General features: G+C 43.7%; 1 protein-coding gene across 1 annotated transcript; it reads left to right on the plus strand.

Annotated features, from left to right (window-relative positions):
• Nucleotides 1-35,652: 35,652 nt before the first annotated feature.
• On the plus strand, nt 35,653-235,680 carry LOC124622266. Its single transcript, XM_047147929.1, has 3 exons — nt 35,653-35,782; nt 235,252-235,530; nt 235,579-235,680. The coding sequence occupies exons 1-3, from the start codon at nt 35,714-35,716 to the stop codon at nt 235,678-235,680; spliced, it is 450 nt and encodes a 149-aa protein (XP_047003885.1). The 5' UTR covers nt 35,653-35,713.
• The last annotated feature ends 52,678 nt before the right edge of the window (nt 235,681-288,358 follow it).

Raw genomic sequence — 288,358 nt, forward strand, 5'->3', positions numbered from 1 at the left:
AACTGATTCCTCCACAGGAAAACACTTCTGATATATTCTATACGACACTGGTGACGGCATGTGCGTCACATAATTGTCTGAAAATAAAAAATTAAAATTTTCACTGGAGGGAAGATTTGAACCAAGTACCTTCCGTTCGGGAGCTGCTCACAGTAACCGCGAGACCATGGCACGCCTGAACTTACGTTGTCCTTGATGTTGCCTATCTTGCACATGGACTACTCAGTTTGTATATTTTGCTTTTTTTTTCATAGCTCCACACAACTTCTTCCTGTTTTCTCGATTGATCTGTGTTCAGTTTTTCAAGGCCTATCCGCTGTACCAACTTATAACTATATCTGAGGGGGGGGGGGGGCGATGGGGAGGTTCCCTTGTTAGAACTACTTAAACGTAACTAACCTAAGGACATCACAGACATCCATGCCCGAGGCAGGATTCGAACCTGCGACCGTAGCAGTCGCGTGCTTCCGGACTGTAGCGCCTAGAACCGCTCGGCCAATCCGGCCGGCCAACAGAGATATTTAGAGTTTCAAAAGTGCAAAGAACTTATATATTGACGTATTGTAAAGGTGAAGAAGTTGCAGGCTGCTTCTACACCGAGGAGTTTCAGAAAAGCTCAGAACCGGATGTCATAAGACGTCGTGGAAATAAAGCACTAGTCAAATGGCTTGGTTTTCCTCCTACACAAAACAGTTGGATTGATGCCGACGATTTGCTATGTAACGGCGGCGCATTGTTTACAGCAACCGCACCAGCACAACACTCCTGCTAGGAGATGCATTAGAGGAGGTGGTGGTATTCTAGACAAACTGCCAGTGGAATTACACATCCCTGGGTGTAACTACTGTGGACCTGGGACAAAGCGTCAGAGACGCTTGGCATGAGCTGATAAGGGGGTTAATCTATTCGACGAAGCGTGTACGCTACATGACATTGCGTGTGCTGCAAATAAAGATCTATCGAGTCGTCACATTCCAGATATCATTGTAGCTGATAAGGCTAAGGCGATACGGAGAAGGAAGGATATTGGTATAGATTAACGCATTGCAGCATTTGCAGTTGATAAAACCATGCGTGGAAAAATTATGTTGTGTTCAGGAGTGATGACTTTCAAGCGAGTTATGAATGCTGCACGTTGTGCACTAAACAAGAAGAAGGACAAGGGCAGGAACCAGAGCTGTTTGAAGAAATGTATCCTGTCAGCGATGCATGCAGCTAAAAACGCACTGAAGCAGAAAGATGCAGGAAGAAGAAAAGGAAGAGGATCAGTTAAAGCAGCTCGACTTCTACCAACACCCAAGACATCTGCCAGTTTTCTCCCATTTCTCGTCCCGGCCCTCTCCGCCCTCTCAGCGGGAGGGTCCCTCGCTGGTGGTGGTGCAGCCATCGCTCGAACAGTCAAGAACGCGCAAAACTCCCAAGCGCAGCTAGAAGAGACAAGAAGACGTAACCGCAGCCATCGGAAAACGACTATACTTGAAACCGTACAGTAAAGGGCTTGGTCTATTCATAAATTTAAAAAAAAGCACATTAACGGTCCTTCCAGATCCTTCCAGATCGACCACTGATCTTCTTAAGTTTGTTAGAAACAAAGTCAACATACCAAGATTCCGCGGTCTGTTTATGCGGGTTACATTACCGAAGACTATGCCGAAAACTAGTGAATGTGGCATTGTGAATTTAGATGTTGCTGGAGGACCCGGCACCCACTGGGTATCATATGTTGTGAAAAATGCGGATGCCGTCTAATATTTCGACTCATTTAGTGACCTGCAACCGCCAGAAGAATTACAACGATACTTCACTCACAGAAGACGTGTGTTCTACAATTATCAGCGCTATCAAGACTTTAATACGCACCTCTGTGGACATCTATGCATCATGTTTCTCTTGAAGTTTACAAAAAAGAAGAAGCATGCTATATGAGGAGGAGCTTTAAACATTCCTTCGTCAGTTGAGGTTCAGATGCAATGTTGTACACTTTGACGTTAAAAGGAAGATCATCTGTATTATGTGCAAATTACTTCCCGCCAATTGATTTGAGCTCTGGTGAATGGAGTATTGCATTGATTGGACTGGAGACGTACAACAGAATCCCGAATATCACTGAGACTAGTAACAAACTGCATCTGGATATTAATGGTGAAAAAGATAGTGTGAAAATAGAACCGGGTGCATACGACATCGACGATTTAAACGAAGTCTTAAAACAGTCTGGAAAAGGTATTGAACTACGTGTAAACATCAAAACACTTAAATCTTAAATTACTTACTTTACTTACCCGTGGCTTGGGCCTCAGTTACCATATGCCTGCTCCAGACTCCTCCTCCATCGTTCCCGACTGCGAGCCTACTGCCACCACCCGCCCGCTCCTAGTCCCATGTCCTCGGTGTCCTCGTCAAAATTGTCCTTCCATCTTGTCCGCGGTCGTCCTCGGTATCTCCTTCCAGCTACAGCTCCCAGAAACACACCATGGTGAATCCTCCCTTCATCCTTGCTACATGTCCAGCCCAGGTCAACCTTCTTCTTCTTATTCTTTTTATAATGTCAGGCTGGGCGTAAAGCTCTTTTAATTCTTGTTTTTTTCGAATTCTCCATTCCCCTTAAATGTGAAGTAAGGACTGTAAATACAATGATTGACTTTAGCCAGAAAGGTTCAAAAGGGACCTGCTGGCTTTCACAAAAGGGCAGGTTTTGAAGAAGGATCCAAGTAAATTTTAAAAGTCACATCAGACTGTGGAGGTACTTCCCGTCTGCACAATCAGAGTCGAGTATAACATTGCAACGAATTCCTATCTCAAAGATAGTCTCACTCAAACTATTTCCAGATTCTTCCCCTCAGTTGCAACGGGGTTTAAGATCGTGAGACCCCTGCCAATGCAATATACCTTCCAGTGACAGCTCAGACATTGGATTATTTGGAGCTGCATATTGTAGACCAGAATAACCAACTTGTTGACTTTCGTGGTGAGGAAATCATTGTACGATTACATCTAAGGCAGGATGGGCGTATGTTACAAAACAAGTGCACGCAATTCACAGCATGCCACTTCACTAATGAACAGCAAAGTGACAACACGTGCGAAATACGAGTTTCTTAAATCAGTTGGCTTGAAACCGCGCAATGACGTCCTCACTCAACATAACCAGTCCGGTAGACTAGGACAAGAGAATTATACGACAGGAATACTTCTCTCATAAACCGTACGCTTCAACCACATTTAACAAGAACGATGAAGAGCACCAAGACGCACTCACGCTTCCATGCTAGAGTTTCATATTTCTAGAGGGGTCATTCAAGAAAGCCGACGGCAAGGATACAGTGGGATCCAAGCTTACACGTAACGCTTTAGCATTCCTGTTCCAAGAGATACGCTATGAACTCAATGGGTCTGAGATCGATCGTACACGCAATGTCGGCACACCATCAACCCTTAAAACATACGTCTCGGCATCACCCGCAGATTTGCATGGTTTATAAAATGCGGGATGGTTCATAGGCGATCCAGAGGATAGAACAGTTGCAGAGTACAAGCGATTTACTGCGTGCATACCTCTAAAAATGCTTATGGGGTACTTTGAGGACATGAGACAGATTATTATGAACGCTAAAAAGGAACTCATTCTGGTTCGGAATGCTACGGACAGTAACTCATACGTTCAAGGAGCTCAAGAGAAGAATATGATCACAATCAGCAAGATAATATGGAAAATGCCTCACATCAATGTATCCAACGAGGAGCGTCTCAAGCTTTTAAAAGTACTGAATTCCGTTATATTTCTGTCACTCACATTTCGCTCGTGGGAGGTTTCCGATTACCCAGTGTTGCCGACTGCGAGCAGACAAAGGTGGGCTATTAAAACCTCTTCGCAGCTAGAGACACCTAGATCATCAAGCTTGCGTTTCAGACTGATATAACAGCTGAAATAGCAAATGATTCCACCGTGTTCGACAACTGCAAATTAACTAATACCAAAGTCTGCCTCAATTCAAAATTTACATCTGCAGTGGAATCAAAATGTATACAGCCTAACTTATGACATGTATGCAAGATTTCGTGCTTCTTAGTACGAAATTGCCGAAGGAGAGGGAGGAGAGTGTCTACTCAGAACGAGATAAATAAGTCTGGACCTATAGAAGTGCGAATTGAATTTGAATCTTTGACAAATTTCCCAGAACACACTACCGCGTATGCTCCAGTTCCACATGACCATGTGATCAACTACTGCCCACTCACCAGTGTTGTGCAACAAGCTGTATAAATGAACAGGTGCTGCACCATACCTAGAGCATTTCACAATGACGTCTCAAGGTGTGAACATCATTGCGGATGCTCAGTGCTTCTATGATGGTGAACGTAGACAGTTCATATTCAAAGATGTTGCGTTTGTAGCGTACACACAAGATGCTAGAATAATAGAGACATTCTCAGCAAACATTGCATCACCTAGGTCTTTCAAGTATGTGAAGCGTGCTAAGACACGAAAGAGTGCAAAGTGGTTAACACATTTCTACCATTGAATTCACTGGGATGATCTTGGCATACCCTATAAAGATGTGATGATGTCAAATGGCTCTGAGCACTATCGGACTCAACTGCTGAGGTCATTAGTCCCCAAGAACTTAGAACTAGTTAAGCCTAACTAACCTAAGGACATCACACACATCCATGCCCGAGGCAGGATTCGAACCTGCGACCGTAGCGGTCTCGCAGTTCCAGACTGCAGCGCCTAGAACCGCACGGCCACTTCGGCCGGCGTGATGATGTCACTTAAATTATTAAATCACATGGATACCATCATCTACGTGAAGGGGAAGGAGAAGATCTCATGCATGCGTCGAATCTTTAAGTTTGCTGCTATTCAAGACCTGGAATGCTACGGTCTCCTTCTCTCCATCGACTCAAGAACATGCATGAAAAAAGTGTTGCTATGTCTGCTTACGAAAATGTAAAATTACTTTTAAGTTGGATGAGAAATAAATGAATGTTTACTTCACAACCTCTGTGTTCTTCTTTCTCAACCCTGTTCCCACTGTGACAGTGTATAGTTTTTTAACCACATGCTATGTCTGTCGTTTTCTTCAAGCACAGGAGATATAATTGTAGGCATGTCTGCTGGTCACGTGCCTCCTGCTCCCATAACCCATTTCGTGCTGCACAATCCATGTAACCATTCTACATATTTAAACCTCACCTCCTTAATAGCACTCATCTTCAACAAAACTACTGTCATTTGAGACATGCACAGCCTTTTTATATATATAAACATACATAATGCAATAGGGGATAGGGTTTTTTGTAAATAACAACAAAGATGTAAGGTGACTAATTCTTTTCTTGGTTTATTCAGTTCACGGAAATAGAATATTATTGAGGTACAATATAATTCTTGAGGTACAATATATTATTCTTGAGGTGCAAATTTATTCTGCAATTCCAATGCAGAAATACTTTTAACTTACTCGCTACAACACTAACACCGGTAGGAATATTTTTTTATATAAATCTATGCTAAAAAATAATGTGGAGATATTTTCTTTACGACTACAGCTAAATTCCACAGCCCCAGTAGCACAACTTTTATAATAATCCTGATGGACAGTGCACACTTAGAATCTAGTTTCCACAGTCCACAGTAGCGAAGGATTTTACAATAAAAATTCTGAAGGACTGTGAGCTACAAACACTTAAAACTATTCTGACATGGATGGCTAGCGGCAGGTGAAAAACTTAAAAGCTATTCTATTTACAACACGCACATGGTGCATATATATATATATATATATATATATATATATATATATATATATATATATATATATAGGCTACACATACATTGCGAAACAACAAAAAAATCAATATTTAATTTTTTTCTATTTTTGCTTTTTTTTCCTACTTTTTTTTTTTGTTTGTGCTTCTTTCTGTCACACACATGGTGTGCATATATAAACATAAGTTTCTTTTTTTGTTTTATCCTTTCTTTTCCACATATTCTCTCTGTCTCTCTCTATGATACACGTGTACATAGTACACAAAAATATTTACATGACACACACACACACACACACACACACACACACACACACACATGCACAAAATTACTTACACTATGATGAAAGGGTCATACTACTACTCTGCAGACTCTCTTTCTCTCCCTCTCTCTCTCTCTCTCTCTCTCTCTCTCTCTCACACACACACACACACACACACACACACACACACACACACACTATCACTCAATCAGAGTCCCCCACCCCTTCTCTGGCTACAGGTGAGTAGTGTGAGTACGGGCGAGTTTCAAGCCCGTCATCACAAATGACCCTTTTATCATGATGAGGCGACAGACCGATTTTAGACTGCAGCACAGTGTACACGCCGTGTCCTCTCGATCGAACACTGGTCTGCCGTACCATATGCGGTGGCTGCGGTGCAGCACCGTGAACACCACTGCACGGGCACTGCAAATATTCTCCAACAGAGAGGGCTCTCTATGCCATGTGACGCACACCCTTAGCTCGCCGCTGGGTGGCACCTTCCAATGTGCAATAGGCATACATTTTTGAGCGTAGACCTACAAACTCCACAATCAGCAATCCATTCGACTCGTCCTTCATAAAGACCGATAACCTTCTTGTTCCGCACAATAATAGCGTAAGGATTATCGGCTGTGTATGAGGACGTGTCGAATTCTTTACTGTGGCACCTAATTACTACATATGGATTGCAGTTCTTCACCCAACAGATGAAGCTATCTGCATCCATATAAAGTAATTTAGGATCTGCAAAATGAGTTTTTGCAAACTCACAATGAAAGCGGTACATGTGGAGTTTGGATAGGTGTAGTATGGACATGCTCACATAAATAGGCTTCGTAAACTCTACTGCAGTCTTCCACATCTCCACAGCAACAATGTTCTTATTGAATATAGTCACCTGTTTAAAATTTGGTCTGGCAATGCATTTTCTTACGCCATAGCGCCCATCCCATTCGGTTCTAATCAAAATTTCACGTCGTCCCCTCAAATTTTCATTGTTTTACCGAAAATTGAATTATTCATTAATTTATAAAAATCTTCCTCAAAGTCACATGTCGCAGAAGCTGGTATTCAAACCAATATACTCCTTCAACCAGGGGGACTGCTTGAAGGAGACAGCCTGGGTGATTCTAACCAGCTCCATACCCAAGCTGAGGCATTGCTGGAGGTTACAATTATGAATAATATATCTCCGCTCATTCCTCAGCGTTGTCATCAGTTTTGGTGTGGAGCCTCCTCGTGGAACTAGTTTCTCCGGACACAGCAGCAAATCGGTGTGTGCATCATTCAAACTAACAGGGTATGTGAGTTCTGCATCTACCACGTACCGTACGATTTTTCCACCTAATCCCTTGCATTCGTCTTCGGACACATATCGAAACTCAGCAATCGGCAGTGATTGCTGCATGGCGTGCCCATATAAGTTATCCATATCGAGGTATATTATATAACTGGAATCAAGGGATGCGCTGAACCTGTCACCCATCGGTGGGTTATTTGCCTTCGCATTCCTATGGACACATTGGCAAAGTATCCCACGGCCCCTCGCTCAAGGAAAAGAAGCATGTCAGCATCAGTCAATAATTCAATGCTGCACTTCATTTTCTTGAGCATTGTGTCCCAAGACAACCCAGGTGCCATGTAATAAAAGGTGGGATCCAGAGAATACTGGTATGTGGTCATACATAGACTCCGGAATTTCTCAAAAACATCCGCAAGCAAGCACACGTCTGTGTCCATGTAAAGTCGTGCGTACACTCCTAAAGTGGAATATTGATTTCCCGCCAGACATCCACGGTATGCTCATACACTGCACCCGTTATGGCATTGCCTGTGAGGTTGCTGGAGAATGCAGTTATGACGGGTAGCCTGGTTTTGTTGAGTTTCGCCATACTATCCACATACTCATATGGAAAACCCCCTTCCTCATCACAAGTTGAAACTTTTCCTCGTTGGGAAATGAAGCGCGAGTGATATGCACATCCCCCCGAGGTAGAATTTCAACGAGTTTCTGGAGTGGTGGTGCCTGCGTGAAACGTAGCGTATCAATGAAGCAGAGCATAATTCTTGGCGTCATTCGTTTGGAGAATGAAATATATTTCTCCACACACTCAGGTGGGACACTGACCTGATCTTTCTTCAGATCGATATCACCCAAGTGTTCAACTAGAAACTGAGCGTCATACTCACTTAAATTGTGGAAGAAAACGGGTATGTGTCTAGGTAGCTGGTACCTCAAATTGCACACATTGTGAGCTGCGCCACAGATCTTCCCCATAAGATGACAATGGTCCCTACGAGGAGTTTCCGCTTTTCTATCTAATGGCAGCCCACAAATATGACAATCAAACGTTATTATACAAATCTTCATTGTCCTTCGATTTGGTCATGGGAACGTTGCCGTAAAGTGTATCAACCTCCCATGAAAGTTTTAGGAGCTCTGTGAGCAACCAAACCGCAGGGTTGTCCCCGAAGTAAGATTTATAGCGGTTAAGACTGGAATCATATGACAATACAATTTGGTATGCTCCTGCATATGGTACGTGTATTTCAAAAATGGTTCAAATGGCTCTGAGCACTATGGGACTCAACTGCTGAGGTCATTAGTCCCCTAGAACTTAGAACTAGTTAAACCTAACTAACCTAAGGACATCACAAACATCCATGGCCGAGGCAGGATTCGAACCTGCGACCGTAGCGGTCTTGCGGTTCCAGACTGCAGCGCCTTTAACCGCACGGCCACTTCGGCCGGCGTACGTGTATTTCTGTAAAGGTGGTATGTGAGGCTGTAGGGTCACCTTCACAGGGGGTGACAGGTGCGAGGAGGCATTCAAAGTCGGCGTACACTACAAACAGGCATCGCTCCTGGTGGTGAACATTCTTAAACTTAATGAATTTGTTTTCCTCAGTAGGCGTAATAACATGTACCGGATCCTTGAAAGTGCAGTCTACTAGATCCACAGCTATTAACTTGAGTGAGGAGAAATAATTGAGGCACCTTAAACAAATATGTTTTACACGACAATTTGTTGATAGTTGGGAGGAAAGGAATCGGGACATGTCCTTCATCGAAACATAGAGATAATTATCACCTTCAGAGAAGAGCAGCATGTTTACATGCAGCTCACGCTCACCGGAAAATGTTGAGAAATGGGGGGGACGATGACAGTATGCTTGTCCTGCTCATCTGACTTGCTTTCCTTCTCCAGCCCATAAACATGAACCGATATGCAGGTATTCTGCGCCTCAAATTTAGGTATGTCCTGGATCTTACAGGGAACTCTATACCGTCAAAGTTATAACATGCACAAATATTATAACCTAAATCTTATGTACTGGGACGATGAGGATGATCCCTCCAGGTGTAGTATTCTGCTGAGTGTCTCTCACTTCCATCTCAGAAAACCGGCGCAATATTGCACTCAACGTGGATTTACGAAACCACTCGGCGAGTGATATGCTCCGTGTTGTCACGCAATTTTCCGCGGATCGTTGACTACCTTGAGGAGCTCCGTTTCCACGACAGTAAGGCACGCGCTTAGAAATCAGACAGGGTCGCGGTACCCTCCGGCCAGGTTGTCGATACTGGCGAACGAGATTCGCTGCTCAAAGGGGTCGGCAATCACCGAGTACTCTGACTGCGGTATGGTATCCCTGACCTGATGTCCTTCACTGAAAGGACGGGGGAACTGCCACTAGCCACAGGACCTTCTCTATTACCAACACTGTAACTAGAACTGGTCGGTGGAGTTGGCGAGGTGGATAGGGGTGCGCGCTGAACCTCACGTGACGGCGCAGGAGGAGACGCTGCTGAATCTAGCCGCTGCGAGGGGGCGGCCGATGGACGCCATAGCGAGGCAGTGGCAGCCGCCGCAGCCGGGGCGGGGGCGGCGTCGGGGCCCAGGGGCGGCGGCGGCGGCGGCGGCGGCGGCGGGGGCGGGGGCGGGGGCCTTACAGGCGAGGCGAGGCGAGGCGAGGCGTGCCTTTCCGCCAACACCGGCATGCGTGCCACACCATGTTGAGGCGCGACCGCTGTAGAAGAAGGAGAAGAGAGAAAATAAATAACAGTTAAGTAGATTGAAACTTCCTGGCGAAGGTTCGCAGGAGAGCTTCTGTAAAGTTTGGAAGGTAGGAGACGAGGTACTGGCAGAAGTAAAGCTGTGAGTACTCTGCGTGAGTCGTGCTTCGGTAGCTCAGTTGGTAGAGCACTTGCCCGCGAAAGGCAAAGGTCCCGAGTTCGAGTCTCGGTCGGGCACACAGTTTTAATCTGCCAGGAAGTTTCATATCAGCGCACACTCCGCTGCAGAGTGAAAATCTCATTCAGTTAAGTAGATTGTTTACTGCTGCTGGCACGGCGAAAGAAACAATTCTGACGATCACATGGTGTAAGCCCAGTGAGTAATTACCTTTTTCTCTCTGGCTCCAGGCCAAAAACAATCAGGTGACTCCACCGCACCCTCAAAAAAATCATCGTAATTATCGTGCAGGAGAGAGGGATATGAGTGCCTTTGTCGGTCTTCGCCTTCAACAAGATATATAAACCGTTTAGAGAGAAAAAAAACTTTCTACACTACGACTACCACTACTACTAGAGACAGACAATCTTTTTTTTAAACTTACAAGTACGCCACTTGGACATCCCATTACTTGCTGGAGGCTGTTTCTGCATCTGCTGATGAACACCCTCCAGCTCCCTGTCCAGCAAATCCAAGTCCTGCAGAGCTGTTCCTGTAACAGGACCAGACATAATTTTATTTATTCAGGATGTCGAGTTACACTGAAAGATCAGACATGGATGCTTTTTTTTCTATACTTACGTGGATGCTGTTGTCTGTTATCTACAGCTGGGGTCCGGAAACAATTATCTACTGCAGCACCGGCACGCTACGTGGAACAGCCTGCAGCTCTTCCTCCAACTGAATTTGCATTTGCTTCAGGTGATCAGAAAAAAAAGAAGTATGAAATAAGAAAAAAATTTGGAATGGCTACTGTAGACGAAGAAAAAATTACAATGAAAACTAAACTCACAAGGCAATTCCGACTGTGCACCTAACACAGCAGGCTGGATTTCCAGAATCTGTTGCGGTCCAGCCCCCTCCTGCCTCTCCTCACACTCGAGGACAAAATCCGCGAGTTGTTCTATAACAAGGAGACGGATTTAATGAGGCAAATTAACATAAACACGAAAATTTAGACTCAAAATAGAAATTATCTACTCACTTGATAATCCTGTCTCCTAAACTCTACGTCTCTTGCCACTACACTCTGAGGTGTTGCTGGAGTTACCTCTCTTCATCTTGTGACGATAAAAGAAGTAGCGAACAAAGACACGCACACACAAGCGAACGCTGAGACAAACTAAGGACGAGTGAGAAAGACTGTTGGACAGCGATTCCTTATACAGATGTGAAGACGCAGCATCACATGATCTCAGCGTGAACCAATGGATGCTGAGCATTTTGGTCCGGGGGGGGGGGGGGGGAGGGGGTGATCTCGCCAGCAGTCCTAGAGACTGAAAGCTGAACTAGCCAGGTGCTTCCAGTTCCTCGAGGAGACCTGAGTCCCTCATAATTTATGGATTTACAGCGAAAAAATTCATACTGTGAGTGAAGATGCTTTTTGAAATACACGCTGGCCGATATTGAATTCAGCCTCTGCATCTGGAGTCATTATGTGTATTACGAGCTCATCTCCAGAGAAAACAATTAGATATATTCTTGATCAGAAAGGGATGTATTTTTATTGCATTTCGCTCAAAGTCTGCGAGCTTAGTGATTTTCGAAGGTAAATGCTATTTATGTATAATTCTAAGTTGCTGGTATTAAGACTAGTTTTTCTTACATTTAGCGTAGCTTCGTAAACGCTGATGCAAATCATTTAGAAAGTCTTGAGATGATAAAACGGAGAATTTTTTTTAGTATTTAGGAATGGTTTACAAAAGGGAAGGATGAAATTCTGGGCTACTTTAGTAAACATCTCATGTTAGGGCAAGCAGTTTTCTATTCAGATAATCTGAGACATCAAGAAAGCAAACGTTAAGTATTTCTGGGACACTATACAATTTCCAAGAGTTCGACTTGGTTCTTATTTTTACACAGCGATGTGACATTGAGAACTTCGTTAGATGCACGCTTTTCGCAGCGATGTGTCAGCTACACATCACGCGTGTCCAGACAGAATTGCAAGCAGTCGAACAGATTTCTATCTGTGACGTCAGTATGCACGCATGTGGGCTAGATGCGTCACACATGTCCCGTTAGGATATCGAGCGGTGGAACAGATTTCTAGAGCACGATCTGTGACATCAGTACGAGTGTGTGGATTAGACGCTGTGACATCAGTACGTACACATGCAGGCTTGACGCATCACGGATTTCCCGTTAGGATCGCAAGATGTGGAACAGATTTCTAGAGTACGATCTGTGACGTCAGTATGCGCATGTGGGCTAGACACGTCACGCATATCCCTTTAGGATCGTGAGCGGTCGAACAGATGGGAGGGATGACAGCACCCTCTGGTGGCAGTACTGTGTACTAGGTCAGTTGGACTCTGGACCTCGTGGCAAACACACTGGATGTTGGTACTACCTCTGCTTGTTTAAATAAATATTGCATCCAAAATAAGGAACTACGTCCAGCACAGGCCGAGTCCTCTTCACACCATTTTCTAGGAAGAGGTGGCAGTCGGATGACTTATGTTAATGGAGGTAGCCCAAGGGACCTATTCTCCCGCCATTTTCTTAGGTTAGCAGAGGTAGCCATGGTGTGTTGCATTGTCCTGATAGAATTTGAACTTATCGCCATTTTCTGGGGGAGGGGAGGGGGGATTAGGTTATTGGAGGTACTCCAGTAGACCTATCTTCGCGCCATGAGATCATCAGATGACTTCACGGCTGCCATCTAGGATGACGTTATCGCCGCCATCTAGGATAATGGTACTTGGCGCAGAACATACTTTGTCCGCCTACTGTCCGCTAGCGATTCGACAGAGACTCATTGCCTCCGCTCCAGACAATTCGGCATGGCATAGAAACGCCACGATAAGTCAGCAGGGAATAGCTGCATCTAAGCCCACCCTAGCCAGCTCGTCAGCTTCCGGCCAGTTGAGCAGTATGTGACGCCCAGTCTGTGTTAATCGTAGCCTTCGCTGCCATTATGTTACCGCCACCGCCATCGCTGCCAAAACTGAGCCGCGAACGAGGGACGTCCGTCTATTGGTGCATCCCTGGCAGCCGAATGCTCTGCCAGCCTTCTGTCCCTTGTCTTAAGCCACATGGTGCAGACTTTGACTCCTGCCAAGGCCATCACCCTTCCCGCTGGGATGCCCTCAAAGTACAAGAGGTTGCTGCCTCGACATGTAGCACGCCGAGCCACGAGCGGCTGGTTTGATGGATTAATTAAAGATTTGTTTGTGTTCGTGCTTATGCCTGTCCGCAGTCGCTTCTGACCAGTTACATGTTAGAGCTAAGTTGAATCCATACAGATTATAAAAATGTGGGTATGTATGCCTTTATGTCCCACATCTCCTGCTAAACCACTTCACCAATTTCAACTAATTTTTGTACACATATCACATACGGTCTAAAAAAAAATGGTTCAAATGGCTCTGAGCACTATGGGACTCAATATCTTAGGTCACAAGTCCCCTAGAACTTAGAACTACTTAAACCTAACTAACCTAAGGACATCACACACACCCATGCCTGAAGCAGGATTCGAACCTGCGAGCGTAGCAGCCTCGCGTTTCCGGACTGCAGCGCCAGAATTGCACGGCCACCGCGGCCGGCACTTACGGTCTAGAAGGAAATACTGTGGGGGTGGGAGTGAAAACTGTAGACCACGACGAGCAGATACTCACACTTTATTTATCAAGTATTTGAAATGAGAGCACTTAGTGACTTCCAAAAAACATTTACGAAACCTTTGCTCCTTACTTACGAAACCTTTTCTCCGTGACAACCCCCCCACAAAATGATGAAAGGGGAAATGTTTATCGCTTACTACATTTTCGTTGTTAATACAGTAAAACTGTTGCATCAGGCGCGACGCTTTGATTACTTCTTTACTAGAGACTGTATTCGTGACACATTCTGCAGACATTATTGACATGTGCCTCTGAATGTACCTGCAAAATTATTTCATTGTGCGACACATACACCGATGAGCCAAAACACTACGAGGATCTGTTTAATAGCGTGTCATTCGATTTTTCAAACACAGTGCAATAGAGATTCTGCTTGGCACGGTTTCTACAAGTCATTGACAGGCGTCACATGTCTACGCACAGGTCAAGCAGTTCCCAAAAATTGTGGGATGCTGGTTTACGAACACGCAGCTAACACCCGACATGTGTTCCAATGCGTACAGATCAGGAACATTTATTGGCCAAGACATCAGTGTGAGTTCACTATAATGCTCCCGAACCACGGTAGCGCGATGCTGACCTTACAGTAGGGACAGTGTTATCCTGCTGGAAGACGTCATCTCTGTAGGGGGAGACTTCAAGCAGAAATCGATGCAGGTGAACCCGCAATGATGTTCACGTAGGTCACCGCTGCCTTCGATTACCACCACAGATCCCACGGAAGCCCAGCTCGGTGTATCCCATAGCACAATTCTGCCCTCGCTGGGCGGCATCTGTGGCGCGGTGCATGTTTCGTACAGCCAGTCGCCTGGGTGACCGCGTTTCAGCGCCCAGCCACCCACCTGGTGTAACAAGAGATGCGATTCCCTCGAAGGGCGACACGCTCTATCGATCCACGGTAGAAATTCAGTGATGCTGCGCCCACTGCAATCATAACTGACGGTGTCGTTGGATCAACACTGGAACGTGTAGCGGTAGTGTGACGTGGACTTCCATGTTCGACAATGGTCTTAGAACGGTGTGCTCCGAAACACATGTGCCTGCACTAGCATTGTCTTCAGATCTGCACAATCGCTGCCTATCCAGGATTATACACGGAAGATCCTTCAACCTCTACGTTTTGTGATGAGGCGCGGTCGTCGAATACCATACGGCCTATTCGTTACTTCACCATCCTTCAGCCACTTTCCACAGGTGCTCACGACAGTAGTACGCTAACAGGCGACCTGCTTCTCGTTCTCGTTTCCAGCCTCAGCGCCACAACAATGTGCCATTTGTCAAAACCGCTTATATCAGTCGATTTCCGCATTTGTGGCCCGTATCTAGCTATAATGAGTACCCATTCGTCTCTCTTCCACTTACATTCTTTCCTTACTGCGCCACGTGTCGGCAACACCACCAGGAGGCACTGAACCTCGCGACGGACAGTGGTCGTAATGTTTTGGCCCATCAGTGTAACTCAGAAGATTTGACGTCATAAACGCTGAGATACATGAAAAACTACCGCATCGTGCATGGCGTTTACATTTATCTCTTCTTTGCTACAAACTCTATTCGCAACACATCTGAAATACAGTTCCCACATACGTCGCTGAGTGTAACTATAAAATTATATAGTTGTACAGCACGTAGTTGAGGAGATATAACACTGAGCTGCGTATAAACGAAACGGGAGAGCGAAATTCGCTGGAGATACTATGTATACAAATATGTGCGAAATATATTAAATATATGTGAATTGCGTGTGACATGTGTGTATGCAGGCAAGGCTGTGAATAAAGAACTCCTCCTAAACCAATGGATCGATTTCAGCCAAGCTGGGTACACATATTACTTACTATCTGGAAAGAAATACTGTGGGGGGTAAGAAACGGTAACATCGTATTGAGATGGGGATGGCAACGTGGAGAGAGAAGGGGGAGAAAGAGATGGACAGAGAGGGGGAAGGAGGTCATAGATACAGATTTGAGGGCAGAGGAGATGGACACAGAGAGTGGGAGGGAAGAATTGGACAGAGAAAAGGAAGAGGAGGAGATGAACAAGAAGACAGGGGGGAGGAGATGGACAGCGAGAGAGGGGACTGGTAGATGTACAGAGAGGGCAGGACGAGGTAGAGAGATAAAGGGGTGGAGGAGGCAGGCAGAGAGAGAGGAGAGAAAGAGACGGACGGACAGGAGCCGGGGGAGACAGGCAGAAAGAGGGCAAAGGAGGAGCTAGACTAACAGAGTCAGACAAAGGGCGCTACCCAGCTGTTTTATGATCAACTCTGGTTTTGTCTGCAGCTTTCCCACGTGTCTCACCTGTCCTCTCCCAAACCACCAATGACCAAGGAAGACTCGAGCTCGTTCTAACAAGCAAAAACTCTTGTTGTTCTGGAGATACTCCTGAAAGCTACATTTTGGCGCCCAACGCGGATTATCTTGCTTCTTTGCGTCACAGTTTGCAGTGTTGAATGATGTTTATTGAGTTACATCAATATTGTTGGCGTCGTAAGCAGTCTGAAGACGTTTAATGCATGCTGGTGTAGTCTGTGCAAGTCTTTTCATTTGTGTGTAACTACTGCATCCTGCATACATTTGAGCCTGTTACCTGTAGTAAAGCGGATGGAATTGGTACTCTACATACATAAACACTTAGATATGTTGTTGGCCTACCTGCCGAAATTAGTCAATGTGTATATTCAGCAAATTGTAAATAGATCCGGAGAGAAACTTCAAGAGAGAATTAATGTAGAGAGAGAAGAAATAAAAAAATTTAAGTTTGTCGAAGACATAGTAGTTCTGCCAGCAGAGGAGTTGGAAGATCAGTTAATCAGAATCGACGGTGGCTGTAAAGGAGATTGAAAGACGAACACAGACAAAAGTAAAATAACTATAATGAAGTGTGATCGAATTAGCAGACAATTTTGCCTATCTGGAGAGTTGTATAGCTGGTGATGGCAGAGGAGAAGAGGATGTAGTGATGCAGACTTGCAACAGCAAGGCAAGAAAAAGACTGAGATATTTAGGTGATGGGAAGTATTTGATGAAACTATTTCTCTGGGATACAGCCTTATGGAAGAGAAACATGTAAGCTAGGTAGTACAGACAAAAAGATCACAGGAGCTTTTAAAAAGTGGTCTTACAGAAGAATGGTGAAGATTAGATGGGAAACTAGGGCTGTTAATGAAGAGATACTGAATTTAATCATGGAAAAAATATAGCAAAATGGCTCTGAGCACTATGGGACTCAACTGCTGAGGTCATTAGTCCCCTAGAACTTAGAACTAGTTAAACCTAACTAACCTAAGGACATCACAAACATCCATGCCCGAGGCAGGATTCGAACCTGCGACCGTAGCGGTCTTGCGGTTCCAGACTGCAGCGCCTTTAACCGCACGGCCACTTCGGCCGGCAAAAATATAGCACAAATTACTAAACGAAAGAGATCTGTTGATACGATATATTCTGGAGTATCAAGGAAAAGTTAATTTGGTAGTAGAGGAAAGTGTGCGGTAGAAACTAAGAGACAGAGTGGCGATACGTGGAACAGTTATCGGTAGGAAATAAGATACTAACGTAGACGGTGAGTGAAGTAGGATAGACATGATGAAAGGAAAAGTATAAATTAGTACTATGGGTAAAGAGATTGTTAGAGGGATTTATTAGAACATGGTTTTCTGATTAAGTGTGCCTAGGCTGGTTAAAAGTTGACAAACGCATGTGAATAATAAGGAACTGTACTTGTCACGTACCTGATCCGATATACCCACCATTTCAGAATGCGGAATAGGTCATCCCATTACTTCTACCTGATTTTTACAGCCTTTCACTGAGTGCACACTAATGAAAACTAGAAGTATTAGAATGTGAGCAGAATTGGTAGAAAGACGAAAACCCGTAGTAGTGGTATCACGTACCACGCAACAACTTATTTAGTGCTACTTTTGGTATCGGTATGTCTGAGGAACTTCTTCTGGCCGGTTTTATGTTGATGAGACGGTAATCCGGACGAAACAGATGAAATGAAAAGTCGCGTGGCTAGCGCCTCCCGTCGGATAGACCCGCCGCCTGCTACAAGTCTTGAGTTGACGCCGCTTCCACGACTTGCGTGTCGATGGGAACGAGCGGAAATAATCTCCGACCCAGCCGGGAATCGAACACGGGCCCCGTAGCATGGCATTCCGTCGCGCAGTCACTTTTTTTTCTCAACCTATTTTGTTCTATATTGTTCGTTGTTTGGGGGCGGTCGTCCGATGACAGCCGTTCAGGTTGTTCGTTGATCCGTTCACTCAGTCTTTCATCACAGAGTGTAGCTGACCCTCTGACCCTCTGACCCTCTGACCGAACACGCCGAGCTACCGCGCCGGCTGCTCACGTATCGAGGCGGGCACTAAATAGATAATACCAGTTAATGGGAAACATGTAATGCAATGCGTTTCACTGATAGTAAAAATACAAGTAGCAGCGACATCAAAAGGAAGACAATCCGTGCTCATTTCTTAATTGATACTTAAGATACGGAACAGACTTCGTTTCATACCGGGAACCACTCCATCGGTACAGGAGACTGCTTATAATACAATAGAGAAGCCTGTCGTGCAACACTGATGAAGCGTGCCGGATTCATAGCAGACCAGATTAATGGCGAATATTTTGCATACACACAACAGAGCAGCGCGGGTGGCCGGCCGTGACGTCAGCGTGGGTGATACTGCTATAAATAATCTATTCCAGCTGAGGGCTTTGAGAAGAAATGATAGCTACGTGTTACGAAGAGGGCGTACTGAAAAGTGATGCTCCGGATTTTTGATGTGAAAACTCTTAAAGTCTTTTTTTTCTTTTAAGTAAAACTTTCCTTACTAACATTCTACATCTTTATCCTCCTCGTCTACATATTTGTTTCTAAAAAAAATCACACTGGCGACGAACTCTTTTCCTCCAACGAGAGACCACTTTGTTGATACCGTACTGCAGAATATTTGACTCTGTTGATGCAGCAACAAGGTCACCTCTGCTTGCACCCCTTCGTCACCATCGAAGTGAAGTCCTCGAAGGTGTTCCTTAAGTTCTGGAAACAGATGATAATTGGATGGACCAAGTCGGGACTGTACGGAGGATTGTAGATGACAGAACCCAAGGCGTGCGACTGTTACAGACGTCGCGGCGCTCGTGTGCGGTCTGGCTGTGTAACGCTGGATGACTGACTCAGCGAATTCGTGCTTCCAGTTTTCTGAGGGTCTCGCAGTACTCTTCAGAGTTTCTGCAGGTGTTTTTAGACACCACATCCTGAACACTGCATGACTTCGCCTGCTGATGGCACGGCCCTGAATGTTTTTGGCTCTGTGGCGGAACCCCACTGACGTTCTCCTGTTTGCGGCATCAAGATGTGAGCACGAACAACCCAACATCGTACAGTACTGATGTCGACACAACCATCACCGCACACAGCTTTTATTCTCCTACGGATTTCAGTTTGAGGCCCGTTTTCTGCGGTTAAATCGCATCCTGTCTCCTTCATAGAGAGCCAATCAAAGGCATATACAGAGACGGAAAAAAAGTGTCTTTGTGAACCGAGCTCGGATCCTGCACCTGAAAACTGATAGGCGTATCAATTCAGTATCAACGTGGAGGAAGTCGGAACACGTAATGGACATTGACTAGTGGTAAGCGTAGCCAGAGCCAATTGCTGTGAAATCCTAAACCGAATTTATTGTTCACTGCTGTTCTCCATGCAAATGAAAATGTCAGATGGCTGTGTGTTCTAAAAGTTTCTGGACATTTTACATGCAAGTGACATTATTATTTTTCACTTTTTTGTTGCCAATGTGTAAGCTCACTGCAACTGTCAATACAAGAACTGTTCCTATGCATCTGATCGTCACCTGCCTCACAGCAAAACAACTTAACCACAACTTAATCTCATACAACATCGTCACACTTTTTCATGCATATCACGACGCTTTTCGACAGTTAATCCTCATTATCAAGTACAAACATTTACGTTGCTGTTTCGTGCGATGTTTGTGTGGGTGTTGATATGCCACTCCTGCCCTGCAATCTTCTATTCGTGGTTTTACTGCAATCGAAAAGTATAAATCTTGTGACATTTTTTACGTGCTAGTATTAGAAAATAGTATTTTTTGACTCTCTGCTTATAGTAATGTCTCTTCTACATTGTGTGCAATCAAAATATGGTGCAAAGATGTGTCGGAATATCTTTGTGCGAAAACAGTTGTGCATTACATCAAAATATGTCTCAAACGTATGGCAACCATACCAGACAGACTAATATGGAATACTGAATGTATGCAAACAAGTGCAGGATGGATGGTCTCATGTTTACAACGGTACCCAGTTCTCCCCCTAAGGCGAATTATATTTTATATACTAAGTATCTGAAGTGATCTACTCCCTACCAGCACTTATGTTACCACTCAGTATGATAAAGACACACGCCCTGCAAATCTAGCAATGTACTCCTCTCAGTATGACGTTAAATATAGTGTTCTCGGTACGTATCGTCTAATTTGATAACAGAGACAGGTCTATAAGTATAAGGCGAAGACAACGGATTTTGAGAATAATGTTTCAAATGCTTGACAGATTCATACGGGATATACGTAATAAAGATACAGACCACTCTAAATATTTCTGTAGCACTAAATTTTTTGCTCCCATTTGCAGCAACAAAACCCCAAGATACATTGTAAAATTAATAGCTTAGGTAAAAAAAAAGGTCTGGTAAAACTTAAGAACCGGACCGGAGTCGATTAAAAGACGTTAATATGTAACTGATTGCAATCATATGTATTGTACCGAAACGTGGATACCAAGTATAACTGCTAGTACAAATCATACACATGGCCATTAAGTTCACTGAAAAGGAAATTTTAAGAAAATACGCAAAATATGATACAGTAGCTGGCAACGACGGATGTTGATTGATTGCACAGGATGGCGTAACCTAAGAAAGTTGTGCTCGTGCAACTCATCGTTATGTTGAGTGTGTGAAAATACGTGGCGACATAATGAAGTTCAGTTGTACAGAATGCTGTCATATGAAACAGGATGTTCTGTAAAATTTAAGCTGTACTCTTACGTTCCCAACTAACCACCATCTTGGAAATCGGAACTTTCTGAAACCAGCCGAAGAAGTTTTTGAATAGGTAATTTTAACTGGGATTGTTGCGAATGAGCGGCGAAAGTGTAACACTGCAACCTAACCTAGAACTCAGGCTACGCTACGGATCACTCTGTCATCTTTCTTCCATGGCAGTCCACATATTTACCGTAAGAGGAACTATTTCCATCATTTAGTGACACTAGTTGGTACGAACTCTGCAGGAGATGCTATCACAGCCTATAGTTCTTACTGCCAACTGTTCTTCCATCCGGACATGTTCTTAAGTTTAGTCAGAAGCGTTTTTCCTGGGTCTGTGAGCGTCTTCTAACGAAGTATTGGAGTACTGTACCGATTTGGCAATTCCCTGCTTCAGATACCCTTACAGTAAATGACATAAGGCTCATAAGTAGAAATTAGTAAATAATCCTGAATCACACATAGATCGATAGACATCTTTTGCCTCACTGCAACAGAGCGGGTGATGCAGACGACACGAATCTGAAGTTCTGTGTTCCAGAGACCAGAGTTCTACCTGCAGACATCACTGTCGAAAGTACAGAGTAGGAATACCTGTGGAGTAAACCATAGAATATAAATTTCTATGGACTCACTATGCAGAACGAGAATTCTGTCCGCAACAACTCTTGCAGCTCAAGTCACGTGATTTCACATGATTTTAGAACGCCATATTTTAGCCCTTGGTGTATTTTGAGTGTTATTACTTCGCTGCTGCAGGTATATCACCTTCAGAAATACCGTGGAACTTTGTATATGCGTTTTACAGACATCTTAAAAAATTGATACCAGGAACTGAACTTGGCTTAGAGATGAGAAGACCAATGGTATCGCCGGCCGGGGTGGCCGAGCGGTTCTAGGCGCTACAGTCTGGAACCGCGCGACCGCTATGGTCCCAGGTTCGAATCCTGCCTCGGGCATGGATGTGTGTGATGTCCTTAGGTTAGTTAGGTTTAAGTAGTTCTAAGTTCTAGGGGACTGATGACCTCAGAAGTTAAGTCCCATAGTGCTCAGAGCCATTTGAATTTTGAACCAATGGTATCGTGCATTTTCGCCACAGTATCACAGATTAGATTCCACTTTATTTAGGTTTTTTCAATAACCGTACAAGAAGTGACAGCCAACAATATTTCTTAGTTTTTAGTTACTCTTGTTCGTGTTTTCGAATCTGGTCTAATTAATTACGTTACAATGACACTGTGGACGGCGAAGTGTCACGGAGAAACAAAGCATTTGGAACTACGACACTGTTACAGTAAACACGACAAGCGATTTGCATCGCCCGCTTGTTCATTATTATTCTCAATTGTTCTTTATTTACACGTCTTCTTTTTATAGACAACTAAAATATCTATAACATTTTTCGGTCATCTCAATAAAAAAAAAAAAAAATGCAAGATCAATCCTCGAATTTTGAAGTAATAAAAAAAGTGACAACCAACAATTTTTTTTAGGTTTTCTATTACGCTCATTCATATCGTCGAATCTGTTTAATTATGTTACAACGGTACTGAATAGGAAACTATCTCATGCAGAAATACTAAGACACGCTCAAAGGTTTGAGAACCTGTATAAATTGTAGGAAATTGACTACAGCATAAATTTTATCTGCATATGAACGTAGCATTAGCATGTAACATTGACTGTCAGTTTATTCAAAAACACTTGGAAATTTATACAGTACTTGTCTCGTAAACACTTGCCCATAAAATCGCAGAAATTATTGCACAATACAAGATTTTATAATACAGTAACCTGATATTTTTCAACATAATAAAGTGCCTCAAATCAATATGACATTTTCAATTATAGGTTTGTTGTACATACCTAAGAAAAGTAACTGGTCCTCCTTTGACGTGTAATGTTCAAAAGTTTCGGTATTACCGCAAATTATAAACAAACAGCGTCGTCACAAAATCACGAGACTAGCCCGATGCTGAGAACATACACACTGAATTATATTCACTCCATAGATGTACATACTCTATGGAGTGAACGTAACGTACTGCGCATGTCGCCGATGTCAAACTGGGATTGTTATGTGACTTCCGTATAACTCTGTTTGTATATATTTTGTGCTAAGATTTTTCATATATTTGTTTTTTAGAAACAGCAATGGCGAATAATTGTTGCTGCTATGGGTGCAAACTGAAATACATCATAGGATGACAAGTTACATGTTGTATGTGGAAGTGTGCTACCTGCAAGTTGTTTCACAATTCCTATTACATGCTTCTAGGGGTTGTAGAGGCGACTTGCTAGATAAGGTTCTGGTAAGGAACTTATGTCCAGAAATGCAGTGTTTGGATATAAAACAAGTTTGAGGAGCGAATCTCTTTCAAATCTTCCACTTTTCATAATTGCAGAGTTGCGCAACGCATTTTTCGCGAAAGACTTCCATAACGCCTCTGTTCATCACATAAAATTTTCATCCGGCAAAACCAAGAGCTGCGAGAAACGGCGACGTCTGCACTTCGGGGGGTTGACTGTCGTGCTCCACGGACACGCACCAGGGCCTGCAGCAGGTGTGTAACAGGTACACCTATAGTGCACCTTATTCGTATAAGTGGTGTTTGCATGTCTCCTCGATAGATTATTGTGGTGGTGCCACGGTTTTGTTGGACAGGTGCGCTTCGATATTTCCCACTGCTGTTACCATTGCCAGTAAGCATCTTTTCTTGATACACGGGAACATGAAGATATGGAAACTGTATAAATAGTGGATTCTCCTCTTTGATGCTCTCTTTTGAACCACCATGTACTACTTCATTGTGTCGAATATTTGCGTGGCTCTTTAATCACATTGCATGAAGTGTTTTATTTTCTTTCTTTGTTTTCCTCATTAATTTTACTACGTCATGCCACAGCTGTTATCAGATTTTCACTTCCGAAAGTCTAATTGCTCCAGGGCACTTCTAGTGTCGGAATCTCGCCGGCCAATTGCAGCATACTTTGCAAATTTTGACCAATAATAAGTTTAAATATAAGTTTAACAAATTTCTAATCTCACGGATTCTGCCACGATTAACCGATAATGATGTGGCATGGGCAGACAGGCAGTAAACCTCTCCCACTGCGTGCCAGCGGCAGCCAACCAAAAGGCTTGCATGCAGATACGTGCGAAAAAATGCACCTTCCACCGAAATAATTACTGCCGGTCAGTCACAGTCTCTGTTACTCAGATTTAAACAGACCTCCCTTTGTGAAGTGGCTGCAGACAATGGCCAATCCTAAGGTCTCAAGTTCTGAGTGCTTCACCTGGCTTTCAGATCTTGTTTCGCCCAAAGAATTCCTTCCATTGTGTTGCACAATCGAGTTTTTATGGCACTTAGCCCCCTCCTAGACGCCTGCTGTGCTGAGATGGGGCACACTGACTTCCCTATCTTACTGTGTACGTGCTTGGGGGCTGCTTTCAACGCTGAACGAGTTTATGACACTCTGGTCCTTTTAAGTCAACTTGGCTGTCGTAAGCCAGGTAAGGAAAGCTCCCCAGGCTGCAGTAAATAACAGGCCCCCTCACCATAATAAAAGGAAAGGAGAAGAAGAAGTCATGAGTTGTGCAATCATTGACTGTAGTGAACACTGTCTGTAGTTTTCACGCAGCGTTGTAGTGTCGACTATAGTGACTACTGAGATGTGCATAATACTTTACCAGATAGGTCGTGTGGTAGTTCTGGCAAAAACTGCCACGTAACACAGTCGTCGCCTGCTCCTGCCCCCCAGACAGTCCTGCATCCAGCCTCAGTGGGATGGACGATAGAACTGGGACCCTCCTGGCCACCACCCACTTAACGATTACCGCCGCCTGATGCTATCAGTCACACGTCAGGGACCAGAGTTCGCTCCTTGGAGATCGCCTTCGCCGCATGCCGCTGATGGGTCAACTAGCAACACCATCAACACACCATAGGGTTCTGAAGCGCGACTGTGCTACCAGAACTGACTCTGCTCCCAAGCTTATTGTATTCATTGGGTACATCCGGTGCATTCGTTTAAAGAAAACCACAGACTATTTGGATGGTGACAGATGAAATCATTCGTCATGGGCCCCTGAGATAGAATATCACATGCATTATCCATCCATGTGCAACTCAGTTCGAAGGTGATAAACGACATATATAGACGGACATCATCTATATAATATAGCACATGCACAGTCAACTACAAATAAAGCATACAGAAGGGGACTTAGAATAGCACCTTGGGGTACTCCGCTCAGCACTGATAAAGTTCCATATAAACAATTCTCTCGCTTTCTCGTGTAACCCATTCTACCGTGTAAATAATTTAGTAGAAAACGAATTCAAATATGTGCACACTTAAGTTCTATACCATTTGTAAAAGTAAGAAAACGTCGACATAGTTACATGCCCACTCTCTGTCAAAGAATGAAGGCATTACATATTCATTTTCAGCAACGGTTTTCTCGATGCCCATCATCAGGATATTTAAATAGCCAATGGTGCTTCTCCCATTCCGAAAGGCATATTGCGACAGTGACGAAAGTTTTTGTTAGAACCACCATTCGAAAAGTAAATAATTTGGAACGGTGTTCAAAAGTCTTTGTTAAACACAGTGACAATGCAGTTAGCCCATAGTAGTTTGCTGTTGAAGGATCTTTGCTGGGGTTTGGTAAAGGTATGATAATTTGTATACTCCATTGTCGAGGAATTTCATTTTCTACCCATATTCCATTAAAAGCTTGAACAGTATGTTTTTTATTGCTATTGTATGTTCAGTACCATAGGGAGATTTATTTGATCAGTTCCAGGTGCCGTGTTAGTACAATATTTAAGTATCATTTCTAATTCTTGCATTAAATATGCTGTCGTGAGTAACTCACAAGATACATATCGTTATTGTGAATGCTGCTTTCATTCTTAACGCTCTTTTTCTGCCAGTGGAGGTGCAGTAATGTCAGCAAAGTCTTCAATTCAGTTGTTTACGAATGTTGGCGGTTTATTGGTGAGTTTTCTTGTTATTGCCTAGACTTCCCAAACAGCGGTATTTTTTGCAAGCTTTTCACAGTATTTTTCTCTGCTAAGGAATCGAGTAGCTCGGTCATCCTCTTTGTTATTACTGGAAAAATTTTAGCACGCGCCGTTGCGCTCATATAGTGTAAATGATCATTTACATTCAGCCGCTTCACAAGAACAGTCAAGTGCTCTACCATGGCACGGATCGACATTTCGGATTTCTTATCGCCTTCTCCTGATGGATGGAAACCGACTCAAATTTACTGTAGTTACTACGCCATCATTCTGACAGTTCAAATGTGCCACAGCCTGTCTGTAAAAACCTTTGGTAACTGATGTCCTTGCATTTCATCTCAATTTTGGTCTGTATGCTGCGTCAATTGGAGACACTATAGTTGTTGCGGTCCTCAGTCTGAAGACTCGTTCGATGCAACTCCCCACGCTACTCTAACCTGGTCAAGCCTCTTCGTCTTTCAGTAACTACGAAAATCTACATGCTTAGGTCTCTCTCGATAATTTTCATGCCTACACGTACCTCCATTACCAAACTAATTATTCCTTCGTGAATCAGGATGTGTGCCGTATACTTCTTTTTTCCCCAATTAGGTCCAGTATCTCCTCATTAACTGTTTAATCTACCCATCTAATTTTTAATACAGTTCTGTATCGCTGACACCAGTTCCACCGTTGGACATCCCTGAAATATTTTTCCATTGTTTCTCGTTTTACATCCAGATAAATCCGTGACACTACTCTTGTGACATGGCTGCAGCAGAATCCTTTTCTGTGCAGGAGGTAGTATTGGTCAAACCTAAAAGAAATTTTCGTATAATTATATGTTCGGGAAACAATACCTATGGAGCTATGGCCAATCTCTTCTTCCATTCCTACCTGCCTACTGCGCAGAAGCAGACACTACAGCCAGTTCCGTGTGTGGTTACAGTGCACCCTGATACTCTTGCAGCCCTTCTTCACAGTGGATCACGCGCTCTTCCACGTACACCTGGCCCCATTTGGATTGTGTCAAGTGTATTTGCCACAGGCACCCGCAACGTCTGCACATTGCCGGTTGCTTTTGCATACATTGATCTCTGTAAATGTCCACGTAGTCACATATCCAAAGGATTGAGCTCCGGTGAATGAGGAAGCCAAGCTATCGGACCTACTCGGCCAACACGTCGCCCATGTAATAGCCGCACGATTCGTATAAAGTGGCGTAGTGCCCATCGTGCATAAACTACAGTCGTTGTCCTTCTGCAAGGCTAATGTTCTTCAATAGCGCTGGCAATTCACAGCCCAGTCACAGGTGATACAGATTAGGATTATTGATACTTTTCAAAATATCAGAAATCCGATACATAGGTATTTAAAAAATCATTATCGGCTCTCGATATATCAAAAAATGTATCGTTTTATCGTCCGAAAAATATCGATGTACCGGCCTATAAAAATATCGGCTACAGTGCTACACGTTGTAAATATACTGTTGGTTTCAGAACTGCATTCTTAAGTACTGATTTATTATTAGATATTCTGTACAAGCTAGCAGTCTGCCTATCCCCCTTGGACCAAGAATTGAAAGGAAAATTATCCACGTTCACACCTGACGGTAACCACTTTGCTAACAGTGTTGACTCCGCGTAAGAGGCACAATAAAAGGTGTCCTATGGGCCCGTCATTCGGTTTGGTCACATATCGCATTTTTCCACAACACTTCATGTAGACTTCCTGTTTTTTTTTTCCATTTCTGCCAACGCCAGCGTCCTAGCAGCTGTGTAGCGTCAAAACTGCGCGATAGTATCAGAATTGCGTGATGAACCTAAACGTTGCAGTTTTTGTTCATAGAGCCGAACGCCGATTACGTCAGCATTTCCCCTCAGACGTCTCCGGACACCGCAAAGACCAATCGTGTCATTTAGATTTTTGTTCATCATATCCAGCAACTGTTTTTGGAGAACGCCGATACGAAGAAATTGCACACTAGTTGCACTAAAAATTGTTTCTCACCGAAACTGGTGTGCTATTTCTTGACATCGGAAATCTTGTTATTCCATTCACACCGCCAGCCGGTGTCGAGGGGCATGAAAGGGAAGCAGTGGTTGGGGAAGGGAGTGAGACAGGGTTGTAGCCTACCCCCGATGTTATTCATCCTGTATATTGAGCAGTCAGTGAAGAAAACAAAAGAAAAATTCGGAGTAGGAATTAAAATCAATGGCAAAGAAATAAAAGCTTTGAGGTTTGTTGATGACATTGTAATTCTGTCAGGGACAGCAAGGGACCTGGAAGAGCAGTTGAACGGAATGGGCAGTGTCTTGAAAGGAGGATATAAGATGAACATCAACAAAAACAAAACGAGGATAATGGAATGTGGTCGCATTAAGTCAGGTGAGGCTGATGGAATTAGATTAGGAAATGAGACACTTAAAGTACTGGATGAGTTTTGCTATTTGGAGAGCAAAATAACTAATGATGGTCGAAGTAGAGAGGATATAAAATGCAGACTGGCAATGGCAAGGAAAGCGTTTCTGAAGAAGAGAAATTTGTTAACATCGAGTATAGATTTCAGTGTCAGGAAGTCGTTTCTGAAAGTATTTGTATGGAGTGTAGCCTTGTATGGAAGTAATACACGGATGACAAATAGTTTAGGCAGGAAGAGAATAGACGCTTTCGAAATGTGGTGCTGCAGAAGAATGCTAAAGATTAGATGGGTAGCTCACATAACTAATGAGGAGGTACTAAATAGAAATGGGGAGAAGAGAATGTACACAGAGTACGCGAAGGAACTTGCCCCCCTTCTTGCAGCGGTGTACCGTAGGTCTCTAGAAGAGCGTAGCTTTCCAAAAGATTGGAAAAGGGCACAGGTCATCCCCGTTTTCAAGAAGGGACGTTGAACAGATGTGTAGAACTATAGACCTATATCTGACGCCAATCAGTTGCAGAATTTTGGAACACGTATTATGTTCGAGTATAATGACTTTTCTGGAGACTAGAAATCTACTCTGTAGGAGTCAGCATGGGTTTCGAAAAAGACGATCGTGTGAAACACAGCTCGCGCTATTCGTCCACGACACTCAGAAGGCCATAGACACGGGTTCCCAGGTAGATACCGTGTTTCTTGACTTCCGCAAGGCGTTTGATACACTTCCCCACAGTCGTTTAATGAACAAAGTAAGAGCATGTGGACTATCAGACCAATTGTCTGACTGGATTGAAGAGTTCCTAGATAACAGAACGCAGCATGTCATTCTCAATGGACAGAAGTCTTCCGAAGTAAGAGTGATATCAGGTGTGCCGTAGGGGAGTGTCGTAGGACCGTTGCTGTTCACAATATATATAAATGACCTTGTGGATAACATCGGAAGTTCACCGAGGCTTTTTGCGGATAATGCTGTAGTATATCGAGAGGTTGTAACAATGGAAAATTGTACTGAAATGCAGGAGGATCTGCAACGAATTGACGCATGGTGCAGGGAATGGCAACTGAATCTTAATGTAGACAAGTGTAATGTGCTGCAAATACATAGAAAGAAAGATCCTTTATCATTTAGCTACAATATAGCAGGTCAGCAACTGGAAGCAGTTAATACCATGAATTATCTGGGAGTAGGCATTGGGAGCGATTTAAAATGGAATGACCATGTAACACACAGTGAAAATAAAATTATGTTGTACTACAATTTCAAAAGAATAGCTTCAACTATTTACCGAAAATTGCGAAAAAGAATATAAAATGAAATAAAAATATCGGCACTCGGTATGACCATTTCGATATCGATACATTTTATACCGTCGGGCAAATCACCATCTTGATATATGGACGTTTCTCGGGGAAAGAATCTACAGATGTCGATATTGTATCAACACACCTAATATAGAACACTGGTTAATCTGTTTCGTAAAATGAATGGCCTATGATTCTGACACTGACAATTACTGCCCATACGTTTAATATGCCATCTCTCACGAATCGTGGATTATTTGTAAATAAAATGCAGGCTGTAAACTGCGAATCTTCAATGGCCCTTATCTCAACATGTAATGGTTTCCGGACATAACATTATAGAAATTTGTGTTGTAGATCTGACCAATATCCTCCTTTAGGAATACGTCACACTCCTATTAAACGCCCTGTGTGCTTTCCTGACAGCTAATTTCTAATTCACTTGAAGGCAATAGTAAAAGAAAATGATTTAGGTTTCCTCCTGGGTCTCTTCACTTCACAATTCTTGATCTGTATTGATTGGAAAATAAAGCTTACTGTTAAATACCACCAGGAATTCCATTGATGGAGGTACTTTTCAAACTTCCTACAAATCTGAATAATACCATAGTTTATTGACAATTAGCGTTAACATATCACATGTGTCGCTGATGTAAAGTTACGGGCAGTTTAGGTGTTCTAGGAAGAGGACAGAGAAATGCAAGCGTTTGTTGTAAAGGTAAAAAAAGATATTAGAAGTTATAAAAAAGCTATAAAAGCGGTGAACCTCCAGTAAAACTTTCTCATGATTATGAAATAGGCGAACAAACAGTGAGAGACTTAAAGAAAGAGAAAACTGTTAAATTTGCAACCAAAGCAGGTACAAAGCCGTACGTAACAGCCTGAAGAGCAAGTGCTGCAAACACATAGAAAGAAAGATCCTTTATCATTTAGCTACAATATAGCAGGTCAGCAACAGATGAAATAGATGAAGCACAGCACTTATGATTCCATCAGGGTAGATGTTAATAGAGAACACAAGAGAGTTCAATGAAACTCCGAAGATTAAAGGAAAAATTAACACTTCATCAGGAGGAATGACACCATTTAAACATTGCTACAGGATCCAAGCAATTGCTGTTCTAGCCGAGAAACTCACCCCCAGGCATGCAGATGTCAGACACTCAGAGCGGTACCAAACGTTGTTTATCCACAGAGTATCAACCAAACGTCGACACTTTGTGCTGTGCGCTGTCGTCCAGCAGAACTTGCGTAGACTATAAGTAATAGCTAACACTGCGGAGCCCAGGTAAAGCATAAGTGTGAGCATCTGTCGCGCAGAGCTCTTTCGGGAAAGTTAGCAGAGCGTTACTTTGTCGTACGAATGTTCCCGGTTTCCAGCCCTTCTCTTGCCACTTTTTGCACTGCAGTACAGGTGCAACTGTCACATGGGCAGCATGTTCCTGACATGTAAAAGGACTGTCCGGAGTTTACAGCAATGTTCTATTGGTAGTCCTTTGTTTACCCGAAAGTATAAAACATACAGTACCTTTTTAGTTTCAAAAAATAAACAAGCAATATGAACAGAAATTTTAAGAAACAATTGCATAACACGTGCGGAAGTATTAATAGTAATGATAAGAACTGCTATATGGCAGCACTGCAGTATGTCTACAAATTCCGAACAGTCTCATATAAAAGGTTCACACATGCTGCAGTACAAAACCTGGGATAGCCAGGGCTCGAATCCGGTACTCTTGGTACGACGAACTAACGATCTACCGACTTCTCCGAAGAAGCTTCACCCGACAAACGCTCACAGTTATGTTCTTCCTGTGCTCCGTAGGTTATGTGGTACTTACTGTATTATCCACCGTTTACGCACGTCGTCCTGGATGACAGCACATAGCACAAACTTTATCGGTGTTTTGGTTGATACTCCGCCTATATACAGCCTTTGGTACCAACCTGACTGACTGGCGTCTGGACGTTTGCGTATCAGTGCTACGAAGGACGCAGCTGATGCCTTTCGGAGTGGGTACTTCAGTAATGTCGAACAGAAAAATGTTGTTCTGTTTTGTCCAAAACTGACATTTTGAGAGCATAGCTGAGCATTAAATACAAGAGAAGAAAACAGCGACCTGCCACTGTCAATAGTGCTATTTATGTTCATAATCAGTTTTCCATCCGACGCACTGTCCGTCCCGATAGATGAGTGGTCAGCGTGACGGATTGCCGTCCTACGGGCCCAGGTTCGATTCCCGGCTGGGTCGGGGATTTTCTCTGCTCAGGGACTGGGTGTTGCGCTGTCTTCATCCCCATTCGGCGCTCTAGTCGCCCAATGTGGCGTCGAATGTAATAAGACCTGGGCCAATGACGCCAAACGCTCATTTCCATTTGCATCCGACAATTTCATCTTGAGAACTACATTTTTTGTTGTTTATACTGATTCTCTGCTGTTTGTCTCCTGTGTGGCGAGAATGCCTTGGGGTGATAGTGCACTACAGCAAAAAGACAAGTGAGAAACCGTACCTAACAAGGAATTAAAACAATGTAAACAGATCACTAACGTAGTATTGTATTAGTTTTAGGGTACGTACGTCCAATCAACTACGTAATGATGTTATACGGTTGACTGCTAATGTTCACGAAGTGCTGATAACTATATAAAATATTGTGGCTGTGTTCTCTTGTAGCGTTCTGTGGTTCCTGGCTGGATGAGAAAAGGGTGGTATGATAGGTGGGTGGCCGGTTTCCTCTCACTACAACACAAAATGCACACGTGGTTAAAATACACTTTATTACAGAAACCAACTGATTACTTAACTTCAATGGTGTCCAATCTGAAGTTCTGTGGTTATCAGCATTCAAATGACATGTGCTAATTCTTGCATCTTGTCCGTGTCCACGTCACAACCGTATACAATGAGTAACGCTCCCCCACAGCTAGCTAAGGTGCGAGGCGACGGCTACCACTGAGTAAGACTCGAGCACGGTGGGACGTGCTGAGGTGCGATGTGAACTGAGTGCCGCTGCGACGTACTGAGGTACTCGGGTAGTGACACTGAGGCAGCTGGCCGGCGGCGGCGGCGGCGGCGGCGGCGGCGGCCTGTGTGGACGCTTTGACGCTGCCCAGGGGGCGTAGCCTAGTGGCGTGTCCTCAGTCTCTTGTCATACGCGCGTCTAGTTCAGCGCCCGCTGTACAGTGTTTCCTAGTGCCGACGGGTGTGCTGGCGAAGGCGTACGCCAGCATTTAAACACTTTTTTCATAGAAAAAATATGCACTTAATGTAGATCATTACACACACAAACATACACACACACCAAATTGTTTGTACCATATAAAGATGGTTATGTCACACATGTCGAAATAAGGCCCCGGTAATAGACAACATTCCACTAGAACTACTGATAACCTTGGAGAGCCAACGATGGCAAAACTCTACCATCTGGTGAGCAAGATGTATGAGACAGGCGAAATACCCTCAGACTTCAAGAAGAATATAATAATTCCAATCCCAAAGAAAGCAGCTATTGGCAGATGTGAAAATTACCGAACTATCAGTTTAATAAGTCACGGCTGCAAAATAATGACACGAACTCTGTACAGGCGAATGGAAAAACTGGTGGAAACCGACCTCGGGGAAAATCAGTTTGGATTCCGTCGAAATGTTGGAACACTCGAGACAATACTGACCCTACAACTTATGTTAGAAGATAGATTAAGAAAAGGCAAAGGAATGAATGGATTAAAGAAGGGGACAATATGACATTGAAGGAAAGATACCATAAACTCCACCAAGAAATACAAAGAACCCTAAGACAAGAGAAAAGGGAATACTGTAACAATGTGATGAGAGAAGCAAAGGATCATTTCCAACATCACAGGACAAGGCAGGTGTATCAAAATATACAAAAATCCTTTGGTAAACTCAATAAAAGGGAACAGTTTACAGAGGATCAGTATAGGAAAATATTGACCAACAAAAGTGACATACAAAAAAGATGGGAGACATACTTTTCACAACTTCTCAACTGCAGTGACCCACAGTCTTACTTTAAATTGGAAGAACCTGATACAATTGATACAGCTGATACAGTTACTACCCCATCAGTAAATGAAATATAGCAAGCAGTAAAGAAATTAAAGAGTAACAAGGTTTGTGGCGAGGACAAGATATACGCTGAGTTATTAAAGAATGAAGGCCCACTACTGGAATTAGAAATACAGGCGTTAATAGAAACAATTTGGGAGAAAAATGGTTCAAATGGCTCTGAGCACTATGGGACTCAACTGCTGAGGTCATTAGTCCCCTAGAACTTAGAACTAGTTAAACCTACCTAACCTAAGGACATCACAAACATCCATGCCCGAGGCAGGATTCGAACCTGCGACCGTAGCGGTCTTGCGGTTCCAGACTGCAGCGCCTTTAACCGCACGGCCACTTCGGCCGGCAAATTTGGGAGACAAAAACCATTTCTGCAGATTGGAAAACTGCAATTGTGTGCCCCTTATTTAAGAAGCATGATCCACTTGTTTGGATTGCGGAGTATGGATGTAGATGTAGAAGAGGAATTTGTGGCACAGCTTGACTAGAAGAAGGGATCGATTGGTAGGACACGTTCTGATGTATCAAGGGATCACCAGTTTAGTATTGGAAGGCAGCGTGGAGGGTAAAAATCGTAGAGGGTGACCAAGAGATGAATACACTAAGCAGATTCAGAAGGGTGTAGGTTGCAATAGTTACTCGGAGATGAAGAAGCTTGCACAGGATAAAGTAGCATAGAGAGCTGCATCAAACCAGTCTCTGGACTGAAGACCATAACAACAACAACATGTCACACATAAAATAGTGCCAAAGAATTTTGCTCCCAGGGATCTTATGATAATTCTGTACATCGATGTGACAGCATAAAATTTACAGTCTACAAACGTTTCATTACATACCGTTTAAGGTGAATGAACATTGGTAAATAAACAATTAACGAAAAGTTTGTAAAAAACGTTATTGACATTTATGTTACGTATATATTGTGGTTTACTAATGGAACAAAATAAATGATAAGAAACAATTGCACATAGGTAAATATTGCGAGAGTGGGCGTTAAAAGATCATGTTAGGTTAATTAGGTTAGTATCTGCGTATTGTTACTGTCAAAGGGAGTAGAGTTTTAAATACACTTACGTTTCAACTGGAAAGGAGATGAGCGAAATTCTGTAGAAAAGCTGCTTCGGATAGCTCGTCTATTCATGGAGAAGATGACGTCGTGATATGCTCTTATGTTCTTTTAACGCCCACTCTCGCAATATTTACCTATGTGCAATTGTTTCTTATCTCTTCGAGTAGAACAATTGTTTCCCGGAACTTACTATAGACAGTCCAGAAAGGGTATGGCCAAGCGGACTTTAGCCTCTCGGACTGAAGTGCGCGCCAATTGGGGATTATCTAGAGTTCCCGTTTATTCGCGCAGTGTCGGCCCCGAGTAATCTCAGATAACCGTAAGCGTGTTATGTATTCATTGAGCCGACTGAAGCGGCTGAGCGGTTCTAGGAGCTTCAGTCTGGAACCACGCGACCGCTACAGTCGCAGGTTCGAATCCTGCCTCGGGCATGGATGTGTGTGATGTCCTTAGGTTAGTTAGGTTTACGTAGATCTAAGTTCTAGGGGACTGATGACCTCAGATGTTAAGTCCCATAGTGCTCAGAGCCATTTGAACCATTTTTTTGTATTCATTGAGGCGCATGCGAGGTGGAGGCGGCTTGCAAGCCCCGGGAGTCTGTCGGAGATCCCTGTCCCAAATGCGTCGAAGTAGGAGCAACAGGTGACAATAGCGGGTCGAGGGCCGCGGCACGTGACCAGGGGCGTGGTGGTGGGGGCAGGGGGAGGGGGAGGGGGATGGGTGGCGAGAGGCGGCGCGCGGGGCGGCCGAGCAGTCCGCAGCGCGCCTCCGCCTCCGCCGCAGCATCCGCCGCCGCCTCTGCCCCTGGTTGCTCCTGCCATGGCACGCCCGCACCATGGTGGCCGCTAGCACCACCCTCGCGTCGCTCTCTCTGCTGCTGCTGCTGCTGCTCATCCTGCCACAGGTACACGGCGCCTCCTCTCTACAACGCATTTCCGCTGTGAAGGCAAATGTCATTTATGCTGCTACCGAAGAGACAACATTTTCGCCATCGACTATAATTATTTCGTCTGTTATGCTGCTGTCAAGAGGTCAGGCCACCAAGCTGTCTGTCCACCTGCATACAGTGAACAAACATAAAACTTTTCACAAAGTAATGAGCAACATTAGTACACAAATTTTTACCCACTTTTGGTCGTAAATACTGGAACTGCAAAGTAAATTCAGAAAAAGGTGTGTGAGATAATGGACAAGTTTCCAGCGAATATTTCGTCCAACAATGGTAAAAAATTTCTGAAGTGATATCATTTCCGCCATCGATTATAATCATTGTTTATAGTCAGCCATTGACCAATCTGTGCCATAGCATTTATATGGATCATTTTACTGGTAACTGAGCCCTATGACTTCGTTTGTCTTTTCGCACAGCATATAACGAATGTTATTACTGTTTCTGGGGAAGACAAGTGTATATCCGCATAAACTTAGGTAAAGGTTCGAATAAATTTTTAACATGCAACTGGTTGGCTGAATGTTTCCCATTCTATCCATAAGGCTACGGTTGCTGATTGCTACCATGTTTGAGACTTCAAAAGCAAAGAGTCTTTTTTGAGACGGACGAGAACAACACCTCAGCGAACACCCAGTTGCTAATATTGCTATCGGTCTCAACCCTACTGGTACAAGGATACTTTATTTCATTGCAGCTGTCTCAGGCAGAGCTGTATTTTCGTTTCTGCTGCAGATTTTCAACTGTTTTTACGCTAATTTTTACACCTGCCTGCCTGTCACGTGTTTTACGTTTGCCGGGCTGTACCGGCAGGCAGACACCTCTGTGGCCCGTCCTCGTGCACGTCGAATACCACGTGACAACGGCATAACAGAAGGAACTGGCCGGTGGTTGAATATAAACAACGGCTATAGTCTATGGTGGAAATATCGTTGTTTCAGAAATTTTCTAGTCTGTTGTACATGCCAGAAGGAAAGCAGTCTACTGTTGTTCGCTAAATTACACAGTGGACTCCGCTTACATTTTGCTTCGTTAATGTACAACATGTATGTACATAATATGCATCAAAATACTAGTCGGAGACTTGTCCAGTACGTTATACACATTTTCTGAATTTACTTTGCAGTATTAGTTTTTAAGACGAAAAGTGCGTCGAATACGTCAACATTAGGGTACGGTAGAAGTTAATCTCTTACCACAGTCTTTATTTGGCATTCGCTTTCACTCGCATCGCCATCTCGCAACCAGATTATCACCTTTCGAAGTCATCTAGATCTCGGGCTACACTACAAGTTAGTCGTCAATATTTAAAAGAGTAAATGGAAAGGAGGGGGTGGGGAGGAATCGAATACCACACTCCAGCCTCCTCTCCAGTCTGGAGACGGGTTAGAGGCAGCTCCCACATTACTCTGTCCAGTGCAAGCCTCTTTATATCTGTATTGGAGTTGTAAAACTACATTAGGCTGGTGTAGACTATCATAAGTAAGCGTAGACTGAGCAGTTTTCCTAGTAGCCTTGGTCAGGTAAGACAATAACCCCGTTACCAGAACGTTAGGTATACTGCATACTTTTCGGGCGTTACCTCGTTTCGATCCCTATGTTTGTGTATGCAATCTGTGTCTTACTAGATTCCCCTCGAAACAGGAGGCGGTGAACTGTCTAGAAGCTGAATGAGGGAACATAGAGGGCAGCATAACCTATGGAACAATTTTGTCACACATAGTTATCCTCCTATCTGTTACTTAAAAATGAACAGTATTTATAACAAAATTCAAACTGTCAGTGTTTAATTCAAGTTTCATTGTTGATCTGTAACGTGAAACAGAGAGATGTAGTAACAAAGGGCAAAATTGAAAAGAAAGAAAAACGCAAAACAAAAACATATGACACATCGTATCAATACTTCGTCGAGCCTATATGAAACATGTTTCTGTTATTCATAAACAACTTCCGCGCTTATCAATAATGACAGGAAACTCTTGCCTTTGACTATGATGAAGAACATCCTATCGACTACAAAAGAGTGGCAATAATTATATAGATTTTTTCACGTTTGTGCGTGTAAACTATACTTGTATAAAAAGTAATTCCTTTGGTTACATAAAGGGGCATAAGTTACGCAATGATTTTTATTACGTATAAAAAATAATTTATATTTTGTAAGGATGTAAAATACACAACGACTAACACTGAACGATGTGCGGTTCTACATACGTGCAAAACAAACAAACAAACAAAGCAAAAGTTGTCTCCTCCCAGTTTATCTCTCATACATTTATTTACGTTTCTTTCCCTACCAATGCTACCAATACTTCCAGTACCATACCATTACTGCGTCATTCATGTACTGTGCCAAAACTACCGAACCGCAATTTGGTAGAGCGCAACTCTACTGTATGACCACTGCATTCGACATCCACTTGACCACGACTTCTGCAGTCAAGGTCCGCCTCTATAATTTTTTCTACGTGCACATCCCTCAAAAATCAAACCGACGAGTCGTTGATTCCTCAGGATGTGTCCCATCAATCCAAACTTCTCTATAAGGCTCCTTTCACCAGAGCGTGAGTACCTCTTCATTAGTTATTCGATCCCCATAATCTTCAGCATTTTTTCTGTGAAACTAGATTTCTTCCAAATCTTCTATCCTCTTCTTGTCTGTACTGTTTTATCTTCCACGATTAAGGCTACATTCCAGACAAAAATTTTGTACAACATATTTTTGTTAGGTGGTGCGTAGCAGCTGGTAAGTGCGTCAAAATAGTCATATTTGAAAGCCGCTAAGAACTGCCGATAAAATGATAAAATGATTTTTTTTGTTTTGTTTTCGAACACTTCATTAACTTCAGATATCACAACAGTTATTTACAGCAGCCGCTACGGCATCTTTTTTCACTGTAGCGTCAAACAGAAGCAAAGCCATCTTGCGTCAATGAACAGTAACAAACTTCGCGTGTTGTCATAATGAAGTTCCACTTTTTCGTTTAAAAGCACTCTGTGCCAACTGCTATAAACAATTTTATGATGTCTGAAGATGGCCAGAAGAGCGAAACAGGTAATAAATAAAGATATATCTCAGCAGGTCATGACGATTTTGAAACATAACTTAATCAAACTTTCAGAAAACACTTCTGTTATTTACCACTAAACCCTCCACCTCTGATTCTCTATTGAATCTCACGTTTAAAACAGTTTCAAACGCTTGATTAAGAATAAGTTATTGCCTTGAACATATATCGTTAAGCATGTAAGCGAGAGAGAGTTTACAAAAGGCTTCAAATTGCCTTTAACGGTTGTTGGAAGTCGCTAAGTGCTCTCATTCTCAAACACTGAATGAACATAGTCTGGGTGAACTGCGCGCCGTGAGTTACGCTCGTCTTAAGATATATACAGAGTTTCTAACTTTAATACTTGACTTACCGTGTTAAGCCTTTAACACAAGATTATAGCTCTTAATAAACAGATCTTAACAGCACTTCAAATTTTTAATTCGGTCAATAACTGTATCAGATATTGAAAATTCTTTTGCTCCTGGAAACCGTTGGATAGGAAAGCTACGACTAGAGCCGTAACCTAGCTCGGCTGTTGAGTGTAACCTCCACCCATAATAATTCACAGGAACTATCCACATCTATTTCACTACAGGATAAAGTACTACTAACAGCGAAAGACACGCCACCACTGGTTGCTTGCAATCTGTCCTTTCTAAACACCGTCTGTGCCTTTGTAAAAATTTCGGCAGAATTTATCTATGGCTTCAGCCAGCTTTCCGTACCTATAACGATTTCAGCTTCGGTGCTTTCTATCAGCGCTTGAAGTTCCGGTACTTTACCAATGCAGCTTCGACAATTTACAACACCGATTGCTCCTTGGTCCCTGCATGTCCTGACTTTGCCCCGCTTCCTTTGAGGTTGTTGCCCTTTCTGTACTTGTCCGAGGCCATCTAACCTAAAGAAACCGCCCAGTCCACGTCACACAACCCCTGCTACCCGTGTAGTCGCCTGCTGTGTGTAGTGGACTCCTGACCTATCCAGCGAAACCCGAAACCCCACCACCCTACGGCGTAAGTCGAGGAATCTGCAGCCCACACGGTCACAGAACCGTCTCAGCCTCTGATTCAGTCCCTCCACTCGGCCCTGTACCAAAGGTCCGCAGTCAGTCCTGTCGACGATGCTGCAGATGGTGAGCTCTGCTTTCATCCCACGAGAAACATTCGCATACGATAACTCCCGCTCCGTTACCTCAATGTTTGCTCTACATATCATGGCGGTAACGTCCTCCAAGTATTCGCTAGACCCAAATCCTTCCATCAGATTGCCACAGGCGATTTCGTGATTCATCGCCCCAAATCACTGTCCACTGGCGTCGCGTAGCATTGGCTATAGAAATGTGTGGGGCAGGAGGAGTTGCTGGAGCATTGTACTCCAGCCAGCTCCCAACGCACAGTCATTGTACTAGCTGGAGAGGTGGGAGCGCTTTGGACTGGCGAGTGATTCCTGCTGCTGGCTTCACGCGACTCTTTACGACAACGGTGCGCCATTTCTGTCGGTCAGTGCGTGATGTCTCCCTGGTGCTACTTCAGCTGTGGCTGTTCCCTCGCGCTTCCACTCCACTTCACCGACGGCTTGGGCACCTCTGAAAAGCTTGAAATGTCTCTGGTGGATTTGTTACTCAGGTCACGTCCAGGTATCCGCGATCCAAGTCACCGACCTCTCGTGACAGACCCCTCTGCTGCCGCTGCTTCTCTGCTGACAACACAGCACTCGCCCCCCCCCCCCCTCTCCTTTTATACTGGCGGGCTAGAGAGCCTGTATACAGAGAGAGTGGCCATAGGTGAAGTTGCCCGTGACTGGTTGATTAGCTTTGGCAAAAAAATGGCGCCAAACGTCTCTCGCGCTTCGTATGTTCGCCGTGCTTTTGAGTTCAGAGGACTTTTGGAAACGATTAAAAGGTATTTGAATTATTGAGAGACTTGTTATGCGTTGTGCATGCATGTTCGATTTAGTTGTATATCGTTTTTAGTACGTAATTAGCGTTTGCGATCTTAAATAGGAGTTGAAGTAATGAAGCGTTTTGTGATGAAGTCCGTAGGCCTACATGTTTGAAGTAAACACGTTAGTAATTGTACAGTATTGTTTTTGACATCTGTAATTCGTTCTGCAGACGTTCGTAAACGATACCAGGTTGTGCTGCATTTGGTTGTTCCAATAGAGGCGAAGGTGGACTTCGCAGGTTAGCATTTCCACGCGATGAAGAAAGGTGAAGGCAGTGGGCAGTCGCAGTCAACAGGGCTGACATAAATCAAACAGGAGCCACGTGGGAGCCAACCAAGTACTCTTATCTGTGCGAAGGAAGTCGTTTTTGCTTTTTACTACAAATAAAACAACTTGCAGTATACATAGTTAAATTTGAAAATAGACCTGTAAATTGGCTGTGTGAAAATTATTATAACACATTATTCTTAGGAACATAGAATTAAAATGGGATTGTGTATCTAATGTGTAAGAATTTTGCTAAGCTGCAGACGTCATAATTACGTCCTTCAGTGTCATAAGGTGTTTTTTTAAAACAGTACTGTATTGAAGATTTCCACGAGTGTCATTTGATTTCTAGGCCACTGTTAGTAATTCCAGGTAATCTGATTGTAGTTTTATAACTATTTCATTAATGCTGTTAGGGCAGGAAGTTTCCCGGATTTCTGTCTTCATTTTCTCGTGGTTGCTGAAACATTATTCGTAGTAAATAATTGTAGATACCCTGAAGACAGTTTTTAATAGGCCTACTTACTGTGGGGTAGAAGGGATACGGTAGTTTTCTTGTTATATTTGGTCGTTATTACAGTAGCCTACATTTAACATTAACTAATTTTTGTAATCTTTTTCGTTTGTTGTCTGCGAGAGGTAATATATATATATATATATATATATATATATATATATATATGAAAGAAAGTTGTAAGCAGTTGTTTACTTGTGAGATGCAAAAAGTTTGAAGACGTGACAAGAAGTACTAATACGTCTCACACTTTTTGCATGTCACAAGTAAACAACTGCTTACGACTTTCATTCATCTGACGTAATACAGGTACGTTAAATCTTTAACGTTATGCACTTCCGATACAAAACAAATGCTATACACTATATTTTTTTTATTTACGTTACTTTCATTGCAATATGTCTAGTAAACGAACTTTAAAGGAGATAAATGCAAGTAACGAATAATTTTTACAGCCACTGTATCAAATTTTCCTGTGCTGTACGTAATAGGCTACTATGAGTATATTATAGCTGCAAAGAAAGGCATTTAAAGAATGATTTCGCCATATTGTCTTGTGCTTTTGATTTGGTGAGCGTGTACTCCACTACTCCACTACTGGCCATTCAAAAGTCCCGCCCGCAGTTTGGCAGAAAAATGGCCGCCGTATCGTCCGGTTGGCCACTCCTTATACAGCCTCTCTATGGCGGGCGAGCTTCTCGTGACATCTAGTGGCCAGTTCCGCATTACATAGGTTGGTTGGTTGGTTGGTTGATTTGCGAGAGGGGACCAAACAGCGAGGTCATCGGTCCCATCGGATGACGGAAGGGTGCGGAAGGAAGTCGGCCGTGCCCTTTCAAAGGAACCATCCCGGCATTTGCTTCAAGTGATTTAGGGAAATCGTTGGAAACCTAAATCAGGACGGGGTGCCTCTATAGTTCTGATGAGATAGCGCAGTAGAGATGCATTAGGGCGATATTGGATAACCTACTAAGATCTCTCGATAGCGCTTCACTGGACGATAGCGACAACGACTTAAATTTGTTGTTGAATTGTGGAACACATCTTTTGTTTTCTCGAAGCGGACCAAGTGTATAGGAATCAAAGGGGACGCCAGGAGCTCTAATAGCCTGCGAAATTCACCTTCCTTTGTTCGCTGAGGTGGTTTCCAAGAGCTATTGATCAGGGAGAGCGGTTTCAAGCCGTGCTGCTTACCTCCGATGCAATTCAGCAACGTCGCTTCTAAAAAAGAATGTCCCACGCCCGGGTTCCCGGGTTCGATTCCCGGCGGGGTCAGGGATTTTCTCTACCTCGTGATGGCTGGGTGTTGTGTGCTGTCCTTAGGTTAGTTAGGTTTAGGTAGTTCTAAGTTCTAGGGGACTTATGACCACAGCAGTTGAGTCCCATAGTGCTCAGAGCCATTTGAACCATTTTTAAAAAAGAATGTTCAGCCCGCTACACAGCATATACAGGGTGGTCCATTGATCGTAACCGGGCCAAATATCTCACGAAATAAGCGTCAAACGAAAAAACCACAAAGAACGAAACTTGTCTAGCTTGAAGGGGGAAACCAGATGGCGCTATGGTTGGCTCGCTAGATGGCGCTGCCATAGGTCAAATGGATATCAACAGCGTTTTTTTTTTTTTTTTTTAAATAGGAACCCTCATTTTTAATTACATATTCGTCTAGTACGTAAAGAAATATGAATGTTTTAGTTGGACCACTTTCTTCGCTTTGTGATAGATGGCGCTGTAATAGTCACAAACATATGGCTCACAATTTTAGACGAACAGTTGGTAACAGGTAGGATTTTTAAATTAAAATACAGAACGTAGGTACGCCTGAACATTTTATTTCGGTTGTTCCAATTGATACATGTACCTTTGTGAACTTATCATTCCTGAGAACGCATGCTGTTACAGTGTGATTACCTGTAAATACCACATTAATGCAATAAATGCTCAAAATGATGTCCGTCAACCTCAGTGCATTTGGCAATACGTGTAACGACATTCTCCTCAACAGCGAGTAGTTCGCCTTCCGTAATGTTCGCACATGCATCGACAATGCGCTGACGCATGTTGTCAGGCGTTGTCGGTGGATCACGATAGCAAATATCCTTCAACTTTCCCCACAGAAAGGAATCCGGAGACGTGAGATCCGGTCAACGTGCGGTCCATGGTATGGTGCTTCGACGATCAATCCGCCTGTCATGAAATATGCTATTCAATACCGTTTCAACTGCGCGCGAGCTATGTGCCGGACATCCATCATGTAGGAAGTACATCGCCATTCTGTCATGCAGTGAAACATATTGTAGTAACATCGGTAGAATATTACGTAGGAAATCAGCATACATTGCACCATTTAGATTGCGATCGATAAAATGGGGGCCAATTATCCTTACTCCCATAATGCCGCACCATACACTAACCCGCCAAGGTCGCTGATGTTCCACTCGTCGCAGCCGTCGTGGATTTTCCGTTGCCCAATAGTGCATCTTATGCCGGTTTACGTTACTGCTGTTGATGAATGACGCTTCGTCGCTAAATAGAACGCGTACAAAAAATCTGTCAACGTCCCGTAATTTCTCTCGTGCCCAGTGGCAGGACTGTACACGACGTTCAAAGTCGTCGCCATGCAATTCCTGGTGCACAGAAATATGGTACGGGTGGAATCGATGTTGATGTAACATTCTCAACACCGACGTTTTTGAGAATCCCGACTCTCGCTCTATTTCTCTGCAACTGATGTGCGGATTAGCCTCGACAGCAGCTAAAACACCTGCTTGGGCATCGTCATTTGTTGCAGGTCGTGGTTGACGTTTCACATGTGGCTAAACACCTCCTGTTTCCTTAAATAACTTAACTATCTGGAGAACGGTCCGGACACTTGGATGATGTCGTCCAGGATACCGAGCAGCAAACACAGCACACGCCCGTTGGGCATTTTGATCACAACAGCCATACATCAACACGATATCGACCTTTTCCGCAACTGGTAAACGGTCCATTTTAACACGGGTAATGTATCACGAAGCAAATACCGTCCGCACTGGAAGAATGTTACGTGATACCACGAACTTATATGTTTGTGACTATTACAGCGCCATCTATTACAAAGCGAAAAAAGTGGTCCAACTAAAACATTCACATGTCTTTACGTTCTACACGAATATTTAATAAAAAATGGGTGTTTCTATTTTTAAAAACGCAGTTGATATCCGTTTGACCTATGGCAGCGCCATCTAGCGGGCCAACCATAGCGCTATCTGGTTTCCCCCTTCAAGCTAGACAAGTTTCGTTCTTTGTAGTGTTTTAGTTTTACGATTATTTCGTGAGATATTTGGCCCGGTCACGATCAATGGACCACCCTGTATAGCTTTCTAAATACGTATCGAGATAAGTGTAGATGCGCCTATAGTGCCATTAAATTATTCAAGATCTTGACGAAATCGCATTTTTTTATGCATCCGGATAAGAGCATCTGAATTTTTACGCGTTTTGATACAACAGCTATTTTCTGACTTTACTCTGGTTCTGCTAAATCATCAGCTTGATATTAATTATTTCCACATTAGACGTTCGAAGCAATCTTAACGTGTACTGCTAGTCAGGATGCGTTGCCACTCGTGTGATCCTACACCACTTCCTTAACGAAAAGAAAACACCTATCTACAGATTTGCTTGACGAAGTCTAACTAATAGCGTACTAAGGCCAACCTTTGGTACCAAAATATATTTGTCCTTCAAAAAATATATTAAAATTTGTTCGGTACCATCTGGTGACAGCAACTGTAACTTATGAGACCTTCAACCCTACTGGAGTTTTTGAGAGATAAATGGATTGTCTCATTTATTGTCTCCTAGTACGAAAATGTAAAAATTCACAGCTTGCGGCCACGTAAATAAAACTGCTTGTCGAATGATATTTGAGTTCACAGAGGATGTGAACCTGATGATGAATCCTATTTCTTTGGGCAATGAATCCTATTTCTTGAGGCAGCGTTGATTGTTCTGTGATAGTAGGGACTCATAGCTGCAGATAATTTTACATATGAGTCCGATTTCCTCGTTAAGCACAGACTATTAGCTCGACAAGCCATTTCCAGTATTCGTCAGGCATTTCAGTTACGACCTACGTACACTGCGCATTCAGTTACTAGCAACATACACTGTCCATTCAGTTACGAGCTACATACACCGTCCTGTTTTCTGAATGACATGCGACAGGGAAGCACTTGTGTGTGTGTGTGTGTGTGTGTGTGTGTGTCTGTGTGTGTGTGTGTCTCTGTGTGTGTGTTTAACTTCGTTTCACTACCGTTTGTACACGTCGTATACTTCCAACAGACTGCGAAAATAGTCCTAAATTACTCGGTGGAAGATAATGCCTTGTGCTTTTATTGCTGCTTGAGAACACAGTAATGCATACAAGAATTAAGCTTTTCTAATTTTAATGCAGCTATGGTATTTTTGCTACAGAATATATATGGCAAATTTCGTGACGTAGCTCTTTTATAGCATGGCAAGTACTTATGGAGCACTGTCATACTGAATAAGGGGATTTTTACACTGTAGTTGCAGCTCTTTGAATGTCACGCCTCTAGGAAGTCTAGAAGAGTGAAAGTGGCGTAACATCGTACATCGGATGCCCTCTCGTACCTATCTGGACGGCGCACCATTCAAATGGTCACAGAAGCAGCACAATGTAGTTTTGCTCCGCAATCCCTGTCAGGCCTGCAAAGAGTTACGTCACAGCATTTGTCTCGTGCAGACCTGATGTCCTGACACAAAAATGGCATAGTTCCTTAAAAACAAATTTGTGACTGTATTTAGGTTGTGAGGTGACCGGTGCTGCGCCTCGATCAATACGAGAACAACTAGAACCTGTGCGAAGTGCGCCAATGTGCAATTATGCTTCCCCGGGGTAACTGTGAGTTTTACGGCTTTTTGTTTTTGAGTGGAGTGTCCATATGTGGTCGGTTGCGAGAAACCCAAGTAGTGTGCTGAACTTTGCGGTCGCGTGTCGAAAGAATACTGAAAAGCACCTCTCACGTAGGAAATGTTATCCGAGACTGAAGCATTCACGAAAGTTGAAGTTTTATTCCGATCACGTGCCATGATTCTATTACTATGATTAAATTACTATGATTCAGTAACACTAGTAGTGACACGTCAATGAACTTCACCCAACAGGTCATTAAGTAATACTAGTGATGAAACAATGCGTCATCGTCAAGCAGAAGGCAATTATCAACAAGTGAGCAAAGCGAGATGGAGCCTTGCAAGCTTTAACGCTAGGAACCGAGCAGAGTTCTGTGTAGTCAGTGGCATGAATGAGTAGACGTCTGGTACATTTAGGATTTAGGGTGTAAATTGTATTACTATGTGACGACAGTGACGAATTCATGGATTTTACAATCTGACGCCAACGGTTTTATGTCGCCTAATGTGACGTTGTAAACGCTTTTATGACCCTGATGATGGTCCGTGGACCGAAACTGTTTGCTAAACAAAGAAATTTTGTCAGCAGCTCTTGGTGGCAATCACGATGTTCTTCCTCATTTAGAGTTGGTTCTAGAATCCTTGTGCCCGGGCTTCCTCTGGACAGTACGCGTCTGTCTTCGAGCGTCTTACAGATCAGATCTTTCAGTGCCGCCTTGCACATTCGTTCCGCAGGAGGTTGTTTTCGTCGGTAGATCGGACTTTGACAGGTGACGTTTCAGCTTTAGCCGAACTAGACGAAAATACCTACGGTTATTTCCTGTAGGAGAATGCGTACTACACGACTGTTTTATGAGGATAATTCCTACCACTGAAAACACCTGGAAATACTAGCACAGACGCTCTGGCGATCTTTGAGTTCTCGCATTCTCGTGCATGAAATAACCGTACGTCATTTCGCCTAGATGTTTGTTCTAGCAAAAAAGGTTCGAGTAAAAGAAGTTATGGTTTGGGGAAAAAGATCGGTTGAGTAATTGGTGTTGTACTGACTGCACGCCACACTCTTGTTTTCACATCAAGCAGAGGTTCCAGATGTAAGTGGTGACGATTGTTTTGCGAGATCATTAATCAGCTTGTAAGGCTCATCTCGTCTTGATAATTACCCTCCTGCCTGACGATGATGCATCCTTTCATCGTCAGTGTTATTTAATGATCTGTTGGCTGAAGTTCTTTAAGCACAATGGATTGATATGCCACTATGAGTTTTTTTGTCCCTTGTCGAAAGATGTTATTGAATAACAGCAATAAAACATGACCCGAGACTCGAATACTCAACGATCACACTCTGTTCTCGTCCACCAACGACTTCGCCTCTCTCTTTATGTGCTTAAATTTTTGAGCATTAATCATATCAATACAGTTTACTCGTCACTAGACATAGAGTAGCAGACGGGTTAGACGAAAATAAGGAAAAAAAATAATGAACTGTATGTGTGGTGTTACTATCCGGATGTGTACGTGTCTGAATACTGTAACACATAACTCTGGTTCTTGTAAACTGTTCTCCTGTTCCATCTAGATGGTACCTGTAGACCGGCACAATTATTCATCCGTAGCTTCTGAAACAGTTCTCACAGGACGTACAACTGGGCTGAAATGAGAATATCCCAAATGTGTACCAACGGCGATTTATCGTTCCTTGTTGTGTTACCGGTAGGATTTTTATAGCATATTATCACTAGGTGTTCCATTTTCTTCAGTTTACTCGTTCTCGTATACTCTGATTATAAATCTTATTTTATTTCGAATCAGTCTTTTGTTAATCGACTGTTACATCGTACCTGGATACCACCTGAGTTAATGCCTACCACGAACTGTACAAACCAACCGTTATATAACGTTTCCTGTGCTTGCTGTATGATGTATGAGAATGTGTCGAAGCCAATGAATTAAAAAAAAAAAAAAAGTTGGCCAGAAGACCCAACTGGGGTTGTTCGGCTGCCTGGTGCAAATCTCTCTATCCGACTGCCGCAGTAATGGGGAGCAAAACACCACGCTAATACCGGAACAAACAGAAGGGAAACGGCGAACCAGGGCCTGCCAGAGCTTCATCGCCCGTGACATCTGATGTGGATCCACAGGAAGCGGAGTTCGTGCCAAGGCCGTCTAGGGACAAAATTGCTCAATCGAGGACATATTAAGTGAGTTTGCAGTAGAACTACAGCAAGGCTTGTCTCATTGATCAAGCAGAAGCTCTACCCATTTGCATTTGAACTCACCTGCTTGGAAGGGAAAACTGTTGCCTTAAGAGAGGAAAATTCAAGACTGCAGAGATCGATGACCGAGCGAAATATGTGCAGACTGAGGCACTGAAACATCAAATCACGAAGTTACAGGAGGAAAATACGAGGAAGGTGAAGGAAACTGCTACGTGGCTTAATCTCCAAAAACTTCATGCAGCAGTAATCAGTAAAGATCCAAAAGGCAAAAGTTTAACGGGCAACCATTGTCTTCATTAAGTCGACATGGAACAAGCGCTCCAAAACAGTCATGGACGCATCAACCAGCCAGATCAGCGAATTAACTCTCGCAGAACAACTGCCAACACAATCATTGTTGAGACAGTCTCACAGGAAGACTGTCAAAAACTAACAGAGGGAGCCAACACCATAAAGGAAACAAAATGTGTGAAGCTACGAAAAAGAAAGTTATTGCAAGCAGTCTATCAAGTGCCAGACACTTGCAGTGATGCCGGCCAGTGTGGCCGAGCGGTTCTAGGCGCTTCAATCTGGAACGGCGTGACCGCTACGCTCGCAGGTTCGAACCTGCCTCGGGCATGGATGTGTGTGATGTCCTTAGGTTAGTTAGGTTTAATTAGTTCTAAGTTCTAGGCGACTGATAACCTCTGAAGGTAAGTCGCATAGTGCTCAGAGCCAGCCACTTGCAGTGATGAAGAATTTCTCGAATGGCTATATCAACAAAGATGTGGAACTGAATGTTAAGACTGGACCAAGGGGTAAAGGGTCTTCACATAACATTCTTGAGATTAGCCCCACTGTGAGAAAAACCCCTCAACAAAAAAACAGAGTTTCCCTCGAATACCAGTCATTTCCAGTCAAAGACTACAGTGCTGTAGTGCAATGCCTTAAGTACTATGATCTAGGCCATTCCACAAAAAGCTGCAGGAGCAACGAAATCGTTCTCGCGGAATGTGGCAAAAACGGACACAAAAAAGCAGAATGTACATCTAGGGATGCCCCCATCTGTGTGCCACGCTGTAAAAGAAACAAAAAATGTGACGAAAGCAAGGGTGGTGAGTGCCCAATGTATAGAATGTTGTACGATAGACTGATTAACTCCACTGATTATGGCCTTAGTGGGGTGTACCAAATATTACGACTGACACTCAGTTACAAAACAGAACCAGCTACTATGCGAACACAAGAGAAGGCACTGGAACATAACATTCTTGTGATTAGGCACCACATGGAACACAAATTCTGACATTAAACACCAACAGTCCAAGCTGCATTATCTGGAAACAGTCCAGAGAGCGGCGATGGAAACCACACAAGGGAATAAGGACCCAACATGGTCCACCAACACCAAACAGACAAACAGACCAGTGTTAACATAACTAAACCCACTAACTAGGATAAAATAATTATGATAGACCTACCCTTCTGTCATTTGTCTTCTGTCTTTTATTTTACATCTTTTGCTATGTATATATAGAATAGGCAGAGAAGGCAGAATACTTCTAAATAGTTTAAACATTTGTAAGATGCTCATAACTCTAACTCAATAAACTGAGACAACTAATAATGACTGTATTAAAGCTAGTAAAAATTTTTCCTTTACAATAAACTAGCATGAAATTTCTGCTACTTAACACAATGCGAAGTTTACTTGAAGCTGAGGAAATCTCAAAAATTGCTCGAGACCTAGGAGTTGATGAGCTATGTATTCAGGAGCCTTATGTGAAACAAGGTAGACTGTCATGTTTTCCTCCCAGGACAGTATCCATAAGTGCTATCACTCATGCCATGGCTGCAATAGTCGTCCCAAAATCGGAGTGGAAGGTTGTCAAAGTTAACCAGTTGTGCAACAAACACCTTTTAACCACAGAGATCTCCAATGGGAATGAAACCTGAGTAGTCTCATACCTATATGCTCAATATTGCCACAGAATTGAAGCCTTCATAACACTTGTCCACCGCGGTGCTCGTAGTCACAACATCAAGTTACGACACCTGAAGGTGGGCGTATAAGAGCCCGAAACCGGTCGTGTCCTAAATAAAAGAACCTTTCAACTGCAGCGGTATTTTCAACCTCTGGTATAATGCTCAGTTGCGGATGTTCCTCCGACAGGATTGTTTGAACAAATTAATAGTTCCATTTGACATCAATGCCAAGTCCACCCTGTAGGACTCTGACAAGACAAATGACAGAGAGACCGACGAATGACGTCATGCAAGAAGTAGGTCTATTCGTTATGAACACAGAGGCTCACCTTCCAGCATACTCAAGGTTCAAATGGCTCTGAGCACTATGGGACTTAACTGCTGAGGTCATTATTCCCCTATAACTTAGAACTACTTAAACCTAACTAACCTAAGGACATCACACACATCCATGCCCGAGGCAGAATTCGAGCCTGCGACCGTAGCGGTCGCGTGGTTCCAGACTGTAGCGCCTAGAACCGCTCGGACACTCCGGCCGGCGATTATAGGAGAAAGCACCCGTAAATATGCAGTCGCAATAATAACACAGGCCAACGATGAAAAAACTTTTTTGCTCAAAATATCTTATTCTTATGTTTTTTAGGGTGGGAAATCCTAATACGATACTTAAAAAACTGTATCACCCACCATTTCTTGACATTTTACAGTTCAATTTATTAAATTAAGCGATTTTTTAAAGAATTTAACAGCTTTTATACAGTTGAAGTAATTTAAAAAGGAGGTGTCATGAATGTAGATAACTGCTGAAAAACATTTGCTGGCAAAACAGGGTCGACCCTATTTTTGTGTTAACAGATGGTGTTTTGTTTACTGTCAACCTAACCTCACTGTTCATGTGCTCAGTACAGTGTCTAATCGTGGTTGTAAAAACCCTTCCGACAGTTTTTGTTATATTTGTGGTGAATTTGTGATTAAAAAAACCAAAGAAACATTACAGACTTTGTGGAAAAGGTTTATCTAATTTGGATCTAAACTTGGTGACCATGATAAATCTTGGGCGCCACATAAGGTATGTTATGTGTGTGTTGAAGATCTGAGAAAATAGTTCAAAAAGGAGAAAAAAGCCTTCGTATTTGCTGTTCCTATGATATGGAGGGTGCCAAGAAATCATTCTGATGATTGCTATTTTTGTAGTGTTGATATTACTGGTCACAATTCGAAAAACAAGAAGGTAACAAGCTACCCTGACCTTCTGTCCACCAGTAGGGTATGGTGTAGATTTTCCGTTTCCTGAACAACCAGATGATTTAAATTCTATTCCAACAGCAGTGTTTTCTGATGTACAATCTGATTTACATGAACCAGATGATGATGAATTTCACTGTAATACAGAAAGTCTAGAGCCCAAATTGTTTACTCAGACCGAGCTTAACGAGTTGGTTAAGGATGTGGGCTTAACGAAGGAAAAAGCTGAATTGCTTGGCTCTACATTAAAAGAACTGAATTTATTGGCAGTTGGAATCAGCATATACATGTATAGAAAGACAGAGAAGCAATTCTCCAAGTTTTTTCAACAATAAGGTGATCTAGTGTACGGCTCAGACATTCCCAGTCTGGTATTGAATACAAAGTGGAAAACTGGAGGCTGTTTATTGATTAATCCAAAACTAGTTTAAAGGCTGTTTTATTACTCAATGGTAACATGTATGCATCTATACCTGTTGGACATTCTGTACATATGAAAGAAAGCTACGAAAACCTGTAAATAGTGCTAAATAAAATAGGCTATTCTGCTCATGGTTGGATGATATGTGGCGATCTAAAAGTAACATGCATGCTCCTTGGTTAGCAAGGTGGCTTTACCAAATTACCATGTTTCTTGCGTGAGTGGGACAGTAGGGCTAGGGATCAACACTGGTGCAGAAAGAACTGGCCTGTGAGGGGGTCTTTAAAACCTGGTGAGAAGAACATTCTACGCAAAAACCTTGTAGATCCAAAAAACGTACCCCTACCACCTCTACATATAAAGTTAGACCTAATGAAATAGTTTGAAAATGCTTTGCCTAAAGATGGACCGTGTTTTAAGTATCTCTGCCAGAAATTTCCACACTTTTCAGAAGCTAAACTAGAAGAAGGCGTCTTTGTCGGACCTGAGATTAGAAAACTGATGTTTGATGGTAACTTTGACCTTAAATGAGAAAGAAGCATGGGTATCATTCAAGCAAATCGTTAAAAAGTTCTTAGGACATGAAAAAGACCCAGAAGATGTTTCTATTATAGCTACAATGTTAAAGAACTATAAAACTTTAGGATCTTTAATGAACCTGAAGGTTTGCTTTTTGAACAGTCGCCTTGATTACTTCCCGCACAATATGGGAGATGTTAGTAAGGAGCAAGGAGAGCGTTTTCACCAGGGCATTAAAGTGATGGAAAAACGCTACCAAGGCCCCTGGAACACCAACATGATGGGGGACCACTGTGGTCACTTCACCGAGAAGTTCAGCAAGCGACTCATCGTAGAAAAAGCTACGCAAGAAGCTTCAAAGAAAAAAAAGAAAGAAAATACAAACCAATTCCAGCTGACAAGTGAAACCTCTATTAACACGTATCATTGTTGTAAGTAGCTTACTGTAAATACAAACCATGCTTATGTTGTAGCAAAGCGTTTGATTAATTTCCCGTTTAGCGTATAGCATAGGATTTTTATACTATGAAAAAGCATATTTCTCGAAAAACTATGGTTGATACAAAAAAACTAAACCTAGATTTGGATTCAGCTCATAAAAATCTGTAAAGATCAGCTATCAAAGTAAAAAAGTTTTCCAAAGGAAATTTTTCGATCGCCTGTGTAATTGGCATCGCAGGTGCCTTCTGTGATTGTGACACAGAGAGATCTTATGGTACCCCAAACTCTGTGCTATAGTCTACTAGACTACTGCAAGGACAAAGCTGTAGAGTGGCGAATGGGCAGTCGTAAAGTGATCAAACAGATATCCAAGGGATACTCACAGTAATCAATAAGTTGTCCCATCTCCTGGGACATCAGCATTGAGCCACTCCCACAGGTGACGGATGCCAATAATAGAATTGATGGTTTGGTGGCATACGCTGATGATTTACTTGTCATGATCTCAGCAGATACAAGATTACAGTTAGAGGAAAGAGCCAGTGGCACACTGTCAGAGTATCACGATGGTTCAACCAACACAAGCTTGCACTAGAAAAAACTAAACCACATATATTTTAATGAAAGTTTCTCAGAAGGGAGACCGTTCCGTTGAACTTATCGACACCAGCATCAAAGGAACAATAGTCACACAATTCCTGTTGGTACATGCTGGAGAACGACAGAACTTTAATGTATATTGTAACAGAAAAATCAGAAAAATTTTTACGCAAGCTGGCGCGAATAAATACATAAAAATACAGAGTCTCGGCTAAAACAATAAAAACGTATCACTGTGCTCTGTTTGAGTCGACAATGAGGTCTGCAGCCAGCAGGTGGACACGCCGTCTTGCCTTAGTGACGAACGTAACAGTTGTCATACGTGGACAAAGGAGTGTGCTACTACGGCTATCTGGAGCATTTGGCACCACTTCAGTGGATGGACTATGTGTGGCGCTACGTATTTACATCATAGACAATTAAATTTCGAGTTGCAATGTACTGGCTTGAGTTAGGAAGATAGGGCAAGATCACTGCAATAACAGGTGTACGAATCGAAGACAAGCATCAACTAAAACGGTGGCGAATTGACTCCTGGCAAACGGAATGGGAATTAAGCGACAAGAGGCGACGGGTATATGAAATAATCCCCAGTGTTAGGGAGAGGCTAAGGATGAGACACATTGGCACAAGTCGTTGAATGTTTCATTTCTTGACTGGGCATTGTCCATATCCAACTCATCTACGTCGCGTGAACAAAAGGCGGACAAAAATATGCACATGTGGAGAAGAAGGATCCCAGAGCATGTGGTTCTACAGTGTAGAAATTACAGGGACACAAGATAGGCGAATGACTTCAACTTACCTGCAGATGAAAGATTATGCATTGTTGTCCGACACACTGAACACTGGCGAACATTAAACAGTCTAAGAGACATTATTTTAAAGTTGACGCTTCAAGATCTTTGACGATGTCGACCACGAAGGAATTACTAGAATAGATGTCTCAAAATTCAGAATAATAGAAAATGAAAGATTGTAACCTCGCAACTCAGTATTGCGCATCTATCATTGCAACCATTGCAGAAGCTATCACTGCAGCTACTACATAAGCATAATAATATAAAAAAGTTTACACCATGAAACACTGTACTTCAGTACCGCACACTTATAGAATATCGAGTGAGCATGAAACACTGTAATTCATCACAGCATCTTGATAGAATATAATGTATGGATCTACCATGTAAGCCACTAAGAAATGTACATTTTTAGATTCAGGTTAGGGTAATTATCGAGCCATTGATAGGAAACACTACAGCTAACAATATTTGAAAAACAAGATGAAATTGTAAGTCAGTCTGTCTGTAGATCTTAGGTAATATTGAGAAAGCATGTCTGTAAGGAAAAAATATGTTTCAGCGCTTTAGACAAAATTATAATGTTATTCAAAGATTGTAATATTATTACGGTTACGGATGTCATAATTCTCACCACTTCCTGTCATCTATTCCTTCTTCTAAAAGTAATATTTATTTTATATTTTCCAATTTCCTCATTTTTATAATATTTCCAAGGTAAATAACGCTGCAGATAGTGAACAAAGAGATGGAAGATAGGTTAAAAAGAGGGATACTGGTATGGCGCGCCTCCACGTGGCGGTACACGACCAACGGTGTGCGTGGTTGTGGGGGGGCGGAGAATACTGTTATGTACAAGCAGACACAGCGGCTAAGAGGCCATACCACCCATCGTAAGAAATTAGGCGGTGGGTCAGAAAACAGCTGCAGCACACGAAAGAAAAGTATCTGACGCCTCATCAGCAGCTTGGGCGTCTTTGTGATGAAGACGGTACGAACTGATTAGGAAAACACAAACACCCAGTCCCCGAGCGAAGAAAAACCCGACCTGGCTGTGAATCGAATCCGAGACACTGTAATAAATAGGCGCCAGTTGTGGACACTATTAAACAAACCGATGCAGATGATGCGGGAACATGACAAATGTTTCCCGCGAGTGTTGCCAGATACATAACAAGAAACAATGTTGCAGACTTGTTCCCAACTGCACAGGAAACGTGTTTGCAACGGAAAACATGTCTCCAGCGCCAGTGTGGGAGCGGCGTTACGCACGTCTCAATACGCGAGGTACCGGGTTCGAGTCCTGGTCAGACAAGCAATTTTAATGTAGCAGGACATTTCGTAACAGTGCACACTATGCCGCTCGCTGAAAGATCCTACCTGCCTATACGTTCCTTATCGCTATTCAGAAAGCCTGCCTAACTGTCCGTGGGGGCGAAGCCGCAGTGTCGCCGTGCCATGGGGGTTGTCGCGCACCAAGCAGAATTTCGTGAGCTGGCTGCGGGCGTTTGTGGTGACACCAACAGCACGATGAAGCCGTCGTGAGATTACGGCCGGAGGGAACTGTTTCCTTCCATCTCATTAGGATCTACAGTCCTTACCAGACAGACTTGCTCATGGCAGTGGCGACGGGACGACGTAAACTATGCTCGCAAAGCCCGGCGGGAATGCAGTTCGCCTTTTCCGACTAGATTAACATCGCGTACAAGTCAGGTGATTTTGTCCCACCGAACCACCGAATGTGATACAAGATTTTCATGAGGATCAGTTACAGCAACAATGTGGAATCATATCAGCAGTTGTTATATTATTCGCAATTTGCATAAGGAACGACATCATGGAACCACCAAAAGATGATGTAATGAATTTTTAGACACAGACAGCTAGTTTAGACCAAGGACCGTCTTCAAGTCACTGATTAACACTACAAAAAGATGCATTAATATTACAAGAAGAAGAATTAACGTCTGGATCCAGGAACACGAGTTGTTGTTGTCTGGGAAACACAGACAAATCAAAGTAGTAGGTTATAAATAGGCAGTAGTAGATCGCGCACTGGGACCACGGAACCACGAAATTCGTTTCTGCAGCACTATGCTTTTATCAAGATCCATCATTACAGTGCAGAGGCCATAGAGATTCATAAGCCCAAAAACAAGATTAAGAGGCAAGACGGTGGATTGAAACCAAGTAAGTGGTGGGCCTTAGTGCCAAATCAACCAATCAGCGCCGTTCCCCCCCACTACAAGCTCCGTGACACACGGTGGCGCGAATCCGCGTTAGCCACCAGCCTCGTGACGTCCAACCCAAGTGTCGCGCGGTCACGCGTAAAGGATTCGCTCAGCTGCTTTAAAAATGCAACTTGGGTGTGATGGTACCCCAGCATTAGGAGAAGAAACATTCCTCACAGACATATGCCCTTGTCCACGGCCTAATGCCAGTAAAAAATAATTCATCAAGGACACAAAAAGCCCGCAATGTATGATCAACGACTTAGTTGTTTTTACCTGCAGTATCTATCGCATACGGGTGCCTCTATTACCTTAAACATTATTCATCAACCACTAAGTGCAAAAATCGACAATCCATTACAGTCTTAAGCACGCTGTCCTTCCAACGTTGTACGTAAATGTAAGTACGCTCGAAACTAAAAATGTCAGAAGTGAAAGCTTCAGAGGTTACAATTGTTCGTATGAGCAACGTGCGTTATACGCTTGTCTCTAATGAATTCCGCGCTCTGGACCATAACGGCCATTCGATCACTCAGGCGGAGAGAACCGATAAACTTCGTTCAGGCTGCGGTGAGGAATGAGCTTCTTCTGCAGCTGTCAGCGCGAAAGAACTGTTTACGAATGCCGCAACATTCTGTAGGACGCTATCTGGCCAGAATGCCACAGAGGTCTGAGCTGCGCAGTTGCTGACCGGAAACACTGCCCGAGGCTCTGTCAACACTGCACTCTCTGCTTCTTCTCCTTCTCCTTCTTCTTTCTCCGTTTTACCCGACTTTGGAGTACGTTAGCCAGTCACTTTCTAATGTTTAGTTCCTTTCTTTTAGCCTAGTGTCGTTTCATTCTTTATGATCTTGCTGTCCTTCCTACTTCAGAGATTTGGATTGTTCGTTTTGTTTTGATTTTGACTAGGAAATTTCTTACTTTTTTTTGCCGTTTTATCTGTGGGCATATTTTCTGTGATTCGGAGTTCTTTTAATTCCTTCTACATTTCATTAAACCAGTGTGGTTTGGTTTCTTTGTTGCGGAAGTTGTCAAAAATCTTTCTGCATAGTCTATTAGGTTTCATTCTGAAGATGTGTCCATAAAAATGAGTTCTACTTTACCTCGTTGTGTTGAAGAGGTGTTTGGCTGTTTGATAAGTTTCACGTCTGATTTGGATTAGTTTGTTGTTATGGAGTGTGAGGCCTAGGATTTTTATTAATACCTTTCTTTGATTGATTTCCAACCTTTCAATTGGGCCTTGGTTGTTGAAGGACAATGTTTCGGTTGTGTCTCGTCCATACTCGGCGTCAATCTCGTCGTGTCGAGGAAGGCTGCATACTCGGTTCGCTAGACAGACAGTCAAACAAGTCGTGTTAATGAGTTTTGTTACAATTAATCAAATACAATACTTGACTTTGGCAATTACACAGATGCGTCGCAAGCAAAGGGTGACGTAAGAAATAATCAGCCTTTACAGTCACTGCTGATCTCTAACTGACGAAAGTCTTTCTTGAACTGCTATCGAAGTGCCTAACGTCGACGCTGCTAATCTAGAAGCTGCTGTTGAACTGGGCTGCCAGCATTCGGTCGCGGCGCTGACGTCGTCGTGGAAGGGAGGTGGGTCGGCGCGCGGTTGGCTGACTCCTTCCCACAGGCTTACCTTCCTCGTCGGTCCCGACTGGCGTGCCAGCGCTTCACTTTACGCCGTAACAGGTTGCAAATAGGACTTCGGGTCTGATTGACCTGTTGTAGTGACTTATGCTCGCATTCCAAGACAGAGGTTTCTTGTTATGTGTTTTTGTGAGTTGGAAGACCAGTTCAATTTCATTTCTTATAGATCTCATTGCCTTTATCTCAAGGACATTCCAGCTGATCCACTGTCCAAGATATTTGAATTCTTAAACGATTTCTACATTTTGTTCTCCCGCTTTAAGATGTTTCGATCGGTTTCTTATGGTTTGTCATTAATTTGGCCTTTTCCGTAGAAATTTTGAGACTTCTATTTTCTACTTGTTTTTGTCGTTTGAGGGTCTGTTCTTTGACATCTTTCCACTTCTCGCCTAGTAGGAACATATTATCAGCAAAGGCTAGGCAACTCACTTTGATTCACTTGCCTTTTTTTTCCACTCGGATTTCGCTGTGGGTCGCCATGTTCCACTCCCTGTCAACTTTTTGCAGCAGAGGTAAATAGCATTGGGATAGTTCATTTCTTTAGCGTATGCCAGACATCATCACAAATTTCTCAAGCTACTTCATCGAGGATTTGTAAGCAGTAGGCCCCCAAGGAGGAGAAGAAGAAGCTTGCGTTTTGGTCATTCTGTGGCTCAGTATCAGGAAAGACTAGATGGCTCAAGAGGCACAAAATCTGTTCAATCTTTAGGCTTCCAGCAAATTGTCGACAAGTTCTGTGAAAAACGATGTAAGCTTCAGAACGCCGGGAATACACATAATATCGTACTGGTGTCGATAGTTTTATGTCGGAGAGATTGTGCACATTATTCAATAGCGCGATATAGAACATGAAAAGTGTTTCCGCATACGGTACCTGAAAAATTAGCCGTGGCAGAGCACGGACTGCAAAACGGATGCCACACTGCATTCGCTGAAACCTCTGTTATTAAAATGACAAATGGTTTCCGGGACAGCATCATAAAACAAGCCATCGAGATCAACGTTTCCAAGAACACCCCCAAAAAAGACTGCGATCTGCAATTAAAGACAGCTCGGAACCACACCATCGGAAGGTTGAAGCGAGCACGGTTGTCTTGCAACCTTCTGTGGCGCTGGACGCAGCATTAGTGACGTCACAGAGGGTAGGGCCGCTAAGTAAGGACGGCAGCAACAACCAACGGCAGTTACTACTCGACAATGGCCGAATGTCACTCGGTCAAAAGCTCGTGGGTTTTAGATCACTTGACGCCTGTGGAATCCCGAGAGAATTTCATTATTATTATTATTATTATTTCTATTATTGCTACTATAATTGTTATTATTGTTATTATTATTGTTGTCATTATTTGTTGCATGAAATCTTCTCGGTTTTCGAATCGCGTCAGTTGGAATAAAATTCTCGAGCTTTCGATGGCAAACATTCTCGTCTGTTCAAACTGTATTTTGTGTCTTTTTTGCAGTCAGTGCTGAGCTATGGCTGACTTGTCGTACTTCTTTGTTTAATGTGTCGCTTGTGCTCAGTGCAACGTTCCGTAACTGTGCAAGTTGTTTTTATCTATACAGATGCTGCTGCATTCGCGAGAGGTGCCGTACACTCGGGGCACGTGAAAAGCTACGTCGTCTTTAAGAATGCGCAGCTTATCCCGTATTTTGAGGGCGGGCCGGAGCAGTGGTGTAAGTCCGCGCCCCCGCAGCACACGGCTTCACTTGCTGCTCTTTGCCCTTTGCCTTTCTTCGGTGGCACCTGAAAGCGATTGCAAATCTCTTTGGTTGTAACCATTCTCTCTGAACACAAGTCTCAATTCTGCAATCCAGTCTGTAGGAGGTCGTCGACAGAAATAATTTTTGCTCTGTGTACTAACGTGTACAGGATCGCTTCCTTGGGTACAGGGTGGTGAAAAGGAAGCAGGGTTCACTTCCCCGATATTGCCTCACAACGAATACGCGCTGCAGCATTTTATGGATCACAGGACGCTGTCCACCACAGCATGAGATTTACAATCGAGATAGAGAAGGAACTCGAGCTAGCGTTCTGGGGTGTTTTAGCTGAGCGGAAGGCAGGGGACTTGGTCAGTCAGTGTACAGCAAACCAGACACCACTGATCGATACCTGAATGTTTCCACTACCCCGCACACAAGAAACGTTCCGATCTTCTTCTCTGCTATCCCACAGACTACGAATCACTTGCGTACAATGGTGGCTCTCACGAAGTTTACTGTCAGGAATTTCTTCCAAAAATTAGCGTCTATTTTTGATAATACTAGACCTCTTTTAGCGTAAAATGCCCTATTTTCCTGTGCTGCAATGCTTCTTATATCCTTCTCGATTCGCCCTTCGTGTGCTACTTTGCTTCGAAAATAATTCCTTCAGATCGGCCAATTTCGATGTGATGTCTATCGATCATCTCATTTCTGCTGCTCATCAATACTTGTGTCTTACTTTCATTTGCGCTCACTCCATATTCTGTGCCTATTATACTGTTCGTTCCTATAACTGTTCTTTATTTTCACTGATTATATCAGTAGCTAATCTTATCACTGAAATCCTGCATTGCATGTGCCGTGTGCGCCCAAAAGATGGAGCCGAATTATTGTAGGAAGTGAGGCAAGCAGAGGCCGGGTGGGCGTGACCCTCTGCGGCGTCCGTCCTAAAGGAAACGCGCCAAGTGGCGGGGGAGCCGGCTCTGTCAGCGCCAGCGGCACGGCGGGCCGGACTCGGCTACCAGCCAGACAGGTCCGCTGCACTGCACTCAAGAATAACAGCTGCACTAGCGAGAAAGAAGAACGTTTCACTGCAGTTGTGATCGTAGAGGTATAACGCGCAGGACGGTGAGCGTAGTGCGCAGACGGACCGCAGATGGATGTCAACCACAACGTAGCTATCTAGAGACTGAAATGGTGTGGTGGTGGCTTCCTGTGACAGGTGACAGCGCCAGCAACGATTCCTTGCCTTCAGAGGAAAAAAATCTCGTTTAAAGGCGGGGGGAGGGGGCAATGGAAAAATTTCACGTCAAATTTTCAATTCAAAGACAACGGATAACATTGTGTTTTACACTGAAGCGCCAAAGAAATTGGTATAGGCATGAGCTTTCAAATACAGACATACGTAAACAGCAAAATACGGCGCTGAGGTCAGCAACGCCTATATAAGACAAGTCTCTGGCGCAGTTGTTAGATCGCTTGCTGCTGCTAAAATAGCAGATTATCAAGATTTAAGTGAGTTTGAACGTGGTGTAATAGTCGGCGCACGACCGATAGGACCCAGCGTCTCCGAGGTAGCGACGAAGTCGGGATTTTCCCGTACGACCATTTCACGAGTGTACCCCGAATATCAGCAATCCGGTAAAACGTCAAATCGCCGACATCGCTGTGGCCGGAAAAAGATCCTGCAAGAACGGACCAACGAAGACTGGAGAGAATCGTTCAGAGTGACTCAAGTCGAACCCTTCCGCAGATTTCAATGCTAGGCCATCAACAAGTGTCAGCGTGCGAACCATTCAACGAAACATCACCGATATGGGCTTGATGACACAAAGCTTTACGCCTCGCCTGGGCCAGTCGACACTCATATTGGACAGCTGATCAGTGGAAACATGTTGCCTAGTCGGACGAGCCTCGCTACAAATAGTATCGAGCGGATGGACGTGTGCGGGTATGGAGACAACCTCACGAATCCCTGGACCCTACATGTCAGCAGGGGACTGTTCAAGCTGGTGGCGGCTCTGTAATGGTGTGGGGAGTGGGCAGTTGGTGTGATATGGGACTCCTGATACGTCTAGATACGACTCTGACAACTGACCCGTACGTAAGCATCCTGTCTGATCACCTGCATCCATTTAATAAATGTAACTTCATCCTGTTTCTGGAGTGCAGGACTTCGTCTGGTCGATTTCCAATAATACAATACCAACAGCCGTTACTTTGGTTTTATTTATTAGGCAACCAGTTTCGACATTACATTATCTCATCTTCAGGCCTGCGTATATCGAGTAACCCTCGTCTCAGAAAGCAATGCAGCACTGTTTGGTTTGTAACACGAGGCTTACTCGATATACGCAGGCCTGAAGATGACATAATATAATGTCGAAACTGGTTGCCTAATAAATAAAACCAAACTAACGGATGTTTGTATTGTATTATTGGTGCATCCATTTATGTCTATTGTGCATTCCGACGCTCTTCGGTTCCACAAAATCAAACAACCAGAATCTATGTTAAATGAACAAACTCATTTCGCAAGCCAAAATTATTTCAATAATTTTAAAGACCTATTATAAAGTTATTTCTTGCATATATCAATTGTTTAATAGTTATATCTTCAGCACTACGAATAAATTCATCCTTGACAACACCATGTACAAAAACATCTGTAAAGTTTTTACAAACATGTGTGTGCAAATATGGTCCAAATGGTTCAAATGGCTCTGAGCACTGTGCGACTTAACTTCTGAGGTCATCAGTCGCCTAGAACTTAGAACTACTTAAACCTAACTAACCTAAGGACATCACACACATCCATGCCCGATGCAGGATTCGAACCTGCGACCGTAGCGGTCGCTCGGTTCCAGACTGTAGCGCCTAGAACCGCACGGCCACTCCGGCCGGCGTGCAAATATGCCTGTTGACTGAAGTGCCGCGCGCGGCAGCCGCGTGGTCTGGGCCGCCTTGCCACGGTCCACGTGTTCTCAGGCGCCTTGCCACGGTCCGCGCGGCTCCCCCCGTCGGAGGTTCGAGTCCTCCCTCGGGCATTGGCGTGTGTGTGTTGTCCATGGCGTAAGTTAGGTTAAGTAGTGGGTAAGCTTAGGGACCAATGACCTAAGCAGTTTGGTCCCATAAGATCTTACCACAAATATACAAATTTGAATGAAGTGACATGTACGGAAACGACGGAGAAAAGAATGTTTGCTGGTGCCAAAACGTTAAAAACGCTTTTCGTGGATTATGTGGTAAGTTTACACTGTTCATCTGTTCCACTATTTTGCACATATTTTCGACTTTTGATTTACGTAATTCATAACCTAACATTAAACATTTTCGTGACAGGGATATGCATTTCACTTCATTCAAGAGAAGAAGTAAAGCACGTATTAAGACAAATTACACCTGATGATGGACCCACAGGGGCCGAAATGCATCGTGTACTTAACAAAACACGAAAAGTTGTGGCTGGAGGCGTTTTTTAATTCATACCTCCAGTGGAAGAAGTTATTTGTTTGTGAAAGGGAGCTAAGCTGAAGTTCACGCACAAGAATTCTCTTAGTGATCATATAAACCAAGAGACGGAAAAGCCTCGTTATCATACAGCTCAAAGGACGGTACAAAGGATGTTGTCTTTCGTCTGCAATGTAAGCGAAGATTCAATAACATTTAATGTATACAACAGTATACCTATCAACGGCCAATTTTTTAGTGATCCATCAAAACAGTTACTACTATTTTCGTGGAACCATTTTATCCGTCTCTCTCTTGTCTGTCTGTCCGTCTGAATATTACTCAGCGTTGACGTGTTTAAAATAAAATGTTTATAATCACACGTTAAAAACACTATTTAATACGCTTTATAAATAAAATATGATTTTGCGTTGGTAGATTGTTGTGTCGGCTCTTGGTAGAGTATGGTTTTGTTAAAGTGTTTTCATCAATGTATAAAACAAATTTTTAAAATTTTCAAATGGTTCAAATGGCTCTGAGCACTATGGGACTTAACAGACTGAAGCGCCTAGAACCGCTCGGCCACCACGGCCGGCTAAAAATGGCTCTGAGCACTAATGGGACTTAACATCTATGGTCATCAGTCCCCTAGAACTTAGAACTACTTAAACCTAACTAACCTAAGGACATCACACAACACCCAGCCATCACGAGACAGAGAAAATCCCTGACCCCACCGGGAATCGAACCCGGGCGTGGGAAGCGGGAACGCTACCACACGATCACGAGCTGCGGACAAAATTTTTTTTCATTTCTACGTATTTTTCCCTGAGTATGGGAGGAACCTCACGTGAGGCAGAGGTGGGACTACTACATCTCACCAAGGGGGGGAGGGGAAGGTCAGATTTTAGGGGAGGCCCCTCACGTGCTGAATGGACGTCCATTTAGCAGGCACCGGCGGAAGATCGTGGCAGCGGCCACGTTTCCTATGGAGATAGTGCAAAGAGGGAAAAACTGTCGCGATGTTGTTGATGTGCTATGCGAACGTCCAGTTGTAAGATATCGTCAAGTAGATATTCCACAAGTGACGACTTATACAAAATGCTTTCGTCTTTGAAGATGTGAATCTCCGTGAAGTCGTTCGCGGATGGTATTGTTGCGTACTCCAAAGGTACAGCGCTAGAAAACTGTAGCGAAAACCGGGAAGACCTGGAAAGGAGGGACGACTGGTGCACGCATTATCAGTTGAGTCTCAACTTAAATAAAAGTACTGTACTGTGTATAAGTGTGACGAAAGAACCATTACTATTCGAATACACTATTACTGGTGAATAAATGGAAATAAAAACGAGCATACAGTGCCTGAGTGTAAACGTTCGGACCTACCAAAAGTCAAACGACGCCATAAAATTAGATGTAGAAAAAGTAGGCGGCAACCTGAGATTCATAGGAAAAAACACGGGATAATATAAATCATCGCTAACAGACATAAATGACTTACACAAACACTCGTTTGGCTGCTTCATTGGTGTGAATATTCAAACAAGCGTTGCGCGTTTCGTCACAGGTTCATACAGTAAGCGCGACGGCTTCACGGGGCTGTTCATCCTCAAGGAGGCGTTATAGGACCTCTTCTGTTCATATTCTATGAAAATGAATTAGAAAGGTGTTTGCAGATGTTGCCGTCGTTTACCGTCTAGAGAAGTCGTCAGACTATCAAATCGAATTACAAAATGATTTAGACAACGTGTCTGCATTGTAGAAGAAGTGTCAATTAAGCCTGAACAAAGTACTGAAAAAGTTCCATTACATTTCGATTACTCGATAACTCAATAATTTTAAACTCTACATATTAGGAACGGCTTAAATTGTAACCATAAGACAGGAAATGTGGGGAGGGCGAACTGGCGACTTGATAGGAGGTGTAGAAAATCTACTAAAGAAACTTCCTAGTGTGCGTTTATCCGTTCTCTTCAGGAATACTGCTGCGGGATATGGGACCATTTCTAAAGTGTACTGACGGTGGATGTCGAAAACCTTCTAAGAAGGTCTTTGTATTATGACGAAAGAGGTAAAGGAGCGTCACGGATATTGTGAGTCTGTTGGGGCGACAAACATTACAAGAAAATCATTTCACGAAACTAAATTCATGAAATATCTCGTCCGAACGCAAAAACAATTTTTTGGTGACTCCTACCTGCAAAGGGAGAAACGACAATCATAATAAAATAAGAGAAATCGGAGCTTCCATTGGAAGGTTTGGGTGTTCACTCTCCTAACGTGCTATTCACGAGTGAAACTTTAGAGGAAAACTCTGAAATTGGGTTCTTTGCGCCCTCTGCCAAACACTTAAATATGAACTGCAGAGAAATCATGGACGTGTAGCTCACCAAAGACCAGGGTCATAAGCTACAAAAGATGCGTCGTACACCCCAGAGAGGTTTACTGTTATAATTTTGATTGCGTGCGTTCCTAGAAGATTCCTAGAAACATCAGGTGCATCGGTCAAGACGAGGAAATCGGAGAAACTGAACTCATTCGTGGGTGTTATCCACAGGCCTTCTTCCCATGCATCATTGTTGGTACAATGAAGACATGAAAATGGTGGGGGGAAGGAGGAGGGTGAAAGGGGAACCACAATTACTCTCCTTCACACAGCAGGGTGCTTGTGAATCATAGACGCAGATCTACACCTGCCGTGCTACTCAGGGTTGTGCTTGGATCAGCAGTGCGGCGACAGTTGTCGTCTTGGAGGGCGCCGGCCGCAGTGCTCGTTCGGTGCAGGCGTAGAGAGCTACTCACGCGGACTCGCTAGAGAGCTGTTTAACGACTCGTGCCTGCCCGTCCGCTTGACGCTTTGCTACCGGTGGGCCTCATTAGCCGCTGTTGTCAAGGATTCATCACAGTTAGTACCTTTCCACACACTTTGTAAACAAAGACACAACAGCTTTGAGCGGCAAGATCCTCACTCTTGGTTAGAGAATGTGTAGCGCGTTTCCGGCAGCCTACGGTAAGATAAGGAGTCCGCTTGCAATGGCGGAGAAATACGGCCGTTTAGCACTGAAAGAATATACACTCTAAGGGAAAAAAGCGGCGCATCACGAGGAATTATCCGAATGGGACGGAAGTCGGTAGACGTGATGAATATGTACGTATGATTACAATTTCAGAAAAAAATGGATAACTTATTCGAGAGAAAGAGATTCACAAACTGAACAAGTCGATAATGCTGTGGTTCACTTCTGGACCTTATGCAAGCAGTTATTCAGCTTTGCATTGCCTGATAGATTGTTGGATGTTGTCCTGAGGGGTATCGCCAAATTCTGTCCAACTGGTACTTTAGATCGGCAAAAGCCAGAGCTGAGTAGGGGGCCCTGTCCATGATGCTCCAGGCGTTCCCAGCTGGGTAGAGATCCGGCGGTCTTACTGGCCAAAGTAGGGTTTGCGAAGCAGTAGAAACGCTCGCTGCGTACCGGCGGGCATTATCAGTTGAGATGTGAGCCCAGGATGTCTTGCCGTAAAGAGCAACAAAAGGGTCGTAGAGCATCGCCGACGAACCACTGTGCTCTAAGGATACCGCGGGCGACAACCGAAGGGGTCCTGCTACGAACAGAAATGGCACCCCGGACCGCCACTCTTAGCTGTCGATCCGCACGATTGGTGGCAGGGTGGTGTCGCACCTCTGTCCGGGTCGTCTCCAACACGTCTTCGGCCTCGAATCTCATCTGCGGCAGTAGAACTGTCTTTAGTGAAGAGTCCCGCTTCAAATTAAGTCCCCGTGAACTGCGAAGTGTCTGTAGACGTCCCGGACAGCAATGGGAAACAAACGTGACTGTCGCCCGCCCATACACCCCGAGAACCAGCAGTGATGGTCTGGGGTGGCATCGTTTCATTTCACGGCAAGATCCGTTTGGTTGTCATCCGCTGTAGCCTTAGAGCACAGTGGTTCGTCGGCGATATTCTACGACCCTTTCGTTGCCGTCCATGGCAAGCCACCCTGGGCTAACATTTCAGCAAGATAGTGCCCCGTCCGCACACAATGAAGGATTCTACTGCTTGCCTTCGTGCTTGCCAAACCCTACGTCGGGCGACAGGGTCCCTGGATCTCTCCTCAATTGAGAACGTTTTGGAGCATTGTGGGCAGCGCCCTGCAACTGTCTTGGGCTTTTGACGATAGAACGCGCCATTTGGACAGAATGTGGCAAGACATCCGTTAGGAGAACATCGAGTAACTCTGTCAATCAATGCGACGCCGAATAACTGCTTGCGTAAGGGTCAGAGTTGGACCGACACATTACTGGCATGCTCAACTTGCGAAACTCTTTCTCTTGAAGAAATCATCCATTTTCTAAATTGTAATCATTTGTTTGTCTGTACATGTACCTACATCAAAATTTCAGATTTGCCCCTTCATTTCTGGTAAATCCTTCGTAGTGCATCGGTTTCCTTTGTTTTGTCTGAGAGTGTATATTTGTGCAATTTGCTTGCTGTTTGTCTAAATTTCATTCTTTTCATATACATTCATTTTATGACCTTTTTTATGTTGGCCTATGACACTAAATATTGTATTACATATCTGGTCAACTGTAGAAATTCCGTCTACTTCTTATCACTTCTGTCCCCTCCAGCAGTATTTATTGATGTGAAAAATTCCGACTCTCACAGTGGTTCGAAGGCCATGTAAAACTGTAGGTACTCCTATAACTAGTTCGGTAAGCTAGTTCAAACATTGGAAGAAGGAAACAGTACACCATCTCCATTAGGAATATTCCTAGTTGAGCGCGGTGGTGTTCAAACCAGCCTTCGGTTCCATAACAATTTTATATTATTTATGAAGTATTTTCGCGTTACTGTCTATATTTTCAAACTACAGGGTGATTCTCAAAGAGCTTTACTACTTCACTCACGTTTAGAATTTTATTGAGACGACTTAGACACGTGGTTAAGGTGCCATTTTGTAGCGAAATACTTCGAGTTTCATTCACCTGCTATTGTAGTACCGAATTCCACCATTAGGAACGCCAGTGATATGATAACCAGCTGCAGAAGTGACGCCAGGTATGCTGAATAAAGTGTGGTAAGAAATTGAGTTCAGATGGATCATTCGCTGTATGACTAATGACTCACTTAGCCGAAGTGAAAGTTAAAGTGAAATTGAATCCATGGGATGAAACTTCCACTGTCTTGCTACAAGATGACACCTTTACGACGTAAATAAGACTCCTCAGTAAAATTCTTTATATACGTAAAGTTGTAATTTTGAAAAATGTCGTATTAGCAGTTGGAGCTGCTGGTAGAATACTTTATTTACACTACCAGTTTGACCATCACCAGAGTAATAAAAGTATTCACAGCATCATGTTGGGAGAAATATAAAATCTTTATCGTGTGATCATAAAACCATGAATAAGACACTGTTATCATGCAATAACACAAAATTACGTCATCAATTTATATGTATAAATAAAGTATCTTAACAGCAGCCTAAGGTAGTAATATGATGTTTTTCAAATAGGCATGAGAGCTGGAGGCACCACCTCTAGAAAATATAAAGTTCTTTTAGAATCACCCTATATGTCCCGTTGGCATATATAAAGAGTGACTTGGGCAGAAAATCTCAGCTTTCGAAACAGTTCGTTAAAGACGAAACAGGTTTTATAATAGTTCCACGACACAAACCGAAAGGTTGATGGAGGTCGCTGTGTATTCCACACAGCACTGACCATTCAGTGCTCACAACAGTAGCACTGCTGTATGTTTTGCTATCGCTTGTGGCAGTGAGAGATGTAAACATGGGATTGAAGATATCGCAAAATAAGAAACCACAGTGTATGCTCTGGCGACATGGGGGGTCATGGTGATGTAACTCTCGTTCTCACTAACCGATGTAATCGAGTGTTCAGATGTCCTTGATTTTGGTAGCGGGGAACATCGATGTTCCAGTGAGAGATTTCGTGTCTCGGTGAAGTTATAATTTTATCGCGAGTAGAACAGCAACTGCAACTCACCCACATTAATGTGGCATGCTGCTGGGTTCTTAGGGAGGGAAGAGACTCGTGTAATGTCTGCGTTGCATCACCCAACAAGGTGCGCGTGAGAACTGGTGTGGCGTTTGGAGGAGTAGGAGTTAGATTTTGGCAGAGTGAAGCTGGGACTCTGGCAGCAAAGGGTGCCCCCATTGTCCAGCTAACACAGACTTAATCTCCCAGGAGGGTTTCCCCGCACTCGACTGAACTGTTGCTACTAATATTTGTTGCTTCGTTCCGGAATATCAGGTTGGATGAAAACAGTTCATTCCCATTTCCTTCCCACCATTCTGAGTCACAATTTAACACATCATTCGGCTCGAATACTCAAACTCGTTGAAAAAGCTACAAGTTTCTATAAGAGAAGCACTACCACCTCAAAATACGTAATGTGTCGAAAGTTACTCTAAACACTCTTCAATGAACGGAAGTTAATGCCACGCGAACGCCTGTTTGCTCCATCACAAGCCCTGCATTGTCACCATTCTACTCTAGTAGCTGCCTCCTACTATTGCAAATAAAACATGCTGGAATTTCAAATTATTTTAGTATGTGTTCGCTATGGTGTGAGTAACAGTTGGATAAAACAGTCTGTCGACATACACTGAATCATCTCCAATAGCCGTGTAGCGTCCCTCTCACAGAATGTGTACGACAGCCATCGAGGCGCAGGGGGACACTTTCCATATAATTACAGAATATGAGAGGAAGTAAGGGCCTATTCTGTACTTTATTTGTTCACTTAATTACTAACATCCATACATTTTTGACGTTCCCAGTGTCTTGTTCTGCAGTATTCCAACAGTACGCTCACATTTCGAAAGCATCTTCATACCTGTCAAGTCAGTATTTGGATACTTCGAGGTCTTTTGTTGGAGGGTGTTTCCTGTACCTACGGCAGTTTACTTCTGGAAATGTATTGGTCTGCCCACAATGTGCCAACTTGCTGCCAACATAGCAGAATATTTCCGCTACTTGTGTTGTCTTTCGCAGCGTCTGTTTGTAGCTAGTTGTAAGTTCGCCACTATTTGTTCCTGTATGAAATGTAACCCAAATTTACATCGCAATCTACGAAAAGTCTACGTATCACCAAAACTACGTACTCACAAACTGTTATCCACCTTAAACTCGTAAATCAACCTTTGACTAAACAGAACCCAATTCGAAATGAACTGTAACTGGTCTGAATATAACTTGTCTTTATATTAAATGCGCAAATGAAGTAAAACAATTATCTGGTTCTAATCAAAATTTCCACCTACCTCGCGTCTTGACAACATCGTTACATATTTCTCGAAAGCATAGTAGCAAACAGGAGACAGGCAGCGGCTAAGCTAAATTTCTCTTTTTTATAATTTCCAAACTCTATTCAAACTGTTGCATACCATATAGTGCAATGTGGTAACGCGTAATGACAAATCTTCTTTAAACAGTGGGATGGGGAGTAACTACTCCTATGAAATTATGTTCCTAGACAACGATTTTAGAATGAAGTATTCATACAGAAAAACAGCGTAAAACTTCCCTGATCTTCACACATAACATTGGTCCGAACAATACCATGCTTAGCAAAGTTAACAATGATCTAAAATGGTAAAATGTTAACGGAGAATTCCTGTAAAAACCAAAGAGCTTAATCAGTTTGTACGTTGATGTGTGACTCAGGGAAGTGGGGTAGTGTTTCTCTCAACTCTGAACAAGTGAACAAAGTTAACTAGCTGACAATAATCATTCCGACAAAGTAGCTGCACATTGCTGCGGTCTTTAACTCAAACTTCTTTTTTTTTAAGTTATTCAACATTTACATTCTTTTCGCCTTTCAATATATACATCATATTCATCCCTGCTGTGTTTTCTTTTCCACAAATCCTTCTACATACAACAGATGCAATCACAAGTCAACACAGCACTCCTGAATACGTCCGTCGCCTGCCACCACACTGCAACGAAGAACGCATCAGACTGCGCAGAGCCGAAGACTGTGCCACAACAAGACCACAGATTGTATAACAATAACATAACTCGCTCTCTCTCTGACGAGCACAACATCTTTAACTGACAGAAATCGAAATGACATGCCCCCCTTACGAGGTCACTATTCATCTTACTAGTCTTCGCAGTCATCGCCGTTTCTCCATTGATTTTTACCGAGAATTACGTATTATTTCTCCCATTGACGCCCGCAAGACACAACACACCGGAGAACAATGGCATTCAATGGAGGAACGTGATCTGGATGTTATGGAGTTTAATAGCCGCGTACCTCTAACAAAAAAGAGTAAATAGTTCTATCTATTTATATTTATAGATGTGACTTTTTTATAATTATGGTGGACAATGTGATTATTATTTTCATGTACTTTTAGAACTGGCGAATTATGACACCGAATTTATTATGGAACTATCCACTTGTTCCTGTGGCATTTGAAATTGCTTTCAACGAGAAGCTCAACAACGTATTATGTGTGCAACACGATCAAACAGTTACAGTATAAGAGATCCTCAAATCACCTTTGTGGTATCGATAGCTACGATTCCACGGAGTAAGTACAAGTTCGTAAGTTGGCACTACGACACCGACACCGACGACAGCGCCCTCTAGCCGGCGCTGTGCAGCTCTACGAGCGCCGATCCAGATTCAGCCCATGTGATTCCGAACCGACGACCAAGCAACTTAGCTTCTACTTCATAGGAGGCTAGCCACTACAGACTTTGTTACTTCAGTGACTTCAATGGTAGTTTGTCCACTACTAGTAACTGTTAGCGTTGATACCTGTACGGCTTCGCACCTACGTGCTCTTCTCAGCCAAAGTTAAGTAAGCCTAATGTAATCCTAATTCTGACTATAGTAAAATTGTAAAATCTACCAGCAGTACCGAAGTGTTTCAACTCTTCCTGCTCCTACTCACTTCCTACATTCGGCCTACCCTTCAGTTTACAGGAGCAGACCCACGCGCCGCCTCCCAGGCGGGATACAAAAACCTTGTCGCTTCAGAAGAGGTTCCACAAGTATCTGCTCTACTGTGTTAAATGTACGCAGACAAGTAACTGAAGTACGGTTCACGTGTTTATTACTATTATTCCGATATGAAAGGTTCAAAATGTGACCTTGAGCACTGACTCATGGTATAAAACAATTCCAGATAGACCCTGCTGCACGCTGTATTTCATCTGGACTTAACACAGACACGCGTTATGTGAAATTATATTGTCTTCGGGAATTGTCGGCGTTTCCATGTAGATCTCTTGTTTTAATTTTCTGCCCAGATAAAAAAATCCCAATGTGTTAAGTCTGGCGAGCGTGCACACCATTTTGTGTTTCACGAACGACACTTCCAACCATCTCCAGTGTTCTGTTAACAAGATATGCAATTATCCGTCCTGAATGGCAGTTACTTTCGCCCTGTCTACCACAAGGGTTTCTTTATGTCTAGTAGGATATCTTCCAATGACTGTACCAACGAACGCGTTGGGAACTGTAGGTTCTTAGGGCTACTTATGAGTTCCATCAATGAAACTGGGAACCCTGCACCATACATTGACAGACCAAGTTCGTTGTTTATCCAGTACTTTAACCAGCATGGAGTTTGCGCTCAACAGTAATACATATTGGTAAGACCGATTTGGCCTGGTTTTGTAAATGGCACTTCATCCGTAAAAAAAATATTGCAAGGAAATTCCGCGTCACTGCAATTTTCGCGCACACTGTCGGAGAACTGAACCGATTTTGAGTGTCATTGCCACGAAGCAGTTGCTGAAGCGAAATGTGGAAAAGGTAATGTGCGTTAGAATGTAATAATCGCAAACACCACAGGTCTCGTATGAAAAGTGCATTCTTTGTTACTGCTGCTAAAGTGCTGGTTGTATTTCCCTCATTAATTGATATTCATTTTGATTGGCTTGTTTTGTTCTTCATATTTACACTTCCTGATTTTTTTTATAGAACTTGCTGCTCTAATATTCGCCATAAAAGAAAGCCGTATCCATTTTTTCGACTGTCACGCGCGCTGTGATTCACGAGGCAGTTTTCCGATCGCTGCAGCAGCAGAAGAATTCCGGCAGCCGAGGTAACGAGCGCCCGGTACCTGCGATTCGAGGCAACGTAACGAAAACCAATTTACAGCGCAACGGTCAGTGGCTCTGCCCAGGTCGTGTGCCTGAGAAGCTATTTACGTCGGTCCTTCGTGCGTATAATTACTCCTCGCTGCCCAGTGTATTAAATGGATCATAAACGACCGTCATCTCCCGTTAATTTCGTCCACTCCTCCGCCTCTACACCCGCCATCTTATTCGTATGCTCACATGAAGCGAAACAATTGAATCTATTACATGTGTTCCTTCCAAATGAAACATCTCAGTCCGATATTACGCTCTTTAATTCCCGATGACTGGGACAAGAAGCTGCTGTTGGTGCGAGACACTGTTAATTGTAGAAATGTCTGGTCTGAGAAATTCGTTTGTAGTGACAGTTTGTATTGCGAGGGCCAAGACAGCGAAAAACGAAATACAGTGTTATTAAAAATAATTCTCAGCCATAATATTTCGAGTACACCAAAGCTGAACGCAAGAATCACTTGTATTTAACATTAAAGTTAGAGTAGGTTTCTAATGCAGTATTCACAGTTTTCCTCCTCATCGCACGCGCAACGTACTGTACAAATATGACTAGAAAAAAGAGATTGTATCGCGGTAATAGATCGACTGTTGTCATTTCTATGGCAGTCTGACGTGTCTCAGTGTATATGTTGCAATTTTATTTCTCTAACATGGTTGGTCTTTCATATTGAGTACGGAAAGGCATACATTTGCCACGATTTTTTCTCTTTTGAATACGCTGAAATCTTTCCATTCTCCTTTTTCAGAGTAAGAATATTTAATAGCTGAGATGAGATGGATGAGTATGAGCACTTTTATCATACTGCATTGAGAGATCTTACAGCCTACATAAACAACAACGTTTCAGCAGCATCTGTAAAATCAAAGAAGTCGTGTGCATTGGAATTAAACGAATGTTTAATCAAAGGTTTTCAGTGACGTTATCCTCATTTGGGCAGCCGAAAATTTGGGCCGGTGCTGCGCTCGAGAACCTAGATCTCCCCTTCACGCGAGCAGTCACCTTAACAGGTTCGGCCGTCCGAGCACGCTTACGATCTGACCCGTATTCCCAGCCTGTTGCGCACTACCTGCGTAGCGCCACCTATCCACGAGCTCCTTACTCCCCATTTCGGATATCCGCAAGAGATCGGGTCCGAAAGAACAGACGACCAAAGAAACATTCTTTCAGTGCAGGTGCACACCAAGCCCTGTCTCTTGTGGGAATCCGAAACGGTGAGTAAGAGGCTGTTGGGCAGTTGGCGCTAGTGGTGTGTGACAGGCCGGCAGTTTGGATCGGGTGGGAAGGGTGCTCGGATGCTCGAGGCGGTTAAGGCGACTGCTGGAGTTGGCAGCACAATTTTTCACTTGTTACCATAGATTCATTTCAACGCCCAAATGCGTCTTACGTCACTGAAACCTTTGAATAAGTATTTGTAAGGCCGTTGGATCACATAAGGTGTCTATTTTTTCGAACGTGTCGGAAAGAACAGACACCCCCTATATGTATATATTAATGAAATGTGTTCATAGTTTTAGCTGACTCAACAAACTTGTCGAAATCTTGCAGAATAGAGGCCTTGTTTACCTTTGTTCGTTTCCCTATAATTTCAAAATCTCTGCCGCAGCTCAAAATAGTCTCCATTCACCAAAAACCATCCGAGACTCATTCTCTGCCTCGTGATGACTGGGTGTTGTGTGATGTCCTTAGGTTAGTTAGGTTTAAGTAGTTCTAAGTTCTAGGGGACTGATGACCATCGATGTTAAGTCCCATAGTGCTCAGAGTCATTTGAACCATTTTGAACCATCCGAGACTCAACAGAAACATCATCGAAAAGCCGGCCGAAGTGGCCGTGCGGTTAAAGGCGCTGCAGTCTGGAACCGCAAGACCGCTACGGTCGCAGGTTCGAATCCTGCCTCGGGCATGGATGTTTGTGATGTCCTTAGGTTAGTTAGGTTTAACTAGTTCTAAGTTCTAGGGGACTAATAACCTCAGCAGTTGAGTCCCATAGTGCTCAGAGCCATTTTGAACCCTCATCGAAAATACAACCGTACATCAACTAAATAGAGGAGACCTCAAGGCAAGACACTTATAACTCTAGAAGATTGCACTGCTTGACACAATGACCGTGCCCCTCTAGTAATAAATATTCAGAACATTATCTCCACGATTTGGTACTCTGAACATGTCTAGAGACATGTAGCAAGAACACAATAGCAGAGAAAAATTGTTTTGTGGAAAAAATATGTTTAGAACTTGTGACATTTCAATTCGCCAGATATTACTCTGTTGATCATAAAATATGAGTATACGGATCACTTTGGTGTCTGCTCTTCAACACGTACTGTCTTTCAGTACTGGCGATTTTATGTGTTTGTTTCATTACAAACAGCTTCGTAGCATGAGCACTAAATTTGAGTGGCTCTGTAAGATACAATTAATCTCGGAAGATTGTAACTGTGGTATGAGGTATCAGTACCATGCTTGGGCATCGTTACGTTGGTAACGGAATTGCAAGTTTCCGTTGGAGGCCGACAGCGGCCATGCGGGATCGGACGGAGCCAGTGGTGCGCGCCCACCGTGCCACGCCTCGATTGGCTCTTGGCTGTGCACCACGAGCGCCCTCTGCCACCGCGATACAGGACGGCCGCTGGCAGCCGCCCTGCCCCACTTGCAGTGGGCACCACTACACCACTACACCGTCGTCGTGCTTCATCCTTGTTGACATTCTGATAGCCGGACACTAATTCTTCTTGCATTGTTTGTATTGACATATGTTTACTTCTGTTTACTATGTTCGCTGATCATTTCTGCTCCTGTCCAGCTTTCCTACGCCAACAGTCGCCGCACCATTCTGCAACCCATCTCTCCTTACGTTGCGTTCGAAGTCGGCATTTTGATGAGAGTTGCCGTTCACTAAACGAGTCCAGTGCTCGAGAGGGACAGTCCGTGTACTTGTACCGGGTTTGCCTCCCCCTCCCTCGCCGCCGCCCACGCGACCGCCCGCCCGGTGACGGCTGCGGCGCGGCGCGGCGCGGCGCGAGCGAGGCGCGTGGGCGGCGGCCTGCGATCGGGCCTGCCGGTCACGTGCGCGGCCGCGCCCGCCCGCGTCATCGCCGGCGGTGCTTCGTTTAGTTTAGGCGCTCGTACAGCCGAGGCCGCGCCGTAATCGGCAAACCGACACCTCACTCGCCTGAGCGCAATTTATAGCCTTCCCAAAATAGCTTCCGATAAATGTGCGGAGCCCACAGAGGCCGTCTTTGTCCCGAGTGTGGTACAATGAACCGAAAAGCGAACTGTTCGGATGAGAATACTGCGGGTACACAGTGGCGTGAAATGTACTCGGAGACATTGGCGAACTGGCGTCTGACGTACTCCATTAAGCAACGATTGGGGGATTGGGTTGTTAGGGGAAGGAGACCAGACAGCGTGGTCATCAGTCTCATCGGATTAGGAAGGACGGGGAAGGAAGTCGGCCGTGCCCTTTCAAAGGAACCATCCCGGCATTTGCCTGGAGCGATTTAGGGAAATCACGGAAAACCTAAATCAGGATGGCCGAACGCGGGATTGAACCGTCGTCCTCCCGAATGCGAGTCCAGTGTCTAACCACTGCGCCACCTCGCTCGGTTTAAGCAACGATTGAGGACTGTACCAAATTACGCCTTTATGTGTCACAAATTAATAGCACAACAAAACATTATCAAATCCTCTTTCGTTTGCATAAAAAAGAACTGAAAAGTTCGACAGGTGTTGAAAACAAAGTGCGAACTACCATTCACCCCGGCATCCTGGGAGCTTTTCATTGGACTTCGAGAACTTCAGTAACGTGTATGCCCTTCGCCAGCGCTTATCACTGCCAGACAGCTACGTAGATGCTCCGTATAACTCTACGGAGATCACAGTGCGGTGTCCCTTCTCATTCTTCTGTGAGAGCCTGTGACAGTTCTCGGAGAGTCTGTGGCGGAAGACGACGACCACGAACACGTCCGCCAAACACATCCCACATATACTCGATGGGGTGAGTCGGGACTCACCGCCAGCCCTTCCATTCCTTCATCTACATCTACGTCATTACTCTGCTATTCACAACAAAGTGCCTGGCAGAGGGTTTAATGAATCACCTTCGACCTGTCTCTTTACCGTTCCACTCTCGAACGGCGCGCGGGAAAAACAAGCACTTAAATTTTTCTGTGGGAGCCCTGACTTCTCTTATTTTATCGCAATGATCATGTCCCCCTATGTTTTGGATTGCTCTACCCACAACATATACTACGTGATGGCCGTGCGGTTAAAGGCGCTGCAGTCTGGACCCGCAAGACCGCTACGGTCGCAGGTTCGAATCCTGCCTCGGGCATGGATGTTTGTGTTGTCCTTAGGTTTAACTAGTTCTAAGTTCTAGGGGACTAATGACCTCAGCAGTTGAGTCCCATAGTGCTCAGAGCCATTTGAACCATATACTACGTGATAGTTCCAATTTAGGTTATTTGTAATTGTATTCCCTAAGTATTTAGTTCACTTTACAGCCTTCAGAGTTGTGTGACTTATCACGTAATCGAAATTTAATGGATTTCTTTTAGTACTCATGTCAATAACTTCAACTTTTCGCACCATACAGATATTTTATCTAGTTCATTCTGCAATTTCTTTTGGTCATCTGATGACTTTACAAGACGGTAAATGACAGCATCATCTGCAGACATTCTCAGAATGTGTACTTTGTCGTTAATATAGATCACGAACAATAGAGGGCTTATAATACTTCCTTGGGGAGTGCCAAATATTACTTCAGTTTTACTCTATGACTTTCCGTCTGTTACTACGAACTGTGACTTTTATGTCACGAAATCACGAATCCAATCGCACAACTCAGCCGATTTTCCGTAGCCACACAGTTTGGTTAGAAGACGCTTGTGAGGAAAGGTGTCGAAAGCCTTCTGTAAATCTAAAAATATGGAATCAATTTGACATCCCCGTCGTTATCACTCATTACTTCATGAGTATAAAGAGCTACTTGTGTTTCACAAGAACGATACTTTCTGAATCCGTGCTGACTATATGTCAATAAATAGCTTTCTTCGAGGTACTTCATAATATTAGAACACAGTATATGTTCCAAAACCCTAACGCAAATGCCGGCCGGGGTGGCAGAGCGGTTCTAGGCGCTACAGTCTGGAACCGCGCGACCGCTACGGTCGCAGGTTCGAATCCTGCCTCGGGCATGGATGTGTGTGATGTCCTTAGGTTAGTTAGGTTTAAGTAGTTCTAAGTTCTAGGGGACTGATGACGTCAGAAGTTAAGTCCCATAGTGCTCAGAGCCATTTGAACCTAACGCAAATCGACGTTAGTGATACGAGCCTGTAATTCAGCGGATTAGTCCTACTTCCCTTTTTTGGGTATTTGTGTGACTTGAGCAATTTTCCAGTCGTTAGATACCGACCTTTCTGTGAGCTAGCGGTTGTATATAATTGCCAAATATCAAAAACGTAATCTAGTCATGAATTTATTAACATGAAGTTTTAGAAAACATATGCCAATAGGAAATAATTATATGAATCTATAATACTTCGTCAATGATGTGACTGTAGGTATTTTTCGAAAACCGAACTTTTGAAATTACTGCAAACGATTCAAAAATAATAAACGACTTCTGGCAACCACATTTCTTTTGGTCCCTTTAGCAAAAGTGTAAAAGGTTTGATCCATATAATAACTGTGTTTCCGTTCATGACTGCTAACTTCAAACTGTAAGTCGATGAACAGTTGTAAGTGTGACGCTTATTCTGACGCCCACTACACATATGCAACGATTGCAGTACGTGCTTTAATGAAGGTTCTGTGACATCACCATCGTCTGCTGGAAAAGTACTTCTTCAAATACGTTGTTCAACAAAATTTAAACAGAAGTAGGAACAAACACAGTTGCCATTCTGTATTTGGAGAAATGTATTGCGCCCCGTGCTATTTGTACATCACTTTAACACAGCAGCCGCACTGTATTTGGAGAAATGTATTGCCCGTGCGATATTTGTATATCACTTTAACGAGGTGACGGCAGCGTCCTCAGGGACGCACAGATCCGTGAGCGGAGTATGCCAACAGGTGTCAGTATAGAGCGGGTACCACGGCCTTCAGAATGGAGACTTCGACGCAAGGACAGGAGACGAACTTTAGGCATTCTACCACAGACAAACGGATTCAAATTGTTGAGGATAAATTTTCTTTAAATAAAAAAAATAAAAACAACAGTGTATCGACCGTCTTGCTGCGGTCAAATTCTAGGGTACGAACCTCGGGGTATTATGTGTGACAGAGGGAAGACAAAGTTCCTGATGTATTTCCATCACTGTACGTTTACACAACTACTGCAATATGTAAAACTACCGACGTTTCGGTCACTGTTACAAGTGAACTTCTCCAGGGTGTTTTGAAGGAGGTTACTTACAACAGTGACCGAAACGTCGTTAGTTTTACATATTGACAATGCGGTCACAAACCCAGATTTTATTGACTGTGACAATGGCCGCGGAAGCCTACTTTTAGATGTACACAAGTTCTCCGAAAGCCACATGGCATTATCTATTTTCTAACCGTACTGAGCGAATGAAAGATGATTTTCTATATATCTCTGTACGTGTCCTGATGCCTCTAATCTTATTCTCATGATCCCTACACATAATATACGATGGTGGTAACATAGTGGTCGCACAATGGTTTTGGAATACAGAAAGTCCAATGGTGCCATACTCAAGGAATTAGTGTAGTGGAGCAGATACAGGATTTTTGCTGCTCGTGGCAAGTTCTTATTGAAAGCTGTTTGCCTTCACATTCCTCCACCTGTCAGGAAGCGTCAGTTGTGAATCTATACCATCTACCTTGCATAGCGTACCGTTCGTTAGTGTTGTTATGGATGAAAGGAAGGGAGAGAGAGAAAGCAGATGCTGCCACATACCCTACTCCTTTCGAAAAGCACGAAGGGGTCTGCCGAGCTTAACGTCCCCATCCGACGGGCAGACGGATAAGCTCGAACAGTGTCACATACCCTCATTTCCTGATACACTGCGGAGACGCTTGGAATTTAATTCAGGACATTGGCGCAAAGACCAGTGACCAGGAACTTTAGGCCACCATCCGTCTTGCCCTTGCCGACCAGATACTGGCAGTGAAAATTTTCCTCCGTCGATGTTTGAACCGACTTACTTCCGAGTCGAGCGCCACCGCACAGGCTTGCGTTAGCGACCCCGGCTACGGAGGGAAGATAATTGAACACGAGTTCTCAAAATTTACACAACTGGCTTTCACCATTTGTATTCGAATGATGAATGTCGCGTAGCAACAGTCCTATCAGCCTGCAAAAAGCACGATTTCTCTCATTTCGTCGTCCAGGAAAGGACCTGTGTAAAGGAAAATCCAAATGTCGATTTCGTAGCTGTTTCAGTATTTCAAAATGTCTAAAGAATGTCGTTCAAATTGACAATGGCCGTGAAAGTCTACACATTTATTCTGAAAGGGATTTATCGGAGCGTTCGGGTGCTTTCATATTTGGTAAAATATTTAAGATACTGTAATTAGATCTTTAGGTGCTAAGTTAAATATAAAACGGAACAAAGCGGAAATGATAATTTACCGAAGCTCAGTGGCGACTGCTTTGAATCCTTCAGAAAAATACTGAGGCGTTAATGTCAAAACAATTTCCGCTTAATGGAAAGGAACTAAAACCATTATTAGTGAAACTAACAACGAAGCACTCTTACAGCCATGCACTTATCGAAGATTTTTCAACATCAACTAACGGCCGTGCCAAGGTGGATACACCGGTTCACGTCAGGTCACCGTCGGCCGTGGGCAGTACTCGGATGCGTGACCGTGCGGATACGTCAAGTGCTGTTGATAATTTTCCCTTTACCTTTACGACAAAGGGGAAAGCAGGGCGATGACGTAAAGCGCTGATCACCAGTCTTTGCGCCAGTGTCCTGGACTAAATTCAAAACCCCTCCGCAGTGCCTCGGGAAGTGAGAGCATGCGATGCTGTTGGTGGTGATTCGTCCGTCGGGTGGGGACGTCAGGCTAGGCGGGTCCCTGGGTGCTCTTCGAGAATGGGCTGTGAGCCGGCACCGAGTTTCACCTTCTCTCTTCTCTCATCACTTCCAACACGACACTGCACTATCCATCGCCACTACAGTCATCTACACTCGACACATACGGTTACACACACGGCTCTCACACTTTGGGAAGGAAGGATGCCTTCGAGGTCTCCCAGCCATTCGTACCATTCGACTTTACTTTTTAACATCTAACTACTGACCATCGCGAAATATATATACTGTTATCATACTGAACAGTGAGCTTTGGATCCACCTACCTTCAACAAGGGACAAGAGTGATTGAGGAGTTCACTTTACTGAAGCTTGAACATGTTTTTCTGCTAGGCACATTTGCTCAGAAGTGAGCCACACCCTGTGAGGCTGGTTACCGCGAGTCCGACAGTGTAGGTAAAGGTGCAAGCATTAAGGCGGGAGCCGGTCGGCGCGTTGTGGCGTGGCGCCAGCCGGTGCGGCAGGTGCCACCCCCCACGCCAGCTGACGACCCTAGTAACGAGCGGGCCACACGGCAGCCCCCCTCCGCCCTTCCCACTTTTTGACGCCACCTGCTGTCGTCGACCCGGCGAGATGGTATCAGTGGCGCTTCCGCGACACGCAGGCAGGACGCTGCCCGGAGCGCTCACGTCAGGCTGCGGCAGAGTTGTCCCCACGGAGGCGTGGGACGCGGCCGCTCGTCCCGAACCGGCGAGACACTGAAGAGTTCTCCAGCGCAGTTCCTCACGTGACGGCCTCGCTCACGAAATCGCCGTGCCTGACCCGAGAGGACCTGCGTCTGGAAATGTCTGCCTTGAAGTGTCGCCACTACACAGGAGGAAACTGATCACTATCTGCTCCACCTTTATAGTCGTCAGAAGCAGGGCGTTAGTTCAGCTACCGTGTGGCATAGGAATAATTGTTTGCCCTTCTTGATGAACTATTTTCCCAAATGATAGAAACCGAAGTTATGTCTGGCCTTAGCCTCATCTTAGTCTACATAAAAGATTTAGGAGACAACATTCTTCTTAGATTGTTTAAAGATCTCGCCAAGTTCATCGTTTACTAGACTCGACAAAAAATCAAAACGAATTACAAAGCGTTTTAGACTAGATAAAATTGATGACCAAGACGAATTTCAAAATGAGTTACACAAAATATAGTGACGGTTGACCGTGAGCATTTAAAAGTGTAAAGTTCTCCACATTATTACGAAAAAAATTCCGTTAAATTCCGGTAAACGGCAGATCACACAATACTGAAATCTGGCGATTCAACTAAATGCCTAGATACTAAATTGGAACCATGAAATGATGTCGTGGGACCAGCAACATTATGTAGAACATGTATTGGGGAAACGTTTTATTGGTAGAACACTTAGCAGCTGAAGCAAATTTACTAAAGAAACTGCGTCCACTACACTTTTCCGTCTTCTTCTGTACTACCGGATAGAAGTGAAAAGCAGACATCGAAAATGTTTTGACGAGGGCAGCTCGTTGTCAATTATCTCGAAGTAGGAGAGAGAGTCTCGCGGATACGACAACCGAGCTGGGATATCAGTTGTTAAAACAAAGGCATTTTTCGTTGCGGTGAGATATTTTCACTAAACTTCTGTCACCAGCTTTCTCCTCCTAACGCCTCAATATTCTTTTTTAGTTTCACATACATAGGGATAAATGACCATCGTGATTCGATAAGTAGAAATCAGAGCTCGCAGGGAAAGATTCTGGTGTTTATTTTTCCCACATGCTATTCCAAGGTGGAACGGTAGAGAAATAATCTGAAACTCGTTCCGTTCATCCTCTGTCAAATATTTAACTGTAAATTGCAGAGTAATCATGTAGATGTAGGTCATAGTTACAGAAGACTTAGGAGAGTTATGATTCAGGGCAGCCAGAGGGGATTTGCAATCGCGCTACTCCCCGATACGAGGGCAGGGTGTTAACCACGGCGCCATCTCGCTCTCCTGTAGTTAGTAGCTCATTCAGTGAACGCGTTCAGTGTTCACGAAACCCCGTGGGATTATAATACGCTGGCCATCTACAAAATTTCACAAGGTATAGCTGCGATATGTGTACCCCAGAGGAGTCTTTTAAAAATATCGTTGAAGAGACACTTCGATCCAAAATCTAAACTATAGAGTTGTTGTATGTAGTACACAGTTTTCATTTACATATTACTGTTTATTGACGACAGGTTTTGGATGATATTCATCCATTGTTAAGTTTCCTACAAAAGGTCAAAATTAAAGATTACCGATATAAATGTGCAACTTATACGAGAAATTTACTTTCATAACAGAATTCGTCACAGCGACTTCACAAAGAATTCACAGAGTCTTTACAAAGAACTTGTAGAGAAAACCCAGTCCATAATCATGATAGCTATTACATAAAATGCAGAACTGAAATAGCATGTAAGATCAAGGTGGGTTCATCAATGTTTTAAAGATTTTTGCCAGTTCGAATATGTAAGTAGTTTCTTTTAAAATTTGAGTTATGTGTTTAGATTTTTGATTTTTGTAGAGCACTTGATAATGGATGTTGGTGATCCTAAATCGATCGTCGATATTCCTTGTAATGTGCTGCTGAGAGTGTCTACTACATACTATATTTTACCATTTTCTGTTGCCACGCGCCACCACAGCAAAATGTGTTTTGTTGGGAGAGTGGTTGCCCATCGAATGGTCACATTCCGATTAAGAGTGTCGTGTAGACACCCGACCAGCGGTAGACCATGCAAAGCCTGATTTGGGGTGGGGGGAGGGGAGGAAAGTCTCTACTTACACAACAAAGGGAGCAGAGGAGTGTCTACTCCACAGTTCCGCCAATATTTAGGCCGCACAATGCCGCAATGGTGCTATTTGTCCCTTCCCCCCCCCCCCCTGCCCCCACCCGCCCACCCCCCCTTGGGTGTCAAACATTCCTTATGTAACAGACTTGAGAGTATGTGAGCTGGATGTGTCAGACATCGCTCGTAAGAGTCACCAGGCATATTTTGTCTGGTGTTTCGGAAGATGATTGCAGTTTAGTTTTTGCGTTGTGTAGACAGTATGAGCTGAAACAAATGATGCGCATCAGGTAGTTGATGCAACGCCATGTGTCAATGGAATACGTCGATTTGCTCCTCGTCAGCAATTTTTTAGTGGGACTACTTAAGAGCCATCGCGGATTAGTCCAGTGAGATACTTGGCTGAACAACACGTCCTCAACAACTTGTCACAGCTCTAAAAAGTAGTTAGTCGCGTCTTCGCCGCCCAGCTTCCCCACTTCGGGCCCGCGCCACGCTGTCTTTCTGCCGTATACACCGCCGTGCAGCAGAGATATTCGGTCGCTGCTGGGGCACTTGCTATTCTCAGTGTTTTGCTGCAGCTGTTGACAGGTATTGCGCTAGACTCTTTAGGAAAGTCGCATTATATTCCACTTAAAGAAAGTTGTAACAAGAACAAACTGACATTTTGCAGTGATATTAGGAGACGCAAGAAACGTATCATGAGCAGAATTTGTCTGGGCTGACGATCAACATAATGCAAAAACCTAAATGCAAATATGTCGTGAAGCACCAAAGAAAATGTGCCGGACTACTCTTAGCAGAGTCGAGTATACATGGTGCTTTAGCATCTTTCATTCTCTTATGATGCATTTTAACACCGTGACAGACATAACATAATGTGCAGGGAACCGTATAAATATAAATTAAAACCTAAGGTAAGGCAAATAACGATGATGGAACAACTGCACAAAATGGAAAAGCATCGCTGAAAACCGTAACTAACGTTGCAGAAAATATTTTTTCATAAATTTTGAGTCATCTGTAGTCAGGTAGAGCATAAATTTATGTTAGAAATTAGTTCCGAGCTGTTGCGCCGCAAACAGTTTACTGCGCATGGCTGAGTAAAATTAATACACCTTCCTGGGCTAATGCAAGAGGTTGCGCAAGCACGTCAGTTCAGGCTGGCCAAGCGGATTTACATAAGGGGCTGTCTGCTCGTATAGCAAGAACTAACTGCCTGTGAGGAGGCACCGGGGCGGTTACCACATGGTGCGGACAAACGGGGGGCCCAGAGGCGTAGCAGCACTGACCCGGCAGTTGGGCAGAGCGTCTGCGACATGGGTGAGCTGACTGCTTCACGTCCGAGCCATTGTTCTCTTATGGATCACATGACAGAAACCAATGCTCTAGCAGAGAAAAGGACGGAACAAGACCGAATAAATAAGTACTCCTCACTTCTTTCCAGAGGTACCGATTGCAATCTGCTAGCCACCAGCTCCTAGGGGGGAACCTACGACGGTCTAGAAATATTGATTAGACTCCGCCTCCGGCCTGTGTCGCTAGCAGCTGTGGTCCTCCTGCTCGTGTTGTGGACTTGGCGCCCTTGAGGCGGTGGGCCAGCTGGTGAGCTATAGCTCGATCCCAGGGCGGCGCAGCTGCTCGGCCCGGCCGCCTTCGCTTGTGCGGGCAAGCACCTTCCTGCCTGCCCTGCTAGTGTCTACAGCTACTGCTGCTGCAGTGATAAGATCCATCCGGCCTGGGTCCACGGTGTGACTGCGGGCGCCTCGGCGCAGCTGGACAGCCGAGTCGCTGCCGCCGCCACTCCAGCGGCAGTGCGACGCGACGCAGCGCGCCCCCGTGCCGCCCGCTGACAGCCGCACCTCTGGCTCCGGCTGTCCGGCCAAACACAATTACAGAAAAAAATCGCAACACCGAAAAGAAGTTGTGCGACATCAGAAAGATGATGCCTACTCAAATTTCGCGCCAGTATATAACTGTGGTGCTGGGAGCGTCACTATGAGGACACACATCAGGTTTACTTTAAATACACGCTGCGACGGCCGTGAGCGTCACTCACTTTTGAGATCGGACGTGGTGAACGACGTTAATCAGGAATGCCTTTAATGCGACGTAGGCGCCATTATCAGCACCCGAAAGGGTTTGAACGGGGCTGTGTAACGGGGCTACGAGAAGCCGGGTATGTCTTCTGCGATACTGCACAAAGACTCGGCAGGAATGTAGCCACCGAACTCGATTGCTGACAGCGGTGGTTACGAGACTGTACTGTCGCAAGAAGACCGGCTCCGGACGGCCACGTGCCGCTGTCGAGAGCGAAGAGCGTCCTGATGGGCGCATCGCACTGCATCTGCGGCGACAGTCAGAGCAGCAGCTGGCACCAGAGTCACGTGACGATCTGTTACCCACACGCTACTCCGAGGACAGCTGCGAGCCAGGCGCCCTGTACCGTGCGTCCCACTGACCACAAAACCGTCGCCATTTGCGTCTTCAGTGGTGTCAAGCGAGAGCTCACTCGAGGGCAGGGTGGAGGTCTGTAGTGTTTTCTGGTGAAAGCTGGTTCTGCCTCGGTGCCAGTGATAGCCATGCGTTGGACAGAAAGAGGTCAGTCGAGGGCCCGCAACTAACCTGTATGCGTGCTGGACTCACTGGACCTACGACTGGAGCTTCGATGTGGGGCGCGATTTCGTGTGGCGGCGGCAGGAGCACTCTTGTGGCTACCCCACGCACCTTGACGGCAAAATTGTACGTCAGTATGGTAATGCGGTCTGTTATGCTGCAGTTCATTACCAACATTCCAGAGGTTTTATCCAACACGATAATGCACGCCCACACATCGCTGTTGTAAGCTAACATGCTCTACAGAATGTCAACATGTTGCCTTGACCTGCTCGGTCACCAAATCTGTCTCCAATAGAACACACGTATGGGACATCACCGCACGAGACCTCCAGCGCAATCCTCAGACAGCATTAACCGTTCCTGCATCGCCCGACCGAGGGTAACAGGCATGAAACTGCATCTCACAAACTGACATCCGGCACCTATACGACACAACGCATGCAATTTTGGATGTTTGTATTCAACATTCCGGTGGCTACACCGGTTGTTAATGTACCTGCATTTCACATTTACAGTGGCTAATCTCGTACCTACATCAACCTATGTTCTTTCAGTGTTGATCACGTAATGTGTGTTACCTCCACAAATATATTCCAGAAATTTCATTGCCCAACATTAATTATTTTTCGGTGTCGCAAATTGTTTTCGTCAATCTATATGTCCGACTCGCCTGGCTTTTGTCAGGCTTTTTTTGCGATACCACGCGTCTGGCGCTCTTTTTTCTACAGTTTTAATTTTATGACAGTCAGAGCTGGATTCCAAGCGACATTTAATTGAAAACCTGTATCCCTGTTGATAAGATTGTCCGCCGTACGGATTTGTATGGCCAACAATGACCACAAGTATGTTTTTTGTCCAGCAGATAAATTGAGGAATTTCTTATTTGCGGTCAAAGACGGCCTTGGCCTTAGTAGATGTGGTATATATAAGTTCCCATACGAGTGTGGAAAATCTTATATAGGGCAGACATGCTGAACCGTCCGAGAACATTGTCTTGAACACCATCGTCATACACGCCTGGGGCAACACGATAAACAAGCGGTAGCGGAACGCAGTCTGGACACGGGGCACGGCATATTTTACGGGAAGACTAAAGTTCTATCCTCAGTGCCACCTTTCTGTGACTGTATTCTTAAGGAGGTCATACACATTCGTACGGCGGACAATCTTATCATTAGGGATGCAGGTTTTCAATTAAGTGCCGCCTGGAATCCAGCACTGGCTGCCGTTAAATTAAAACAGGAGAAACGAGAAGTTCCGACTCATTACTCGACCCAGAGCCCTGCTTAAATTTAACGGGAGCGCCCGGTAGCACAGTCGTTGCACGCGCGGCTGACCTGTCCGTGGCTCCGCCAGCAGGCGCTGCGGCCGTGCAGTTGCGAGCGCCTGCCTTCCCGCGCACGCCTCGCCTGCTGCCACCTCGTGCTCCGTCTGATTCATTCGGACGCCACCGCGCAGTCATCACCAGCCGCCTCTTGCAGCAGTGACAACAGCAACCACCACCAGCTGAACATGTCCAGCAGCTGTATCGACGAAATATTGTGGGATTTTCACAGTATGATCCGGCGGCAAACTCCACAAGTGTATTTGCAACAGGACCGTCGGGAAAGACTGAAAAGTCACAGTAGCATTATTTCACGAAATTCGGTACTTCAAACACTACAGAAAAGTGGACAGCTTATTTCAAGTCACATCACAACGAAGAATTTTATTCGGAGTCATGGAAACTGGAGGAATACTAGTTTGAAATTTCAGGTCGTATTGTCAACGTCCAAAGGATCTTCTCTTTCATAAACAGCCATTGAAAGGAGGAACGCAATAAACTGCAAACCGAAGCAATCACAGAGACGATGTTGTCGTTGTGTAATCTAAAAGAATCTTGTCGAGAGTTTCACGAAATGATTTCCAAGAAAAATACCGTTCTTGATAAAGTTGTTTTTAAAAAAGAAATAATAATACCGAGCTACACATTATTGTTATCTTCTTTACAAATCTAGTTTAAACGACGAAATTTATTGATCATCTTTTCGTTTTTCCGTCGCAGAAAAATAGATAAACATTTATTTTGTTTAATGAAAAGCTTTGCTTATTTTGACATTATATTATCATAGGTAAAGGACTCAGAGATTAAGAAGTCTGGGCACTTAGTTGCTATCGTAACTGCCAAGTTGTAAGCCGGCCGGGTTGGCCGAGTGGTTCTAGGCGCTACAGTCTGGAACCGCGCGACCGTTACGGTCGCAGTTTCGAATCCTGCCTCGGGCATGGATCTGTGTGATGTCCTTCGGTTAGTTAAGTTTAAGTAGTTCGAAGTTCTAGGGGACTGATGTCCTCAGAAGTTAAGTCCCATACTGTTCAGAGCCATTTGAACCATTTTGACAAGTTGTGAGGCTGTTCACTAACATTTTTTGGTGCACGTTTAAGGTTAATGTCTCAAAAAAACTGGCTGTAATTGATTATTAATAAACGATTCAGAATAAGCAGCTGACACTGTTTCTACATAAAATGGGTTGTCCGTCTTTTAGGGCAAATTTTGCTACTACATATAGCACCGATCCGGCTTTTCTATATTTGGACCTGGCAACCTTAGCCGCACTTCTTCACAGGCCACGTACCATTCTGCGTCCACAGGAGGTTCGCCTCTCCGATTCTTTTTGGTAATGAGCAATAAATGAATGTTCCCATGACGACATGTTGCACAATTACGAGGCATCCACGCACCGCTAACCCACTCAGGGTGATAAACTTAATGTCTCCCTGACTTCTGCCAACCCAGTTCCACCACCTGTCATAGCGGCGTAGCACCTCGTCCTCTACGAGGTAAGGAGCTCTACACTGAGGAGACGTGCCAGTTTAAAGGCTAAAAAAAAAAATTCTTTATTAAGATAACGATTATAATTAATACAAGTTAACCGACTTCCTTAGCTCATTAGTGGGTCCTAACAGTTATACATTTTTTATTAAATTGTGCAGCTAGTTTTTTAGTTTTATAGTGAGCTACAGTTACTAACAACAATGGGCATTTAATATCTACATCTACTGTTTATACCTAATTCCTATAACTAATTGAATTTATATATATATTCTGCAGCGTCACATGTGTGCCAGTAAGAATATAAACCTACTATAATATGCCTTGTTCTTCGAGCTAATCCCGAAGAACATGCCCCTGGCACTGGGCAGGCCTCGACGCTATAATTCGCTGCAGTACCTATTCTAGTTTCCTATATCTAAGTCCTACAAACTAACTTATCCTACGTCATGTCCGGTGTGTGTCATAATCGGTGGTTGATCCCTACTCCCCCTAGTCCTACACATGGCGGATTCCAACTCGGATGAAGTCGGCCAGTCCACGCACAGGCGGCATGGGAATAGGGCTCTTGGTCGAAATCGGTGATTATTGTCCTTGTTATTTACTGTATCTCTCTTAGATATTCAATTAGAACTTTTCGTGATACCTCGTTTGCCAAGGTGTTTAGGGTCTGAAAAGTTTCCTCTCGTCTGAGCAGTTGATACGTGTCATGGTTGGGAAGTCTGTCTCGTAGTGTGTTTGCGACATCATTGAAGAGGGGCCATTCGTAAACAACATGCTCGGGTGTACCTTCCGGATCGCCACAGTCACACGCTGATGTTGCCCTTTTCCCAAATCGACATAAGTACGTCGGGTAGGGTCCATGGCCAGTGAGAAAGTGAATCAGACCTCGTGTGGGCTCGAAGTACTTCATTTCCAGACATTCCCTCACATCAGGTAGAAACTGGAAGGTTCGTCGTCCAGCTCCTTCTACCTCCCAAGTCTCCTGCCAGAGCTCCTCCCCTCTTTCCCTTATTTCTCTTTTATCCCCCACCCTAATACCCATAATATCTACAATCTTCTCATAATTACCCTTTTTGGCCCAATACCAGGCCGCCTGTTCCCTTATCTTTATGTCCAGAGGGCAAAGCCCCATTATGACTAATAGGGCCCCCCCTGGAGATGTTCTGTAGGCACCCACAGCTCTTAGTAGCATGTTTCTCTGGACCCTTCTCACTGCCATGGCGGGCACTACCCTCGTGAGCCTGTGCGCCCAGACTCCCAAGCCGTAGCCCACAACTGAGGCTAGGATGCTGTTATGATAAAGTCTAATTAGATGTGGAGGAAGATGGAATCTTTTATGGCCTATTGAGATGAGGTTGTTTAGTATCTGAAGGGCTCTCTGGGTGGCGGTATCAATATGTTTTCCCAAACTCCACCTCTCGTCAATGATGACTCCTAGGTAGCGTGTCTCACGTCGTCTGAGAACTGGTGAACCGTCTATTCTGACAGTCGGATTTCTAATGAGATGTCCTTTTAGCAGGAGGTAAGTAGATTTGCTGGGCGATATCGTCATTTTAGTCGTGTGGCACCACTGTTGGAGTTTATCTAATGCAGTCTCTATTTTCGGTTCGATGTCTTCGCGGCTGCGGCCGCCAACCAACAGGAGGAGGCCATCCGCATAGGCTATCACCTCTAGCACCTCTTCACTCTGTTGTAAACTATCTAACAAAGGCTTCATATGGATGTCCCAGAAGAGGGGTCCTAAGACGGAACCTTGGGGACATCCTTTAGTAATTGTCTTTCCAACTCTTTCGCTAGAGGATGATAGCCAGACCTCCCGATCCTCGCAATAGCTCCTCAGGCAACCATATAGCGGCCCTGGACACTCTTTCTCCCGCAGGCAGGAGAAGAGCGAAGGCCACCACAGGTTGTCGAAGGCGCCACTGATGTCAACCATGATGACAACCACGTATTTGTGCGGGGTCGAGCCACAGACCTCGGCCGCCAGGGCGATTGCATCAGATGCCGACCGCCCCGGCCTGAACCCGAACTGCCTGTCACTCATCCCGCACAACACTCGGTGTGCTGTCAATCTGTCAGCCAGCAATTTCTCCAATATTTTGCCAAATATATCCAGCAGGCAGATCGGCCTGTAAGATTTCACTTCTGCAGGATCCTTATCTGGTCCTTTCTTTATGATAACTACATGAGCCATTTTCCGTTTCTTTGGGAATTTTCTCTGTCGGAGGCATTCATTGTACAGATGTGTTAGTGGCGCAGTCAGCTGAGGCGCCAGAAACTGCACCACCTCCGCCACAGTGCCGTCTGGCCCAGGTGCTTTTCCTCTTTGCAGAGATCTTATATGGGTTACCACCTCCTCCTCTGAGAAGGGGTAGACAGCCGTCTCATTGGTGTATATTTCTTGGTCTTGATCTCTGAGATGCTGCTGTCCCTCTGTCTCCCTATCCGCACTGTCGTCAGGCAGCAGGGAGTGGAGGAGGACCCCCGCAGTCTCCTGCCAGGACTCCGTCATCCTATCCCCGTACTTGACTGTTGATAACTCCAGAGGAGAGCGGATTTATTCTCTCACCAACTTATATGGGAGCCCCCACGGGTCCGTGACTAGCTGGTTGAGCACAAAGTTTTCCCAACTTTTCATTCTAACTTCCCGCAGTTCCTTTTGGAATTTCCGCTTTTCCTCCCTGTACAGCAACTGCCACCTTTGTCGTTCCTGCCAGACGACACTGCGCTGATAATACCTCCTTAGCCTTCTGACGGACTGACGCAGTTCTCCTAGTTCGGCAGACCGTGGTGACGGTGAGGCCGCCATGGCCCTCCTCCTAGTAGGTACAGCAGCCCTCACCGCTCTTGTCACTGCAGTCACCAGTTCCTCTGCCCTCTGGTCTACGTCCATGTCCAAGTGCATGTCATCTTCCGGTGATGGAGGAATGTCACACTCCCTCGCTAAGCGTTCCCAGTCGGCTCTTCTATAATTTAGTTGTACTTCCCACCCCGTGGCCCAGCGGCACTCTCTTTCTCCTATGGTGAAAGTTATCAGATTATGGTCGCTTGCGGTGGCATTCTCTGTGACTCTCCAGTTTTGAAGATTGTTAGCTGTGTTCGGAGTTACTAGGGTGACATCGATGTTTGTGCCCTGTCCTCCACCTGCAGCGTAGGTGGGAGGATTGCCGGGTCTGTTAGCCACTACAAGTTGTGATGCCATAATAAGTTCTTCGACCTTTTCGCCATTAGCATCTCTTGTGCCACTGTACCACAGGGGGGATTTTGCGTTAATGTCGGCAGTTATTACGAGTTTTCTTCCCCGCAACGCCGTGGTAACTCTCGCTAGGTGGTCTATGTAAAGTTCTATGTTGTCCCCATACTGAAAGCACATGTTTATGAGAGTTAAAATTCCCGTAGGGGATTGAAGCTCCACGACGTTGCAGTGGCTAGTTGTGAACTGTGAGAGTATGGTAACTCTCAAGAGTTTATTTGTTATTATAATAATTGCTGCCTTCGGGTCATCCCCTCTGCTGACTATTTGCCAGCTTGCAGCAGCAAAAGCTATTTTCCCAGCCAGGGAGTATGGCTCCTGTAGACAGAGTACATCTAGTCTCCTCTCCTCCACCTCCCTTCGGAGCTCCTGCATTACGAGTCTGCTGTTGTGTGTGTTAGGCTGTCCTATAGTTATTTTTGTCATTGTGGGAAGTATGTGTGAATTCGGTCATGTGGCCAGTTTAAAGGCTAGTTAACACGACACTACTTTGTGAAATCAAGTTTCCAAACTGCGCTACGGGCCACGGCGCATGAGAGGCGTTCGGTTACACAAGTCGCGGACGAAACTGAAGAATTTCGGCTTGGTTCCAACATTAGCGAAGCCCTTCAGGGCCGTGTCGGTATCGGGTCAACAAAGTTTTAATTGTGAAGTGGGGAACTGAGCAAACTGTTCGCTTGCAGGACATCTGTGCTACGTGCAGGGGAGTTTGTGGGATTTCAATGATATTTCCTACACAAACAAGCAGCGACCCGTGATAGTGATACAGGCCGGACCAATGAACTGTGGTTTGTAGCAGCGCCAGTGTTGCGAGCTAGGTGTCCCGCCTGCTAGACGCATGCCCCCTCTGTTGACACTCCAGCCAGCACAGCTGCCAGCGCTGCTCCACAACTTCCGACTCTCACCTCTCACCCCACTGCTGTTCTCCTTCTCAACCCGCATCAGTGTTGCCGAGGCTCTCCGGTTTTGGAATGCCACCTCACCAATGAGCGAAATGGAGTTAATCCTGCTTGGACTCTAGGCGTAGGTGACATAATTAACCATAATTAACCATATATAGTTGATGTTCCTGAGAAATACTGAATCTTATCTTTATCTATGACATTTGTACCAATGCTAAAATCGAACCAGGGTCTTCTGTTTACTAGACAGAGGCGCTATGTTGCACCTGAGATACAGGCGGAGTTAACCCCATGTTGCTCATTGCTGAGGTGCCGCTCAAATGTTGGAGAGCCTTGACAAAGCTGATGCGAGTTTCGAAGGGGAACAGCAATGAATTGGAAGTTCAATTGGGAAGGAAGACGTTCTGGGTTACTCCGCGAAATTGTGGAAGCCGCAGCACCAATGTGGTGCAAAATACAGCACATCTGCCAAGTAAACAGGGGACCCGGGTTTGAATGCCAGCAGCGGTACAAATCTTAACTCATTGCTTCAACCTGCATAATTATCGTAGGTATAGATGATACCCAGCATGCCTCAGGAACATCGACTGTATATAATTAACAGACAGTCCCCTGTTGCTACAGTTCAAGCTGTCCTGCTCGACCTGGTCATGGAAAGACTGAACAGCAAGATTCATTCCCTTAAAAACAAGTACAGAAGCGAATTACCAAAAGAAAAAGAGAGAAGTAAGTAAAATAGCTGGTTGCTGAACGGACAACGTCTAATGTACGCAGGAGAGCTTCTGTGAAGTTTGGAAGGTAGGAGACGAGGTACTGGCAGAAGTAAAGCTGTGAGGACGGGGCGTGAGTCGTGTTTAGGTAGCTCAGTTGGCAGAGCACTTCCTGCGAAAGGCAAAGGTCCTGAGTTCGAGTCCCGGTCCGGCACATAGTTTTAATCTGCCAGGAAGTTTCATAATTATGATTGTGTGTATTATGTGGTGTCTGTTGTTTGATCCGACAGCCACCATGAATTAACACACAAAGGAATTACAGACATTGGTAGCGATTGAGGGCTGATTTAAATCAATGGAGAAAGTTGAAAATTCGTGGCGGACCAAGATTCGAACCCGGTTCTGCCGCTTGCTAGGCGGACGCTCTGACCACTACACCATCGGGACACAGTGATCAGCGCAACTGCGCGGACTAGCTGGCACGCCTCCTCTCAGACCCAAATTCTCCACCAGGCGAACTGGCGAAATGCCGCGAGTAATGAGAATAGTAGTGTGTGGATCAGTTGAGAATTTGGGTATGACGCAGAGAGTGCTAGGGTAGTCCGTGCATTTGGGACGACCACCGTGTCCTGATGGCTTAGTGGTCACAGCATCTGCCAAATAAGCAGGAGTCCCGAGTTCGAATTCCGGTGTGTCACAAGTTTAACTTTCGCCATTGATTGAAATCAACGCCCACTCGCAGTCAATGTTTGTAATTTCTTCGTGCCATAGTTAGTGATTGTACGGAACCTTCAGAGTGCGAATCCTATTCGTATGTGTCCGGTATTTTTTTCTTTTTTTTAATGCAATCACAGATCCAAACACACCTCACATGTTTTCTTACGTGTCGATTTCATGCGGGCAAGTATTAATTCCGGCACTACTCGTGCAGCTGCCAAAAGTTTCATTTCAGAGAAGTCGTGTAGATGTAGAGTTTAGCATTCACGTAACGACGGAACTGAAGTCCACTCGTGTCTCAGTGTCTTCTCATCCACGTAATCAGTTTCATTTAAAGCTAGATAAGGGCACTTTGCGCCTCGCAGACGGGCGAAGGCTGCGCACCTCCCGCCTGGGACAGATCTAGCGCAGCCTCCACCTGCGTCACGCGTCAGGCAGCTGGGAGGACGCGAAACGACGCAGAGGTCGGCCGACGCGAGCGTCCGGCCCGGCCCGGCCCGGCCCGGCCGCCTGCTGCAAGGCTAACAGCTGCACCACACAACTTGTACGAACATATTTTACCTGCGTCGCGCGACATTTCTATTTGAAACAAAAAAGGTGTTTATTTAATCATTTATTACATCGTAGCCTGTTCTAGTAGGGTTAGCACACCACTCTTCCTATTACCGTAACTTTTTTTTACTATTAACGAAGACTTCACTCTGACTTCATCGTAGTAGATTATGGAAACGCAGGTGGATAATGATCTGCAGTAATAAATGATGATTTGTAGTTTCTTTAATGCATAATCGCTTTCGGGATTGTGTGAGTTGACCGCTATCTGTGAACACGGAAGGAAGGTAAGGGAAGTAAAGATTAGAGATTGTAATTTCTTTCAGCTCCTCAGCAGTCAACCACTTAATTTTCCGTAAAAGCTTCGCTCCATGAAGAGCGATACTCACAAGGAATGTCGATGCCGACTACCGTCGTTGGCGTCAGACTGAGAGTGAAAGGATTCGCTACCTCAAATACGTGAATCGTAATTTTGAAAAGTAGGTGCAGGACGAGTGCATAGCACGACCGGACAATCACGCCACGATACATGGTTAACTGAAAGTTGGTCTTCGTTTCTGAGAGGCTGCAGGTCCTTTACCGCACGATAAAAGAAAATGATTTGATATATTAGAATTTCACATTAAGCCAATGGCGGACTAATCACACTCTGAAATTCCACGTAATAACTATAAATGAAAACCTGATAATTACATAGCATGGTGTGATTTTTAAGTAAACAGACCAAATAAATGTTAAATGAATTCAGTATGTTTTAACTACTAAGAGACTAATCTAATGCAAGCGAGGCTTCTCCTCGCTGCTCGCAGGAAACGTGAAGGCTGCGTCATTCTTTATTTATAAATGATCTTATTACAGTAATTTAAATATCACTAGCGGACTCTTTGCTCGTCTTTGTCGTAACATACATTTTAAACTTTACATATAGAAGACAAAAAAATTAAATTGAAGATGGGATTCTATGACTGCCAGCTCCATCTTCACATTCACCTTGAAATATAGGCTAGATAATACAAGCGATACTTAAAAACAAATATCTAACATCGATTACATGGAAATTTCAATATGCAACTGAAGATAGGACTGACAGTCGAAAGAGATTACGGTTTGAAGAAGTTACAAACCAACCTTGAAGCAGATGTTAATTTATTTAGGATGCAATAGACTACACCTATTACCAACATAGCTGTAGCTACAACTGCGTAGGCACACGCTGTCGGTTTCTTGGGCGCCGGGGCGGCATCTGACACTTCACGGTCCCCTGGTTGCAAGGGGCGGCTCCCTACTTGCGAGGCGGCATCGCGGTTGCCGGCGAGCGGCGCCTGCTCTGCTTCCTCGGGTAGTGAGGGGCGCCCCACGGCTGCACTACCAGTGTGGCGCTGCTGTTGTGACCGCCGTACACCCCCTGTTCCTGTTGCCCTTTTGTCTGCAGCACCCGTTTGCCACAGCTCTCCCCCTCTGCGTTGCTTCTCGACCTTCCCTCACAACCGCTCGTAGTGCAGCGGACGGGGCTCTATTTGTAAGTACGCATCTTGTGGTGTTGCAGATCCTCTTGTTATATCCGTGCTTCCGTGCTTGCTATGAAAATAGGACAAGGAATTCCGCCTTACGCGAGTCACAATTTCAATTTTGCTTTGCCCAGACATGTTCAGCAATTTTTGTGCTATCTTCAGTGGGTTATTTTTTATTTTCTTACTGTAAAATTGTTCGTACATATTAACATTTAGCGAAACTTTTGGTACATAATATTTACAATTGTGAATGGATAATTGTTGTAAAATATTAAACATCATTTGTTCACAGTTCACAGTTGAGGTATATATCAACGACCTGATGCTCTGCGTGTTGTTCATAACATTATGTCTAGTTCTAGTTATAGCTTAATTGGCGAGAGAGTGGATGTATGCATTAGTTTATATACCTTATATGATGCTATTGGATATTATTTTGGTAGCTAGTCTGCTACACAATCTACAGCTCCTCACCTGCAAACAGCAAAACTTAATTTTTTTATATTATGCGTTTACAAACGGAAATGAGTATAGATCACGTTTTCTGTGTGTAACTTACGGCTTTGGTGTTGTGGTGTTTTCTCATAGGTCGTTGGCGAGGCGAATAGGCTGATTTCGTGACCTACAGTCGCTTGACACTGCACTTTCTCCGATTTTTCTAAACATGGGCAGTTTTCACTGCCTCTACAAATTGTTGTGGCTGTGTAGTATTGATTTGTTTCGCAGCAAGTTTGACTGGGTGAGGTGCGCGGTTTTGTATTTGGCGGTGTGGTGTTAGCTTTGTGTGTGTGTGTGTGTGTGTTTGTGTGTGTTTGTTTTTCCATGAGTAGTTTTGGTGTGGGTTTTATTTGTATAGTTCTTCAATTGTGGCGAAGAGGGTATTACTGCACAGTGATGTGTATTCATTTAGTACTTTCTGATTTTTTGATGTGATTGCAAGTTTGTTTGTAGACGCCCGATGTAGAGAAGATTTTATTTTTAAAATCTCCTATCCTATGTCTAAGGTTATTTGCTAGGGTGTTCGAGAAGAAGGCTATTGTAATATCTGAGTCTTAAATAGTCTATTTATTTTATCCGATATCGTCCCCATATATTGCATTTTTGAGAAGATTCTATTTTGGGGTATTTTGGGCCGTTGCGCCTGTATTTTCTTTTGTATTGTCTCTACTATACTGGCATCGTATTCATTGGATACAGCTATTTGTTTTAATATGTTGATTTCTTTTTGTCTCTGCCCTGGCATTAGTGATATCTTATTCAACCGATTTATCATCGTAACGAAGAAAGCTTTTTTATATCTCATTGGGTGGCATGATTTGGCATGGATTATTGTATCAGTAGTGGTCGGTTTACGATATATGCCAAATGTATGCTGTCCATTATCGTTATAAATTGTTAGATCCAGATAATTAATACTTTTATGTTGTTCTTGTTCCACTGTAAGTGTAAGTTTTGGATGTATACTATCCATTATTTCTGTCAAGTTATTTATTTCTTCTGTTGTGCCGTCAAATAATATTAAAATATCGTCAACGTATCCTTTGTAATATATTATTTTTTGACGTATATGAGGATGAATTTTTTTAAAAAAGCTGCTTCTTTGTTGTTAACAAAGATGTCTGCTATAGTTCCCGCCAGTGAATTCCCCATGTCTAGACCCTCTTTCTGTTGATAAATTTGATCATTAAAGGTAAAATAGTTGAAACTTAGGGTTACCTCGAGTAAATTAATTAACTCATTTATCTCTACTTGGTTAAGAGTGTTATGACCTATAATATTCTCTCTAATGATTGTGTTACTGGTATATTGGTGTACAAATTTTGTATATCTAATGTGGCGAATTTAGCAGTCACCGGTATACTAATATTATGTATTTCTGTCACTAGTTCATAGGAATTTTTCACTGTATAGTTCTCGTCATACACATAAAATTCAGTTTTTTGTTGAGGTTATACGAAGGACACCCTATGTTATCAACAATTGGCCGTATAGGCCAGCCTTGTTTGTGCAGTTTTATTTGGGCCCTAAGACTTGGTATTTGACGGTTCGTTATTCTGAGAAGGAGTGTTTCTGTAGGAGGAAATAGATTTTAATTTTCGTCTATCATTCAGCGAATTTTTGTTTAAAAATTGGGTACTGGGTCCTTTGTAATTACGTTAATGTCATTATCTTGACAGAATTCTTTAATTTTAGAAATATAGTCACTTTCGGTTATGACTACAAGGGTGTTGCCCTTATCTGCTTTCGTAATGATTGATTTATTAGTAGTTAGTTTTCTGTTAATGGTCTTAAGGATTCCAATTTCCTGTTTATTACCCCTAAAACTTTTATCTTTCTCTTTTTGAAGTTTTTTTTCAGTTTCAATGCTATTCTATAAGTGTCGCGTTTGTCTAATTTGCCTTTTTTACTTGCCATTTTCACTTAGGCGATAATTCGTTTCTTCTTCTTCTTCTTCTTATTATTATTATTTATAGGGGGGATGTTGTATTTTAATCCTTTATTAAGTAAGTTTAATTGAGCTGATGAAAAATCGATTTTGTTAGATTTGCAAACCTTGGGTAAAATTCATGGTGGTATTCAGAAAATTCTAATTTAGGAGCGATTTGTTCGCTTATTAGTTTTTGTATTTTTTTCTCCTGTAATTCTATAATTTTTTTCCTATACTGATCTATCTTTTGATCAAATCCATTGAGAATAAGTGAAAATATTAATGGTTCAAGATATATGTACCAGACAGCCAAAATATTTACTGTTCAGTGATAAAATATTGTTCTGTTTTTGGTAAAAATTTAAAGGTATTAATTTTATTGTTCACATGTAATGTTATTGTATTGATTGTTGTATTTCTGATATACATTTAGTGTTTTTTATGTACGCGTAATAATTTGGTAACAAATGTATTACACCTGACTTTAATATTGGTTTTCTCTACTGTAGGATGATTTGAAAATGAGGTCGCGGTCCGAAACTAGTCATCAAGTAAGGAAAGCGTAATTTGAAACTTTCCCTGTTTTTCCCTCGTGCTGACACGAAGCTGTAGAGAATCTCAAAATTCAGTACCACGGACGATAAATGGAAGTGAAGGCTATGAGAACACCAGGGCAGCTTTCTCATCGAATTGGGCGCCTGGGCTGGTGGTCAAGAGGGAAAGCGCTTGCCTGAAAACCGCGGCAGAACACAAAAATTTTCAGTCTGCGTTTAATCTGGCTAGGTTGGTTGGTTGGTTGGTTGGTTTTGGGGTTTGATGGGGGCTAAACATCGAGGTCATCAGTCCCCTAGCACTTAGAACTACTTAAACCTAACTAACCTCAGAACATCACACGCATCCATGCCCGAGGCAGGATTCGAATCTACGACCGTAGCGGTCGCACTGTTCCAGACAGATGCGTCTAGAACCGCTCGGCCACACCGGCTGGCCACGCCGAAGTGGCACTTGAAATACTTGCACTTTGGCATGTCGCCACTGCTGTTATTATTACTATCTAGTAGTGAAAGGATAAAGGTCGAGGGAAAGACTAAGAAAACGACGATGTGAGAGTGAAGTGGGAAGAACTACCGTGGGATGGGAAGAAGAATTGTCCAGGCAGCATGTGTATAATGAAGGAAAGGGAGGGCGCACATCTGGGTAACTGGAGCTGGCAAGTGAAGGAGCTCTTGGGGTAACTGCTGTAGATCTGTTGGCAATTAGAAGCCATTTGGCAGGCCACTGGAGGGCGCGCGCAGCCGCCGGCAGGTGTATAGGCGCCTGGGCGCGCGGCGCGAGGCGGGGCGGGCGCGATGCCTATCTGTGCGGCCGGGGCCGGGGTCCCACAGGAAGCGCCCGCGTTCCCAGCTAGTTACGAAATGGCGCTGCCTGCCTGCCTTCCTGCCACCCCTGATCTGATTAACTAATTACGCCCATTAAGGCGGCGGCGCGCGAGCACGTACGCACCACGAATTACGCGCTGCCCTCCCCTGGCCTTGAACCCGGTACTCGGGGGACCGGCGACCATTCCCACGCGCGCGCCAGCCGGGGGAACCAGTCCGCGCTCGGGGACCATTACAAGCAAACGTCATGTCGCTTTCTCGTCCTGACGGCACAATATCACTCAAAGTGCAATATTACACTGCCACCATCACACCATTTCAATCTCTAGCTACCCGTCATGTCTTTGACATTCATCTGCGATATCGACTGTGCACTTTGCTAACCGACCTCCACGCCATATCCACAATGAAGAGCCAAAGAAACTGCTACACCTGCCTAATATCGCGTAGGCGTGCAAGCAGAAGTGCCGCAGCACGACGCGGCATGGACTCGACTGATGTCTGAAGTAGTGCTGGAGGGAACTGACACCGTGAATCCTGCAGGGCTGTCCATAAATCCGTAAGAGCTGGAGGGGTCTCTTCTGAACAGTACATTACAAGGCATGCCAGATATGTTCAATAATATTCATGTCTGGGGAGGATGGTAGCCAGCGGAAGTGTTCCTGGTGCAACTCTGTAGCAATTCTGGACGTGTTGGGGTATCGCATTGTCCTGCTGGAATTGCCCAAGACCGTCGGAATGCACAATGGACGTGAATGGATGCAGGTGATCAGACAGGATGCTTACGTACGTGTCACCTGTCAAAGTCGTATCTAGACTACCAGGCCTCTCATATCACTCCAACTACACACGCTCCACACCATTACACAGCCTCCACTAGCTTGAGCAGTTCCCTGCCGAGACGCAGGGTCAATGGAGTCATGAGATTGTCTCCATACCCGTACACGTCCATCTGTTCGATACAATTTGAAACGAGACTCGTCCGACCGGGCAACGTGCTTCCACTCATAAACAGTCCAATGCACTTGTGTCACGTTGAACGATTCTCTTCAGTCGTCGTTGGTCCCGTTCTTGCAGGATCTTTCTCCGGCCGCAGCGATGTCGGTCTGATGTTTTCCCCGATCCCAGATATTCAGGGTACACTCGTGAGACGGTCGTACGGGAAAATTCCCATTTCATCGCTACCTCGGAGATGCTGTGTCCCATCTCTCGTGCGCCGACTATAACGCCACGTTCAAACTCACTCACATTTTTACACCCTGCCATTGTAGCAGCAGGAACCGCGCTGTCGGCCGCAGCGCCGTATTATGCCTGTTTACAAATCTCTGCATTTGAATATGCATGCCTACACCAGTTTCTTTGGCGCTTCAGTGTATAAGAGGCAATCATATGGAAACCGAACACCCGTTATAACGAGACTGCGGAATAGTTCCATTCAAAAGTAACCACCGCATGCGCTAAGCCGTCTGTCCCACTGGGAGACGAGACGATCAGCCCCCGTTTCGTAGAACGCGGTCGGCGGCTCAGGGATCCACAACCGCACCCCCTCTTGCACTTCCCCGTCCGACTGAAACCGAAGTCCACCCACGTCTTCCGACAGGTCGCCAAAGGTGTGAAAATTACACGGTGAAATATCCATGCTCTACGGAGAACGTTGCAGTGTTTCCCAGCCAAATCGCTGAAGTGTAGCTTTCGTCTCATTGGCAGCGCGGAGCCGGACGTTACCGTCCACGACGGCAATTTCGTCCGACAGTGACTTGATGACGCGTCGCAGTTTCTGCAAAGTGTCTTCACAGCCCTGCGAATTGGTTATGGTTCCACGCTCGAGACTTTCGACGAGCAGCGGGCTCTTACAGTCAAAGAAGAAGGTCATCGTAATCTTACCTGAGCTTGTGTGGACAGCTGTGGATTTCTTTGTCGAGGGTTGTCCTCAGTGTTGTCTTCGCCGTTTGTTCTCAGGCTGTCGGAATGCTGTCCGGCGAAATCGTCCTCGTCCCCGCACTGCCAATCGGACGAAGGCTAAGCTTCAGCGATTTGGTTGGGAATCACTGCAACATCCTCCGTGCAGCGCGGATCTTTCACCGTGAGATTTTAGCGTCTTTGGTGACCTGAAGAAATACGTGCGTGGACGTCGCTTTCAGTCGGGCGAGGAAGTGGAAGAGTGGATGCGGTTGTGGAACATCATCGGCGACCGCGTTCTACGAAACAGGAACTGATCGTCTCGTCTGCTAGTGGGAAAAATGTCTGAACTCTTGTGGTGATTACTTGTGAATGGAAACATTCTATGGTGGCGCTGTGTCGGATGTGCGGTTTTCATTTGACTACCTCTCATACATGAACAGAAAGGGTTGTCCAGAAAGTAATCCACCGCATTCTGTTTCCTTCAACATTATGAGAATTACACACACGAAAGAATGGTGTTTTATCTACACACTCTATTTTCCGACGTAACATTCAACCCGTTCTATGGCCTTAACCCAGTGCGAAACAAGGGCGTTTATGCCCTGTCGGTACCAACCCTTGTGCCGGTGGCGGTACGAATCGCCTCATCGTCCTCAAAATGTCTCCCACGAATTACATTCTTTAATGGCCCAAACAAGTGGAAGTTCGAGGGGTCTACGTCAGATGTGTCAGGAGTGGCATCCGAGGATGGTCTCCCCGACCGCTGCAAATCGTGGAGCGCCTTCTGATGACGTCGACCTCCGCGGCCAGCAACTAAATTTACTTCTCTCGACAGCAAATGCTCCACAGACTTTGCACAACCGTTTGTGAATATTCTCCGCAGATTCTTTCTCTGCAGTGAGAAATTCAATGACGGCACGTTGCTTGTAACGTACGTCACCCACCGACTCCATTTCGAAACTGTCCTGCAGCTACGCTGTCTGTCGGAAGTGACGGAAACTTGGCGCGCTCACTCAATAGACTTCAAATAATACATACGCAACGTTTCGCAACCGTAACATTGTTTTGGACTGAGAAAAAAAATGCGGGGCAGTACTTTCTAGGCAACCCTCGAATAGAGATATCACGACCATCATTGTACTTGGTCTGCAGCTGTGATAAACTGTTTACACGGTTTGAAACCGCCTACAGCAGTGCATTACCAGAATGAGATTTTCACTCTACAGCGGAGTGTGCGCTGATATGAAACTTCCTGGCAGATTAAAACTGTGTGCCGGACCGAGACTAACTCGGGACCTTTGCCTTTGGCGGGCAAGTGCTCTACCAACTGAGCTACCCAAGGTTCGCAGGAGAGCTTCTGCAAAGTTTGGAAGGTAGGAGACGAGGTACTGGCAGAAGTACAGTTGTGAGGACGGGGCGTGAGTCGTGCTTGGGTAGCTCAGTTAGTAGAGGACTTGCCCGGGGAAGGCAAAGGTCTCGAGTTCGAGTCTCTGTCCGGCATACAGTTTTAATCTGCCAGGAAGTTTCAGTGCATTAGCAATTTGTTAAAAATTAAACGCAGTAACTAATATATATTACAAAACAGCTGAAATGGTACGCAGTGGCTCTTCCAGGTTGTCCATCTAACTGTTTTCACGACAATTCGTTTTCAGTATTCGTATAATTATTGACCGAATTAAATAATTTAAAATTCTGTTATAATCTACTCATTAAGGAAACGTTAAAAGCTTAATAAAAAGGTCAAATGTTACAGTTAGAAATTACCTGCATACCTTGAGGTAGCGTAATTCGAGCGTCGTAAATTGTCGAGACAATATTTTCGGCGTATTTGAGGATGACAGCACTTGTCGAGCTCCAACTTAGATTAAGTAGTGTGTAAGCCTAGGGACCGATGACCTTAGCAGTTTGGTCCCATACAAACTTACCACAAATTTCCAAACATTGCACATAATTTCAAACCTTTTCGAAACTTTTTCTCACTGACAACCCATACAGAATAATGAAACGAACATTTTTGTCGCTTACAACATTTTCATCACTCACGCAGTAACATTGCAGCATCAGTCATGACGTTTTAATTTATTACTTATTTACCACTAACTGTATTCTCAAACGTTTTCCGGGCAGACTCCACATACACACCGATCGTGCCTGCAAGAACTACGTCTTCTTAAAACGTAGTCAGATTGTTCATAGAACCAGGGGCAGAAGGGAATTACTGGTACGCTGATAAAAGTGCTATCTTCAATATACACTAACTGTGCAAAAATTCAGGTATGTAACATTGGGCCGTAGTGGCCTCGACATATGTCATGTTTGAATGTCGTCCATTGTAATTGTGTCTGTGAGTGCAGATATCGTAGTTGTCATAAAACATCAGCACCATTAATACGGATGCACGTTGCACATTTAACATTACACGTGTTTCCATGCATCGTCACGGCATGTCCTAACAATGGTTTATAAGGGAATGACAATGTTTAAGTATGCAGCAGACGCAAAGAGATGATATATGCGACCAATAGAGACGATATAACCAGTGCTATCAATAGTCTGCGTCTATAAACTTCCTTTATGCGAATTTGGAATGATGGGATAGGTTAAATAAAATGGCCAGTCGAGTAAAATAAAATAAAATAAATGGTTACTGTTACAGCTATATAATGAAACAGAGCCATCAAAACTTACAATTACAGGTCTATATAGACCTTACCCCTCCCGTATTGTGACATATGCATACTGTATAGAATTTCTGTTGCTTCCGCTTATGTGGATACTTGAAAATGACCTAAAGACCGAAACTGTACAGTAAAACGCAAATATATAAAAAATGACAGCTGTAGGTGGTGTCAAATCATGTGCATGATTAGGATATCACTGGAGAAAAAAGAGTTGCAGAGCAGCTTTCCTTAATGGAACACAAAGGGGTTGAGGTTGGGTTGTTTCGGGGAGAAGACCAGACAGCGAGGTCATCGGCCTCATCGGATTGGGGAAGGATAGGGAAGGAAGTCGGCCGTGCCCTTTCAAGGAACCATCCCAGCATTTGCCTAGAGCGATTTAGGGAAATCACAGAAAACCTGAATCAGGATGGCCGGACGCGGGATTGAACCGTCGTCCTCCCCAACGCGAGTCCAGTGGGAACACAAAGGAATTGACGACTTAACTAGAAGGATTTCTTTGTTTACTCTGAACGGTGTCTGCATATATCGTTGGACTGTAGTTACAAGAAGCGCCGGTCACTGTGAAGCAGCCAGGCAGATACCACACGTACTGTTGGTTCAGCACGTGTGTCACGTATGCCGATGGCTCCTGTTACATCAGTGAAGAGGAAAGTTGGTACCAAGCCCACCACCAGGCGGTAAGACTGCGGCGAGGATTTCTTGGGCTACAATTGTATTCTATAATATAAAATAGTATCAACAATTTTGGATTTTACAAAAAAACAGCTTTACCCTTCATTATGGACAGCCTTGACAATGCTTTTCACGAGTATACGTCAGGAGCGAGTCTCTACACTAAAAACCATCACCCGGTCAAGTTTCAGGTCAGTAGCTGGACTGAAGAACGACCGCATAAGGAACCACTCGTGGCCTGTTTTACAGAAACATGCCGACGTTCCTCTAACTCGATAGAAGCCAGCGAAATCCTAATTCATGACAGCGGACCCGAATTCAGTTTCCGATCATCATGACGCCATAGTTGGATTTGATGGGCCCACACTTGCAACAATTACGGGCCAGTGGTCATAGACTGTATGGAGTGCATTTTGTCTAAAGTGAATGTGGCACGCAACACCTGTAATTTAAAGTTGCATTCTGAAAAGAACCCCACCAAAAAATTACACATCTTCTTGGTAAATAAATCCATCAGGCCGAATTCCTTAAATGCTACTAAACAATCCACTTGTTGGTAACCGTACCACGAATACTGGTAGGGATCGGGAACCAATATTTTAATATAATAGCTTCAACAAAGCGCACTTTACTTGAGCTTTCTTATATTCAAAGTCTGTTCGAGATTGTGGCGCTTTGATGGAAAGGCATACTTCCAGCGTATGATGACAATGATGATGTAAACTGGACAGGTCCGAAATCCAGCAGTGCTGGGTAAAAAAATGAACACGGCGACGTTTACAAATACAATGAGCACTGTATATCGCATTTTTCTCAGCTCTATAAGCATGGGTAGACTGACGCATCCTCAGAAACTGAAACACATTAGCAAATTTTGCTAGACGACAAGTCAGAATCATTCAGACTTTTACTAATTCTAGTTTGGCGATATTTAGTTCCATAACTCCGTGTGCCCGCTCCCGACTTGCAGTTCCAGAAGTGACTGATGGTGCTTCTCCTCGGTCGGCCGATGTGGCCGAGCGGCTCTAGGCGCTTCAGTCACGAACCGCGCGACCGCTGTGGGTCGCAGGTTCGAATCCCGCCTTGGGCATGGATGTGTGTGATGTCCTAGGGTTAGTTCTAGGGGACTGATGACCTCAGAAGTTAAGTTCCACAGTGCTCAGAGCCATTTGAACCATTTGAACAGATATACGGTGTACATGCAGAAAAATGTACTATGAAAACCAGCAACCATAGCCCAGAGGCATGTGCAGGCGAGCTTTTGCAAGTCCTTCTTAGTGCAAGTTAGTTGAGTCCGATGCTCACTTACATAGTATTGCTGTAGTTCCGTTCATCCGAGGCTGCAGTCGTCCGCTGGAACTGTCTAATTCCACCGAAGTCTTAATTCGCTTGGCCTTTGAGAGACTCTAAATACTGCCTTCGGGACTATTTGCTTATAGATGATACGTGGCTGTGTCGCTTTTTTACCTTCAATTCCCAATCAGTGAGCGTGAAATGAGCAGTTACCGCATGTGTGTGATCTCTTAAAGGGCTAGCGAAAGTGGCTCGATTTGTGCGTCTCTGCTTAAGTTACAAGGTTTACAGCTAAAACTCATGATTAGGCGAGTTTTTTTTGTGTTTTTTTTTCTGGCGTCCTTTCATGATTCGATATTTATGGTAAGTACATATTTTCTCGAGGAAACAAACATACGATTTTTGAAGCGTATGGATGACGCTCTTTCTATTCTTTCACTTTACTAGGCCTTTTGTCGAGAACATCCACTCCGATTTTTCCTTTGACCATCAACAAACTCGATTATTATTCCTTGTTCCTTCATCTCGGTCTTTTCGTTGGATGGTCCATCATGATCTCACATTCAAGTTTCAGGTACCGAACCACACAACACACTGCTGTCACAGGACACACTACTTTGCTGCTGACGTGTAAACGAAAGTGACGAGTCGGGTGGGACGAGAGTCCGCACAGTGGCGGCAGAACGCCAGGCCGCTGCACTACACTCACTCGCCGCCCGACCTACTCTTCGTGCACACGTGACGTCATTTAGAAGTCACAAGCTGTATCGAAGGCGAAAAGAGCTGTCTATAGCCTTTCGTGATCGTTCGGTTCAGCTGGAGGTTAGACCTCGAAGTTACATCGATTATATAAATATGTAAAGTTCTGCATTCATGTGGACTGGGCTGTGGGTAAGGGAGAAATTAAAATGTTGGCAAGAATTAACTTCGAAACGTACTGAAAAAGTTGTACTGTTTTTCGTCTTCATCAACACTGAAAGTGAGCGGATTACTGATTTTTAAAAAAATCGAGAAAGTTCCTTAAGGTGTCTAAACAAAATAAACTTATTTTTCGAAGCTCTCAAAATTAGTTGGCCTGTAGTTAGAAAAGACAGTAGCCATTCTAGCAGACGAAATAAAGTGGCGGCTCATTTGTCTTATGTACAGTGAATAAATACTGTTTTAAAACATCAAAACATGGAGGATCTCTCGGAAACGTGACGGTATTGGTAAAATTTATTATATCGAAATTACAAAAAAATGTTCATATTGTTGGTTAAAGATGTACTTTAGTTGCAGGCCTTTTTTGGCAAAGAAATGTGCCCTAAAAGGAGAAGCTCGTACATTGTCTTTTATACCTTACAGGCGTCTGAGACTAAACTATCTTTTAACTCTTTTGCAAATGTGTCAGATTTTTCTATGCTTATTATTTTGAGTGGTAGTCCGTTTTACTAAATTACAGACGCATTTTGAGTATTTATTTGCATTTACGTGTTTCATGCTTAATTTGTAAGTTATTGACACGACAGTTCACTCCAGATAGAGATAACTCCCCATATTTACATAACATCAAATTTTACAAACCATACTTCTATTAACTTTCTAGTACCTTTTTGAAACGTGCAGGTGAAAAAAAGTTTCAGACACGGCCGGACGCGAACTTGACGTATAATAACTACACCTTTCCTTTATACTGATCTCATGGAGGCTTTAGCCGCCAGTACGTCATCATGTGGCAATGAAGATTTATAAAAACACATTCTTTGTATGATTTATTAACAATGTGCCATTGCCATGAAACGGCATACTTTCGTAACTCGCAAATCACGACACGAAATAACGAAATCGGATATGGTTTTTCCCACAGCCCCATCGAATGTTAGCAAAAGTCGCTAGCATTTCCTACGGTCTTCGATAAGTGCCTGTGACATCAAAATGACGTCAAGTACGTGACCTGTAGGTTACACTCACTCCACCCGAGCAGGCGACGGAGACGAGAGAATTGCTCGCGGACAGCGGGCTTTAGTTGGGCAGTAGGCAGTGCGCGGTGCACCGCTGCGGCCGCTGCCACGGCCCGACTAGCCTTGCCTCCTGTCGTCTTTGCCGCCGGCCACTGGCACCCTGAGGGTCTGCAACGAACGCTGTACTGCTCGCCGCCGTTCGCGAGTTCCCATACGAACAAGTGGAGCGAAATGAACCGCAGTTTGTCTCTGACGACTGATGACGCCGTAGCAGTCGCTTACAGGACGACACTCGCCCCAAAGGAGTCCGGAGCGACTACAGGCTTTGGCGGAGCCAGTTCTCGCGGCTGTGCTCTGTGGGACTTTGGCATTATCGGAAACCAGTCTAGTCACTAAGAGGAATTTTGTGTTCGGCTGGTATCCATTTGCGAATCGGACAGCTCGTGATATACGTATCTGGGCAGAGACTTCACAATGTGCCGATGCCTCCTCCTATTAGTGAGAAACCAGTAAGTGGAATTCCTACCGTATATCTGGGGGAAAAGTATTAACTCAATTATATGAGAATGATAACTAGAAGAGGAGACTGTACTTCACGGTCTGATCTTAATTACCAGTTTTATATATATATAAACAAAGAAGAAAGAAGCTATAACTTCCAGAATGGGATTTTCACTCTGCAGCGGAGTGTGCGCTGATATGAAACTTCCTGGCAGATTAAAACTGTGTGCCCGACCGAGACTCGAACTCGGGACCTTTGCCTTTCACGGGCAAGTGCTCTACCATCTGAGCTACCGAATCACGACTCACGCCCGGTCCTCACAGCTTTACTTCTGCCAGTATCTCGTCTCCTACCTTCCAAACTTTACAGAAGCTCTCCTGCGAACCTTGCAGAACTAGCACTCCTGAAAGAAAGGATACTGCGGAGACATGGCTTCGCCACAGTCTGGGGGATGTTTCCAGAATCAGCGCACACTCCGCTGCAGAGTGAAAATCTCATTCTGGAAACATCCCCCAGACTGTGGCGAAGCCATGTCTCCGCAGTATCCTTTCTTTCAGGATTGCTAGTTCTGCAAGGTTCGCAGGAGAGCTTCTGTAAAGTTTGGAAGGTAGGAGACGAGATACTGGCAGAAGTAAAGCTGTGAGGACCGGGCGTGAGTCGTGCTTCGGTAGCTCAGATGGCACAGTCTGCTTTCGGCTGCGGTGGGGCGAGGACGTCCGCTGCGCCCCGCCGTGCGCGACCGTGAGCGCTTGCTTGTGTTTACCTTCTCGCGGCGCGGGTTGTATTTGTTCCAAGTTGAGTGCGACTATGGCACACACATGGCGCCACGATACGATCAAAATTACTTTCCAACCAGATCACGCGTGTCCTCGAGCCTATGAAATAGAACAGTTCAGACGCGACGATCTACGTTTAGATCCGGCGACTGTCGCCGGAATACATTTTTCTATAACGGCGAGCGTGGTTTATGTTAAAATGACCAGTGCACAGGTCTGCGCGACAGTGGTGTCTAAATACTGGAACTCTCTCAGATTCAAACATTATGACGGGCATATCGGTGCAGTGACGATGGATCATGCAGGCATGGGCCTAAGGACTGTAAGGGTCTTTGAGCTCCCCTTCGAGGTCCCAGAGGAAGTTGTCAAGGACGCCTTCCGACCATATGGCAATGTTATCAGCCACGTTGCAGAAAAGTGGCAAACTTTCTCGGCTTACAAGGTCTTCAATGGTGTGCGCCAAATTAAACTTGAGCTCAAGAAACATGTGCCGTCCTACTTGAACATCGGTGCTGTCGTGCAATCATCATGTACGACGGTCAACCGCGTACCTGTTCCGGATGCGGGCAGGAAGGCCATGTTCGATCGAGCTGCTTAAAACGCTGAATTACGCAGATACCAGTGGGAAACTCCGTTTCCCCGACGGGAACGACAATTCTGCCCCTCACGTACGCTCAGACGACGATGCCCACCATAGTTGAGGACGAAGCGGGCGATCAGACACACCCATCGACGTCGGAAGTACCAAGGGGGGAAGAGGAAGGACCCCCGATGCCAGCCCATATGTCGCCCCCTCCACAGCAACAACAGCAGCAACAGTCCCACGGACTCCAGACGCAACGTAACATTCAGAACGCGATGGACGTGGACGCGAACATTGTTCCGACCGCGGTTTTACTAGCGGAAGGTGATACGACGCTGGATTGCCTACCACATTCGGATACGGATGTCCGCGTTCGAAAGCAACGTTCGCCTCGACGACGCAAGCGACGTCGGCGGACCCCTTCTGACGATTGCCTCCTACACACGGCCGGCCAAGAAGGTGACATTTCATCAGACGGCATGGATGCTGCGCCTGCTGAGGATCTAAGTGGTGTAGACGGTTCACTTGCCCATACTACGAGTGCCCAGTTACTTCTTGCACCACAGATGCAGCAGGTCACGTCGATGGATGGCGCTCCGTGTACCTCTACCAAAGACGACGTACGTGAGAGAGATTTAGGTGCCGATCAGCTACACAGCATCGTGTTGCAGCCACTGTGGTCGGACGATGTTGAGGAACTTCCTGAAGAGGGCACGGGTGACAGGGGAGGGGGTGGCATTGGGGATGCCACTCCTAGCATGAAAGACTCATAATTTGTAACGGGTTTGGTGGGTCCGGCATCTCTTGCGGTTAGCTTTGTTGCCATGGCGCCTACCCTGGGTGAAGAGGCTAGGCAGCACACCTTTCGCCTTGCCACAATCAATATCAACGCGATAAGGGCATCACACAAACTGACAATGCTACAACGCATGCTTGATGCGGCGGACATCGACGTGGCTCTCTTACAGGTAGTATGTGTCGCTAGTTTCCGTGACTTCTACGGATATACCGCCCACATCTCCCACGCCTCTTCTACCGATTGTGGTGTGGCTGTTCTGCTACGGGACGGTTTGGCGGCTACGGACGTACTGTACTTACCGAGTGCAAGAGCCATGGCAGCAACTGTCAATGGTGTACGACTCATCAATGTATATGCCCCTTCAGGATCAGGGAGACGGAGAGATCGGGCCCGCTTTTTTTCGGAAGATATTACGCGTCTATTTATGGGACGCATAGACGATATGGTGATCGGAGGAGATCTTAACTGTACATTATCTCCGTCTGATCAGCAGCCACATCACGTCCCGTGTGCGGAATTGGAAATGCTAGTGCGTTACCTCCACCTGATCGACACGTGGCGCCACATCCGTGGCCCAGCTCCTGGTTACACCCATTATACAAGTCATTCATCAAGTCGGTTAGACAGGTTTTACGTCACAAGCACCCATTCGATGGCGACGAGAGGAGCAGAGCTCTGGCCCACTGCATTCACCGACCACACAGCCTATATTTGCACATTGCCCTCCAACCTGCACGTGTGTGGCGCAGTAGGCCCCCTGGAAACTGAACGTCGCCCATCTGGACGAGCCGGCATGTGAAGGTGCTATCGAAGAGCCGTGGAACGCGTCTTTACAGCGTCGTGGTCGTTACCGATCGACCCTCAGTGGGTGGATTGAATGTGCGAAGCCTGCTCTTAGGCGCACCTTCATGGCTTACGGCCGGGAAGCGGCGGCATGGAGGAGGAGCACGGAAAACTTTTATTACACCGTCCTACGGGAATGTCTTGTTATGGAGCCCTCACCTGACCGGCAGTTCATAGTCAATCGCGCGGAAGCGCAGCTCGTCTCCTTAGCACGCCATCATTTACAAGGCGCTGTTATACGGTCGCGGGCTCCAGACATGATACAATCAGAAAGGCCATCTATGCACCACGTGCTCCTAGAACGCAGGAGGCGCCGTAGAGCACTGGTAACCGACATGATAACGGACGACGGACGATACATGGCAGAACAAGCAGATATAGCAGAAGCCTTCTATGGGCATTACGCTCAACTTTCAGCAGTGCTCCCTGATATGGCGACGGTAGACACCGTTTCAGCACATGTCCACGGTACAGTTCCACCAGACATGGTACCGACTTTACTGGGCGAAGTGACAGAAGAGGAAGTGCTCGACGCCATTGGTAAAGGTGCTTCCCATAAATCAACAGGAATCGATGGATTACCATTAGAGTTCTATCGAGCATTTAAACAACTGTTGGTACCGTGTTGGGTTGAAATTTGTCAGGAATTGATGTCCCCGGGTATACCGTTGCCTGCACCGTTCTTGGAAGGACTGATTGTCCCCATCCATAAGCCGAAGGGACGGAATCATGTCCGCGATTATCGCCCCTTAACGTTATTGAACAGCGACTTCAAGATCTTCTCGAGGCTGCTATCAGAACGTCTTCGCGGCACACTATTGCACGTCCTGCCCAGCGATCAGAGGTCCTTGGGGGAACCCAACAACATCAGAACTGCGTTATGTCGTTACAGAGATCACATCTCCCTTGAACGGGTGAGACATTTGCCGGCAGCCCTGGCGTCTATCGACTTTAGCCAGGCTTTTGACCGTGTGGGCCACACTTTCCTCACGGCCGTTCTACGGCGCATGGAATACCCCGACCCCATTATCACAGTGTTGACACGGCTTCTGCATGGGGCTACTTCTCGAGTTCTTGTTAATGGAAGACTGACGGCACCCATGCTGTCTCAGTACGACAGGGATGTCCATTATCAACATTGTTATTTGCATTGGCCTTAGAACCCTTGTTGTGTGGTCTCTGAGACAGGCTCACTGGGATACAGTTCGGCGGCTCCATCTATCGCTGCACCTCATATGCGGATGATTTGATGATCGTCATACGAGGAGCTGACGATATGGCCGCAGCGTTGGACTGGATTGCAACCTACGGTACAGCTTCTGGTAGCCAAATCAACGTTGACAAGTCTGTCTCATTGAGCATCGGGATTGGGCTACCGCAGGAACACATTGCCCCCTTACGCTTCAGTGATACTGTCCGCCGCTTGGGCTTAGATTTCATGAACGACATGCGACGCGCGACGACGCTCAATTATCGACGCCTTCTTCACCAAATTAGGGCCGGAATTGCAAATCAGCGCTTGCGATCCCTCAACATAGTTCAGCGGGCGTATTATGCCAATGTATACCTTGCGTCCCGCATACCGCATGTCGCCCAAACGCTACCCATTCCGAAACCCTTGGCTCGTAGCATTATGGCAGCGCTGGGATACTTCGTCACCGCTGGTATGTTACTGAAGATCAGATACGTATCTCTTACCCTCCCCAAGGAAAAAGGTGGTCTCGGCCTAGTTAACGTCCATGATAGGGCCATTGCCCTCTATGTTAGCTCACATTTAAGTCTGCTGCGCCGTTGTCCTACGAGCCTCACGAGTCTGCTTCTGACGGCGCTACGTCCTGCTTCACTAAGAGCGCCGGTGCCACTACAGGACATCCCAGCGCCCCTCTTATATATAGGACGTTTCTATTTAGAACAAAGTTATTGCAGTGTAGCGCTCACGACACCACAAATGGCCACGACTCGACGCCTATATCACGACATGCTGCAACGCCGCCCCCTAAGTGTGGTCGAACTGAAATATCCTGACGTACGGTGGCGCGTGGTGTGGAAGACTGTACACGATGCCATGCTTGATTCCGATGTTGTTTCCCAATGGTACGTAGTCGTTAATGGGAAGCTGGTGACGCAAGAACGTCTCTACAATATCCACATGGCAGAACCTCCCAATTGTGTGGGTTGTAATACAGTAGATTCTGACGAGCACCGCCTCAGCTGTGGAGAGGCGGAACCGGTTTGGCACCTCGTGCGGCAGATGCTGGCTTATCTCTTGCGAGTTAGACCGGAGCATATATCTGCACGCACGTTATTGTTTCCGGATGAGACATTTTACCCCAAGACTCGAACCATCTCCGTCACCTGGATACGTGGATACGCGGTCCATTACCTCTGTCGTGACGGACACAAGAATTTCCTTGACTTCTGGCTCTATTTGCAAGAAAGACATCATGCTATTTCCGGGCATACCAGATATCGACATAGCTTCGCAAACTACCTATGGAATGCCTTTCACAGCCCGCCGTGCAGCTGGAATGTTCCAGGCTGTGGCAGATGAGCTCAAAACGAACTTCAAACGAGCTTATATTGAACAATCTTTGTCAGTGGGCGCAGTCTCTGGGAAGCCTAACTACGACGTGGTAGCTTTCTTTTCATGTTATTTATGTTTAATATCTTCGATGGTGTCTTCATTCTGTTTTAGTTTTCCAGGCTTGATTAACTATGACTGTTCGCACATTTATATCTATATAAATAAAAAAAGATAAAAAAAAGTGGGCAGGGGACCTGCTTTCGAATCCAAATAAATACACAAGAACAAACTAAGAACAAAATGAACAACAAATAAAATATAATAAAGTATTATACCCTTTCCTTTCTCCTTTTATACTTTTTTATAAAAAGTTCTGAGGCATATTTAATTTTTGTTTCGTCGGCGGAACCTGAAGTGGTGGCGAACGGCCGTCCTAGTTAGCTTTAGGATGAAAGTGGCGGTTGCACTAGCTTTGTTTTTGTTTTTAGGCTAGATAGGTTTTTGGGGGTAGTATGGGTGATAGGGGCCAACACCTGAAGTGGAAGAGGTAATTTTCTTTCTTTATTTATATATAAATAGAAAACCAAAATGGTCAAAAATAAAAAAAATAAAAAAAAAGTCTTCCCTCAAGTGAAAAAAAGTGTGAAGTTGTCGGTACCCTATTTAGTTTTGGTTGGAATGGGATAAAACAAAAAGATGGTAGAGCACTTGCCCGCGGAAGGCAAAGGTCCCGAGTTCGAGTCTCGGTCGGGTACACAATTTTAATCTGCCAGGAAGTTTCAAGCTGTAACTTACCGAACGAAAGCGTTGGTATGTTGATAGATACAATAAAAACAATAAAAAACACACACACAAATTTCAAGCTTTCGCAACCCAAGGTTGCTTCTTCAGGAAAGAGGGAAGGAGAGGGAAAGACGAAAGGATGTGGGGTTTAAGGGAGAGGGTAAGGAGTCATTCCAATCCCGGGAGTGGAAAGATTTACCTTAGGGGGAAAAAAAGGACAGGTATACACTCGCGCGCGCACACACGCACACACACACACACACACACACACACACACACATATATATATATATATATATATATATATATATATATATATATATATCCGCACATACACACACACAAGCTGACGAAGCAACCTTGGGATGAGAAAGCTTGAAATTTGTGTGTGAGTTTTTTACTGTTTTTATTGTCTCTATCAACATACCAACGCTTTCGTTTGGTAAGTTACAGCTTCTTTGTTTTTAGATATATTTTCCCCACGTGGAATATATATATATATATATATATATATATATATATATATATATATATATATATAAACATGGTGCAGCTGACTTAGCTTTCAAATGGGATCAAAATCAGCTGCCACACTGGTAATTTTTGAGGGGCAAAACGCTAAAATGATAACTGCTGTGGTCCAAATATATGTGACACAGGGAAGAGAAAGCTTAAAAATGCTGTGACGCTTAAGGTTGGAAAGTGATTTCCCTGTAGGAGAAATGGTTAACAGGAACCAGTGCCATTTCCATCACCACAACACCGCCACTACCAGTCCTCCGACGACACCCCGCGTCCTACTGGTCTGTGCGCGAAAGGAAGTGTCTCCTAAGCAGCCTCGACAACTGCAGCGTAAAGGTGAGCACTAAACAGTCTCTAAGAACAAGGATTCGGAATGAAGAGAACAGTAGGAAGAATTTCAAATGCGAAGAATGTCCTGTGCGAGTGCCGAAGTCTGCCCACGCGCGAAAGTTAGAAAGACGTGTTTGCAGCATACTGCAACGACTTCTAAGAGGCGAATATTGCAGGATACTTTTACAGTCAAGTTTTTATCATGTGTGTTTATTTTTTTATTTTATCGCCAAAGCAGTAACTTGCATTACTTGGTTAAATAAAAACAGTAGATAGTGATAGTGTGATCGGTGGGACTACAAGAATCTTTACAAACACGCATTCAACATAAAGTTGTGACGTTTTATACTCTTAGTTTTTAGAATGTATAATATAAGTGGAAACGGTATCGCAGTACTGTCCAACAAATGGAGTTACGCAGGCTAAAATCTGTTAAACCAAAACGCTGGTGGACTTTGTCAGTTTCATAACAGAAAAAAAAGTTCTCGCACATGTGCTGAGCCAAACACTGGAACACCTTTGGCGGCTTGTCTGTGCAGCCGAAGATATTGCTCTCGAGGTAACACTTTATAAAAGTCTTGTAAAATCCTGGATTGGATAAACAGGTTGCTGCTCTGTGTAACACCCCGTAATGGAATCTGGAAGTGATGGGGTACGTTAGCAGCTGAACGCGAGAGCAGTCTGACAAACAAATCGAAACGCGTCTTCAGTAGTGCAGCGTCTTGGTATACCTTTGAAAACTCAAAATGAAACTCTTCAGTTACTGAGAGGTAGTCAGTCGTGTCTGGTCCGCTAATGACTGCCTTGAGTTACGGGAAAAGTTCGATGTGACGAACTAAAAGATGATTTTTCTACAGGATTATTTCACCTTTATAGGATTATTTCTTGTCCGCCATATCTGTTACCAAATAATCCTGCATTAAGACACTTAATAAGTTCCAATAACTGGTGACGTCGACTATAAAACATGTTGTCATCACTACAGTAAGAGTTAGCTCAGATTTTTTCCTAATGGTCGCCTTCAGTTCAGCCATCGTTTACAGTCGTTCGTTCAGAAGAAAAGTGCATAATGTCGTCTTCGTGGCTAGTTTTGTAATAGTGTTTCAATACTGTATTGAAGCACTTCCCATGCCTCTTAAACGATACGAAAAGTAAGGTAATTTCCGCTCGACATTGAACAATGTGGCCTCCCCACCTTTCCCAAGGACATACGTACCATAGTACTCCAAATTCAGAACTTACACTCATTTAACGCAAGTAGTGTTGTCAGCAACCTGCTTGGCATCTGACAAGTCCACTGCTTTGCCCTAGCAGCGTCTGTCTGCAGCTTTCAGGTTTTTCTTCCTCACCCCACTGCCCCACCAGGCGGAGCGCCCGCGGAGTTCCGTTCGGACATTCCTGGTTTAGAGGATGCGCTGGGAAGAAGCAGCATGAAGACTCGACGTTTAGGTGCTCGTGGATTTTCTTTCAGTATGCACTATTCAGTAACACCATACCACATTCTTGAAAGAATCGAACTCCTGAATAATGTGTCGCATGTTGTTATCGTTGTGGTCTTCAGTCTTGAGACTGGTTTGATGCAACTCTCCATGCTACTCTATCCTGTGCAAGCTTCTTTATCTCCCAGTACTTACTGCAACCTACATCCTTCTGAATCTGTTTAGTGTATTCATCTCTTGGTCGCTCTCTACGATTTTTACCCTCCACGCTGCCCTCCAAAACTAAATTTGTGATCCCTTGATGCCTCAGAACATGTTCTACCAACCGATGCCTTCTTCTACTCAAGTTGTGCCACAAATATCTCTTCTCCCCAATTCTGTTCAATGCCTCCTCATTAGTTATGTGATCTACCCATTTAATCTTCAGCATTCTTCTGTAGCAGTACATTTCGAAAGCTTCTATTCTCTTCTTGTCTAAACTATTTATCGTCCACGTTTCACTTCCATACATGGCTACACTCCATATAAATGCTTTCAGAAACGGCTTCCTGACACTTAAATCTATATTCGATGTTAACAAATTTCTCTTCTTCAGAAACACTTTCCTTGCCATTGCCAGTCTACATTTTATATCCTCTCTACTTTGACCATCGTGAGTTATTCTGCTCCCCAAATAGCAAAACTCATTTACTACTTTCTACATCTACATCTACATTTGTACTCCGCAAGCCACCCAACGGTGTGTGGCGGAGGGCACTTCACGTGCCACTGTCATTACCTCCCTTTCCTGTTCCAGTCGCGTATGGTTCGCGGGAAGAACAACTGTCTGAAAGCCTCCGTGCGCGCTCTAATCTCTCTAATTTTTCATTCGTGATCTCCTCGGGAGGTATAAGTAGGGGGAAGCAATATATTCGATACCTCATCCAGAAACGCACCCTCTCGAAACCTGGCGAGCAAGCTACACCGCGATGCAGAGCGCCTCTCTTGCAGAGTCTGCCACTTGAGTTTATTAAACATCTCCGTAACGCTATCACGGTTACCAAATAACCCTGTGACGAAACGCGCCGCTCTTCTTTGGATCTTCTCTATCTCCTCCGTCAAACCGATCTGGTACGGATCCCACACTGATGAGCAATACTCAAGTATAGGTCGAACGAGTGTTTTGTAAGCCACCTCCTTTGTTGATGGACTACATTTTCTAAGCACTCTCCCAATGAATCTCAACCTGGTAACCGCCTTACCAACAATTAATTTTATATGATCATTCCACTTCAAATCGTTCCGCACGCATACTGCCAGATATTTTACAGAAGTAACTGCTACCAGTGTTTGTTCCGCTATCACATAATCATACAATAAAGGATCCTTCTTTCTATGTATTCGCAATACATTACATTTGTCCATGTTAAGGGACAGTTGCCACTCCCTGCACCAAGTGCCTATCCGCTGCAGATCTTCCTGCATTTCGCTACAATTTTCTAATGCTGCAAATTCTCTGTATACTACAGCATCATCTGCGAAAAGCCGCATGGAACTTCCGACACTATCTACTAGGTCATTTATATATATTGTGAAAAGCAATGGTCCCATAACACTCCCCTGTGGCACGTCAGAGGTTGCTTTAACGTCTGTAGACGTCTCTCCATTGATAACAACATGCTGTGTTCTGTTTGCTAAAAACTCTTCAATCCAGCCACACAGCTGGTCTGATATTCCGTAGGCTCTTACTTTGTTTATCAGGCGACAGTGCGGAACTGTATCGAACGCCTTCCGGAAGTCAAGAAAAATAGCATCTACCTGGGAGCCTGTATCTAATATTTTCTAGGTCTCATGAACAAATAAAGCGAGTTGGGTCTCACACGATCGCTGTTTCCGGAATCCATGTTGATTCCTACAAAGTAGATTCTGGGTTTCCAAAAACGACATGATACTCGAGCAAGAAACATGTTCTAAAATTCTACAACAGATCGACGTCAGAGATATAGGTCTATAGTTTTGCGCATCTGCTCGACGACCCTTCTTGAAGACTGGGACTACCTGTGCTCTTTTCCAATCATTTGGAACCCTCCGTTCCTCTAGAGACTTGCAGTACACGGCTGTTAGAAGGGGGGCAAGTTCTTTCGCGTACTCTGTGTAGAATCGAATTGGTATCCCGTCAGGTCCAGTGGACTTTCCTCTATTGAGTGATTCCAGTTGCTTTTCTATTCCTTGGACACTTATTTCGATGTCAGCCATTTTTTCGTTTGTGCGAGGATTTAGAGAAGGAACTGCAGTGCGGTCTTCCTCTGTAAAACAGCTTTGGAAAAAGGTGTTTAGTATTTCAGCTTTACGCGTGTCATCCTCTGTTTCAATGCCATCATCATCCCGGAGTGTCTGAATATGCTGTTTCGAGCCACTTACTGATTTAACGTAATACCAGAACTTCCTAGGATTTTCTGTCAAGTCGGTACATAGAATTTTACTTTCGAATTCACTGAACGCTTCACGCTAACTTTGACATCGTTTAGCTTCTGTTTGTCTGAGAGGTTTTGGCTGCGTTTAAACTTGGAGTGAAGCTCTCTTTGCTTTCGCAGTAGTTTCCTAACTTTGTTGTTGTACCACGGTGGGTTTTTCCCGTCCCTCACAGTTTTACTCGGCACGTACCTGTCTAAAACGCATTTTACGATTGCCTTGAACTTTTTCCATAAACACTCAACATTGTCAGTGTCGGAACAGAAATTTTCGTTTTGATCTGTTAGGTAGTCTGAAATCTGCCTTCTATTACTCTTGCTAAACAGATAAACCTTCCTCCCTTTTTTATATTCCTATTAACTTCCATATTCAGGAATGCTGCAACGGCCTTATGATCACTGATTCCTGTTCTGTACATACAGAGTCGAAAAGTTCGGGTCTGTTTGTTATCAGTAGGTCCAAGATGTTATCTCCACGAGTCGGTTCTCTGTTTAATTGCTCGAGGTAATTTTCGGATAGTGCACTCAGTATAATGTCACTTGATGCTCTGTCCCTACCACCCGTCCTAAACATCTGAGTGTCCCAGTCTATATTTGGTAAATTGAAATCTCCACCTAAGACTATAACATGCTGAGAAAATTTATGTGAAATGTATTCCAAATTTTCTCTCAGTTGTTCTGCCACTAATGCTGCTGAGTCGGGAGGTCGGTAAAAGGAGCCAATTATTAACCTAGCTCGTTTGTTGAGTGTAGCCTCCACCCATAATAATTCACAGGAACTATCCACTTCTACTTCACTACAGGATAAACTACTACTAACAGCGACGAACACTCCACCACCGGTTGCATGCAACCTATCCTTTCTAAACACCGTCTGTACCTTTGTAAAAATTTCGGCAGAATTTATCTCTGGCTTACGCCAGCTTTCTGTACCTATAACGATTTCAGCTTCGGTGCTTTCTATCAGCGCTTGAAGTTCTGGAACTTTACCAACGCAGCTTCGACAGTTGACAATTACAATACCGATTGCTGCTTGGTCCCCGCATGTCCTGACTTTGCCCCGCACCCGTTGAGGCTGTTGCCCTTTCTGTACTTGCCCAAGGCCATCTAACCTAAAAAACCGCCCAGCCCACGCCACACAACCCCTGCTACCCGTGTAGCCGCATGTTGCGTGTAGTGGACTCCTGACCTATCCAGCGGAACCCGAAACCCCACCACCCTATGGCGCAAGTCGAGGAATCTGCAGCCCACACGGTCGCAGAACCGTCTCAGCCTCTGATTCAGACCCTCCACTCGGCTCTGTACCAAAGGTCCGCAGTCAGTCCTGTCGACGATGCTGCAGATGGTGAGCTCTGCTTTCATCCCGCTAGCGAGACTGGCAGTCTTCACCAAATCAGATAGCCGCCGGAAGCCAGAGAGGATTTCCTCCGATCCATAGCGACACACATCATTGGTGCCGACATGAGCGACCACCTGCAGATGGGTGCACCCTGTACCCTTCATGGCATCCGGAAGGACCCTTTCCACATCTGGAATGACTCCCCCCCAGTATGCACACGGAGTGCACATTGGTTTTCTTCCCCTCTCTTGCTGCCATTTCCCTAAGGGGCCCCATTACGCGCCTGACGTGGGAGCTCCCAACTACCAGTAAGCCCATCCTCTGCGACCGCCCGGATCTTGCAGACTGAGGGGCAACCTCTGGAACAGGACAAGCAGCCTTGTCAGGCCGAAGATCAGTATCAGCCTGAGACAGAGCCTGAAACCGGTTCGTCTCATTTCCTAATCTAATTCCCGCAGCATCGCCCGATTTAATTCGACTACATTCCATTATCCTCGTTTTGCTTTTGTTGATGTTCATCATATATCCTCCTTTCAAGACACTCTCCATTCCGTTCAGCTGCTCTTCCAAGTCCTTTGCTGTCTCTGACAGAATTACAATGTCATCGGCGAACCTCAAAGTTTTTATTTCTTCTCCATAGATTTTAATTCCTACTTCGAATTTTTCTTTTGTTTCCTTTACTGTTTGCTCAATATACAGATTGAATAGCATCGGGGATAGGTACAACCCTGTCTCACTCCCTTCCCGACCACTGCTTCCCTTTCATACCCCTCGACTCTTATAACTGCCATGTGATTTCTGTAGAAATTGTAAATAGCTTTTCGCTCCCTGTGTTTTACCCCTGCCACCTTCAGAATTTGAAAGAGAGTATTGCAGTCAACACTGTCAAAAGCTTTCTCTAAGTCTACAAATGCTAGAAACGTAGGCTTGCCTTTCCTTAATCTATTTTCTAAGATAAGTCGTAGGGTCAGTAATGCCTCACGGGTTCCAACACATCTACGGAATGCGAACTGATCTTCCCCGATGTCGGCTTCTACCAGTTTTTCCATTCGTCTGTAAAGAATTCGTGTTAGCATTTTGCAGCCGTGGCTTATGAAACTGATAGTTCGGTAATTTTCACATCTGTCAGCACCTGCTTTCTTTGGGATTGGAATTATTATTTTCTTCTTGCTCACCAGATTGTAGAGTCTTGTCAGGGCTGGCTCTCCCAAGGCCATCAATAGTTCTAATGGAATGTTGTCTACTTCCGGGGCCTTGTTTCGACTTAGGTCTTTCAGTGCTCTGTCAACCTCTTCACGCAGTATCATATCTCCCATTTCATCTTCATCTACCTCCTCTTCCATTTCCATAATATTGTCCTCAAGAACATCGCCCCTGTATAGACCCTCTATATACTCCTTCCACCTTTCTGCTTTCCCTTCTTTGCTTAGAGCTGGGTTTCCATCTGAGATCTTGATATTCATCCAAGTGGTTCTTTTTTCTCCAAAGGTCTCTTTAATTTTCTTGTAGGCAGTATTTATCGTACCCCTAGTGATACATGCTTTTACATCTTTACATTTGTCCTCTAGCCAACCCTGCTTAGCAACTTTGCACTTCCTGTCGATCTCATTTTTGAGACGTTTGTATTCCTTTTTGCCTGCTTCATTTACTGCATTTTTGTATTTTCTCCTTTCATCAATTAAATTCAATATCTCTTCTGTTACCCAAGGATTTCTATTAGTCCTCGTCTTTTTATCTACTTGAGCCTCTGCTGCTTTCACTATTTCATCTCTCAAAGCTGCCCATTCTTCTTCTACTGTATTTCTTTCCCCCATTCTTGTGAATCGTTCCCTAATGCTCTCTCTGAAACTCTGTCGCATAACGATATAATTTTGCAAGCATATTCAGTGTCTTGTGATGATACTGTCTGATAAATGTGTTGCGAATAAAGTAGGTAGTGAAGAAGTAATAAATTAAAACGTCATGTCTCATGCTGATGTTTACTGTATGAACAGCGAAAATATAGGAAGCAATAATCTTTTATCCTTTCAGTACTTCGTGGCAGGGTGTCAGCGAGAAAAAAGTTTCGAAAAGATTTGAAAATATGTATAAAGTATGTTGAATGTCGCTCAGTGCTCTCATACCCAGATACCAGAAAATAGTCTGAATAACTTGTGCGCCCCGAGTTACGCTGCGGCAATACATATACACAGCAACAAAAGCCGAAAACGGTTTAAAGCAGTGGGGAAAAGGTTACACCAAAAAAAAAAATTTTTTTTCATTTCCACAGAAATGGAATTTCTCTGCTCCAGTCCATCCTCGCCGCTTAGATAACTGACCACCTCCAGCTAGTTAACGGATAAACGGTCTGATAAAATACCACCACCCACCGAAACAGGCAACACTCTGTTAGAATCAAAATGACCAGAAATGACAACACCAGAATTCGTCCTCCGTGCAAGGCAAGCCACTCTTTGAAGGATTTCTGTAAATTTGGATATTTGTGGTAAGTTCCTATGGGACCATACTGCTGAGGTCATCGGTCCCTAGGCTTACACACTACTTAATCTAACTTAAATTAACTTACGCTAAGGGCAACACACACACCCATGCTCAAGGGAGGACTCGAACGGGGGAAGCCGTGCGAACCGTGGCAAGACGCCCTGGACCGCGTGTCTACCCCGTACTTGCAGAACAATTTGGTTTACCACTAAGGACGACTCACACCGAACTCCGGAAACACTGAAAGTCCCACCTGTGCCCCACATCGCCCATCTACAGCGCCCTGAGGGCTGCCTGCTGAGTCCCAAGTTCGAGAGTTCCTCGCTTACTTTTCATTTCAGGCATTTCAAAGTTCAACTGCAGAAGCAGAACACAGGCATTTTCATTTACCATTTCCCGACTCCACTAATACAACCTCTTTGGGATGTGTTACTTGAGTGTTGAATGCTATTGACAAGGGGTTTAAATTTCATTGAGTTCTTCTACATTACCAGTAGCCTTTTGAAACTGTAACTCACAAGCGACTGATAGTGAAATTTCGTGCTTATGGAATGTCGTCTCAGCTATGTGACTGGATTCCTGATTTCCTGTCAGAGAGGTCACAGTTCGTAGCAACTGACGGAAATCGTCGAGTAAAACGGAAGTGAGTTCTAGCGTTCCCCAAAGTGGTGTTATAGGTCCTCTGCTGTTCTTCATCTATATAAACGATTTAGGAGACAATCTGAGCAGCCGACTTAGGTTGTTTCGAGGTGATACAGTTGTTTATCGTCTATTAAAGTCATAAGAAGTGAAAAACAAATTGAACAAGATTTAGAAAAGATATCTGTATGGTGTGAAAATTGGCAAAAAAATGGTTTAAATTGCTCTGAGCACTATGGGACTTAACTTCTGCGGTCATCAGTCGCCTAGAACTTAGAAATACTTAAACCTAACTAACCTAAGGACATCACACACATCCATGCCCGAGGCAGGATTCGAACCTGCGACCGTAGCGGTCGCGCGGTTCCAGGCTGAAAATTGGCTGCTGACCCTAAATAATCAAAAGTGTGAGGTCATCTACACATACATGATTACTCTGCAATTCACATTTAAGTGCTTGGCAGAGGGTTCATCGAACCACAATCATACTATCTCTCTACCATTCCACTACCGAACAGCGCGCGGGAAAAACGAACACCTGAACCTTTCTGTTCGAGCTCTGATTTCTCTTATTTTATTTTGATGATCATTCCTACCTATGTACGTTGGGCTCAACAAAATATTTTCGCATTCGGAAGAGAAAGTTGGCGACTGAAATTTCGTAAATAGATCTCGCCGCGACGAAAAACGTCTTTGCTTTAATGACTTCCATCCCAACTCGCGTATCATATCTGCCACACTCTCTCCCCTATTACGTGATAATACAAAACGAGCTGCCCCTTTTTGCACCCTTTCGATGTCCTCCGTCAATCCCACCTGGTAAGGATCCCACACCGCGCAGCAATATTCTAACGGAGGACGAACGAGTGTAGTGTAAGCTGTCTCTTTAGGGAAATCACGGAAAACCTAAATCAGGAGGGCCGGACGCGGGATTGAACTGTCGCCCTCCCGAATGCGAGTCCAGTGTTTAACCACTGCGCCACCTCGCTCGGTGGTATCCAGTCAAGAAGGACATCGCCTTATAAAAGTTCCGTTATAAATATTGCGATACAAATATGCAATAGTTCTCCACGCAAGATATTTCATCATTCTCACTTTTTAGTAGAGCCCTAAGTTCACTCTTGCTTCATCTCTGTTTCTATTCAATAGCAAAATGTGTGCAACATATGAAAACACTAAACTTAAAACAAGAAAGTGCAAAATATTGTACTTCAAGTAGCGTAAGCTGTCTTGCAGATAAAGCCAATCGAACAAACTCACTTCTCAGAAAAGCGCAGTTATATTTATATAACAGCAAATATTATAGAACATATTTACATTACAGTGGTAAGAAAGTATGAGAACCTATTGAAAATGAGGAAGTTATTAATAAAGTGTTTGGAAGCAGTGAGATGCGGAGCAACAACACATCAGTGGACTATGATCAAGACTATGACACTACTCATTGCGCTACCGATCATGAATGGTTCACCCCCATTCTTCGCACCTTACAATCTCGTGAAATCTTTAACCGTAGATGTGTTACTGACATTTAATTATAACAAATTGTACCAAGAATAATGCGTTTTTGATGGATATTCAATGTACCGCTGGCTTCAAATGGCATAGTCTCATATTTCGTTTACCACGAATATGAGGTTTCCCGTCATTTTATTACAACGAATCATACAATTAACCACGGGTTTTCAAGAGGTCATCAATTCTCTGGCGCTCACAAGCGGCATATATACATATGCGCTTCAGCTGAGGGCCAATTGCTGGCCGGTGTGGCCGAGCGGTTTTATACGCTACAGTCTGTAACCGCGCTACAGCTACGGTCGCAGGTTCGAATCGCGCCTCGGGCACGGATGTGTGTGATGTCCGTATGTTAGTTAGGTTTAAGTAGTTCTAAGTTCTAGGGGACTGATGACCTCAGAAGTTAAGTCCCATAGTGCTCAGAGCCGTTTGAACCATTTGAGGGCCAATTAGCGCCTTGCGACTCTGTACTGCCGAGCGTGTGACGTAGGTGCTGTTCTTCCAGCTTACTCGTCTACGTTCAGACTATCGCCGCGCACAGTTGGGGCAGGCTCCCCAGCCCAGCCTACTGCCTCCTCACGCCACGACGCCTCGCCGCGGGGCTGGGACCACGGGCCTCGGGCTACTCGCCTCTGCCGGAAGCGGCCGCCCCGGGCCGCCGCTTTAATTGCTTCGCTCGCCGCCGCAGCCTCTTTATCGCCGCCTTCACAAAAAAAAGCCGGCCGGCCGTTTTCATCAAAATACGACAAAACGATAAAAAGGACCTCGGGCGGTCGCTACAAATCCACCTTAATGAGGGCTGCTCCGGGAGACGGCCATTCATTGAGGTTTTTATACCAGCTTTTGGAGCCAGTTGTGGTTTCGTCGTATCGTGGACTTCGTTTGAGCGATATAGATGATGTGAAGGTTTCATTACCCGATTTTGAAGCGTTGTCATTTCGTGGTATCCTTAATTTTGTTTGAGCCAGGTCAAATGAAATATCTGAGACGAGTTTATTGCTGATTTGTTTGTTGGTATCGTAGAACTGAAGTTGGCGATACCAATTTTGTCCATTTTGATGTAATATTGGCTTACTGGATTTTTGCCTAAGTTTTTGTTTCGGTATGTAATTTATATTAGGAAAATCGTTTACTTGTCCTCACCCAAAACCCCATATTCCCAGGCTTGTCCCGTTAGTTTCATATTCTTCGAATTATTTTGAGCCCGCATCTCGTGGTCGTGCGGTAGCGTTCTCGCTTCCCGCGCCCGGGTTCGATTCCCGGCGGGGTCAGGGATTTTCTCTGCCTCGTGATGGCTGGGTGTTGTGTGTTGTCCTTAGGTTAGTTAGGTTTAAGTAGTTCTAAGTTCTAGGGGACTGATGACCATAGATGTTAAGTCCCATAGCGCTCAGAGCCATTTGAACCATTTGAATTATTTTGATCGTATTTTATACAATGGCGTTGTTTTTGTATTTTCACTTCTTGAATGTGTGATATCATGGTCGCCATATTAAATAAGGTATTCCCCATTTTGTTGACATCATGGATCAAACAAAGCTGATGGTCGGTTTCCAACGTTTCGATATTTCCGTGCAAGTGGTGACAAAGACATGTCACTCTACTATGATCGTGTGCAGGCTGAGTAAGCCTTAATTCCATTGTCACGATTTCTGAGAATCTTCAGGAATATTTCCTAAGTATTTTGGTATAAGAGGTCCACTGTCTCGGATAACTCGTTACGGGGTAACAGCATTTCGTATGATTTCTTTTGTATCCGTATTGCACTGAAAATATCTGCACAAGACTGTAAATGTCGACGATATCTGCTGCGTGTCTTGTTTGGAAACAAAGTTGCTCCATTCATTACCGGTGCTCGATGTTGACTACAGTAATGCCCACTTAACTCTCAGCTCTGAGGCTTGCTTTCAGCAGTGCTCGGGTGTGTTTTTCCGACAGTGTTTAGCTGCACGTTAACAGTGGGACACGGCAGCATGGATAGGCTTACTGACGTGGAGTTGGTCGATCTGCACCTCGTCTCTACGTCGTTTACTGGACGCAATGAAAGAGAGGTATAACGAGCTAGGCACTCCGGGGAAGTTTTTGGAACATGTTTTGTGCCGCTTTGCCATCACTTATTGTACCGTGAAACGCGAGTTTTGAAAGAGAAAGTGATCCGACCTTCAAACTTTTTGTAAATTCAAATGGTACGTTTATGGACATGGGTTCCTTATCAAAACCTTATTTACTAAGTCCGATCTCCAACCCTTAGACGTCTGTAATAGCACAATGTATATCAACCTGGGTGTCGATGCTCTGCAAACTGAATCGTAATGAAAGTTGTGGACACGTTGAGCATTTATGTACAATAGTTTAGGCGAATCCGAAGTTTTGCGTTAAGTTCAGCAACTGTTTCTTACATTACCTGGATAAATTATTCTGAGTGCTTACAACGGGCGCTTACAGATTACTATGCCGAACGTTTTCATATGTTTCCTTTTTCATTTTATACTGTCAAGTGAAGCGAAAGCAGTCGATAGAGACATAACACCTCAAGTGAGGTAGTAATAGAGCGCAAAAAGCCCCAAGGAAACAAAACAAACTCTACTGTCAACCATGAAAGAAGCAGGATTAATTTAGGTTGCAATGAAGCGAGATGTAGCATGATATACTTTAGGTCTAAAATTTTGTACTATTCTTGAAAGATCGTTTCTGACGTCGAAATGTTCCATACTGCACGGAACTGTAAAGAAAATAAAAACTATTCTGACTCTCTTTAGGAATCACAGTCTGTTCAGAGAAGGAATGATAAAGGCAAAACTATGGCAAGGAATAAGTCTTGCTGACGTCGTTACTGTAAGGCAGTTTCAGCACTACGGCAAGTTGCGGACTTGTCATCGTCAACCAAATGAAAAAACCAAGACACTAAGAAGAGCGTATGGCTGTGTCAGAACGAATCTGCCATCTGCAGTCGAAATCGGTGTCTGTCACTTAAATACTATAATTAACAATATCAGTACTCGTTTAGAAAATACCTGTCTATCAGGTCCACGATGTCACGTGTCTTTCCTGTAGTCCACGATCTCCTTGTGTCAGTTTTGTAACCAATAGCAGACCCTATTAAACACACTGTTTGGCGGAAAACATTTAGCACCCAGAAGATACGTTTCATTCGAATGTCGTACACGTTCACACCATCAGAGAGCATGTAAACGCTTAGAGTTGCAATTCCCTGTAACATGTAGAAAAGCCACCAGAGTACATTAGTGTTGTTCGGGTTTAATGTTGTAACCAAGTCATGTAGGGTATACGAGGTGCGACAATAAAGTAATGTGACTGATTTTCTTTGCAAGATGTGGCGACTCTGCAGGCTTGCGTAGGCACAATATCTTTGACCTTGGTCTATAAGCTGCTTCTAGTCCAAGTGGCACATCGATGCATCTGCTCAGTCGTGAGTTGTGCTGTAATAAGTTAACACGTGTTTGTGTCTCTCGTCACGGAAATGGAACCGCTAATATTGCGCAACGGTATGCCATTTCGTTTTGCGTTAAATTGGGTGAAAACGCGACGACAACTTACGGTAAGCTTCAGAAGGCTTTTGGAGAGGAGGTTATGTCAAGAGCTCAAGTTTTTTGTTGGAATAAAATGTTTAGTGAAGGCAGAACGAATACTGAAGATGAAGACCGCAGTGGACGACCATCAGCCTCACGGACAGTTGTCAACTTGGCAAGGTTGCGTGAACTCGTACGATCTGATAGAAGATTATCCATGAAAATGATTGCAGAAGAACTGAACATCTACCGAGAAACGGTTCGTCTAATAATAACTGAAGATCTTGGCATGAGAAAAATTTGTGCAAAAATGGTCCCCAAAAATCTCACACCACAACAGTGAGAAACACGGAAAAATGTGGCAGCCGATCTGTTAGAGCAAACGGAAATCAATCCAGAATTGTTGTGCCGTGTTATCACTAGTGATGTAAGTTGGTTTTTCTCAGTGCGATCCAGAGACAAAACCCCAAAGGTCGCAATGGTGCTCAAAGGGATTACCCAAGCCAAAAGAAGCTCGCATGTCAAAGTCAAAAGTGAAATGCATGCGTGTGTGTTCTTTGATTCCAAGGGAATTGTTCATAAAGAGTGAGTGCCTCCTGGACAAAGAGCTAACCAATATTACTACAAAGAAATTTTAGAAAGACTTCGTAAAAGAGTTCTTCGTGTCCATGCCAACATTGCTAATAATTGGATTCTGCATCACGAGAATGCGCCATCGCATACTGCTGTGTCAGTACAGCAATTTTTAACCTCAAAACAAATTTCAGTACTATCACAGACACCTTATTAACCAGATATCGCCCCGTGCGACTTTTTTTCTATTTCCAAGAGTCAAAAAGGCGGTCAAGGGACACCATTTTCAAACAACACAAGACGTCCAAAAGGCTGTGACGAGGGTCCTGGAGGATATTACAGAAGAGTTGTTCCAGAAATGTTACCATCCATGGCAGAAGCGCTGGAAAAGGTGTTTGCAATGAGAAGGGAACTACTTTGAAGGAGACAACACTAAACTTGACTAAAACGGTAAGCAACATTATTTTTTTTTACCTCAGTCTCATTACTTTATTGTCGCTCCTCGTATAAGTACTGTGAACAGCGACAGATGTTGGGTGGTCACTGTGAAGGACACGGAGAACCCATGTAATCATGTGAGATAGCGTTATCAGTATCTGACAGAATTTGAAAGGGGCCTAACGGTGGGTCCTCTTTTGGTCTGCTGGTCGAATCGTGCAAACCCAGGTTTGTGGGCCATTATAACATCACAGTGACACGATGTTGGATTGGATGGGCGGTGAGGGCAAGCATCTAGTCGTCAAAGCGGCGGACGTCATAACTGATCCCGGCAAGGGTGGATCGCCGTATCGTGCACAAAGCACGTCGCAACCATCCGAGAACAAACGAGTCTCCCTACGCAACTGGTCGGAGACGAACAGCAGCCGTGCTGGGGAATTATCGTTCCTATGCGTAGGCCGCCGTCAGCACCACAACAGAAATGGCTGCGTCTGCAGTGGCGTCGCACTGTGTTCAGAGATGAATCGCGGTTCCGCGCTACCCCGGACGAACATAGTCGGCGAGCGTGGTAGCGACCTGGGGAGGGACCCCGTTCTTCCAGTGGTTTTGGAGAGGCACAGCGATGTTACGGTGTGGGGAGCCGTCGCTAGTGACTTGAGGTCACGGCTGGTAGTGATTGGGAGAGCTCTGCGGTGCCTCACGGACATCAAACGTCCTCATGTGTTGCCTCTCAGGCGACAGTATTGCTGTGCCGCTCTTCAACTGGACAATGCTCGTCCACTTACGGCATGCGTCTCCATGAACTGTTCATGCGAAGGTGAGGTACTCTAGTGGCCTGCAAGATCCCCAGATCTGTCCTCGATAGAAGATGTTTGGAATCAACTCTGATGTCATTTCAGTGGCAGTATCCAGGATGTAAAGCACCAGATACTACAGGTATAATCTAGTTCGCCTCAGGAGACGATACAACGCCTTTATGACACAGTCCCTACTGAATCAGTGCCTGCACCGAAGCTTTAGGAGGTGTAACGTCGTGCTGGTGAATGTACCCATACTGTCAAGATCTTTGTAAATTTGATTCGATTTTGAAATCAGTGAAGTAACATCACATACCTTCTCATCCCTTGAAATTTCGTGTACTTTCCTCCTCCTCTTTTCGTGCGTCACCTTCTCTTGTGGGGCAGTGTATTTCATTATTTTTCAGTATTAAAATAGTATCTATTACAGTGTCTTTTGTTCTGCATTTACGACTTCCCCTAAAACATGCGATCGGACCAAGCCCGATACTGTTGGAATAAAGCAGTAATGAAGAACTTTGAAGTCGCTCGTATAGATGGTGTATATTTTCGAAACTGGATAAACTGTCGAGAAATGATAGGTTGGCTGAATGAGTTCTTCGTCCCAACAAAAAACATCCAGCAAATACAAAATTGGTTCACAAACATTTAGTCGGTGTGTTTCGGTAAAAACATTTACCCACTCAATTCGTATCCTATCTGACCAGTAAAAGTCCCCCCACCCCCAATATAATGTTTATGAGACCATAGCTCCTGATCCCATGAACTATCTGTCGTACAATGACGTAATTTTGCAGGTTCGTTCAGTGATATATGTGAATACTATCTGCGTAATATGTTAAGAATAGAGTCAGTATTAAAGAGGTAATAAATTAAAACATCATTCCTATTGCTGAAGTTTTACTGAAAGAACAGCCAAAAAGTGGAAACGTTTTCCTTATCATGGTGGAAGTCAGCGAGAAAAAGTTTCGAAAAGGTTCGAAATTATGTGTAAAGTGTTGGAAGTCGCTAAGTGCACTCATATATATTCTAACTTCAGTACTTTACTTCTTTTGTTAAACCTTTAACGTAAGATAATATTTCTCAGTGAGCAGATTATGAAAGAGTTTTAAATTTTTAAAATCGGTCAATAATTACATGAAAGACTGAAAAATCAAATTTTAGTTCCCCCTAAAAGCTGTTAAGTCCGCTTTTACACTAGTGGATTGCTGCTCAAAATCGACTACTCGCAGTATGCGCACCTTTCGCGCGCCTGTGTGAATCAGCAGCCAACAACGACGAGAGTACGTTTATGATGTCAATGATCTGTAGACTGTACCGAGTGTGCACTTCTAAATCCCCGAGTATGCGCCGAAACAGGGGACTATGGCGGCGTCTGCTGGCATGGAGAGCTCGCTACTCATATAGAAATATAATTTGTGCTTTCGTGTCCTCTTAATCTTTACTGTGTTGTCTGCTTTGTTTTCGTGACACACTATAAAGTTACACAAGGCCCTGCTACTTTTTTCCTACTAATGTTCTCCTACCAGAGAGGCGATTTTTTTAAAGTAAAAAGGAATTTACGTTTCAGGTAGACAAAACCTACAGTAAGCATAAATAAGAGCGTAAAATGTATTTTAAAGAAAATTATTTCGACAGTGAAAAGTCAGAATCTGACGAGAAAAATAATTTTCGATGTTATTTGACACTTAGCAAGAAAACAAGATACAAAGGATACTGTAAAGCAAAAAGACACTATTTACGGCGTTCTAGACATTGTTTGCAAGTATACATTTTCTCGAGTAAATAAATGTATATGTTCTGAAACGACTGAATGACACTTTTCCTTCTCTTTTACTTCTTAGAAGTATAAAGAATTTACCACGCGACCTTTAACAAGCACAATGAACTCTGCTGCGGTCGTTAATTAACTGTTATAATCGCTTGTTCCTTCATTTTTATTACCATATTTCGATTTTCATAAAAAGGACAGTCCCTCATAACCTCACTTTCACTGTTCGGATGCCAAACTGCACAGCAGACAGCTCTTATACCATATGCAGTTTGGCGCTGACGTGTAAACCAAAATGACCAGTCGAAACGGATGAGACTTACTTACACTCAGTACAGGAATAAAACGCCAGGGGCACTGCAGTAGACACACTAGTCCCGATTAGTCAACTGACACAAGTTAAGTTGATCGTGTTAAAGGGGCTTTAGATAGGCAACCTGCAGCGGTGTTTGCACTCCTGCGCCAGTTTCAGTCGGTTAGTGATCTGGATTCTATGAATATATCTGAAAGAATCTGAGACCATAGCTAACGCAGACATACTAACAGCTGGCTCCTATCCAGAATCAATCTTTCATTCTTTTGCGGGGAGTGCGTTTTCCGTTGAAACTCCGTAGCAGGTGAAGACCGGGGCTGGAACATGGAACTACACATTGCGCGGGAAATGCTCTTGCCGACTGAGCTACCCAACCACGGCTCAGGAGGTCCTCTCACTGATTTAGGACCTAGAATGTGGCTAAGCGAAATCCTCTCTTTCAGAAGTGCTCGTCCCGCAATATGTACACGAGAACATCAGGTAAATTTAGGAGGCTGGGGACAGGTACCCAGATAGTAAATTTGTGAGGGCAATTCGTGCATTTTGCCTGGTCAGATCACCCGGTAAGACGAAATGCAAGGTTTCAGTTTCGAGTTCTGGTTTGGCACACAATTACTAAACGGCCAAAATGGTCCCACAATTCCATTTGCAGTTTGTCTGTCTAAGCGGCTTCCAAGGGCAACAAAAATGTTACTTTCAAAACTTCATATAATTCCTGAATGAATTTAAAAGGTTAAACGCTGTAAGAATCTACTCATTAAGGGGTGTAATCTTACGTTAAAGTTTTAAAACAATAAATCAAGTATTCAAGTTAGAAACTGTGTATATGTCTTGAAACGTCCCCTTAGAAAAATTATAAATGACTGTGCTTAAACTGACACACAATATTTTTAGCGCAACGCAATCTGACTTTCAGAAATCCCTACAAAAGAATGGCCCTGACTAACATTAACCTATACCTTTCACAAATCACTTACCTCACCAAAAACCTTCGTTACTTGAACTACTGCAATAAAGCGAGCGCCACTACTGCCAACTAAATAAAAGATTCAAACTACTGAAGGCACTAACTACTAATAGGCATAGTTAGCAAATGAAAGATTTTGATAGAAAACAAACAATGTATTTACCTTAATAGTGTTGACAAATCATAATATACATAGCAGTTCATGACATCCAGTCTTACAAATTTCAAAACTCCGCCATTTCTCTCCCCACATCCACCACTGCTGGCGGCTCACCTCCAACTGCGCCACGCTACGCGCTATTAACATCCAGCTGCCCAACATTACAATGGCAGACAACAATGCAAACCAGCCACAGACTGCACACAGCACAGCCAGTGATTTTCATACAGAGCGCTACGTAGCGTTACCAATATAAAAATCTAAACAGTCTACTTACATAGCCTCCATGCTCCCCACAAAAAAATTTTGCAAATTGTTTTGGGCACTGGCCAATACAGATTTGAAAAAATTTTTCATAATTACAGTAAGAAAGATATCAAATGCACACACTTATTAATACAATATTGGTCAAAAGCTAAAATTTTCTCACAGTCCATAAAGACAGTCATGATCATTCAGCACAGTAAAACTAACGTTTCTTTTCTCAAAGTCTGAGCAGTAAAAGACAATGCACACAGAAGTAGTGGATTTCCATGCAGTCTTGAAGAAGTAGTGTTGTCCTTCCAACGGAAAGACAGTGCTGACTCTCGATATGCAGACAGGTAATGGGCCACAACAGAGCAAACCCACCGTAGAGTCATTCGACGTTTTGAAGAATATTAGTAGGTAGGTCATCACAGAGCAGACCCACTGTAGTCCTGGTAGAGATTACGGTATTGGTGGGCCACCAGAGGTGCAGACCCACTGCAGTCCTTATAGAAATAATGGTATTGGTGGGTCATCAAAGATGCAGACCCACTGTAGTCCTTGTAGAGATGGCCAGCAGCCATCTGTTGTGACTGTGCAGGTGCACAATCACCATTGAAGAGTCTTGTGGATAATATAGCAAGTCCATAACCACCACTTGTGCACTCGCAAAGTTTTTGGAATTGTCCTTAGAACCAGCAATGCTGTTATCCAGTCCCTTGCTGAACTATTAACACACGTGCAAACACTAACAGTCCCTACTTCTCACATATTGTCCATATACTATGACCAACAGAAATGTGTGCAGTGAAATGGAACTTACAAGTTAATAATATGATGAACTGGTGTCAATTACAATTTTATAACATAAGAATACAATTACAAAGGTACAAAATACATCATTAAAGAACATAACAACACAGATAACATTTGTAGTAAAGGCTTTACAAAAGAATCGAAATAACATATACATCAGTGTTACAGGAATTATAACATGAGTGCATACATAAAAGATCAGAATAACTTTCGAAACATCAACTTCACACATGAGCATTAAAACAGAACAGAATAAATAATGTCTAAACATCTTTACAAAGAAAATAACATATTATCAGAAAAATTCTACATCATAACTGTTATTAGCTCAACACATTAAGACAGGAAAAACACAGATTCACATAGTGTAATAACACAAAAATACAGGACAGGGTTTGTTTTCAGTATGACATTTGGTACTGCAGTCCACCCTGAAACTTCATTCCATATATCTTTCCTCTTATTTCAACATTTGTTTCCAGCAAAAAAATTCTATCCAAGCATGCTTTCTGTATTTATATGTTCACACATTTCTTACCTCATTATTTATTTACCATTATCTTACCTCATCATTTATTTCCAATAAAATCCTACCTAAACCTGTTGTCCCTAAACCCTACTTTTTTGGTTCATATCCTCATTCAAAATTCTTTTTATGGCCAAACCATTTTCTTATAGCTTCTCAATGCATTTCTTCCAAGTCATCACAACTCGTTCTCTTATATGGCCTACCCCATCTTAAGCTAACTTAAATCTACTGAGCTCAGATGCCAATCTGAAGGACGAGGCAATGCAGCAGCACAAAACAATTAATACAAACAGCAATAAAAAAAATGCAGATTGGCAAAGCAAGCAGCAATATTACAACTAATATAAGGCAATGAGCAGCAAACAAGAAAAATAAATCAGTAGTAAAACTGGCCTAACAGAGTAATGTAAAGTGAAATTTAGTAGCACTATGCCTGGCAAAAAGCAGCAGCAAATGCAATAACTTATATCTAAACATGACATAGCTCAAGCAGAAAAAATATTACAGTAAAAATGGCCATGTTTAATACCTATGTCACATCTTAACACTAGAGTGATGCATCACAAAAACTTACTCTGCAAGAAAGTTACCAAGTCATTAAAAAATTATTTATGCAATTCCTGTGAAGGGAAATGTCTATTTGTGCTCTCTTTTCTAAGAAAGTACATCATAAACGTATTCTTTACTGGGTCTGTAGACAGAAAATAGTGATATTAGTACATCTATTAAATTTTATAATAACCAATGCAGTGCAGCTAGAAACTACATATTAAAGAAAATGAGCTAATATGTACAAAGGAAGGCATGAGACATCGTTCATTAGCCATATGGCATTTCATAAGGTAGTAAAAAAATCTCTCAACTAGAAAGACAGTAGTCATAATCAGGTGTATAGACATAAAAATATTTCTTGTCATTCCATTAGGCATTTCAGTAAATATCATAAATTAAGAGCTCCACAGTGTTATCATATGTTTTCAAGTTTGAGCGTGTTGTATTTGTGATGCTTTCTACAATGGAATGTCAATAGCGAGGATAATGGCCCCCCCCTTTTTTTTCTCCACCTGTGCCTCTGAAACGCACACACTAATAGCTTTTTTCCAGGCGACTGTCGCGCAGCTGGGTGCCCATGACTCATTACGTGAAGGTGGTCACTTAACTTTCTTACTGAAATATTTACGACACCAGTTTGCATTACAGTGACAGTCTCATATAAAAAATTTCACAGGTCGAGAATGTGTGTTGCAAATGTGTAGAAACGAAATCCTATGAATATAACAGTGTTCAAAAAGTTTTCGTTGGCATTGTGATATATTCGCGCATTTACACACATTTCATAACTCTTAAAGTACGATTCATGGTTTCCAACATCCTTTTCCACAAATCAGAGTCCCTAACCACTACTCATTATTCATATACGTATTCATTGACACTTCTTCAATATTTCATCAAAATAAATACATAGCATAATCAAATTCCTCATTTATGGTAGCATCATCTTATTGATCATAAACATACCTCAACAGCATAATACACATCGTCGTCGTAAAAATAACATCATAAACACTCAGCCAAATCTCAAAAACGTCGTAGCTTTCAGCTACTATGTCAAAACCTAAAAAAATTCTCTGCTCATTTCAATAGCGTCATCTACCTCAATCGTACTTTAAAAATCGTGACCCCATACCAAATATATCATTCAAAACTCTCATAATATCAAAATGGTTCTGAAAAAATATGAACAGTTCACAAAGTACAGACAAAATACAATTTCATAAGTGTGAAGTTACTCAACTGTGTAATTGCGTAAACATGTGTCACTGATGTAGTAAAAAAAAATGTTTATCTCTCAGTTAAATGATCAGATAGCTGTGTAATTTGTGTGTTAGAGAAATATGGTACCGATGTGTAAAGTTGTATAAGCAAATACCATATTAGCTAGGGGTCCTTGTGCTTGCCAAACACATGGTACACAAAGTAAGCGTGTACCCCCCTGAGGATTAATGTAATTATACCCTCAGGTGTTACAGATTACAGCAATGGAATGAAATGTATCATGGAAAACCTTTGTATCATTGTACTTCAAATATCTTTAAAAATAAATGTTTTAAGTACAAAATTAATCACTCAAATACGTGTCCTGTAGCGCTAAATGTGTGTCTTGCTGTAAGATAATCTCTGTGGAAGTGTCGTAGTTATTGTCCTCCAAAAGCTAAGTTCTGCAGAAGTCAATGTACTTACCTCATGATAAACAAAAGCCTTGCGTATAGATATCTTAGTTATTACGCTTATTGCCGTGATGAAGAAAGTACTGTCCTGTAACGTATTGTTGTGTTACGGAAAAGGCTGTCTCATTGTAGCTATACCACAAAAGTTACTACTAAGACATGTTTTACTTTCCAGAATAATACAGAAAAACTGTGCAGATATAAAACAGAAACACTGCAAAAGCAACATTGTAAATTGTCACTCATTAGTAGCGTCGTGATAAAATCATGTAGCTGTCACATAAACTAACCACTGTCTCATATGGTACCTCACAGAAAGTACTTTAAATCCAGAATGTATTTTCAAGTAAACAAAAATGTTGCATTAAAAATCTCATTAGCAGTACCAGTATATGTTCTAAGTATGTAAGCCTTATAGTCGTTACATAATTGTGCAACTAACAAGCAAGAATGTACACACAATAACACTGTGACGTCTGTTCACTATAACAATGCGCTCGTAATTTCTGTTTAAATAAGTTCTCTTGGTTCTTGATTGGATATTTAACTCCAAACATTGTTGCATGGTAACAGTTTCTATGTCTGACAATGCATACTAGAAATGTGAAGTGAAAAGTTTTATGGCAAAGACAAAGTTAAAAAGTAGATTATCTTTCAATAAACGGTTTTACATGTGAAATGTGGTGTAAACATTTACTCTTCCTAGTACGCAGAGTTTCAACTTCAACGCAATTATCATGTGGTATACGTCGGATTCTGTAAGGTCCATTGTAAACTAGAAAGAATTTGTGACTCAAGTGTTTCTTCTTATGTGACAATGAATGAGCTTTAATGAGAACTTTCTGACCAATATATAATTACTTTGCATTTGCTTTACCGTGTACTTTTCTCCTTTTTTCTGCTGAAGATTTTATATTTTTAAGAGCCAAATCAATTATGTCTTTGTGTCGAAGTTTACGTGTATTCGGGAAAGGTACAAGCTCTCTGATTCTGTTCGGTGGTTCTTCATTCTTCAGTACAAGAGTAGGTGGTAAAGCAGTGGAATCATGAGGCATTTCATTCAGCACATTTTGAAATAAGTGTAAATATCTGTCCCAATGCTGATGCTTTCTGTGACAAAGTCTGCAAAGCTTAGTGATTTCTTTCATAATCCGTTCAGACGGGTTACAATGTGGTGAGTACAATGAAATAAAAACAGGTTTGATTTTATGATTCCAAAGCATGCGTGACCAAACAGCAGATCTGAATTGCGGTCCGTTATCTGAAATGACTTTACTAACGTGTCCAACTTCACGTGAGAAATTTTTAGCAAAGGCGTTGGATACAGACCGTCCAGTGGCTTTACTTAACGGTGTGAAAGAAACAAATTTTGAAGTAAGTTCAACAGCGACTAGAACATACGAAAATCCATTAGATGTTCTGACAAGCGGTCCCAAGAGATCAACAGCAGCAAATTCTTTTAATTTAGAAGGAATAATAGGAAACAACGGAGCACGATGTGAGATAGTAGATGGTTTCGCCTTTTGACAAAGTTTACAAATAGACAAGACTCTTCGAATTCTCTTTTCCATATTGTTAAAATAACAAGTCGTTCAAAGAATACAGTAACATTTTCGTGGACGAAAATGTGCGTAGCTGTACCAAATGAGCTTATTAACAAAATCGTCTGGAATGCAAAGTACCCATAGCCTGTCATCAACAGTGCAGCGTTTGAAGAGTATGTTGTTTCTAACCAGGTAATAATGCCGAATCTGAGTGTGTGTCTTTTCATGCCATTTACTTTTGATGTCTTTCCTAATCGGATCTTTATCTTGTCCATGAGCAATGTCCTTTAAAGATGTGGTGATGAAGTTTTCAAAGACGACTTTATGAATGTAAAGAATACTGAAATTTCACTCGAGGTTGGCTTCTGTGTTACTTTTCTCAAGCCCAGCCGGTGCGAGTGACAGTGCGTCCGCAACAATGTTCTCCTTGCCGGGAATGTAGACTATTGTGAAGTGGAATTCTTGCAGAAACAATGCCCAACGTTTTAACCTGTCATGATTTAATTTTGAAGACTTTTTTTTTTGTTTTTTTGGGTCATCACTCTACTGACTGGTTTAATGCGGCCCGCCACGAATTCCTCTCCTGTGCTAACCTCTTCATCTCAGAGTAGCACTTGCAACCTACGTCCTCAATTATTTGCTTGACGTACTCCAATCTCTGTCTTCCTCTGCAGTTTTTGCCCTCTACAGCTCCCTCTAGTACCATGGAAGTCATTCCCTCATGTCTTACCAGATGTCCTATCATCCTGTCCCTTCTCCTTATCAGTGTTTTCCACATATTCCTTTCCTCTCCGATTCTGCATAGAACCTCCTCATTCCTTACCTTACCAGTCCGCCTAATTTTCAACATTCGTCTATAGCACAACATCACAAATGCTTCGATTCTCTTCTGTTTCGGTTTTCCCACAGTCCACGTTTCACTACCATACAATGCTGTACTCCAGACGTACATCCTCAGAAATTTCTTCCTCAAATTAAGGCCGGTATTTGATATTAGTAGACTTCTCTTGGCCAGAAATGCCTTTTTTGCCATAGCGAGTCTGCTTTTGATGTCCTCCTTGCTCCGTCCGTCATTGGTTATTTTACCGCCTAGATAGCAGAATTCCTTAACTTCATTGACGTCGTGACCGTCAATCCTGATTTTCAGTTTCTCGCTGTTCTCATTTCTACTACTTCTCATTACCTTCGTCTTTCTCCGATTTACTCTCAAACCATACTGTGTACTCATTAGACTGTTCATTCCGTTCAGCAGATCAATTAATTCTTCTTCACTTTCACTCAGGATAGCAATGTCATCAGCGAATCGTATCATTGATATCCTTTCACCTTGTATTTTAATTCCACTCCTGAACCTTTCTTTTATTTCCATCATTGCTTCCTCGATGTACAGATTGAAGAGTAGGGGCGAAAGGCTACAGCCTTGTCTTACACCCTTCTTAATACGAGCACTTCGTTCTTGATCGTCCACTCTTATTATTCCCTCTTGGTTGTTGTACATATTGTATATGACCCGTGTCTCCCTATAGCTTACCCCTACTTTTTTCAGAATCTCGAACAGCTTGCACCATTTTATATTGTCGAACGCTTTTTCCAGATCGACAAATCCTATGAAAGTGTCTTGATTTTTCTTTAGCCCTGCTTCCATTATTAGCCGTAACGTCAGAATTGCCACTCTCGTCCCTTTACTTTTCCTAAAGCCAAACTGATCGTCACCTAGCGCATTCTGAATTTTCTTTTCCATTCTTCTGTATATTATTCTTGTAATCAGCTTCGATGCATGAGCTGTTAAGCTGATTGTGCGATAATTCTCGCACTTGTCAGCTCTTGCCGTCTTCGGAATTGTGTGGATGATGCTTTTCCGAAAGTCAGATGGTATGTCGCCAGACTCATATATTCTACACACCAACGTGAATAGTCGTTTTGTTGCCACTTCCCCCAATGATTTTAGAAATTCTGATGGAATGTTATCTATCCCTTCTGCCTAATTTGACCGTAAGTCCTCCAAAGCTCTTTTAAATTCCGATTCTAATACTGGATCCCCTATCTCTTCTAAATCGACTCCTGTTTCTTCTTCTATGACATCAGACAAATCTTCACCCTCATAGAGGCTTTCAATGTATTCTTTCCACCTATCTGCTCTCTCCTCTGCATGTAACAGTGGAATTCCCGTTGCACTCTTAATGTTACCACCGTTGCTTTTAATGTCACCAAAGGTTGTTTTGACTTTCCTGTATGCGGAGTCCGTCCTTCCGACAATCATATCTTTTTCGATGTGTTCACATTTTTCCTGCAGCCATTTCGTCTTAGTTTCCCTGCACTTCCTATTTATTTCATTCCTCAGCGACTTGTATTTCTGTATTCCTGATTTTCCCGGAACATGTTTGTACTTCCTCCTTTCATCAGTCGACTGAAGTATTTCTACTGTTACCCATGGTTTTTTCGCAGCTACCTTTTTTGTACCTATGTTTTCCTTCCCAACTTCTGTGATGGCCCTTTTTAGAGATGCTCATTCGTCTTCAACTGTACTGCCTACTGCGCTATTCCTTATTGCTGTATCTATAGCGTTAGAGAACTTCAAACGTATCTCGTCATTCCTTAGTACTTCCGTATCCCACTTCATTGTGTATTGATTCTTCCTGACTAATGTCTTGAACTTCAGCCTACTCTTCATCACTACTATATTGTGATCTGAGTCTATATCTGCTCCTGGGTACGCCTTACAGTCCAGTATCTGATTTCGGAATCTCTGTATGACCATGATGTAATCTAATTGAAATCTTCCCGTATCTCCCGGCCTTTTCCAGGTATACCTCCTCCTCTTGTGATTCTTGAACAGGGTATTCGCTATTACTAGCTGAAACTTGTTACAGAACTCAATTAGTCTTTCTCCTCTTTCATTCCTTGTCCCAAGCCCATATTCTCCTGTTACCTTTTCTTCTACTCCTTCCCCCACAACTGCATTCCAGTCGCCCATGACTATTAGATTTTCGTCCCCCTTTACATACTGCATTACCATTTAATATCCTCATACACTTTCTCTATCTGTTCATCTTCAGCTTGCGACGTCGGCATGTATACCTGAACTATCGTTGTCGGTGTTGGTCTGCTGTCGATTCCGATTAGAACAACCCGGTCACTGAACTGTTCACAGTAACACACCCTCTGCCCTACCTTCCTATTCATAACGAATCCTACGCCTGTTATACCATTTTCTGCTGCTGTTGATATTACCCGATACTCATCTGACCAGAAATCCTTGTCTTCCTTCCACTTCATTTCACTGACCGCTACTATATCTAGATTGAGCCTTTGCATTTTCCTTTTCAGATTTTCTAGTTTCCCTACCACGTTCAAGCTTCTAACATTCCACGCCCCGACTCGTAGAACGTTATCCTTTCATTGATTATTCAATCTTTTTCTCATGTTAACCTCCCCCTTGGCAGTCCCCTCCCGGAGATCCGAATGGGGGACTATTCCGGAATCTTTTGCCAATAGAGAGATCATCATGACACTTCTTCAATTACAGGCCACATGTCCTGTGGATACACGTTACGTGTGTTTAATGCAGTGGTTTCCATTGCCTTCTGCATCCTCATGTCGTTGATCATTGCTGATTCTTCCACCTTTAGGGGCAATTTCCCACCCCTAGGACAAGCGAGTGTCCTGAACCTCTATCCGCTCCTCCGCCCTCTTTGACAAGAGGCAGAATGAGGCTGACTTCTTATGCCGGAAGTCTTAGGCCGCCAATGCTGATTATGTATCAAAATTTAGGCAGTGGCGGGGATCGAACCCGTGACCGAAGACTTTTTGATTATTAATCAAAGCCGCTACCCCTAGACCACGGGTCCAACTGAAGACATAAGAAATTGTAATGCACGATGATCACTGTATACTTTTACGTGCTTACTAGAAAGAAAGAAACGGAATTTGTTAAATGCCCAAACGATAGCTAAAGCTTCTAATTCAGTAACTGAATATTTTTTTTCAGATTTTGTTAGCACTCGACTAGCAAAAGCAATGGTTTTCTGAACAGTAGTGTCATTTTCTGTGGCTTCTTGAAATAAATGGGCACCAAGACCGACTTTAGAAGAATCCGTGCTAAGACAGAAATCTGGTGACAGATCTGGATGAGCTAGTATTGGCGCGTTAAGTAGCGATTCTTTCAAAGAATTGAATTCCAACTGTGCTTGTTCGTCCCAGTTCCAAATAGTATTTTTTCCAGTGAGAGTAAAAAAGTTTTGGTGTAACAAGAATTTGCATATTCAGAAAACGATGGTAAAAATTTACGAGACATAGAAAACTGCGGACTTGTTTTTTTGTGGATGGAACTGGAATGGCTCCGATTGCTTCTATCTTTTCAGGATCCGGCTGAATGCCTTCAGAAGAAATATCTTGTTGTTGTTGTGGTCTTCAGTCCTGAGACTGGTTTGATGCAGCTCTCCATGCCAGAAATAATATGTCCCAAAAACCTCACCTTTGACCTACCGAATTCAGACTTTTCCAAGTTAACTGTAATTCCAGATTCTGCAAAAATATGTAACAACCTTGTTGAGGATGCGATTGTGTTGTTCCCACGAGGCTTCTGCTATCAGAATATCGTCCACATATAAGGTGATGTGACGTTTTAAGAACTCAGGTAATATGGAATTTTGTCCGCGAATGAATGCTGCCGAAGAAATGTTCAAACCAAAAGGAAGTTTCCGAAACTGATAACAAACGCCGAAACAAAGGAAAGCTGTGTATTTTCTACATTCTGGATGAAGTTCGATCTGATAAAAGCTGGATCTGAGATCAATGGAAGACAACACTTTTACACCATTAAAATTTTGAAGAAGTTCTTCCAACGTTTGCGGCCTGTCTGTTTCAGGAATAATGATAGTATTGATTTGTCTCGAACCTAAGACAAGCCTGATCGATCCATTTTTCTTCTCAACAACATGTAATGGATTGTTGTATGAGCTTACTGCAGGCTCAATAATGCCCTCGTCAAGCATAGATTGTATTTCTGTTCTAACACGGTCCCTATAATGTGCCGGAATTACGTATGGTCTAACACAAAATTTAGTATGCTCACGAACGCGAAATTGGTATTGAAATCCCTTGATTGTTCCTGTTTTGTGAGTAAAAACTGTGGAATGTGCTTGTAAAATCTCAAAGAGGTCCTGCCTATCAGTGTCTTTACAATTCCCAATTGTTTGAATTTTATTCTGAATTAACTCATTAGTTTCAAATATGCCGTCGATATCATCCCTGTCAGTACTTGTTCAGTGATTGTTAGTGTCTAGTTCCGTAGAAAATTCCGAACTGTTGTCTAACAGAAGGTAAAGCCGGTTGATTTCCTCGTCATGGCTTGAGAGCCAATCTTCAAATTTCAAAGCTATTGACCTACCTTCTTTCTCTAAACTTATTTCAGCATCGTGAAAGTTTAAGATTACTTTGTATTCATTCAAAAAGTCTACTCCCAATATAATTTCCGTCGACAATAGTAGAAAAATAAGAAAGTTCATAGAGAAGCTGTGGCTTTGACAAAAGAATTCTAAGTTGGTTTGTTGGCATACATCTACATCTTTTCCAAAGATTGCACCTTGTAATTTAATCTCATGTAACGGAAGTGTGAGACAATCGTTCGATTTGTTGCATTTGCTAAAAGCTGCTTCACCAATTACTGAAATGGGACTGCCAGAGTCAAGTACTGCCGTAAATTTTACGTCATTTACAGTAATGTGAATCACAGGATATGCAATGTTGTTATGTTTTACGTTGTGCTCCTGGAGTAAGATGTCCCTAATGTCTTCCATTTTTTACGTAATTACTAGCTACGGCAGCTGCGTCGTCAGTTTCATAAGTACGTTTTGTGGCTGCCAGCGGTGTGAGTCATGGCCTATTATGTCTTTGTTGGCGCGCGTCGTTATTGGGATTTGGAGACCTAACTTCTGAAAATTCACCTTGTCGAGAGGGCCCTGCTCTGTTTGAATCCGCCAGTTCTGATGCAGTTCAGGTCTGTCGTTACGATCATATCGTCTGTCGTCATGTCAGTAGATTCCATAGTTTCTTTCTTGTCGGTCACGTGGTGGAGAATTTCTCCTTGAATCGTAACTGCGCGCTGGACCGTTGCGTCTAAAGTTATTCTGTCTCCCTTGATAATAATTATTTTGGTTCCAAATTGTCTGTTTCTCTGATTGTCTCTGTGATAGTTACTACCGCGGAGAGGTGATCTTTCCCTGTAATTATTACTACTCTGCCAACGGTTGTCATACGGGTGGTGTCTGTTTTGATCACGATTTGTGTTGTGAGAATAGCCTTGTTGTGTCCAGTTATTATTTCTTTCATCGTGGAATTGCGACGGATGTGACCTGTAATTGTTGTGTTCCTGTTTTCGCGTTCCGCGATTGTCATTGTCAATTTTTAATTCTTGTAAGAGTCCCTGAAAAGCTTCAATGTCGTCTTTGCAACGTCCTGCCAAAATAATATGTAGTAAATGTGCAGGTAATTTGATTAAGCAAATGCGGATGAGTTCTGAGGGGCTGTATGGGTTTGACAGGTACTGATTCTTGTGCAACATGTCTTCAAAGTATTTCACAAGACTGGAAAATTCAGATTGTTCGAAATGTTTCATCATTATGATGCTATGTTTTACTCGGTCTTGTGTAGCTTGAGACCAATATGCTGAGAGGAAGGCATGGTAAAATTCTCCTTCACTATGACAATCGTGAATGACCGATCGCATTCTTACAGCTGGTTCATTCTCTAAATAGCCACACATAAATTCTAATCTGTGCTCTAATGACCAGTTGGGAGGAAAACAATGAGAGCATTGATGGAGCCACGCTTGTGGATGAATGTCGTTGCCAGAATTCTTAAATGTTTTAAATTTACGTGTAGTAATGAACAGCTTATAGTCAAAAATCATCATGTCGGCGAGTCGCATATCGGTCATTGTTACGTCGTTTCGGTGGTTCCATTTCAAAATTCGGTGCACCTTGCCAATTTCATTCATAATTTCCGAAATGTCCTGTGTTATCTTGTGGTTGTTCCGTATTTCTATGTCCCTCTTCCCGTACTGGAGCGCGAGTGTCCTCTGAAATACGTAATTCTTGTATTATTTGTGCCAACTGATCTTGTACTTCCCGGATTTCTCTTTTGTACTGTGTATTGATTTGATTTTGTTTGAATTTTCTAATTTGTTCATACTCTTCAGTGTCCGTGAAGGCTACAGGTCTTGTGTCATTCAGATCATCATCTACCTTTGTAGATAAGTCAGTGAACTGATCTGAAAGTTCGGCTACTTTATCCGATAGCGAAATTATTTCCTCTGTATGTTTTTCTGAACCAAGTTTCAGAGTGTCCATTTGTGTTGAAATCTTATCTACCGTGTCCTTTAAGTTTTCCTGAGTTTTTGCAAGTTGCGTAACCGAATCGGTAGATGCAAGTGAGTCAATTTTAGCTTGCAAGATGTCGTGATTTTCATAAACAATAGTTTGCAGTTCTTTTATGGCTGCTTCGTGATTCTGTAATGCATTTTCATGACACGAAAAAATAGGTTGGAAATGCTCACAAATTTGTGTTTTTACGTCATTACAGACTTTTTGACATTTCGATTCAATGTTATGTAACTCAGTAGTTAAATCTTCACGTGTTTGTTCAAGTGTGGTGTTTAACTTCCGATGATTTTGTTCCATTGTTTCTAATTGTTGCTGTGTTTGTCTCTGGTGTTGTTCCATTGAGTCTAACTTTCGAAGATTTTGTTCCATTGTGTCTAACTTTTGAAGCTTTTGCTGTGTTTGTCCCATTGGTCGTATTAATTGTAATAACAATGCACTGGTGTCTGAAACATGTTCGTCAGTGCTTTTCGGCAGTGAATTTCCACCGGCAACATTCACATTTTGACAAGCAGAAAATGTGTCTTGACTTATTTGAGAACACAGTGAGGATCCAAAACCTGAATCTACAGTATTTGCGAGATTGTGTCCTGTCATTTCGGATTCCTGAGGCGAGCTATTGCCGACCGATCGATCGATAATGCTTCCCTGTTCACTAATCGTTTCACTGTCTACGCCATTATTTGCCGCCCGCACCATTTCCCTATGCACAATTACCAAATCACTAGTTTGAAAATTAGTTCATTCATTACACAGTGGCGCTAACACACTGTTTTCGTCTTCACTGTCATTCCTCAGTTTACTTTGGAGCCTAGTATTACGTTTTTCACACGCCATTATTGTCACAATATTTCACACGACAACACAGAAAAACACAATTTGAAGAGCAAAAATAAGAGAACACATTAACGTAGCACTGAAAATAATATCTAGTTAATTGCAAGTGCAGCTGCAAAATACTTGGTGCAAATCTACATGCATGCCACAACAACAATGAAAGACTGCAACTACAAAGGAGATTCTCTCTACAATTACACGTTAGCAATAAACAATAGCTACACTAATTACACAAACTACAAGAAAAAAATCAGAAGATTCCAGTGAGGTATCCTGGCAGGGTCGCCATATGAAACGTCCCATTAGAAAAATTATAAATGACTGTGCTTAAACTGACACACAATATTTTTAGCGCAACGCAATCTGACTTTCAGAAATCCCTACAAAAGAATGGCCCTGACTAACATTAACCTATACCTTCCACAAATCACTTACCTCACCAAAAATCTTCGTTACTTGAACTACTGCAATACATCGAGCGCCACTACTGCCAACTAAATAAAAGATTCAAACTACTGAAGGCACTAACTACTAATAGGCATAGTTAGCAAATGAAAGATTTTGATAGAAAACAAACAATGTATTTACCTTAATAGTGTTGAAAAATCATAATATACATAGCAGTTCATGACATCCAGTCTTACAAATTTCAAAACTCCGCCATTTCTCCCCCACATCCACCACTGCTGGCGGCTCACCTCCAACTGCGCCACGCTACGCGCCGTTAACATCCAGCTGCCCAACATTACAATAGCAGACAACAATGCAAACCAGCCACAGACTGCACACAGCACAGCCAGTGATTTTCATACAGAGCTACGTGGCGTTACCAATATAAAAACCTAAATAGCCTACTTACAGTCTTCAAAAAAAAATGGTACAAATGGCTCTGAGCACTATGGGACTAAACTGTTGAGGTCATCAGTCCGCTAGAACTTAGAACTACTAAAACCTAACTAACCTAAAGACATCACACACATCCATGCCCGAGGCAGGATTCGATCCTGAGACCGCAGCGGTCGCGCGGTTCCAGACTGTAGCGGCTAGAACCGCTCGGCCACTCCGGCCGGCTGTATATGTCTTCAGGCAGTATAGCTGACAGTGCGTAAATTACCCAGACTATATTCATGGAGTAACTGAAAATGAGAGCACTTAATGACCTACAAGAAGCATTTACAAATTACTTCAAACCTTTTAGAAACTTTTTCTCTATGACACCCTCACGAAATAATGAAAGAAAAAATGTTTGTCGCTTAGCACGTTTTCGCTGTTCATGAGTAAAACTTCGGCATGGGGTATAACGTTTTCATTTATTACTTCTTTTCAAGTGACTATCTGCAGTATATTTTGCAGACAGTATCTATATACGCTCTGTCTGTTGATTCCCATCTTACAGCCATAATCATGTCGGAAACCTTTTCACATGAATCACCCGAGTGCGAATGACAGCTCCGCAAATATACAGCCCTTTTACACCTTGTGTAGACGATATGTGCGTATAGCTATCCCGTTACTTTTGCCACCTCAGTGTATTCAATTTTTTTCTCAGCTTGTGCGAAAATTGTAATTATTATTACAATTACAAAAGTGTTAAGGCTCTCGTGGCCACTTGTTAACCAGTTGCCTCTTGGCTACCATCTCGTGTTCTTCGGCCGACGTTTATTTGATGATTTTTCCTGACGTATCACTAACACGAGTGGCTGCCAATGTCAAAGTGTCAACTCTATTGGACTGGAGTCGAGCTCGGAGGACGTACATAAACTGAAGAGCAAACGAAACTCGTACAACTGCCTGATATCGTGAACCCCCCCCCCCCCCCCCCCCCGAGCACACAGAAGTGCCGCAGCACGTCGTGGCATGGACTCGACCGATGCCTGAAGCAGTGCTGGAGGGAACTGATCCGTGAATCCTGCAGGGCTGTCCATAAATCAGTAAGAGCTAGAGGAGGTAGAGATCGATTCTGAACAGGTAGTTGCAAGGCATCACGTGTATGCTCCGTATCTAAGGAGTGGCCAGCGGAAGTGTTTAAACTCAGAAGAGTGTTGCTGGAGCCACTCTGTAATAATTCTGGAAGTGTGGGAAGTCGCTTTGTCCTGCTGGAATTGCCCAAGTCCTTCGGAGTGCACCATAGACGTGAATGGATGCAGGTGATCCAACTGGATGCTTATGTATGTATGTATGTATGAGAGTCGTATGTAGACGTATCAGGGGTGTCGTATCATTCCAACTGCACACGCCCCATACCATTACAGAGCCTCCACTAGCTTGAACAATCTCCCGCTGACATGCAGCGTCTATGGATTTGCGAGGTCGTCTCCATAACAGTACACGTCCACCCACTCGATACAATTTGATATGAGGCTCGTCCGACCAGGCAATATATTTTCCGTCATCGACAGTCCAATGTAGGTGTTGACAGGCCCAGACGAGGCGTAAAGCTCTGCGTCGTGCAGTCATCAAGGGTAGACGGTTGGGTCTTCGGCTCCGAAAGCCCATATCGTGAAGTTTCGTTGAAAGGTTCGCACGCTTACAGTTGTTGATGGGCCAGCATTGAAATCTGCAGCAATTTGCGGAAGCGTTGCACTCCCGTCAGGCTGAACGATTCTCTTTAGGCGTCGTGGCCCCGTTCTTGCAGAATCTTTTCCGGCCGCAGCCGTGTCGGAGATTTGATGTTTTACCTGTTTCCTGATATTCGCGATACACTCGTGAAATTGTTGTGAGGGAAAACATCGCTACCTCGGAGATATTGCGTGCCATCGCTCGTGGGCCGAATACAACACTACGTTCAAATTTTTCCAAAGAAAATTCCGCACTGGCTGTATCAGTGATTTTTATTAAATCTGCGACCGGTTTCTCACCACTTATCGGTCCATCCTCAGGCAATATACGCTATTTATAAAATAGTAACGTTGAACATCACGTAGTTAAAATTTAAAAATTTTTAAAAAAGATTTTTAAATTTTAAGTACCGCTGTCACCAGATGACGGTATATTGGACGTGAATGGTGGGGAGTGGCTACAGGGCAATGTTCAACGTTACCATTTTATAAATAGCGTATATTGCCTGAGGATGGACCGATAAGTGGTGAGTAACCGGTCGCAGATTTAATAAAAATCACTGATGCAGCCAGTGCGGAATTTTCTTTGGAAAATGTCGAAGTTTGGCTGTGGTTGCCCGCCCTACAAAACAACATGTTATTGTGTTCAAACTCATTTGAATCAACCTGTCATTGTAGGAGCAGTAACCGATCTAACAACCGCGCCAGACGGTTGTTGTCTTATATAGGCGTTGCCGACCGCAGCGCCATGTTCTGCCTGCCTACATTTGAATACGCACGCCTATACCAGTTTCTTTGGCGCATTAGTGAATAGCCTGCGGTCGCGATCCCGACTCCACTCCACCACCACCAATGCAGGCTGGAGTTTTGACATTAGCAGCCACTCGCGCTGATGAAACGTCAGAAAAATCATCAAACAGACATCAGTCGAAGTACCCGAGACAGCAGCCGACGGGGAATTTGCCACGATTAGGATTGTAGGCACCTGTGTTGCCTCAAAAGTGGTCTCGACGGCAAGTTATACTTGGGGAGCCGAGGAGAGAGACAGTGGCAAACTGTGAGCAGCTCGGTCGGCGCCGCAGTGTGGCAGGTGGGGCTCCCGCGCGCCGGCCGCTGTGGGAACCTGCTGGGCGCCGGCGCCGGCGTCTGCGTCGGCCCGTTCCCAGGGCTGGCTGGCTGGCTGGCTGGCTGGCTGGCGTGTCCCCGGGCTGAGCCGGGCAGGTGGGCCGTGCCGCTGCCGCAGCACCTGCCGCCTCAGCAGCCGCTTCGCCCGGACACACGAGGCCACAACTCGCTGCCCGCCGCCCGCCACCACCTCACGCCGTACAACGCACCACGCCCCTTCGCCGTCCATTATACCGAACTTTACGATGCCGTTCTAAAAGGAACAATATAGACAAATATCAAATATCAGGAGTATCCCAAGGAAGTGTCATGCGACGGTAGTTGTTGTTGTTGTTGTTGTTGTGGTCTTCGGTCAGTAAATTGATTTGATGCACCTCTCCACACTATACGAGCATCTCATCTCTGCATAACTACTGCAACTTACAACCTCAGAACTTGCTTACTGTCGGCAAGCCTTGGTCTCCTACAATTTTTAGCCCACACACTTCCTTTCAGTACCACAGTGACAGTTACGCCGCTTTCACACTATACGGTTTTGACCGTACGGCAAAAAGCCGTACGGCTGTAGGTGTGAAGAAATGTATGGCGCCTTTCACATTATACGGCGACGGCAAAATGCCGCTGCCGTGCCGTGCTGCAGCCGTGTCTTGCCACTACAACAGACGGTCGCCGTACGGCAAGTTCGACAACAGTGGCCTACGTGACTAAGTGCATGCTTTCACACTGGACGGTTTTGAGCCGTACGGCGTCGACTAGTTCGTTGTAGTGTCGTTTTATTCATTTGTGTTTATTCTTGTTTACTGAAAAGTGTAGAAGAATGGATGAAATTGATACTGAACTTTTGATAACCTTGGTGGAAGTAAGACCTGTTCTGTGGGACAAAACTCTAGATGCGTATAGAGATCGTATTGCTACAAAGAATGCTTGGCGGGAAGTTTGCGTAGCACTGAAGCAAGATTTTGATGAGATGGAAGACAAAGATAAAAATGCGTTTGGTAAGTATTTATTTAATATATTAATATTACATTTAATACGTTTTAAACAGTTTTTATTTAACGTTATAAATTTTATTCTAAAAGTAAATCGTTTGTTTATAAGTAAATTACTGCTACCAGTCACGTTTTTTTTGTTTTGTTTATATTTTGCACGACGCGTTTCGGGAAATAATTCCCATCCTTAAGTGCGTTTTTCTCTAAGTTTTCATCATGTGTGGTGTCTTTTTATGTGTCAGGTCTTGCATTCTGTTTTCTTTACTGTAATTTATAAGAGAAACACGCACAAGACCTCACAAATAAAAAAACACTACACATAATGAAAACTTAGAGAAAAAAACGCACTTGAAGATCGGAATTATTTCCCGAAACGCGTCGTACAAAATATAAACAAAACGATTAAAAACGTGAGTGGTAGCAGTAATTTATTTATAAAGAAAACTATTTACTATACAGTCGCAGGCTTTCACAAACAATCTACAAAAAGGAAAAGGCTTGTTAATTTATATCTTTGACATCTGCCATGACACGCTTCCAGCATTTGTCATAAAATATTTACAAAGAGTGTTCCTTATGGCGTTGGCTGTCAGTCCTCCTCTTATGTTGGCATCTTGGGCTAAGTCTTCCAAACCAGTGAAGGATGTGGTGTCTTCAATTATAAATCCATCTCTCTGACGTACAAAATTGTGTAAAACAATGCAAGCTTTAACCATTTTTACTGCAAAATCTGGATGAACATTTAAAGGTCGGTGAAACAACCGCCACTTATTGGTGAGGATGCCAAAAGCACATTCCACATACCTCCTTGCTCTGCACAAACGGTAATTAAATACACGTTTCTCAACTGTCAAGTTTGTTCCCCCAAAAGGCCGGAGCAAATGCGTGTGTAGGCCAAATGCTGCGTCTCCCACGAAGAAGTAGGGTACTTTTGGACCTTCCGTACCAGGCAGACATTGGACGTCTGGAAATTCCAGGGAATTACTTTCTATTGACTTCCATAAACTGGACCGTCTGAACACTGAAGAGTCACAGTCTTTGCCATAACTTCCTACGTCGACATAAATGAACCTGTAGTTGGAATCCGCTACAGCCATCAGAACCACAGAAAAGTATTCTTTGTAATTGAAGTACATTGATCCGCTATTAAATGGGGCAGTAAGACGGATATGTTTTCCATCCACCGCTCCTAAGCAGTGGGGGAAATTAGCAGTACGTTCAAATCCAGCCGCTATTGATTCCCATACCTCTTTGGTCGGTCTTTGTATACATTCTTCCCGCAGTGATGACCAAATTGCTGTGCATACATCATTAACCACTTTACTTGCTGTAGAAATCCCAATTCTGTACTGGAAATGTAAGTCAGTGAAGGAACAACCGCTTGCCAGATACCTGAACAAAACGAAAAAAAATCAGTGACATTTAGTTTGCAGTGGACATTTTTTGTTACAGTTTTGCTTTTTTCTATACAAAATTAAAATGTTTTCATACAGTTTTGTTTTCTTTTGATGTAGGTATAGAAGTAATACGGAGGTGGACCAATCTACGAGACTCCTTTGTGAAGTCAAACATAAAAATTCAAGCTGCGAAAAAAAGTGGCTCAGCAGCAAAGAAAATGAAAAAGTATGTATATTCTGATCAGCTGCAGTTTCTAAAAAAGCTGTATGATGCTCGAGAGACGGAGGACAGTTTTCAATCGGAACGCACCGCCAGACTGGAAGAAGATATAGAAACGCAGGGCTCCGTCGAAAATACTGAGAATGTTTCTGGGCCATTTGATACAGCACCCACACAACAAACATCCAAAAGCGAGTGCCATACAAACAGAAAACATAGAAAACCTGATGCAATCGAAATGAAAATATTACGAGCTCTGGAAGAAGACAAACCTTGCAGCAAAATGTCATTTTTACTTAGTCTGAAGCCTCATCTGGAAAAATTTGATGAACAGGATTATCTTCAGTTTCAGATGGGAGTCCTCAAAGTTATAGAAAATATATATGAAAGGAGAAATATATTGACAGCTCAACCTCCTCCATTTACCCATTACACACCTCCCATGCCCTATAATAATAGATTTCAAGCTTATTCTTATTCACCTATGGAAAATGCTGCTCCAATATCCTCTTACCATACGCATCAGATTCGTCCTCCTCCAGCTGCACCAAACCCAACTACTTTTCTCGAACAACCATTACAGACTTCTCAAGGTCGCAGTTCTTATCAACGAATTAATAAAGTGCCACCACCATACCCTTCGCCTTCCACAAGTAGCCATGAAGGCCCACCATCAACAACGCAGTTCTACAACGTTTTTGCAGAGAGCCTGTCGCCACAAAGTGACAGTACAGTCAGTCCTGCTACAAACTCTTTGGTTTCAACTGCTGATATTGATATTGACTTTTCTACTTCATAATCTGAGCGTAATAAAAATGTAAAACACAAATAAATAAGTAAATAAACAGAACTAGTTTTTATGTATTAAATTACCTTAACGTGATAGCCAGCATTTGAACAGGTTGGATGCAATTGCGGAATTGTGTGTTTTGTCGTTGTAACACATCCTTTAGTTTTCTATGTAATTCGTCAAACGAGGTAATAGACATTCGGAAATAGTTAAAGAATTTATTTCCGTCGTTCCTCAAATCTTCAAAGAGTGTATAAAATAAACCCACTTCGTCTCTTCTCTGGTTAATGGGGTGTACCCACAAAAGACGACCTTTTCTTTTGCGGCGACGATGAAGCAACCACAAAGCAACAACTCGTTTACGGTTCATCTTGATACACACATTAAGCAAACTGAATAGACACCAACAACTGGTCACGTCAAAAAGCCGTGTAATGTGAAAGCAACACAGGCACGGCTAAAACTCGTACGGCTTTTTGCCGTACGGTCAAAACCGTATAGTGTGAAAGCGGCGTTACTCGATGCCTCAGACGTGTCCTATCAACCGATCCCTTCTTTTAGTCGAGTTTTCTTTTCTCCACAATACGATTCAGTACCTCCTCGTTATTATTCTCGATGTACCCCCCTAATTTTCAAAATTCTTCTATACTGCCACTCGACTCTAGTAACTGCAGTTTCTGCACAATTTGTAGATAACTTTTCGCTCCCTGTGGTCTACCCCTGCTATCTTCAAAGTTTCGTAGTGCCCTCCAGACACCATTATGAAAAGACTTCTCTAAATCTATTGTCTTTTTGTCAGAACTGCTTAATACACTCCAGAAAAGACTTTCAAACAAACTTATATCCGACTTTAGCAAATTCCTCTCTTTTAGAAATTCTTTTTGCGCTAGAGCCAGTCTGCGTTATAAATCTTATATTCTCTCTACTTCGGCCCTCATCAATCATTTCACTCTCCAAATAGCAAAACTCATCTTCTCAGTCTCTAGTTTCCTAATCTGATTCCCTGATGTGCTTTAATTCGACTACATACTACTCTTGTTTTAATTTCGTTGATATTCGTCTTATATAATTTCTCTGATATTCCTCTTAAAACTTTTCAATATATTACCCATCCCTTTCAGCTGATCTTGCAAGTCTTTCGCCAGCTCCGACAGAAATACAATTATGTCGGCAGACTGCAATTGTTTCTACAACTTTAACTTCGTTCCTTTTCCAAATTTCTCCTCCGTTTTCTTTATTGCTTGCTGCGTGAACATTGGGGAAAGGATACAACCGTGTCTCACTCCCTTCTCAACTAGTACTTCCCTTTCATATCCTTACTCTCAGGTAACTGCAGTTTCTCTACAATTTGTACGTAACTTTTTTCTCTCTGTGTTTAACCCCTGATATCTTTAGAGTTTCAGAGTCCACAACAGACAGCATTATCAAAAGATTTCTCTAAATCTGCGAATTCTGTAAACTTAGGTTTGCCTTTCTTCAGCCTATCTTCTGATATAAACCGTATGGTCAGTATGGCTTCGTATGTTTTCCAGAATCCAAGCTGATCTTCTCTGGGGTCAGCTTCTACCAGATTTATCATTCCTATAAGATAACTGCTGTTTAGAATTTATTACACTGCCGATGAATGTTGCCAGATCACAAAGCTGGTATAGATTCGTTTCTCTAGGCTTCCATACGGTTCTCATTCCCTTTCCATGGGCTCTGCTCAGTTCACTTGGTTCCCGTGCCACCCAACAGTTTACCTTCTGACTCAAAAAATTCCCGTCTACAACATGGCGTCGAACTTCTGACTAGTTTGATGTATATTCCACTCTCTGTCTTCCCCTTCAGTTTTTATTCTCTACAACTCTCTCAACTACCGTGGAAGTTATTTCCTAATGTCTTCACATTTGTCCTATCATCCTGTTCCTTCTTCTTGTCAATGTTTTCCATAAGTTCCTCTCTTCGCCCATTCTATAGAGAACGTCCTCATTCCTTATCTTAAGAATCCACCTAATTTTCAACATCCTTCTGTAGCACCAAATTTCACACACTCAGATGCTCTTCTTTTCAGATATCCCCACAGTCCTCGACTCGCTGCCATACAGCGCTGTGGTCCAAACGTACATTCTCAGAGATTTCTTCGGCAAATTAAGGCCGAGGTTTGTTCCTCGTAGGTTTCTCTCGGCCAGGAGCGGCGTCCTTGGCAGTGCTAGTCCGCCTTTTATGCCCTCCTTACTTCGTCCACCATGCAAAAGCAGCAGAATTTTTTTTATTTCGTCTACTCGCTAGTCTCATTCTTGCTACTCTTCGTTACTTTCGTCTTTCTTCCATTTATTCTGATTCCGTAGTGTATGCTCGGTAGATTGTTTACTCCATTCAATAGGTTCTGATTTCCTCGTCACTTCCACTGAGTATAGCAATATCATCACTGAATATGTGTGTTTGTTTCAACTTGGGACAACTAAATACCTCGGAAACGACGCATCGTCCTAAAAAAATGTTCTAGATGAAAAATTAATATTAATGAAGGAGACATTTGTCTGCAAGTAGAGACCTTCTAGCCACCCCTCCTGCTTGGGAGCAGTAAATTTTGTATTTTCAAATTGGAAGCTCCCCTTTTTTCTTGCATATCCAGATTGTACGCCAAAACGTACGTACGGTTTACTCATATCGTTGTTTCCCATTCGCGATAGACGGCGAGGTAATCGACAAATTTCAAGATTGCCTGTTTTTGGAATTAAGAACCAACGCATTTGATTCTGCATTTCATTTGCCGCGTAAATGTAAATGCTAATAGTTGAAATTTATGTTCGCAGTGTTTCAGATTTTTTTTAGTTGTTTCAATGTCTGGTTAAAAACTCCGTTTAACGTGATCTAGGAACAACGACGTGGATGCAATAGTGTTCTATTCCCCCAGGGGTCCTCGATTGTGATGAATCCCCTTGCCTCTCACCACTGGGGTGAGTCTCCTCGCCTTCACCATAAATGTATGCAGGAATTATTAAAGGTATCGAAATGGAGGTTCTCACTCTGAGCACTTATCGTGCATTACAATTATCGTAAGATGCAAGAGGACTCGGCGAAATTAGGCACCACGATTCATTTACATCTTAAATAAAAGGCAGATTAAAATGCGTCGTTTGTTAATTGCGAAAAAAGAGGCTATCTTGATATTTGTGGATTACTGTAATCCGTAAGTATTTTTTGGCGTAGAAAATGAATATGCGATAAAAAGGGGGCTTCCCGTTTGAAAATACGAAGTGGACGCCACCCACGCGGGAGAACATGCGTCGTTTTCGATATATTTAGTTGCTACACTCATCAAGAATCGTTTTGAATCATTCCCATATGTCGTGCATGTGTGTTGCTAGTGTGACTGTTCCTGATCCCCCCTGACGTATGTCTATAAACATGCACACAGTCACCTTCAGCGATACTCAGAGTGATACGGCGCAGACGTGGCATCGGTTTCAGTCGACTCAACAACACACAGGCCGCCCACGTTCCACAGGTGCACGCGATCATCGATATGTACGACATCTGAGTCAAAGGAACCTTAGGCTGAGTGCTCCAGGACTGAATTCGGCCTTCTGAGAAACTAACAGGACGCTACGTTTAGCATCAAATCGATGGGAAATGACTGTATAATGCGAATTTCCATTCCCGATGGCCGTGGCGGACACCATGTTCTATACAACATCGTCAACTCCATCACAGATGGGAAAGGAATCACGCAGTGAGGAGAATGGACGTTCCAGGGCAGGAGTCAGGTATTCAGGGACGGAAGTCGGGTGTGTTTGTACCCCGACAATCGCACACAACGTATTTAGAGACAATCTGGTAATATCAAACGCCTCCAACACTGTGCCCCATAAGGACAACAAGATGGTGGTGATGTTGTGGGGTGACATTACGTGGGGTCACTGTACACCTTTCGTGGTTGTCGAGAGCAGTCTCCCAGCTCTACAGTACAGGAACAAGGGTATTAGAATGGAAAGATGCCGCATATTGCAACTTGTTGCCTGTGTAAACATATTGGACAGTGGGAAGCACACGAAACATTTAGAACCGTGCGACAGCGTTTCGATTCTGTTCGCTTCAAAGGACGAAAGACAACCGGTTCTGCGCTCGGTCTGCTTCTGTGAAATGGTATCTGAGATCAGGCATCTGCATGCAGCGAGGGAGATGAAATAACGAAATTGAAAAAGAAATAGAAATATTCAACGCAGTGAAGGCCACCTTGCACTCGTGGCGAACAGCTTCCGCGGCGCACGCAGGTCCGGCTCTCCTCCTGCGCGCCCGGCCCACCCTTGAGCCCCTCGCCAAATTTCTCTTTCCCACGCGGGGGAGGAACGGAACGGTGCCTCGGCCACATAATAACGGTCTCGGCCAGGTCTCCCTCGGCGGCTTTGACGATGACGAATGGAGAACAAACCAGATGTCCGCTGAAGTAGCGGCGGGGCTCGTAAACGCGGGAGAAGAGCGAAAGGCGCGCCCTGTGGAGGCCAGCCCCGCCCCCGGGCATTGTCGCTCGCCGGCTCCCCCACGTCCTGCCCGGGTAGCAGGCAGCAGCTCGGGGGGGGGGGGGGGGGGGGGGGGGGGCCGCACCACTGACAAACGGCGGGGGCCGGCGCTGGCTGCGGCTGCGGCGGCAGCGGCAGCGGCGCACTGCTGGCTGGCGGCTCGCACACAAACGACCGCGACCTTCAGGCGTGCCAGCTTGAAGCCGCTTCCGTATTCTTTGCGCGGTTGTAAGGACACCTGACGAAAAAATTAGTCACCCCGGGAGGCATCTCACTAATGCTGTGTAACATCGCCCGTAGCCTTTGTAATGAACCCATTTCGGGGTGGTAGACAATCCACAAGTTTCTTCAGGTAGCTAACATACAGCTGAAGCCACTCTTTGCTTCTTTTGGTAAGTCTGGTACAGTTCCTGAAAGAGTGGAACATTCTTGTTGCGCTTTCAAAAAATGGTTCAAATGGCTCTAAGCACTATCGGACTCAACATCTGAGGTCATCAGTCCTCTAGACCTAGAACTACTGAAACCTAAGGACATCACACACAGCCGCGCCCGAGGCAGGATTCGAACCTGTGACCGTAGCAGCCGCACGGCGCCTGACTGAAGCGCCTAGAACCGCTCTGCCACAGCGGCCGGCTGTTGCGCCCTCACGGTTGGTCAGCTCGATTATTCCAAGGATCGTATAAAGGATTTCGACAATATACAGCCTACAGTTCGTCGTTGACAGCCGTCCGAATTTGACATCGTATCGATTGCGACTGAAAACGGAGAAAACCGAGTTTTCGTGCTCTTACTAAACATTTTCGCTAGAAAGGTTGGACTGCTGTAAAAATTAAAACAGAATAGGTCCAAGTTCACGCGGGCTCTGAATCATCACTAAAGAACATTTACTTTTGCATTAACGAATTTAATTGTGCTCGGAGAAGCGACGAAGCATTTTCTGGTCATCCGCTTGAGGTCACTACATTGACAAAAACCATGATATAGTAATGAAAGACCGCCGAATAAAAATTCGTGAGATTTCTGAGCTATAGACATCTCAGTTGAGCAAGTGCATAATATCCTACACGGAGAATTGACTATGAAGAAGCTGTGTGCGAGGTGGGTGAAGTCGCTCACAATCGAAGGAGAGCTCATCCGGCACAACATTTCAACACAATGTCTGGCAATGTTTAATCGTAATCCGCCGATTTGTGACTTTTGATGAAACCTATGTCCAACATTACACATCAGAGTCAAAACGGCAGTCAAAACAACGGACACAGGCTGGTGAAAGTGGAACGAAGAAGCTAAAGACCGTTTCGTCAGCTGGTAACGTGATGGCCGCCATTTCTTGGAATTTCCAAGGAATAGTTTTCACGGATTACTAGGAAAAAGAGAGAAACATAACTGGACCTATTATGCTTCATTGTTACGTCATATGAAACTTGCGTTGGCTGAAAACAGACCAAAGTTGACATGCCAAAAGTGGTCTTTCACCAGGATAATTCACGATCCCACATTGCAGCTATTACAACGGCGAAAGTGCACGAACTGCGCGTTGAAGGCTCACATTCACCAGACGTAACCCCAACTGACTTCTTCCTGTTCTCTAACTTGAAACTTTGGCTTGCTGGGAAGACATTTTCATCAAATGAGAAAGTGGTACTTGCAGCCAACGAGTATGTTGCAGAGTTTGACAGAACCTATTTTTCTCAAGCGGTTAAAAAAAGCTGGAGGATCGCTGGACCAAATGTATATCCCTCAAAGGAGACTATGTCGAGAAGTAAGGAAAGTGCATTTTTATCAGACTTGCCAAACCACCCTCGTAGTCTTAGTAATGGATTCATTTCGGAGTGGTAGACAATCCACAAGTCACAAGTTTCTTCACGTTCTCCATATCTAGCTGAATTCACTTATTGATGATTACATCCCATAGAGCCACCAAACTGCCTGGAAGTCGACTGCTACGTTTCGCTCTCTGTTCCAGATAGCTCCATACATTTTCGTACGGAATTAAGACGAAGTGGTTTAGCGAGCAATTGGAGATGCTGGATGTTCGTCGAATCAAGAACGATGCGTGCTGCAGTATGGCATGACTGTTTTCGTCTTGGGAAAAATGAGTGTCCAGAGCAAACTCATCATGAAGATCTAGAAGAAAGGGCAGTGCCACTGTTGATCACTAAGAATGTTGAAATAAACATTTTGGTTCATTTTCACGGTCATCTGAGTGAGTAGTACCAAGTAATGAAAAGAGAAACCAGCACAAAACGTCACAGAACCACCAGCCTGAATTAAACGGGCAACATACTTTGGGTTGAAGACCTCATGGACCGTCGGTGCAGTTGACTACTTGCGTCATTTGAAAAGAAGCAAAATCGCAACGTCGGGCTACAATACACGCATTTAGTCAGTTACTGTGCAGTTCAATAATTCTGGGTTGTTTGATCCAGCTTTATGTATCGCTGTGAGCAGTGGTCTGTTTAAAGTTCAAGCTTCAAAACGCTGTGGAAAGAGAATCACTGCTCAGAATGACGTCATATTTTATGAAGGGGGGAACGTCACGAAACAAAAAAAAAACAAAAAAAAACAAAAAAAACAAAAAAAAAATTGCCACTAGATGACGCTGTAAGCATCTTAACGCAAATGGAGTCGGCTACAAATGCAGATGAATCACAATACGACGGCTATGATTTGAGTTGCACATTAGACCATCCTCAAAGTTCAACGTACATGACTGCACGAGTTCGGCAGTCAACGGTTGTGGCGAGATAGTGCCACACCGGACTGGAAAAATCGGTTTTTAACTGTCCTGAGGCCAAAAACCGCATAAGAAGGAAAAATGACACCGATTTTTATATTTCCTGGGACAAAACCGCTTAAAAATCAAAATGACGTTGATTGTTAATTGTCCTGTGGCCAAAACCTGCATAAAAATCAAAATGACATCGGTTTCTAATCGTCGTGAAACTGGCAAAAGACATGTTTAGTGTGCTGTCCACCGTATTTTGCTACAAACTGAAATCGAGGAACAGAGTGTTCCACAGCAGGTCGAAGCGTCTGGGGGCTGACGTTCAGAGTGCGTTGCGCAATGCGCGCCCTCTGTTTCAGCTGCGTACGTAATTGGAGCAGTGAACACAGTATCTGACAGGTAGCTCCACAGCCGGAAGTCACACGGATGAAGATCGAGCGATCTGGATGGGCAGGCTGCAGGGAAAGGACGGCTGATAATTCCAGCATGTCTGCAGCAGGCGCTTCACTGGCTGTGCAATGTGCGGAGGAGCGCCTCGTCCATAGAAATGCTACCCACACATCCACGCTGTTGAAGGGTTGGAGTGACGTTGGTGCACAAAGGACTCTTGTAGCGTTTGCCAGTGACGTTACAGGCAACGTATCCCGCAGGACTCACATCCTCGAAAAAATGCGGCACTGCGGTAAACTGTACTGTCAATCCGTACCACACAGTCACCTTTGCAGATTGAACCGGTACTGACTGATGTGCGTGCGGATTTTCCGTTGCCCATATTCTGCAGTTCTGCGCATTGACATGTCCTTGGAGGTGGAAGTGGGCTTTGGCTGTCCACAGAATGTTCCGTGGCCGTGGATTGTCCACTTCCATGTGAGCAAGAAACTCCACAGCGAACATTTGTCTTGCTGGAAGGTCAGCAGGAAGCAAGTCCTGAACATGACCGATTTTGTATGGACAGCAGCGCAGAATGTTTCGTAGGATTTTATGCACCGTGCTCGCAGGCGTGTCCAACGTTCGGGCAATTCCAGTGCACTGCGTGTTGGCACACAACCGCTCGACCCTCTTGCAGTGCTGTAGCCAGACAGAGGATCAACTGCTTTCCTCCTCCTGCCACATTGCACTTCAAAAGAACCTGTCTTTTCGAATTTTGTAATCATTTTCTCCAAACCCTTAGCGGACATCGGATCAGTGCCGTTTTTCCATAGCCCTGAGTGTCCGCAGCTTCTGCAGGGCTAGTGGCTCGTAGTTACGTTCTGGTGAGAGAACTTGACCAGCCGCGAGCGCCGCTTCACGGAGACGGCCACCGTGCTGGGCGCCTCGGACGCAGACTGACCAACAGTGGTGTGCCGCGCCTCTCCTGGTGTGCGCATTCTGCGCCATCTAGTGGTCAACTTTTCGTTGATATTTTTTTGTGACATTTCCCTCTGTGTCAATAATATTATGTTCAAATTAGATGTCATTCTGAAGAGTGGTTCTCTTTCCACAGCGTTTTGAAACTGTGATTGTAATTATGGGCACCCTGTAGACTGGTTGAGATAGACCTCCTTTGATTTACAGTGAAGAACATCGTCAGTAACACGACGTGGCACTGATCTGCAGTTCTTGCGCATCAGGAGCTTTTTACAAGCGCTGTTCTTAGGCCGCGTTACGTAGCTGTGAGTGGTGCCCCATTCCTTGCCGACGCTTGGGATAGTCTGCGATGATGCTCCAAGAAATCGGGCAACTTTATTCGCAATGTGGCCACTTGCAGGACGGAACACGATAGCTCCTTTCTGCCATTCTGTGGCGTCTCCAGGTAGAGCCATCTGACTGTAATGATTCCGTACAGCCGACTGGCACGCAGACACCACTTCAGTGGCATCACTTGGGTCAGCGGTGGCGCCTCACACGACCAACAGGCAGCAGTTACATACCATTCCAAAGTAACCACTAATATTTTGTCCAGTGAAGTTGCTTTTGTAAAAAACGTTTGTTTCTTGCATTATACAGAGCCCAGCAGAAAGAAGTCCCTTTTTTGGTGAGGCCACCGTGTGAGCTGTGGCAGGGATATTGATATGGAAAGTCATCTTAATAAAATTAATGTGTTTGTTGTTAATCATTAAACAATTTACTTCCTGGCATTTTTAATATACGAATTCGTAAACTTTGAACATAACAATTCGATTGCGAGAGAGTAACTTGAACGTGCTCATCTGGTTACCTGTGTGTTTAAACCAGAGGTCACCAAACTTTGGGTACGGATCTTTCGTCGAGCGAACGGTTGTATATCATTGTTAAGTATGGAGCTAATGCAACAGCATACTCTGAAAGGGACCTAATTGGCATACCGTCTGAACCAGAAGACTTGCTCTTATTAAGTGATTTAAGTTGCTTAACTACTCCGAGGATATTTACTTCTCCGTTACTCATGTTGGCAGCTGTTCTCGTTTCGAATTCCGGAATATTTACTTCTTCTTCTTTTGTGAAGGCATTTCGAAAGGCTGCGTTTAGTAACTCTGCTTCGGCAGCACTGTCTTCGATAATATCTCCATTTCTATCGCGCAGAGAACGCAGTGGTTATTCCTTGCCGCTAACATACTTCACACACGATCAGAATCTCTTTGGATTTTCTTCCACGTTTCGAGACAAAGTTTCGTTGTGGAAACTGTTATAAGCGTCTTGCATTGAAGTCCGCGCTAAATTTCCAGCTTTTGTAAAAGATCGCCAATCTTGGAGATTTTGCGTCTGTTTAAATTTGGTATGTTTGTTTGTGCTACAGTGTCGTGTCCCGGTTTGTGTACCAAGGAGGATCAGCTCCGTCGTTTGTTAATTTATTTGGTATAAATCTCTCAACTACTGCCGATACTATTTCTCTGAATTCAAGCCGCATCTTGTCTACACTTATATTATTAACTTGGAATGAGTGGAAATTGTCTCTCAGGAAGGCGTCAAGTTAATTTTTATCTGCTTTTTTGAATAGGTATATTTTTCGTTTATTTTTGGAGGATTTGGTGATTACAGTATTCAATCTCGCTACGACAGCCCTGTGTTCACTAATCCCTGTATCGGTTTTGATGCTCGTTATTAACTCAGAATTATTTGTTGCTAAGAGGTCAAGTGTGTTTTCACAACCGTTTACTATTCGCGTGGGCTCATGAACTAATTGCTCGAAATAATTTTCAGAGAATGCGTTTAGCACAATTCCGCATAATATTTTAAGCGTACCTCCGGAATTAAACATCTATTTTCGACAACATATTGAGGGTAAATTAAAGTCATCACAAACTACACTCCTGGAAATTGAAATAAGAACACCGTGAATTCATTGTCCCAGGAAGAGGAAACTTTATTGACACATTCCTGGGGTCAGATACATCACATGATCACACTGACAGACCTACAGGCACATAGACACAGGCAACAGAGCATGCACAATGTCGGCACTAGTACAGTGTATATCCACCTTTCGCAGCAATGCAGGCTGCTATTCTCCCATGGAGACGATCGTAGAGATGCTGGATGTAGTCCTGTGGAACGGCTTGCCATGCCATTTCCACCTGGCGCCTCAGTTGGACCAGCGTTCGTGCTGGACGTGCAGACCGCGTGAGACGACGCTTCATCCAGTCGCAAACATGCTCAATGGGGGACAGATCCGGAGATCTTGCTGGCCAGGGTAGTTGACTTACGCCTTCTAGAGCACGTTGGGTGGCACGGGATACATGCGGACGTGCATTGTCCTGTTGGAACAGCAAGTTCCCTTGCCGGCCTAGGAATGGTAGAACGATGGGTTCGATGACGGTTTGGATGTACCGTGCACTATTCAGTGTACCCTCGACGATCACCAGTGGTGTACGGCCAGTGTACGAGATCGCTCCCCACACCATGATGCCGGGTGTTGGCCCTGTGTGCCTCGGTCGTATGCAGTCCTGATTGTGGCGCTCACCTGCACGGCGCCAAACACGCATACGACCATCATTGGCACCAAGGCAGAAGCGACTCTCATCGCTGAAGACGACACGTCTCCATTCGTCCCTCCATTCACGCCTGTCGCGACACCACTGGAGGCGGGCTGCACGATGTTGGAGCGTGAGCGGAAGACGGCCTAACGGTGTGCGGGACCGTAGCCCAGCTTCATGGAGACGGTTGCGAATGGTCCTCGCCGATACCCCAGGAGCAACAGTGTCCCTAATTTGCTGGGAAGTGGCGGTGCGGTCCCCTACGGCACTGCGTAGGATCGTACGGTCTTGGCGTGCATCCGTGCGTCGCTGCGGTCCGGCCCAGGTCGACGGGCACGTGCACCTTCCGCCGACCACTGGCGACAACATCGATGTACTGTGGAGACCTCACGCCCCACGTGTTGAGCAATTCGGCGGTACGTCCACCCGGCCTCCCGCATGCCCACTATACGCCCTCGCTCAAAGTCCGTCAACTGCACATCCGGTTCACGTCCACGCTGTCGAGGCATGCTACCAGTGTTAAAGACTGCGATGGAGCTCCGTATGCCACGGCAAACTGGCTGACACTGACGGCGGCGGTGCACAAATGCTGCGAAGCTAGCGCCATTCGACGGCCAACACCGCGGTTCCTGGTGTGTCCGCTGTGCCGTGCGTGTGATCATTGCTTGTACAGCCCTCTCGCAGTGTCCGGAGCAAGTATGGTGGGTCTGACACACCGGTGTCAATGTGTTCTTTTTTCCATTTCCAGGAGTGTATAATCGTATGAGTCGGGTACATGTTTGAAATCAAGCTCGAGTTTTCTTAGAACCTTTCAGCAACTGTATCATCTGAATTGAGAGTTCGGTGTAGTCTGCAGCTCGTGGTCGTGCGGTAGCGTTCTCGCTTCCCGCGCCCGGGTTCCCGGGTTCGATTCCCGGCGGGGTCAGGGATTTTCTCTGCCTCCTGATGACTGGGTGTTGTGTGATGTCCTTAGGTTAGTTAGGTTTAAGTAGTTCTAAGTTCTAGGGGACTGATGACCATAGATGTTAAGTCCCAGTTCGGTGTAAGGATCCAATATTATTTTATTCCGGTTGCCAACAATGATCTCTGCCCATACTAACTCACAGGAAGTATCTACTTCAATTTCGCGACAAGTTAAACTACTGTACTTCTAACAGCAACAAACACGACACCGTCAATCGCGTTTAGCCTATCCTTTCGGAACACCGTTAGGTTCTTCGCAAAAATTTCGGCTGAGCTTATATCTGGCTTTAGCCAGCTTTCAGTGCCTATAGCGATTTGAGCATCAGTGCTATTAGGACTTGGCGCTCTGGTACTTTCCCAACACAGCTACGACAATTTACAACTGTTATACCAATGGTTCCTGTATTTAAGTTCTGCCTGTGTTCGGCCTCCGCCCTTTGTGACTGATGCCCTTCTTGTGTTTTCCCGAGACCCTCTAACCTAAAAAATCGCCCAGTCCACGCCACACAGCCCCTGCTACCCGTGTAGCCGCCTCCTGCGTATAGTGGACACCTGACCTATTCAGCGGTACCCAAAACCCAGCCACTCTTTGGTGCAAGTCGAGGAATCTGCAGCCTACACGGCCGCAGAACCGTCTGAGCCTCTGGTTCAGACCCTCCACTCGGCTTTGTACCAGAGGTCCACAATCGGTCCTGTCGACTTTGCTGCAAATGGTCAGTTCTACTTTCATCTTGGAAGCAAGATTGGCAGCCTTTACCACTTCTGTTAGCCACTCAAAACAGAGAGAATCTCTTCTGATCCAAAGTGACACACATCATTGGTACCGACGTGATCAACCACCTGCTGTTGGTTGCACCCTGTGCTCTTCATGGCATCCGGGAGGACTCAACCCGGTGTGCAAACGGAGTGCACATTGGTTTTCTTTCCGTTCTTGGCAGCCATGTCCCTAAGGGGCCCCATAACGCGCCTAACGTTGGAGCTCCCAACTATCAATAATGCCATCCTCTGTGATTGTCCGGATCTTGCAGGCTGAGTTGCTTCCTCTGAAAGAGGACAGGCGACAGCATCTGGCTTAGCGACAGTGTCAGCCACAGACAGCACCTGGAACCTCTTTGTCAGATAAACCGGGGAGGCCTCACGTGCGGCCGCCTGGGAAGTCTTTCGCCGCCTGCTTCGCCCTGGGGTGACCTCCCACTCGACCACAGGTGAGGGGTCAGCCTCAGTGACAGCAGTAGCTGGGCTGGCCACCGGTGAGGGCCGATCGGAGGACGTGCTGGACGTCTTTTGGATCCCCACGGCCGGCCCACAACAGTGGCGCCCATCCACTGCAGCCTCAAGCTTTGTAACCGAAGCCATCACAGCCTGGAGCTGAGAGCGAAGTGTCACCAACTCGGCTCGCATCCACACACAACAATCGCAGTCCCTGTCCATACTAAAGACCGTGGAAAACTAAACTGTGCAGATAAACGGACTATCGGCACGTACTGCGCAACTCTACTGTAGACCCTGACGAAAACGCAGGAAGTGTGTGTAATAATACGCAGATGTTCAAAAACCTAACTACCGAAACACTCAGGTGAAACTAAAAAATTCACCCCTGATTGGGATCTTGTAATACATCACAAAATCGGTTTACTTTCCGACGCAAACGAAAACGCTAGAACTGTGGCTATTAGATGTTAAATTAACCCACAGAAACTTAAGAAACTAAACTATTAAAACACACAGGAAGTGGCTGCCCTTCCACAGAAAAAGACTCGAAGAACTGTGGACAAACTCCGGGAAGGCTACGTCAACGTGTCAACAACAGAGGACGCCATTTATCACACATGATTTTTTTAAAACAAATAATATAAAATGGAATTGTATTTGTTGTTTACAATTAAGAGTAATTTATCTGTATTATCGTTTGTTGGTTGTAACTACCTTTTGTAACACGGGAGACCTTTTGCCGGACCCTGTATTTTAATGTTTTCTCAGTCAGTTGTATACCTACGGCGTAAGAGCTGAACGTTGCAGCTATCCATTCCCGTAGGGGACTGAAAGCATCACAAAAAATTGCTCTCGTGTCTGACGTCGTCGCACCTCAATACCAGCTGTGGAGAACGGTGCGGTGCCACAGCGTGATTGCTAGTCACGCGGCTACGACGTGTGAAGTGGAGTTGTAGAACGGGCCTCCAGATTCTCGAGGGAATCGGCGCGTCGGGCGGGCTTTGTGCGGCCGTCGCGTGTCGCAGAGCTGCAGTTTGCGAGTTGGCGAGGGGTTCGGTCGCGTAATTAATTACACCTGCCACGAGCAGCGCAGCCAGCCTGACAGTTCGCGGGGAGAAAAAACTTCACACCGCTCGCGACACGAACGCGAGTCGTTGTCCTGACACGTCCCCAGCGGGCTACGCGAGAGGTGTCATTCCGCCGGGTGGCAGGGCACGTGAGATTTCTTAGAACTGGACGTAGCAGGTGAGGGCGATGTGGCACAAAGTGCCAACTCCCTGCCTCGTGTGACCGGGCTGGCGGCGTGCACAGAGCCACAGAGCACACAAGTAAGTAGAAGGGCCTTTCCCGTGGCGATGGACCCAAGGACTTGGGTGCGGACCCCCTACCCCTTGGGTACCTACCGCACCCAGCGGAGTATCAATCTCTGCTGTTTCTCTCTGCTTGTTTGCTCACTACATCTCGCCTTTCTATCGGGTTTGCTTAAGATCTGTTAAAGTTAATTACATAAATGAGCGAATCGATACATATTACAAAAATGGATGTACATACTTCTAGGCACTGAAGAGCCAAAGAAACTGGTACAGCCGCCAAATATCGTGTACAGCCCCCGCGAGCACGCAGGAGTGCCGCAACACGACGTGGTATGTACTCGACTAATGTCTGAAGTTGTGCTGGAAGGAACTGACACCGCGAATCCTGCAGGGCTGCACATAAATCCGTAAGAGTACGAGCGAGTGGAAGTATCTTTTTGATATAGCACGTAGCAAGGTATCCCAGAAATGCTCAATAATGTTCATGTCTGCGGAGTTTTGTGGCCAGCTGAATTGGCGTTTACTAGAGTGGTGTGTGGCTTATGAGCAGCCGCTCGATTATGAAATCCAAGTTTTCTCACCTCCCGCCTGACTCTCATAGCACTTGCAGTGGATCCTGATGCGGTTTGGAATTCCTGTGTGATGGTCTGGATAGATGTCTGCCTATTGCACATTACGACCGTCTTCAAATGTCGACTGTCTCTTGTCAGTCAACAGACAAGGTCAGCCTGTACGCTTTTGTGCTGTATGTGTTCCTTCTAGTTCCCACTTCACTATCTCATCGGCAACAGTGGACCTAGGGACGATTAGGAGTGTGGAAATCTTGCGTACAGACGTATGACACAAGTGATACCCAATAACCTGACCACGTTCTAAGTCCGTGAGTTCCGCGGAAGGCCCCATTCTGCTCTCTCACGATGTCTAATGACTACTGAGGTCGCTGATATAGAGTACCTGGCAGTAGGTGGCAGCACGATGCATCTAATATGAAAAACGTATGTTTTTGGGGGTGTCGGTATACTTTTGATCACATAGTGTATCACTTATTGGCAGGAGGGAACCGCTACGGAGGTAAGAACTACCTATTTATCAAACGATTGGCGATGGAGGCGGGGTGGAAAAGAAGTGTGGCCCACGCCGCGCGAATGCCGATACTTTATTTGTCCAGCATTGGAGAATGAGAACACTTAGTGACTTTCAAGAAACTTTACGCATAATTTCAAACCTTTATGAAGCTTTTCCTCGCTGACAGCCTACACAAAATGATGAGACGAAAAAAGTTTTCGCTGTCCGTGCAGTGAAACTGGCACATGAAACATGACCTATTTAATTTATTTCTTCTTTATTACAGTATTACTAAGTGTATTGGCGACATTTTCTGCACACAGTATCCGCATATGCCGCTGAATGTACGCACAGTAGAACGCAAGTTGTGGGGAGCGACCAGCACTTGTTTGGTTGTGGGTATCCAGAGGGAGGAGGGAAGCTTGACACACTTCGTGCTCCCCGAAGGCCACAATACTTACGCTCATGGTCTGAGGTGAGACGACTGGTTCCTGCGGCTTCTTCTTCTTCTTTCAGCAGAACAGGTGCGGATCAAAGGAGACGGGTGGCAGGGGAATCATAACCTCCTCCCCCCAAAAAAGTTTGTTAACAGCGTTTACACTCTTACGTGCACCCTCCAGTGTACAAATTTCTCTTCATTTAATCTGTAAAGAATCTGGAAAACGTCAAGGAATGCTAGAATTTACAAGCTATTTTAACGCGGAGTATCTTTCATTTACTTGCGCGAGCAAAGAACCTGGTTGGGTGATAGACTGATATGTAGCTTAGCCCTACGCCTATGTTAGGCTGGAAGGTGATAGTCTGACTGTGAGCTGGGGAAGCCAAAGAATGTGAAAGCAAGAGATTACCTGTAGTATCCTGGGCTGTGCAGAAATGACAAGACGACACATTCTGTCTCAGCATGCGTGTCACTGTGCAGAACTGTTACCAAGTCCTACCTGCAACATGTCGGCCACGTAAGTGTGCTCACTTACAGGCAAACTCTACATGCTATTAACGTGAAATCCGATACAGTTGAAAGTTTACAGTTACAATCGGCAAACCGGATCACTAATAAAGTCATTAAAATTGCCATTCCTTACATATATGAGTTGGTCAGTTTTGAGACGTGTCGTGCCAAAAGAACTAAATTTTATAGGTGACACAAAAGACTTGAAACAAACATACATACATACATACATACACACAGCAATTGCTAAAGCCTTAGTGTTCTCTCACTGTGATCAGCCACGCAGGGCTACATTTGGATAAACCAGAGGTTTAGCGGATCGACGGTGAAACGATAGAGAAGTATAGGAAAACTTTGTTATGAATAAAAACTCTGTACTCAAGATTCTAGGGAGGAGGAGTGGTTATGTATGGGGACAATCATTTCCAGTAAAGTATGAAATGTTGCACATCCAAACCTGAGAAATTATGATATTTTTTTTCTTTTGTTCAGCTTTAGTTCTCCCAACAAATTTTCGTGAAAGATATTTCATTCTCCTTTAACCAATTTTCTATGCACTTTTTTGTGCTTGCAGCAATATCATTGAGAAGTGTAAAGGGAACTTGATATTGCACAGTGTTATAGGGGCACTTAAGAGTGCGGGGCGTGAGGTGGGAGAGGTAAGTGCTTCATCACTACCTATTTGTCTAAAGTGACCTAGCTCGTTGAGATTTTTTAAGAAAGCTTGTATGAAACGTTACTCTGGCAGATAAGTGTGCTCCCTGAGCATACGGTAGGCGCAGGTAGAAGTATGCATTCTTAATTTTACTAAATAATTTAAAAATCTGCAAGAATATTATATCAATTACCCGTGGAACAACTAGTCTGACATCTCGGTAACACTGTGTGAAAGCTTTATTCTGATCCAATTATCATTAGAGGAGTAATAAGAGTTTTCCTAAAAGTAATTTTGCGTACTCTTACGCGACGGTATGAGGTACGTGTACGCTTGTCTGTGGCAGACGTATCTGAGGTGCCAGTTATCGACCCTTGCCGAAACACACGTGTCAGCACGTGGTGCAGCCTGCACGGTGCACGGGCGGCCGTGCAGCTACTGACTCTGCCATCTAGTCTATCGTACGTGTGGGGAATACTGACCTGAGGTACATTATGCCATGCCTACTCGACTGGTCCACATAGTGCTGTAACAGTTGCTGGTTCACGAGCCGCACGAGTCACTTCTCGTCCCATCATATCCCGTACGTGCTGGAATGGAGACACAAGTCCGCAGGTGGTGCTGGCCAGCAAAGTTGCTGCACTTCTTGCAGAGTACGTTCAGTTTCACTGGCAGTGTGTGGGCGAGCGTTATCCTGTTGGAACGACACATCATCTTTCTGTTCAAGAACGGCAAAAGATCGCGTCTAACAACATTCTGCACGTACCGTGGGCTGATACGCGTCCCCTCCAGAAACAGCAGATGGTCTGGTGTCGGGCCAGTATGTCTTGGACGAATGGACTCTGCCAGACAGCGCTCATCAGGTCCATATCTACACGCAAAAGAGCATCACCATCACTGAAGACCACGGTGCGTCATTCCGACTTGCTAGTGATCTGCAGACGGCACCAGTTGAGCGGTGCACGTCGATGCTGTGGTGCGGGTGAAGACGGACTAGAGCTGTGCGTGCCCGCAGCCCCACTGCCAACAATCGGTTCGCAGCAGCTCGTGCTGACGCGTCCGGGCTCACAGGCCCTCTTACCTGTGCTGTGGTAGCTAGCTGTACGATCTGCCGCTGCTGCCCTTACATTACGACGACCGTGGCGGGCGTCTGTGCTGCGTGAACGTCTAGAATCTCGTCTCTGTGTGAGTGAATGTTCACGTGACCACTGACACTAGCGTCGTTGGACAACCGACGCAGCACGTCCAACTTGTATGGCAGTTCTCCGGAAGGACCATCGCGACACTCGGAAGGCTGCAATTTGATCTGTTTCAAACTCATTCACTCGGATGTAGTAAGCTTTCAAAAACACAGACGGCACTCTGGTCTCTATTCCACTACGCTATCTGTTAGTGGACTATGCTGAAACTATTATCAGAACATCTACTATCCCCCAGGTGGCATATGCCGTCATCGGGTCAAAATTAACATCGTCTTTCCAGGTATACTAACTTTTTTCCGGCAGTGTAAAAAGGATTACAAAAAAATACATGGAAAAACAAATTAGGAACTGTTTATTTTTCGGCGAATTCAGAAATAAAATGTTGTAATGATCCGAATGTGACGCTGAAAAAGAAATTTATCGACGGGGATGCAGTGCTGTCCTGTTGCTTGTTCTTCGTCCACTGAAAAGATTATTGTGAATCGGCCGATGTGCTATCTTTGCCGGTATTAAGATGTGCTCTTAAGGGAGCCTCCAGTGGCATATTTCTTTTTTTTTTCAGGACCCTTCTGAGAGCTTGACACGACAGCCATTAACAGAGCCAGTCTACCGTCAAGCTCCCAGCATCAGTGAGGCCAAGAGCTCCTAAATATATGACGCTAAATATGTAGAGTCTATTTGGCTGAAGAAGCAAAACCGTAATTATATTGGTTTTATTAATTTTTGATGATTCGCCCATTTATTAATAATAAAGATAGAAGGAAAACATTGAGTCTGCGTAATATGCACTCCATTTTGAGAAAAGATAGTTTTTCACGCAACTCATTTTCCACGCATTTCATATCTCCTGACTCATGTGTCGTAAAATGATACAGTTTTGCAAGTACATTCGGTTGTAGACGAGTACTGTCTGAAAACTGCAATGCGAATAAACAATAAGAAGTAATAAATTAAACCGTTATATTACCAAACATCGTCAGTGAAGCGGGAGACGACCTATATTTGAGAGTCTAGTGTCGTTTTAGAGCGCTTTATTACCTAAATCGCAAGTTTTGTTACGTAGATAACCAGTTTCAAATGTTTCAAATGACCCTGAGCACTATGGGACTTAATACCTGAGGTCATCAGTCCCCTAGAACTTAGAACTACTTAAACCTAACTAACCTACGGACATCACACACATCCACGTCCGAGGCAGGTTCGAACCTGCGACCGTAGCGGTCGCACGGTTCCAGAGTGAAGCGCCTGGAACCGCTCGGCCACATCGGCCGGCGATAACCAATTTCAGCCAGTTCAATGGAGATCTTCAGATCAATACCATTGTAGATTGGTTTCTCCATCACGTTTACGTACATCACTCATGAGGCACATTTATACATATATTTTTGTAAACACTTCACAGCGTGTGAGCAGTATTCATTCTGGATTTTATATTTTATGATCGTGTATCTCCAGCTGTTCTAACAGATTTAGGATCTCACCATTGGCTTCACTATGCAATACTACCAAATTGTTTTCTAGACTGTTGATGATATGTTTCGTTTCCAACATATGTTGCCCAATAAGTAATTTTTCGAAGTGGTTGAGCCTGAAAGCATTTATGTGTTTTTGAAAATGGGTTTTTTAAGTTTCTGCCTTCTTTCCCTACATAGTAGGCAGGACAATTGGGGCATAGTATTTTGTATACTCCAGGCCTGTCGAATTTTTGTGTACTTTATTTTATGTTACGGATGAGTAAGTTTCCTAACTTATTATTAGTTGTCAATGTAACTGTTACATTTGTTTTTTTGAAAAGTTTATTTTTGTGATATTGGGCACAAGTATGGCATACTGGCGAATATTTTCTCTTCTTTCACAATGTGGCCATTTATTGTCTTACTTTTGTGTACTTGTCTATCTAAATTTTCAGTTGTTTTGGCTGTGTAGCCATTGTTTATGGCAATGCTTTTTATTGCATCTATCTCATTCCTGAGGCAGTTCCTTCGAAATCAAGAGAGTGTATTCTGTGTAGCATGGACCTAAAGGCAGCATGCTTCTGTGTGGTGGGATAGCATGATGAGTTGTCCAGTGTTATGTCTGCGTATGCGTGGTTTCTATGTATGCCGAACTCTCTTGAATTCGAAGAAAACAGCCTCAGGCACGAGCTAGATACAATAAAAAGCATTGCCATAAACGATGGCTATACAGCCAAACAATTGACAATTTAGACAGACAGATACACCAAAGTAAGACAACAGATGCCCATATAGTGAAAGAAGAGAAAAAAATTCGCCAGTATACCATTCGTGGGCCCCATATCACTAAAAATCCCAAACATTTTCAAAAAAAAGTAACAGTTGCATTCTTAACTAATAATGAGTTAGGAAACTTAATCGTCCAAACATAAAATTAAATACACAAAAAATGGACCGTAAAATAAAAAAATCCAGAATCTATGTTAATGAACGGACAGATTTTTGCAAGCCACAGTTATTTTAGTAATTTTGAAGACCCATTCTAAAGTTATTCCGTGCATACGTCAGTTGTTTTATAATTAGATCTCTGGTACTACGAGTAAATTCATCTTGGGTCACACCTTGTGAAGTGTTTGCAAAAATGTGTGTACAAATTTGTCTCTTGAGTGAAGTGATATACAAGAACACGATGGAGAAACCAATCTATGATGGTGTTGCAAGTTAAAAACGCTTTTCTTTGATCATGTGGTAAGTTTACACTGTTCATTTTATTCCACTGTTTAGCACATATTTTCCGCATTTGACTTACAAAATTAATAACCTAACATCAAACCTTTTCATGACAGGATAATGCATTTCAACTCATTCAAGACAAAAATAAATCATCTACTAAGACAGTTTACGCCTGATGATGGACCCACAGGGTACGAATTGCATCGTGTATTTTTTTTTTTTTTTAAAAAAGGACAATTTGCAACTGAACTTTTTTCTTAACTCATAGTTCCAGTGTACCGGATACAGTCACGTTTGCAGCTGCAAAATACGGATAAAATTAAATTGATTTATTGCGTTAAACCTCTAACGTTAGCTCATACCTCTTAACGAGTAGATTATTACAGCATTTTAAGTTTTTTAAATTTTATCAGTAATTATATGGAATACTGAAAATACCTTTTTTTATCTAGACCCCCATAATTGGCAACCAGTGACCGTTTGAGCCATTTACTGATATACAAGGTCACTGTGGCGCGACGGTATGGGTCATACAAAAGAAGCTTGGGAAGCCGACTGTTACTGCAATTACAAACAGAAGTGATTAAGCGTCCACCGCATACTCGCAATACGTACGACACCAGTCGCCGCAATTAACTTTTCTGTCCACCATAAACTGATATGTATAACATCACGCATGAAGGATGGATGGGTTCGAGTTTCTCTCGTGCCTTTAGCGTCAGCTGGACTCTCCGTTCTTCTTCCGCCGTGAGCACGACGCAACGGGCGTGCCACGGGACCTGCGGAATCGCGATCAGAGCTGGCGCATTTCTTACGGCCGCCCTCGCCTGATTTGGACGTCCTGCCAGTGGAGGAAGTGTCCAGGAACAGGCTAATGGCCGATCTGTATCCCGCCGACATCGGGTCGCACGCCGCACAGGAATGCCGGGCAGTTTTTCCCGGCGTCACACTCCTCTACAAGGACTCTGCCGCCATCCCGCGTTCCCTAATGGACGGCCGGCTATCGGGCAGCCAGTCTATTGCTCCAGACGCCATACTGGGACCAGACCGTGGGCGTAACTAGGCTGGAACGACGGGGCAATGCCCCGGGCCGTCCGAGAACAAGGAGCCCGCCGACGCCCAAAAGAGAGGAAAAGTGAAAATAGGAAAGTGAAAAATAGATAAGAAAAACTACATGCGTCGATATACGACTGCAAATGTCCATAGCACGTTGATGACCAACAGCTGTGTTGTCGAACCAGTCCTTTCCTCTGAATGCGATCAAAATGGACTTCTTTACGTTCAGATTCCGCCAATAGCTGACAGACAACAGGCTGCTGTTAAGACGTATGCTTCATTCACGAGGCACAGAACCTCAGAAACTGTTAAAATCCGATTGCCAAAGAAGTCTGCTGATAAGGTAACTAATTCCAACGCTATTCAAATGTTTCTGTTTTAGAGTCGTCAATGGTTAATTTTCCTAATCTGCTGTTTGTGATAGCATACAGAGAACGCGTTGCCACTCCAAAGTTGGCAACGCGAATCGTTTTCACAGACATTAGCGAGGATTCGCTGCGATCCCAGTGACGTATACGAGGCGTTCCTGAAGACTACACCTCCCGCACCTTAGTTCTGCAACGCACTCAGATTGAGGTCAATATCGTGTTGAGCATGCAATCATACTGCCTCATTTCGAGACCAACGAGTAGTTAAAGTTTCATACGAACTTTTAGTGTTGTTAATGTTGAACGTTGTAGCTGAAGAGAACAGTTTGAAAATTAGTGAATCAACTGGTGCTTTGCTGGTCCATGACAGTTGTAAATTATCTGGTACTCCTGTGACAAAGAAGTGTGTCAGAGTTAAGTAATTTTTTTTAAATTTATGTAACAAAGCGAAATAATATTTCATGTGTTCTAGTCTCATGTGCCACCTCACCGACCAATCAAAGCATCCACAGTTGTGGTCCGACGAAAGTAGTTTCGCCTGCTGACAACACTCCTTGTTACTAGTGTTCTAATACAAATGTTGGTCTAGCTTGATATATACTGACCGAAAAAAAAATTTCAACACCAAGAAGGAGTTGTGGGACATAAAGGAATCGTCGTAGGCGTGAGTTGTGGGACATAAAGGAATCTTCGTAGGCGTGTTTCTACATCTGAAAGAGGATATCTGTTCAGATTTCGCGCTAGTCACTTAAGAGTGGCGCTACTTGGTTTAAACACACCTGCAACGGTCGTGAGTGTTCGTTACCTTTGTGACCGTGCGTTGTGAGGTTCTTTTTTGCGATTGACTGTCTTTCGAGCCGAAGCCATTCAGCCATCTCAATAACGATGTCAGTAATGACCGGGGCCGACTTGGTAAGTTGATGTTACTCAAGAATGTGTTTAAGACAACAAAAATGCCATTATCGGCACGTCACTGAGTCTGAACGATATCCTGAAATAGGACTAAGAGAAGCTGAGTATTCCTTCTGCGATATTGCAGGAAGGCTTGCCAGGAATGTAGCCAACGTGCTTACATTAACCCGTCATTTTGCAATATTAATCACTCAAATCTGTTATCTAGTCCCCGTGGTCTAGGGGTAGCGTCTTTGATTCATAATCAAAACTTCTTCGGTCCCGGGTTCGATCCCCGCCACTGCCCAAATTTTGATAAACAATCAGCATTGGCGGCCGAAGACTTCCGGCATAAGAAGTCAGCCTCATTCTGCCAACGGTCTTGTCAAAGAGGGCGGAGGAGCGGATACAGGTTCAGGGCACTCTCTTGTCCTAGGGGTGGGAATTTGCCCCTAAAGGCGGAAGAATCAGCAATGATCAACGACATGAGGATGCAGAAGGCAATGGAAATCACTGCATTAAAGACACGTAATGTGTACCCACAGGACGTGTGGCCTGTATTTGAAGAAGTGTCATGATGATCTCTCCATTGGCAAAAGATTCCGGAATAGTCCCCCATTCGGATCTCCGGTAGGGGACTGCCAAGGGGGAGGTTACCATGAGAAAAAGATTGAATAATCAACGAAAGGATAACGTTCTACGAGTTGGGGCGTGGAATGTCAGAAGCTTGACCGTGGTAGGGAAACTAGAAAATCTGAAAAGGGAAATGCAAAGGCTCAATCTAGATATAGTAGGGCTAAGTGAAGTGGAAGGAAGACAAGGATTTCTGGTCAGATGAGTATCGGGTAATATCAACAGCAGCAGAAAATGGTATTACAGGTGTAGGATTCGTTATGAATAGGAAGGTATGGCAGAGGGTGTGTTACTGTGAACAGTTCAGTGACCGGGTTGTTCTAATCAGAATCGACAGCAGACCAACACCGACAACGATAGTTCAGGTCTACATGCCGACGTCACAAGCAGAAGATGAACAGATAGAGAAAGTATGAGGATATTGAAAGGGTAATGCAGTATGTAAAGGGGGACGAAAATCTAATAGTCATGGGCGACTGGAATGCAGTTGTAGGGGAAGGAGTAGAAGAAAAGGTAACAGGAGAATATGGGCTTGGGACAAGGAATGAAAGAGGAGAAAGACTAATTGAGTTCTGTAACAAGTTTCAGCTAGTAATAGCGAATACCCTGTTCAAGAATCACAAGAGCAGGAGGTATACTTGGAAAAGGCCGGGAGGTAAGGGAAGATTTCAAATAGATTACATCATGGTCAGACAGAGATTCCGAAATCAGATACTGGACTGTAAGGCGTACCCAGGAGCAGATATAGACTCAGATCACAATATAGTAGTGATGGAGAGTAGGCTGAAGTTCAAGACATTAGTCAGGAAGAATCAATACACAAAGAAGTGGGATACGGAAGTACTAAGGAATGACGAGATAAGTTTGGAGTTCTCTAACGCTATAGATACAGCAATAAGGAATAGCGCAGTAGGCAGTACAGTTGAAGAGGAATGGACATCTCTAAAAAGGGCCATCACAGAACTTGGGAAGGAAAACATAGGTACAAAGAAGGTAGCTGCGAAGAAACCATGGGTAACAGATGAAATACTTCAGTTGATTGATGAAAGGAGGAAGTACAAACATGTTCCGGGAAAATCAGGAATACAGAAATACAAGTCGCTGAGGAATGAAATAAATAGGAAGTGCAGGGAAGCTAAGACGAAATAGCTGCAGGAAAAATGTGAAGACATCGAAAAAGATATGATTGTCGGAAGGACAGACTCCGCATACAGGAAAGTCAAAACAACCTTTGGTGACATTAAAAGCAACGGTGGTAACATTAAGAGTGCAACGGGAATTCCACTGTTACATGCAGAGGAGAGAGCAGATAGGTGGAAAGAATACATTGAAAGCCTCTATGAGGGTGAAGATTTGTCTGATGTGATAGAAGAAGAAACAGGAGCCGATTTAGAAGAGATAGGGGATCCAGTATTAGAATCGGAATTTAAAAGAGCTTTGGAGGACTTACGGTCAAATAAGGCAGAAGGGGCAGATAACATTCCATCAGAATTTCTAAAATCATTTGGGGAAGTGGCAACAAAACGACTATTCACGTTGGTGTGTAGAATATATGAGTCTGGCGATATACCATCTGACTTTCGGAAAAGCATCATCCACACAATTCCGAAGACGGCCAGAGCTGACAAGTGCGAGAATTATCGCACAATCAGCTTAACAGCTCATGCATCGAAGCTGATTACAAGAATAATATACAGAAGAATGGAAAAGAAAATTGAGAATGCGCTAGGTGACGATCAGTTTGGCGTTAGGAAAAGTAAAGGGACGAGAGAGGCAATTCTGACGTTACGGCTAATAATGGAAGCAAGGCTAAAGAAAAATCAAGACACTTTCATAGGATTTGTCGATCTGGAAAAAGCGTTCGACAATATAAAATGGTGCAAGCTGTTCGAGATTCTGAAAAAAGTAGGGGTAAGCTATAGGGAGACACGGGTCATATACAATATGTACAACAACCAAGAGGGAATAATAAGAGTGGACGATCAAGAACGAAGTGCTCGTATTAAGAAGGGTGTAAGACAAGGCTGTAGCCTTTCGCCCCTACTCTTCAATCTGTACATCGAGGAAGCAATGATGGAAATAAAAGAAAGGTTCAGGAGTGGAATTAAAATACAAGGTGAAAGGATATCAATGATACGATTCGCTGATGACATTGCTATCCTGAGTGAAAGTGAAGAAGAATTAATTGATCTGCTGAACGGAATGAACAGTCTAATGAGTACACAGTATGGTTTGAGAGTAATTCGGAGAAAGACGAAGGTAATGAGAAGTAGTAGAAATGAGAACAGCGAGAAACTGAAAATCAGGATTGACGGTCACGACGTCAATGAAGTTAAGGAATTCTGCTATCTAGGCGGTAAAGTAACCAATGACGGACGGAGCAAGGAGGACATCAAAAGCAGACTCGCTATGGCAAAAAAGGCATTTCTGGCCAAGAGAAGTCTACTAATATCAAATACCGGCCTTAATTTGAGGAAGAAATTTCTGAGGATGTACGTCTGGAGTACAGCATTGTATGGTAGTGAAACGTGGACTGTGGGAAAACCGAAACAGAAGAGAATCGAAGCATTTGTGATGTTGTGCTATAGACGAATGTTGAAAATTAGGCGGACTGGTAAGGTAAGGAATGAGGAGGTTCTACGCAGAATCGGAGAGGAAAGGAATAATTGGAAAACACTGATAAGGAGAAGGGACAGGATGATAGGACATCTGGTAAGACATGAGGGAATGACTTCCATGGTACTAGAGGCAGCTGTAGAGGGCAAAAACTGTAGAGGAAGACAGAGATTGGAATACGTCAAGCAAATAATTGAGGACGTAGGTTGCAAGTGCTACTCTGAGATGAAGAGGTTAGCACAGGAAAGGAATTCGTGGCGGGCCGCATCAAACCAGTCAGTAGACTGATGAAAAAAAAAAAAAAAAAAAAAGTCAATTTATTCCCGAAATTTCATTACTCTACATTAATTATGTTTTGGATTTTTTTCCTTTAATGCATTTTGACTTTTCTGTTGGTCTTATGGATTCTCAAGGTCCAATCTCAATCTTCGGGTACCACGTCAGCAAATAATTTACTCATTGTCTGCAGTTCGTGGTGTAGTGCTTAGACCCTGTGTCTCTAGATCTCATGGACCCCGGTTCGATTCCCGGTGGGGTTGGAGAACTTCCTCATTCGACAGGGTGTTTGCGTTTTCCTAGTCTTTTAATCTTCATCACAAAGACGTGTAAGTCGCCGAAGTGGTGCTAAATAAAACTGTTTGCAGCTAGCGGCCAGAGAACCCCAGACGTTGCCTCCACTAATAATACTATACGATCACTTCATTTTAGTCCATTTAATTCACTAAACGAACAGGTCTGCCTGCAAATTAGGTATTTTTATATTTCTTCACCCAAACATTTTCTCCACACTTGTACTATCTACAATATTTTCAAATAATTTAAAAATAATAGTGTCGATGCCAAATCAACCCATAACATTTCCGTTGTTCAGAGAACGCTCGTTCATTTTGGATGGGTAGTTTGTCATCAAATTTGTCATGAATAAGACCGTAATTGTGCTGCAGGATGAATAAATCTGACAAAAGCCACAAACTATTTTTCTTGTAATAGATTACAGCTGTTTTGTCGTTACTCTGTTCATATTAAAGTTCCTCGAATGGAAACATAGTTCTCAAAACAATACAAATGCTGTTTATTCACGGTACTATAATTCGTCACTTGCTTCAATGTTTGTATTGATGCTATAAGTGGGCATCCAATGTTAGATTGTTTTCATCCTGTACCTGGACCATAATTTGAATGTCTCTCTCTTGTTCTTTCTGTCTCTGGTTATGTATGTGTATTTGTCTGGCGGGGACAGGGTAGGGGGACGCGTTTAAATGAGGTGGCGAAGGGAGAAAGGTGGCTGTCATGCACGAAAGATCGGACATCACTTTAAGCTCATTTTGGCCAAGGCCCCCACGAATATTGTTACGTCCCTGGACTACAGGACATGAACCTCCTGACAAGAAATTACTGTCGTCTTTCCACAGTCATCAGCGTCTCACAGCCAACGTCTCCTTCTCTGAATCCTGCTACAACAAACATGCTAATTATCTCTGGTATATGCACTGACGTGACACCTTCTTACCTTCTAATATCGTGTCGGACTTCCTTTTGCAACTAGACGCAGCCTGGACTCGAGAAGTGGGCGCCAAGAAATACACTCCTGGAAATGGAAAAAAGAACACATTGACACCGGTGTGTCAGACCCACCATACTTGCTCCGGACACTGCGAGAGGGCTGTACAAGCAATGATCACACGCACGGCACAGCGGACACACCAGGAACCGCGGTGTTGGCCGTCGAATGGCGCTAGCTGCGCAGCATTTGTGCACCGCCGCCGTCAGTGTCAGCCAGTTTGCCGTGGCATACGGAGCTCCATCGCAGTCTTTAACATTGGTAGCATGCCGCGACAGCGTGGACGTGAACCGTATGTGCAGTTGACGGACTTTGAGCGAGGGCATATAGTGGGCATGCGGGAGGCCGGGTGGACGTACCGCCGAATTGCTCAACACTTGGGGCGTGAGGTCTCCACAGTACATCGATGTTGTCGCCAGTGGTTGGCGGAAGGTGCACGTGCCCGTCGACCTGGGACCGGACCGCAGCGACGCACGGACGCACGCCAAGACCGTAGGATCCTACGCAGTGCCGTAGGGGACCGCACCGCCACTTCCCAGCAAATTAGGGACACTGTTGCTCCTGGGGTATCGGCGAGGACCATTCGCAACCGTCTCCATGAAGCTGGGCTACGGTCCCGCACACCGTTAGGCCGTCTTCCGCTCACGCCCCAACATCGTGCAGCCCGCCTCCAGTGGTGTCGCGACAGGCGTGAATGGAGGGACGAATGGAGACGTGTCGTCTTCAGCGATGAGAGTCGCTTCTGCCTTGGTGCCAATGATGGTCGTATGCGTGTTTGGCGCCGTGCAGGTGAGCGCCACAATCAGGACTGCATACGACCGAGGCACACAGGGCCAACACCCGGCATCATGATGTGGGGAGCGATCTCCTACACTGGCCGTACACCACTGGTGATCGTCGAGGGGACACTGAATAGTGCACGGTACATCCAAACCGTCATCGAACCCATCGTTCTACCATTCCTAGACCGGCAAGGGAACTTGCTGTTCCAACAGGACAATGCACGTCCGCATGTATCCCGTGCCACCCAACGTGCTCTAGAAGGCGTAAGTCAACTACCCTGGCCAGCAAGATCTCCGGATCTGTCCCCCATTGAGCATGTTTGCGACTGGATGAAGCGTCGTCTCACGCGGTCTGCACGTCCAGCACGAACGCTGCTCCAACTGAGGCGCCAGGTGGAAATGGCATGGCAAGCCATTCCACAGGACTACATCCAGCATCTCTACGATCGTCTCCATGGGAGAATAGCAGCCTGCATTGCTGCGAAAGGTGGATATACACTGTACTAGTGCCGACATTGTGCATGGTCTGTTGCCTGTGTCTATGTGCCTGTGGTTCTGTCAGTGTGATCATGTGATGTATCTGACCCCAGGAATGTGTCAATAAAGTTTCCCCTTCCTGGGACAATGAATTCACGGTGTTCTTATTTCAATTTCCAGGAGTGTATGTAACCGTGCTGCCTCTACAGCTCTCCATAATAACGAAAGATTTGTGGCGCAGGATTTTGTTCATGAAGAAACCTCTCGATGATGTCCCATAAACGTTCGATTGGATTCATGTCGGGCGATCTGGATGGCCAAATCGTTAGCTCGAATTGTCCAGAATGTTCTTCGAATCATTCGCGAACAACTGTGACCTGGTGACATATCTGGGAACGTGAGTCCATGTAAGGCTGCAGATGATCTGCATATAGCCGAACATAACCATTTACAGTCAACGATCGGTTCAGTGTGACCAGAGCACCCTGTCCACTCCATGTAAACACAATCAGCTTGCACAGTGCCTTACTGACAGCTTGGGTCTGTGGCTTCGTGGGATCTGCGCCTCACTCGAACCTTACCATCAGCTACCATCCAACCGAAATCGGGACTCGTCTGACCGGACCGCGGACTTCCAGTCGTCTAAGGTCCAAGTGTTATGCCCAAGAGTACAGGAGAGGCGCTGCAGGTGATGTCGTGCTGCTAGCAAAGGTATTTGCGTCTGTCGTCTGTTGCCAAGTTTCGCCGCAATGTCCTGGCTGATACGTTCGTCGTATTAATGTGGTTATTTCAAGCACTGTTGCTTGTCTGTTAGCACTGACAACTCTACACAAATGCCGCTGCTTTCGGTCGTTAAGTGAAGGCCGTCGGCCACTGCGTTGTCCGTGGTGAGAGGCAATGCCTGAAATTTGTTATTCTCGGCACACTACAGACACTGTGAATGCCGCAATATTAAATTCCTATGAAATTACAAAATCGAATGTCCCCTGTGTCTAGCTCCAAAGACGAATCCGCGTTCAGAGTCTGTGAGTTCTCGTCGTGCGGCCATAATCGCCTGAGTCACGAGTGACAGCTCCGCACTGCCTTTTTATACCTTGTGTACGTGATACTGCCGCCATCGGTATATGTGCAGATCGTTGACCCATGACCTTTGTCACCTCAATCTATAGCCCAATATCGAACTTATCTTGAGTTCTTTCCCTGAATTGCTACCAGCAAAACAGCCAGTTCAGATTAAATTTTTACCCAGCCTCCTGTTCTTCTCTCTATTCATGTGTCTTGTCTGTTTATATTTTTACCTTGCACGTTAGTATATAGTGTATGGTGGAATACACCACTAACATTCTTCCCTATTCGTGATTAGTTTCAAGCCTCCATATGAGTTTCATTTTCCTCTTTTCAGTCGATCTCTTTTCTTAGTGGATCTCTTGGGTGTTGAGCTGTATTTGCTAATAATAGATATATGTTCAGAATATTCAATTAGCCGTCTTCACTGACGATGTGCATATGTACATAATCTTACCATTTTTGAGCTACATGAACTGTATCACAATTAATGGCGAGAACTCTGAGGTGTGAAAGTTTCCAGTAAACGTGAGTCTCCAAAAGTGCTGTTTACAAGATAACTGCAACTGTATCGTCACCAGCCACCACCGTCTCCAGTATGAGATATTGTCTCAGTTAGAACGAAAAGTAACTGGAATGTGAACTGTCCGATTAAGTCTGAACGTAAGTCGGCTCAAATTTCACCCATGGCTCATGGTTGAGGAACGTGGCAGATACATGGTGCGGCAACGCCACACTTCGCTGCGGTGTTGTTGTGTAACATAAGAATGGTAAAAAAAGGAGTGCCTTTGTGAAGTCGAAAATGAAGCGGTGATAGAAAGAACTGCTGAGGAAATAAGAAGGAACCAGTGTGACAGTTGAGCAAAAAAGCCCACTCAGTAGTGAAATGAGCATTTGGAGGAGGGAGGAGGGGGGGGGGAGAATTAAGAGAGCATAAAAATATCAGAGGATGTAAAACACATCGCAAAGGCATTATGTGTAGTAGATGTTGATACATTCATGTGCCACAAATCAGTCTGTGTTAACGTTGCCACTCTATCTTTCCGGGCATGTCTTTCTATCTTTTGCCAGTCTCCCATGCACACTCCCAGAAGAAGGACTGTGTTCAGTGGCACCAGGCAGTATTAGTGCTTTCTAAGGGGCTGTGGTGTTGGTGGTTCCTTTCACACGAACATCGGCGAGCAGATGGCGCTCGGGGATCTGTCTGCACACCCATTGTTTTGACACTGCAGGCAGTTTAGAGGTGAACACTGTCTGCAACATTCCTTCTAGGGCACAACACTGCCCTGCCGATGAGTACATAGCCTTGCTGAACAGCTTCATCCATCTGAATGGGTGGCATTTTGGGCCAGCAGGAAGCAGAGTGGACGTATCGACGCCTTGCTGCACACGTCGGGCACGGTGTCCCTGCTTTCAACAGTGACCTGCGGACCGCTCCCATACCTGTGGACCAGGCTCCAAGCGTCCGCCTTGTACAGACGCACGTCAGGATCGAAGCACTGTACCAGCAGCGGTGGCAGACCGAACGTCATGCAGGGACGAAATTCGGGAACATTTTGCAACTGCTGTGTCAGCAAGGATCATCTGAAGCCGCCCTCCTGCAGCAAGATTAAGATGACGCGTGCCTCTGGCCAGACTATCGCCGGCACCTTGACACCGCCAAGCGCGGCCGTTCTGGCGTCGTGGAGAGTTGACTGGGGAGTGAAATGGTGCTCACTGATGGCAGTAGGCTCTCTCGGTATGGGAGTGGAGTGGTACACGTACACGGCATAGACTTGGTCAGCTGCCTGTTCCAGAGTATTCGCCCACGACATGTAAATCCCATCGCAGGCTTCTTGGTGGTGGGGGTGAGGAGAGGGGGGGGGGGGGGAGGAGGTTGGGAGAATCATAGCTAGCTGTCACATTCGTTGTTTCTGCAAAGCCGTTATCCCTGCGCTATTGCCATTCCTCCGAGGAAGGGCATGTGTTTTTCAGCAGGACAATGCGCGTCCACACATCGCGGCTGCGACGCAACGTCCTGCTCTTCACAGTGTAGAACTGCACTGGCCAACAAGACCACTAGATCTTTCGCCAGTTAAAAATTCATGGGACATGATGAAATGGGAACTTACTCCTTTCCAGGGCTCGCAGGAGCCACTGCCAAAATGCAACATTGCCCCCAAGGGAGGGGGCATTTACGCTGTAAAATAATGCAACTGTTTGGACGCCGCTACCAGTGATATGTGCGTTTCAGTTGGTCTGACTCTGTTATTATATACGCCTACAATGATGACCTACTTGTCACCTCACCTGTCAATAAAATGACCTTCTCATTGAGGGTGTTGCTTTTTTTTCCGGCAATGTAAAATTGTTCAAATAGCTCTGAGCACTATGGGACTTAACATCAGAGGTCATCAGTCCCCTAGAACTTACAACTACTTAAACCTAACTAACCTAAGGACATGACACGCATCCATGCCCGAGGCAGGATTCGAACCTGCGACCGTAGCCCGGCAGTGTAGATGAGAAGATTAGTAAAAGACAGGAATAGATGCCCGAAAAGATAGAGCGGCACCTTTGATACACACATGTAATACAGTCTATTTAATCATCTCTTATATTAATGTAGCTTATGTGTTGTACAACTTTATTTCAAATTTCTGATGAGTTCTTAATAGCATTTATACAGTTACAGTTCTGCCAAGCCCTGCCGTGTCTCATCCGGGTGCTTAAGGAAAATAATGACCGACTGTGTACTGTTCACCACAGGAAACCCGATAAAGGGACGCCAAATCATCAGAAGTAACTTAGCAGCCATCTGATGCTCTAGGCGATGTTGCCCTCGAGTAGTCTCTGACCGTAGTAGTACCTAATTCTGTTTACCTCTGTGACCGTGTCCAATCTACTGGCACATCTGCAGGCGAGAAGCAAATGTTATTGTGATAAATCTAACCTGTTGTCAGTGGCGACGCGTGAAACTGAACTACCATCGTCGATACCGCAAAGTAATGGAGAAGTCGTCAGCTTTGTCGGATCGCTCCAAGACACGCATGGAAATCAGTAGGACAAACACTGTCGCACCGCGGCAGTCAGGCCGTGTTGCGTAAGGCGTCGTCGTGTTCAGCGTAAAGTGGTTTGAGAAGGACGACGTCGAAGGACGCACGGCACCCATCTTGCGAGGCTCTGGAAACGCTAGTGGAACAGCTTTGCTGTACCATCAGCTCTGTAATGAGTATTTCCTAAGTTATGTTTAGGTCAGAAAGTCGTACTCGCATTCCGGATTTTATTTTATTTATTTGTACAGTCCTGGAGATGAATCAAAAAGTAGATAGTTAGTGCTTAAAATAACTACGTCCCAGAAATACCGTCAGACGAGACATATGAAACCACTCGAGCCAGGAAGCGAGGAAAGAGGGCTGCAAATTATAGTGTTTGAGTAGAAATGATTCAAGTCGGAGGAGAAGTAATCGAAAAAGGGAAATTATTTACGAACTGTTTGCAGAGCACGTCAATTCCGCAACCCTGGAACAGTAACGGAAATGAGTCAGTATCTCAGATTACTTGGAATGACTAACGACGCTAGATACATGTAACTGCCACCGGAGGATCTGAACAACATTTTATGGCTACCTGGCCGACACATCAGAGTCGAAGCGCCAAACCAGTGCCGCCTGACCCTGCTTGGCTCGCCGGCCTGTCCCCCGCTGTCCACTCCGGACGGCGCGCACCCTGCCAGCTGGCTCGGCCCAGGTGATGACAACAGCCTCCACTGTTTCGCGCAGGAGCCTCACTGGGCAGCGCCGCCGGGAAATTTGTGTCGAGCCAAATGGTGGCGTGCTCATCACGACACAGTGTCTCTGTCTCAACTTACCACTGCTTGGCGCCCATCCAGGTCATCTACAGTATGCAGAGTGAACACCAATAAACTCGACAGACTGCAGGGACGGGTTCCTGGCTGGAAATGGAGGAAAAAAGGTCCTACGAACACGTGTCCGGAAATGCATCGTTGCCACGGTAGAGGGCGCTGACGAATGACATTTTCTCTGACCACGTTCCGTGTGTTGCATAATGTGTGATTCACACAGCGTACTGGAAGCTGCAGAATGGTCTAGTATCCATGTCGGGAACAAGGCGAGATAGTGTTTGTGTACGGCCAGGCAGATGGAAACGGTCGAGAGACAGCACGGCTATGCCAAAACGAGTACCGTCAGACACACGAACGTTATCACGCAACATTTCAAGCCTTTTTTGGTCGTCTGTCTGGAAGTACCCACGATCACGCCCAAAAATAGCTTGAAAATTTGTGTGATGTTTAGTGTCTATGAGAGTACTTGTTTTGGTACAGCCGTTGTGTCTCTCGACTGTTTGTCTGCTTGACAATAGTACAGAAACACCATCTCAGCTTGTTACCGACATCAATACCGGACTATTCTCCTACGCTGCGTCAGTCACACAAGGGACACACCGCACGTGGTCAGAGGAACTTTCATTCGTCAGCGCCGTTTACCGTTGCAACGATGCTTTTCCGGACAAATGTTTTTCCTCCATCTGCAGTCAGGAATCCGTCCCTGCGGTTTCTCGGTTTTATTAATGTTTATTCTGTATACAGGATGTTAACTAATTTGTGGGAAACCTCTGGGGAACTGACAGATTTTAAAAGATGTCAAAATGTTCACGTATACATTGTCATTTTTTTATTTTCTTATTTAAAAGACACTTTTCTGTTATTCTATGATTGCCTCGTTTTCACACTTTTTTGTTGATCTATCATTGCCTCGTTTTCGTCTATTTGTTTTCAAATTTCCATCTTGGTTTTGCAGGTACTTCTTTTTTCTTTCTAAATGTTTGTTTGGGGAACTGTTTCGTCAGACCCTTCTTGCGTTTACCTTAGCTGCCATGATAGTAGTAAATAAGCAAATCCTTTTAGTACTGAAAACACAATCAACAGTGGAAGCGTACTCTGCACTTCTTATTGGATTAATGTTAAGTGTCTAGTGAACGTTCTTCCCCCACTACGAATCGAATCGGCTATTCCCGAGAGGGGCGCCAACGAACAACCGCGCTTTAGCGACCTCAGCTGGACAGCCATGTGTTTTGTCTGACTTCCAGTCGTGGGCGTGACGCCTGCTCGGCGCTCTTATTCAGCTAGTCTGTACTGTCCATTTCTGGCAGAAATATATTCCGATCAGTAGATGGCTAGCCTGCACCTGATGCACGGATCTGCGAATTGCAATGCGTCCGAAACCAGACGTTTGTATGCTGAAAGATTTCATAACTAGAGATTTGCCGAACAATAAGACCTCTCAAAAACTTCGTGAACGTCTTGTGGAGACAGGCTCTTTCGAGAAAAGATAATTTCATTGTGGAAGACCAAATTGTATTAGAACAACTGATTCAGAAGATAGAGTACTCCATCGTATTGAGGGCAATGATGGTAGCAGTACCAGAGAAGCAGCAGAAACTGAGAACACGACTCGTGTGACTGTGTGGAAACTATTACGAGAGCACCTCTTTTATCCATACCCTCTTCAGGGAGTGCAAGGTCTTATAGAAACAATTTGTGCTTCGTTACTGGGCACGTGTGGTCAGAACCAACTTTTCCTGTCTAACGTGTTATTCACTTGACGAAGCAAAGTCTACCAGGAATGGAGTGCAGAAGTTTCACAACACTCTTGTATGTGCGGATGAAACTATTAAGCGTCAACAACAGTCAAGCACGGACTGGCATAATTGCAGACAGATTAACTGGACTTTCCATTTTCCATGGTATACATAATAGAACCTCATACAGTATATTTTTAATAGAATGTAAGCGAGAACAATTTTAAATCAGCGTTTCCCAAATAAATAGGTCGTGAGGCAGTAAGATCTTGGTCTGCTTGATCTCCGAAAGGACATAGTGTATTCAGGACTCATTGCGAATGTTGGTATTGTTCGCCAGCGTGTTAAAGAAAGACTTCAGCAGGTACAGAAGATGCTTGTGTTAAAGCTAATGGCAGACATTTTTAAGCATTTAATTTAGCCATAAGAAAACAACAAAAAATGGCTCTGAGCACTATGGGACTTAACTTCTGAGGTCATCAGTCCCCCAGAACTTAGAACTACTTAAACCGAACTAACCTAAGGACATCACACACATCTATGCCCGAGGCAGGATTCGAACCTGCGACCGTAGCGGTCGCGCGGTTCCAGACTGTAGCGCCTAGGACCGCTCGGCCACTCCGGCCGGCTAAGAAGACAACATTTGAAAAGAAAAAATTCTGTAGAACCAAGATGGAAATTTGAAAACAAAGAGACAGAATGAAACCAAATGTGTAACAACAAAAAAGTGTTTGTAATTAACGAAAAAAATTGACCATATGTATAGAGTTTGTAGCAGAAGCGGTGACCAGTATTTAGGGATACGATAGGAACGATCGTGCGAAGTAAGAAAGTCTAGTAAACATGGGCTCTGTAATGCCTGCCTGAAGAGGTATGAGGACTTTTTCAGTAGAAGAATGTGTTTCACGCTAAATGGTTCAAATGGCTCTGAACACTATGGGACTTAATATCTGAGGTCATCAGTCACCTAAACTTAGAACTACTTAAACCTAACAAACCTAAGGACATCACACACATCCATGCCCGAGGCAGGATTCGAAACTGCGACCGTAGCAGTCACACGGTTCCAGACTGTAGCGCCTAGAACCGCTAGGTCACTCCGGCCGGCTAATTTATTTGGTATGAATCTCTCGAGTGCTGTTGATACTATTTCTTTGAACTTAAGCCACATATGGTCTTCACTTACATAGTTTGGAAGGATTGGAGACTGTCTCTTAGAAAGACGTCATCCGAATTTTTAGTTGCTTTTGTAAATAGATATATTTCGCGTTTAGTTTTGGTGAATTTATTTCTTACGGAATTGAGCCTCGCTACGACTGTGTATTCACTAATCCCTGTAGCCGTCGTGATGCTCAGGATTATTTGTGGCCAAAAGGTCAACTGTGTTTTCGTAACCATTTACAATTTGAATGGCCTCGTGAACTAATTCTTCAAAATAATTTTTAAAAAAAGCATTTAGAACAATTACGGAAGTTGTTTTCTATCTACAATAGGGTATTAAAACGTATTTTTTGTCAACATACGGAAGGTAGATTGAAGTCACTGCCAACTATTATTGTATGAGTAGCGTACCTATTTGTGATGAGGCTCAAGTTTTCTTTGAACTGTTCAGCAACTGTTTCATGTGAGACCGTGGGTCGGTAAGAGGAGCCAGTTATTAATTTGTTCCGGTTGTCGAATATAACCTCTTCCCATACTAAGTCACAGGAACTATCTGCTTCAACGTCGCTTGTGAGATGGAACACACATTACATCATTTTTCCTTAAGTTGTGCTTCTTGTTTCTGTTGTAGTGCAGATCACTACAATTACGGTTTTTCCCTCCAAAACCTAGGATGCTTTGTCTGTGACCCTGTAAATAACAGAGCTAAACAATGTAGAACAACAACGTACGTTACAAGGATTTCCTTATTTCTAACATTTTAAAATTGCACGTCGACTTTAGATGACATGTCAATCATAGATGTTCTTATCTGTATTTAGTGAACGTATTTTCAGTTACGTTTTGAACATTGTCCCGCTACACTTTATTAACTAATGTTTCACCGCAAGGGATATCGCATTTTAGAGAGTAAATTAATGTGGAGTATGTCGTTCTTCTTTTCAAATATTCACATACCCATTTGTTCTTTCCTTGTTGTCTTTTGAGCATGCAGTTGTAGTAATTAAAGTAGGCACAAATGCAGTGATCAAAAGAAATGATTAGCGTACATTCGCATTCTATTTACATCGTTACTTTTTTGTTGCTCCCATGGCGATGGACTGTTTCCATCGCAATCAGTAAGCGTGAAAGAAAGCTACCGTACAGACAGAGGAATCGATATTTATACTTGGCAGAACTAATTACCTACCGACATAATCGTCGGTATTGCTTTCGTTTTCCAAAAGTTATAAATATTTCGATTTCAGAAAAGAAGCTCTGTATTTGGCCAAGATGTCGAAGAAGAAGGTCCCTTACGTACTGGTTGTATCGAGTAAGATGTGGAGACGGCGGTTTGAAAGCGGACAGAAGTAGGACGAGGAAGGGCGTCCCTTGCGTGTGCAGTTGGAGCGATATGGAACACCTGATACGTCTAGATACGACTCTGACAGGTGACACGAACGTAAGCACCCTGTCTGATCACCTGCATCCACTCATGTGCATTGTGCATTCCGACGGAATTCCAGCAGTATAATGAGACACCCCACACGTCCAGAATTGCTACAGAGCGGCTCCAGGAACACTCTTCTGAGTTTAAACACTTCCGGTGGCCACCATAGACCCCAGACATGAGCTCATCTGGGATGCCTTGCAACGCGCTGTTCAGAAGAGATATCCTACCCGTCGTACTGTTACGGATTTATTGACAGCCCTGCAGGATTCGCGGTGTCAGTTCCCTCCAGCACTACTTCGAGCATTAGAGGAGTCCATGCCACGTCCTGTTGCGGCGCACCGTCGTGCTCGCAGGGCTGTACACGAGGAGGAGGAGGAGGAGGAGGTTAGTGTTTAACGTCCCGTCGACAACGAGGTCATTAGAGACGGGGCTGAACACGATATTAGGCAGGTGTAGCAGCTCCTTTAGCTCTTCAGTGTATAAAGTACGGCTGAGAACGCGGGCCGCAGTTTGACGACCACTGGCGTACAGTTACTTATGACCGGCACCGGTCACATACAGAGTGTCTAACTTTCTGGACGTCCGCATCGTTGCGGCTGTAGTTCCCACGAGATAAATACCGCACAGCCCGTGAAGAATGGCAGAGTGCTGCGACCGTTTGTGGGCCAAGTCAGGTACGCATGTCATGAATAGCAATGGAGAGAGTAGCGGCGAAAAATGAAAATAAAAAAAAAAATCTCGCTAACGGTGCGCCATCGCTCCGCGAGTCGGGAGCGGGCGAATTTGCATGGCGCCGGTGGCGTACAGTAGCGCACGGTTCCCACACGCTTCCGGGGCAGTTTCCGCCGCGGCATTCACAGTCGGAAGGCGGCAGGAAGCGGCGGGAAGCGGCGGGAAGCGGCGGCCCGCCCGCTACGCAGGGCACAGCCGCACAATGGCACGGCCCGCCCCCCCGGCCTCTCTGTTTCCGATTATTGCCGGCCTGCGGCAACGGGACCGCGACCCCGCCGCTCCAGCGGGCCTCTCTCTCTCTGCCCGCACGGCCTGCAGAGAAGTGTTTGCCACCACAGCGCTGACAGGACGCATCCTGAGGCATCGAGAAACACTGTGGTAGTGGAAAATTGGAAATTTGTGGCGAGTACTGCGGGGCCAAACTGCTGAGGTCATCGCTCCCTAGGCTTACGCATTACTTAATCTAACTTAAACTAACTTCCGCTAAGGATAACACACATACCCAAGCCCGAGGAAGGACTCGAACCTCCGACGGGAGCAGCCGCACGAACCGTGACGAGACGCCCTAGACCGCACGGCTACCGCGGGTGCCATGGTAGTGGAAGGAATTTGTAATGGCTCAGTTATTATCTTTTTCTTTTATTCCCCTATGAAATATTGATTCAGGATGTAAAAGTAGGGGAATGTACGAGGGCTGTTCGGAAGGTAAGGTTCCATCGGCTGCGAAATGGAAACTACTGTGAAAATCAAAAATGTTTTATTTGCAACGATTAGCTACTTCTCTGCATAGTCGCCGCTCCGACTTAAGACATTTTTCGTAGCGTTGCGCCAACTTTCCTATTTTCTCGTCGTAGAAGGCAGCCCCCTGCGGCATCCCCCAATTCTCTCCACTGTTCTACAGCCCGCTGTCTGTGCCACAGTGTTGTCTTTATAGCCAGCGGTTCACGTGAGCGGAGATGAAACTCAGGGGAAGCCAATTACGGGCTGTATTCTGCATGGTGAAACACTTCCCGTCGAAAACGCTTCCGGAGCATCTGCAGCATCTTCATTGCCCCTGCAGAGTGCGGCCGAGAATTCTCATGACGAACGAAACGCGTGGCAGTTATGTTATATCGACTGCACGACATCAGGCGAAATCTCTCACCGTGCCCTAATACCTGGCGGGCGACGCTATTTACCTAGGTATCTTTACGTGATGACTGTACGCTCGGAACATCAGCGCAAATTTGCATCGCATTTTCACTGTGGTCCCTATTTCGTGCCCAGTCGGACCTTACTTTCCGAATAGATCTGTTATTAAAAACGTCTCTAGAGTGTCGGGACAAGGGCGGCAAGTTGGAAGAAAATATTTTATTGTTCACTGCGTGAAAATACGTTGCAAAGTAGTAAATTAAATTCGTGTGACACGATTGGCTCGGACTCTTTCAAGAGCAATGTTCATCCACCCGTTTGCAAGTGCTTTCAATTGGACACCACTGCTCAACTTGCGCAGGTTTAACCTAAACTAGTAATCCTCCTGGGAACAGGGGACGAACAGTTTAATGTTGAATACGAACAGCGTGTCGTTCCTGGTAGAACTAGTGTATAAACGCAGACTGAAAAATCCCGGTGTCTGGCGGGAATTCGATCTCGCGACCTTACGGCATCCAGGCTCGCAGTTTTATCACTATAGGACTGAGACTCCCGTGGTCTAGGGGTAGCTTCTTTGATTGATAATCAAAACGTCTTCGGTCCCGGGTTCGATCCCCGCCACTGCCCAAATTTTGATAAATAATCAGCATTGGCGGCCGAAGACTTCCGGCATAAGAAGTCAGCCTCATTCTGCCAACGGCCTTGTCAAAGAGGGCGGAGGAGCGGATAGAGGTTCAGGGCACTCGCTTGTCCTAGGGGTGGGAAATTGCCCCTAAAGGCGGAAGAATCAGCAATGATCAACGACAAGAGGATGCAGAAGGCAATGGAAACCACTGCATTAAAGACACGTAACGTGTATCCGCAGGACATGTGGCCTGTAATTGAACAAGTGTCATGATGATCTCTCCATTGGCAAAAGATTCCGGAATAGTCCCCCATTCGGATCTCCGGGAGGGGACTGCCAAGGCGGAGGTTACCATGAGAAAAAGATTGAATAATCAATGAAAGGATAACGTTCTACGAGTCGGGGCGTGGAATGTCAGAAGCTTGAACGTGGTAGGGAAACTAGAAAATCTGAAAAGGGAAATGCAAAGGCTCAATTTAGATATAGTAGGGCTAAGTGAAGTGGAAGGAAGACAAGGATTTCTGGTCAGATGAGTATCGGGTAATATCAACAGCAGCAGAAAATGGTATAACAGGTGTAGGATTCGTTATGAATAGGAAGGTAGGGCAGAGGGTGTGTTACTGTGAACAGTTCAGTGACCGGGTTGTTCTAATCAGAATCGACAGCAGACCAACACCGACAACGATAGTTCAGGTATACATGCCGACGTCACAAGCAGAAGATGAACAGATAGAGAAAGTGTATGAGGATATTGAAATGGTAATGCAGTATGTGAAGGGGGACGAAAATCTAATAGTCATGGGCGACTGGAATGCAGTTGTAGGGGAAGGAGTAGAAGAAAAGGTTACAGGAGAATATGGGCTAGGGACAAGGAATGAAAGAGGAGAAAGACTAATTGAGTTCTGTAACAAGTTTCAGCTAGTAATAGCGAATACCCTGTTCAAGAATCACAAGAGGAGGAGGTATACTTGGAAAAGGCCGGGAGATACGGGAAGATTTCAATTAGATTACATCATGGTCAGACAGAGATTCCGAAATCAGATACTGGACTGTAAGGCGTACCCAGGAGCAGATATAGACTCAGATCACAATATAGTAGTGATGAAGAGTAGGCTGAAGTTCAAGACATTAGTCAGGAAGAATCAATACACAAAGAAGTGGGATACGGAAGTACTAAGGAATGACGAGATACGTTTGAAGTTCTCTAACGCTATAGATACAGCAATAAGGAATAGCGCAGTAGGCAGTACAGTTGAAGAGGAATGGACATCTCTAAAAAGGGCCATCACAGAACTTGGGAAGGAAAACATAGGTACAAAGAAGGTAGCTGCGAAGAAACCATGGGTAACAGATGAAATACTTCAGTTGACTGATGAAAGGAGGAAGTACAAATAAGGCAGAAGGGATAGATAACATTCCATCAGAATTTCTAAAATCATTTGGGGAAGTGGCAACAAAACGACTATTCACGTTGGTGTGTAGAATATATGAGTCTGGCAACATACCATCTGACTTTCGGAAGAGCATCATCCACACAATTCCGAAGACGGCCAGAGCTGACAAGTGCGAGAATTATCGCACAATCAGCTTAACAGCTCATGCATCGAAGCTGCTTACAAGAATAATATACAGAAGAATGGAAAAGAAAATTGAGAATGCGCTAGGTGACGATCAGTGTGGCTTTAGGAAAAGTAAAGGGACGAGAGAGGCAATTCTGACGTTACGGCTAATAATGGAAGCAAGGCTAAAGAAAAATCAAGACACTTTCATAGGGTTTGTCGACCTGGAAAAAGCGTTCGACAATATAAAATGTGCAGGCTGTTCGAGATTCTGAAAAAAGTAGGGGTAAGCTATAGGGACAGACGGGTCATATACAATATGTACAACAACCAAGAGGGAATAATAAGAGTGGACGATCAAGAACGAAGTGCTCGTATTAAGAAGGGTGTAAGACAAGGCTGTAGCCTTTCGCCCCTACTCTTCAATCTGTACATCGAGGAAGCAATGATGGAAATAAAAGAAAGGTTCAGGAGTGGAATTAAAATACAAGGTGAAAGGATATCAATGATACGATTCGCTGATGACATTGCTATCCTGAGTGAAAGTGAAGAAGAATTAAATGATCTGCTGAACGGAATGAACAGTCTAATGAGTACACAGTATGGTTTGAGAGTAAATCAGAGAAAGACGAAGGTAATGAGAAGTAGTAGAAATGAGAACAGCGGGAATCTTAACATCAGGATTGATGGTCACGAAGTCAATGAAGTTAAGGAATTCTGCTACCTAGGCAGTAAAATAACCAATGACGGACGGAGCAAGGAGGACATCAAAAGCAGACTCGCTATGGCAAAAAAGACATTTCTGCCAAGAGAAGTCTACTAATATCAAATACCGGTCTTAATTTGAGGAAGAAATTTCTGAGGATGTACGTCTGGAGTACAGCACTGTATGGTAGTGAAACGTGGACTGTGAGAAAACCGGAACAGAAGAGAATCGAAGCATTTGAGATGTGGTGCTATAGACGAATGTTAAAAATTAGGTGGACTGATAAGGTAAGGAATGAGGAGGTTCTACGCAGAATCGGAGAGGAAAGGAATATGTGGAAAACACTGATAAGGAGAAGGGACAGGATGATAGGACATCTACTACGACATGAGGGAATGACTTCTGTGGTACTAGAGGGAGCTGTAGAGGGGAAAAACTGTAGAGGAAGACAGAGATTGGAATACGTATAGAAAATAATTGAGGACGTAGGTTGCAAGGGCTACTCTGAGATGAGATGAAGAGGTTGGCACAGGAGAGGAATCCGTGGCGGGCCGCATAAAGGAAAAGGACCGAGCCTGACAACCTATTACGTATTCTCGTCACTTAATAGTTTCCGAGCCACCACCCAGTTCCGAACGCCAGGGGAAGCAATACCTGGATGGCGGTTCCGAAGGGGGTGCAGGGGAGGGGGAGGGAGAGGAGACAGAAGAATGTTAATAATTAGTATGACTTATGGTCGAAATTCGAGCAATTGAGACACAGGGCCTGATCTACGATAAAAAAAGGTCATCTATCTCAAAGTGGTATACCCTAGGTACAACTGTATCTTAAATTTTACTCTCAGGAGTGACCCGTAGCAAATGCTGAATTGTAGCTACGAGTTCTATTGAAATAATTCTTTGATTTCTATTAAATTGTTCCTTTATTTGACTTGAGTCCTTGATACAGTGCACTGGAAACTAAATCTTGTGTTAAAGGCAGCAGGTTAATTTTCCTCGTATGCCAACACAATGTGAATGTCATTGTATCGCGTGAAGTAACCTCAGACACGAAATGATTTGCCTTACAAAATCTGCAGTTTAAATTCATCAAATCACAATTGTAACTCCCTTAATTACTTGGAATTACGTTCAATGCACATTTAAATTTCTCTTTCAAATCAGCGGTAGGATTATCATCATCACCGACCACCCTATTCCTATTACTTTGCCTACACAAGGATTGTGTCTGTCTAGCCCTTCGTCTTGCAGTCCGACCCCTTTAGTGCTTTTCTTCGAGCCATACCCTAAAACGAATATAATTTCAGTATAATAAAGGAAGGAAGAACGATTCAAATCACAAGGCTACAGAATTTACAATGGGAAACCCGGAATAAGGGTTATGAAAAAAGGTCCCCAATTTGGAACTGGGTTTATAGTCAATGTGAAAATAATAGATTCGATTATCAATTTTCAAGCCATCTCCCCTAGAATTGCAACTTTGAGTTTAAAAGCATCCAACAAAATCTACACCATCATTAATGCCCATGCCCCCACTAATGAAAAGAATTTTCTAACAAAGACTATGAAAGAAGTGGAAAAGTTTTGGTATCTCCTTGACCAAACAATAAACCAAGTAAACAATATTAAGATCCTGTTAGGGGACTTGAATGCCCAACTTGGAAGAGAAAGGAAATAGCGGGCTATCATTGGGAAATGGGCTCCACATAAACAAACAAATAAGAACGGTCAAAGACTTGTTGAACTCTGTAGGGAACACAAATTGATCTCAAAGTCCACATACTCCAAAAGGATGCCAAACTTGGAAACATCCTGATTGGAGAAAAGGAGAATGGCAGCTGGATCATGTATTTATGGACAAATTCTTCCACAGAGAAATTTACAATGTTGAAGTATTAAGAGGGGTAGATACATGTTTAGATCATTACATTGTCAAAATCAAAATTAAGTTTACACCACTAAAAAAGAAACCAAAATTCAGTAAACGAAAGAGGAACTTCGATACCCACCAATTAATTAGAAATGATAAATATAAAGAAGTCACACAAAACGTAAAACTGACAGATAATTTAGAAGAACTGGTTCAAATTTTCAGACAACAAGCAGAAAATTTAGCTCCATTGAACTCACGTAAAAGACATGTCTGGTGGAACTCAGAATGTGACAAAATTCATGAAGAAAGACATCATGCATGATTAAAATTTCAAACATACAAAACAGAAGAAAATGCAACCAACCTCAAAAATATCAGGAAAAAGTTCACACAAATTCTCAGAGACACAATCACAGAAAGATCGAATCGACTCAATAGAAGAAAATTACCATAAAACCAATTCCAGAGACTTTTACAAAATGTTTGGAAAACAATTACAAAAATTTGCCCTTCTCGCGTTAATGCTGAAAAGGGAAGATGGAAAAATGGCACATAATGACAAGGAAAATGCCGAAATCATGGCCAAAGCATTTATTAAACTTTTGAATTGTGAAGAACCCTAGAAACTTATAACAGTTAATACAGACCCACCCATCAAGACTCCACCTGATCTCATAAATCGTCCAACAATCCAAGAAGTGGAAACGGCACTCAGGGAGATGAAAAATTATAAGGCATGCGGAGAAGACCAAGTTTTTGCAGAAATGTGGAAATATGCCAGTGATACAGTTCGATAATCCTTACACATAGCCCTAACAAAAATCTGGATAACAGAAAAGTTTCCCGAACATTGGACGACAGCCGAAATCCACCCACTCCACAAAAAAGGAGATAAAAGCGACCCAGATAATTACAGAGGTATCTCTCTCTTAGACTGCACATACAAGATTTCTCCAGAATCCTATACAAGACGATCAAAAAGCAACTAGAGGAAGAATTATGTGAATACCAAGGAGGCTTCAGACCTTGGAGAAACTGTGCATAACAGATCATCACTTTAAAATTAGCCATAGCATATTACAAGAAACAAAATAAACCTCTTGTAATAATCTTAGTGGGCTTTAAAAATGCATATGACTGTATCCATAGACCTTCAATGTTAAAAATCTTAAGAAATTTCAGGCTCCATACAAAATTAATCAAGTTGATAGAACTCACCTTAACCAACACTGTATCAAAAGTCAAGTTCAGGGGGCAACACTCTGAGTCATTCATCATAAAAACAGGTTTAAGACAAGGAGATTGCTTGGCATCCCTGCTGTTCAACTGTGCTTTACACTACATAATGAGGCAATTGTACAAGAATAACCAAAAGAACATCCAAATTGGAAGACCCAAAGACAACATAAGTTTAAATTGTCTAGGATTTGCTGATGACCTTGCTCTCTTGTCCAACAGCATTCAGGAAACCAAACAACATGTTATCTCACTATAGGAAATAGCACAGGAAATTGGTCTTGGAATATCCTTTGAAAAAACAGTCATCATTTTAAGTGACCCACCATTCATAAACAAAATTGCCATAGGAAACCAAGAAATCAAAATTGAAGATAAATTTAAATATCTGGGAGAAATCATAACATGTAACCTCAATGAAAAGCCAACATGGCCTAACAGAATAAACAAACTGACTAGAGCACAATATATCACCAAGAACGCTTACAACAAAAAGAGTCTGTCAATAGCAACAAAATTAAAACATTACAAAACAGTAACTCAACCAGAAATAACATACGCAAGTGAAACAGTCTTCAAAACAACTATGCACAAATAGAAAAAATACTCAAAATAGATAGAAGAATCATCAGAACGTGCATCAACAAATCGTACCAGAAAGATGGACGCTGAAGAGTAGCCACAAATGAACCCGTCTACAAGGAAATAGAATCGGTAATGAGTACAATCATGAAGAAACGCATTTCATTTTTCGGACATCTAATCAGAACACCAGAGAACAGGATCATCTGGAGAATAATAGAAGAATTGTGGAATAGTAAGTGCAACATTAAGTGAATTACAGAAATCAAGGAAGATATGGATGAGCTACAGATTACATTGGAAGACCTAAGAAACAAAACTGACAAAATCAGGAAACTCAGAGATAAACAAACCAGACTGCAAACGAGAATCAACAAACAGATAATAGGAAGGGTGATTTACGATGAAGAAAGAAGGATGAGATCCGAGAGAATGAAGAAGCACTGGCCTGACAGGGAACTGAAAAATTCTTTGTATAAAGTTGGCTAGAGTGGTCCAATGAAGGACATAAAATGTAAATAATAATAATAAAAATAATAAAGGAAGTCGTAGCTATTCAAAGCGAAGAAACTGAAAATTAGGACCACATCGAATTATCTGGTGACGGCGGCAAACGAACACGCACGAAGTTACGTCCGTTTACTCTTAGACGAAACTTATTGAAAAAACCGTGCTAATGAACAGCATTTGTTGCTCTCGAAGGATTCGTTACTACGTTTCGCTTTCCACTGCTGACAACATCAACGAAGTACTAGTTGTGGCATTGTAGCTGATGGTATGTGTGTGACTGCAAATCAGCTAAATGCAACATCTAAACATGAACGTCCTTAGCATGTGATTTCACGAAACATTGTTACTTTCGTGTGTCATTTCTAACATAATACTCGATCGGTACACAGGACAGAAGGAGGTAGCACTACAATTTTCGATCTTCAAGTATTGGAGATTTTAATGTGTGATAGAGAAGGTATCTTCAAAGTTATGAATAGGAATGCATCTAATTCCTTTCACCACACTATACATGAAGAATATACGGGGTGATTTCGATTTGATGTTAACAAAGTTTTAGAGATGATGGAGAAGGGTAAATGTATCGATTTGAGGTAAGGGACCCCGGTTCGGAAGCGACTGAGTCGAAAGTTATAAGCGAAAATCGTTCTGATACCTGTGACACCGGATCTGTTCTACAGCAAGTTCTTTGCCTCCCGTATTTTCGGAGGAGGTAGAATGCACCGAAAGAAGGAAACATCGCCCAGTAAACATCGGCCGTAGAATCTGTGACTTAACAGCTACGAGCACTTGTTGTGCAGCAGAGGTGTGTCTGACAGTAGCCAACATGAACAAGTGCCTGTAGCTGTTAAGGAGTGCATTTTAAAGCCCATGTTTACTCGTCATTTTACCTTGTTTTGGTCCATACTAACTCCTCCCAGAATATGCAAAGCAAAGAGCTACAAGAGAAGAAGTCCACTATCTGAAGTATCAAAACGATTTTCGATTATGACTTTCGTGACTGGGTTCCCTTACCTCAGAGCGATACATTTACCTCTCTCCATCGCCCCTAAAACTTTGTAACATCGTCACGGAATCATCTGTATATGCAGAATTTTATTTGTTCGTCGTGATTATTGTTTTCTTTCATATACTGAGAGAAGATGTGTGAATTTTTATTTTCAATTAATTACACAGTGTGAAGTTTCTATTTATTGGCAGTTTGTGCATCAAGCTAGGCACATTGTTCTTTTCTAAGATATGTGTCGCAGTATTCTGTGCTTTTTCTAGTCTCGCCTGGAGCGGGCAAACTTGACTGTCGCACTGAATTTAACTTTTCATGTGCGGTTTTATGCTAGGTTCAGGGCTCCTGCCCTCAGTGTCGTGCTGCAACATCAATGTTTTCAGAGGGTTTCTATGCTAAATCCGTAATAGTGCTGGTTCACCCGAGATAAACTTCTAAAATTTTGCGATACGCTTCGGAATTAAAAGTTCCAATTATTCCAGTTAAACTCAAACATTTATACAGTAACAGTACGCCCACAAAGCAAGAGTAAAATTTGTACCGGAAGACGAGGTCCTGAGCATAGTAAGTAACGCAAATTAATTTACACTGCAGTAGTTATGCAGGGAAGAAGAGGTTTTCGACGAGATAGATTAGAATGGAGAGCTACATAAAAAAAAAAGTCTTTGGACACAAGACCACAACAACAACAAACACGAAAAATCCGAATGGTGATATCACTCATATGTAGTTAGATCCCGTAGGACAGGCCTGTATAAAGCAGCTGATCAAAAGTACGATAGTACAGGGAATCAAGAGAAATTTGTGGCTGAAGTGGCGATTCCTTGGCAGGGGGTGGGGGGGGGGGGGGGGCGCACGGTGTTGTCTCGGACGGGGAGTTATCGACAGTGTACAAGTATCTTCAGGTGCGCCCCGAGGAAGTGTGTTGTACCACTTGCTGTTGATGTGTATTAATGACACTGTAGACAATATTAATAGTAACCTCATACTTTTTCGCAGGTGACACAGGTATCTATAATAAAGGCCTAGCAGAAAGAAGCTCCCCAAGTATTCTGTCAGATCTTGATAAGATTTCATGGTGTTGCAATGGCTAGCAACTTATATTAAATGTTCGCAAAACGAAAAGAAAACTTAATATGCTATGACTACAATATCAATGAATGACACAACTCATACACATACCTCGGTGTAATAAGTTTTTGGGATACGGAATGATACGCCCAGTTGTAGGTAAAGCACTTCGCAGACTTCGGTTCATCGGTAGAATACTGGTTTTTGTAATCAGTCTACGAAGGAGATTCCTTACGAACACTCGCGCCGCCCATCCTGGAATATAACTCAAGTGTGTGGGATCAGTATCAACCAGCGAATATGAATGTATACAGACAAGGGCAGCAAGAATGGAAAAGATACTGAAAAATCTGAAAATGCAGTGGCTTAAAGATAGAGGCAAACCAACTGCGTTTAATTGATAGAAGCTGCAACGAATCTGCTAAAGAGACAGCGTTGTCCGTCCTTTTCTGGAGTTTTGCTGCAGACAGGAGTGAAAAATGACACGGAAGAAGTTAAAAGGAACGCAGCCTGTTATGTATTGTCGCTAAACAGGGCAGGGTGTCTCACGGGTATGATTAGCTACTTCTGGTGGCAATCACTAAAATAAAGGTGTTTTTCGATTTTGCGAGATCTCTTACAGAAATTTCAGTCTGCAACCTTCTCCTCAGAACGGCGAAACTTTTTGCTGACTCTCACATGCTTGCTGTACGTACGGAGAAATGACCGTCGTAACAAAATAAGAGAAATCGGAGCTCACATTGAAAGATGGAGCTGCTCATTTTTCCTGCGTCGTATTCGAGGATGGAATGGTCGAGGCGTAGTCCGAGAGTGGTTCTATGGACCATCTGCCAATACCGTAAGCGTGAATTGCAGAGATATAACTTAAATGTACGTATCCCGTTAACGCGAACTCTAAAAGTTTCAAAAACGAGCGTTGAGTCAGTAATCCAGGGATATACTGTTACCTTAGACGTTTCGTCACCGTAGGGACGACGAACACAGATGAATTTACAGCACGCACGGGGCCATTTAAGCAATCACTCGTCTGGCGCTCTCTTCACAAATGGAACGGAACAAATGGTACATTAGGAAGCATCCTCTGCCATGCGCTTCACAGTAGTCTGAAGAGTACACTTGTAGAAGTAGATCTGTGTTAAAGATTAAATCTTCCGAGTTGTTAGGCCGCATCACGTTTCTTCTAGACGATCGATGTTTCGACGTCTTTGCTGGAATCTTCTTCAGGACCTTACGGTGTTCAGGATCAACTGAACGCTAGGTTTGTGTTGGTATGTTGCGAGGAACGGAAGTTCCCGTGCGTCTGAGCTTCAAGACGAGCCACGATGCCGCTGCGGGCACGGTGTGGTCAGGAGGACGCCGGAGGCGAGGTGTTAACGTGTGAGCGTGTTGGTTCAAAAAGGTTCAAATGGCTCTGAGCACTATGGGACTTAACTACTGAGGTCATCAGTCCCCTAGAACTTAGAACTACTTAAACCTAACTAACCTAAGGACATCACACACATCCATGCCCGAGGCAGGATTCGAACCTGCGACCGTAGCGGTCACGCGGTTCCAAACTGACGCGCTTAGAACCGCACGGCCACACCGGCCGGCGAGCGTGTTGGCGTCGCGACGTGAGGGCGGCCGGCGGGGCGGCCACGCCGTGTCGCCGGAGCGCCTGCGTGGGTGGCGCCGGGCCGCGCTGGCCGGCCGGAAGCGCGCCGCCCGGCCGGAAGCGCGCCGCACGGCCGCCCGGCCGCCCTTCCTCCTCCTGTGGCCGCGGGTCGCCGCTTCGATGTCCGCGCGGGGCAAGGGCCGGTCCGGGGACCACAGCGAGCGAGGCGCACTGCAGCCGGACCGGCACGTGCGCTCCTGGGCTCGCAAGACAGGCTCGATGCTCGCTCTTGTCGCATCGCTACGAGGATCGCTAAGTTTTAGAAGAGACAACTAGATGCGCTGTTGACATTAGGCACTAACGTTATTATAAAATTTTGAAACATTCCTTTCATCCATTCTCGAAGCTTACAAGGCGCCGCACAAAGCCCCAGTAACGACAGCTGTCAGAATCCAAACTCTGCTAAGCCGTCCTAGCACGGGGCATTTCCTCACCACGAAGCATGCCAGACGTTGTTTCGTCGAGGTTGATGCCCGATCGGAAATGATCTGGTGTCTCACACAAAACGTGGCCCTTACCGTGATTTGCGACCGCAGAGCTCTCCACCCGTAGTCGTCGGCTGCTGTGTGCGGTACGAAAAGCATAGTTTACCAAACTGACGTGCATCAAATTGCAACGCTAGTTCCATTAAAATATCTTATCCACATGCTAGCCATGTTATTGTCTCTAGTGTACACAAACAAGCACATGAACAGTCTGTCCTTAAACCTGATATACGGCAAAAAAATTTCCGTGTCTAGTCGGTAAGAACTGACCTTTAAAACTCCATGACACACAGTGCGACGCAAATTATTTAGCGTAGCATAAAAATAATTTCATTATTCACATTCTGTAATAAAATCCAGACGTCATTCTTATTAGGCCACTGTTTCTATTCAGAACACGTGAAATATGATACTTTGGAGGAACTGCAATATCTGCAAATAATTCACTGTCTTCTAGACATAACCTAAAAAATCATTTATTTACTGCAGTGATACTGGTAATTCTTATGTACTTAATGTAAGTGCGAGCCCGAGCATGCGTAGGCATATATATATATATATATATATATACTCCTGGAAATTGAAATAAGAACACCGTGAATTCATTGTCCCAGGAAGGGGAAACTTTATTGACACATTCCTGGGGTCAGATACATCACATGATCACACTGACAGAACCACAGGCACATAGACACAGGCAACAGAGCATGCACAATGTTGGCACTAGTACAGTGTATATCCACCTTTCGCAGCAATGCAGGCTGCTATTCTCCCATGGAGACGATCGTAGAGATGCTGGATGTAGTCCTGTGGAACGGCTTGCCATGCCATTTCCACCTGGCGCCTCAGTTGGACCAGCGTTCGTGCTGGACGTGCAGACCGCGTGAGACGACGCTTCATCCAGTCCCAAACATGCTCAATGGGGGACACATCCGGAGATCTTGCTGGCCAGGGTAGTTGACTTACACCTTCTAGAGCACGTTGGGTGGCACGGGATGCATGCGGACGTGCATTGTCCTGTTGGAACAGCAAGTTCCCTTGCCGGTCTAGGAATGGTAGAACGATGGGTTCGATGACGGTTTGGATGTACCGTGCACTATTCAGTGTCCCCTCGACGATCACCAGTGGTGTACGGCCAGTGTAGGAGATCGCTCCCCACACCATGATGCCGGGTGTTGGCCCTGTGTGCCTCGGTCGTATGCAGTCCTGATTGTGGCGCTCACCTGCACGGCGCCAAACACGCATACGACCATCATTGGCACCAAGGCAGAAGCGACTCTCATCGCTGAAGACGACACGTCTCCATTCGTCCCTCCATTCACGCCTGTCGCGACACCACTGGAGGCGGGCTGCACGATGTTGGGGCGTGAGCGGAAGACGGCCTAACGGTGTGCGGGACTGTAGCCCAGCTTCATGGAGACGGTTGCGAATGGTCCTCGCCGATACCCCAAGAGCAACAGTGTCCCTAATTTGCTGGGAAGTGGCGGTGCGGTCCCCTACGGCACTGCGTAGGATCCTACGGTCTTGGCGTGCATCCGTGCGTCGCTGCGGTCCGGTCCCAGGTCGACGGGCACGTGCACCTTCCGCCGACCACTGGCGACAACATCAATGCACTGTGGAGACCTCACGCCGCACGTGTTGAGCAATTCGGCGGTACGTCCACCCGGCCTCCCGCATGCCCACTATACGCCCTCGCTCAAAGTCCGTCAACTGCACATCCGGTTCACGTCCACGCTGTCGCGGCATGCTACCAGTGTTAAAGACTGCGATGGAGCTCCGTATGCCACGGCAAACTGGCTGACACTGACGGCGGCGGTGCACAAATGCTGCGCAGCTAGCGCCATTCGACGGCCAACACCGCGGTTCCTGGTGTGTCCGCTGTGCCGTGCGTGTAATCATTGCTTGTACAGCCCTCTCGCAGTGTCCGGAGCAAGTATGGTGGGTCTGACACACCGGTGTCAATGTGTTCTTTTTTCCATTTCCAGGAGTATATATATATATATTGATAGTGACCGGGCCAAATATCTCACGAAATAAGCATCAAACGAAAAAACTACAAACAACGAAACTCGTCTAGCTTGAAGCGGGAAACCAGATGGCGCTGTGGTTGACCCGCTAGATGGCGCTGCCATAGGTCAAACGAATGTCAACTGCGTTTTTTAAAATAGGAACCCCCATTTTTTATCACATATTCGTGTAGTACGTAAGGAAATATCAATTTTTTAGATGGACCACTTTCTTCGCTTTGTGATAGATGGCGCTGTAATACTCACAGACGTATAAGTACGTGGTATCACGTAACATTCCGCCAGTGCAGACGGTATTTGCTTCGTGATACATCACCCGTGTTAGAATCGGCCATTTACCAATTGCGGAAAAGGGCGATATCCTGTTGATGTATGGCTGTTGTTGTTGTTGTTGTGGTCTTCAGTCCTGAGACTGGTTTGATGCAGCTCTCCATGCTACTCTATCCTGCGCAAGCTTCTTCATCTCCCAGTACCTACTGCAACCTACATCCTTCTGAATCTGCTTAGTGTAGTCATCTCTTGGTCTCCCTCTACGATTTTTACCCTCCACGCTGCCCTCCAATGCTAAATTTGTGATCCCTTGATGCCTCAAAACATGTCCTACCAACCGATCCCTTCTTCTAGTCAAGTTGTGCCACAAACTTCTCTTCTCCCCAATCCTATTCAATACCTCCTCAGTAGTTACGTGATCTACCCACCTTATCTTCAGCATTCTTCTGTAGCACCACATTTCGAAAGCTTCTATTCTCTTCTTGTCCAAACTAGTTATCGTCCATGTTTCACTTCCATACATGGCTACACTCCATACAAATATTTTCAGAAACGACTTCCTGACACTTAAATCTTTACTCGATGTTAACAAATTTCTCTTCTTCAGAAACGATTTCCTTGCCATTGCCAGTCTACATTTTATATCCTCTCTACTTCCACCATCATCAGTTATTTTGCTCCCCAAATAGCAAAACTCCTTTACTACTTTAAGTGTCTCATTTCCTAATCTAATTCCCTCAGCATCACCCGACTTAATTAGACTACATTCCATTATCCTTGTTTTGCTTTTGTTGATGTTCATCTTATATCCTCCTTTCAAGACACTGTCCATTCCATTCAACTGCTCTTCCAAGTCCTTTGCTGTCTCTGACAGAATTGCAATGTCATCGGCGAACCTCAAAGTTTTTACTTCTTCTCCATGAATTTTAATACCTACTCCGAATTTTTCTTTTGTTTCCTTTACTGCTTGCTCAATATACAGATTGAATAACATCGGGGACAGGCTACAACCCTGTCTCATTCCCTTCCTCAACCACTGCTTCCCTTTCATGCCCCTTGACTCTTATAACTGCCATCTAGTTTCTGTACAAATTGTAAGTAGCCTTTCGCTCCCTGTATTTTACCCCTGCCACCTTCAGAATTTGAAAGAGAGTATTCCAGTTAACATTGTCAAAAGCTTTCTCTAAGTCTACAAATGCTAGAAACGTAGGTTTGCCTTTTCTTAATCTTTCTTCTAAGATAAATCGTAAGGTTAGTATTGCCTCACGTGTTCCAACATTTCTATGTAATCCAAACTGATCTTCCCCGAGGTCCGCTTCTACCAGTTTTTCCATTCGTCTGTAAAGAATTCGTGTTAGTATTTTGTAGCTGTGACTTATTAAACTGATAGATCGGTAATTTTCACATCTGTCAACACCTGCTTTCTTTGGGATTGGAACTATTATATTCTTCTTGAAGTCTGAGGGTATTTCGCCTGTCTCATACATCTTGCGCACCAGATGGTAGAGTTTTGTCATGACTGGCTCTCCCAAGGCCATCAGTAGTTCTAATGGAATGTTGTCTATTCCCGGGGCCTTGTTTCGACTCAGGTCTGTCAAATTCTTCACGCAGTATCTTATCTCCCATTTCGTCTTCATCTACATCCTCTTCCATTTCCATAATATTGTCCTCAAGTACATCGCCCTTGTATAAACTCTCTATATACTCCTTCCACCTTTCTGCCTTCCCTTCTTTGCTTAGAACTGGGTTGCCATCTGAGCTCTTGATATTCATACATGTGGTTCTCTTCTCTCCAAAGGTCTCTTTAATTTTCCTGTAGGCAGTATCTATCTTACCCCTAGTGAGACAAGCCTCTACATCCTTACATTTGTCCTCTAGCCATCCCTGCTTAGCCATTTTGCACTTCCTGTCGAACTCATTTTTGAGACGTTTGTATTCCTTTTTGCCTGCTTCATTTACTGCATTTTTATATTTTCTCCTTTCATCAATTAAATTCAATATTTCTTCTGTTACCCAAGGATTTCTATTAGCCCTCGTCTTTTTACCTACTTGATCGTCTGCTGCCTTCACTACTTCATCCCTGAGAGCTACCCATTCATCTTTTACTGTATTTCTTTCCCCCATTCCTGTCAATTGTTCCCTTATGGTCTCCCTGAAAGTCTCTAAAACATCTGATTTAGTCAGTTTATCAAAGTCCCATCTCCTTAAATTCCCACCTTTTTGCAGTTTCTTCAGTTTTAATCTACAGTTCATAACCAATAGATTGTGGTCAGAATCCACATCTGCCCCTGGAAATGTCTTACAATTTAAAACCTGGTTCCTAAATCTCTGTCTTACCATTATATAATCTATCTGATACCTTTTAGTATCTCCAGGATTCTTCCAGGTATACAACCTTCTTTTATGATTCTTGAACCAAGTGTTAGCTATGATTAAGTTATGCTCTGTGCAAAATTTTACAAGGCGGCTTCCTCTTTCATTTCTTCCCCCCAATCCATATTCACCTACTATGTTTCCTTCTCTCCCTTTTCCTACTGACGAATTCCAGTCACCCATGACTATTAAATTTCCGTCTCCCTTCACTACCTGAATAATTTCTTTTATCTCGTCATACATTTCATCAATTTCTTCATCATCTGCAGAGCTAGTTGGCATATAAACTTGTACTACTGTAGTAGGCATGGGCTTTGTGTCTATCTTGGCCACAATAATGCGTTCACTATGCTGTTTGTAGTAGCTTACTCGCACTCCTATTTTTTTATTCATTATTAAACCTACTCTTGCATTACCCCTATTTGATTTTGTATTTATAGGCCTGTAATCACCTGACCAAAAGTCTTGTTCCTCCTGCCACCGAACTTCACTAATTCCCACTATATCTAACTTTAACCTATCCATTTCCCTTTTTAAATTTTCTAACCTACCTGCCCGATTAAGGGATCTGACATTCCACACTCTGATCCGTAGAATGCCAGTTTTCTTTCTCCTGATAATGACGTTCTCTTGAGTAGTCCCCGCCCGGAGATCCGAATGGGAGACCATTTTACCTCTGGAATATTTTACCCAAGAGGACGCCATCATCATTTAATCATACAGTAAAGCTGCATGTCCTCGGGAAAAATTACGGCTGTAGTTTCCCCTTCGCAGTACCAGCACAGCAAGTTACAAGGCCAGATCAGTCAATCATCCAGACTGTTGCCCCTGCAACTACTGAAAAGGCTGCTGCCACTCTTCAGGAACCACACGTTTGTCTGGCCTCTCAACAGATACCCCTCCGTTGTGGTTGCACCTACGGTACGGCCATCTGTATCGCTGAGGCACGCAAGCCTCCCCACCAACGGCAAGGTCCATGGTTCATGGGGGGGAGGGGGGGGCGGGGGGGGGGCGGTGGGGGTTGTATGCCTATTGTGATCAAAATGCCCAACGGGCGTGTGCTATGTATGCTGCTCGGTATCCTGGACGACATCATCCAAGTGTCCGGACCGTTCGCCGGATATTTACGTTATTTAAGGACAAATTGGGCGAGAGTCGGGAATCTCAAAAACGTCGGTGTTGAGAATGCTACATCAACATCGATTGCACCCGTATCGTATCTCTATGCACCAGGAATTGCATGGCGACGACTTTGAACGCCGTGTACAGTTCTGCCACTGGGCACAAGAGAAATTACGCGACGATGACAGATTTTTTGCACGCCTTCTATTTAGCGACGAAGCGTCATTCACCAACATTGGTAATGCAAACCGGCATAATATGCACAATTGGGCAACGGAAAATCCACGATGGCTGCGACAAGTGGAACATCAGCAACCTTGGCGGGTTAATGTATGGTGCGGCATTATGGGAGGAAAGATAATTGGCCCCCATTTTATCGGTGGCAATCTAAATGGTGCAATGTATGCTGATTTCCTAGGTAATGTTCTACTGATGTTACTACGAAATGTTTCACTGCATGACAGAATGGCGATGTACCTCCAACATGATGGATGTCAGACACAAAGCTCGCGTGCGGTTGAAGCGATATTGAATAGCATATTTCATGACAGGTGGAGTGGTCGTCGAAGCACCATACCATGGCCCTCACCTTCACCGGATCTGACGTCTCCGGATTTCTTTCTGTGGGGAAAGTTGAAGGATATTTGCTATCGTGATCCACCGACAACGCCTGGCAACATGCGTCAGCGCATTGTCAATACATGCGCGAACATTACGGAAGGCGAACTACTCGCTGTTGAGAGGAATGTCGTTACACGTATTGCCAAATGCAGTGAGGTTGACGGATATCATTTTGAGCATTTATTGCATTAATGTGGTATTTACAGGTAATCACGCTGTAACAGCATGCGTTCTCAGGAATGTTAAGTTCACAAAGGTACATGTATCACATTGGTACAACCGAAATAAAATGTTCAAACGTACCTACGTTCTGTATTTTAATTTAAGAAACTTACCTGTTACCTACTGTTCGTCTAAAATTGTGAGCCACATGTTTGAAACTATTACAGCGCCATCTATCACAAAGCGAAAAAAGTAGTCCAACCAGAACATTCATATTTCTTTACGTACTACACGAATATGTAATAAAAATGGGGGTTCGTATTTAAAAAAACGCAGTTGATATCCGTTTGACCTATGGAAGCGCCATCTAGCGGGCCAACCATAGCGCCATCTGGTTTCCCCCTTCAAGCTAGAGAAGTTTCGTTCTTTGTAACCTTTTCGTTTGACGTTTGTTTCATGAGATATTTGGCCCAGTCACGATCAATGGACCACCCTATATATATATATATATATATATATATATATATATATATATATATATGTGTGTGTGTGTGTGTGTGTGTGTGTGTGTGTGTGTGTGTGTGTGTGTGTGCATATATACATGTTCGTTCAGATAATATTTATAAAGGAATTGAGTATCCCATAATGTGTAAAGTTTTTTGAGTGAATAAGTAAAAAAATAAATACTGAATCGCAATCGACTGACTTAGTGATATATCTATATCACTATAGCAGTCTCGCAATTTATTGGCCCATGATCTCTGGCACGTTCACAAAATCGAACGAACTCACTCCTGAGTGACAACGTTCTGAAACATCTAATACTACGAAACAAATTGTAGTAGACTGGAAAGAAAGTCCCAGAAAACGTGAAGTTGAATAAACTATTTGCTGATGGCAAGGTGTAAACCAACTACCTTTGAGTTTGCAACTTCCTTCCGTGGAGGAGATGATGAAGCGGATGTTGGGAAGACGGTAAGGTAGGAGTAGTTCGCAGTGTTAGTGGAGTGAAACCGTGATATGCGAGTCTGTGCCTTTGATGCTCCGATATGCCGAGGGTTTTAATCGACAATATTATGACGTTTCCCGTCGTTTTATCGCAATAAAAGTTGCATCAAAACGACGTGTATCGAGATAAAACGTGGAAAGCGAAACTCCACGTTGTGACGTCACAAAACTCGACCAGCTCCTCGTCCACGAATGTTTTATCGCCCCGTGTGAGGACGGATTTACAGGTGTAGCCTTTTACGTATTTGTTGATACTTGGAAGTGCCGCTACTAAGATTAGCGATTACCGTTGTTTTAAAATTTTCAAACGTTCCTTTCGCCCGTCTTCGGAGCTTACGTTGCGTGACGCAAAGTCCCACTAGCACCAGCCAGCAGAATCCGCACACTCGTAAGTCGTGTTCACACGGGACACGGACGTGTTGCTGGTCGAGTCTTGTGGAATCCCGCAGGCCGGAACACTACCAACAGTGAAAGGCAGAACCAAACGAGTCAGGCATTTATTCCGTGCTGATGGGCATGGCTACTGAGGTGCATCTTCGGTGACTACGCCATATGCAGAACTTAGGAGACGCCATACAGGATAGCGTTTTTTGCAGTTGAAGTCCGTATTTGGTGGTTTAACTTAAGTGCAGGGAACATATGTTGTTTCAGAGCAGTGGCACTTTGTGGAAAAACTGAAAACGCGTAGATCTTGTAACGTTTTCGGTGCGATAAAATGACAGGAAGTGACAGGTAGGTGGTTACAGGCTTTTCATTGGGTGCTTTAGGTATAAGGGACAGTGAAAACGAAACACTTGGAAAAAAGTAAGTGAACTGTTCGTTATTTCAATAGAAAACTGTTAATGCATTTATTCTTTGTGAGACCATACGGTGAATGCCAAGATGAAAAAATGTTTGCCGTTTTCTACGCAACCGTGACTGTACTCAGGCGTCCATCTCCTCTTCCGAAGGAAATCGATGGCCACGAATCCAGTTCTTCAAGCAGCCAAAAATACGGAAATCGCGTGGGGAGGGATCGGCAGTGATGGGGGATGTGCAGGCGAAATCTCTGCAGCTTACTCGAAACAACCGTCGCAGCGTATGGGCAGGTGTTATCCTGCGACCGATTGATGCCGTCCGTGCCGACCTTGGTGGCCGATCGGTTCTAGGCGCTACAGTCTGGAACCGCGCGATCGCTACGGTCGCAGGCTAGAATCCTGCCTCGGGCATGGATGTGTGTGATGTCCTTAGGTTAGTTAGGTTTAAATAGTTCTACGTTCTAGGGGGCTGATGACCGCAGCAGTTAAGTCCCATAGTGCTCAAAGCCATTCGAACTTTTTTTTTTTATTTTTATGCCGTCCTTCAACATTTCTAGGGATTCGACTTGGCGCGCTTCGATTTTTGTAAAGTGTCTACGTAGGACTGTGCGTCAGTTATGGTGCAGCGTTCCAGAAAGTCAGTAAACAGAGGGTTGATGGACGGCACCAATATGTTGCAGGATAATAGCCTCCCGTATGTTGCAAAGACTGTTTGCACTAGCGCTGATGACCTCGACGTTGAGCGCGGCAGCTGCAGAAGTTTCGCACCAAAGTCCTTACACATTCTCCATGCGGTCCCAATCCCTGCTCATGTGATTTTTTTCCATATTTTTGAGGCCTGAAGAAAGACATTCGTGGCTGTCGATTTGCTTTGCACGAAGAAGTGCATGCGTGGGTAGAATCATGGTTCCGTAGGTTCCATGAAGGCACTGACCGTCTTGTCTCACAGTGGAATAATTGTTTTAAGAGTTATGGCGATTACTTCTGAAATAATGAACACTTAACTTACTTTATCCATCTGTCTTGTTTTGATTTGACTACGCGTTATGTTTAATATATGGCTCTGGGCACTATGGGACTTAAATAGGTCATCAGTCCCCTAGAACTTAGAACTACTTAAACCTAACTAACCTGACATCACACCTCCATGCCCGAGGCAGGATTCCAACCTGCGACCGTAGCGGTCGCGCGGTTCCGGACTGAAGCGCCTATATCTGCTCGACCACCGCGTCCAAACATAGTTAATGTAGAATAATGAAATTTCGGGAGCACACACTTGTTTAGGTAACATATTTACGTGATTAACATTGCAAGAATAGAGAGCAAGAGAAGCCATTGTAAATGTGAAATGTCGGTGTATTAATGACCGGTGTAAGCGCCAATGTTGAATCCAAGCACGCAGACGTGTATGAATTGTGTCGTACAGGCGACGGATGTCAGTTTTAGAGAAGGAGTACCGGGCCTGTTACGACGGCTAACGCTGGTTGTCGATCACGCTGAAGGACCCGTCCGGTGACGTGCCATACGTGCTCGACTGGGGAGAGAGATCTGGTGATCCATCAGGCCGAGGCGACATGTCGGCACTCTACAGAGCGCGTTGAGTTACACCAGCAGTGTGAAGGCGAGTGTTACCCTGGAATGCTGTTTACGAATGGCAGCACAACAGGTCGAATCATCACACTGACGTACTAATTTACAGTCAGCGTGCATAGGATAAACACGAGAGTGTTCCTGTTGTCACACGAAATAGTACCCCAGACCGTAACTCCGGGTGTAGGTCCAGTGTGTCCAGCACGCAGGCAGGCTGGTTGGAGGCTCTCAATTGGCCTCCTTCTAACAAAAACACGGCAGTCGCCGACACCGAGGCAGAACGAGCTTTCAACAGGAAATGCAACAGACATCCACATTGCCCTCCGATGAATTGCCGCTTGCTACAACTGAAGTCGCAAATGATTGATTGGTTGTTCTGGGAGAGGACACCAAACACAGAGGTCATTGGTCCCATCAGATTAGGGAAGGATGGGGTAGGAAGTCGACAGTGCCCTTTCAGAGGAACCATCCCGACATTTGCATGAAGCGATTTAGGGAAATCACGGAAAACCTAAATCAGGCTCGCCAGACGCGGGGTTGGACCGCCGTTCACCCGAATACGCGTTCAGTGTGCTAATCACTGTGCCATCTCGCTCGGCCACATCGCAAAGGTCTGTGGTTTGGGATCAGTGGAACACAGATGCGGGGCGTCTGGCTGGTAGCTGTCCTTCAAGTATATGATTTGCAGCTCTCCTTTGTGTCGCTGTGGCACCAGCCGCTGCTCGGATTGCTCCCGCAGATGCCGTGCGATGTTCCGAACACAACGGCCTCCCCTCTCGGTAGCGCACGTGGCCATCCTGTGGCCGGTCTTCTTGCGGCCGTGCGTTCCCGTGAGCACGGCTGCCAGCAGCCAGGTACAGGGGCCACATTCCTGCCACATCTCACCGCAGTATCGCAGAAGCGACATGCGGTCTCTCGTAGACCTGCTGTGCAACCTTGCTGAAACTCAGTCAAGTATTGATAATGGCGTCTCTGTCACCTTAAACGCTCTCTCGTTTTAACATCAACTCACCACCTGCAACGTCAAGGGCAACTAACGCTCAAGACCGTTACGGCTTGTATTGAAAAGAAACCTGATTTTAATCCTGTTAGTGCGCCACTGTTACGTGACTGGCGCGAAATTTCAATAGGGATCATCTTTCAGGTGTAGAAACACGCCTACCAAGTTTCGTTTATATCGTGAAACTCTTTCTCGGTGTTGAGATTTATTTCTATTACACCCAGGCCGCTGAAATTTTGCACTTGACGTATGTGTTTCAAGCTGGCAGCGTAACAGGTTAGCAAGTGATGAAAGAGGAGCGCTAGATGCTAGGCGTGGTGCGCGAACCAACCCCAGTGTGGCAATCGCTGCCAATCGTGGCGTCGAAGCTCCCAAAAAATGCTTCAAATGGCTCTGAGCACTATGGGACTTACCATCTGAGGTCATCAGCCCCTAGAACGTAGAACTACTTAAACCTAACTAACCTAAAGACATCACACACATCCATGCCCGAGGCAGGATTCGACCTGCGACCGTATCGGTCGGGCGGTTCCAGACTGAAGCGCCTAGAACCGCTCAGACACACCGGCCGGCTCAAAGCTCCCACGTTGCCGGGTTTGTTTGCTGTAAACATAAACAACGTGCCTTGTGAATGGTTTGTAACGTCTGCTTCCGTCGTACTGTGTTTTGTTTCACTGTGGTTTGGGAAATCTGATACTAGTGAGCCGGCCAGAGTGCCCGAACGGTTCTATGCGCTACAATCTGGAACCACACGACCGCTACGGTCGCAGGTTCGAATCCTGCCTCGGGCATGGTTGTGTGTGATGTCCTTAGGTTATTTAGGTTTAACTAGTTCTAAGTTCTAAGGGACTGATGGCCTCAGAAGTTACGTCCCATAGTGCTCAGATCCATTCGAACCATTTGATACTATTGACAATACTTTGCGTCAAGATGTGTCGCTAGACAGCGAGGCACTTTAGTTACTACATAGAACTGGTGACTTTCACGAGCAGGATAAAATATACGCAAATATTCATGGAGAGCCAACAGTTCCTGCAGATAAAGTTGTGGAACCAACATCAAAAGCTCATGCAAATAGTGCAAGAAGAGTGGTAAGCAAAGGGGTGTAATCGCAAAAGTTGAAAGATGTAGACGTGAACTGTAACGATTCAGAGCCGTTTGGATCAGATAATATATTTCTAGCGACCCCTGGAGAGAAAAAATTTGCCTCAACCACTTAGATTGTTTCAAGACGGGTGCAATTCGCCGGTATATTTATGCCTACTACAGCAGTAAGGACTTTCGTCCTGTAGCAAAGTCACAAGTGTCGTTAAAATAAAGTGAACATTTCGGGGGTGGGAAAACGTCACTAAAAAATGTGCCGAAATGTATGGATTTCTTTACAAAACGCTAGACGAATGCTAAGTTTTGTTAGAAAATGCCCATATTTTTAGAGCTCGAAGCTTATTCTTGCACAAAATTGTTGGCAAAGACATTCAATCGTATTTGCGTTTGCAATGACGAACATGAAGACGGTTGTGGTGCTGTACCAGACTGTAATGACGATTGGGAGCTGGATGGAATAGCGTCAGTCGCCGTAAAATGGTGAGTGGTAAAGTTACGAATACCGGCTATTTATTGCATCACTGACATTATTAAACGTAAAGTGAGATGTTGCAAATCTCGGTTATTTTATTTGTTTTGCAAACTACTGTGCACCTGAAGGACGGTGGTGGGCAGTACCGGATTAAGCAAGCGCGGGGCCCGTAGTAAATTCTGACAAGGGCCGCTTGCTTTGTTGAGGTCGTATGCTTTAGGATATAAAATAAAACAAACTTTTCTCGATTTAATTTCTGCAAATTTAGAAATAATACAAATTAGATCAACGTCTCTGGCCAAATCGTATTCAAAGTCCATTATACTGAGGTCATTTAGACGCTTCCTCCCACCGTTTTTCTTAATTAATATTTAATGCGCTTTAACGTTGAAAAAGAACGTTCTCCACTGCAGTTGATGATCATTAAACGTAAGTAAACGCATGAGGCTTTTTGTACATTTCCCATAAAAGACGTGTAAATTTGTAGTTCCAAAGTTTCGTTCTTCTTTTTGTCAATGACAGCAGCGATATCCGTTTTCAGCAGCCCAGCGAACCGAACCAGTTCGTCGCCTAGCGACACTTCTGATTCATGCGGGCGAGCATTCACGATACTGGGAGTTCTTTCTAAGATCTCTTCTGCTGTGAGAGATCGAATGTCGCGCAATATTGCAAAGAGATTAGTCAGGTGATCGTATTTTTCCACGCGTTTAGGTAATGCAGCCAGTACCTTGTTAATTATTACAATAAACACCTGAAATTCAAAATGTTCTCCAGGTTTTTGATTTTCTACAGCTTCATCTAGTGTAGTTGATCCCTAAACTGGTCGAACTTTGTATTTCGCTTGTGTCCTCTCGAAGTTTGTTGCTGATATTCTTCACAGTTGGTCAGGGATTTGGCTTTTACCTCAGTTTCTGAAAACGTGAACCTCATTGCTTGGATATATTCATTGAAGGAGTTATAAAGTGCGTATCAGGCGCTCAGATCTTGATCAGACGACAGCAGCGAAACGCTAGCCGCTTGCAAGCGCTCTAGGATTCTGTTCCAAGCGACGCACATTATTCCCGTTTCCAACTTACTCATTTTCAAAACCAGTCCCTGCGCCTGATTGCGGCTCTCTACCTTTTGATGCATATTGGTAGATATGTCATTCAAAACTTGCTTGGTCGTATGAAAACCAAATAAAAGCGCCTCTGTAGCATCAGCTCTGGCCGACCAACTAGTGTCCGATAACCTTTCCAGAATCGGAATTTCAGTACTATCATTTTTCAGTGCTTTCAAAAGAAGGCCCCATCAATAGATCGAAGTGGAAAAAAATGTATAGATACTTTCAAGGAAATCAAAGAAAATGGACGCTTCTATACAACATTCTGCAGCACACATGGCGACCAAATCTAGCGAATGCGAAAAATAGGGAATATATTCAGCGTACTTACATATGTCACTGACTCGTGCTTCTAAGCCGGTGTCCCTGCCACTCAAGTTACTGGCATTGTCATAGCTCTGCCCTCGACAATGTTTGACATTAATGCCATTCTCTGTTAAAAAAGATAGTAAGTTTTGGGAGAGTTGTTCAGCAGTATGACCTTCTATATACAAAAACTTCACAAATCTTTTCACTGGTCCTGATAGTAGGACATAGCACACTATCAGAATCAGCTGACCTACGTGAGATACATCAGGGGTAGAATCCAATGAGACTAAAGAGCATTTGAATCTCTTAATTTCGCAAATAATATGACCCAGCATGGCTGATGAATAGTAAAGCAGAAGCGAGAGTCTGTTCACCAGCACTATACGAGAGTGGGCGGAACCGACAGCCGCCTTCCAAGAGTTTAGACCACTATAGCTTCCCGCCTATCGACATCTATTGAATCTCTGACCATCAAAATTATGCAAGAAGAAGAAGAAGAAAACGCGTTGAAAGTGAGCCCTCGGCTGTTGTCTTTCCATCCATACAAACTCAGGCACATCTTTAAATTACTCGTAATTAGCGCTCTCAACAAAACATCATCCACTTGGCTTCCTGTTTTGTATTTAATAAGAGAAGCACAATGGTAAAATGTCGGCTCCCACAAACGACCCTGCTTGAGAACGTGGGCCACATAGAGAAAGTGTGCAGGAGAGACCCGACTGTACTCGTGCGCACTGGTTCTTCCTCACTCGCTCTGCCACACCGCCTAAGCGCGAAGTACACAATTATGTGACCTCGGCTTACCGGCTACCCACTAGCTACTGTGCGGCAGTTCCTGGATTCGAATGGAAAGACGGTCATATTGAAATGGTTGAATGTAAAATAGCGAGAGCTAGTAAAGACAACGACTGACTAAAATCATTATTTTCCAGCTATTTCACGTGAAAATGGAAGTAATATGGGCTTTTCGTTGCCCTCTTACTCATACGTTTCAGTTTCGTTGCAGATATCATAGACAACTTTCCAAATGAAGATGCAAATAATGGAATGACGTTCGATTCTTCTTTATAACCTCCAATGGTGATAAGGACAATGGACGCTAAAATGAGCAAGTAAGTGATAATGAAGACTGTTCTGAAGATTTAAAATCATCAATAGGCTAATAGTTAGAGATGATGGCGAAGGAGTATACGAAACAGTCTGTCACTTTCTTGAAGACTAACAAAAAAAAAGAAACGATCTGTAAATTAACAAAAAAATGGTTCAAATGGCTCTGAGCACTATGGGACTCAACTGCTGAGGTCATTAGTCCCCTAGAACTTAGAACTAGTTAAACCTAACTAACCTAAGGACATCACAAACATCCATGCCCGAGGCAGGATTCGAACCTGCGACCGTAGCGGTCTTGCGGTTCCAGACTGCAGCGCCTTTAACCGCACGGCCACTTCGGCCGGCTGTAAATTAACAGTAAATAGGGTAAAAAGTGATGTGCATGTGTGCAGATGTTTTCAAAGGTCAACATAATCGATCTACATAAATTTAATATCGTATGCTACAATAACGTGGCGGTACGTGACGTCAACATATTGAGGAAAGGGACGTTGTAGCCACAATGCAAGTGGACCCCTTTTTTTTCAAATAATCTGTTACGTGGGTGTACGTATTCAATAAGAGTTCTATTGTGATGCGAAAGGTAACACATGTTACTTACTACAACAAAACAACTAGATATCGTTACGAAACAGTCATATTTACTGTTTGTGAAGAATTTTTCAACGACACCCTAGGTGCTAATCCTACGTGAGTTTTCGATAGACAGAATATGTACACTCCTGGAAATGGAAAAAAGAACACATTGACACCGGTGTGTCAGACCCACCATACTTGCTCCGGACACTGCGAGAGGGCTGTACAAGCAATGATCACACGCACGGCACAGCGGACACACCAGGAACCGCAGTGTTGGCCGTCGAATGGCGCTAGCTGCGCAGCATTTGTGCACCGCCGCCGTCAATGTCAGCCAGTTTGCCGTGGCATACGGAGCTCCATCGCAGTCTTTAACACTGGTAGCATGCCGCCACAGCGTGGACGTGAACCGTATGTGCAGTTGACGGACTTTGAGCGAGGGCGTATAGTGGGCATGCGGGAGGCCGGGTGGACGTACCGCCGAATTGCTCAACACGTGGGGCGTGAGGTCTCCACAGTACATTGATGTTGTCGCCAGTGGTCGGCGGAAGGTGCACGTGCCCGTCGACCTGGGACCGGACCGCAGCGACGCACGGATGCACGCCAAGACCGTAGGATCCTACGCAGTGCCGTAGGGGACCGCACCGCCACTTCCCAGCAAATTAGGGACACTGTTGCTCCTGGGGTATCGGCGAGGACCATTCGCAACCGTCTCCATGAAGCTGGGCTACGGTCCCGCACACCGTTAGGCCGTCTTCCGCTCACGCCCCAACATCGTGCAGCCCGCCTCCAGTGGTGTCGCGACAGGCGTGAATGGAGGGACGAATGGAGACGTGTCGTCTTCAGCGATGAGAGTCGCTTCTGCCTTGGTGCCAATGATGGTCGTATGCGTGTTTGGCGCCGTGCAGGTGAGCGCCACAATCAGGACTGCATACGACCGAGGCACACCGGGCCAACACCCGGCATCATGGTGTGGGGAGCGATCTCCTACACTGGCCGTACACCACTGGTGATCGTCGAGGGGACACTGAATAGTGCACGGTACATCCAAACCGTCATCGAACCCATCGTTCTACCATTCCTAGACTGGCAATGGAACTTGCTGTTCCAACAGGACAATGCACGTCCGCATGTATCCCGTGCCACCCAACGTGCTCTAGAAGGTGTAAGTCAACTACCCTGGCCAGCAAGATCTCCGGATCTGTCCCCCATTGAGCATGTTTGGGACGGGATGAAGCGTCGTCTCACGCGGTCTGCACGTCCAGCACGAACGCTGGTCCAACTGAGGCGCCAGGTGGAAATGGCATGGCAAGCCGTTCCACAGGACTACATCCAGCATCTCTACGATCGTCTCCATGGGAGAATAGCAGCCTGCATTGCTGCGAAAGGTGGATATACACTGTACTAGTGCCGACATTGTGCATGCTCAGTTGCCTGTGTCTATGCGCCTGTGGTTCTGTCAGTGTGATCATGTGATGTATCTGATCCCAGGAATGTGTCAATAAAGTTTCCCCTTCCTGGGACAATGAATTCACGGTGTTCTTATTTCAATTTCCAGGAGTGTACAAGCGTATCTTCATTTTAGAAATCACGTATGGTCGTCCTGCTATCAAAAAGGGACGAAGGACGACACACTCGTGCAGTCTGTGCGTCAGTAATACTATATAAAGCTACACAATATGCCACCGGTACCTGCAGATCGACACTTGCTGTCGTCTATGTTTCTTAGTTTAAAAAAAGCGACGTGCATACTAGGAGCACGAGATGAGCAAAGTTTATTTTAAGGGGATCATATTTTAGCAGACAGGTAATTTTATAGACAAGGAATATTGACGAATGTCGCGAGAAGACGTGTTTTCTAAAATGATTCAAGATTAGTTTTCAGGTCACAAAACCTTGTCAATGAATGAAGAACATGGAACTAAAGAGTCTGCCGTTTCCGGAATGACAATAAAACCAGGTGGAAGAAGATTGCCTATTGGGTTAGAGTTGTCACGAGTCTGACTTTCTCCGGATTTGTATTCGCACTGAACGCATCCAAGGCTGTCCACTGCGGGGAGGGACTGTCTGAGACAAGCCCGGACTTATTTCTGTTGTCGGAGAAGTTACAACGACTGAAAACAACACATTAATAAACACTCTTTGCCAAAAACTTACTAAATGGCGACAGTTGTGTGCAAAGTTCAACGGCCATTTAAAAAAGCCAGTGCCGCGCACACGTCACCGCTCTCCTCCTGTACACGTGTTTTTTTCGCCACTTCCCGCAAAATATACAGGGTGTACATAAAGTCGGGAACACTTTCAATTATTTATTGCACAAGAACCAAACAGTGTACAGAAATCATGCATATGTCATTTTGAAGAGAAACCCTGAAAGTCTTTTTTTTCCCCATGTACACCGCCGCAGCGTAGTTTGGTAATTTGCCGATAGTCGGCACTAGTCGCAAACACGGCGAGTTCAGGTGCGGAGCGAGCTCTCTGTGTGTTGGAGTTCGACAAAAAGAAGTGTGCTACAGCTGTTCAACAGATGTTTAGAACCAAGATCTGGTATATGTAACGCCTCTGTACCGCCTCTACGACGTGGTGTAGCGGAGCTCCGGGAGAGAATACGGAAAGCGACTGCCGCAGCCGACGATGCCATCCATGCTGGGACGGGTATGGCAAGAATTTGATTACCGTATTCACGTCTGCCGGTCTCTTCAAAATGCAATATTTATGACATCTGTACAATGTTTAGTTCTTGTGCAATAAATAGTTGAAAGTGTTCCCGGACTTTGTGTACACCCCGTAGTCTTGAGACGCTCACGTACTCCATTAGCCTGTAACTGGTGCCAGAGACATCTATGTTTGGTAGATTTTTATACTGCGACTAGCTTTTCCCCGTGAGCTCGCCCGCGCATGAAAGCCGCAGTCGCAGGCGGCGGCCCACAAAGCTTTGCCGTCCTGTCGGCACATTTGATTGTCTACAGCAGTGTCCCATGGGGTGTGACAGCCCATGCTTTTATGGCAAAACTGCCATAACTTTGATTCTGTCCGGCGTGTCAAAGTGGAAGCTGTATCACATTTTAAGTTAGACCTGGAAAAATACAACTGAAAATCGCATCCAATTACGTGCATTAGTTTTTGCGTAGTGCGCGTACACACACCAAAATTCTAAAAATAATTTTTTTCGCTTTGATAGCTGTTATGAAAAACATCCTCATATTCAATTTTCTTAAGTATCTCCTACGTACAGACATCTTCAAGTTACAATTTTATTGGATGTGTAAATTCACAATGCAGTGGAAACCACTGAGCGTATCATTTAAAGAGAACCGGCTTATATGCAGCAAAGCTGTGTCCAATATTGAATAATTTTCGCTGCCAATGTCTTGAGTAGCTGGGTAGCCGTCACTCCAGATCACTACCCTTTGAAAAACTGCTAGATGTAAAGCTAAGGGAACACTTCCTTTGAATTGTAAGGCCGACAATATTAATGTGAAGTACAGATTCAAGAGCTACACCGTTCGTCAGCGCTACGATTTGTAAATTGAAAATTATTAACTTATTATTAAAAAAATTGTTTAACCAATTAGCTGTGTTCGTGCTTCACGCTTTACAATATAGAGGATACAGTGGGATGGGGTACTGTAACCTGCTAATGCGTAAAATGTACGTCACAGATGGACAAAACTGCGCACTATCAAAATTATTGCTCAAACTTTAAAGCAAAATCGATTGCAAGGTTGTTATTTCACCAGTGTTCTGTTTTCCTCTTTAAAATATGACTTCAAGTCTATGATGTTCCATTGTGGTATTAAAAACTCTACCAGTACTAAGAGTGAAAAAATTCTGAGCGCTAAATAAATGTCTACTGTATTCGGAATCATCCAAATTAAAACTAGTGTTTTATGATGATGTGAAACACAAATAGCTGATTCCTACATAGTTACGTACCGAGAACCAACATACTTGGAATTAAAAATAAATAAAGTATCGGAAATTTTTTTTATTATATACAGATGAAAGCCACACTTCAATACTACTTTTCTACATAGTTGCCATTTAAATTAAGGCACTTATCGTAGCGATGGACGAGCTTGGAAATTCCTTCGTCGTAAAATTCGGCCGCCTGCGCCTTCAACCACGTGGTTACCTCTTCTTGAAGCTGTGCGTCGTCATCAAAACGCTGCATAGCCAACCACTTCTTCATTGCTGGGAATAAGTGGAAGTCGGTCGGTGCCAGGTCGGGACTGTACGGCGGATGAGGAAACAACTCCCACTTAAGATTCGAGAACTTCACGAGTGGAATTTGCCGTGTGGGCCAGGGCGTTGTCGTGAATCATAAAGATCTTTGAGCCCAACTTTCCCCTGCGCTTGTTTTGTATTGCTCTTCTGAGGTTGTGCAGAGTTTGGCAATACCTTTGAGAGTTTATTGTAGTGCCCCTTTCCAGGAAACCCACAAAAATCGTATTTCTACCGGGTTACTGATTAAGCACGTGGTTGAAGGCGCAGGCGGCCGAATTTTACGACGAAGGAATTTCCAAGCTCGTCCATCGCTACGATAAGTGCCTTAATTTAAATGGCAACTATGTAGAAAAGTAGTATTGAAGTGTGGCTTTCATCTGTATATAATAAAAAAAATTCCAATACTTTATTTATTTTTAATTCCAAAACGTAATGTACTTTGTGGATAGCCCTCGTATATATGAACAAAGAAGCACTTTACCTTATGCTTCAGCGGTTCCCTTTTTTCTGTCAAAAACTTTGTAATCACTTTATAAAATCGATGTTACCCACTTAATAATCTATTACTTTGTAAAAAAAGTTGACGATTGGTCTCCAGGCACCGACTGTTTGATGTCTGTACCTCAAGGGACTTGTGCCGACTGCCCTTTTTGAATCCCTGTTGCCAACATCAAGGAGCTTTTACGTTTCTAATTGTTGTGCTGTGTGGCGTTGGTTGCATGCAAGGGGTTTATTGCGTGAACTAAACTTCATTAAGAAGCTATTGCTGGCGATCGAGGCTAGCTCCGACACAGCGTTTAGGCCTGTTCTTCATTGTGACGCCAGAAACATTATTAATCAGTTGGCAGAATGTTGCGAACTTGACCAAATGGTGAGCTAATTCACCCTCTTCACTGGTCTACTTGCAACAAATAAATGCTATACTTGAAATGACAGTAAAAAAAAAAAAAAAAAAACAAAAAACAAAAAAAAAAAAAGACAAACAAAACTCTAAACTTAACTCCTGCTACGTGGCTAATCTGGTATTGGTGGTGGGAAAGCAGCAGACACTAGCAAACAGTGACACCCGCATAAGGCAAACTGAGACGCGTACAGCACGTGTGACGTGACACGACACCACAGCGCGACGCGCACGTGCGTTCTTGTCGCGCGGGTCCAGCGCGTATGGACAGGCGTACACATACTTTGCACGCGCCGCTTGGCGACGCTTTGCGCTGACAGAAACGAAGCACGGGCACACTGCCATCTTTCTCAATTGATTTTACAGAAACTATTCAGTAAAAATATTTCATTTTTACCTTGCTTGTAGTGTTTTATGTCAGCTTCGTGGTGAAGTGCCCATCATCTCGCTAATGGTCACACTTTTTGGAAAGACGCTACGCAAAATTCGAAAAGTTTGCAACGAAAAATAGAGGTCGCTATGATTTTGCGTTTGGTGCGGATTATACTATATGCTGCTGCGTATGAAATTTAGCTAACATGTTGAGTTTTTGTTTAGGCTTGGGAGGAGGTCTCTGCCTGCTTCCAATCTCGAGAAAATGTATCCCATGTAGCGCGCTCACTTCCGATCTCACGCCCGCGAGAATGAAATACTCGCAACATCTCTTATATCTCCTAAACCGCTATATACAGAAATCGAAACGAAAGTTTGGCGAATAATAGCACACAAGTAGGAGAGTATTTTACCAATTCGTAATTTTATGGCGATATATCAGTACTTCCCGTTTTAGTTTTTTCACTCCAGTGACTGTAATTTTTTTAGAGTTACCGACAGCTAGCGAAACAAGAGTTTCCTAGTATGAAAATAAACATCAAACTTCTGCTTAAGTTACTGCAAACCGACACTATGAGGTTTCTCGTAAGCTCTTGAGCGCCGTGATTGCCAGTTACTTGTTTAATGAGGCACTCTGTTGTACGTACAAATTACACTGTGTTTTGGTAAAGGAAGAACAATTAAATCTGCCAACAAGAGGGATGAGGCCGTTACTTATAAATGGTGATGCATCTTCGAATGAGAAAAGGTTAACAACGCACACAAAAATAAATTGCCAATTCTGTTGGAGTTTTGGTTGAATCACGGTAACCCATCGTATTTTTAACACTGAGCGACTGGAATGGAAACTTACCAAAGGATTTTATTCCTTATCTTGATCTGAGCAGTATTAAAGTAATGATGAGCGTTCCTTTAAGCGGAATGATAGGCACATGCCTGATGCTGGTTACTCACTTACGGCTTGACAAACTGTGATCGCGAATAAAATAGTTGTTACTGAGAACAATTGCTCTGTCGCACAACACAATAGTCAGTGTATTGTCAGCAGCGGAGGATAATGCGCGCGACGGGAATGCACAAGCTAGCCGTGCGTGCGTTTTGAGATGGTGTTCGAAAAACATCGTCGTGAAAGTAGATCTACCTTTGTCAGCAGTACATTGCAACAAATTAAATGTATCTAATCACCTCACTCTTTTACGATATTCCTACTCTCATAATAATACCGACCATTTTTTTCATTTGTGTAGCCTGTTGTATAATTAATTTATTAATGCTGATAATGGGTATGCAACAATTGAAATGCTTTTTCTCATCACCGTGAGGCAATTAAAACATTGTTATTTGTGACTGCTTTTCGACTGTTTCTAGTTTGCAGTGGAAATCAAATGGTTCAAATGGCTCTGAGCACTATGGGACTCAACTGCTGAGATCATTAGTCCCCTAGAACTTAGAACTAGTTAAACCTAACTAACCTAAGGACATCACAAACATCCATGCCCGAGGCAGGATTCGAACCTGCGACCGTAGCGGTCTTGCGGTTCCAGACTGCAGCGCCTTTAACCGCACGGCCACTTCGGCCGGCCGCAGTGGAAATCGGATGTCCACATGTACATAGTATAATGTCTCTTATTACATCCATATCCAAGTAACGATAGTGAAACTTATGTACTTCATATCTCGGACGCTTTTTACCAGAAGCAGAAAGGGGTCATATCTATGCAAATTACACCTCATCGACTTTTTGCAACAGATCGTAGAGATACGTCAGCATAACAGGCAGCAAGTAGGTAACCGTGTTTTACTTTCTTGCCTTACTTCTAAATCACGTGATTTTATAATACTCCTTACTTCCTTATTCACTACCGTCACGATGAATCGTCTGTCCCTCCTTACGATCTGAAAACATTGTGGCGGCAGAAGATATAATGCCAGCGGCTAACGGCTCGCCAGTTACTGAACTGTGCATTGTTCTTGGCAAAAGAACAAACAAAACAAAACAACTGTAGAGATATATGTAACTGATAACTATTATGTACTAACGAAAAGAGATGGAGCGCTTAAACGGCGAAAAACGAAACACTACTGAGTGATAATGAAATACAGCATACCGTAAGGCCGTATTTTTCGGACGGGCAATACTTCCACTCCGAGCCGAAGTGAACGTACGGCAGGGGGCTGCCTTCCCACTCACCGCCTCACCCCTGCCGCAGTACTCGCGCGGCGCGCGAATCTGCCAGAAGCACACTGAATCGCGGTTCCGCGCCCGTGTCATATTCGATAGTGTGACTTATCGGCCGCCTGGCACGCTGCAATCGCAGCGCGTAAGGCCGGTTCCCAGTAGAGCGCGGCAGCGCGGCGTGCGGCAGCGGCAGCGGCAGCGGCAAGCGTTTTCCGCTTTGACGCGGCGGCTCGCGGAATTGGCGTTCCCGTCTGGAAGCAGCAGACGCTAGCGGTAGCCAATGACGGACAGCCACTGAGGTACGGGGCGGGACCCACTGAAACGCCCGGTGCGTTTGATTAACTATATTTTACACCTAAATGAAGGAAAGACGAAGTTGGGTGAAATACCAATTTTTCATTTTCTGTACAATGTACTCTTTCACGTATTTCATTATTCATGTTTTCTCATTTCACCATAAGCAGATTTTATGACTACCGTTCATGATTGTTCACTATCTCCTAACACATTGAAACAAAGTACGATAAAACAAATTATTCAGATAGTTAAGCGAGACAAAAATTTAAAATGTTATACTGTAGCAGGTACACGAAAACAGTAAGAATACAAAGGCTAGGGGGAAGGGATGAAAGTGGAAGCCACCTGATAGAATTTCCCACAGAGCATAATGTAATCATCGCCAGCACCTTGCTTAAGAATCATGAAAGAATAATATATATTTGGAACAGAGTTTTCGAAACCACATTTTAAATTGTAAGACATTTCCCGGTGCAGACGCAAACCTACAATAATTTATTGGTTACGAGCTGCAGTTTACAACAAAAGAGACAGTAAACGGTAGCAAATTAAGGAGATGGAACTTGAATACGTCAAGATCCACAGTTTTTCGATAATCTTAAAGTTACCGTAATGCAACGACTGACTGAAACATAGGAAGGAATCCGCTAAGACACGAATGGATATCTTTGAGAGAAAAAGTGGTGAATGCAGCAGAGTATGTGAACGGGATAAAGGTACAGTAGAAATCGTTAGATAAAATGTGATATATTAAATTTGAAAAGAGGGAAAAATATAAAAATTAAGCAATTAAAGTAGGGCATGGGCAATAGAAATGTCTAAACATGACGTTGACAGAAAATCCAAAGTCGCAACGCGATTTTGCACTTGGAAAACATAGGAGAATGAAAATGAGAAAGAAGAAAGAAAACTTTGCTCAAAGGAGAAGCAACTGTCAAGAACTCACTTGGCAAGCCAGAACTAAGCAAATAAGAGAAGACTAGAAAGTGGAAGGAATATGTAAAGAGGAGAGGGGGAGCGATTGTACAAAGTAACATAAGCACAATGTTAGATTCCTGTGGAATGTCTGAACACGCAAGGCAATAGTGATCCCACCACTTAGCTAAGTAGACAGACTGAAGAACTGCGAAACTGTGTTTACAGCATTTGCATCTTTAGAGAAAGGTTTTGACAATCTTAATTAAAACATTCTTTGAAGCTCTGGAGATGTCATCGATAAAACACAGGGCCACAAGATTATCTACAACTTGTACACAAACCAAACTGCATTTCTAACACTTCAATGAGTTGAAAGGGAAGCAGTAATTGAGAAGGCAGAAGTAGAGAGGATATAAAATGAAGACTGTGAATAGCAAGAAAAGCGTTCTGAAAAAGAAAATTTGTTCATATCGAATATAAATTCTAATGATTGGGTACTATTTTACAAAGGTATTTGTGTCAAGTGCAGTATTTGTGTGGAGTGCAGCTTTGTATGAAAGTGAAACGTGGACGATGAACAGTTCTGACAAGAAGACAATGGACGCTGTCAAAACGTGGTGATCAATAAGAATGCTGAAGATTAGATATGAGGATCGTGTAACTAAAGAAGAGGTACGGAATTAAATAGAGGAGGAAGAGGAAATTATGGGACAACTTTGACTACAAGAGGGGTTTTATTGGCAGGACACATTATGAGGCGTCAAAGAGTGAGGACAAACGGGTTGGGTGATAGTATTGTGATAATAATCATCTGCTGAAATGCTATTCTACTATTTTGTCTATTAATGTAAGCAGTGAATTTACTCTTCCATGCACTCCTCCACAAAACATTTAAATCAAAACTGAAATCAGCTGAACACCAAACCTTTCAACCATTGTCTGACAACTACTGCATTCACTTTCAACTTTCTTTAACTATCACTGGCTAGCCACACACACATACAGATATAAAGAGAACAGAAATAAACAAACTGTTTTCAGCATGTAATTCTTTAGGTTGGCAACGCGAACATAAACAAACCAAACAGAAAGGGACATGAGGTGAACACACTGTAGTTACTTCAAATCAGTGTTTTCGGTAAAATGTCTGCAGCTAGTGACAGAAGAAAAAAGAACGAGCATGAAAATGTGCTTATGTTCCATAATCTAAGTTTTAGTTCAACCTCCAGCATGTGACCAGGTGAGGGAAAACGCAGATGTCCGCCAAAAACTCGATTCACTGTAAGTAATGAGTTATTCACGTAAAAAAGATGTGAACATATCATTCAATATCTCGAGAACGGTGATAGCTATCGTTCTGCTCTCAGCTTTAAAAACAATTTCAATATGTTGGCTAAATTTCATACGCAATTATGTATTATCTAAAATGAATTGTACGAAAAGTCGACGCAATGCGTTTTTACTTCTGCACACTCATTAAAATCTCGTGTAAAGGTTTACGTAAATGCGACACAGCAAGTAACCACGACGAATAACGAAAAGAAATTCGGTCCTTTATCGAGAGAAGATATAAAGCTGTACCATTCACAAGAATCAGATTTTTCTACCGAATAGTTTCCTTGGAACCGGATGATGAGTATTTCATAGCTGTCGCCGCGTCCGCGCCAGCGGTTCGGCGAAAGTTCGTGTGGCCCGGGAGTCCGTACCTGACGTCACGCTCAGCGCGTTCTGTGATTGGCGGCGCGGACCTGGAGCGCGGCACGGGCAAACCGCGACGCAGACCCCGCCGCGCCGCGCCGCGACGCTGAGGACGGCTGGCCTGGTGGGAAGCGGCCCGTTTTAACGGCGGCTGGCGGTGTTGCAGGTGCGCGAGGCCGGCGCGCTGCCGCGGCTGCGCCACCGGCGGGCCGGCTGCGCGCGCTGCGCGCCCGGCTGGGGCGCCGTGGCGGCGTGCGACCCGGCGCGCGGCCGGGGCACGGCGTGCGCGCGCTGCGCCGCCGGCGCCGCCTACTCGCCGCACCACTCGGCGCGCGCGCCCTGCTGGCTGTGCTCGCGCTGCGGGCCGGGCCTGTTCGAGGCGCGCGCCTGCTCGCCGCGCAGCGACACCGTCTGCGACTCGTGCCGCCGCCTGCTGGCGCCGCACGCCGGCCCCGCCGCCGCCGCGCCGCCGCCGCCAGACTTCTACCGCAAGTGCCTGCCCGCCGCCGACGGCGACGGCGACGGCGACCCTGCCGCTGCCCCGGAGCCCTCAGGGGCACTCCACGGCGCGCCTTCCCAGCTGCCGCGCTTTTAAACCGCGCCGCGGGACAATTTGTCGTTACTCGTTGCCTTCCGCGGCAGCTGGTCGTCGTGTGGGACCGTTCCGAGATGACTCTCGACGCGCGGGACGTGTGGCACACAGCACCTTCTCCGCAGCAATGGACTTGTAAGGCCACCACATTTAGTTGTACTTCCCTGTATCGGACGAAAGGGTGAATGTTCGGTGGTTACTACCGGCCTGTCGGTTGAAAAAAGTGTCGTCCCCAACTGTGATCAAACACTGATCGCTCGATTCTCACGAAGAACGTGCCTAGGTCTGGGCCTCAAGCAAAGGACCAATAAATTCGTGTGTCGAGTGTACCTTCGATTTCGCCTATTTTTCAAGTTCCAGGAACAAATCTGATGATCCAAGTCTTCACCAGAGAGAACCCTCGAATGACCTACTTTTGAAAGGCTAGCCTCTGCGAGTTCCACAAACAGTATTATTTCTTTGTCTCTGGGACAGGAAAAATATTTTCACGCGCGCACTAGCAGAAGAAACGCTATTTTCCTTCGTTCTGAGTTTGAAAATCGAAAACGTCGAGACAATCGCTCCTCGTGGGACGTTAAAACTCGTGCACTTCCGTCTCTTAAAATCGGATGAAACACAGAATCTTTGATCGCATTCGACATATCGGCTGGATGGATCCGCGCTAAACGACTTCACCTGAATCGTAACACGGCGACTCGTCGTCTGGGACAGTTCCAGGATGACACGCAACACGAGAACGTGTGAGACATAGCGTCCGTTCTGCTCCTTTAGAGACGGCAGTCGGAAGGTTAAAGTCCCTCCCGCACTAGTTACAGTCTCGTGGCTCTGCATCGGATGAAACACTTAAAATGTTCGGGCCACTTTAGCATTGGCTGAATGGACCCACGCAGGAGAGTAGGTCCCACGATACGGTCACCAGCCGAAATAAAACATAGGTCGCTCGAGCCGCATGAAAAACGCGCCTACCTCGTAGGTCTGGGAGCAGCGACGAGGAAATGTGTGTCAAAATTAACCTTGAATTTTGCGTACTGCGTTGCAGCATGAATATAACGGACGCATACCTTCTTCAGTGACATTCAACGAACTCTCCAAACACGAATCACTAAGCTGAATTTCAAATGAATGTCACTCCGAGTTCTACACAATTAGCATTAACAGTTTCTGACAGCCGTCTGTGGGGTACAGGAAAACATATTGCTACAAACGCATTTCACGAAGGAAGATAACTATTCCCTTCCTCCTCTGTCTGTCAATCGAATACGTTCAGACAGTATTACCTCCCAAACATCTGGCGAAAACTCTCTTCTTTCAAAAATTGTTCCTAGTTTTGGCGCGACGCTCACAACTCTCCGTTCGTTTCACTGCCCAGTTCTATCCGTCACTTGGAGTCCCCACTTCTCCACTCGGCACTAATATTGATCGAAACTGCACGAAAAACAGTGGCGAACTGTGGCCGGAAGAATGATCACCGTGTCTATTGCGCACAAGCACAGCACGGAAGTGAAGCAACGCCGGCTGTTAGCGACGAATCTCTTGTGTAGCTTAGGGTAGGCAAGTGGTGAACCACTGCGGTGCCGAATCACAGTCTACAGTACCACTTCTATCCTCCTTTTGTGTAATCTGTATGTGGAGAACGTATGGAGAGCGTTGCTTCGTCTCAGTCGGTGTGCAGACGTCGGTTCGCTCTATTTGGTTAATTACACTTCTCTCATTAGCACAGCGCACCTTCTGCTGAAAGAAGTATGCTGTTAGACAAAGCAGTCAGTCCGAATAACAAGAAACGCCAATAGCGCAAGTGTCGCGACTGGTGCAGACTACCGACGACGTCTGGACAGAATGAGTTCACCGTTTTTTGCATCTAGCCAGACGTTCATGGAAGCAAACATGCTTTCAATACACGTGATCCTCGAGCTAGTGATGCAGATGACTGCAGAGTACTGCAGAACATACTGAGGGCTCCGAGAGAAGAAAACAGAGATTATGCTGTCGACTGTTCTGTTTAACCGGACTGAGAACAGCTAATGGAAGGACCTAATGATGTGTCTAAATAAATTCTTCTGCCTGACATCAAAGGCTTCCAGAGATGCTGAACAGACGATAACAGTTTTCCACGTCACGACTGCAGACGTATTGATTGGCTCTTTTAGTGAAGCATTTGCAATTTGAAATTTGTTCCAAAAGGATTGTGTTGTTATGAGGACAACATCGAAAGATAAAGTTTTGTTACGCTGTCTTGTGAAAATAAATCACAACGTCTGCCCAGCGTATATTATTCCACAGTCTGCGAAATCTCTGCTGGTTTTAAGCACTGTGTAGTTCAAGCAGATTTTCCAGCCCTTCTGTTGTGAAGACCCTTGCCTCTAAAACCTGTAATAACATACACGGTCCCCGTGTTCAAATAGGTACATGCCAAAAGTTTACCACTGTGGCGGTGTTATTAGTAGCGAACACTTCATATTACAGAAATAAGCAGACACAACTTGGGTTTTTATGTGAGGCATATTATTGTTCGTGATACCTGCGGTTTTGTGTTCGTCAAACAACATTCAAACACTGAGGAAAGACTTGGCTGCAAAATCTCACGTTAAAGTGCGCTCATCGAGTGGTACAGTGAGTGTATCTTGATCGTCTCCTGCCCCACTGGATAACTCTCACAAAACTAGTTCAGACCCTTCAAACGCGTGCCTCACAGGTTCAGAGACGGCGTTATGCCCGGATGAGAAAGACTCTGAAATAAGAGATAAACGAGGCTGCTCAGACAACCATGTATACACAGCACCAAATATTTCCGTAAAGTGACAAAATGTACATAATGTGTAAATAAATAGATATGTGAACGTTTCAAATATTGGTTTTATTTATTTTCTATGCCTAAAAGATCAGTCATCACAAGACGACGTGGAGTTGCACCGTTACCAGCTCTGCACTTTCGTTACACAACGTTCCACTTACAACACACTCTTTTATTAGATATCATTGGACAGAATCTCGAGCTTCTTTGTGTTAACTTGCGGTAAAACCGTCCTTCCTTTTCTGATGCGCTCTTTTCTTAACACGCAGCACTAAAAATAATTTAACGTTAAAAATTATTTTCTGTTCTACGAGTCACACCATAAGTTTTGTTTTCCGTCGACTGTTTCTACTAGTTTCTTTGTGTCTTAAGGTGTGGTCCAACTATCCTTCCCTTTTTCAGATGAGCCCTTACCTTAATATACAGCACTTTAAAAGAGATCAACTTGACAATATTTTCTTAACAATATTTTCGCTCCTCTGCGTGAATCAACATAATTTACGTTTTCTATGGAATAGTTCTAATTTGTGTGCATAAATTTGGTTTTATTTGATATCATCTCATTTTTCACTACGTAGCGAAGCGGGTAAGTTTCACAATTTCCTTCAGAGGGCATTTTTGTAGAGTTATTGGACAAAAGGTGATTATGCATCGTTTTTAAAATTAGTACATTTCGAGCTTTATGCTCCGAGAGGAACAGCAACGAAAACCTGCTACTTTTTCTGCTAGGCGGGTACAAGTGATACGAAGGCAACACAATTAGGTAAGTGAATAAATTAATTTACGCTCAAATGCGAGAGAGACAGAGAGAATTTGCCACTTCATAGAAACTGTTAGCCTCAACAGAACACAGATGTATAACAAGCTAGTCCTGCAACCGCCCACTCACGTCTCTCTCTTCTACATCTATATACTCAGCAAGCTACTGTCAAGTTCATGGCAAAGGTTGCTTGGTACCAACTTTAAACACTTTCTGTGCGAATCAAGTCCTGGAAGAATGATTGTCTGCATGCCTCTTCTCCTCTCCAGCGTGCACTAGCACACACTTAGAACACACCTCTGCATTCGTGCCAAATGTGATTCGTACATCCGACATTGGTGAGAGTGAACATCCAACAACAACCAAGAAATTTACAAAAAAGAAAGGAAAATGTAATCATCAAATAAACATAGCTTTGTAAATTACCAAGTATGGGACTGTATTTTTTTTGCGAATCGTGTAACTTGGGACGTGGCTACCAGCCGAGTATTCTCCTGGTTGGAGGTGGAGAACTGTAAGAAACATGCAGGTTGGTCAGCACACCACGCCTCATCGTTAACCTCATCAAGTACATTCTATCTGGGTCAGTACGGCTCTCCGAATCCCAAAAGCGACATGCTAATGTGCACCGCTACCTAGTCGAAACTTGAACTGTACATATAATAATAATAACAATGGTAATAATGTAATAATAATGACAATATTTATAGCAATGAATACGAGGAATTTAAAAATATCAGCTTTATTAACATTACGCAATTTCCTCATTACATTACCTTATGTGAGTAGCCACACGCAGTAGAGACATATGAAAACGCCAGAAAGAACAAATGTGTTCAGAAAAAAAATAACGTCGTAAAATTAGCAGATGAGTTCTAAGAAATAAAACGGAAATAGAAGGGAATCAGAAAAACGTCAAGATGATAACTATGCCAGCTATAAAGTATGAAGCTTTAATCTTCTCTTTTTATTGAATACCTAGTGATTTTGGATAAATGCAGATTAGAGAGAAATTTGTTCCGAAGTCATGTGTTTGAAATGCAGAAGGAGATGGAGAAAAATTTAGTGTTGTGCAAAGGTACAGCCAAGATACTGGACATATCCCATCCGGTTTTCCAGTGTTACAGTAGTGAAAAATGATAGGTACTTGATATGTGAGAAGAAATATTGAGGACACCAGAGGTTATGAAACTGATGAAACAAAGAGAGAGTGCGAAAATCATGGTGCGTATCCTGTGTCACACCTGACCTAAGGCCCGTCCACATTGAGTAAGATTCGCCGTAGGTTTGCTAGATAGTGCACTATTTAACTATAACTCATTACTGACTTTTGTTATGAAAGTTGAGTAACATGAAATGCAAAGTTTGACTTGCGATGTACACGAAATAAAATACTCAATACGGTAGCGAGTAACGGTTTAATGTTGAGTACACTGTTCACTCTAAATTAATCTGCTTAATAAGCACAGTACTGGCAAAATCTGAATTCTACTGTTTGCTCTCAAGAATGCAAAATGAGATCAGCCCTGAAATAAAAGTAACTTATCTCACGCTCAGTATGCTGTTTTGTGTGTGTAGTACTGAACGGTCCTGAAAACAAATAGAAATCAGCAGCTGCGGCAACTAATGAAAAACTAAATTACTCACAAAAAATTTGTTTTTTGCATGTCAGAAAGAAACAGTCTGCGGCTTTGTGTGGCATAAGGTGCAGCGGACATACTACAAAATATTCAGAGGTTTACTAAGAAGATGGAGGAAGGATTTACTTTAAAGAAAATCATCATTGAAAAATTAGACCCTGGTTATTGTCAAAAAAAGTCTGTACAACATAAGACCCTAAAAAATTAAGAAATTCTCTCAATAAAAAAATTGCAGACATTCCACCAACTGAGCTGTTTGTAAGATAATGAAAACAAAGAGATCAAGTTAACACTAATTATGAATTTACTGAAAAAGAAACAAGTCTACTGTTAACAGTCACTGTTTATTTATCTTCATGACGCATTTCAACGCTATAAACCTCCATCATCAGATGGATTTACATTTATTAGTATGATTATATATATATATATATATATATATATATATATATATATATATATATATATATATTTGAGTAACTTAAGGCACTGTCTAGTGGAGAAATAAAACACTATTTTAGAACATGGTTTTTGGCTTTTTTTTACAAATATGTAAATGTATTCTAACGTCAGCAATAAAATAACTAAAATAGAGTACCTCCAGTGGTCACTCATGACACATCACATGTATAATGCCATTTATTGTAAACAAATATGGCGTCTGGAAATTATTAGGTGCAAGGATCATATAGCAGAAGAAAACCATTATTATAAAGTACAAAGAATCACAACAACATTATTACAGAATAAGTTCTAAAGGTTTTTGGAGATCTTTATTTTGAAGTGTTGGACAACTGTGTTGGAATAAATATTTTAGCCAGTATATAAACCTGATTTTGTCAGGTTTATATAACTTAAACCTCATTCTTGTTTATATAATCAGGTTACATGTTGCAAACTTTAAGTACAATAACTGTGTTGGCTACAGAGGTAAAATGATACATAAATAACAATTTAGGTTGGATTAGGAATAAAAGATTGGAGGTAGATGGAGAGGAAGAGAAAGAGAGAAGGAGAGATGGAAGGAGTGATTGGATGAGAGCAAACGTTCCACAGCAGGGTTTTTTAAAATTATGTCTCTTTCACGTAATAACTGCCTAAAGGTTGAGGTAATAAATTGGTTAATGCTTTAAAATACGCAGATGGATGTTCAGTTTGTGTCATTAGTTGATCTACATATAGTTTCAAGCTGACAGAGGGATAAGCTTTTGGTGTGCTGCTATATTTCTAAATAAGGTCAATCCCTTGTAAATTTGGGGGATGTCATGGTAACATAACGAAATATTTATGATAAATATCAAGGTGTGTGTGTGTGCACACGCGCGCGCGCATTGAAAACAGATGATACTACTGTAAATATTGTCACTTTTATCGTTGAAGATGGCCTCTGGTTGTTTTGTTTGGTGTTCGAATATTTGGAGTGTTTGAAGGATGTCTCATTTCTTGCCTTTAGGTTTAGTGCTGCCATGTGTTCCCTGAATCTAATCTCAAATGATCTACGTGTCTGGTCTATGTAGAATCAGCAACAGTCCAAACATTCAATTTTGTACACACATTTAAGATGGACTCGAGTTGTTTTGTCTGGTGTTTGAGTGTTTCAAGGGTGTCTAGATTTTTGCCTTTAGGTTGTATCTGTAGGATGCAGATACTTGTGTTGTTAACATTGTTTTTTGTTTCATGCAGGTTGTTGGCTGTTGCTGATGTGTGGTATTTTTTGTTTGTTAGTATGTAACGGGTCAGGTTTTGTGTGTTGATGATGTGAGGTAACTTCATTCCAATCGTGTTTTCAGTGGTAAAAGATATGTTTATGCCTTTTCGTTCAAAGACATTGGCAAGCTGATATGAAATATTAGATAGATGGGGGACTGTATGAGATATGTTGTCTTCCCTTTGTTTCTTGTGATGTGATTGCTTTGTCACTATTGAGTGTTTTAGGATGTCTACTATGAATCTACTATAACCATTTGCAAAAGCTGTTTGTTTTATAATTTCAGTTTCTTGTTCATGGTGACATAACTAAATATTTATGGTAAATATTAAGGTGTGTGTGTGTGTGTGTGTGTGTGTGTGTGTGTGTGTGTGTGTGTGTGTGTGTGTGTGTGTGGTGCTGATTTTTGGCCTATGGGGTGACAGGAGTTGTGGATTGTAGTGTGTGTTGTTGTAGGATTCCGATAAATTTCAATCTGAAAAACTGATTCAACTCTAACTGATGTCATCCTTTGCGCCACTGATTAAAATTATGCTATCATCTACATATCTGTAGTAGCAGGTGACATTTTTGAGGAGGTAGTGAGTGGAATTCAGGATTTTTTCATCTAAATTACTCATGAATATTTCATCCAACAGTTCACAAAGATTTGAGCCCATTGGCAGGCCACCTGTTTGTAGATTCTATTGTTAAATGTGAGATAGTTGTGTGAAAGTGTGTATTCAAGCAGGTAAATTAGCATAAACATTACCACAGACAGCAAGATTGGATATATCAGATTGCCAATGTCTTCAAATGAAAGGGCATAAACATATCCTTTACCACAGACAACAAGATTGGACAGAAGTTAGCTCACAACATTAACACACTAAATCTGCTTCATCTCACACGCGTGTACAAAATTGAATGTCTGGACTGTGACTGTTTCTACATAGGTCAGACAGGTAGATCATTTGAGATTAGATTCAAAAAACGCATGGCAACACTAACAAACAAAAAATACCCCACATCAGCAATAGCCAACAACCTGCATGAAACAATGTTAACATATTAACAACACAAGTATTAGTATCCTATACATTCAGCCTAAAGGCAAAAAACTAGACATCCTTGAAACACTCCATATATACAAACACCAAACAAAACAACCTGAGTCCATCTTAAATGACAAAAATGACAATATTTACAGTAGTATCATCTCTGTTTTCAGCAGCTGCCTAAGTTATTAAATTTACAATGCGCACATGCACACACCTTAATATTTACCATCGATATTTAGTTATGTTACCATGATATCCCCCAAATTTACGAGTCATTGACCTTATTTAGAAATATACCATCACACCAACAGCTTACACCCCCTGTCAGCTTGAAATTATATGTAAATCAACTAATGGCACTAACTGAACATCGATCTGCATATTTTAAAGCATTAAACAATGTATTACCTCAACCTTTAGACAGTCTGCCACCAGTATTTTATTCCTATTTGTGAAACCAACCAAAATTGTTATTTATATATATTTTTACCACTGTAGCCAACATAATTATGTAAATGGGTATGAAGTTTAAGCTATATAAACTTGACAAAATCGGGTTTATATGCCAACTGAAATATTTATTCCAATGCATACATCCTACAGCTCAAAACAAAGATCTCCAAAATCCTTTAAAGCTTGTTTTGTAACAATGTTGTTATAATGTATATACTTTATACTTTATGATAACGTTTCTCTTGTGCTATTGATCCCTGCATCTAATAAAATTGTTGTTAAAATATGGCAGTATACATGTGATGTGCCACAGCAGTGAAAGGAACCTGTGACCTCTGGAAGACACATACTCACACACACACACACACACACACACACACACACACACACACACACACACACACACCATACTAACAAATGTAAATCCACCTGATGATGGAGATTTAAATCTTTGGAACACATCATGGAGATAAATCAATTGTGACTGGTAACAGTAAACTTGTTGTTTCATTTGATGTCAATAACAATCACAGTATATCCTAACCTAGGACTTTCACATTTAAAGTTGAAACATGAATTTATTAGTGATCTGAGCGACACAAATTGCCTTCAGTTAATAGTTCTGACCAACATTTAATTCTTGGACATGCATTGGTTATCTTAAAAATCTCCTCCACTAAAATCTTCTCCATCAATGGAACCATAACATACGTTTTCTAACAAGTTTTCATCTACATAATAAAGCATTACAGATTAATTCTCTCAAATTCATAAATATATAATCTCCTTCTCTAAAAACTTAACTGCTCACTGCTATAACAATGCTGCAGCGCTGCCCATCTGACAGGCGAGTAAGCAAACAACAGATAAACACAGTCAAGTATCTTATTCACTGTTCTCTGCAGTGCACTCATTCATCTCTGTTCTAATAACGTAAAGGTGAATTATGTACAATGTCAGAAAATAAATAAAAATCTTACATTATCTACTGACTTCCAGCAAAAGAAATCCATACAGATCGAATGATTTTTTTTTTTATTACAGAGAAGTGAGTACAATAAGCTACAGTTACAAATAAAATAACACATGTTAGCACTTTAGATTACAAAGTGTACAAGAGAACGCTCTGAGTTGTGTTTCACATCTGAAGAGTCTCTTTGCACAGGTATTGAGCACACACACTATTTGCCGAGTTTTGTACATTGCAGGGAAATATTGCTTCACTTATAAACATCGATGATTTGTTTTAGTGTGTCATAGTTTTAATACTGAGGTCACTGTGGGAATACAATGTAAGGTAAAATGTTGCATAACTTAGCACCCACTAAGGTACTGTTCAATTTCTCTTCTCATTAATGTCATATGGCTTAGAAAGGGAATGCAACTAGCACAGTATTGACACATTTCTTGAAGCATTGCTGAAGTTATATCAGAGATAGACTCAGTAAGACAACTGACTGTCAGTGAAATCACTCTAATGATTGGTAGTAAATGTAGAATCAAATATGAACAGACTCAGCAAAGTAATTTGACATTGTATCGTCATATGTCCATTTGATGTCTCAGAGGCATCTTCAACTCAGTACTACTATTTCCTTTAGGTGTGTGCAAAAATTAGTTAAACCCATGGCGGTTTCTTCATTAATATTATACAAAAATCTGAGCTGCACATGCATATTGTCTCTCTAAGAAATGACCTATGAATATTTAAGTGAAATAAAACAATACGAAGCTTTCATATATAGTAAAAGTGTGATCTTATTCCCAGCAAATATGCGAAATGCTACAAGAGAGTTGCATGAAAATATAAGATGAAGCTTATATGCTAAACATGAATATTTGTAGATTTCAATAATAAAGTCTGATCAGAAAACATTTATATACACAAATAAATAAGCAATATTCTGTGCAAGATACAAAACAACTTTAATAAGTGGAGAAACTGACAAAAACATCAGTACCTTCTAATGGCGACAAATGGTCATGAAAATGTACAAGAAAATCTAGTGTGTACAGTGTAATAGATCTTATGTAACCTACCCACTCAGAAAATGTCTGGTTACACAGAACTAACGAGCAGCATGTAAAACATAGGAACAGTGGCAATAATACATACATACATACATGAAAAACACACACACAGTGTAAGAGCAAGAAGTTGTATAGAGAGCAAGAAAGTGTATAGACCAGAAATAAAGGACAAACAAACAAATGTGTCATAGTTCATGTACAGGAAAAGGAAAGGAAATTGAGTGCACTTCAAAGTCTCAGTGTGGTATTTTGTCCTTGTGACATGCCATTCTAATATACTGATAATCTTTCTAACTTTGTGCTCTTTATGTACTTCATAATCTATATTTTTGCTGAAACATTACACTTTTCTCATAATACCTTGTATGTCAATTTACTTACCAAAACCATCATATTCAAACTGCCTTCAAATATTTCGTTATCACATGACTATGTAATATAACCATTGTTTAGTCTGTTTACACTCATTTGTATTTCCACATTGCAGGCAACATCTTTCTTCAGAAAAAGAATATATAAAATATTATTCGACCTGTCTATTCACACATTTCACAACTTTCATTTCTCTGTAATCATTTCTTTTTAACTTCTAGTTGATATGCTGAATTATCATATTACTGTCTTCCTCTACACGTTTTGGATAATTCTCTTCTCAGTCATGACATTTAACTTATTTATAACCTCTAACAGTAAATGCATGTCCTAAGTGAAATAAAACTATAGGCACTGCTATATACATGAAAAAATTGATGAAAAATATTTCATCAGAAAAGCAATTCAGCCAAATTCAGTATCATACACATATAAACATGATAAGTACTTTGTCATGAAGGCAATGCAGGAAAGTGCCTTATCTTATACATATGCAGCAAAAAATTGGGGTAAACCAATAAACAAAAAGAAGTGCACACATTCTTAAGATAAGACAAATCATAGAGTTTCATCATAAAATAAACAAACGCAACTAAAGCAAAGTATATCATCACAGAAATGCAAGATACCAGAGTCATGACAAAACGCCAATAAGGAATCTGTGTGAAAAGGAATGTTGGTGCAACAATAATTGTGTAATGCCAAAGTTCACATAAAGCAATAGCTATGTTAAGCTATAGTCATGTTGTGCAACAAAATTATACAAATTACATAACATTACCCTAATCTATGGCAAAAAAATCAATTAGTAAGTGCTAAAATGTAAAAAAGTGAAAAAAGCATTATGAATTGGTAGCATGTTGTTCATAAAAACACTCATTTTACCATAAAAATACACCAGTCAAATCAATAGTCTTTTCATTTATGTTTTTCAGCAATGCCTAGTTCACCATATAACAGTAAAAAAACTTTTCAGTCAACAGTGCATTCCCATGTGCTAATGTGTCTTATTAAGAGAGGCAATGAAGCAAAATCAAATGGAAATTTTGTTTAAAGTGCTCTGAAATATGTGTATATGTCTATCCCAATTCTGATATTGTTGTAAAGTTTATTGATTTCTCGAAGCAGGCGTTCAGAAGGATTAGGTTGTGGCCAATAGAGATATATGAATATGCATTTAATTTTGTGATATCTTAAAGTTCTTGCAATTGATTTGCCTTCAGATTCTAAGATTATCTCTTAATCATTAAAGTTTAAAATTTATTTGTGTCCTTTTAAAAATTCTACTCCCATTTGTCGACAAAAGCGGTGCAATTAAGAAACTCGCTACAACTTTTTGACTTTGACGTGTGAAATCCAAACTAGTTTGATGTCGTACATCAACACTTTTGCCTGAAATAGCACCCTGAAACTCGTTACAACTGTTTGGCCTTGACGTGTGAAATCCAAACTAGTTTGTGGTCGTGCGTCAACACTTTTGCCTGAAATAGCACCCTGAAACTCGTTACAACTGTTTGGCCTTGACGTGTGAAATCCAAACTAGTTTGTGGCCGTGCGTCAACACTTTTGCCTGAAATAGCACCCTGTAGTTTGATTTTGCGTAAAGGTAATGTAGGACAGCCTCTCACCTTTGTATATCTGTTGAATGCAATGATACTGATCACAGATATAGGACTACCTGAATCAAGAACAGCGGACAAAGTGATAGTACCTCAAGAAACATGTATCTCTGTGTGTGCAACAGCATTCTGTGTATTATCTCGTGCCTTTAATAAAAGATCTCTTACGTCTTCGAGATATACGAAAGTTACTGTTTTGGCAGCGGATTTTTGAGTCCTGTTCCTGAGGGCATGCAGCTTTACTGTATGCTTAAATGATGATGGCGTCCTCTTGGGTAATATATTCCGGAGGTAAAATAGTCCCCCATTCGGATCTCCGGGCGGGGACTACTCAGGAGAACGTCGTTATCAGGAGAAAGAAAACTGGCGTTCTACGGATCGGAGCGTGGAATGTCAGATCCCTTAATCGGGCAGGTAGGTTAGAAAATTTAAAAAGGGAAATGGACAGGTTAAAGTTAGATATAGTGGGAATTAGTGAAGTTCGGTGGCAGGAGGAACAAGACTTCTGGTCAGGTGAATACAGGGTTATAAATACAAAATCAATTAGGGGTATTGTTGGAGTAGGTTTAATAATGAATAAAAAAATAGGAGTGCGGGTAAGTTATTACGAACAGCATAGTGAACGCATTATTGTGGCCAAGATAGACAAGACGCCCATGCCTACCACAGTACTACAAGTTTATATGCCAACTAGCTCTGCAGATGATGAAGAAATTAATGAAATGTATGATGAGATAAAAGAAATTATTCAGGTAGTGAAGGGAGACGACAATTTAATAGTCATGGGTGACTGGAATTCGAGAGTAGGAAAAGGGAGAGAAGGAAACGTGGTAGGTGAATATGGATTGGGGCTAAGAAATGAAAGAGGAAGCCGTCTGGTAGAATTTTGCACAGAGCTTAACTTAATCATAGCTAACACTTGGTTTAAGAATCATGAAAGAAGGTTGTATACATGGAAGAATCCTGGAGATACAAAAAGGTATCAGATAGATTATATAATGGTAAGACAGAGATTTAGGAACCAGGTTTTAAATTGTAAGTCATTTCAAGGAGCAGATGTGGACTCTGACCACAATCTATTGGTTATGAACTGTAGATTAAAACTGAAGAAACTGCAGAAAGGTGGGAATTTAAGGAGATGGGACCTGGATAAACTGAAAGAACCAGAGGTTGTACAGAGTTTCAGGGAGAGCATAAGGGAACAATTGACAGGAATGGCGGAAAGAAATACAGTAGAAGAAGAATGGGTAGCTTTGAGGGGCGAAGTAGTGAAGGCAGCAGAGGATCAAATAGGTAAAAAAACGAGGGCTAGTAGAATTCCTTGGGTGACAGAAGAAATACTGAATTTAATTGATGAAAGGAGAAAATATAAAAATGCAGTAAATGAAGCAGGCAAATAGGAATACAAACGTCTCAAAAATGAGATGGACAGGAAGTGCAAAATGGCTAAGCAGGCATGGCTAGAGGACTAATGTAAGGATGTAGAGGCTTATTTCACTAGGGGTAAGATGGATACTGCCTACAGGAAAATTAGACAGCCCTTTGGAGAAAAGAGAACCACTTGTATGAATATCAAGAGCTCGGATCGAAACTCAGTTCTAAGCAAAGAAGGGAAAGCGGAAAGGTGGAAGGAGTATATAGAGGGACTATACAAGGGTGATGTACTTAAGGACAATGTTATAGAAAGGGAAAGCAATGTAAATGAAGATGAAATGGGAGATACGATATTGCGTGAAGAATTTGACAGAGCACTGAAAGACCTAAGTCGAAACAAGGCCCCAGGAGTAGACAAGATTCCATTAGAACTACTGATGGCCTTAGGAGAGCCAGTCCTAACAAAACTCTACCATCTGGTGAGCATAATGTATGAGACAGGCGAAATACCCTCAGACTTCAAGAAGAATATAATAATTTCAATCCCAAAGAAAGCAGGCGTTGACAGATGTGAAAATTACCGAACTATCAGTTTAATAAGCCACGGCTGCAAAATACTAACACGAATTCTTTACAGACGAATGGAAAAACTGGTAGAAGCCGACCTCGGGGAAGATCAGTTTGGATTCCGTAGAAATATGGGAGCACGTGAGGCAATACTGACCCTACGACTTATCTTAGAAGCTAGACTGAGAAAAGGCAAACCTACTTTTCTAGCATTTGTAGACTTAGAGAAACCTTTTGACCATGTTGACTGGAACACTCTCTCTCAAATTCTAAAGGTGGCAGGGATAAAATACAGGGAGCGAATGGCTATTTACAATTTGTACAGAAACCAGGTGGCAGTTATAAGAGTCGAGGGGCATGAAAGGGAAGCAGTGGTTGGGAAGGGAGTGAGACAGGGTTGTAGCCTCTCCCCGATGTTATTCAATCTGTATATTGAGCACGCAGTGAAGGAAACTAAAGAAAAATTCGGTGTAGGTGTTAAAATCCATGGAGAAGAAATAAAAACTTAAAGGTTTGCCGATGACATTGTAATTCTGTCAGAGACAGCAAAAGACTTGGAAGAGCAGTTGAACGGAATGGATAGTGTCTTGAAGGGAGGATATAAGATGAACATCAACAAAAGCAAAACGAGGATAATGGAATGGAGTCAGATTAAGTCGGGTGATGCTGATGGAGTTAAACTAAGAAATGAGACACTTAAAGTACTAAAGGAGTTTTGCTATTTGGGGAGCAAAATAACTGATAATGGTCGAATTAGAGAGAGTATAAAATGTAGACTGGCAATGGCAAGGAAAGCGTTTCTGAAGAAGAGAAATTTGTTAACATCGAGTATAGATTTAAGTGTCAGGAAGTCGTTTCTGAAAGTATTTGTATGGAGTGTAGCCATGTATGGAAGTGAAACATGGACGGTAACCAGTTTGGACGAGAAGAGAATAGAAGCTTTCGAAATGTGGTGCTACAGAAGAATGCTGAAGATAAGGTGGGTAGATCACGTAACTAATGAGGAGGTATTGAATAGGATTGGGGAGAAGAGGAGCTTGTGGCACCACTTGACTAGAAGAAGGGATCGGTTGGTAGGACATGTTCTGAGGCATCAAGGGATCACAAATTTAGCATTGGAGGGCAGCGTGGAGGGTAAAAATCGTTGAGGGAGACCAAGAGATCAATACACTAAGCAGATTCAGAAGGATGTAGGTTGCAGTAGGTACTGGGAGATGAAGAAGCTTGCACAGGATAGAGTAGCATGGAGAGCTGCATCAAACTAGTCTCAGGACTGAAGACCACAACAAACAACAACAACATTGTGTCGGCAGTTGCTGGCGTTGCGAGTCACACCGCTGATTGTTGACTCGGTTAGGCGGTCTCACTTCAACTGTCTCAACGTGTCGCGGAGGGCTTGATCTACTAGAGTTTTGACAATGTTAACTGCATTGTTGTCTGTTATTGTTTTGATAATATTGAACCTTTTGATGACTGTCTCTATGATTTCTATTTTGCCATGAGTTCTGTGGACTTGAACTTTATCCATTAGGGTACGAGTTGCGCCTGTAATTGTTCTGGTTACTGTGATAGCGTCTGTGCTCGTTTTGATAGTGTCTGTTCTGTCAATTACCGTGATTGTGATCGTGGCTTCTTAAACAAATGGTATCAGACGGACTGTACAGGTTTGTGAGATATTGGTTCCAACGTAAAAAATAACTGAATGGGCTAGAAAGCTCGGATTTCTCAAAATTTTACATCAATATTATCCTACGCTTTACTCATTCCTGAGTGGCTTGTGACCAATACGCAGACAGGAAAGCATGACAAAAATCAGCTTTGCTTTGACAAGCTCTGATTACAGAGCGCATCCTCATGGCGGGCCCGCTTTCGAGACATCCGCACATGAATTCCAGTTTGTGGTGGTGGTGAAAACAAAAATTGATCCAAATAGCCTTGGGGGTGAAAGTCGTTGCTAAATGTTCACTATGATGCCTTGTTGAAATGTGCTGTTCCCTGGGAAAGTCACCAAGATGCCACAAATTGGTAGTTTGGTCACAAGTTTCTGATCGTGGGGGTAAGTCTGATCACGTGGAGTCACTGATGTTGTCATAACTGTTTACTTTAGCATCAACTGTTCTTGTACGTTGTTTATGTTTTTTTTTCTGTTGTTGACTTACTTTAATCAGACTTCCTTTAAAACTCTTAAGTGCCTGATATCGTGTTGTGTCTGAAGATGGTACAGGGATATTTTGCCTGTATCTACGGACAAATTTGCCATCTTTCTCTTCGAATCCTAGACATTCTTTGTTAACATACTAAGTTCTTCTTTATGTTTGTCATTGTTTAGTTTTTAATGCTTCTACCTGTTCATTAATGGTTTCAACAGCGATCGTGACGTTCTGTGAGTTGCGAGATTATTTCGCTCGATATACGTACTGATATTTAGTTTTGCAATTAGCACTTTTTTGTCGTTCTCTTGTGCAGTTTTTAGTTTATTATGTTCAGTTTCAAGGCTGCATAGACTGGCCTCAGACTTCATAATAATAGACTGTAAGTCATTTCTAAACTCTTGTCAGATTTCTACAGGAAGATTTTGCTTTCTTTCCCACAAGTTTCTTGATATCGTTCCCTAGCTCTTCTTGTCATTTACTTATTCCTCCTTGTGCTTTTGCATTTTGTTATGTGTTTTGTTCGGATATTTCAGTCATCTTTAGTCATCTAACAAACTTGGATTATTGATTTCCGCATTCATGTTTACTGGATTTGCAACGAATGAGTGCGTATTGTCAGTAATAGACGTAGACTCGTGTACCGTTTGATTGAAATAAATCGAAGAAAAACCCAAATCGACTGTCTCCATAAGTGGTTATTGTGAAATTTCGCATTGGTGACGTGACTTGTCTCCTATGGATTCGTCTTTTGAAATTTCCTATTCACTGTTGGAAATTTGTTCTGCTGCATTTACTAATGCATGTATGATGGAAAGTTATTTGAATTCTCTGAAATCTCAAGTAAATTATTCGTGTGTAACAATTGTTCTGGTTTTTCTGTTTCATTAATTATTGAGTCATCAATTCGTGATGTAGTTTGCGATCTGGTAGCAAGATGGAATATTTTGTAGCTGGCCATAATGTTGAAATGTAAAAACAGAATTACCAAGCAAAATTACTGTTGTAGCTACGCTAACTGAATTTTTATTTAAATAACCAAAAGTAATAAATTCTCTTATCCAGCAGAAATATTTGCAAAAAATCTAAATAACACTGAAATATGTTACACAGTACGTACGCTTGTCTGCCTACATAACAAAGGCCTTCACATTCAGTACTTTTGCCAAACAAAATTTCACACAAAATCACACACAGAAATGACAATGAAATTACAAAAGCTGGAAGAGAAAATGCGACTGTTAGTACATATACAAATAGTTCTGAATTACTTTCGAGAACCCATGTTGCAATCTTAAGTACGTATTCACAGAAAAACCAGAGGAACGTTCAAGGCGATTAGGATCCATTGTGTAAGTTTTCCATAAAAATTTATCAATTAATGAAAATACTGAATATTCTCTTTTCGAAAAACTTTATCCTCGTAAACACGTGCTCTAGGTAGTGTATTCAACAACTGGGCAACACTGACTGTTGGTTGACTCTGTGTTGTACATTTAAGTGAAATGCTCAATTTGAAATAATGAAAATAAATCTAATTAAACCCCAAAACAAACTGATAGTGTGCTTAGTTAAATCTATTTAACTGTAACTCAGTACTGAAGTACTTTATGAAAACTGCGGATCTTGAAATGCAAGATCTGACTTGAAATATCCACGAAATAAAATACTCCCCAACTCGTTAAAAATAGCTATTTAATGGTACCTACACTGTTCACTATAAATTAATCTTCTTAATAAGCACAGTACCTGCAAATTCTGACTTTCTACTGTTTGCTCTGAAGAATGCAATGTGGGATCCACCCTGAAATAAAAGTAGCTTACCTCATTTTAAGCATGCTGCTTTGTGTCTGGTGTACTGATGGCCTCGAAAGCAAATAGAAATCAGCAGAAAAAGTAAGCTACTCACTACAAAATTTGTTTTTTGCTTGTCAAAAACAATCCGCGGTTTCGTGTGGCTTAAGGTGCAATACACACTCAAAAAAACACTCATACTTTTACTAAGAACGATAGAGGAGGGTTTCACTTTAAAGAAAATCGTTCTCGAAAAATTAATTCTGATTATTGTGAAAATGGACTACACAATATACAAAGACCCTAACAATCACGAAATTCCTTGAATACAAAAATTACAAACAATACAACGAATTTAGTTATTTGTGACAGAATGAAAACAAAGAGATCAGATTAGTACTAATCATCAATGTTATTATAATAGTTAATAAAGTTATCTCAGTGACAAAGACTTTCTTCAATTAACAGTACTGACATACAAACATTTAATTCTTGAGCGTGCATTGGTTACCTTGAAAACTTTCTCCAATAACACTTGTTTACAAACAAGTTTTTATTCCCATAAAAAGTATTCCACATCATTTCTCGGGATTAATGAAGAATGGGATACAACCCATCGGCCTTGACTAATGACATCATAAGTTACCACAGATGACGTATTGCACAGATTTATATATGGTCTGTGGATTTAATCATGGAGGTTAGAAAAGAAGGGAGATGACATCACATCAGAAAGTTTATGCCTATGTCCGCTATCTTAAATAGCCCAAAACGTTAGGTTCAACTCGCTCATATCTCTTTAGCCGCAGAGAAGATGAATTACGTCCTGTGACTCTGCCATGGCTGCTACAGAAATGATGCGTATGTCAGAATACGTTAACTAAACGATGGAACTTTATTTTGTGTGCGGCGCTAAAATACAGAGCTCACGATTCTAGTAATGTGCAATAATCTAGTCGAGGTCAGTGAGCTCCTCGTTGCCAGCGTTACTAAACGCATATGAAAGGAACACACACTAGAGAAAGAAAGGTAAAAAAACATAGAATAGTTAACACACAAAAGGTAACAAGATAAGGAATAAATGATACGCGATTCGAGCGAATAAACCAAGCACCTCTGGCGGCCCGCACGCGACTACTGACGCACTCACCAAAATTTGACACTCCTGCTCTAAAGCACACACACACACACACACACACACACACACACACACACACACACACACACACAAGATAAGCGGCTGCGGGTCGCTACATCCCCATAGTTCACCGCAGTGACACTTCCTCGTGAGGTCACTCTGACTGTGTCGTATTACCAGAGCAAATGCGCATTCAAGAACAGGAAAACGGTCGAAGTTGTCTTCCTGACACTATGTTATTCATGTACGATCTATAAGTTTTAGTACTTAAAACAGTTATTGCGCGCATGTGATCGAAATAATTAACAACAAGCACTCGTAAACAGTAGTCTGTTAATGTTTTGGGCTACTTAAAATGGTGCCCACTCTGGTGTCAAAACAACGTGCAGCATAAGTGTGTTGTGTCACCTCCCTTCTTTCTTTACCTCCATGCATTTAACAGCAAAGACGAATGTTGAGAAACAAAGGAAAGCAGCATAGAGAAAACAGATGGTAGGCATATATCACGTACGTCCATATTTCGAACATAATGTCAGGTATATCGCTTCTTTGAGTCCCAGTATCCCATTCGTCAGTTGACCTATATAGGTCAACTGAAAAATGGGATTATAATACAAAAAAAAAAAAACAAAGAAAAGGGACAGAAGTAACGTTAGCATGGACAACCTCAGTTGACATGTGAGTTGTGTCCCGAACTTGAGTTGATATGGGTGGATTAACTGCAGTACGGGATACAAATTTAACGTATGTCGACTTTTCAGCCTTTGCTAGCATTAGTATCCTATTCTTCAGTTGACCTACATAGATCACCTGAAGGACAGGATACAAATTTTACAGTTGTTGGTTTTTTTCGCCTCCGCTACTACTAGGATCCTATTCTTCAGCTGTTACTAGTACTAGGGAAGGCGAAAAGACCGACATACGTAAAATTTGTAACCCATACTTCAGATGACATATATACACTCCTGGAAATGGAAAAAAGAACACATTGACACCGGTGTGTCAGACCCACCATACTTGCTCCGGACACTGCGAGAGGGCTGTACAAGCAATGATCACACGCACGGCACAGCGGACACACCAGGAACCGCAGTGTTGGCCGTCGAATGGCGCTAGCTGCGCAGCATTTGTGCACCGCCGCCGTCAGTGTCAGCCAGTTTGCCGTAGCATACGGAGCTCCATCGCAGTCTTTAACACTGGTAGCATGCCGCGACAGCGTGGACGTGAACCGTATGTGCAGTTGACGGACTTTGAGCGAGGGCGTATAGTGGGCATACGGGAGGCCGGGTGGACGTACCGCCGAATTGCTCAACACGTGGGGCGTGAGGTCTCCACAGTACATCGATGTTGTCGCCAGTGGTCGGCGGAAGGTGCACGTGCCCATCGACCTGGGACCGGACCGCAGCGACGCACGGATGCACGCCAAGACCGTAGGATCCTACGCAGTGCCGTAGGGGACCGCACCGCCACTTCCAAGCAAATTAGGGACACTGTTGCTCCTGGGGTATCGGCGAGGACCATTCGCAACCGTCTCCATGAATCTGGGCTACGGTCCCGCACACCGTTAGGCCGTCTTCCGCTCACGCCCCAACATCGTGCAGCCCGCCTCCAGTGGTGTCGCGACAGGCGAGAATGGAGGGACGAATGGAGACGTGTCGTCTTCAGCGATGAGAGTCGCTTCTGCCTTGGTGCCAATGATGGTCGTATGCGTGTTTGGCGCCGTGCAGGTGAGCGCCACAATCAGGACTGCATACGACCGAGGCACACAGGGCCAACACCCGGCATCATGGTGTGGGGAGCGATCTCCTACACTGGCCGTACACCACTGGTGATCGTCGAGGGGACACTGAATAGTGCACGGTACATCCAAACCGTCATCGAACCCATCGTTCTACCATTCCTAGACCGGCAAGGGAACTTGCTGTTCCAACAGGACAATGCACGTCCGCATGTATCCCGTGCCACCCAACGTGCTCTAGAAGGTATAAGTCAACTACCCTGGCCAGCAGGATCTCCGGATCTGTCCCCCATTGAGCATGTTTGGGACTGGATGAAGCGTCGTCTCACGCGGTCTGGACGTCCAGCACGAACGCTGGTCCAACTGAGGCGCCAGGTGGAAATGGCATGGCAAGCCGTTCCACAGGACTACATCCAGCATCTCTGCGATCGTCTCCATGGGAGAATAGCAGCCTGCATTGCTGCGAAAGGTGGATATACACTGTACTAGTGCCGACATTGTGCATGCTCTGTTGCCTGTGTCTATGTGCCTGTGGTTCTGTCAGTGTGATCATGTGATGTATCTGACCCCAGGAATGTGTCAATAAAGTTTCCCCTTCCTGGGACAATGAATTCACGGTGTTCTTATTTCAATTTCCAGGAGTGTAGGTCAACTGAAGAATAGGACACTAACGCTAGTGAAGACAAACAAATCGACGTACATAATACTGGCATCCTGTATCTCAGCTGAACTACACCAAAGAGAAAAAAAGCGAAATACATAAAATTTTTGTATATAGGTCAACTTAAGTAAGGGATATAATTTTTTTTTCGCCTTCGCTAGTAATAGTATCGACTGAAAAGTATCATAGTCGTACTAGCGACGGCGAAAAGACCGAGAACAGTAAAGTTTGTATCGAGTACTTCATTTGACCTGTATAGGCCAGCTGAAGAATAGGATACTGTTGCTGGCGAAGACGAAAAAGCCAACATACTCGTACTTAATGTTTTGGTTGGCAGGAGAGCCAACACCGTGTTACTAGAGGAGGCCGAAAGGCACGCGTTTTAGCTCACGCAGGCTGGCGTGAGGTCTGGAACAGGACCAGGAAAAACGGACGTAGCTGGTGGAATACTTAACTTTAATCCGTTAATGGAGAACGTCGGTCATGACGGTACATGATTCACAATATCAATGGTAACTAATAATGGCGCCTTGCTAGGTCGTAGCAAATGACGTAGCTGAAGGCTATGTTAAACTATCGTCTCGGCAAATGAGAGCGTATTTTGTCAGTGAACCATCGGTAGCAAAGTCCATTGTACAACTGGGGCGAGTGCTACGAAGTCTCTCTAGACCTGCCGTGTGGCGGCGCTCGGTCTGCAATCACTGATAGTGGCGACACGCGGGTCCGACGTATACTAACGGACCGCGGCCGATTTAAAGGCTACCACCTAGCAAGTGTGGTGTCTGGCGGTGACACCACACTTAACGTTGTCATTTAGTACCTCAGTTGAACTACGAAGTTAGTATCCTGTTCTTCAGTAGAGGTATATAAGCCAACAGAGGAACGGGATACTAGTGCTAGCGGAGTAAAAAAAAAACAACATACGAAATATTTGTATCCTGTTCTTCAATTTACCTGTATAGGCCTTCGTAGTTCAGCTGAGGTACTGGATGCAATGTTACGTACGTCGATTTTTACGTCTTTGCTAGCACTAGTATCCGGTTCTTCAGTTGACGTATATACCAGGGTTGGAACTTAAATAAGGGCAACTATTTATTTACAACCGATACAAAACAGTTACACGTTTGCACCTGTTACTGCCCTTCAAAGTAGTCACCAGCGTTGTGTAGAACCCGTTACCAGCAATGTGGAAGGCGTAGTACACCGTTAGCGAAGCCTGTTCTGTTGATGGTACGAATGGAGCGGTCTACCGCCTGTCGGATCTCTGGAACAGTTCTGAAGCGAATGCCACGAAGTGGTTCCTTCATCTTCGGAATAAAATCAACGTCACAAGGATTTAAGTCCGGGGAATATGGTGGGCGGTACAGTACTTCCCAGTCCCGTCGACCGAACAGAGCAGCCACAGCTTGCGCTGTATGCGCCCGCGCTTTGTAGTGGTAAATGATGGGTGGGTTGCGAAGCAAGTGTCGCCGCTTCTTTCGCAAAGCTGGTCGCAGGTGATGCTCCAAAAACGAACAGTAATACCGTGCACTGACGGTCTGCGTGCAGGGACGTAATGCTTTAGGATAACACCTTCACAGTCGTTCACGAGAATCACCATAACTTTCACCATACTGGGGCTCTGACGCACTTTCGACTTTCGCGGCGACTCATAATGACGCCATCCTTTGGATTGGCGTTTCAGTTTTGGCTCGTACGACGTGGCCCATGTCTCATCCAGTGTTACGATACGGCGTAAGAAAGCCTCTTCTTCGCGCTCATAGCGCTCCAAGTGCGTCTGAGCTGCATCGTAACGCATCCATTTCTGCATTTCCTTCAAGTCATGCGGAACCCATCGTGATGCAATTTTTCGCATGCCCAGGCGTTCCTTCATTATGCGAAGCACAATCGTATGCGCTAATCCGGTTTCGTGGGCGAGCTCACGAATCGTATGGCGTCGATCACTGTCCACTAACGCGGCAACAGCATGCACATCTTCATCAGAGACGCTAGGACGACCTGCCCGATGCATGTCTGCCACAGTTTGCCGACCTTCGTTGAAGGCTTTTACCCAACATGCCACTGTTCTGTACGGCAATGCCTATTCCCCGCACGCCCCTTGAAGACCCTGATGACACTGTCGTGCTGTACGACCTCTGGCACATTCAATCTTGATCCAACTCCGTTGTTCCTACTTCGAAGCCGGCCGAAGTGGCCGTGTGGTTAAAGGCGCTGCAGTCTGGAACCGCAAGACCAATACGGCCGCAGGTTCGAATCCTGCCTCGGGCATGGATGTTTGTGATGTCTTTAGGTTAGTTAGGTTTAACTAGTTCTAAGTTCTAGGGGACTAATGACCTCAGCAGTTGAGTCCCATAGTGCTCAGAGCCATTTGAACCTACTTCGAAAACATAACGACGCCGTTACGTTAGACCGCTCGCTCACAAGTGACTGTGTTTCCCTCGATTGCGCGCACGCCGGTGACGTGGGACGGGCGAATCCATTTGCTCGGAGGTATGGTAGGTATGTCAACAACATGTGCTGTCAGCGAAAATAGAGTCCATTGCATAGTGTCTCCACAGCAGTGTTGCCACTATTTAAGTTCCAGCCTACGTATAAGTCATCTGAAGTACGGGATACAAATTTTTGATGTGTCGATCTTTTCGCCTTGAATCGGCTGAAAAATATCGTAGTAATGCTAGTGCTAGTCGAAGGCGAAAAAAAGCGACAGCTGTAAAATTTGTACCCCGTACTGCAGTTAAGATAGATAAATCCATGCCTACAAACGAAAATCAAAAAGTAAAAATTGTCCAGAATGAAAAACAGTTCTTCCACAATATCTCAAACTCACTAAGAACGAAAACAAGTACAGAATGAATTGGAACGAACAAATGATTTAACTAATATAAGCGACAAAAATCGTACATAATGTCTAGCCCCGTCTTTTAAAAACTCATTCATTTATTTCAATTTACAATGAAGACCCCTTGCCACAGAAAATAGCCGATTTATTACCTATGACTCGAAAATAGATATTAATGAGTAAACTATGAGGTCATTGGTCAAAGCCGACGGGTTGTATTCCAGTGTTCAGTTGATCCCCTTTCCCCCAGATGCACGACTATCAAATGCATTTCTCTAGAAACTCAGCTGCCCTGCCGGTATACCTCCAACAGGAATGGCCTAGCGCTGCACAACTGACAGGTGAGCAAGCAAACCACAGACAAACACGCGCTCATTCATCTTTGTCCCAGTACAGCAAAGGTGAATTATTTACAGTGGCAGAGAACATATGAAAATCTTACAAGATGTGCAAAATTATATGTTAGCTTCTGATAGCGGGGGCACAAATTGAGCGTGTGGTGAACAGACAACGTATGTCACCTTGCCCAGTGACCCAATAACGGGTCAAAATCAGGTAAAGCCCATTTTACACGAATGACTCTCTGAACAAAATCAGCTAGTCGAAGTGCGGTCGCCTTTTGCGCCTGCGTGAAAATCAGAAGGTCAGTACGTCGTGAGTGTGTCTGATGGAAACAATTTTATATGTCATTTATCACTTAGCAAGAAGAAAAGAGACAAAGAATAAAGCAAAAAGGAGGTATTTACTGCTTTCTAGATATTGTTTCATGTGTTTGTAAGTATATATTTTCTCGGGCAAATAAATGCATATGTCTTGAAATGTTTGGACGACACTTTCCCCCTTCTTTCAGTTATAAGGAGTGCAGACAATATACCACACGACTTTACAAGAGCATACACTACAAATTTTGTTTCGGTCGTTAATACACATTACTATCTTTGGTCTTTCCTACATTTTATTACTATATCTAGATTATTTTCTTAAAAAATACGGTCCTTCACAATCCCTCTTCACTGTTCAGGTGCCATACTGCACAATAGGAAACTGTGACAATACATGCAGTTTTCGCGTTGACGTGTAAACCGAAATGACTACTCGAGACAGACGGGATTCAGTAAGGGAGACAAGAAAGTCGATCGTGTAAAAGTGGCTTAACGCACGCGTTCTTCAGATATATTTTCTATGCAGTTTGGATTGTTTTACGCCCGCTAGGTGTAGATTTACTTTAGCCTATCCTATAATAGAGAGGAACTGGCAGTCACACAAAAAATGATGCACAAGGCACTTTGTGACGAAACACGGAACTGAGGCTTGGGTTTAAAGCTCGAATAATGTCTAGGCTATTCGAGAAGGAGTGCTAGCTCGGAAGACGAGGACTGAGGAGAAAATCGGTCGTTGGCGCGTTGGAGGCACCATCCTGCCGTTCGCGCCGTTTAATTTGGTTACATCGGCTAAATCAGGGTGGCCGTATGTCGCACTGAGCCCGCTCTTCCCAAGTAGCAGTGTGGCCTGTCGGCTCACTTACTTGTTGGACTAGGTGGAGGACATGGGAGGAAGTGTGGCGCAGCGCCCGCTGCACTGCGGCTGGCCTCGCCCGCGCAGAGTGCACGCCCGTGTTGCCGGCACCGCTTACAAAGCAGCCGTGTTCGCCGCGCGACACTTCCGCCAGCAGCAGTGCCCGGGGGAGCCACTGCCCAGCTCCCACAGCCGCCACACTCACTGCGTTCAAACTTGTTACGGTCTGACATTTGAAGCGACAACGGCGACAAAGTGGCGAGAAAACCGGCCACCTCTATCACGTCTGCCGTAAGAATAATTTTTGTTTTTAATTCTTTTCTCTACGTAACTTACGAAATAGTTGTAACTTTTGTAAAATATCGGTCTAAAATAACTGTAAATAGAGACAAATCTCACGATTGAAGTGACAATTGCAAATTACTTTCGCCTTTCCATCTTTAAAACATGCTTGTCGTTCCTCACTTCGTTTCTCTTATACACTGAAGAGCCAAAGTAAGTGGTACACCTGCCTAATATCGTGTAGGGCCCCCGTGAGCACGCAGAAGTGCCGCAACACGACGTGGCACGGACTCGACTCTTATCTGAAGTACTGCTGGAGGGGACTGACACCATAGATCTGCAGGGCTGTCCATAAATCCGTAAAAGTACGAGGGGGTGGCGATCTCTTCAGGGCAGCACGTTGCGAGACATTCCAGATAATGCTCACGTCTGCGGAGTTTGGCGGCCAGCGGAAGTGTTTAAACTCAGAAGAGTCTTCCGGAAGCCACTCTGTAGCAACTCTGGACGTGTGAGGTGTCGCCTTGACCAGCTGGAATTGCCCGAGTCCGTCGGAACGCATAATCGACATGAATGGATGCAGGTGATCAGATAGGATGCTTACGTACGTGTCACCTGTCAGAGTCGTATCTAGACGTATCAGGGCTCCCATATCACTCCAACTGCACAGGCACACACCATTACAGAGCCTCCACCGGCTTGAACAGTCCCTCGCTGACATGCAGAATCCGTGGGTTCATTAAGTTATCTCCATACACGCACACATCCATCTGCTAGTATCAGAACAAGGGGGATTCTACGCCAAAGTACCGTTACCCAAGATGGCGACGATGACATCATCCAAGATGGCGGCGATGACGTCATACAAGTTGGTGGCGATGACGTCATTCAAGATGGTGGATATTGGCGGGAAACTGCCACGCCCCCCCCCCCCCCCAAATCCCCCAGAAAAGTGGCGGAAAGTTCAAATTCCAAAAGGATAATGCACCACACCCCAGTTATCTCTACCAGGCAAAGAAAATCGCGAGAAGATAGCTCACTTGGGCTACGTCAACTAACTTAAGTCACCTGACCGCCACTTCTTCCTACAAATTGGCGCCAAGTTTAAATTTTGGAGGTAAACAAAGCTCACTTGGGGTTGGCTACCAACCTAAGAAAATTGCGGGAAGATAGGTCACATATACTAACCTAAATCATCCCACCGCCACCTCCTCCTACGAATGGGCACCGAGTTGGAATTTTGGCCATAAACAAAGGTCAATTCACATATCTCTACTAAGCTAAGAAAAAGGCGAGAAAGAAAGGTCACTTGTACTAACCTCAGTCGCCCGACCACCACCTCCTCCTAATGACTCGTGGGAAAAAGGACTTGGAGATATGTCTTTACTATTTAAACAATTTCATGCAGGTGTGTTTGCCACAAGGTCCAGAGTCACCACCAGAGGGCGCTTTCAAGACGTCAGGTGATGACGCAAGTACCGTAATGCAAGATGGCGACACCCAGTCTGCTCACCACGAGATCCGGACTCCAACTGACGTAGTACATATTGCCACTCCCAGAGGGTGCTACCGTGACGTCAGGTGATGACGCAAGCACCGTTATTCAAGATGGCTGCATACAGTTTGTTCGACATGTGCTCTAGGACACAGCCACCGCACGATCTCATTACGTAATCCAAGATGATCACTCGCAGTACGTCAAACACACGTCACTTCTGTAGTCAAGTGCTGAGAGAGAGAGAGAAAGAGAGAGATGCTGTAATGCTTCCTCTATTACGCGTCTATAACGGCGTGTGCCGCACTAATAGAGCCCACAGACGCCACAGATAGTCTTCTGGAAGTATGCTAGCGAATGTAACTGAACACATGTGACACCCACATCGCGCATCTAACGTATCAATTACATAACTACTTACTTCCAATTCAATTTTAATGTAATTCCATAAATGAATGTACTATTTGGATATTCAATTATCAAATGAGAATTTTCATAATTTCCCATTAGGAGCGCAGTGTTCATTCATTCGCGATGTAGCACACCCCCACCACTAGAATACTGCACTCCAATTAGCTACTGCATTAGTCACGTGATTATACGTCATAGAACCCCAGATGGTGGTCTGTAGGGGGAAAATGACGCGAAAATGACTCAGGCTGCGCTGGGCTGCTGGGAAGAGTAAGGAAGGGGGGCACTCTATTTATTTTTGAGCATTTTATTTAGGTATGGAGTACATTTATCGCACTGATACAAAACACACGCTCTCACATGCATGGGGCCATCTCACACAACCTACAGACCTGCAAACTACTTCCAAATAACGCTCTCCAGACACGCAAACAACTCCAAAATTAACCAAAAAATTTCAGTACACACTTGCAGACTACTCTTAAACAATGCAGCACAGTGATGTGTAGACACGCTCAGTACACTTAAACTGTTCAAATAGCGCATGGCACACCCTACAGGCTCACTCGCAAAATAATGCAATCAACGCACGCAAACACCGCTCCCCCCTTTCCCCCCCCCCTCCCCTCCCCCCCCCCCCCCCCCCCCCCACACACACACACCCTGTCCACTGGACCGCGAAATGACGCGGCCGTCAGCTCTCAAACCGTGCACGGACCCCCGCTCGAGTCCCGCAAGCATGAGGCAGCCCCATCCCTTTCATACTTGATTTCTGAGAAATTCCTACCCAGATACGTGTCCACCTAGACACAGGTCCTGGCGCGACTGACCAGGGACGGTCGCGCTGTCACAGTCGTGAGCCGCCGCCGAACGCAGGTGAAAGTTGCGTCTTGGCGCTGTCGATGACGTGTCTGGATGGAAGCGAAGACTTATTTACAGACCGCAGACGCTCCGAGTTCGGCCGCGCGCGTGAGTTCGTCCCTACCCTCGCTCTAACTGCGGTCCGGCGAAGACACTGCAGAAATCCATTCCAGAATAGCACAAGCTGATTTCTCCTCAGCAACTCTAACGGACCGTGCCCGATGTGTGGTCGATGCTTCGCCGTGCGTAGCTACTTACCGTCACAAGAGCATCTAGCAACGTTCTCAATCTCATACTGAAGCCACATTGCTATCTAAAATAATAACCAAGTCGTACTCTAGTAAATTGCATAGTCCCCCAGAAATACTTAACCTGAGCTTTTGTAGGAGTTTTCGTGTTGTCTCAGCTTGTATGCCAGGAAATTCTTGTCGTAACAGAACCCCTTTACAAAACTAACGCACAATAACGTCGAATGCTTCCCCCCATGAACCACGGACCTTGCTCTTGGTGGGGAGGCTAGCGTGCCTCAACGATACAGATAGCCGTACCGTAGGTGCAACCACAACGGAGGGGTATCTGTTGAGAGGCCAGACAAATGTGTGGTTCCTGAAGAGGGGCAGCTGCCTTTTCAGTAGTTGCTGGGGCAACAGTATGGATCATAGACTGATCTGGCCTTGTAACATTAACCAAAATGGCCTTGCTGTTCCGATACTGGGAACGGCTGAAAGTAAGGGGGAACTACAGCCGTAATTTTTCCCGAGGGCATGCAGCTTTACTGTATGATTAAATGATGATGGCGTCCTCTTGGGTAAAATATTCCGGAGGTAAAATAGCCCCCATCCGGATCTCCGGACGGGAACTACTCAAGAGGACGTCGTTATCAGGAGAAAGAAAACTGGCGTCCTACGGATCGGAGCGTGGAATGTCAGATCCCTTAATCGGGCAGGTAGTTTGAAAATTTAAAAAGGGAAATGGATAGGTTAAAGTTAGATATAGTGGGAATTAGTGAAGTTCGGTGGCAGGAGGAACAAGACTTTTGGTCAAGTGAATACAGGGTTATAAATACAAAATCAAATAGGGGTAATGCAGGAGTCGGTTTAATAATGAATAAAAAAATAGGACTGTGGGTAAGCTACTACAAACAGCATAGTGAACGCATTATTGTGGCCAAGATATACACGAAGCCCATGCCTACTACAGTAGTACAAGTTTATATGCCAACTAGCTCTGCAGCTGTCGAAGAAATTGATGAAATATATCACGAGATAAAAAAAATCATTCAGGTAGTGAAGGGAGATGAAAATTTAATAGTCATGGGTGACTGGAATTCGAGAATAGGAAAAGGGAGAGAAGGAAACGTAGTTGGTGAATATGGATTGGGGCTAAGAAATGAAAAAGGAAGCCGCCTGGTAGAATTTTGCACAGAGCATAACTTACTCATAGCTAACACTTTGTTTAAGTATCATGAAAGAAGGTTGTATACATGGAAGAATCCTGGAGATACTAAAAGGTATCAGATAGATTATATAATGGTAAGACAGAGATTTAGGAACCAGGTTTTAAATTGTAAGACATTTCCAGGGGCAGATGTGGACTCTGACCACAATCTATTGGTTATGAACTGTAGATTAAAACTGAAGAAACTGCAAAAAGGTGGGAAATTAAGGAGATGGGACCTGGATAAACTGAAAGAACCAAGGGTTGTACAGGGAGAGCATAAGAGAACAATTGACAGGAATGGGGGAAAGAAATACAGTAGAAGACGAATGGGTAGCTCTGAGGGATGAAATAGTGAAGGCAGCAGAGGATCAGATAGGTACAAAGACGAGGGCTAGTAGAAACCCTTGGGTAACAGAAGAAATATTGAATTTGATTGATGAAAGGAGAAAATATAAAAATGCAGTAAATGAAGCAGGCAAAAAGGAATGCAAACGTCTCAAAACTGATATCGACAGGAAGTGTAAAGTGGCTAAGCACGGATGGCTAGAGGACAAATGTAAGGATGTAGAGGCTTGTCTCACTAGGGGTAAGATAGATACTGCCTACAGGAAAATTAAAGAGGCCTTTGGAGAAAGGAGAACCACTTGCATCAATAGCAAGAGCTTTGATGGAAACCCAGTTCTAAGCAAAGAAGGGAAAGCGGAAAGGTGGAAGGAGTATATAGAGCGTCTATACAAGGGCGATTTACTAGAGGACAATATTATGGAAATGGAAGAGCATTTAGATGAAGATGAAATGGGAGATATGATACTGCGTGAAGAGTTTGACAGAGCACTGAATGACCTAAGTCGAAACGAGGACCCGGGAGTCGACAACATTCCATTAGAACTACTGACGGCCTTGGGAGAGCCAGTCCTGACAAAACTCTACCATCTGGTGAGCATAATGTATGAGACAGGCGAAATACCCTCAGACTTCAAGAAGAATATAATAATTTCAATCCCAAAGAAAGCAGGCATTGACAGATGTGAAAATTACCGAACTATCAGTTTAATAAGCCACGGCTGCAAAATACTAACACGAATTCTTTACAGACGAATGGAAAAACTGGTAGAAGCCGACCTCGGGGAAGATCAGTTTGGATTCCGTAGAAATATGGGAGCACGTGAGGCAATACTGACCCTACGACTTATCTTAGAAGCTAGACTGAGAAAAGGCAAACCTACTTTTCTAGCATTTGTAGACTTAGAGAAACCTTTTGACCATGTTGACTGGAACACTCTCTCTCAAATTCTAAAGGTGGTAGGGATAAAATACAGGGAGCGAATGGCTATTTACAATTTGTACAGAAACCAGGTGGCAGTTATAAGAGTCGAGGGGCATGAAAGGGAAGCAGTGGTTGGGAAGGGAGTGAGACAGGGTTGTAGCCTCTCCCCGATGTTATTCAATCTGTATATTGGCCAAGCAATAAAGGAAACAAAAGAAAAGTTCGGAGTAGGCAGTAAAATCCAGGGAGAAGAAATAAAAACTTTGAGGTTCGCCGATGATATTGTAATTCTGTCAGAGACAGCAAAGGACTTGGAACAGCAGTTGAATGGAATGGGCATTGTCTTGAATGGAGGATATAAGATGAACATCAACAAAAGCAAAACGAGGATAATGGAATGTAGTCGAATTAAGTCGGATGATGCTGAGGGAATTACATTAGGAAATGAGACACTTAAAGTAGGAAAGGAGTTTTGCTATTTGGGGAGCAAAATAACTGATGATGGTCGAAGTAGAGAGGATATAAAATGTAGACTGGCAATGGCAAGGAAAGCGTTTCTGAAGAAGAGAAATTTGTTAACATCGAGTATAGATTTAAGTGTCAGGAAGTCGTTTCTGAAAGCATATTATGGAGTGTAGCCATGTATGGAAGTGAAACATGGACGATAAATAGTTTGGACAAGAAGAGAATAGAAGCTTTCGAAATGTGGTTCTACAGAAGAATGCTGAGGATTAGATGGGTAGATCACATAACTAATGAGGAGGTATTGAATAGAATTGGGGAGAAGAGGAGTTTGTGGCACAACTTGACCAGAAGAAGGGATCGGTGGGTAGGACATGTTCTGAGACGTCAAGGGATCACCAATTTAGTATTGGAGGGCAGCGTGGAGGGTAAAAATCGTAGAGGGAGACCAAGAGATGAATACACTAAGCAGATTCAGAAGGATGTAGGTTGCAGTAGGTACTGGGAGATGAAGAAGCTTGCACAGGATAGAGTAGCATGGAGAGCTGCATCAAACCAGTCTCAGGACTGAAGACCGCAACAACAACAACGAATGCAGTCTTCCTCATGCAAGTAACCCACTCCATCACCTGGTACACTTCCTGCTCTCAACATACGCAAATGTTCTCACCGCTATGTAGATGCTCCTATATCCAAGCACAAAGGATGTGAATGAATAGAGCACAATGATTGGCTATTATCGAATTTGCTCACCGAATTACTGATACCGCCGATATCAAAGCACTGTCCGCCTTTTTTCCTTCTGCAGACGAGATTTTCAGCGGTTATTTGACACAGATCGCCATATTGCACTGACCATTAAATCATACAAACTACCATACATACTGTCAAATACGGAAATACTCTTGCAATAGGACACACAGTCATCCTCTCTACTATTGCCATAACATAAACCATAGTAACTTCACAATGCAATATATACACATTTTACACAAACAGTGCAGTTATCCTTTATATCTGTACAGCACCCCAAAACATTATCGTATGCCTACACTCAAAGAGGCTATATGTCACGATGCTCCCCAGTCCTAGGAAAGCACCATCCACCTTTTCTTTCTTTCTACAGACGTGACATTCAGCCACAATAAACTATTTTAACTGGTCGCCATATTGCACTGATAACTAGACTTCGCAAAGTGCCATAAACAATAAACTATTTTAATTGATCGCCATATTGCACCGACAACTAAACCTCGAAAAGTGCCATACATATCGTCAAATACGTCATTTACACTGTCTTCCTACTCGTGCCAGAGAGCTTGAATATTAGTGCATGAAACCGATCTCCATCTCTGCAATATATCAACGCATACCGTGTCGATGTAGTTAACATACAATTAGTAACCTACGCAATACAAAATCACCCCTTTTACATCAGAAGGCCGTCAGTGTATCGAAGTTACTCTCTGAACTGATGTACAAAGACAGGTTCGTATCCCCCTTGGTACAAATGCGCTGCTGTTTCTGGTCTGGACCTGCCGGCTTGCTTGCATTTCTACTCAGATCTCCAGATACTGGGATTACACGAACACAAGTATTTCCCCATCGTCTGACGTAATATTATATCATTTTCCCTGTACTTCTCGATATCAAGCACACAGCATTAGCCACCCGATCACTCACACAACATAATTCCAAAGATTGGAATGGAAATTATTTCTCTACAAACCCGAAACTTTAGCTAGGTGGAGCGTGCTCTAGACCACTGAGTAACTAGAAAAAAACAGATGAAAAATGATATTTATACCCGTGAATACCGATCTCGCTGATGTAACAGATTCCAAATCATCCCTATAATTTACAAGCCAACTAAGGTCTTTCCCATGTCCAGAGAACAGGCAAACGTCTCTTCCACATGCCAGATGCACACACCACAACTGATCTTCTCTCTACTAAATAAAGGCCCGAAATGTGCAGAAGCAGTCAACCGAACAATTTACATGGGAGGGTATAACAGTCCAGCGCAAATGCACTTCCATACACAATCTTCTCAAACTTCCACTTGATCACGAAAGTCACCCAACACATACTAAGTATTAGTTCTCTATTCCATAGTCTAGAGACGTCAAAGTTAACTCATATACATTCCTACACTCTAACAGGCCTCTGCATTTGGACAGCTGCTGCCGTTAATGGGGAATGTGAATCATTCTTAACACAGCGCATGCATACACGGAATTATTCCAGAAAACTGGTCACATATATATTTTATCATTATACTTACAATTAAATGTTATGAGCGCAGTCTCAATTGAACAGCATTCGACAATGAGCAAAGTATCGGAAATACATTCCGCTGTAGGCAGTGGCTCTGGAAATAGAAAAATCTGTATCTTCCTTACTACTGGACATACTCTTCCCTTTGCTATCACAGTACTCCAAGTCAAATCCATACTCTCCTTACGAGTGGACGTAGTCATTTCATTTCCACAACACGTACTTTATAAGCCTGATGCTCAAATGCAAACATATCACGTATTCCCTACTACTACTAAGTATAATATTTCGTCAGTAGATGATTGCCTATGATACGAAATAATACTGACCAAAAATCAACGATGTGTGTGCATGCCTCTTAGGTTTTTCTTGGGAGTCCTACCACCCTGTCCTAGAAAGAGAGACATAATCGGTGAGATGTTAAAAGAAAAACCCAATCGCAGCAACTACCGTATGTTACTGTCACAAAATGGTTCAAATGGCTCTGAGCACTATGGGACTTAACAGCTGTGGTCATCAGTCCCCTAGAACTTAGAACTACTTAAACCCAACTAACCTAAGGACATCACACACATCCATGCCCGACGCAGGATTCGAACCTGCGACCGTAGCAGTCGCACGGTTCCGGACTGTGTGCCTAGAACCGCGAGACCACTGCGGCCGGCTACTGTCACAAGTGGTCTTGGTTCTACAGGTACACACAAGTATCCACGTTAAAAGTTATACCCGCTTTACGAATCGAGGAACGACATTACCTCGGAATGAGGCGGTTTTTTTCTGGGCAAATACCGTGACAGTGATCGTAGGAATGACTATTACCAGCCCACAATGCAACCTCGTGATAAAATTACCCCATTTATAAAAGTGATTCGGCTAAGGAACGTGGTATGTAAGCTGTATTTGCGACTCCCTCACACCACCCCAACTAGATAATTCTATAGTACTTCTAGCGCATTCTGTCTTGATACCATATCAGAGGTTCTGCCATATATCCACTGAGTTATAGGCGATGGCTGATTGAGAGGGAACACAAACAGCAGTAGCAGATGATGTGCCGATTGAGGTCATAAGAAGAAAAATGTACACCAGCTTCCCAGATATCTAGTGTTACGTTATCCGCTAGAAATGATGTCAATCATTTGGAATCAGGTCTCTCCATTCAAGCACATACCTGCATCCGATCACACCTACAAATGAATCATATTTCTGGGACTCTCATATCTCGAAACGAGTCACCTTTCACGAACCTAGCTGCTACAGGAAAATTGCAACGTGGTTTTAGTCACCCCATATGCATCTTGCACCCTATTTCTGCAGCTTTCCGCATGTGATCATTCCAATTTAAGTCTGAACTGAGCAGAAGTCGGAGGAAGGCATACCCACCACCTTCTGCAACCAGAGTAGAAACAGAACGTACTGAGTTAGTGCAACAGGACAGTGTTTTGACTATTCAGTGGAAATGCGCGCAATGTTGTACGTCCCCAAACTACATACAACTACTACAGATTCACGTCCATTCAAATCCATCAGCCCAACATGCTATCATCGTTATTCTCTACCCGCAACATAGAAAAATCACCAACTATAAAAGCTCATCCCATTTAGAAGTCATTTAGGCACCGATGCGGGCTCAATGACGCATTTCGCAATGCTTCCCCAGAATAGCGAAGCGTGCAGCCATCCAAGCATTCCTGTTTACCAAGTCCCTCACCGAATGTACACCTCAGACTGCTACTGCTACTAACGCCTATTAAATATACAGGGGGCGCCGAGGCCACTTTAAAGTTTGACCAGCTGTACTCTAAGTGAATGATCTTATCCCACAGACTATACTAAGTCACATGAGGCCCTCCCTGTGGTCCTGGTTCAAACATTGTTTTCTAACACGCTTTTGTACAACGCCAAACATTTCGTTTTTCTGCCACGACTTCGAGACCAGTGTCAGGTTCTCACTGACATTTAGAAGTTCTGATCTACAGTCTTTCACAGGAAATTAGACGTTCCATGGTGTAAATGATATTCTTACAGCCGATAGCATAACATGCCACACATTGGTTTATTTTACATAAAAGACAATTGCAACATAAGCAAACTGGAAGAATTTTGCCGCGTTGGCGTAGGTCTCGAAACTAAAGTCCGAATGTCATTCACGAGCTCTACATTTATACTCGTCTCTCACACTGACGTAATAGCTCATGACTCTGAGTTCCATTTCGACTCATTCCTCATATTGCACTCATGTACGCGATCAGTGTTTTGGCGCTATCCATCCTAGAAGTTGCTGTCCACCATGAAAACTTTTTCCCCAATTCAAACAAGCAATATCAGTCAATCATTATGTGGTAACCAATGCACGGATAGGATGGGAAAGACAACATCCATGTACTCTAATAGTAAGCATCACAGTTGATAGCGTGAACGATTTTACACTAACTTCAACACTGGCCAGTGGTGTGACAGTATTTTTCCCCAATTTCAGTATCATAGCTAAACCCTTCTCCAATTTGCGACTATCAGTGCGATAATGGATAGATGACTGTGCAGTTCATCCATTCAGTGTTAATTCTCGAACACATAATCATCAAAGTATACCAGACAGCGCTCCACATATTTCTATCACCTCAAGCATAGTGTTTAATTTACGATCTGTCTCTCTGCATATGTGAGTCACAGAGCATTCTCGCTTTCTTAGGGTAAAATTAGAGAGTGAAAGACCCTCCTCACATTGTCATTGACCAACCCGCCATGCAACACCGTTAGCGAATTAATCTGCAACCGACCAGAAGAAGACCGCTACACTCCACCTCTCGTGAATGAATGGAGCTCTCCGAGTCCTCACGCATCTATAGATGCGTCCATGTCGAGGAGCTTAGCACTCCTTATAGATGTATAGCAACAGGTTTCAAAGTGCCGTCATGTAATAGCAGACAGCTAAGGAGAACAAGAAACGAAGTAATTTTTATAGGCGATGGAGCTCCAGACGGATGGGGGGAGTTGGACGCATTTTTACGTAAATCAACCAAGCTATCAATTCTAAAGAACTGTTCTAGAGTCTAGGATCGGTACCTGGGAGGTACTGGTAAGATAGAGAACATAAAGACGCACTCCTAAGGCTATAACGCTCTGCACTTAAAACGGGCTGTAATGTTAGATCACCTGCGTTTCCTACCCATCAGACATATGGAATGTAGCATTGTTAATATTGCTTTGTGAGAAATATTTTTCAGGCGCATGACATACATCCTCCTTCTCGGTTTCTCTATGAAAAACTATGTTATCGAATCGTAAAACACTTGCTCTGCACGATACGAGCACAATATATCTTTCCGGAGACGTATAGTGTCCACTGTTCACATCCGAACACCGTCCAGAAATTATACAATGCCTGCATCGGACCTACATAAAATGATCGTTAGTAGCGGGGCATACATCCTACAAGGAAACAAATAAATGCATAGCAGCAGCGTCCGACATGTGAAAATTACAAGTCTTTCCATCACTAACTCTGTAAACAGCACATCCGTCGGGCGAATGTGTACACGTAAACTGCAACGCCTCACAAGCTCCTGTCGCTAACTTAGTTATGACGCTGAAGTCTCGATTTTACACCCAGGATGCCATAGGGGGGGATGGAATACATGAGATAAATGAAAGTTCGTTTACAGGAATGTGTCAAGCTTCATTACACATGAGATGGAAGTTCTCTGATGACCGACAGGTTTACCGTTAACGATCGCAAGTATATAGTGCTTCAAATCGCATACAGAACACTTGACTGTATACGAGTAAAATGCAGACTATTTCACTCGACTGATGCATCCGGACAGAACACTGGAAAAAAATTGACATGCAGCAACTTGTCTTTCTCTAGAATGAATCAGTCAACCATTAAACCGTACCTCGTTACAGCTCTGTCTCAATCGATCACCCTGTCCACTCTCTGTTATCCTTTAACGCAGATGCAAGTACGTTTAGAGGTGAATGGATCTCTATCTTCCTGAAAAGCATCAAATACAGTAGTCAACCCACGTGTGTCTCTGGTACCTCAACAGACATACAGTATAATACTGCCTCGACGGAAAAAAATTAATTACCTCCGTCATTCCCTTCATTTCGATGTCGACGTTTTCCCGGATTCCCCCCGTTGCCGCATACTTGCTCTTATTTACAAATTGTTCGGAGTGAACCAGAAGATACGCAAGTACTTCCTCAATTTCACAGCGTTTCGGTGTGTATTCTGTCAATTTATATACCTATCCCCTCGTCATTTTTCGCAATTCTATCTATCTTAGATCAATCTATCCATGTGATCACGACATAACATCTCGTTATGTGTTCTAAAATTGCCTGTAAATATAGCACAGCCGCCAACACCTAGCCCAAATGCACTGATCGGGAGACGTAATACAGCACTGTACTCAACCTCCACATTCGGAGAGCGTTTACTCTGTTTTGTATACGTCTGTGTACATGCACGCATCGGGGACGGCTCCCAGCACCCAGCCCCCTGCTGTGTCCCACCACTCGTGCGCCGACCGCAACACCACGTTGTACCCCGTCATTGTAACAGCACTAACCAATCTAACAACTGCGCCAGACACTTGTCTTCTATAGGCGTTGCCGTATCCTGCTTCTTTACATATACTATGTGATCAAAAGTATCTGGACACCCCCAAAAACATACGTTTTTCATATTAGGTGCATTTTGCTGCTAGCTAATGCCAGGTACTGCTTATCAGCGACCTCAGTAGTTATCGTGAAAGAGCAGAATGGGAACTCACGGACTTCGAACGTGGTCAGGTAATTGGGTCTCACTTGTGTCATACGTCAGTAGGCGAGATTTCCACACCCCTAAACATCCCTAGTTCCACTGTTTCCGATGTGATAGTGAAGTGGAAACTTGAAACGACACGTACAGCACAAAAGCGTACAGGCCGATGTCGTCTGTTGACTGACAGAGAACGCCGGCAGTTGAAGAGGGTTGTAATGAGTAATAGGCAGACATCTATCCAGACCATCACACAAGAATTCCACAGCAAGTACTATGACATGTGAAAGGCGAGAAAATTTGGATTTCATGGACGAGTGGCTGCTCATAAGCCACATATCAGGCTGGTAAATGCCAAGCGACGCCTCGGTTAGTGTAAGGAGGGTAAACATCGGACGATTGAAGAATGGAAAAACGTTGTGTGGAGTTATGTGTGGAGTTACGAATCACGGTACACAATATGGCGATCCGATGGCAGAGTGTGGGTATGGCTAATGCCCGGTGAACGTCATCTGCCACGGTGTGTAGTGCCAACAGTAAAATTCGGAGGCGGTGGTGTTATGGTGTGGTCCTGTTTTTCATGGAGGAGGCTTGCACCCCTTGTTGGTTTGCGTGGCACTATCACAGCACTGGCCTTCATTGATGTTTTTAGCACCTTCTTGCTTCGCACTGTTGAAGAGCAATTCATCGATGGAGGTTGTATCCTTCAACACGATCAAGCACCTGTTCATAATGCATGGCCTGTCTCGGAGTGGTTACACTACATTACACGACAATAACATCCCTGTAATGGACTGACCTGCACAGAGTCCTGACTTGAATCCTATAGAACACCTTTAGAATGTTTTGGAACGTCGACTTCGTGCAGGCATCAACGACCGACATCAATACTTCTCATCAGTGCAGCACTCCGTGAAGAATGGGCTGCCATTCCCCAAGAAACCTTCCAGCACCTGATTGAATGTATACTTGCGAAATTGGAAGCTAAGGGTGGGCCAACACCATACTGAATTCCATTATTACCGATGGATAGCGCCACGAACTTGAAATTAATTTTCAGCCAGGTGTCCGGATACTTTTGATCACATAGTGTACTTCTGTATTTAAACATGCGTGACTGTACATGTGTCTTTGGCGCTTCATTGTATTCCTGTGGCTGTTTGCTTTGATATGATAGGTATTTCCCTTGTCACGTAACAATTTTGAATAAGATCTGATAATTTTTAGGTTGTTTCACTGCAATCGATTTTCCAACATGCGAATAGTCTTATGCAATGTAAATACTTCATCTACAAATACGACTGCGTAAAGCTTCGATGTCTTCAGGTCTGATGGTTCCGCCTCTGCTCTAGTAATAATTATGAAACTGACTTCCTCTACATTGTGGACCAGTTTTGTAGCTTTTGACGACTATTTATCACGGCTGTGGAGCAATCTTCTCTTATCGGAACGTCAAATAATGTAACCACTCCATTCTGTACCAGTTTTCCATGTTAATAATATGGTTTGCCTAAAGATATTCACGTTATTGTATGGGTATACGAAACCTTTGGGCAAGAAATCATGTCTTCTACCAATTACTAACCATTTTGGCTCGTTAATTTTCACTATGTCTTAAGTTACAGGGGAAACATCACTAAACTGTTCTTATTGTGATCTTTTGTATCTCTCAGGCTCCTTGGAAAACCTAAGACATTACAAATGTGGCATCTTTTATTTATTATTGCGTCCATTACGCTCCCTTTTGTACAGTGTTACCACAAAGCCTCATTACCCCTTATGACCTGTCTGTGTATTCATAGATGGTCTCATTGCAGTAATGTGGTGTCATGGCAGGGGACGGCTTTCAGGTAGAGTGCCTGTTCTTTGTAACGTGTTCCAGAGTGTCTGCCTGGACACCTTACCAGGGGGAAGGTAAACGTCAGCCCAAGGGCTGTGGTATGGAAGGGGAATACAAGGGTAACATAAGCAACACCATTCACAGTTAAAAATTGTTAACAGAAAATTTATTTAATAATTGGTAAGCTTAATTTGATACAGCACGTATTTGATATAGCACAGATTTGTGGTAATAAAATCTTAAGGAATTTTTTTCCAGATCTCACTCAGCTTGAACAGTCTCAGATGTATTTAAAATAATGATCTCTTACAAAGAGGACAAGAATTTTCTTAAAAAACACTGTATCGTGAATAACTAACAAATACTAAGAAAATGGCATTTAAAGTAAAATGTTTGATTTATATATTTAGCCATTATTAAGGTACTCAACATCTTGAACTACTAGCAAGTGACCGCATTCGCGCCAAAACTTGACGCTAACAAATACTGAAATACTGAGGTTAAGAAAATAACTGATTATATTTTTTATAACAAGAATGCCATCACAAATAAAATTTCATTTTAGAAACAATCATTTCTCAAGACACAAAACTGGCTGAAATCGTAAAACCCATATTCAATAAATGGCTAGTAATAATTTACAGAGATTAAAACGTGATTAAGTGTATTTCGTACACTCGCACAGAATGTAAGAAAATACTGCTAGGCATACACTTAAATACAGTCCAGTTGCCAAATGGCAAGCAAATTAAGTAAGGCACTTTAACAAACCTTTAAGCATAATAACTTTAACACAACTGTTATATGGATATGTTAGTCCATAATAATCCAGGGCCAAGGTGCCAGCCCACTCTCCTTTGCCATAGTATTATTACAGACACGGTTACTGGATTGTGCAGTTTCCTTCCTCCATCAACTGAACGGCACAGGCTATTTGGACCGCCATAAACAAATTGAATTGCCCAACAACATGGAGGGAAAGGCAATTAACTACAGGTCCCAATGGTCATACTGAAAGCTTATATTGCTTAAAAGGGTGCTTGGCGAATGAGCATTGACACAAGGTTAAATTCCATTATCTGGCAGTGAAATCTGAATGTACCAAGTTGCTGCCAGTCTGCACTAATAAGGTTCAATGCATGTAATTGCAGCAAACACGACATGGCAAGGGAGTGTTTACAGTTATGAATGCTAACAGACTAGATCATGTAATTCAGCTGACCAAGCTTACCACAAAATCACACAAAAATATACGCTTGAACCTACTGCACTTGCGAGACCTTTAACGAGCATACACAGTTCCAAGCATTAAGCTCGATTCATCAGACCCAAATCGCCGCTGTACAACAGTCGTTACACTCAAGCGATAGATATGGCACCGTCACAATGACGTCATGGGGGAAGTTCAAATTTTGGCGGGAAGATAGGTCAAATGAGCTACCTCCAATAACCTAACCCCCTCCCCTCCCACAGAAAATGGCGGTAAGTTCAAATTTCAGCAGGACAATGCTACTCAGCACAGCTACCTCCACTAACCCAAGAAAATGGCGGGAAAATAGGTCACTTGGGCTACCTCCACTAACCTAAGCTATCTGACCGCCACCTCTTCCTAGAAACTGGCGGGAAATGGACTCAGCCTGTGCCGGATAGGATGGACGTAAGTCTTTATTCTGCACACAGTGTTTATTACACAATTTGAGGCAGTAGTTCCATCAATTGTGTTCACCATGAGGTCTGGAGTCCAACTGACCAAGTACACGGTACTGCCACCAGAGGACGCCATTACCTCTCCCGTGAGGTAATCCAAGGTGGCGGTCTGGTGGGAGGTGGGGGGGGGGGGGGGGAGAGAGAGATGGCAGGGACCAAGTCACGTGTTAGACTTCAGCCAGTAGGATGGCGGTACCTGGTAACTCATTGGAGGGGGTATAGGGCAAACTCAGAAGCTCTGGGACCTCAGTCTTGCTCAGTCAGCCAGTAGGAACAGAAGAAGAACCATGAAGCATCAACAGCAGTCGCAATCCAACACAGCCCTGCAAAACAGGAAGAAACAGAAAAGTAAGTATCCTACATCACATCTTTCTCTGTGGTTAGCAGTATTATTCTTTCCTTTCTCAGACATTATGTCTGGTTAAAAATGGAAAGTGATGCAGACCTTGATCAAGCGTGACTTCCTTTAAGCTGTATGGTATATATTACATTTAGGAACTTTCGGGTAATTGAACATGTATCAATAATTACAGATTTCTGTAGTTGTATATATAAGTTCGGATGTAGCTGTATTGCGTTGATGTACTGGTGGATATTGTGTGGTATGACTCCTGTAGTTGATAGTATAATTGGTATAATGTCAACTTTATCCTGATGCCACATGTCCTTGACTTCCTCAGCCAGTTGGATGTATTTTTCAATTTTTTCTCCTGTTTTCTTCTGTATATTTGTTGTATTGGGTATGGATATTTCGATTAGTTGTGTTAATTTCTTCTTTTTATTGGTGAGTATGATGTCAGGTTTGTTATATGGTGTTGTTTTGTCTGTTATAATGGTTCTGTTACAGTATAATTTGTATTCATCATTCTCCAGTACATTTTGTGGTGCATACATGTATGTGGGAACGTGTTGTTTTATAAGTTTATGTGGTATGGCAAGTTATTGATGTATTATTTTTGCTACATTGTCTTGTCTTCTGGGGTATTCTGTATTTGCTAGTATTGCACATCCGCTTGTGATGTGATCTACTGTTTCTATTTGTTGTTTGCAAAGTCTGCATTCATCTGTTGTGATATTGGCATCTTTAATAATATGCTTGCTGTAATATCTGGTGTTTATTGTTTGATCCTGTATTGCAATCAGGAATCCTTCTGTCTCCCTGTATATATTGTCTTTTCTTAGCCATGTGTTGGATGCGTCTTGATTGATGTGTGGCTGTGTTAGATGATACGGGTGCTTGCCAGGTAGTGTTTTCTTTTTCCAATTTACTTTCTTCTTATCTGTTGATGGTTCAAATGGTTCAAATGGCTCTGAGCACTATGGGACTTAACTGCTGAGGTCATTAGTCCCCTAGAACTTAGAACTAGTGAAACCTAACTAACCTAAGGACATCACAAACATCCATGCCCGAGGCAGGATTCGAACCTGCGTCCGTAGCGGTCTTGCGGTTCCAGACTGCAGCGCCTTTAACCGCACGGCCACTTCGGCCGGCTTATCTGTTGATGTTATGTGATCTAAAGAGTTGTAGAAGTGGTTATGAAATTGCAGTGGTGTAACCGATGTATTTATATGAGTGATTGCTTTGTGTATTTTGCTAGTTTCTACTCGTTCTATAAAGAATTTTCTTAAATTGTCTACCTGTCGATAATGTAGGTTTTTTATGTCGATAAATCCCCTTCATCCTTCCTTTCTGCTTAATGTGAATCTTTCTGTTGCTGAATGTATGTGATGTATTCTATATTTGTGCCATTGTGATCGTGTAAGTGTATTGAGTGCTTCTAGGTCTGTGTTAGTCCATTTCACTACTCCAAATGAGTAGGTCAATATTGGTATAGCATAAGTATTTATAGCTTTTGTCTTGTTTCTTGTTGTCAATTCTGTTTTCAGTATTTTTGTTAGTCTTTGTCTATATTTCACTTTTAGTTCTTCTTTAATATTTGTATCATCTATTCCTATTTTTTGTCTGTATCCTAGATATTTATAGGCATCTGTTTTTTCCATCGCTTCTATGCAGTCGCTGTGGTTATCCAATATGTAATCTCCTTGTTTAGTGTGTTTTCCCATGACTACGCTATTTTTCTTACATTTGTCTGTTCCAAAAGCCATATTTATATCACTGCTGAATACTTCTGTTATCTTTAGTAATAGGTTGAGTTGTTGATTTGTTGCTGCCAGTAGTTTTAGATCATCCATGTATAGCAAATGTGTGATTTTGTGATGGTATGTTCCAGTAATATTGTATCCATACTTTGTATTATTTAGCATGTTGGATAGTGGGTTCAGAGCAAGGCAGAACCAGAAAGGACTTAATGAGTCTCCTTGGTATATTCCACGCTTAATCTGTATTGGCTGTGATGTGATATTATTTGAATTTGTTTGGAAATTAAGTGTGGTTTTCCAATTTTTCATTACTATGTTTAAGAACCGTATCAATTTAGGATCTACTTTGTATATTTCCAATATTTGTAGTAACCATTATTATTATTATTATTATTATTATTATTATTGGTTGTTTTCTTGTGTTGGTCCATATGTTATGCTTCCTCGTCTTTGTCCAGCAGTAGCACTCAACGAACCCAAGCCCACAGCGTCGAGCGCCGACGTGCTGATCTCTGCCACGTCCGGACCGGTAGCAACCTCGGCTGCCACCTTGTGGAGACCTGCACCGACCTCTGGACCTGCGCAGCAACAACCTCCAGGATGTCTGAACCTTTAGCAACCACGTGGGACCCTGTAGCGCACATAGCTCACTTGTTGGAGCAGGACAAGCAGCTTTTGTTGTCTGTCCCACTCATCGATTTGTGTAATGAGGACACGCAATCTGCTCCCGACACATCGAATGCTGGTGGTGGTCCTAAACAACAACAAGATGGAGGAACAACATACGGCCCATGCCAGCAGAACATCCCTGTGCTAGTGCAGGTACAGAGTGCAGATGCTGTGGATAAGAATGCATCGACTGTATCCATACTTTTCAGTTCTACATATAATTTAACTCCCAGTGGAATGAAACGTGTAAACGTTGGTATAGAAGCACATGTCTCGGGCTGGCATGCGAGAATAGAAATTAAAACGCATCGAAGGCTGTTAAAGCGTCTATTTTCGAGTTCGACTGGGACGAAATATGTCATGTAGAGTGCTACATCAATCAGCAGAGTATTGTCCAACTTGTTCTCCCCCAGACATTCACCTTACTGGTGTGACACTATCTATTACAACAGTGTATGATAACTGTGCACTATGTGCGGAATCGGGTGAGAACTGTGTCTATCTAAGGCACGCCTCAGTTAAAGCTTATACAATCTGGATACTGCACTACGTCTTGCTTTGGAGAGATTGAACCGTTGGTTGCCGAGCATAGACTCTGCATACAATGATGGTGTAAATTTCCTATTTGTGCATAGTGTACATTTTGACGATTTGAAGCAGTACCTTTGTTTTCCACATGAACGCTGAAATGAAAGAGAAACAGATTAAATGTACTGTGAGGCATCCATTGGCTTGAGGGTGATACGTGTGGTATTTATTGCATGTCAAAATGATTTGTTTGGGAAATACTATATAGGTGCGAAGAAGAAGATAAAGGAAGAATGTTACGATTTTTTTTTAAATACTGATTCCTATGTATGATATATATACAGGGTGAGTCACCTAACGTTACCGCTGGATATATTTCGTAAACCACATCAAATACAGACGAACCGATTCCACAGACCGAACGTGAGGAGAGGGGCTACTGTAATTGTTTAATACAAACCATACAAAAATGAACGGAAGTATGTTTTTTAACACAAAACTACGTTTTTTTAATGGAACCCCGTTAGTTTTGTTAGCACATCTGAACATATAAACAAATACGTAATCGGTGCCGTTTGTTGCATTGTAAAATGTTAATAACACCGGAGATATTGTAACCTAAAGTTGACGCTTGAGTACCACTCCTCCGCTGTTCGATCGTGTGTATCGGAGAGCACCGAATTACGTAGGGATCCAAAGGGAACGGTGATGGACCTTAGGTACAGAAGAGACTGGAACAACACATTACGTCCACATGCTAACACCTTTTTATTGGTCTTTTTCACTGACGCACATGTACATTACCAGGAGGGGTGAGGTACACGTACACACGTGGTTTCCGTTTTCAATTACGGAGTGGAATAGAGTGTGTCTCGACATGTCAGGCCAATAGATGTTCAATGTGGTGGCCATCATTTGCTGCACACAATTGCAATCTCTGGCGTAATGAATGTCGTACACGCCGCAGTACATCTGGTGTAATGTCGCCGCAGGCTGCCACAATACGTTCTTTCATATCCTCTGGGGTTGTAGGCACATCACGCTACACATTCTCCTTTAACGTACCCCACAGAAAGAAGTCCAGAGGTGTAAGATCAGGAGAACGGGCTGGCCGATTTATGCGTCCTCCACGTCCTATGAAACGCCCGGCGAACGTGTACCTCACCCCTCATGGTAATGTACATGTGCGTCAGTGAAAAAGACCAATAAAAAGGTGTTAGCATGTGGACGTAATGTGCTGTTCCAGTCTCTTCGATACCTAAGGTCCATCACCGTTCCCTTTCGATCCCTACGTAATTCGGTGCTCTCCGATACACACGATCGAACAGCGGAGGAGTGGTACTCAAGCGTCAACTTTAGGTTACAATATCTCCGGGTGTAATTAACATTTTACAATGCAACAAACGGCACTGATTACGTAATTGTTTATATGTTCAGATGTGCTAACAAAACTAGCGGGGTTCCATTTAAAAAAACGTAGGTTTGTGTTAACAAACATACTTCCGTGCATTTTTTTTATGGTTTGTGTTCACCAGTTACACTAGCCCCTCTCCTCACGTTCGGTCTGTGGAATCGATTCGTCAGTGTTTGATGTGGTTTACGAAATATATCCAGCGGTAATGTTAGGTGACTCACCCTGTATATAAAACCCCAAACTGCGTTTGTGTTTTATTTCATACCTCTCTCATTATAGTCAAAGTATTACGCCTATTAATATGATTATTTTTCAATGCTACACCAGTTATTCCCAAAATGAAAGATAAAGTTACTCTTCATGGGTAATACACATAGTGTGTAGCCACTATAGCTCCATCACTTAACTGACTGAGCTACTCGCATTGTCATTCACAGCACTGTCAACGAAATATGAAGCTACCAAGTGGGTTGCTGACACTGTAGCGCAGATCATGACATATTTTGGGTTACCTTCAAAAAAATGAGGATTTTATTTACTCTAGAAATAAATGTCTCTCCCTTTTGCACTGTGATATATTGCACACTCATCAGGGGAAAACCACTTTTCCCCTTGAAGGAAGAGTTGCAAAGACATCGATCATTACTCCACCAGCCTGCATGTCACTGTCATTCGTTTACAAACGAAGGCTTAAATTTCTTCAGCTTCATATTGTTGTTTTACACTTTTGTAATATCGAGTGCGTAACTCCCAATCCCTGCGACCACTTATGAATAGACTTTTTTGGCGAACGTTCGGCAGACACTGCGATGTTCACACGTTTCCATTTGTGTTGGTGGTCGTTCTGAGCGGGGCTTATCTTCTGTGCAAACTGCTCTTTGCCCCACTATAAAATTGGAAGTTTTGGTGGAAAAGGTTTCTGAAACCTTACAGTGAAATTATGCTGAATATTTCTCACTCATTTTACTGTATGGGGTCGTTCGTGAGCCCACGTGCTCATTCTGATCCGTTCCCCCAAGGTGTAAGTGGACCCATAAGCCATGATTTAGCTGTAAATCAGTACCTGCCACTATAAGAAACAACAATTCAACATTCATCTCTGTAATACAAAGGAGGGTAATGGGATTTAGTGATCACTGTGCAAAGGTCATGTTACAGAACAATATAGGCGATACTATTTGCATTCATCAGCTATCGCATACATTATGGCTTATTGGCCCCTTGCCGCACCGATGTCGCATTGTGTAACAAACATGATCAGGAACAGCGCGACTGTATGTGATAGACTGTGGAGGTACCTCGCTCATCAACACTGCGCAGTGCCCCCTCCCCCCTCCCCCCCCCCCCCCCCCCAAAAAAAATCATTGAACTTGTACTAGTTTTTGTCACGTATGCATATTTCGTTCACAACTTCCTTCTAAGTTTTCAGGGGGGTGCGGGAAGCGGAAAAAAACGAACTTCGCATACCGAAGTCCAATACATCGGTAGTGATTTCCTCACGCAGTTGTGATGCTACACACGCGTGGCGCGGGACGACAATAACTTCATAATGGCTATGGTATATACAGGTACTGTAATGTTAGATTACTAATGTTGGCATTGACCTGACATAAAACACTACTGGCACGAAGTCAACCGACTTCCACCGGCTTCATCCGATTCAAATCTAGGGAGCATTGTGAATGAGCAAACTTTAAAGCCAGTTTAATGTATATGGTTGGCATCTAGCAACTAATGGGCTGAACTGCTCCCACCAGCAGTTCGCCAATGGGAGCCGCAATGGCATTGTTGGATGCCACTGAGTTGCGATATCCACCGCATGACACATTGTACTTGCCAGTTCTTCGGTGTATACATATAAATATTAGTGTTTAAAATCGTAATTACAGATATTTGAAGAAAACACATAAAATTATGATTAATTACTTATTACCACATGGTATGGTTTTACAGATGTATTACATTTCTACAGTGACTGTATTATTTCACAGTTTGCAATCTGCAACCTTAAAGTAGAGAAATTACTTAATCCAAAACTACGACTTGAAAGTTGTTACGGCTATGCCTGAAATTAATTAATTTCGTGTGGAACGTTGTGTGTGTGTGTGTGTGTGTGTGTGTGTAGTTACATGACGTTTCACTTACGTTTTCTTTTTTCGTCATCGTCTTCACTATGAAACACTTTATATTGAGCTGTAACTGTCACTGTTTATCGGTTTTAAGAACGAACATGGAGGACAATGGAGCATTTGAAGGTGTAAAAACAGGATGGCTGACAGTGGAACAGTTGAAAGGTTCCTGGCGGTTGTCCAGAAAAAAAAAACAAAATTGTGTTTTGCTAAAGGTGGACCCCATCTAAAAACATATCCATTGTTAAAGCAAAGGTGGGGAAAAAGAACTTCAGCTCTAAGATGATTACTTTACAAACAGTGGGTTCACTTCTATTCCTTACATATGTAAAGGGCCTGCCACTTAACATTCATCAAGCAAAATTGATACTTTTTGCAGACAATACTAGTGCTATTATAAATCCCATTAGAGAGAAAGCAAACTGGAGAAATTGTTAATGATGTTTTCCAAAGAATTATTAAGTAGTTCTCTGAAAACATTACCTCTCCATGTTTTGAGAAAACACACTATTTTCAGTTCTATACAACAGAGAGAGTCATGGTTACAACTAAAGGAGCACATGATTAGGAGTCACTAAACAAGGTAGAACGCTCCAATTGTTTGGGTGTACACACCGCTAAAACTTGAACTGCAACGATTATATTACTGAAATGCTTGAAATAATTTTCAACTACCTTTGCTTTTCGTATAACTACTAGTCTTGGAAACAAACGGATGCGCTTCTCGACATATAGAGCACATTTCCTCTTAACAATGTTGTATGGAATAATTTTGTAGGGTAATCTATCACTTAGAAAGAACTGATTGAACAAAATTAAGTAGTAAGAATAATATGTAATATATCGTGTTCACCCACAATCATCTTGTAGGTTCATCTTCAAAGAGTTAGGCATTTTATTGGAGATGCAACAAGAAGTAATGCAGGAACCATCCAAACAAATTATGTAACTAGAACAGAACTGTATAAATGTTGAATATTGATTAGCAAAAATCACCAACTGGTGGACAAATGACTTAAATATTACGCGTTTCGGGATAATCCATCATCAAGTGTCAGATACATCGAACTGTACAGACGAACTGAAGTTACATACGTAACAGTCTGCCCCCGATGGTCTAGTAAGTGATATACTCAGCACTGTGCAGTGCTGTGCCATTTAGGAATTTTAACTGCACCTTCAGTACAAAGTGTTAGGGGTACAAGTGGAGCTATTTTATTGGCGACTTGTACTGAACAACATTACATTTGGTTCATTTACAAACAAATAACTATAGCTATTATGAGTTGTGTTTTCTAGTTCAGTTAGTATCACCAAGTACATGTGGCAAGAGCAAGCCATGAATGCTTATTTTCCAATGGGCAGCAAGCCAGGTGTTGACGTGTGGATGCATGGATGTAGGACGGTTTACCTATACTGACAGGGGTAGTCCACTTCGTGGTGCGGTTACGACCATGCAGAAAATATCAGGTAGTAAATTATGTGACTACTAGATGCATTGAAAAAACAACTAACACAATGAAGTGGGTACGTATTGAGTTGGCAGTATCACCATATCTGCGCTTATACCCTAATACCCTATACATTATACAGCAGGGCTAACCCTTAACTACTCTAGTGAAATGCTCATACACTAATACTCTAGTGGGGTCTCGGAGTACCCCAATAAGAAAAACTAAACTGTCATTTAAGGAAATTTTATTTTGAATTGCACTTTTATCACTGAATATTATAAACATTTTTACATATTTGAGATTTGATTACAAACAATTTTGGCGCACTGAAAATCTGTGGTTGGGGCTAAAATGTATTGAGCATTTTTCACACACTATTTTGGTTTTCTTGTCCACATTTCTTGCGCACGTGTAGCATCTTGCTTTCCTCATGAGTTCTGGCTCTGATGATGTTGAGGTAAGAGGAGTACCCCCAAGTTTAACAACAACGTCTCTCAGTTCACGAGAAAGGGGTCGGACATCTCGATGTTGTACATGGGGCTTCACTAAATCCATTCCAAGCTTTTGTAGCAATTCTCATCTTTTTAAATCATTTCATCAAGTTGTTTTTTCATTTGTTTTTTCATTTCATCAAGTTGTTTGGTGCACTGAAGCAAGACAGTAGCATTGACTCCTACTATGTTTAGAATGGCATAAAATACAGACATTGGCCATCTGCGTGTTCGCCGTGATAACGAATAGTTGGCGCACATTTGGTCCAGTGCGTCCACTCCTCCTTTTGTGGCATTGTAATCAATGATAATTTCAGGTTTTTTCTGTTGAGTACTAATTTTCTGATCGTGATGCATAGATGAAAGCAACACAACAGCTCGACCTTTCCGAGGAACATAAGAACAAATTGTCTGTCCTTCGTTATGCCCAAATAATGCAGGTTCTACTGGGCGCTTTCTGTTTGGTTTGAATTCTTCTGGGATCTGTGGTTTATTTTGCTTTAGAGTGCCTAAGACATTCAACCTTTTGGTTTCTAGTTGATCACAGAGTTCAAGTGACATGAACCAATTGTCTATTGTCACATGTCTATTGCTTCCCTCAATTGGTGTTATTAATTTCAAAACATCCTGTGTTGGGATTGATAATGTACTTTTATTTTTCCCTTTTCCAGTGTAAACAAATGCATTGCATAAATAGAATGTTCGTGAGTCACAAAGGCACATAACTTAGAGGCCGTATTTGGCTGGCTTCTTGGGCATATATACATGCGAAATTTGCACCTACCACGAAAGGGTCCTAACATTTCATCGATTGTCACGTACGCTCCTGGAGTATAATACTTTTGACATTTGTCTATAAAGAGTTCCCACACATCGCTAATAGCTGCAAGTCTGTCATC

This window comes from Schistocerca americana, chromosome 7 (genome assembly GCF_021461395.2).
Source record: "Schistocerca americana isolate TAMUIC-IGC-003095 chromosome 7, iqSchAmer2.1, whole genome shotgun sequence".
Classification (NCBI taxonomy): domain Eukaryota; kingdom Metazoa; phylum Arthropoda; class Insecta; order Orthoptera; family Acrididae; genus Schistocerca; species Schistocerca americana.

Excerpts from the sequence above, each read along its gene's own strand:
- LOC124622266 (XM_047147929.1), top strand. The coding sequence starts at position 35,714 with ATGGTGGCCGCTAGCACCACCCTCGCGTCGCTCTCTCTGCTGCTGCTG. Across the intron at positions 35,783-235,251 it reads TGCTGCTCATCCTGCCACAG|GTGCGCGAGGCCGGCGCGCT; the intron begins GTACACGGCGCC and ends GCGGTGTTGCAG. Across the intron at positions 235,531-235,578 it reads GCCGCCTGCTGGCGCCGCAC|TGCCTGCCCGCCGCCGACGG; the intron begins GCCGGCCCCGCC and ends TTCTACCGCAAG.